Source organism: Halichoerus grypus, chromosome 8, assembly GCF_964656455.1.
Source record: "Halichoerus grypus chromosome 8, mHalGry1.hap1.1, whole genome shotgun sequence".
Classification (NCBI taxonomy): Eukaryota; Metazoa; Chordata; class Mammalia; order Carnivora; family Phocidae; genus Halichoerus; species Halichoerus grypus.
In genome coordinates, this window is record NC_135719.1 from 31,514,857 (window position 1) to 31,801,207 (window position 286,351).

At 42.5% G+C, this 286,351-nt stretch overlaps 1 protein-coding gene and 1 non-coding gene across 2 annotated transcripts; one reads left to right on the forward strand and one right to left on the reverse strand.

Annotated features, from left to right (window-relative positions):
• Positions 1-12,934: 12,934 nt before the first annotated feature.
• Positions 12,935-210,984, reverse strand: ATP10A (ATPase phospholipid transporting 10A (putative)). The gene is given in 22 exon segments (XM_036096087.2): positions 12,935-13,714; positions 13,717-14,231; positions 14,356-14,543; positions 15,020-15,124; positions 15,203-15,283; positions 17,080-17,280; positions 20,982-21,107; positions 24,470-24,546; positions 27,151-27,478; positions 37,671-37,855; positions 43,267-43,393; positions 43,487-43,590; positions 50,791-51,373; positions 53,823-54,017; positions 56,205-56,422; positions 59,543-59,795; positions 61,398-61,528; positions 62,608-62,739; positions 63,139-63,245; positions 77,372-77,457; positions 135,352-135,556; positions 210,290-210,984. Coding segments are annotated over 22 exon segments (4,500 nt in total). The 5' UTR covers positions 210,751-210,984; the 3' UTR covers positions 12,935-13,622.
• On the forward strand, positions 110,240-110,361 carry LOC118538220 (small nucleolar RNA SNORA28). The gene has a single exon (XR_004918511.1). It is a non-coding gene; the product is annotated as a small nucleolar RNA SNORA28 (small nucleolar RNA).
• Positions 210,985-286,351: the final 75,367 nt, after the last annotated feature.

The following is a 286,351-nucleotide window of genomic DNA, read 5'->3' on the forward strand; positions in this document are numbered from 1 at the left end:
CAGATTTCTGTACATTGACTTTATATCCTGCGACTTTGCTGAATTCATGGTTTAGTTCTAGCAATTTTCTGATGGAGTCTTTTGGGTTTTCTACATAGAGTATCATGTCATCTGCAAATAATGAAAGTTTGACTTCTTTCTTGCCAATTTGGATGTTTTCTTATTTCTTTTTTTTCTGATTGCTGAGGCTAGGTCTTCCAGTACTATGTTGAATAACAAGTTGAGAGTGGACATCCCTGTCTTGTTCCTAACTATAGAGAAAAACTCTCAGTTTTTCCTCATTGAGGATGATATTAGCTGTGTGTGTTTGGTATTTGGCCTTTATGATATTGAGGCATGCTCCTTCTATCCCTACTTTCCTGAGGGTTTTTGTCAAGAACGGATACTGTATTTGTCAAATGGTTTTTCTGCAACTATTGAGAGGATCATATGGTTCTTGTCCTTTCTTTTATTAATGTGATGTATCACGTCAATGGATTTGCAAACATTGAAGCACCCCTACAGCCCAGAAATAAATCCCACTCGACCATGGTGAATCATTCTTTTAATGTACTGTTGCATCCTATCAGCTAGTATTTTGGTGAGAATTTTTGCATCCATGTTCATCAGGGATATTGGCTGTAACTCTCCTTTTTAGTGGGGTCTTTATCTGGTTTTGGAATCAAGGTGATGGCGGCCTCACAGAATGACTTGGGAAGTTTTCCTTCCATTTCCATTTTTTGGGAATAGTTTTAAAAGAATAGGTATTTACTCTTCTTTAAATATTTGGTAGAATTCCCCTAGGAAGTCATCTGGCCCTGGACTTTCGTTTGTTGGGAGATTTTTGATTACTGATTCAATTTCTTTGCTGGTTATGGGTCTGTTCAAATTTTCAATTTCTTCCTGTTACAGTTTTGGTAGTTTGTGTGTTTCTAGGAATTTGTCCATTTCTTTCAGATTGTCTAATTTGTTGGCATATAATTTTTCATAATATTTTCTTACAATTGTTTGTATTTCTGTGGGTTTGTTGTGATCTCTCCTATTTCATTCATGATTTTATTTATTTGGGTCCTTTCTCTTTTCTTTTTCATAAGTGATTTATCAATTTTGCAAATTCCTTCAAAGAACCAGCTCCTACTTTCGTTGATCTGTTCTATTGGTTTTTTTTTGTTTGTTTCTATATCATTGACTTCTGTTCTAATCTTTATTATTTCCCAGCTTCTGCTGGCTTTATGCTTTATTTGCTTTCCTTTTCTAGCTCCTTTAGGTGTAAGTTTAGGTTGTGTATTTGAGACCTTTCTTGTTTCTTGAGAAAGGCTTGTATTGCTATACACTTCCCTCTTATAGAAGTCCAGAAAAAGAACACAGTGGCAGTGCCTTTGCTGCATCCCAAAGGTTTTAGACTCTCATGTTATCATTTTCATTTTTTTCCATGTATTTTTAAAATTCTTTTTTAATTTCCTGGTTTATTATTTTTTAATATTTTATTTATTTATTTGAAAGAATGAGTGAGAGAGAGAGAGCACGAGCAGAAGGAGGGGCAGAGGGAGAGGGAGAAGCAGACTCCCCACTGAGCAGGGATCCCAAGGTGGAGCTTGATCTCAGAACCCTGGGATCATGACCTGAGCCAAAGGCAGATGCTTAACCGACTGAGCCACCCAGGTACCCCTAATTTCCTGGTTTAACCATTCATTCTTTAGTAGGATGTTCTTTAACCTCCATGTGTCTTTCCAAATTTTTTCTTGTGGTGGACTTCAAGTTTCATAGCAGTGTGGTCAGAAAAGATGCATGGTATGAGCTCAATCTTTTTGTACTTCCTGAGGACTGATTTGTGACCCAGTATATGATCTATTCTGGAGAATGTTCCATGTGCACTTGAAAAGAATGTGTATTCTGCTGCTTTAGGAAGAAATGTTCTAAATATGTCTGTTAAGTCCATCTGGTTCAGTGTGTCATTCAAAGCCATTGTTTCCTTGTTGATTTTCTGCTTAGATGATCTTTCCATTGCTGTGAGTGGGGTGTTAAAGTCCTTTATTATTATTGCATTATTATCAATGAGTTTCCTTATGTTTGTTATTAACTGATGTATATATTTGGATGCTCCCAAGTTAGGGGCATAAATATTTACGATTGTTAGATCTTCTTGTTGAATAGACCCCTTTATTATGATATAGCACCCTTCTTCATCTCTTATTACAGTCTTTGGTTTAAAATCTAGTTTGTCTGTATAAGGATGGTTACTCTGGCTTTCTTTTGATGTCTATTAATATGATAGATAGTTTTCCATCCCCTCATTCTCAACTGGAGGTGTCTTTAGGTCTAGTCTGAGTCTCTTGTAAGCGGCATACTGATCGGTCTTGTTGTTTTATCCATTCTGATGCTCTATGTTTTTTTATTGTAGCATTTAGTCCATTCACATTCAGAGTAATTATTGATAGATATGAATTTAGTGCCATTTTATTCCCTGTAATGTCACTGTTTGTGGAGAGTTTCCTCTGTTCCTTTCTAATCATTGCTGCTTTTGGTCTTTTTTTCCCACTCAAAGGGTCCTCTTTAATATTTCTTGCAGGGTTGGTTTGATGGTCATGAACTCCTTTCATTTTTGTTTGTCTGGGAAGCTCTTTTCTCTCCTTCTGTTCTGAATGATAACCTTGCTGGATAAAGTATTCTTGGCTGCATATTTTTCCCATTCAGCACACTGAATGTATCTTGCCACTGCCTTCTGGCCTGCCAAGTTTCTGTGGAGAGATCTGCTGCAAACTTCCTTTTTCTTCCCTTGTAGGTTAGGGATTTCTTTTCCCTTGCTGCTTTCAGGATTCTTTCCCTATCTCTATATTTTGCAAATATTACTACAATATGTATTTTTGGCCAGCTTTTGTTTGTTTTGAAGGGAGTTATCTTGCTTGCTGGATTTGGATGTCTGTTTCATTCCCCAGATTAGGGAAGTTTTCAGCTATAATTTGCTCAAATAACCTCCTGCCCCCTTTTCACTGTGTTCTTTTTCTGGGACTTCTATGATATGAATGTTACTACTCTTTATGGAGTTGCTGAGTTCCCTAAGTCTATATTTGTAATCCAATACTCTTCTTTCCCTCTTCTTTTTGGCTTCATTATTTTCCATAATTTTATCTTCTATATCACATTCATTCCTCTGATTCTTCCATCCTTGTGGTCATTACCTGCAGTTGGTTTTGTATCTCAGTTATAGCATTTTTTATTTTGGCTTGACTAGTTTTTAGTTCCTTTATCTCAGCAGTAGGGATTTGCTAATGTCATCTATGCTTTTCTCAAGCCCAGCTAGTATTCTTATGATTGTTGTTTTAAATTCTAGTTCAGGCATATTACCTATATCTGTTTTGTTTAGATCCCTGGCCATGACCTCTTCTTGTTCTTTCTTTTGGGGTGAATTCCTCTGTCTTGGCAATTTGTCTAGGTCACTGTTTTGTGTGTGTGTTAGGAAAGCCTGTTATATTTCTTGCTTCTGAGAGTAAAGGCTATATTAAGAAGAGAACCTATACTGATCAGTGCCTGGTGCTTCAGGAAATGTTTCAGAGTGTGCACTCTGCTATTGTGTTTTGGCTGCTCTTTCCCTCAGGTCAGTCCTCTGCAGTTTCTCCTTGCCTGCTGTGGGAAGTGTTTGGCCCTTGTCCAGTGTATGGTGTTTTAACTAGGTATGCTTTGGTTTGCTTTTTAAAATAAGCCTGAACCGATTTCCACTGGAACTGAAGTTTTGCAGCACTCTATGATCAAGTAGAGTTGGTGCATGTGAGGGGCTTGTGTTGGTCTTTTGGAGGAGGGGCCTGCTGTACTGGTTCTCAAGCAGATTTGCTCTAGTAAAGATGCATCTGGGTGCAGGGGGTCAGGGCTTGGTTAAGTGGCTCCAACCTCCACTAGGGGTACTGTGTTGTTCACTGAAGTCGGTCAGTGCTGATGGGCAAGGGAAAATGGCCTCACCCCACTCTCTTGTCCCCAGAGTGGGGAGTTTGCGCTTACCACTGTTTAGAAAACCCTCACAGAACAGAAAATAGTCCCGTATTGTGTCCCAGGTTTCTTTCAGATCTCTGCCTCCACCCTGTCTGTGTCCAAGCTGTTTGCCCATCCAGCAGTTCAGTGTTCCTCTATTTTACCTCAGGCATGCAGCTGGGTTTCAAAAACTCCAAATTTTAGGGCAACAGTGTAGTGTGGACCTGCGCTGATCCTCTGGGGGAGGGTATCACCATGATGTTACTGGTGTCAGTTTGTCCCAGAAAAGCAGTTGCACATTGTGCAGGGGCTTGGAGTTCATGTTGAAGCACAGCAAAAAGCCAGCACCAAGGTTTGCTGCCCTCGGCAGGTGTCTCTCTTCCTATGCTAATGAATGGGGCTGCACATTGGCACCTTCCAGCTCTTTTGTCCCCTGAGAGGCAGTGCCACCTTCCCCTAAATGCACTCCAAGAAGGGGGACTGTCTCTCCCATTGCAACCCAGGGGATCCTCAGACCATGCTCTCTGTTCCCAGGCCTCTGTCCCCCTTCCCAACAGAAGCACCACTGTGCCCACCAGGCTTTACTGGTGATGGTGCAAACTTCTATATCTTCAGACTTTGAGCTCCACTGCTTGTAAAAACTTACGATTATCAGTTGCTGTAGTTTTCCCAGTCAATGATTTTGAGGATGTGCTTTTCTTGTGTAATCCCCTGCACACTTTTTCTCTTTCTCTCTCTCTCTCCCCCCTCTCTCTGATATCAAGGCTCCCTCCCCTCTGTAGCACCTGAGATTCTCTTCTCTCCTGAATCATATCCCTGCACCTCTTAGTTTCCACTATGTGGCCTCTTTTCTCCCTCTCATTCTGCAGTTTGTTCTCTCAGCCTTCAGATTGATTTTTTGGGTGTTCTGAATGATTTGATATCTATGTAGCTGTGTTTGAGGGACAAGGCAAGCATAGGGTCCCCCTATTGCCCTGCCATCTTAACTCAAATCCTACCCAGTGCTTTTCTGAGATAATCATCAAGTTCATCTCTGTACCATGTTCATTTTTGAGATCATACTCCCTTGCTTGTGATTGATTAGTATTGTAGGCTTCTATGAATATTTGTCATCCTACAGAGTAGATGACAATGTCCTTTATGATGTTTATTTCTCTGAAATGGCTTTGGTATGCATATTCCTAAAGCCACTTCCTGGGTCATACCATTTTCCAAGAGGACATATCTAGGAAGGAGAGTAGTCTTTGGGAAAGAAGGTCAATTGTGAATGCAAGAAAATCTGGAAGCTGGAGCATGCTGAACTCTGATACTCAGGGAAATATGCATATAGTTTTTCTTGTATTTTGTGCTAACAAGCATTACATTAACTCAGGAAAGTAGTGTTGTGTATCTTCCCAAGTAAGTTTTTTTTGTACGTGTTGCTCCAAGAAGAGATGGCATGCAGGGAGAGAGTTGGGACAGCATCACCTCCAGTTCTGGTCACTGCTGGCTGCTGAAGTTCCTTACACTCCTCCTTCTTTCTCCCTGCTCTAACAGGACCCAGATATTCCTGAGAGTCCACTCATGTAACTCAGGTACTTGGAGGGAAGCTGACCCCTCTTCCAGTTCTAACCAGAAGCTCCAGTCAGGACATTCCCCTCAATTTGCCAGCAATTGCAACCTGTGCTGCTTGAGGTGAAGGAACCCAGAACTCTGCTTCTGGGTGGAGAGGAAAGCCCTCTCCTCTGGACTGTGGGACCTGGCTCTAGCCATGTATCACCAAGAACAAAGCCAGCCTTAGGACAAAACTGACCCCAGAGAGCTGAGGGAGAAGGGGGTAAAGCCCCAGGTCTGAGTTGCTGAGTTCAATGGCCCCAAAGTCTACCCTGTCTCTGGCTTTGTAGACAGTGAGCCCTGCCTTCCCTTTCTAACCAGATGGGGTACATCTTCTGTCTTGTTCAATGACCCCCACACACTGGATAGCTAACCATTCTTCCTGGTGTGCTGTGCTCAGGAACTGCTTCTCCTGAGATCCTCCACCCTCTGTACCTTGCTCTTCTTGGGGACAAGCAGCCACAAGACCCCTAAGCAGGGAGCACATGCTGCTCACTTCACATCCCAAGGCTGAGCAGAGCAATTGACTCACAGCTGTCAGCAATGTGCAAAGAGAAGGTGGAGGAGTTAAGATGGTGAAGGAGTAGGGGAACTCTAAGTTTGTCTCATCCCTGGAATACAACTAGATATCAAATCATTCTGAACACCTAAGAAACCAGAGATCTGAGAAAACAAATGCTGCAAGTCTAGAAGTAGAAAAGCGACCACTGTTTGGAAGATAGGAGGTGGGGAGACTTGAATCTGGTGTGATATTGCTGAGGATATGGCTACAGGGAGGGAGTTATTGCAAGGTATTGTAAGCAGCAGAGTGCAAAATCAGAACTTTTAGAAGTCTGGTACAGTGTAGGGGAGAGGAATGTGCCTGGCTTAAAGGTGTTGAGGTGGTGAAGCAGGGCAGAATTCCAGGTGTGACAGCATGGTCTCAGGATCCCGGGGTCACAAGAAGAACGGGCCGTACCTGAGTACAGCAGAGTTCCCAGGCATAGGAGCAGGGAAGCTGGCTGAGAACAGGGATTCTAGGTGCCAACTTCGTGCTCTCTTTTGCCATGAACTGCAAACCTCTGCATGGTTGACTGCTTTCCTGGGAGGGGTCCAGCAAAAGGCAAGACCCTCCACCCACACCCTGGGAAGAACAGCATGGGTCCACACTGCAGGAGTCTGTAAAATTTGGAGTTTTGAATCTGAGATAAAACACTGAAATAAAAATACTTGGTCACAGGCTGGGTGAACACAGAGTTCTGGCAGAAACTGGTAGACAAGAGAGATTGATTGCTTTTTCTGTGAGGGCTCACTGAAGAGTAAGGGGGTGTGAATTCTCAGCTCTGGGGCTAGAGAGGGGGCACAGCCATATTCATCCTGCCCATCAATGCTGAGAGCCTTCAGGGAGCAAAACAGTGCCACCTAGTGGAGTCTGGAGCCACTTACACAGAGCCCTGCCTCTGCACAGGAAGCGCATTTGCACTAGGGCAAGCCCACCTGAGAATCATCACAATAGGCCCCTCCCCTAGACGACCACTACAAACAACTCCCTCACACCAAGTTTACTGATCATAGAGGGCTGCAAAGCTTCAGCTCTTGGGGAAAACAGTATATACCATTCTTTGTATTTTTATTCTTTAGTATTTTAGTATTATTTTTTCAGTTATTTTCTTATTTTTTCAATTTTTTTATTCTTAGTATTTATTTTTATACATAATTATATATATATTTTTTGTTTCCTTTCATTTTATTTTATCTTTTTATATATATATATATACACACACACATATATATTTGTTTTTCTTATTTTGGGATCTAGTTTTGTTTTTTGTTTTTTTTTTTTCTGTTGTTATTGTTATTGTTGTTTTTTCCTCCTTCTTTCTACTTTCTTTTCTGCACAAAATGACAAGATGGAGAGATTCACCCTAAAAGAAAGAACAGGAGGTAGTACTCACTGCCAGGGAATTAAATTACTGAGATACAGCCCCAAGTAGAGGGCATAAAAACGAGGATGAATGAAGCAGAAAAGCAAATCAGTGATATAGAAGATAAAATGATGGAAAATAAGGAAGCAGAAAAGAAGAGGGAAAGAAAACTATTAGATCATGAAGGTATACTAAGGGAACTCAGTGATTCCATAAAGCAAAGTTATACCCAGATAATAGAGGTTCCAGAGGATGAGGAGCAGGAAAGAGGGGCAGAAGGTTTATTTGAACAAATTATAGCTGAGAACTTCTCTAATATGGGGAAGGAAACAGGCATTCAAGTCCAGGAGGCACAGAGAACCCCCTTCAAAATCAATAAAAATAGGTCAACACCTCAACCTATAATAGTGAAGATTGCAAATTTCAAAGATAAAGACAAAATCCTGAAAGCAGCTCAGGACAAGAGGTCTTTAACCTACAAGGGTAGACACATGAGCCTGGCAGCAGACCTGTCCACATAGACTTGGCAGGTCAGAAAGGGCTGGCATGATATATCCAACATGCTAAATGGGAAAGAGATGCAGAGAAGAACACTTTATCCAGCAAGGCTATCATTCAGAATAGAAGGAGAGATAAGAGCTTCCCAGACAAACAAAAATGAAAGGAGTTCATGACCATCAAACCAGCCCTGCAAGAAATATTAAAGGGGACCCTTTGAGTGGGAAAGAAAGACCAAAAGCACCAATGATTAGAAAGGAACAGAGAAACTCACAAATAGTGACATTACAGGGAATAAAATGGCACTAAATTAATATCTATCAATAATTACTCTGAATGTGAATGGACTAAATGCTACAATCAAAAAACATAGAGCATCAGAATGGATAAAAACAAAATAAAACAAAACAAGACCCATCAGTATGCAGCTTACAAGAGACTCAGTTTAGACCTAAAGACACCTCCAGTTGAGAGTGAGGGGATGGAAAACCATCTATCATGTTAATGGACATCAAAAGAAAGCCAGAGTAGCCATCCTTATACAAACTAGATTTTAAACCAAAGACTGTAATAAGAGATGAAGAAGGGTGCTATGTCATAATAAAGGGGTCTATCCAACAAGAAGATCTAACAATTGTAAATACTTATGCCCCTAACTTGGGAGCACCCAAATATATACATTAATTAATAACAAACATAAGGAAACTCATTGATAATAATGCAATAATAGTAGGGGACTTTAACACCCCACTCACAGCAATGGAGAGATATCTAAGCAGAAAATCAACAAGGAAACAATGGCTTTGAATGACACACTGAACCAGATGGACTTAACAGACATATTTAGAACATTTCATCCTAAAACAGCAGAATACACATTCTTTTCAAGTGCACATGGAACTTTCTCTAGAATAGATCACATACTGGGTCATAAATCAGTCCTCAGGAAGTACAAAAAGATTGAGCTCATACCATGCATCTTTTCTGACCACACTGCTATGAAACTTGAAGTCCACCACAAGAAAAAAATTTGGAAAGATCACAAATACATGGAGGTTAAAGAACATCCTACTAAAGAATGAATCATTAAACCAGGAAATTAAAGAAGAATTAAAAAAAATACATGGAAGCAAATGAAAATGAACATGACAGTCTAAATCCTTTGGGACACAGCAAAGGCAGTCTTAAGAGGGAAGTATACTGCAATACAGGCCTACCCCAAGAAGCAAGAAAAGTCTCATATATACCACCTAAACTTACACCTAAAGGAGCTGGAAAAAGAACAGCAAATAAAGCCTAAGTCCAACAGGAGAAGAGAAATAATAAAGATTAGAGCAGAAATCAATAATACAGAAATTAAAAAAAAAAAAAAAACAAGCAGTAGAACAGGTCAACAAAACTAAGAGCTGGTTCTTTGAAAGAATTAGTAAGATTTATAAACCCCTAACCAGACTTATCAAAAAGAAAAGAGAAAGGACCAAAGAAATAAAATCATGAATGAAAGAGGAGAGATCACAACAAACACCACAGAAATGCAAACAATTGTAGAGAATATTATGAAAAATTATATGCCAACAAATTAGGCAATCTCAAAATAGGTAAATTCTTAGAAACATATGAACTACCAAAACTGTAACAAGAAGAAATTGAAAGTTTGAACAGACCCATAACCAGCAAAGAAATTGAATCAGTAATCAAAAATCTCCCAACAAACAAAAGTCCAGGGCTGGATGGTTTTCCAGGGGAATTCTACCAAACATTTAAAGAAGAATTAATACCCATTCTTCTGAAAATGTCCCAAACAGAAATGGAAGGAAAATTTCCAAACTCATTCTATGAGGCCAGCATCACCTTGATCCTCAAGACAGACACAAAGACCCCACTAAAAAGAATTACAGACCAATATCTCTGATGAACATGGATGCAAAAATTCTCACCAAGATACTAGCTGACAGGATGCAACAGTACATTAAAAAGATTATTCACCAGGACCAAGTGGGATTTATTCCTGGGCTGTGGGGGTGGTTCAACATCCACAAATCAATCAATGTGATATACCACATTAATAAAAGAAAGGACAACAACCATATGATCCTCTCAATAGATGCAGAAAAAGCATTTGACAGAATATAGCATCCTTTCTTGATAAAAAGCTTCCACCATGTAGGGATAGAGGGAACATATCTCAACATCATAAAAGCCGTATCAACATCATAAAAGCCATATACAAAAGACACACAGCTAATATCATCCTCAACAGGGAAAACCTGAGAGGTTTTTTTGCTACAGTAAGGAATAAGACAGGGATGTCTATTCTCACCATTGTTATTCAACATAGTACTGGAAGACCTAGCCTCAGCATTCAGACAACAAAAAGAAATAAAATTGGCAAAAAAAAAAGAAGTCAAACTTTCACTCTTTGCAGACGACATGATGATATGCTATGTAGAAAAGCCAAAAGACTCCATCAAAAATTTGCTAGATTTGATACAAGAATTCAGCAAAGTTTTAGGATATAAAATCAATGCACAGAAATCAGTTGCATTTCTATACACTAACAATGAAGCATCAGAAAGAGAAATGAAGGAATCAATTCCATTTACAATTGGACCAAAAACCATAGGAATATATATATATATTCCTAGGAATAAACCTAACCAAAGAGGTAAAGGATCTGTACTGTGAAAACTATAGAACACTTATGAAAGAAATTGAAGAGGACACAAAGAAATGGAAAAACATTCCATGCCCCCATGCCTATGGGTTGGAAGAACAAGTACTGTTAAAATATCCATGCTATGCAAAGGAATATACACATTTAATGCAATCTCTATCAAAATACCACCAGCATTTTTCAGAGAGCTAGAACAAACAATCCTAAAATTTGCATGGAACCACAAAAGACCCTGAATAGGCAAGGTAATGTTGAAAAAGAAAACCAAAGCTGGAGGTATCACAATTCTGGACTTCAAGCTGTATTACAAAGCTGTCATCATCAAGACAGTATGGTACTGGCATAAAAACAGACACATAGATCAATGGAACAGAATAGAGAGCCCAGAAATGGACTCTCAACTCTATGGTCAACTAATCTTCGACAAAGCAGGAAAGAATGTCCAATGGAAAAAAGACAGTCTCTTCAACAAATGGTGTTAGAAAAATTGGACAGCCACATTCAGAAGAATGAAACTGGACCGCTTTTTTACACCATTCACAAAAATAAACTCAAAAGGGATGAAATACCTAAATGTGAGACAGGAATCCATCAGAATCCTAGAGGAAAACACAGACAGCAACTTCTCTGGCCTCGGCCACAGCAACTTCTTGCTAGACACGTCTCCAAAGGCAAGGGAAACAAAAGCAAAAATGAACTATTTGGACTTCATCAGGATAAAAGGCTTTTACACAGCAAAGGAAACAGTCAAAAAAACCAAAAGTCAACCTATGGAATGGGAGAAGATATTCACAAATGACATATCAGATAAAGGGCCAGTATCCAAAATCTATAAAGAATTTATCAACCTCAACACCCAAAAAACAAAAAATCCAGTCAATGGACAGAAGACATGAACAGACATTTCTCCAATGAAGACATACAAATGGCTAACAGACACATGAAAAAATGCTCAACATCACTTATCATCAGGGAAATACAAATCAAAACCACAATAGGATACCATCTCACACCTGTCAGAATGGCTAAAATTAACAACTCAGATGTTGGTGAGGATGCGGAGAAAGGGGAACCCTCTTACAGTGTTGGTGGGAATGCAAACTGGTGCAGCCACTCTGGAAAACAGTATGGAGTTAAAAATAGAACTACCCTAGGACCCAGCAATTGCACTACTGGGTATTTATCCAAAAGGTTCAAAAATAGTGATTTGAAGGGGTGCATGCACCACAATGTCCACAATATCCATATCCAATATGGAAAGAGCCCAGATGTCCATTGACAGATGAATGGATAAAGATGTGTATATATACAATGGAATATTACTCAGCCATCAAAAAGAAATCTTGCCATTTACAACAATGTGGATGGAACTAGAGGGTATTATGCTAAGCAAAATAAGTCAGTCAAAGAAAGACAAATACCATATGATTTCACTCATATGTGGAATTTAAGAAACAAAACAGATGAACATAAGGGAAGGGAAGGAAAAATAAAATAAAAACAGAGGGAAGCAAACCATAGAGACTCTTAACTACAGGAAACAAACTGAGGGTTTCTGGAGGGGAGGTGGGTGGTGGGACGGGATAGTTGGGTGATGGGCATTAAGGAAGGCACTTGGGGTAATGAGCACTGGGTGTTATATGCAACTGATGAATCACTAAATTCTACCCCTGAAACTAATAATACACTATATGTTAACTAAGTTGAGTTTAAATAAAAAAAAAATTTTTTTAAGTGTAAAGAAAGGTCTCGGCAGAAGTGCTATATGATTAATTGCCTTCGATATTTCAAATTTTTCCCCCTCCTTTCCCTCTATTTAGAGGGACAGAAATAATGACTCATAAGACAAATGTCTAAAGATACACACTTAAAAAGCCTAGCCTCTTGGGGGCGCCTGGGTGGCTCAGTTGGTTAAGCGACTGCCTTCGGCTCAGGTCATGATCCTGGAGTCCTGGGATCGAGTCCCACATCGGGCTCCCTGCTCAGCAGGGAGTCTGCTTCTCCCTCTGACCCTGCCCCTTCTCATGCTCTCTCTCTCTATCTCATTCTCTCTCTCAAATAAATAAATAAAATCTTTAAAAAAAAAAAAAAAAAAAAAAGCCTAGCCTCTTGGCAGGAAGGGTCTTGTGGGGCTGGTAGCCTGGTGTATGGAGCCGTGATGTATCCTCGTGTCATAGCGTTACAGTGTGCAGCTTGTGTGGTACCCAGCTGTATCCTTCATGATGTTTAAAAGGACTTGCCATGAGGAAGTGCCCTGTGGTACTCAGAACATGCTGTTAGGTCACGTATTAATAACTTCACACAACAGTGGCAACAGGACACATTCTCTTTGCAAAGTGAAGGTTGTTTATTGCTTGTTAGGATTTTGACAGGCAAGACCCTACATAGGGACGGTAATACCTACAAGGTGATCTTTACAGAATGCCTGCCTAGATTTCAACATTGGGATGAACTCCATGCATGCATTCTCTCTTTCCCTTTTCTGGGTGAAGCAGAGCCAAGCTCTCCCAGGTTGGTGGAGGTAGGGTGGGGGAACAGGGGCCAAGGACAGAGAAGTTGCATGCTTGCCCTGTCATCTCCCCTCACTGCTGTCCACACCCACATGGGATTCACTGAACTCAGACACACATTTTCAGGTGGGGAAAGCCAAGGTCATGCATGTTGAAGAAAATCAATCATACTGCATTTTCTTATAAAATGAGATGAAAAAATAAATCTAAACACACTTTTCAAGTGTTACTCTTCTTTAAACTTTCATATACATTAAAGCTCTTATTTTTCTTTTCAATATATTCTACTTAGAACTTTTAAAAAATAAACTTTCTTTTTTGGTACCTTTCATTTCCCGTGTTAGCCTTGGAAACATAAAATACATCTCACTAGAACTCTTCTGTGCAAATAATAAACATAAATAATATTAACATCTAAGTTATAAAAAAGAAGAGGCCATTTCAAGGATTTCACTGCTACTTCCATCCACTGCAGTCCCTGGAAGATGCTCCTAGAAGTAGTCAGTGCCCTGCCCGCTTAAGCCACACAGATCCTGGTCTGGCTGGGGCGGGCTGGGCAAGAACTCGCTGTCCTGCTTGTCCATCTGTAAACTACTTCGAGAGAACTGTAAGACACTTCCCAGCCCACTGACCAGCGAGAGGGAGGAAATCCAGTTGAGGGAGCTGAAGTTGGGCAGGTTGAAAATGGACGACAGGGGGGCTGCCCTGCTGGTGCTGGTGCGTTTCATCTTGGAGTCCCCAGGACACCCTTCTAGGATAGCCCCGCTTGGCATGGAGGACCCCGGGACCTGACTGCTCAGTCCTTCCAGCAGAATGTTTTCCCTTAAAGTCACATTCATGTCCACCACACTGGGCTCCCCACTAGCCTCTGGGGAGCAGGCTGGTTGCTGTCCGTGCCAAGATGCCTGTGAGGTGCAGTCCTGGGAGAGGTGTCCAGAGGTACTGATGCTCTTCTGTTCTGATGACTCAGTTCTGGGTTCTCCTGGGAGGTGTCCCTGAGCAAAGGTCTCTTTGGAAGCAATGAGTTTCTTGGGGGACCTCTTGGCCAGCTGGCGCCCCAGTTGAAGTTGGGTGGGGAAAAGACTCCCCTGCACGGCTTTGAAAAACAATCTGGAAAGCATATAAAAAACAGTCATCTGCGGGTGGTGCCTTTGAGTCTTCTGTGAAAAACATAGGCTTGAGAATGCTCTCAGAGCTCGTTTAGGACCTGAGGGACAATGTCCCTGATACCCACCTGGGAAGCAGTGCAGCGACAGGTGCTATGAGACAAGTCAAGTAAAACACGGGGTCGCCCAATAACGTCTGCATAGTCCAATAAGGGTTGGACGGAGGATAACACGTCGCACAAGAAGCATTGTAAATCAAAGCCACAGTGAAAAACAGAAGGATACTGAAGCCGCAAGCTATCCAGTTGAGCCAGGTCTAAGGGGGAAAGAGAAAGACGGGGCATTTATTTCAAGAGAAATGCACTGGTCATCTGTCAGTGGGTAGCTGTTCTAAGGTGTTAGTGAAAACCCGGGTCTGTGGCATGGGCAGCTGGGGGGCTTGATGAAGCCTTCGGCATCTGTGGACCAGCCTGGGCACAGTCAGGGAGATGGAAGTCAGGTGTAGGAAGGAAAGAGAGAGGGAAAGGGGGGTGTGAGGTGGAGGAGGAGAGCAGAGCGGGCAGGAAGGAGCTAAGGGCTGCCCAGGTGAAGACACCGGTCAGGGTGCGGCAGTTCCCACACCAGGGGTTCCAATACATGTGGCGGGCCTGCGTATTGGTTTCCCTTCTCCACAGTGAGGCTGGCTTTGTAGTGACCTGTCTGCCCAGAGATCTTCTAGATGTCACGGAACCTGCCTGGGAGTGCGGGGCCTGCAGCATCAGCGCCCCCTGGGATCATGTCCACAGCTCTTACCCAGGTCTTGGTTTCAATACCCAGGTGCAGAAGGAAGGTGAACAGCGCAATGGCGGTGATGGGGGTTCCCCAGGTAAAGACATCTGTGTCTGAGTCGTAGCAGGCCTGAAAGACAGTAGTGTCCTGTGTCTGTGGGTCGCTGGATGAAGCCGGTGAGAAAGACTGTGCCAGGTGCCCACTTACCAGGTAAGGAATGAAAAAGCAAACCAGGCTCTGGAAGGCAGCATCAGCCATGTTTAACCAGAACGTGCGTGGCCGATACTCCTGAGACACAGAAACAAGCACAGAAATTATAGGGAAGTAAGCATCTCTTCAAACGATGTGTTCCAATAGCTACAGGGCCATCAATGTACAAGATAAGCACCCCAGGGCAACTTGCTAAGTCAGGACTTTGGCGAGTTGAGGTCCCAGAGGGCTGGGGAACAAACACCACACGATCGTCTGCAGAGGCACCATGTGCAACTGAGTCAATCATTCAGAGCATCTGTTCACAAGACCAGCTACTCTAGTTCTAGGTCAACAGCAGACACATAAAACCACTTCTTAAATCCTTTGAGGGAGCATTTTTTTAAAAAAGATTTATTTATTTGAGAGAGACAGAGAGAGAACGGGGGAGGGGCAGAGGGAGAGAATCTCAAGCAGACTCCCCGCTGAGGATGGAGCCCAACATGGGGCTCAATCTCACCACCCTGAGATCATGACCTGAGCCAAAATCACAAATTGGACACTTAACTGACTGAGCCACCCAGGCATCCCTGAGGGAGCATTTCCTACAGTAGGCATAGCACCTCAAATTCTGGACATCCTGCTCCAATCTGAGTTCTTCTACTCCTACTTTGTCAGGGTGTTGCTGCCCTTTGTTGGTGGGTCCCCTAGAATGTTTCTTAAAAGTGAGTCTTTCAAAATTAGGTGATGGAAGTGTTTAATGTTAAAATAAAAAAATCTGTACACTGAGGGCAAAAATGACCTTGATATGGATTGATCAAGCCTTCATTTACTGGGTAACCAAATTTGTATTTGATTCTGAACTCCTAAGCAGCTGGGGCTGGTACTGGCCTGCAGGAAATGTAGATTGGATGAGCATTTACTGAGCACTTAAGAAAGTGCTGGCTAGGTCCCTCTTTCAGTCCCCTAGCTCCACAGGACAAACTCCTTGTGTCTTGTTCCCTTGGCCAGCCCCAGGCCCTGGCCAAGGACAGGAGGCCAAGCTGAGTACAGGCATTCCTCCAGTGACAGGTAACAAGCAGAGGCTCTCCTCATCTGCCTGACCCCAGTTGCTCCCACCCCACAGCCTCACCCCTGCTGCCTACCTCAGAGGGAACCCAGTGTCAGTGAAGGTGACCTGGGAAGTCAACTCAAAAGTAAACAAATTCGAGACTACTGTAAGAGATAGAGAGCTCCTTTCCCTTTGTACACACACTGTAATTCCAACTAGCAAAGAGAAGCACTTACAGGGCCAACTTTAAATGCTGGTAGGAATAGCTGGTAATTAGCATGTCAATCTATGTGGTGTGTTGATGTAAACATGTATTTATATCTGTTTGTATTCACTTATTCTCTCAATGGTTTCCCCATGGGTTTATCTTCTGGTTAATTCCCATTCAAAATAAATCACATTTTGAGGGGATTGCTTTAGAAAAATCCCTGCTCAGGAGGCAGCAATCCACAAGACCCTGACTTCGATTCCAAGTGGACTTTCCTTGGGCTCCTGGAGACTGTTGGTGTACAGACTTTTCATGCCATTATACTTTTTCTATTAATCTCCCTCTCTTTTTTAGTGAGGTAAATTGGTACACAAAAATTGCACACATCTAATGTATACACCTGGATGGGTTGGACATATGCACATACCAGGATACCATCACTCCAACCAATAACCTTAATACAATCAAGGAGACAGAATACATTTTTTACGTCCCACGGGTCATTTTCCAAAATTTTAATGATTTCTCCCAGGCTGTCCATTTAAAGGGAGGCATGGAGACTTGCACTTTCTGTAAGGTGAATGTGGAGAGTGGGAGGGCAAAGACATAGGAGGTGCGGCAGGAGGGGAACCTCACCTCCATGTTCTGGCCACTCTTGTAGAGCTGTGGTTCAGTCAACAGCATGTCAGCTGGCACGTCCTTGTCCAGCACCCCAGTCACGAGCTGGGGAAGTGACGAGAAGAGCAGATTAAAGAAGATCAGATACCACTGGTCAATCATGGCAGATGCAGAGAAGCCACAGTAAAACTGGAACCAAAACAGGAGGCCCACGAACATCTGAAATCAAGAAAGGAAGAATGGGGACAAGCAATTCTTAGCAGTCCTTGCAGATTCACATCCAAGGGATCTAAGGGTTTTGTAGAATTTGACTATAAAGATTGAATTTACAGGCAGAAATTTCCTTCAAAGACAGCCCTAATCTTGTTGCCCTCTCTCTCCCTCCTCATTTCCTTGAGCATAAAGGACTGGCAATAGGAGATGAGAATTCCCAAGGCCAGCCCATGGAGAGATGATTCTGGTACCAGCCTGCAAGAAACGGCAGATTGGATGGAACAGCATTTATTGAGCACCTATGAAAGCGCTGGCTAAGCCCTTCCTGACAGTCCCTTATCTTCACAGGACAAACTCTTTGTATCTTGTTGCCACAGCCAGCTGAGGAGATGAGGTCCAGCTGAGTACAGGAATTCCCCATAAAGGTCCAGCAGGGTCTAGGGTTGCTCACACATCTTCTTCCCTAGTAGCTGTCCTCTGTGATCCTAAACCAAACCTACCTGTTTTACATCCCAGATCTTGCCTCTCTCCTTAGTCACGTACTCTTTCTGATGAGGAACAGTGGGCAATTCCTGACTCCCATGGCAGGGAGGACACAAACAAGCACAGCAACAAAGTCGATGATGATATCAACATTGCTGCCTTGAGCAAGCCCAGATATCCACCGGGCACTCTGCTGGCAGGTGAGGGATACGTATGGTCACTGGTTCTTATAGCTACTACCCCCGCTTTGCTGAACAGGGAAGTGAGGGTCAGGGAGGTTGAACAGCCTCTTCAAGCCCCTGCTCAGTAGGAGGAGTTGGGTGGATCTCTTCCCCCTATTACTTGATCACTGAACATCAGTGGCTTGAGTGCATTTACATGGGGGCATGGCAATTTAGCAATGGCAAAGCATTTATACCTATCAGCTGTATAATTTGGCATAGATCATTTAACCCTTTTCTGCCTCAGTGTCCTTGTCTATGAAATGGTACTTAGCTATGGGTACCCAATGGTATCTAGTACCAACGGTACTTAGCTATGGGTTGCTGTGAGGATTAATGAACTTACACATTTAAAGTACTCACGAGGTCTCCTTGTACACTATAGGTACTTATGATTTATTGTTTCAGTTAGCAGTACAGCTATTTTCTCTGAGGGCCAGTGTGCTTACTCCATTCAGAGAAAAGGAAACTCAGGTCCAAGATGAAGTCCAAATGACTTCGCTATGGTCATTGTATGAGTAATAAAGCCAATCTGTTCAAACCATTTGTGGGTCTTGGCCTGGAGGGCAGAGACCCCCAGGTGGAAGAACATTCTCTGCAGGGGACCACAGGTAATGGCCTATGTTTTGGTTCTGGAGCTGCCACTATCTATCTTTCAGACCTTGACTTACCTTCTCTGAGCTTTGGTTTCTGGACCTGAAAATGGCTTGGTCTGAAGATCAGGAAACAATGACACATATCCTCCAAGTCTTGTTTCAATCTATGACTTAGAGCAACTTTTCTCTTCCACACTGAAAACTGACAAACTTGGGTTTTTCATTGACTTTCTTCCCTTCTCACTCCCACGGCTGACTTTCTCTCACCCACCCCCACAGGCTCAGCCTAATGAGTCATCAGTGAACAACTGGAGTCAAGAGAAAGAGGAGGAAAAGTACTTAGATAATTGACATTTTTTTCTTGTAGTACCAAAAAGCCTTCTTCCCAAACTACTGTTGCTATGGAAACTTTTCTCCTCTGTTCTTTACTGGAAAGGAAGACCAACTTACTCCTAAAACTAATGAATTTCTCAGTTTGGGAGGCAGGGTAATTATCCTTGCACTTCTCAACTAGATTAAGTGTTTGTTAACAGAGGCCCTGAATCTTATATGGAATAAAGACAGATATCCCCTTCTCTTTCCTGTCCCCTCCATGAGGACAGATTCATCACGACAGGCAGGACGCTGTGCCCATTCAGGTGGCCACTCTGGCACTCATTTGCAACTGAAATGCTGAATTCCCTCCTGAGAAATTTTCATGAGGAATTATGGAGAGCAGAGCTCAACTCTCATGTTTTGTTTTCATTTAAAGGAAACAAAATCCCTAGAAAGCAAATAACTTGCTCAAGATTGCACAGACATTAATGACAGAAACAGAGCTGGGGTTCCACCTGCCCAGCCCCACTCATCTGTACTTAAGCACCCATCCACCTCTTTGGGAACTGGGAACCTCTAGATTTGCAAGTATATGCATGGTGGCCTCAGCTCTGGGGATGCAATGCCAGGTGGATGGGAGATAGCAGGGAGTAACTGGCCAAGGCCAAGGGCAGCATGGCACAGACTTCCTTGGACAGAATCCCAGGCACAACCTAATCAGAATTAATTTCCAGGACACAACTGGTCAAACTGGACATGCCATGATTGGTCCTGAGTATCCGTATTCATTTACTAGAAAACGTTTTGAAAAATGGGTAAAGGTAAGGGGGCAAGAGGGTTGGAAAAAGTAGATAGGTCTAAATCTCCAGAACAAACAAGAACATGAACAAGAAGTACACTGATGGCAGTTTCAAGTTAGCATGGAGATCTTTTAATGTAATTAGAAAAATATATATATATATATATCTTTTAATTTATTGTATTTTGTTCTTTTTTAGAAGAGTATAGGATGATCTTGACACTGGAATTGTGGCATCCAATGTGGCAGATTTGTGGGACTACCCTGAAAGATCACTTACCCCAAGAGTTTATTTATTTTGTCTCCTTGTTTGTACATTCAGCCACAAGCTTTTATAGAGACAAGAGCAATAAGTAGCAGCACAGCAACTTCTTAGCAGAATGTATATGAGTAGAGCAGGTTCTAAAATGGCCATGGCATTCATGCTGGAGGGCTATGGAGAAGGACACCTGTCTGCCAAGGACTTAGTAATAAAGGAACTAAGAGTTAAACATTAGGATCAAAATGAAAAGGAGCAGAGCCCTGGATGAGAGTCTCTGGAGGGACAGAACTGTAATCAGCCAGCCAGGCCTGGGCGTGACCTAACTGGAGGGTCAATTATAGAACGAGCTGGCCAGAATGGGGCACATCTGCCCTGCCAGCACGGGAGAAAGTGTGGCCAGGCCCTGCTGGTGGCCCTGTTCCTCGGGCCCTACACCTGCGTCCTGACCGGGGAACTCACACTCCTGGCCCAGTGTGGGTACGTTTCCTCAGAGGCCATTCAGTATTGGGATCACAGCATGACTAAGTGTTCCCATTCTGATGCCAGCACTGCCGCTACACTCCTGCTTATCCCTGGATTTGCCTGTCTGCTCTAGAGGATTCCCGTCTATGGATACCTCAGCAGTCTGCTCCCAGGAAGCACATTAACAGAGTGGTTAAGGGTTGGGTGTCCGGTGAGCTGGGGTTACATGCAGCCTTGACTACTCACTCATTAGCTGTGTGACCTTGTACAGACCACTGTGATTCATGATTCCCCAACTTCTTATTATAAAGCACTAAGTGGACATTCTTATTTGCTCTGTTTCTACAACTTTCTCCCTTAGAGGTGCAGTTACCTTTATGTGCCTGTGAGCTAGACTTCTGAGCCTATAGGGGGCCAGGCCTGGGGTAAGTTCACAAAGGCCAAGGAGGATGGAACCCACAGGAAGCCCTGGGATGGCCAGATGGCCACAGTCAGGGGATGGTCCGATAAATCTCAGCCCAGGCTTTTTGATTCAAAAACTCTAGAAACGAGAAGGGTCAAATACCTACTGTATTTTTGTAGAAGAAGTACAGCACCATGTTGGCAAGTCGGGAATAGCACCAATGTCCGTGAACAATTAAGAGTCTCTCAAGGTATCGGAATCTTGGCACTGCAAAGTCACTGGCCATCACTGCCTTGAAAGGGAAAGAAGTCCCTGTTATTGGTGACATCTTACTCCATCTAAGGTCTGTCTTATCTCCCCAAATACAAGGCATGTTTCAAACACAATGTGCGTGTGACTGGCCAGGGCTTACTTTATCCCCGTTTCCCTTATTATCTCCTTCAATTAAAAAAAAAAAATCAATCAATCTCAACAAGTACTCTAGTTCAGGCATATCATTTTATTGAAATCATTTAAGATTTTGAATATATGTAATTGATTTTTAAAAGCTTTTGTTTTCCCATTTTTTTTAAAGATTTTATTTATTTATTTGAGAGAGAGAGACAGAGACAGCAAGAGGGGAGAAGAGGGAGAAGCAGGCTCCCCACTGAGCAGGGAGCCTGACACAGGGCTCCATCCCAGGACCCTGGGATCATGACCTGAGTAAAGGCAGAGGCTTAACCGACTGAGCCACCCAGGTGCCCCATTGTCTTCCCATTATTTCTTTAACAAGGAGAAAACAAAAACAAACCCAGAGATGTACAGTTTCCCTACTATTCTCCACCCTCTGATGTTTTATTCATATTGGGATCTCAACCCAAAGATGAACCAAAGCTTCCCTTTTGTATGAATCAAAGACAGGCAGTTGGCCATCTTGGGTGGTGTGTTTTGGGATCTTCTCCTCAGCAGCCACAGATGATAAGCAAGGCCAATCCATGGCTCTGCTGGCCTTCGCATAAGCCAATTCCAGGAAGCTGCAAAAAGGCAACGTGTCCATTCCACTCAGAAGGGAGTGGGGACAGCAGGTCCTCCATGGAAAGGAAATATGACGGGGGGTCAAATTGTCCCCTCACTTCACTGAGTATCATGCTCTACACAATTAAACTAAGTGGGCCAGACAAATGCCATCAAAATGACACCTTTTGTACCCAGAATAACTTAGAACCCACCATATAATGAATTTCTCTATTTGGAAAAAACGTCAAAGAAAATGTGAGGGAAATACAGATTTCTACTTATTTTTGGAGGATTGTTCTACACAAAAATGTAAGTCAGCTTTTAAAACTCAACTGATCTCCCTCTAGTCAAATAACTCCTTGAGTAGAGTCAGATCGCACTTGATGTGGTCCCTTAGGTGAAATAGAATAATGTCATTATACATGACAGAAAAGTGTGAAGCCTTCAAATGTCTGCTTTCTAAACCAAAAGTTAAGATTTCAAAGCAAATACTGTTTCTATACCTCTTCCTGTCAACACTGACACTTTGTGTACTCCTTTCCAGCCTTCTGCCACTCCTTCCCACCTCCAAATTTAGGCCCTAAATCCACTCTTTGTCCTTCTGTCAAGGTGGCCTTCCAAGATGCTCCCAGCTATGTTAGATCTTCCTGTGAAATACTCAACACCAAAACCTGTGTTTCTCTTTGATAGCATTTATTACAATTGTGACTATTTGTGTACATTTAAAATATGTATCTGTCTTCCCAACTTTTCTGGACATTCCATGAGAGCCAGGATAGTAGATGTGATCACCGTGTACACCCTGAGTTCCCACTCAGTGTTTGGCCCCATCGGGCGCTCAATAAACACAGTGGACCAGATGACCCCATGAAGACCAAGATTCTCAGAGATGCAGGATCTCCTTGGCCAAACTGGGATAAGCTTCACACCTTGGCTAAGCTGGGGAGCTCCAAACACCCTCACTCATTCCTGATGGCTCTGCTCAGATCCCTAGTATCCGTGTTAACACAGCATCCTACAAAGTCCATCTCCCAAAGGACTCACCTTTACTTACTGGACTGACTAAAATGCAAGCAGGGAAAATATTCCCTGGGAACCTGAGCACTTGGAACAGTGAGAAAAGGTATCAGGCCTTACCATCATCTTACATAATGTATCCTCAATTAGAAGTGTAGCTTTAAATAAATGCAGAAGCATCCAACTACATCCCACCTGGAAGTCATGCTCACTCAAAGCTTCGTCTCAGTATGTGCCCTATCATTTGGCTGTTGCCATCATTTCTCGCATGGCTTGAAGTATACATCTGCACTGGCCCCTGCCTTGAGGACATGAGCAGTAGTGGTAGTTCAGTCCCCTCCCCATCCACAAACCTGAGAGTCTTTCATACAAAATGTATTTACTTGGTGCATTTCTCTGCATATGTTATTTACAGGCACTGCCTGCCCTGGTCAGCTTTTCACTATAGGAAACAGGTACAGTGGAGATGGTGATGAAAACATTAGAATGAACCAACAATTTTGTTCATCCATTCACTCCCCATGTACACGGCATTAAAAGGCAGGGATTAGGGGCGCCTGGGTGACTCAGTTGGTCAAGTGTCTGCCTTCGGCTCGGGTCATGATCCCAGCGTCCTGGGATGGAGCCCTGCATTGTATCTCTGCTCAGCAGGGAGCCAGCGCCCTCTGCCTGCCTCTCTGCCTACTTGTGCTCTCTTCTTTCTCTGTCAAATAAATACATAAAATCTTTAAAAAAAGGCAGGGATGAGTCCAACCTTAGGCTGTATTTTCCACTTCATGGAAGAATTAAAACCACAGAAGTAACATAAGACAGTGACTCGGGTCAGCTGAGGGCAGGAGGAGAGTAAGGTACATGTTGAGGATGGGCCAAGAGGAACTACTGTGTTTCTAGCTTGGGACTTTCCATTTTACTTTTATTTTAATGTCAGGTAAGAAAATTAATGACACATACAAGTGTCTGGCATATACAAGTGTTCACTGAATAATTACTGATTGCATTAATGAATAACTCAACCAATGACTAAATGGTGACCAACATCTGGATTTTTAGGAGAAGGAAACTGGATACGTTGTTCTCTAAGGTCTCCACCAAGTTAAAAAATGTCCTGATTCAAAGTTAATCAAATGTTGGAAATTGTTGTGATACTATATCCAGAAGAAAGTTAGTTTTAATTAACTCAGTTGTTCAGCATCTGAATCACATGCTAAGAACCAACATAGTGACAAATGAAAAAGGCAGAGATAAATTTTCATGTGAGTCAAGATGGCTACATTCCATTTTTTATAGTGATACCAGATTCCAACAGTCCTACAGCAGAGTCATTTTTTTCAAATGGAACAGTAAAACATGCTTTCTTCCAAGGATGAGCCATAAATAGCCAGAGAGAAGGTGATGACTCACCTTGCCTCACTCTGTTCCACTTATTTCACAAAAATATACTTATAGACCTAGGCAAAGCTATTTACTGCTTCATAAACATGAAGAACTAGCCACCTGTACCTTATCTTCTACCACTGCTTAGTAAAAGGTGAGCATCACATTGCATTGAAGGCCAACCCTTTAGCTTTGCTGGACAAAGCCTATGGCAAGGTACGACAGTGGGCCACTTGGTCACAGAGGATAGCCCTGATGGGTCTTTACCTGCATGCCCTCCTGGCCTGAGATTCCCACACCCACGTCTGCCACCTGGATCATGCTGACATCATTGGCTCCATCTCCTAGAAACATAATCGTTTGAGTTGAGATGCACAGAATCAAACGGCTTGACGGATCTTCATGGGGTCCCTACTGAGCTGAGTCTTGTGAAAGGGCGTTGGGGATGAGTGAGGAAGAGGCAGCGTACAGTCTGCCCTGGGAAAATTGGGGTAAGCAGTCAGAATAAACATGGTGTGAGGTGTGGAACTGCCAGTCACATCAAGAGATGTTTCAGAAAGCCGGCTAGCATGGTTACCACTTTGTTTAGTATTCACTCTACATTACTGGCTCGTATACCTATAAAGAGAGCCCTTAACAGGGTGTCTGGCACAATAAAGATGCTATCATCATCATCGTTATTATGTACTGAGCTCTAGCCTTTATCACATGTAGACCATATCAGTAAAGGCTATTCTAATTCATGCTCACACGAGCGGCTTTCTAAACTGAACAAAGGATGGTAAATTCTGCCCAGCAAACTCTAGAGTTCTTTTTGTACACTGATTACCAGCTAGCTTATTAGCTATGTGCTTACCTTTGGGCCCTCTAAAGATGTGATAAAGAAAAACTTCTATTTATTCAGTCAAGCTGCTGATAGAAAATGGTTAAGAACATAAGACATAGGTCAGAGATCTCATCACCTTCGGGGAAAAGCAAGCAGAGACTTAAAGTCATTGTCACTCAGGAATAGGACAGCAGAAGGGCCCAAATCACAGAGTACCTCCCAAGTTTCAAATATGCAAAAAGTGCAGATATACAAGTCAGAGTGATTCATAAAATGGCTATAGGATGTCTCTGTCCTATGATTTTTCTGTTCTTTTTTTTGCACTGGGCCCAACATGAGTGATCAGTCAGTATTTGTGAAATTGAAGTTCTGTGAAGTCATTAACAATCTCTGCAGCTTTTCTCAGAATGTCCCAATCAAAGTGAGATATGGCGTGTTCTCTATGTTATTAACTCCTGGACCCCTGGGACTAGGTGCCATCAGTGCTTTCACTCATGGTCAAAGAAATGAGCTAAAGTTCTGATGGGTCATTACTTTCCCTTTCCCTTTTGAGATTCTATTTTGTTTTTTCTTTTCTTTCTAACCAACTAAGACTTTACCTCCATTTTTCTGTTGTTGTTGTTTTAATTAATACCATAGACCAGTGATTCCATGGCTGACCCAGGCACTGACCAGGCTGTGAAAATGTGGTTTATTCATTCATGTGTTACACCAGCCTTACCGGGGGCATCGTCCTCACGCCACCACAGAGAGGAGCTCAGAGGAGCCTGCACCAGCCAGCACACTCCTCAGCACCGACCTACAACACTTGCTAAGGGAGCTCTGAAGAACACTCCAGACACCTGAGGGCAAAGGTGGGACTGAGACAGCCTCCCCTGGGAGGGGCCCACCCCTGAGGCTTTCCCATAGCCTGGACCAGGGAGTCAGAACTAAACATGTGTTCACGTCTATGCTCATCTCACTCCCCTTAGTGGCTACCTCAGCCCTCAAGATGTACAGGGCTGTCTCCATGACAACCACACTAAGGCCATCCCACCTCAGACCCAGGCTCTACCAGCCTCAACTTTGTCCTAATGAAGTGTGCCATGTGAGAGGGTAGCAATCCCCACATCAGCAGGATGAGACTGTCTCAACCCTTTGCAGAAAATACTGTAATTATTATTGGTGAGGATCCTTTATTTCAGAACCAAATCTCACCTAGGTATGGATTCTATATTTGGGGAGACTAAACTTTTTGGTATCTGGGGGTCAAGGGGATCGCCCCTTTCCCTGGGCTACCTGCAGTCTTTCCCAGCCCTCACCAGCAGATGGTGCTGCTGAGTCCCTGAACCTGGCAGGAGATTGGACCCCCAACCAGAGTGGGTGGGGATGATGCCCTGGGAGGAGGTAGGTGAGGACTGGGTAGCACTGGAGAGGACCCTAGAAGGCTCTCCAAGCCAAAAGTCTGCAAGGAAAAACCACCATTAGATGCACAGTCCTTAAGGAAATGCTGTAAGATTTAGCAACTACTCATGCTTATGATGGATTCATTTAATTACATGCTTGTCTTGGAACAATCAGTAAAGTTCAAAGGCTAAGAGGCAATGGGGATTCTGATCACCATCAAGTCTCTGGGTTCTTGAGGTATTATGGAGTCTTGCACTCCAGTTGGCTCATGGTGACCAGAAGTACCTTCAAAGGGCCTTCTTTTTAATGTGTTCTGAGATAATGCTTAGCGTGCCAGGCTCTGCTGTGGCAGAGGCTGCCTGGGACAGCAGATCTCTAGTTTCCTGTCTCCCAAGAAACAATGTAAGTTCTGTCTTCTTAAATCGCCATTGTATAACTATATACAGCTATATATATATATATATATATATATATATATATATATATACAGATAGATATAACTGTTGTACATTATTTTATGGTTTTCAAGTCCATGTTTTGTATTTCGAAAAGGCTGCTTATTTTCTTGCACTGGCTGTGATTTTATAAATAGAAAACAGAGCAAGGAAGTGTTTTCCCATCTTACAGTATAGCATAGAAGGGGTGGAAAGTCCTGGATGCATCCAGAGGAAGTAGCTGCATAAGATGGGGGCTACTCATTTACGTAGGGCCCTTCCTGGCTGGCCTGGATACTTGCCTATGGCCAGGGTCATGGCCTTGAGCTTGCTTCTGACCAGTTTCACCACCATACTCTTCTGCAGAGGTGTCGAGCGACAGCAAAGGACTGACCGGCACTGCTTAGCGAGAAAGAGAAATTTGTCCTCTAGGTTTTTCTCAAGGGCGTAGGCCAGACTTCTCCCATCGATCACGAGGCTCGGGCTGGGGCCAGAGGTGGTGGACGTGGAGGGCGGGCAGAGAGGGGAGAACCCCACGCTCACGTTGCCTGCGGTCTTCTCGGGGGCACTGCGGGGGCTCCTGGACTGCACGTAGTGTAGGCACTGGTCTAGCAGGGCCGCACAGGCCTCCTGAAATGGACATGAGAGGAAGCGCAGTTCACTCAGCTGCACCACAGATTAGGTTACCTTCCTCGACACTGACAGTCTGATAATCTCAAGGGCACCAGGCTGCAGGCTCTGTCCAGAAGAGCAGTTAGTTGAGGATGACGACTCTCCACATTGAAGAGGATGAGCTTGTCTAGGGTTTTGATAAGACTCCACTTCATTGCCCATTATACTGTGTGGAGATTAGATGAGCACATCTTCACTTTGTAAGGCCTGACTGTACTGTGGCTAAACTGCTGGCTTAAGGTTAGGCTGAGGGAGTCTTACATGCACTTCTCCATGCTTCTCTGAGGCCTTTACTCAGCCATTCTTGCTTGCTTGTGAGGTACAAAGCCTTTTAAAAGTCTTTATGATGATTATTCTCTAAAGAAGTGTAATTATCAGTGTTTCCCTAAGCTCTCCAGTTGACCAGGGAAATAATTTTTTTAAAAAGCAGAATTATTGAGGCTTTTATTGGCAATGTCCTTCTAAAACTACCTGAATTCCATAAAGAATAGGAAAACTTATTGGGGAAGCCAAGGGGTCATGGGACATAAGAGAGATGACTGTTTCTAGGAATAAACACACTCCAGGGAAGGCAAGTAGTTCTTGGCCCTCTGTGGACAGTGAGCCCACTGGGTAAGCAACCAATTTCCTGCAATGCACCCTGGAAATCCAGTTGTGTTCCATAAGTGCTTATTGAGGACCTTTTGTATGTCGAAAAGTGAGACAAGAAAAAGGAAGACTGAGAAGACACAGTTACTGGCCCTTGAACAAATGGCAGGGGCTGAACATACACAGGATCACAGTAAGTCACAGACTAGGATGCGCAAAGTGTTACAGGATATGAAGAGGGAAAGATTTGCTTCCAGGGTGGGGTTGGGAGTGGTAGTAACTGAGGCAGGGCTGGAAAAGGATGTGAGATCTCATTCTACAACACCATGAGTTCCCTCATGCTAGCACCAAGAACTGCTAAGGTAAACTGGAGTGAGCACATCCACCCTGGCTCCCCAACTGAGTGCAGCTATAGCAGCCAAAGAGAATTCATAGGGCAACTGTTTGAGGACTTTGAAAATAAATAGCAGCTGTTGCATTGGGGAGGAAGACCAGCATTCTAAGTACACTGGACAGGTGGGTGAGTTTTCCATTTTCCCTCTGGTAGGGCCTGCTCTGTACTCAAGCATCACAGAACCTGGAAGTGGGTGTCAAGGCAGGGACAGAGAGAGTTCCAGGAGAAGCCCTCCTGTTCTAGCTGGAGGAGTGGAAAAGAGAACTCCCAATGCTCAGAGAAAATAGAGGAAATCCCATTTTTTTAAATCTTTTTCTCTATTCTCTTGAACCCAACCCCAGGCAATTTTGCTCTGGTGGCAGCAGGACCATCTGCTGCCGAAGACTGTGGTCCTGTGGTGGCAAGATAACTTCTGCCTTTTTCTCTCTGTCCTACCACCACTTGGCCTTGGATGGAGGTGTCGGTGCAGAAGTACGAAGTAGAGCAAGGGAACTCAAACCCCAGCTTTCTGGCCAGAGGACTGGAAAGGGGAGTCCCAGAGAACCAGAAAGTACTGGAAAAAGTTGTGAAGATGGAAGAGCTTGGCCAGCTGACCCCATAGCATGGTTTATTAATTCCTGAACTACCCACAAGCCGTGCACACATAGACAATCCTAAATGGCATAACAAAGACATTTGAGAATTGAACTTGGGATAGACTGCCACCCAAGTTCCCAACTTTTATTAAGGGGTGGCAAAAATGTGAGATAGAGTCTAACAGCTTGGCAAAGGCTACACAAAATTGACATAGAAACCACCATCCAGAGGCTGTTCAGAGCTTGCAGCCTGAATCTAAGAGGACTGATTACCTGCCTAAAATATATCTACATTCTCCACAGATTTTAAAATAACCAGTGTCATTCAAAATGCCCAAAATACAACCCAAAATGCATCAGCATACAAAGAAGCAGGAAATTCTCAATGCATGTGAAAAAAGCCAAAGAGAAGATGACACAGATAGCAGAATTATTTGAGAAAGACTCAAACAGCTATTATGAAAATGCTCTATTAAGAGTGAACATTCTAGAAATGGATAGAAAGAGAGTCTCAGGAAAAAAACAAGATACAAAGAAGAACCAACAGAAATTTTAGAACCAAAAAAACACCTTAACTAAAATAAGAAGCTCGTTGGATTCTAAATAATTTATGTAGATACTCTGTCCTCAAGGAGGGGAAATAGAACTCCACACGCTGAGTGTAAACTGTGCATAGTCACTTCCTTCCAAAGAGTACAATAATGGAAAGGGATAAAAATAATTGGAGAAAGCTGACAAACATAAAATCAACAGTGATAAGTCATGTTGATAGAATGTACCTTTAATATGATGTGATAAAAATGTTGAAAATGGCACTTTAGGTCTATGGAGCTCTTCCCCTAAACTCATAACTCTATTCTAGTCATGAGAAAAACACCAGACAAATCCCCATATAATGGTATTCTTCAAAATAACTGGCCAGTACTGTCAAGTCATCAAAAACAAAATTTAAGAAACTGCTACAGCCAATAAGAGCCCAAGGAAACATGACAGTTAAATGTAATGTGATATTCTGTGTGAGATCCTGGAACACAAAAAGGGCATTAGGTAAAAATTAAGACAATTTGAATATAGCATAGATTTTATTTTATTTATTATTATTATTCCTATTTAGAGGTGGGGGAGAGGCAGAGGGAGAGAGAGAATCTCAAGCAGGCTCCAGGCCCAGCACAGAGCCTGATGTGGGGCTTGATCTCACAACCCTGAGATCAAGACCTGAGCCAAAATCAAGAGTCAGACTTTTAACCTACTGGGCCACCCAGGCACCCTAAGTATAGATTTTAGTAAGTAATAATATGTCAACATTGGTTCATTGATTATGGTAAAGATGTTAATAATAGGAATATTATGGTGTAGATTATATGGGAACTCTCAATACTATCTTTGCAATTTTTCTGTAAATTTAAAACTACTGTATATATAAAGTTTATTTTTTAAAACATCACTAAATGTCCCAATAGCAGAATGGAGATAACAGAAGAAAAAGTCAGTGAACTCAAAGATCAACAGAAATTAACCAATTTGACCAAGAGAGAAAGAAAAATTGAAAAAATGAAGAGAGCCTCAGCGAGCCTTGAGGCAAACCAGAAGACCTGACATTCACGTCATCAGTCTTCCAGAAGAAAAGGGGCAATTGCAGCACAAAATAAGTGTCTGAAGAAATAAATAATGGCTAAAAATTTGCCAAATTTAGTGAAAGACATAACCCCACAGATTCAAGCAGCTCAGCAAAACCCAGAGTATCAATCTAAAAAAATCTGTGCCCAAACACACCATAGTCAAACTGCTTAAACTAAAGGCAAAAAAACAAAACCAACCCAAAATCAAAACATCCAGATAAAAATGATGCATTAGCTATAGATTTGGATGACTCTTGACTTTGCCTAGAAACCATGGTGAAATAAAGGCATTCTCTGATAAAGAAAAGAGAATCTGTTGCCAGTAGACCTAGTCTAAAAGAATTGCTGAAGGAAGTTCTTCAGACAAGAGGGAAAAAAAATGCCACAAGGACACTTGTAACACCGGGGATGAAATAAGTGTGACAGAAATTGTCAATATTCACGTAAATAAAATGGGCTATTCTTTTCCTTTAGACTTCTTTAAAATATGCTTTTTGATTGAAAGTAAAAATTATTATCTGACAAGGATTTCAATCTCTGTTGCTTTCATATAGAAGACACCTACAACGTAAAGGGGTAAAGGGAGACATGGAGTGAGACTTCTTCATTCCACTCAAAGTAGCAAAATACTGATTGTATTTTGTATGATGACTTAAGTATGCATATTGTAATCTTTTTTAAAAAAAGAAGAAGCTAAAAACCCAAGTGAAGTGATATTTTCAAAGAAAAGAGACACATTAAAACAGAATACTAGGGCGGAGCAAGATGGTGGAGGAGTAGGAGACCTGGATTTCGTCTGGTCCCAGGAATGAAGCTAGATAGGGATCAAACCATTCTGAACACCTACAAACTCAACAGGAGATTGAAGAAAAGAATAGCAACAACTCTCTGAACAGAAAAGTGACCACTTTCTGGAAGGTAGGACGTGCGGAGAAGTGAATCCGAGGCGATATTCGGGAGGATAGATGGCGGTGGAGGGGTCCTCTGTCGGCCGCTTCTGGCAAGTGATAGAACCACGGAGCACAAAATCGGAACTTTTAGAAGCCGGCTCCACTGAGGGACGTCGCTCCAGTGGCTAAGCCGGGGGGTGGAACGCTCGCGGGACAGTATGGTCTCAGGACTCTCGGAGTCACAGAAAGACTGGGGGTGCCTGAGTGCCGCAGAGCTCCCAGGTATCAGAGCGGGGAAGCCAGCTGCAGAGACGGAGCCCAGGCGCAGGCTCTCAGCTCGGGGTTGTCATAAACCGTGATCCGTGGCACAGTCGGGCCACTGCTTCTCCAGCAGGGACCCAACAAGCGGCAGATCCGGGGAGACTCACCTTCTTCCCCCGGAAGAGCGGCGCGGGAGCGCACCGCAGGGATCTGCTGGGTTTGGAGACTCCACACGGGGTCGGGTGCCAGAGATAGAAACGCTAGGTCACAGGTCAGGTGAGCACAGAGTGCGGCCGGAGACCGGGGAGACGGGAGTGACTGACTGCTTTTCTCTGGGGGCGCACTGAGGAGCGGGACCCCGAGTTCTCGGCTCCTCCGGGGCGGAGATTGGGAGGCCGCCATTTTCACTCTTGTCCTCCAAAGCTGTACGGAAAGCTTGTAGGGAACAAAAGCTCCCGAGAGCAAACCCGAGCAGATTACTTAGCCAGGACCAGGCAAGGGCGGGGCAATTCTGCCTCCGGCAAAGACTTTTGGGAACCACGGCAACAGGCCCCTCCCCCAGAAGATCAGCGAGAACAGCCAGCCAAGACCAAGTTTACCGATCAATGAGAACAGCAGAACTCCAGCGCTAGGGGAATACTGCACATAGAATTCATGGCTTTTTTACCATGATTCTTTAGTCTTTCAAAGTTGTTATTATTTTTTTAATTGCTTTTTAAAAAATTTTTCTTTTTCCCTTTTTCAACCAACATCTTATCAATCCCTACTTTAAAAAAACATTTTTATTTTTCATTTTTAGAGTCATATTCTATCCCTGCATACTAGTTACCCGTATTTTTGGCATATATATATAAGTTGTTCTCTCTTTAAAATTTTGAGATACAGTTTCTTCTAACAGATCAAAATATACCCTAAATCTCTAGTGTATGGCTTTGTTCTAGTCTCCTGCCTGATCACATTATCTTTTTTTCTTTTTTTTTTAAATCCTCTTCTTTCTTTTTTCAGACAACTTATCAATTCCTTTACAACATTTTTTTATAATTTTCATCTTTACAGTCATACTCCATCCCTTCATTGTATCAACCCTTATTTTTGTACATATATAAGTTTTTTTTTCTTTAAAATTTTGGGAGGCACTTTCTTCTAACAGACCAAAATACACCCAAAATCTAGTGTGTGGCACTGATCTATCCACCAGCCTGATCATATTTGATCATATTCTGTTTTTTTCTTGTTTTGTTCTGTTTTTGTTTTTATCTTTTTCATTTTCTTTTTTTTTCTTTTTTCTTTCTTTCTCTTTCTTTTCCCCAGGCTTCAGGTCTTTTCTGATTTGTTTAGAGTATATTTTCTGGGGACGTTTTACCCGGTTAGCATTTTGTTCTCTCATTCATCTATTCTCCTCTGGACAGAAGGACAAGATGGAAAAAATCACCTCAACAAAAAGAACAAGAGGTAGTACCGACTGCCAGGGACCTACTCAATACAGACATTAGTACGATGTAGGACCCAGAGTTCAGAATAATGATTTTAAAGATACTAGCTGGGCTTGAAAAAAGCATGGAAGATATTAGAGAAACCCTATCTGGAGAAATAAAAGAACTAAAACCTAACCAAGTTGAAATCAAAAAGGCTATTAACGAGATGCAATCAAAAATGGGGGTGCTAACTGCTAGGATAAATGAGGCAGAAGAAAGAATCAGTCATATAGAAGACCAAATGATGGAAAATAAAGAAGCTGAGAAAAAGAGAGATAAACAACTACTGGATCATGAGGGCAGAATTCAAGAGATTAGTGATACCATAAGACGAAACAACATTAGAATAATTGGGATCCCAGAAGAAGAAAGAGAGAGGGGGGCAGAAGGTATATTGGAGCAAATTATAGCAGAGAACTTCCCTAATTTGGGGAAGGAAACAAGCATCAAAATCCAGGAGGCACAGAGAACCCCCCTAAAAATCAATAAAAATAGGTCAACACCCCTACATCTAATAGTAAAACTTATGAGTCTCAGAGACAAACAGAAAATCCTGAAAGCAGCTCGGGAGAAGAGATCTGTAACCTTCAATGGTAGAAACATTAGATTGGCAACAGACCTATCCACAGAGACCTGGCAGGCCAGAAAGGACTGGCATGATATATTCAGAGCACTAAACGAGAAAAATATGCAGCCAAGAATACTATATCCAGCTAGGCTGTCATTGAAAATAGAAGGAGAGATAAAAAGCTTCCAGGACAAACAAAAACTAAAGGAATTTGCAAACACAAAACCAGCCCTACAAGAAATCTTGAAAGGGGTCCTCTAAGCAAAGAGAGAGCCTAAAAGCAACATAGACCAGAAAGGAACACAGACAATATACAGTAACAGTCACCTTACAGGCAATACAATGGCACTAAATTCCTATCTTTCAATAGTTACCCTGAATGTAAATGGGCTAAATGCCCCAATCAAAAGACACAGGCTATCAGATTGGATAAAAAAACAAGACCCATTGATATGCTGTCTGCGAGAGAATCATTTTAGACCCAAAGACACCCCCAGATTGAAAGTAAGGGGGTAGAAAACCATTTACCATGCTAATGGACACCAAAAGAAAGCTGAGGTGGCAATCCTTATATCAGACAAATTAGATTTTAAACCAAAGACTGTAATAAGAGATGAGGAAGGACACTATATCCTACTTAAAGGGTCTATCCAACAAGAAGATATTAACACTTGTAAATATCTATGCCCCTAACATGGGATCAGCCAATTATATAAGGCAATTAATAACAAAAGCAAAGAAACACATCGACAACAATACAATAATAGTGGGGGACTTTAACACCCCCCTCACTGAAATGGACAGATCCTCTAAGCAAAAGATCAACAAGGAAATAAAGACTTTAAATGACACACTGGACCAAATGGACTTCACAGATATATTCAGAACATTCCATCCCAAAGCAACGGAATACACATTCTTCTCTAGTGCCCATGGAACATTCTCCAGAATACATCACATCCTAGGTCACAAATCAGGTCTCAACTGGTACCAAAAGATTGGGATCATTCCCTGCATTTTTTCAGACCACAATGCTTTGAAACTAGAACTCAATCACAAGAGAAAGTTGGAAAGAACTGAAATACATGGAGGCTAAAGAGCATCCTACTAAAGAATGAATGGGTCAACCAGGAAATTAAAGAAGAACTATAAAAATTCATGGAAACCAATGAAAATGAAAACACAACTGTTCAAAATCTTTGGGATGCAGCAAAGGCCATCCTAAGAGGAAAGTATATAGTAGCAATACAAGGCTTTCTCAAGAAACAAGAAAGGTCTCAAATACACAACCTAACCCTACACCTAAAGGAGCTGGAGAAAGAATAGCAAATAAAGCCTAAACCCAGCAGGAGAAAAGAAATAATAAAGATCAGAGCAGAAATCAATGAAATAGAAACCAAAAGAACAGTAGAACAGATCAATGAAACTAGGAGCTGGTTCTTTGAAAGAATTAACAAGTTTGATAAACCCCTGGCCAGACTTATCAAAAAGGAAAGAGAAATGACCCAAATCAACAAAATCATGAATGAAAGAGGAGAGATCACAACCAACACCAAAGAAATACAAACAATTATAAGAACATATTATGAGCAACTCTATGCCAGCAAATTAGATAACCTGGAAGAAATGAATGCATTCCTAGAGATATATCGACTACCAAAACTGAACCAGGAAGAAATAGAAAACCTGAACAGACCTATAACCACGACGGAAATTGAAGCAGTCATCAAAAATCTTCCAACAAACAAGAGCCCAGGGGCAGATGGCTTCCCAGGGGAATTCTACCAAACATTTCAAGAAGAATTAATACCTATTCTTCTGAAACTGTTCCAAAAAATAGAAATGGAAGGAAAACTTCCAAACTAATTTTATGAGGCCACCATTACCTTGAACCCCAAACCAGACAAAGACCCCATCAAAAAGGAGAATTACAGACCAATATCCTGGATGAACATGGATGCAAAAATTCTCACCAAAATACTAGCCAATAGGATCCAACAGTACATTAAAAGGATTATTCACCATGACTAAGTGGGATTTATCCTTGGGCTGCAAGGTTGGTTCAACATCCGCAAATCAATCAACGTGATACAATACATTAACAAAAAAAAAAACAAGAATCATATGATCCTCTCAATAGATGCAGAAAAAGCATCTGGCAAAGTACAGCATCCTTTCTTGATCAAAACTCTTCAGAGTATAGGCATAGAGGGTACATACCTCAATATCATAAAAGCCATGGATGAAAAACCTACAGCGAGTATCATTCTCAATGGGGAAAAACTGAGAGCTTTCCCCCTAAGGTCAGGAACATGGCAGGGATGTCTGAGATTCTTAATCTCAGGAAACAAACTGAGGGTTGCTGGAGTGCGGGGCGGGGTGGGAGGGATGAGGTGGCTGGGTGGTAGACATTGGGGAGGGTACTGCTATGGTGAGCACTGTGAATTGTGCAAGACTGTTGAATCACAGATCTGTACCTCTGAAACAAATAATGCAATATATGTTAAGAAAAGAAAAAAAAAGAAGATAGCAGGAGGGGAAGAATGAAAGGGGGGAAATCGGAGGGGGAGACAAACCATGAGAGATGATGGACTCTGAAAAACAAACTGAGGGTTCTAGAGGCGAGGGGGGTAGGAGGATGGGTTAGCCTGGTGATGGGTATTAAAGATGGCATGTTCTGCATGGAGCACTGAGTGTTATGCACAAACAATGAGTCATGGAACACTACATCAAAAATAATGATGTATGGTGATTAACATAACTTAATAAAAAAAATAAAATGCAAAAAAAAAAAAAAAAGAAAAAAATGGAATACTAAAAGATACTTTAAGTAACCCAAGGGAAGGGGGGAAAGGGAATGGAAGAACTGAAAACAGAAAGAATAATCAGGGAAAAAAAATACCAATATAAAGACTTCTAAAAAAAAACCCATAGGGCAGCATGATACTGGTGAAGGGACAGACACACAGGCCAGTGCAACAGAACAGAATGTCCAGAAATAGACCCTAAAAATCATGACCAACTGATTTTACATGAAAGTGTAAAGACAATTTAGTGGAAAAAAACTTTTCAACAAATGGTGCTGCATTAGTCAGCTACATGCAGAAGAATGAAGTTTGACCTTATACAAAATTCCACACAAAATGGAATGTGTCTAAAGGTGCAACAATAAACTACAAAACTTTTGGAACAATATACAGGAGAAATCTTTGTGGCTAGGCACATCTTAAATGTAACAGCTAAATGATAATCCATAAGAGAAAAAGTTGATGAATCAGACCTCATCATACAGCTCAAAAAGATGTTTCAAGTGGGAATTCACTCAAGGAATCAGAGTCCAGGCCAGGTTTATGAGAAGTAGATACTCCCTACATACTTGAAGATTTAAATAGATAAATGTGACTGGATGAAAACTCTAAGTGCCCAGCGGGCATGCCCCAGACAACCCATCCCATCCTGAGTACATCAATGCTGAATGGACTGGTTCGCTGACTTGTGTGACCTCATGAAACAATTTTCCAATATTGTTGACATGAATAGGTCAGGAAAAAGCAGGTTGAATTTTGCATTAATAAAGTCCAGGGATGCATCCCTCGGAAATTAAGAAATCCCATCAAATCCCAAATCTTCCTAGGCAATGACAAGAACATGTAAGAAACCCAACACAGGTGCAAACACAGAGGTAGAGGGCAAAGAAATGGAAGGCATTCCTGTTGCTGTGGGGGCTAGGTGGGTATGAAGCTGCCCCAGGCAGAGCATGGCTTCTGGAAACCTACATACCTGGGATTCAGCATTCAGGGTGATGACTTCCTCATCATGGTCCAGCAGTTTGCAGGCATATGCAATGTTAATGGCTGTTTCTTGTTTGTCACCAGTGAGAACCCAAATCTGCAGGCCTGCTTGACGCAATTTAGCAATGGTTTCTGGGACTCCATCCTGCAGGCGATCTTCAATCCCAGTGGCACCTGGTCAAATGTGCAAGTGTAGGTGAGCCCCCTCTGCACATGCCCTCAGACCCTGATGGGGCACGAATGCCATTGCCAACATACCAAAGATGCTGGCATGACCCCACAGACTGGGACCTGCTTGATGCCTGTCTCATGTGGATGAAGATTCATCATTTCCGGACCCTGGTGAACACTTTCAGTAGCTCCCTCGATTGACACAGTCAAGAATGAGACAGAATGACTGTGAGGCACTGAACATAATTCTCTGTACTTAAAACAAAGCACTTCCAGTGCTTTCTAACAGGCAGCTAATTTTTAACATAACAGATAACTTGGAAACAAAGCTTGTGGGGAGATGGTGGGAATGACCATATTCTGAAGGATGAAAAAGTTTTAAAAATTATCCATCCCATACAAAGCTTCTGAACAACATCCACAATATTTGCTCTCAGCAATGCTGTCAGCTGTCTAAACAGACCACACAAGCCCATTATTTCTTGAAAGCAACATTATCCAGAATGTACTTTTTCCACAAACATAATTAATAAATTAGCAGTATTAATAAATTAGGATATTAATAAATATGCAGGCTTCTGTACATTGGGACAAATTTTCCACCCAGTGCAGAAAGGTGCTCTCCAGGTCAGCCTCAGTTTTTTTCCTATTGTCAATTTAATGAGATGGTCTCTATCTTCCCTCTAGAAACACAGCATTGACTGAGGACACCTCATTGGCCCTGCCCTTCTCTTTTATGTCACACTGTTCCCTGTGCTGAGAGCTGATATGGGCTGAATGTGTCCCCTTATCCCCATAATTCATAGGTTGAAGCCCTAACCCTCACTGTGATGGCATTAGGAGGGAAGGTGGAAGACTCACGACTGAGGTTAGGGCCCTTATAATAAGGGACACAAGAGAGATGATCTCCCTCCACCATTCAAGGATACAGAAGGAAGACAGCCATCTGCAATCCAGGAAGAGAGCCCTTTAAGGAACCAAATTGGCCGGCACTTCGATATGGGACTTCCAGCCTCCATAACTGTGAGAAATCAATGTCTGCTGTTTAAGCTGCCCAGTCGGTGGTATTTTGCTATGACAGCCTGAAATGACTAAGATAGACACCACTTCCCTTTCTCCTCCTAGAACAGATGAGTTGGCAGGTGCTGGGGGGATGGAGTCAAGGTATAATACATGTACAAAAAGCATGCATTTCTTAAATATATCCTACAATGCACTCTCACAAATCACACTCCTGTTTAACCAGCCCTGAGCTCAGGTAAGAGCATCACCAGCTCTCCAGAAGCCCCCTCAGGGGTAAGTGGCAGTCTTCTCTCTTCCATCTCATGCAGCCTGTGCAGTGTGTTGGACCTGGGCCTACCTTTAATTTGAATGCGCAGAAGGCTAAGTGGGAACTTGGGAAGGGCCCAGAAAGGAAGAGGAGATATTGCACCCAAGCTGCCCTCAGCTCTGAATCATGGAGTCTGCAAGATAAGGACCAGGCAGGGGTGTGGGTCTCAAAGTATGCTTAGGAATAAAACCATGTTATGTTCCATGTTCATTGTGAGCATATTCCTGACAGCCCAGGCACTGGAAGGCCATCTGGTCTTGGCCTTTCTCCCCTCCCCCAGACCCCTGGATCTAGCATGGGGAGACAGTCCGTGCTCTAGGTCTTTGGCTCCCTATTTTCACCATCCAACAGAGTTGACATCTACCAAGGCATCCTAAGTATCACTTCTGCTGTGATACATTCCCTGATATCCAGGGAAAGAGGGAGGGATGACCACGTCTGCCTCCATGTATTCAAAATGCCTTGTTCAGGGGCATCTAGGTGGCACAGTCGGTTAAGTGTCCAACTCTTGGTTTTGGCTCAGGTCATGATCTCAGGGTCGTGAGATCAAGCCCCACATTGGGGCCCTGTGCTCAGCATGGAGTCTGGTTAGAGTTTCTCTCTCCCTCTGCCCCTCCTCCTGCATGTGCTCTCTCTCTTTTTAAAAAATATCTTGTTCATACTTAACAATAACAATGGTTATGGAATAATCATAATGATGGCTAACCTTGATGAATTACTAATTGTCAGGCAAAAATTTCTGCAGCATCCCTAACATGTGAGTACTACAATTATCCCCACCATATAGATCTGGGAAGCAAAGGTGAGGGAGATTAGCAAGGGAAGGGCTATAGCATTCCATGCACGGTATGTCTCATGCTCCAAACCTCCCTATACGGCTGCTCTAGGAGAACTTCCACTATGGAACAGCTTTGTGTGTAATTCAACCAGTTACCCACCCTTCACTAGATGGCAACTTACTATAGAAGGGACTTGCAACTCCCCACTTTTGTATATTAGCTGCTCAGCCAGAGCTCCTTGATATATGTCCTCCAAGAAAGAAAGCAGGGAAGGACTCACAGATAAATTCCAGTCCTTCAGGGAAAACCTAACACCTTGAAAATAAAGCAACTTCATTTCAGGAGCTAACTGGCCTAAGTAATGGGCCCTGACTGGGTCGCTGGACTGATCCTAACCTCTATGTGCAGCTTTGAACCAAACATAGAATATTACTGAACTCATAAAGAGAATTATGTAAAGTATGTCTATCTCAGCACGAAATATGGCCAAGGATAAAGAGTAAATCTCAGGGAACACTCCTTTAAAAATTATCTGGAAGCACAGTGGTCTTTCTTCAGCTCTTTAAGGTAGCTTATTAGCAATGGAATCTATGTAACTTAGAGAAATGCCACCTCTCTACAGCCTGAGCCTTGGGAGAACCTGGCATTTCGAGTGTTATAACAGGGTAGGTAGTAGGGTCCAAGCTAGTGCCACCATGCTTCACTGTGATCAAATGTCAGGTGGCTTTTCGTGAGAGGGGAGTTTCAGATGACATCTGGAAAAACAAACAGGAATGCTGGGGAAAGTGAACAGAATGTTGTCCTTTGAATTTCGGCTCTTGGCCAGAACAGTATGGAAAAGAAAACTTCAAGAACACAGTATAAATGGTGACCCTTCCTTTGTAGTTCCCTGATGTTATTTAATATAAGAACCTAAATGAAAAGATTTAGAAGGAGTATTTGGCTTTGGGCTTATTAAAAATATAAACAGCTTACTTTACATGTGCCTGTGCATAAAGCTGTGGTGAACACTGAGGTGGTGGCTCTTCTATTCTCCAGCTCATCATCTGAACCGTAAATATCCCAGGCTGCGGGAGACGCTAAGTGTTTTAACAACCAGCTAGCAGGAGGGAAGCTGATTTGCTGTATTTTCCCATTTCTGTGGAGCAAATATACTCACCTTGGCTGAAGTCAAGCTACCAACAGCATCAAAAAGCTATGCAAAATTCCTGAAAATTTATGCAAAACAGCACATGGTGGCTATAAAATTTCTGAAAATGTATGAAAAGGCTCTCACCAGCAGGCATGAACAGACTCAAGGACGCTGATGGTGCCCACTGCGGGCACTCCAGTAGTTCCTTCACTGATTCATCTCAGAGCCCTTTAACAGACCCCTGGAGATAAACATCCACTCAGGATGACAGCAGAATGTGGCTGAATCAAGATTCTGAAAAACTCTACCATCCCGGCCCCAACAGAAAAAAAAAATTGGAATGAGGATAAGTAGAAAACCTTACTTTTAGATGCTTACATAGTTGCCCAAACAAAAATTACAGAATCCAAGTTAGAAAGCAAATCCCCTGAAAAAGATCTAGGAAGGTGAGTTGATCTCAAGTTCAATATGAACTTAGGGTATTCTAGGGCTGTCAAAAATTCAGGATGTGTTAACAGAGATACAGCATGGGGGCCAAGGGAGGTGATGGATGCCCAACTACCAGAGGGGGTCTGTATAGAAGAGGCCAGCCAGGCTGTAAACAGATGTGGAGGCAGTAACATAAGACTCATCACCACGTGCTGCTGAGTATTGGACCCTGTGCCTGGACCTCACTCAGTGCTCCACTGGGCACCCCCTCTGTTCATCCCCGCAGGATTATTACCCAGCAGACAAGGAGACTGGGATGCCAAAAAGACTGAGTCACTTGCCCAGGGTCTCATGGCCAGTAAGTGACAGAGCCAGGACTGGATAGACAACCAAGCTAAGGCTCCTAGACTCTGAAAGAAGGCAAGGTAGGGATGCCTAAAAATATAGGTGGACAGCATGGGGACTCACAGCCAAGTCCTCAAACAGTTAAGGTCTCACCCTCTGGAAAAGGGAAGACATTCCGTCTGCCTTGCTCCACAGGGTGGGACCAGCACCCACTGGAAGAAGGGACTGGGGAGGCAAATTTTACTCCATTCAGGAATCAGAGCTCTCCAGGGAGAGTGCCCTGCAGTGAAGGGACAGAGAAGTGGACCTGCCCATGGGCCAGAAGGACCAGCAGGAACCCCTGCCTATCCCCTGGGTCTGGTCAACAGTGCCTTCTGGAGAAACATGCTCTAGATATGAACAGTCCCAGTAAATCAAAACCTGGAAGGTTAGAAAAAGCACAGCTGTCTTCCAAGTGTTTCATTTAATCACCCCCCAGGGATACTGCTCATGATGTCTCTGGGCATCTGGATCTTGGGGCTTTTTTGAACAGTGCATGCCCTCCTATAAGACACCAGAGGCAAAAAAGAATATTGTATGAAGTGTGTATGTTATGCTATTAAATATATTAATTATTGTATTAGATATGTATATATAGATATATAGGTAGCCCAACTCCTTTGTCCAGGGAACAAGACCAAATGAATTACAGCCTTTCTGTATTAAATGGAGAGGGATGAACTCCAGTTTCTCCATGCCCCAGGTATACCATCTGACTCTTGGCACCACGGGATGGGGTGTGTGTGTGTACACAGCATGATCACATTCAGTTCCTGGTGTGGTCAGAGAGCACAGATACAAAGACTCAGCTAATTTAATACAAACTTAATATTAAATATTTAAAATATTAAAATAAATATTCTTATAAATACTAATATGAACACAGTAGAAAATATGAGCACATTTTAGTAAAAATGAGCTTGTTTTCTTTTCATCCAAACTGAATCTATGAAACATTCATAAGATGTAAAGTGCAGCCATTTCTGGAATCCAACAGTTTCTTTTTGTTTTAGGGGTAGGAGGTGGAGGGAGTCCCTTCAAGCTTCGGTTGTTGAGAAGCCTCATTCCTCATCTCTATTTTTGGTGGGAAAGCAGGGTTTAGGGGGAGGCAAGTCAGGTGTTGTCACTGGGTGCCTGGTGGGACAGCACGTGGAATACTACAGAGACGGGCCACGGTGTGAATGTTCAGTCAAGGATGGCTGGGCCTGGGGGCCATGCTAGCCTCAAGCCAGCCAACTCCTTAACCAAGCCCGGCAGGTGCAGAGCTGCCAATGACTAGAGCCATGTCACCACCCCGTCCAGGACTGTCTCTGCAAATTCCACACTGCTCAGCGCAACATGTGCTCATGTGCATAATTACCCAACAGATGCAAATTTGTTTCCAGGCGAATGGCAGACTGGAAAAGAAGCTCCTCACGGTTGTCCAGGGAAGATTCTGCTTCTAAGTGGCTTTGCAACCAACAGGCATACTCTTCTTCACTCAGAACCTATGTGAGACACACTGGTGAGTGCCACGTAGGCACCACGTACTGTGGGGGCAGCGGTCAGTATCCATGCTTGTGGAGGTGGCACCCACTCACCCTCTTGGCAATGCACAAGGTGCGCAGGCCTTCCACGGCATACAGGTTGAGGTAATTCTGAGTCTTGCTTCGGATTTTCTTTTGATGCCTTCCTCTGGCGTCATCTAGGTTGGAGTAGAAGCAGAAACAGATAAGTAAGAACAACGGAGTCTGGCGGCTCATGGACCACTCCACAAACCTCAGGTAGCTTTGCATGGTGTTAAAACAACTCTACATATGTAGCGTACCCCAGATGAGAGGTCAGCACCACCCCAGAGGTTCTAGCCCGGAAGCTCTTCTCACCCAGCTTCCAGGCCAGCTTCCCCTTCTGAATGTAGTCACACTCACAGACACAGAAAGCAGAATAGTGGTTGCCAAGGGCTGGGCAGCCAGGAGACAAGAGGAATTGTCCAATGGGTAAAGACTTTGTTTTGCAAGATAAAGTTCTGGAGACCTGTTGCACACCCATGTGGATCCACTTAACACTCCTGAACTGTACACTTATTAAGATGGTAAATTTTAGGTCATGCGGGTTTTTTTTTTTAACCACAGTTAAAAAGAAAGAGCTAAGTCCACTAGTAAGAGTTCTCCAAACACCCACCCTTTTCTGTTTCCTGTAGACACAGCTGAGCAGACTTACTGCTTATTACCAAACTTCAGAAGTGCTGACTCGGAGCCTCACCCAACTGTGGTATCCATGACAAGGTGACACACGCTTATCCTAAGTCTACCGTTTTCGTGGGCCGCCAATTAGGAGTGGAAAGGCATAATGCACTTTGGTTTGTGCATGATGAAAGTATATGATGACCGTGTTTCAGGGTCAGTGCTCTAGCTGGCTGCATTTGGAATTGCATTTTGTTGCAATGCATTAAGCAGGAATGTCACAAGAGCATCCTTCCCCTGTGATTTACTCCAACGCCCTCCAATAAGAGACATGTGTGAAGCCTCCGCACCACTAGATTCATCCCGGGTCTATTTCATCACTTATAATAGTATACACGTTTCACATAAAATTTAAAGTAAAAGCTGTATTGTAAAAAGAGCCACATCGTATTTTTGACTGTTACTAATGACCTTTGCTGAAATGAGAAGCTCATATAAAAAAAGCTTTATTAGAGATTTTATTTATTTGTCAGAGAGAGTGAAAGAGAGCACAAGCAGGGGGAGGGGCAGAGGGAGAAGCAGGCTCCCTGCTGAGCAAGGAGCCCAATGTGAGACTCGATCCCAGGACCTGGGATCATGACCTGAGCTGAAGGCAGACGCTTAACTGACTGAGCCACCCAGGCGCCCCTAAACAATGCTTTATTAGGAGTGATCTGGTATCCTTTCGCCCAGGAGGTGGATGTAAATGAAGGTATATACTCTTCCAGTTTGTGAAAAATTGTACTTGAATACAAAGTGCAGTTTCTATCCCCAGAACACCAGTAGTATTACCAGATAGAATATAAGATGTGCGAATATCACATAAGACATACTTTCACTAAAAATATTATGTTTTTTATCTGAAATTCAAATTTAATTGGGCATTCAATATATTTTGTTTGCTGAATCTGGCAACTCTACTTACCAGTGGTGAGGCCCCTGGTCTGAGACAGGCTGTCTACTATCTGAGTCAGGTCCTGGGCAAACTGGACCTGGGAGAAACACTTTCACCTCTTAGACATATGTTCTCCATAAAGAAGATAAAACATTGGTTCCGGGGCAAAAAATTTTAATTATATATTTAAAACATACTTAGGCATAGCATAAGGCACAGATATATATACAGTACATAAACAAATATGCAGCATATCTGTGGCAATAAAATGTCATGGGGAGATAATTAAAAAATGTCTAAAAAGGCTCTTTAAGGGAGCAATAATGAAAAGAAGAGAGATTGGAAACACTGCCCTAGATTGCTTTGCTTTAAGAATTTAAATTTCCTGAAAAGATGACACTCAAAATACATCTTAATTTTGACTACCATTTACTCCTGATATTGTGATAGCAATTCTCAGAAGGGGATAATAACAATATTCCAGATGCTGACTATTATTTGAGCAAAGGCATGTCTATCTGAGGGCCTTTGGAATTAGAATAATAATAATAAAGTACTTTGGTTCTCCAGAGAGGGGAGGGGAAGACTGCACTCCAGCAAAGGAGCAGCATGCAGGAGCTGAGACTGAACACTTGGTCAAAACAGAACTGATGAGCTAGAGGAGGCAGGCCGGGTGGCTCGGCACGCTGGGTGCCCTGGATGAGTGTGTGATCCCACAGGCAGCCATGTGGAGCTGTTTCTGTATGGGGCCACCACAGCAGAGCCTGGGACTGAGCCCACCCAGCCCTTCAGGGAGAGAAGCAGCGACTGCCCTGCCTCGTCCCCTCCTCCAGACTTGCAGACACACACCTCCTCTGCCACTTGAGGTAAAACCTGGCTCCTGATTCTTACTCGACCTCTCCCTTGTAGATTCTCAACTGCACCAAGGACTGCACAGTCACTGGGAAGAGCCAATGTTAGGGTTTGTAGGATTGGTTCTTTGTGAATGCTGGGATATGTCCACATTCTGATGGAGGGGCCAGGATGGTGGAAAGAACTCAAGCTCAAAGTGGAAGAGCACCGAGGAGCTGGGGGCACCTAAGAAGAATATTGGGTGCTGTCCTAGAAAGCAAACCCATGGACCCCCCAGAGCTATGTGCTCAGCCCGGCTCTCCTGCACTCTTCTCAAACTGCAGGCATTCTAACCATTCACACTGCATTTTAAGTGATACTCATGCAATATCAGCCTCTTCTTTCTGATATCCTAGAGGCCACCCAGATCCTGTGCAGCTTTCCTATCTATGGTAGTAGGAAGAATGCTGTGTCTGCAACACAGCTACCTGGGTAATGAGCAACATCACGGGCAGAAGTGGAACCAATGCTACCCAGCGCCTCCTGGCGGGTGGTGGCGGCCTGAGGGGCCCAGAGAGAAGATCTCTGCAGCCACATCCGGGATTGGGGGGCACGCACAGTGTCCGACAGTAACAGATCCTGTCAGTCTGTAAAGATGACTCCCATGTCACTGACCTCAAGATGCAGCAGGACTGAAAGGAACCCTCTTCCAGCTCTGGCTGAGCAGGGCAGATGGACATGGCTGGCAATGCTCGGGACCTCACAGGAAAACATCCACTCCCACTCATGATTTTGACATGTGGTCTTAGCATGCCCAAAGTGGTATTTCCATTTCTTCTACACTTGAGTCAAATTTATTTCTCTTATAAGGAGTTTCATCTTAGTCAGATGGTAAAATAAGAAGGTGAATTCTCTTCCTTGTTCATGCATGCATTTACTGATCCACTGAAGAGCAGCAAAGTGTGAGGCCCATGCTAGATGGTGGGCTACTCTCCATCCTCACTCTTGGAGGAGGGTGGAGCTGTCTGGGTGTTTGTGTCTTAAACACCACACCAAGTGGCAACTGGACCAAACCTCAAGCGGTGAATCTTAAGGGGAAGGAACCAGAGAGAAGGGAAAGGGACCTAAGCTTAGACACTATACTTATATCAGACCAGACACTGCTAGAGGCTTGGACCAGGGCTTCTTGTGAGGTCAGCATCCTGATTTCCTCTGTGCAGATGGGAAATAGAGACAAAGAAAGTAAGTGACTTATCCAGGGTCATTCTAGCTCATAAACATAGACCTGGGATTTGAACAGAGGTCTGTAGGTACCGGGGTGGGGTGGAGCCCCTGCTTTATACCTGATCCCAAACAACTTCCAAGACACGATCGTGTCCTGAGAATATGACACACTCTAACACAGTCACGTCCACCATCAGCGTAGCCTCCTCATGCCTTGTTTGATAAAGTGTTAGGTCTCTTTGAAGAAAGATCTTAAAGCTCTGAAGTAGTCCAGAGGATAATACTTGTGTGCCCACCTCACTTTATCACCAGCACACAGGCACAGCAGCTCAGCTCTAATGCTGCTTCTGCAGCACAGGTAAGTGCTCTGCAAGTCTGTTCCTCTCCACACCCATCCGCCCCACAAAGTAAAAGCTGAATGATTTATACATAAGGCCAGGGTGTCACCAGTGGATAACTTCAAGGTGACCCCCCAAGGTGACAGCTCCTCTCTTGAGAATCCAATGGGGTCTTGGAACTTCCTGAATCTTAAGTTGCTGGATGTCTACATGTACCTCTTCCCTATCAACCTATCTGACCTGCACACTGCTTGGAAATTCCTAGAGTAAGGCGGAGAGCTACACAAACTGTTTATTTTTAATTTGCCCCTTTCAATGTCATGGTTTGGGCAATGTGTAACGATAGCAATGTCATTCTTTTATGTGTCTCTTTCATGGTGGAACAGATGGAAGGCTTTGCTTCTTCTCATCTATAGTTACCTATATATGGGTAGTAATTTCCTCCCAGAGACCTACAGTCGTGGAGGAGGTGAGCACAACAGCAAAGCCACACTGGGGCTGCAGGATTAGGTGGAGGGGGCTACGAGGCTCCCCAGCCTGCACACAGTCTCCCTGCAATGCCCCCCCATCCTGATCTTGAAGTTGACTATGAGTGGTAGGAGTGGTTTGTTTGCACTTTCTCTAGAAATTTGAGAATTCTTCCTCATTTAAAAGAGTGATCTGGCAGCAGAGTACAAGTGTGGTGACTATGGCAGCCTTCTTGGTTTTTCTTATGTCTTTTGCACAGAGCAGTAAGGTCCCTGGCCCTCTCTGTATGGTGGGTCCTACCTACCACACTGTCCTACCCTTGTTTGCTAGTGCTATTGTAGGTCTTTTACCTTATACATGACCTGCTGTATGTGGTAATGTCTGAAATACAGTGGTCCATTAAATTGTCTTTAATGAAAGGCTGTGGAAAAGGACAAAGATGATGATTTTTTTTTTTTTACAATAGAATTAAATCTGCTCAGATAATTGCCATATCTTTTCTTCTTTTGCGTGGATGCAAAATCAAACTTCAGAATAAAGAAGGCTTGTAAAATGTATTTGGAAGCTTTCTTTCCTCTTCTCTTTTTTAGAATAGTTTGAGGAGCATAGGTATTAACTCTTCTTTAAATGTTAGGCAGAATTCACCTATGAATCCATCTGGTCCTGGATTTTATTTTTTGGTAGTTTTTTGATTACCAATTCAATTTCGCTACTATTAATTAGTCTGTTCAGATTTTCTATTTCTTCTTGAAATAGAAAATTTTCTATTTTCTATAGAAAATCTTTCTATTTCTTCTCCAGTTTAAGAAGATTGTATGTTGCTAGAAATTTATCTATTTCTTCTAGGTTGTCCAATTTGTTGGTATATAATTTTTTTGTAGTATTCTCTATAATCCTTTGTATTCTGTGGTGTCAGTTATTCCTTCTTTCTTGTTTCTGGTTTTATTTATTTGGGTCCTTTTTTTTTTTCTTGATGAGCCTGGCTAAGGCTTATCAATTTTGTTTATCTTTTTCAAAGAACCAGCTCATGGTTTTAATGATTTTTTTCTACTGTTTTTTTAGTCTCTATGTCATTTATTTTTGCTGTGATCTTTACTATTTCCTTCCTTCTACTCCTCTTGGTCTTTGTTTGTTCTTCTTTCACTAGTTCCTTTAGGTGTAAGGTTAGATTGTTTATTTGAACTTCTTGTTTTTTTGAGGTAGGCGTGTATCGCTATATACTCCCCTCTTATGATCACCTTTGCTGCACCCCATAGGTTTTGGACCACTGTATTTTCATTTTCATTTGTTTCCACGTACTTTCTGATTTCGTCTTTGATTGCTTTATTGACCCTTTGGTTGCTTAGTATCATGTTGTTTAGCTTCCATGTGTTTGTGTTTTTTTCCAGTGTCTTTTTTTCTCCCCAATAAATGGTGGGAAAATTGGACAGCCACATGCAGAAGAATGAAACTGGACCACTATCTTATACCATATACATAAATAAACTCAAAATGGATGAAAGACTTAAATGTGAGACCCGAAACCATAAAAATCCTAGAGGATAACATAGGCAGTAACTTCTCTGACATTGGCCATAGCCACATTTTTTCTAGACAGGTCTCCTGAGGCAAGGGAAACATAAGCATAAAAAGCTCCATCAAAATAAAAAGCTTCTGCACAGCAAAGGAAACAATCAACAAAACCAAAAGGCAACCTATGGAATGGGAGAATGAAGAAGACTCTTGGAATGCAAAATCAGCCTATGAATTGGATTCTATGTCCACTCTAGCACAGAACCCCTGGGGTGGAAAGGCAAATCCTGCCCTCTGGTAGGTTATCGCCATGAAAAGCTACCCAAACTGTTTTCGGAGACCTGTTTACAACAGTTCTGCCATGGGAAAAGGATCTTCTCTGCAGAGATCATCCAGTGCACCTCCCCACAGCAGAGTGCTGCTGTACCTGGGAGCCAGGAGTCCTGTTCGGAGGCACTGAGATTGTGGTGAAAGGACTATGGGAAGTAAAGTATTCTCTAGCTCCATCCCAGAGCTCTGGAAAGGCCGCACCCAGTGGACAGGTTTCACAGCAGGTTGCACCTGGAGATGTTTTCAGGATACAACAGACAGGAAGACTGTGCAGGCCAGGCCGCAGAGCCGCAGCATGTACCCCTGTCTGCCAGCAGCATCCTCCCCTCCATCCCACCTCTCTCCCTGGACGTCAGACGGGCATGCCTTCATCCTCCAAGTAGAGAGGAGGGGTGACCACATTTACGAATGGGGATCTAGGCCATTCCCCTCTCAAGGCGCAGAAGCTTTTGTATCTAGAAGGAGGTTCAAGCAAGCCCTTCTGCTAGATAAAGTTCCACTAACACCAGTGGTTTTCAAATTCCTTTTTTTAAACACAGAAGTTATATGGAACTCTAGTACATGAAAGAGACTAAGATGGAGCTGCTCTGCCCAAAGGTGGGACAGATGGTGGTTGAGAGGCCAGTAGCCTCCACTACCTAGGCTCTCACTGTGGCCTGAGGCAGCTCCACAATTGGGCTACAAACCATGACCTGAGGTCAGGCAGCTGGGTGAGAACCTCCATAGAAGACATGGTCCAGGCAATCACAGAGCAGGAAGCAACCTTCTGGAACTTCTAGTCTAAAAGTTCTTAACCTTCATTGTCCAGATTTAAAATGATGCTAGGCCTCCCCCCAAGTGACCCTCGACCCCACTGTTCTAAGGGGAGTTCAGGCACTGAAGCCCTCCATCCTCCAGCCCCCAGTGCATTCTAGTCCAAACCCCTCGAAGGAGGAACGGGTGATCCAGAGAGGCAAACCTCTGATGGGCATTACTTTAGAAAAGGCTTAATGAAATCCAATGGGAAGGGACTGAGGGAAAGGGCTAATTTATTGGGACTTCCACCTGGAGCTGGGGGTACCACCCAGTGGAGGGGGGCTGGATACCTGAGGAGCAAGGCAGCAAGAGGTCCATGACCACTGAGTCGGCTCCTTTGGTGTAGACATTGATCTCATCGGTGAGTGGATGCCGGATCACCACTGACATCCTCTTGCGGATAGAGTCGAAGCCCAGCGTGTGCAGGAGCTCGAAGGTGAGCCTGCCCAGGTGGGGCAGCTCCACGGACACCTGGTCGTGCAGCCGGTCCACCAGCGCGCAGTTGTAGGCCCGCGCAGCATACACAAGTGCCGCCTCGTCGGGGCTCTCTGCCTCATAGCGCAGCTCCCGCTCCTGCTCCCGCTGCAGCTTCTGCTCCTGGGCAGTGTGCTCCGGGCCCCAGCTGGCAGCCCCACTGCTATAGCCATTGCTGGCGATGGCCGCGGCTGGCTGGCCTAGCCTCTCCTCCAGCTTGAACAGTGTGCTGTCATTGGATAGGGTGGACAGAAAGTTGGACCCTGACTTGTGGGCGGCTTTGTTGGTGGTCAGGCTCCCGATGCTGCTGCAGCCTGAGGTCAGGCGGCTGGGTGAGAACCTCCGTAGGAAGTCTTCTATGGTCTTCACGGGGGACTTCACCTCAAATCTCACCCTCACCTGCAAGACAAGCAGTCAGAAGACATGCGAGGTATATGCAAAGGCCTCACCCACACGGCCACAGGGCACTCCCCCACTCCCCCTGAGGGCTCAGAGCACAGAGTTCCCGTTTCCCAGATTTGGGGGCACACAACCAGAGCCAGCATTTCTTCCTTGAGACCATCCTTTGGCGTCTTCCATTTCACTTAAACAAAAATTAGCAATATACGTTCTTTTAGAATGTGATCACCTGGGTAGCCACACGGAGGCCCTGGCCTGACTCAGGGAGTGTGTGGCTAGTGGTACCTGCAGGCTCTGAGACTATCCCCTCTGCTAGCTGTCCCCACACCGCAATGTCCCACTGTTTTGCAGAAAAGGTTCAGAAGAACACGCCTGTCACTACCGCCTGGCACAAAACCCTGACACAAATCCCTCCCCTCCATTACAAAATGCATTTACAAAAGACCAGTTTATACAGTCCTTTGAATTATGTCCATATAAAATTTAAGTAACACTCCCAGACCCAAAAACTTTTCTAAACAAATTAAACGCTTGGACAAATTCAGGATTCAAATCATTTAGCACATTTTTTTAAAGTCACAATAAATCGCATATCTTCTAACAAGAAGTGAAAACAACAAAATGACAGTTATATACATTTGCTAAAGTTCCAAAAAGCTCAACGATGCAGCAACAGCAATACTTTATTTAAATGAGTACTGTTCACTAATGCTAGTATAATATGCCTATTTTAACTTTCTGCTAGAAAATAGATTTACAGCAAATGTTGCAACAAGCAAAACACTGAATTATAGTTAGCCTTAAATTTTCATAATTTTCCCCATGTGACTAAAGTTGTAAATTACATAATAGCCTGCAGAAAAGTCAGGTATTTGGTAAAGCAAGGCACATGGGACCAATTTTGATAAAGGTGCTTCTTTGTTCCTATAATGACTTTAACTGTGCTACATGTTCAAGGAGGAGATTCAAGCAGCCACACTGGGCTCCTACTGGCTCCAAATACCCTGAAATATCGCACTCACTAATATGTGGAAAGAGGAGTGCATCCAGAGACCTACTCATCTGCAGTCTGAGGGTGGGGGATTAAATATTCTGCTCCCTATGTGGAACGCACTGCCTATGTGACCATCACCACATGCCTCAGTTATGTTGGGGTCTCTCTCACTTATTCAGTAGTTGCAGCAATGCCTGGGTCTCAGACAGGTCTAACTAGAAACCAGACACTTCTCCAGGGATGCATGCCAGCAGGACTGAATATAGGATGGTGGAAGAATCCAAAGGCCAGATGAAGGATGCTGAGGCAGCTAAGAGGTGAGCTGCACCGGGAAGCAGCCCTCCCCTAAGGCAGACGGTGCAATCCTGCAGTCTCTGGGTGGTGGGGACCTTGTCCACTCTGGACCCGCCAGGCCCCCTGGGGCTTCTGCAGGCCAGTGTGGCAGGAGCAGGAGCAAGGGGGCGGGGGGGCTGCGTTACTGCCAGGTATGCTGCTGTGAAGAGAGCAGAGACCCTTGGTTTACCCCACATCTCACACCAATGGCTCCATCAGTGGAACCTGCTAGAAGGGTTGGCTCAGGAGGAGGGAAAGAGGTCTGGGAGAGTGGGGGGTTGAGGGGCAGGTCTATGGCATGCATCTAGCTCTAGAGCACCTTCGTTTCTAACCATTTAAAGTTGCTTAGCTGCATTATGCACATCCCTCCTTAGGTGTACTTCCTACACACACACCTCCCGGCCTATCTAGAGGACTTCCTGAGAACCACTGGGGTTATAAAGGACCTGTCTGCACATGAAACTTTACTCTCTTCAGAGAGAACCTTATAATTACCCAAGCAAAAACCAACTTGGGTATTGCTATGTTTCCACCATCTTAAGTAACCTCAGATTGATTCTTGACCATTTCTCTTTTAAAGACAATGTTAAAGGCCCTTTTAACATCAAATACATTTATTGTGTGCCAAGCCCTTCTCTGAGCCCTTCCTCTAAACCCTCACCACTGCCTCCATGTCACAGATAAGATCCATAAGGCACAGGAGGGGAATGGCTTGTCCAAAGCTGCTCAGCCTGTTGGTAAAGTCAAGATTCAAGTCCAGGCGATTTGTCTGGGCCCCAAGCCTGTCCTGTCCACTCTCTCATGAGAATCTGGAACCCTGAAGCTCTGTGTAGATTGTGCAGGGCAGCCCCACTCCAGTCCAGGCTGTTATATGCCCCACCCATTATGGGCTCAGAAGTTTTTCCTCTCCCTTTGGCCCCAATCCCCTTACCTGTCCACGGTACCCTGGGGACGGCACCACAGAACCAATGAGCTGGCTTGCCCTCCACAAAGCCCCCTACTATATCTCCTTAAACCTGAGAGGTAGTGCTGAGCAGTCCTGCTGGGAAGGTTAGACTGACAACAGTGGGACCATGCTGAAGGTCAAAGGCGTCGGCTTCACAGGGATACCCCAGAGCTTGCCTTTTGTCGTGGCTGATCCGGGGATGTGACTACTACTGTGTTGCAGATGGTGAGTGCGATGAAGAAGTCGAACACGTCAGAGAGCTCTGGCGAAAGGTGGGCCAGTGGGCGTTCCTGGGGCCTTGCGGTGGCTAGGCACCTGTCACATTCATTCACCTTCTCCAACAGCTTTGGATCGGGTGTGATGTCTTTCTCCTGGAAGAAGACAGAGACTGAGGGGTGAGTATAACCCAGTGAAAGCGTCTTAGTGCTTCACTGTTTAAGGCACCCTGATTTCAGTTTAAGCTCTAAAGATACCTTCATCTGACTCACATGCATATGCCATTTTATAGTGATGAATAATGTATAATTGGTACAAGAATATATGACTTACATATGGAATGAAATGCGTATGTTCTTATAACACACACGTTCTCATTATAAAATAATACAGCTAAGAATATATGTTATTATAACATATCTGACTCAGAGAGATTTGAAAAAGAGGGAAAACTTAACAAATCTGTATCACATCACCTCACAGTAATACATACTTTTTGAAACACACACTTCTTTGTCTCCTTCCAGTCTTTTTTCTGTACATTTACATTTTACATCATCAAATATTTTATACATTTCCTTTTGACATAAGCCCAGAAGTGGGGTTGCTGGATCATACAGTAGTTCTATTTTTTAAGTTTTTGAGGAACCTCCTTACTGTTTTCCACAGTGGCTGGGTACCAGTTTGCATTCCCACCAACAGTGCATGAGGGTTCCCTTTTCCCCACATCCTTGCCAACACTTCTTATCTCTTGGCTTTTTGATGACAGCCATTCTAAGAGGTGTGAAGTGGTATCTCATTATACTTCTGATTTGCATTCCCACCTTAAATTTATACAATGTTATATGTCAATTATATCTCAATAAAAAAATTTATACATAGATTGGCAGTGTCCATTTTCCCCAAAACACTGATCCATATATACAGCTGATCCTTGAACAATGCAGGGATTGGGGTGCTGATCCCTGTGCAGGTGAAAGGTCTATATAACTTTTGACACTCCTAAAATTAGCCTACTACTGACTGGAAGCCTTACTGATAACATAACAGTTGACTAATAATATATTTTGTTTGTTATATGTATTATATAGTATATTCTTACAATTATATAACCTAGAGAAAAGAAAACATTATTATTAAGGGGTGCCTGGGTGGCTCGGTTGGCTAAGCATCTGCCTTCGGCTCAGGTCATGATCCCGGGGTCCTGGGATCGAGCCCCACGTCGGGCTCCCTGGTCAGCGGGGAGCCTGCTTCTCCCTCTACCCATCCCTCCTGCTTGTGATCTCTCTCCCTCTCTCTCAAAATAAATAAAATCTTTAAAAAAATTTTAAAAAAGAAAATATTATTATGAAAGTCATAAGGAAAATACAGTACTGAATTTATTTTTAAGAATCTGCGTGTGAGTTGTCCTGTACAGTTCAGACCTGTGCTGTTTCAGGGTCAACTGCAGTCTGAGCTTTTCCAGACTTTTAACAACGTCAGAACAGACACACTATGATTCATTTGGCCATTCTTTTATCACTGAATACATTTTTTTTTCACTGACAAACTGCTATGCACAGAAAACTTTGGCTGAATCCCTAAATTCCTAAGTCAGGAAGTTTGAATATTTCAAATACTCTGGACCCATATTGCTAAATCAATGCCAGGAAAGCTTGCTCCAACACAGTCCCCCTCCTGTCAAGCATGAGGGCCCTCCTCCCAGGTACCCCTGCGTAAACCCACCAATCAGCGACCGCCATGTCATGGCAGACTCTGTATGGTTTCTAAGGACAGAAGAGAATGAGGCCACCACAGAGCAACCAAAATGGATTCTCCCTCTCTGCTCTTAAAACATTTCAGAAGTGAAAGGTTTTTTAGAGATCCTCACTCACTCACTCCTGGAAATTTCCCTGCCTGACCAGAATGGTCCATAAATGTTTGGGCAGCTGTCAAGGCAAGGGAGAAAGAAGTTTATTGGATTTGGGTTCATCTAATTAAAACTCCCCCCCCCCCCCCCCCCGGCTTTGCTTTTTCACAGTTGTCATCCTGCTCTGATGTTTTATGCATTTCCTTTGGCAGGACAGACTTCCTCTCCAGCGCCCATCTGGGTAGTTCACCGGCAATCCCCCATCCTTAGAGGCCAAGGCAAAGGGGCCGTGTCAGCATTTTAGGAAAGATACATGGGTTTGAAGAGGTGTTGGCCACAAAAGTTCTGTTAACTGAGCAGAGCTAAACCCCCAGCAACAGCTCATTCGTATTGTTACATGCAGATACTTTGGAGGAATGAAGGGAAGTAGCAGGACCAGGAAAGGTGATGCTGCCCCAGCATGGGCAGCTGCCGTCCTCTGAGTGGGACTCACCATGGGGCTGCTGAAGGCCGTGTGCTTGGACAGCATGCTGGCCCGCTTGGCCTCAGCCCGGCTGCCTGTGCGCCGGTGTGACTTGGTGCTCTGGGTCCTGTGCATGACGCGAACGCTCTGGTGGCTCCCGATGCTGCCGCGCTGGGGCAACGATCCCCCTCTGGGGACCGCCTCTTCCTCTTCGGAGTCTGCCTCCTGGTACCTGGCCAGACGCTGGGCTGTGGGCAGAGGGACATGGGGTGACACGTCACAGGAAGGCTAGGAAAATGAAACTGATTCAGAGCACTCGCCACCCTTGCTTTCTTAAAGGCAAGGCCACATTTAATGAGTTTCCACTGAGAGATGGAGGCCGCTCTCATTTTATCTGGACCTACAGTCAACCTGGTGAGGCTGACATTCTCAACCCCAAGCACAGATGAGTCACAGAGAACGTAAGGAGCTTGCTAAGTACATTAGGACTCAAGAGGGTGGAGATGGCATCCAGGTCAAGGTGATGCCAAAGCTCAGGTCCAGTGCATTTTGGCACAGTGGCCATCGCACTCCACAAACAAGTAAGGAGTGGACAGATAGATTCACATACAGCCCCTCTATTCAGGTGGACCCTAGGTGTGATGAATGGGGTTTGGGCAGCAGACAACAGGGGCAAAGGAAGGGAAGACAGTGAAGGCCTAGCCCACAGAGTAACCTGGCTTCAGGATTTGCCCTTTAACCTGGGGTCATGGAACCACCTGGCTCACTGGGGCTGTCAGGACAGATCACATGTTGAACGTCTGCCCTGCAATCACACAGAAATAATGGTTCTCAGGCTGTGTTATGGTGCTTTACCATGGGGAATCCTTGTTCAAGGCCAGGTAGGTGGTGGGTACTGTCTGCATTTACACTGTATGGATGAAGGTCTACCCAACAGGGAGGCTAACAGTCATTGTGGGTTGCACAGGGTGGACAAATGCCACCAGGATATAGACCCAGCAGGCAATGCTCCACTGAAGACGACCTTGACTGCATGGCTATGCTTGAGCCCTCAAGGGGGCACTGACCAGCAAAGTTCTTGTGGCTACATGGCCACTCAGCGAATTACGAGGTACATCTGCACTGCTTCTTGCTAATGGATGGCTCGGAAGACATTTTTCTGGCTTTCCCCAGTTAGTTCAGCTTGTTTCATCACAGACGAGCAAGGAGACTATTCATGAAGATTACTCATTCAAAACAAGCAATTACTAAGAACTTCCAGGGCAGGTCCAGTGCTGGGTGTGAGCACAAAGTATCTTAACACAAGGTGGCCTGCCTGAGGGGCTTAGAAGGGCCCTCCAATCTGGGCATGCCTGTGGCATTGGTCTGTCCTGTGAGCTAGGCCTTATATTGAGCATCTTTCATTAGGAAGACTTTTCTTTAGGGATGAGAAAAACAGATAAGGAAAGATAAGTCACCCATGGTCACAAGGCCAAGTAACTGCCAACACCAGGATCCAACTCCGGGAGTTCCTTACCCCAGAAGCAAATCTCCTCTGCCCGTCCCACCCACTCCTGGCTGATGGAAGTCCCAGTTTGGTGGTGAATGAACGGCAGGGAAGAACAAAGCCCGGACACGGTGCTATCAAGCTTCTGGGCTTGTGCATTAGGAGCTTGGGTCAGCCTCTCGAAGGATACACCAGCTGGTCCCACCCTCCTGCAGCAGTAGTTGGATGTTAGCCTAAACGCAGCAATCCCTCAGACCACTGCTGATGTGTCTGTGGTCTACAATGATGCAGCAGTTTCTGACCAGCAGTGGCCTGAGCGATGCCCTCAGTGTCGAGGGAAGGCAGGAAGCAGGTAGGTGATGCCTCATCTGGGGCACACAACGTAACCAGGACATAAGGTCAGAGATGGCCAAACCCACAGTCTCCATGTGAACTGGGTTCATCGCACAAAGTCATCTGAATTCATTTTACTAATGAGATCTGAGAGGTCAGGTCATGGATAATAACAGCTGACATTGCTCCTGGCCCCAGGTGCATGTCAATGACTGATCACAGCATTTTTTTTCAAACATGCAGCAGCGAGGCCTGCTTGCTTTGGTCTTCACTACAAATGCTTTCCTGTGTCTTCCAGAGGCAATGCAATCCTTTGATTTTATGATAAGCATCTGACAACTGTCAACATTTTTCTGTAATCTTAGCTGGGATTCTGCCCATGGAGTCTCAGGTCCAGCTTTCAGAGGCTGCTTCTGACCCAACTTCAGACCTGGGTCTCTGGCTCCTTTACGGTTAGGCTAAGCTCTGCTTTCAGGCAAATGAGCTCTTCTGCACAAGGCTGAGGAGTTATGGAAGGGGAGAGTGCAAGGCGGACGGTGGACAGTGACTGACCATTTATTTTGGGAAGCAAATAAAGCAATAAACATAGTGGATAAGTTCCTATGTCTTCTATTTAATATGATTACTTTAATTTTACATAAAGGGCCTTCGTGGATATCATAATTCTTGGTTTCATGAAACTCGCAAAAATCCCATGCCTCTAACAGATCTTTCCTGCCATATCCCCCTAAAAGAACAGCTTCCTAATGAAGCTCACATACTGACTCCTGTTCTATTATTTGCTTCTGTTCCCGTGGCAAGACTTCTTTCATGTTCTCAGATGCTGTTACAGGAAGGAGAGGGGCGCTGGTTGCAGAGCTGGCACACCTTATCATGGTGCCCTCTCCTGGCTCAGATGGGTGGATGGTTCCAGTCATACCCTCTGCTTATGAAGTGGATAGCTCCCGTATGGGTTCAGGGAGGACAGAGGCAGCAAAGGATAAGGAAAGGAGAGGTAGGAGGAGCAACCACCTGTAAAATTCAAACGGGAGTGATATTTCTTTCCAGCTTCTACTAACATCATTTTCTAAGGGAAAGAATACAGCATGAATTGCCCAATGCCCTTCTGAGAATTTTCAGCTAATAACAAGGAGGCTGATGGGTGACAATAAAAGCATCTCTTCATTTTTTGGTGCAGCAAAGAGACTGGGTGCCTCAGAAGTGACTTCCTCAAGAATGCCCTTCTTGGTTCTCTTGTCTGGTAGAAAAAGAGTGTTTAAGCAGATGCCCACCACACTGAGATACTGCAGTGAACAGGGCACTGTCAGCAACATGGAATTCTATGTTTGCTTCTATAAATGCTGCCATGCTTCAGTCTCCTGAGTTGCTCTAACAGCCTTTCTGCGTTTTATTCTCTGTCAAAAATCAGCAATCCCTGAAGCTTGTGTGTGTGTGTGTGTGCATGTGTGTGTGTGTGTGCATGTACGTGTGCCCAGGCATGTGTGCATGCAGCTTTGACACAGAGGCTCTCTGTCCAGCCCAGACTGGGGGTCTCCACCCCCAGACTCACCATTGGCATCATGGGAATATTCTATGCCAGACACAGTGCATCTTCGGAAAACCATCTTATTTTCAGTTAAAGTGCCAGTTTTATCTGAGAAGATATACTGTATCTGCCCTAAGTCTTCCGTGATGTTCAGAGCTCGACACTGCAGCTGCGAGTCCGTTTCTTCATCATACAACTCTACGTCCTGATGAATGAAGTACACTTGGCATACTTTAACAATTTCAATGGAAACATATAAGGAAATTGGGATTAAAACCTAGAAGACATAAGGCATACACATGAACAATTATGAGGACCAGGGAGCTGCAGAAGTAGTCCAAACTACTGAAATGACAAATGACTACAACCACAAGTAAGTAGGGACTATACTGTACCTTTAAGAGCTTAACCAGGTTGGTTTAGAGTCAGTATTGGAAAAGTATTAGGATATTGGCAAAGAGTTTAAACTAGGACAGCCTATGGTGTCACTGCGGAGCGGAAATCCACTATCGTGTCTGGAAGAATGGTAACCATGGCTTGGATAGAAGCAAGCATTTTCGTATTACTAAGTTGTGCTTGAGAGAAGCTAGGAAAGGAAAGAGGAGAGAGAAAGAGAAAAAAACACATGGCACAGTCAGAGTCCTCATAAGCAAAGTCACCTCGCACCACAGCGGCACTTGGCCCCCAGGCTCTCCCAGGGCTCCCGGCAACAAGAGCTGCCCATCCCGTGGACACAACCCCACAGGGGTTCAGAAGAGACAGTCTTTCCAGAGGCTGGTTGTGTTGAAGGACAATTTCTGGGATCTTGTATGATACAGAGCAAAGGGAAGAAGGCTTTGAGAAGAATATTCACAGTTACACTTTGACAATTTAAGAATAATCTTCATGACGTCAATGTTTAATTTTTTTTTTTTGAATGACAGTATTGAACTCATGTTCATGGGCTCAGAGTATCATAACCAGACAGACTAACTGGGTTCTCCTGGTAACACAATGTTAATGCAACACCTACTACAGTACCATGCTTACTATAGAACTACTACTAGTACAGAGCTAGAACCAAATGTGCACTCACAAAAAAGACTAATGTAGAAAGTTCCTGCTGTATGAAACACATGTGATAAAGGCAGTAGAGCTCCCCTTGTAGGCAAAGGCTAAGCAGAGGTCCTCTGTGCACTTTTTCTTCCTAACATGACACTCAACTGACCCTTCTCTACTCTTGAACAAGCCTTTTGGGCACAGGTTCTCAGTTAGTGATGGGGAATTGTTCATGAGGCATGTGAACTAATAATACTAACAGTAACAGTAATAAAAATAATAAAAAACAATGCTGCAAAATGCAATTGTGATATCCGGAATTGAATCCTGGAACAGATAAAGCACATCAGTGCAAAGACTAGTAGAATCCAAATGGCATCTAGAATTTATGGCAAAGTACCAAAGTTGGTTTCGACAATGTAGCATAGTAACATAATATAGTCACATTAGGGGACTCTGGGTAAAGGACATATGGGAACTCTCTGTACTATTTTTTGCAACTTGTCTGTAAATCTTAAAATTATCCCAAAATAAAATTTAGGGCTTTTTTTTTTTTTATGAAGTAATGGAATGGAAAAATAAAACAAACACAATAATCCAAAACCAACCCCGTAAGGCCTAAGAATCTTAGGAACGGCAAAGGAGAATGTTAACTTGAAAAGCACCCAAAAAAGACCCTATAGATAAATTAGGTGGAAAAGTAAGAAGCAGCACATTAGGCAGGTATATCTGTGGTCCTCCCAGATGCAGAATTTATAGGATATTCTTAGCAGAGTGTGATGACTTTAAAGTTCTTACCAGAAAAGTAAAGCAATTATCATATGGTACTTAGTACTGTTACCTGCAGAACTATTATCATTGTCAAAAACGAGTAAACTGCAGCTGTGACTGGGGATAAAGAGCTGCCATCAGACTCAGGGACATCAAATAATGACTTCTTCTCTCGATACCGCCGTACCCACAGTCCGTGTCCTACAGCAACGTTCGAAAAGAAACATCATTCACCCAATGGGAAAATAAGACACGGCTAGTGCAAAGTAAAGCAAAACTGTAAGGCCATGGACACAGGCACACTGGGTCTCGTTAGCGTGCCTTGCCATGTAAGAAAGCAAAAGCGCATGGCAGGTGCTGTTGGCACCCACAGTCAGACTGCTGGAAGGCACTGGTTCTTGGATCCTTCCTCACACCAGGCATTTCCCATTATTGGCACTGAAAAGCATGCTGGTCATGAGGCAGAAATTGGGTATGTGCTGGCAGCCACCAATGGGAAAATCCCCAAAGAGGAATTTTCCCAGCGTGTGCCTCACAAAACACCAGTCTTGTCAGTCGGCCCTGGATATTGCCCATTATCGACCCTTCCTACAGATTCAAATTGCACATGTCACGGACTCTCAGGAGCCAATGGCATTGCACAGTGTTTCATCAGCTGGGTCCCACACCTGATAACAGAAGCCCTTTCCGTGTCCCGTACACCTATGTCTTTCACCACTGAGCTCCAAGACCACATCACACTCATCTGCTTCATGATGGTCGCTGAGCAGGGGATGTGGTGAAGATCATTCACCCAGAGGTGAAACACAGTCCCCTGCAAGGCACTCCCAAGGCAGCAGACCAGGTCTGGAGGCCATCAGAGGCTGGACAGCACCACAGCCCATGTGCCAGCTAATGCTTAGGTCCTTCTTAAGACCCAAAGGCTTTTTTTTCCTTTCCTCATGGAGTTCTCATGGGGAGCATTTGTGCTTCTCCTGCTAAATTATTCTCAGTTTATCACCAGGTTACTAATACTTCTTCTACTGGAATCATTATAACCAGTGGGATTAAACCATTTTTCCATCCAAGAAGTTGCAAATTTGAAAAATAACATTAACATTCATCTAGGCATCTCTAACATGGCCTGTGTGGATGCAAGCAGCCCTTGAGTCTAAGTGGATGACAAATGCGTGTTTTAACTTTAGAGTGCTGGGTCAGAATGAGTCGTCGGCAGCCCACTGGGCTCACCTGGAGACTGTCCGGCAGTGCCCTCTTATTCGTGACCCATGAAGGAGACTTACCAACCGCAGAAAACAGAGACATACAAACGAGGAGGAGGACACACCAGAGCACATCGCAGTTCATCTGCCTCTCAAGCTGGCTGCGCTTGTAACGGGGCCCGCTGTTGTTCAGCAGAGCCTTGGTTTCATGTCCTGTACGGGGAGCGTGAGGGATGCAGTAAGTCGGTGCCCAACAGCAGAGCGATGGCACCCTGACTCATGGACTGAAGGACAGTGCTGCCATCCAATCATACTTACAGGATAAGTTCATTCAAAACTGCAGGGTATGAAATGAATCCCAAATATGTAACCACCGTGGAGAAACAATGGAAAAAAATAAGCTAAAATGCTAAGAGAGAACACTTTGGTTGAGCTACTATTAGAAATTTTGCTTCTTTCTGTTTTCTGGGTTTTCTAAATTTTTACAATGTCTTTGTGCTACTTTTATAATCAGAAAAGAAAAAAAAAGAGCAAGGGGCAACGTTCAAGGACACACAGCGTGGGTGGCAAGCCAGCAGTGTCGTGGACCGCGCGTGCCACGGCCATGCCTACCTGCATAGATGACGATGCCGACAACAGCTTCTGTGTTTCTGATGGTACATCCTCGCAGCAGCAGGTTTTCTTTATACAGCCCGGCCTTTTTCCCATTGTCGTGTATGCTGTCGAGGAATAGGAGGCAGACATCACATGGATGCTTACGTGCACCTTGCAGCTCAAGGAGCACTGCCTCGGGGAAGGAAGGCCTGGATGCTGGGAACTCCAGGACTGGGTGGCTTGTCTCCGTGGATCTCTGCAAGAGCTGAGAGGGAGCTGATGCTCACTAGTAAGTGGGCTTCTAGAGGTTTCTCAACAGCCTGATGTTTCTTTTGTCCATGGGCTTTGTGAAATAGTAAGACAGATATGTTTGTGCCCCCTGTTCCTAACACAGGGCTCCTAAAAACCCTGGTATGTAGGGGTGCTAGCAGGATCTTTTGTTCTAGTACTTAGTCTTTGACCCCAGTTCCCAGCATAGGACTCCTCAAACTCTTGTAATTTCCCAAGTGATAAGAGCACTAGGAGCATCTCTGAACCCAGTTTTTCCTGACATAGGATACTACATCCTTTTTAATTTCCTGGGTGACAGGAGTATCTTTTGTTCTTATGAAGCCACTCTAGGTGGGCTCCTGGATGCAGTTTAGTCAGCAGAAAGACCAAGCCATGACTAGAAACTTAAGAGTTTTCAGCCTCACCTTTCCATTCTCTAGAGAGTGCAGAGCGGCTGGAAATTAAGTTAATAACTGATCATGCCTATGTGATGAAGCCTCCATAAAATCCCAATAGTAAGGGGTTCAGAGAACTTCTGGGTTGGTGAACACACGGAGGTGCTGGAAGAGTGGTATGCTCAGAGAGGGCACAGAAGCTCTGCACCCCTTCCCACATTCCTTGCTCATGCATCTCTTCTATCTGGCTATTCACCTGTATCCTTTATCATATCATTTTATAATAAACTGGTAAACAGTAAGCAAATAGTTTCCTGAGTTCTGTGAGATGCTCTAGCAAATTAATTGAACCTGAAAAGGTGATTACGGGAACCTCTGATTTATAGCAGGTTAGTCAGAAGAACAGGTGACAGCATGGACTTGTAGCTGGCATCAGAAGTGAGGAAGTCTTGTGGAACTGAGCCTTAACCTGTGAGATCTGACACAGTCTCCAGGGAGTGTCAGAATTGAGTTAAATTACAGGACACCCAGCTGGTGTCACAGAATTGCTTGATATGTAGGAAAAACCCACATGTATGAATTGGTGTCAGCATCAGGTTTGTTTTCATCACAGGGACAGACCACAGCTAGAAAGGGCAGACCTGGGAACTGTGAGACTGAGTGAGAAGTTGGTGAGGGAAGGCTGCTACGTGGTCCCGTGCCCACTTCCTGCTCATCATAGAGAACACTGCTTCTCATCAGTACCTTGTGTTGTCACAAATACACAAATTATTCTTTATAAGTTTTTATTTAAATTCCAGCTAGTTAACATACAGTGTAATATTCCTTTCAAGTCTACAATATACTACAACACACTGTTATATACAGTATAACACCCTGTGCTCATCACAAGTGCACGCCTTAATCCCCATCACCAATTTAACTCATTCCTCCTCCAACCTCCCCTCTGCTAACCATCAGTCTGTTCCTATAGTTAAGAGTCTATTTCTTGGTTTGCCCCTCTCTCTCTTTTTCTCCCCTCTACTCATTGTTTTGTTTCTTAAATTCCATACATGAGTCAAATCATATGGTATTTGTCTTTCTCTGACTGACTTACTTCGCTTAGCATAATACACTCTAGCTCCACCCACATCATTAGCAAATAGCAAGATTTCATTCTTTTTATGGCTGAGTAATATTCCTGTGTGTGTGTGTGTGTGTGTGTGTGTGTATTTCTTCTTTATCCATCAATTGATTGATCATTATTTGGCTATTGTAGATACTGCGGCTATAAACATTGGGGGCATGTATCCCTTTGAATTAGTACTTTTGTATTCTTTGAGTAAATACCTAATAGCGCAATTGCTGGATCCTAGGGTAATTCTATTTTTAACTTTTTGAGGAACTTCCATACTGTTTTCCAGAGTGGCCACACCAGTTTGCATTCCCACCAACAGTGTAGGAGGGTTCCTCTTTCCCCACATCTTCTCCAATACCTGTTGTTTCTAGTGTTGTTGATTTTAGCCATTCTGACAGGTGTGAAGTGATATCACATTGTAGTTTTGATTTGTATTTCCCTGATGATGAGTGATGTTGAGCATCTTTTCATGAGTCTATTGGCCATCTGCATGTATTCTTTGGAAAAATATCTATTCGTGTCTTCTGGACATTTTTAATTGGATTATTGGTTTTTGGGGTGTTGAGTTTGATAAGATCTTCCTAGATTTTAGATACTAACCCTTCATCAGATATGTCATTCACAAATATCTTCTCCCATTCCATAGGCTGCCTTTTAGTTTTGTTGATTGTTTCCTTTGCTGTGCAGAACCTTTTTATCTTGATGATATCCCAATAGTTCATTTTTGGTTTTGTTTCCCTTGCTTAGAAGACATATCTAGTAAGAAGCTGTGACAGCTGATGCCAAAGTGGTTACTGCCTGTGCTCTCCTCTAGAATTTTAATGGTTTCCTGTCTCACATTTAGGTCTTTCATTCATTTTGAATTTATTTTTGTGTATGGTGTAAGAAAGTGGTCCAGTTTCATTCTTCTGCATATTGTTGTCTAGTTTTCTTAACACAATTTGTTAAAAAAACTGTTTTTTCCCTTGGATATTCTTTCCTGCTTTGTGAAAGATTGGTTGACCATAGAGTTGTGGGTCCAATTCTATTCTGTTCCATTGATCTGTATCTGTTTTTGTGCTAGTACCATACTATCTTGACCCCTATAGCTTTGTAATATAACTTGAAGTCCGGAATTGTGATGCCTCCACCTTTACTCCTCTTTTTCAAGATTTCTTTGGCTATTTGGGGTCTTTTGTGTTCCATATAAATTTTAGGACTGTTTTTTCTAGCTCTGTTAAAACTGCTGTTGGTATTTTGATAGGGATTGCATTAAATGTGTAGATTGCTTTGGGGCGCCTGGGTGGCTCAGTCATTAAGCGTCTGCCTTCGGCTCGGGTCATGATCCCAGGGTCCTGGGATCGAGCCCCGCATTGGGCTCCCTGCTCAGTGGGGAAGCCTGCTTCTCCCTCTCCCACTCCCCCTGCTTGTGTTCCCTCTCTCACTGTGTCTCTCTCTGTCAAATAAATAAAAAATTAAAAAAAAAATAAATGTGTAGATTGCTTTGGTTAATAGAGACATCTTAACAATGTTTGTTCTTCCAATCCATGAGCATGGAATGCTTTTCCATTTCTTTGTGTCCTCTTCAATTTCTTTCATCAGTGTTTTATAGTTTTCAGAGTACAGGTCTTTCATCTTTTTGGTTAGATTTACTCCTAGGTAACTTACTGTTTTGGTGCAATTGTAAATGGGATTGATTCCTTAATTTCTATTTCTGCTTCTTCATTATTGGTGTATAGAAATGCAACAGATTTAGAAAAGGGAATTGTATTAGTTTCAGCAATATTTTCTACATCCTTCTTATAGAAAGTCATGAATTTATTAGAGATATTAATACATTAAATTTGAAATGTGGTATATTCCATTTTATTAATTGGATTTCCTCGTTGTTTTGAGTCAGAGGGATAGTTCAAGTTTAAGGCACTGGTTTTCAAACTTGTCCTCTCGATCCACTAAAGATGGCCTCATCATCATCCATGCTGACCAGAATCACCCTATGCTAGGATCACACTGGGACAGATCTGGTCCCGGAGCCTGATGAACACACAGGGGAGGCCTTGGAGGCTTCCAGAACTAGAGCAGGGCCCAGCCTAAGCTACACCAGGCAGTGCCTCTAAAGTGGACTTCAGAAAAGCCATCTTCTCGCATCATCAGTAGACAGCCTCCCCATCCCTCCCCCACACACATAGCTCAGACTCCTCTGTGGTTCTTAAAGCTCACCAAGGACACCTGCAGGTATTTTCCCTCCCACCACCTCCTAACGCTGTCACTGACATGGACAGTAGAACTGTTCTGGGGAGTATAAAGTCAGAGGAAGCACAGAAGGTTTCTGGGGAAACAATACTTGCTGCCACATCTGGACCCTGGTTGCTGTCATGAGGGGCAGGACTACCACCCAATCTCAGACACAACCCATGTTCTTCACAACCAGGGAAATGAATATATTTTCTGGTGAAGAAGAGAGGCTAAGTCATAAAGACAAAGCCAGAATTCATGCTAGGGGGATGTATTTTCCACAAGCCTGTTATTTAACTGATACAGCACCAATTCTTCTGGTGGCATGCAAGGAACACAGAAGAGTGTTCAAACAACACTGTGTCAATACCCCCTCCCCTTTGGCAATTCCAGGACAGGTTTTTCTTTAAAAAAGATTGAAGACTGGAAACCTCATTGTTGGCTAATGCATCAAGACACCAGCATGCATAAGATGGTACACACAATGGGGCGCCTGGGTGGCTCAGTCGTTAAGCGTCTGCCTTCGGCTCAGGTCATGATCCCAGGGTCCTGGGATCGAGCCCCGCATCGGGCTCCCTGCTCAGCGGGAAGCCTGCTTCTCCCTCTCCCGCTCCCCCTGCTTGTGTTCCCTCTCTATGTCTCTCTCTGTCAAATAAATAAAATCTTTAAAAAAAAAAAAAAAAAGATGGTACACACAAAACACCATTCCCATGTCTGGAATGAGAGGATGCCTGTGGCCACAGTTCTCTTGGCTGGACATGGAAACTATTTCTGAGGAACAATAGTAAAAAACAAACAGTTTGAGTCAAAGTTCCACTCATGCTTATTCAGAATAAAAGATGAACTGAATAGAAATGAGAAAAATATTTTATATTAAGCTTTCTTCGACATAACATACACTTTTCAGCGATACTGTGCTTTCTAATCAGACCACACCAGACCAGAGGTGGTTACCAGGGGCTGCACAGGCCTATGAAGATTGCTGCCACAAGGACAGGCAGTGCATGGACAGGAATGGCCTTTCCTGAGTGGATGGGCCCTGTGTTAGAAGTGGGAGCAAGGCAGGCCAAGCTCCAGCAGGACAACTGGAGAACAAGGGAAAAGCTGAAGCCCTGCCTTGGACTTCTGAGAGGAAAAGTACTCTCTGGGGGCAACACAGACCCAGGGCCAAGCAGGGATGAGGCCTGATTCCAGGAAGACGCACCCCATCGGGTTGTTCTCAACACCTACCTCTCTGTTATGGGTTGAGGTGTGCTCTCTGCCTTGGAATTCATTTGTTGAGGTCCTAACCCCCAGTACCTCAGAATGTGGCCACGTTTGGACATAGTCTTTAAAAATGAGGTCATACAGGGGCACCTCGGTGGCTCAGTTGTTAAGCATCTGCCTTCAGCTCAGGTCATGATCCCAGGGTCCTGGGATAGAGCCCCGAATCTGGCTCCCTGCTCAGTGGGGAGTCAGCTTCTCCCTCTCCCACTCCCCCTGCTTGTGTTCCCTCTCTTGCTGTTTCTCTCTCTGTCAAATAAATAAATAAAATCTTTTAAAAAAATGAGGTCACACACAGGAGTCCATCAAAATCCTAAAGGAGAACACAGGCAGCAACCTCTTCGACCTCAGCCGCAGCAACTTCTTCCTAGAAACATCGCCAAAGGCAAGGGAAGCAAGGGCAAAAATGAACTATTGGGACTTCATCAAGATAAAAAGCTTTTGCAAAGCAAAGGAAACAGTCAACAAAACCAAAAGACAACTGACAGAATGGGAGAAGATATTTGCAAATGACATATCAGATAAAGGGCTAGTATCCAAAATCTATAAAGAACTCATCAAACTCAACACCAAAAGAACAAAGAATCCAATCAAGAAATGGGCAGAAGACATGAACAGACATTTCTCCAAAGAAGACATCCAAATGGCCAACAGACACATGAAAAAGTGTTCAATATCGCTCGGCATCAGGGAAATCCAAATCAAAACCTCAATGAGATACCACCTCACACCAGTCAGAATGGCTAAAATGAACAAGTCAGGAAATGACAGATGTTGGCGGGGATGCGGAGAAAGGGGAACCCTCCTACACTGTTGGTGGGAATGCAAGCTGGTGCAGCCACTCTGGAAAACAGTATGGAGGTTCCTCAAAAAGTTGAAAATAGAGCTACCATATGATCCAGCAATTGCACTCCTGGGTATTTACCCCAAAGATACAAAAGTAGGGACCCGAAAGGCTACGTGCACCCCGATGTTTATAGCAGCAATGTCCACAATAGCCAAACTGTGGAAAGAGCCAAGATGTCCATCAACAGATGAATGGCTAAAGAAGATGTGGTATATATATACAATGGAATATTATGCAGCCATCAAAAGGAATGAGATCTTGCCATTTGCAACGACGTGGATGGAACTGGAGGGTATTATGCTGAGCGAAATAAGTCAAACAGAGAAAGACATGTATCATATGACCTCACTGATATGAGGAATTCTTAATCTCAGGAAACAAACTGAGGGTTGCTGGAGTGGGGGGTGGGGTGGGAGGGATGGGGTGACTGGGTGATGGACACTGGGGAGGGTATGTGTTCTGGTAAGCGCTGTGAATTGTGCAGGACTGTTGAATCTCAGATCTGTACCTCTGAAACAAATAATGCAATATATGTTAAGAAAGAAAAAAAGAAGAAGAATGTAGCAGGAGGGGAAGAATGAAGGGGGGGAAATCGGAGGGGGAGAAGAACCATGAGCGACGATGGACTCTGAAAAACAAACTGAGGGTTCTAGAGGGGAGGGGGTTGGGAGGATGGGTCAGCCTGGTGATGGGTATTGAGGAGGGCACGTTCTGCATGGAGCACTGGGTGTTATGCACAAACAATGAATCATGGAACACTATATCTAAAACTAATGATGTAATGTACGGGGATTAACATAACAATAAAAAATTAAAAAAAAAAAAAAAGAACGTCAAACAAAAAAAAAAAAAAAGAAAATATAAAAGAATATTGAAAAATATATTAAAAAAAATAAAAAAATGAGGTCACACAGATGAGCTCTAACCCTGTGACTGGTGTCCTTATAAAGAGAAATTTGGACACAGAGATAGACAAATGTATAGGTTAAGACCATGTGAAGACACAGGGAGAAGAAGACCATCCGCACGTCAAGGAGAGAGACCTCAGGAGAAACTGGTCCTGCTGACACTTTGACCTCAGACTTCCAGCCTCCGGAAATGTGAGATAATAAATTTCTGTTGTCCAAGCTGCCTGGTCTATGGTGAGCCTGAACAAACTGACACATCCTTAAACAATTCATCTAAGCCTCTAGTTCAAGTCTCCTGGCCTCCTGACTCATCAAACCAATCTCTTCTAAATCAAAACTGTTCCAAAGTATAAGCGTGATGAGAGAGCTGTTTGGTGAGAATGTCCTGTGCACTGGGAAGGGCCACGTGTAAGCTCCTGGGGAAATGGCAGAGTTCGGCTAACGAGCATTCAGCAGACTGCTCTTGCTCAGGAGATGTCAGGAGATGTCGTGTTTCCCTATCAGCACTTGCTGTTCATAATGAGTTTTGTGCATCAAGGCTCATTCCTCTGAGCATATGAAGGTGCTGACAGGGACCAGCAATAGGGTAGCAATCCATCAGTTCAAACACAGAGGTGCAAGGTGTATTTGCTGCTGCCCAGTTGCCCCCAGGGCCACAGGCAGTAGGGTGTAAGTTCAGGGACCTTGGACGGCAGCCAGCAGTCCTTTCCTTCCCCAGCACCTGGGCCCTCCTCCCTGCTCCACGCCAGATAGTGGTCCACCCTCACCCTGGTCACCTGACCAGCATCCTTGGGTGCCCTTCTTGACCCCTCCTCCCTCATTTTTACACCCACTCAAATGTCAGTCCTTAATTTTACCCTCCTCACTGGTTGTTTCTTGAATCCACCTTCTTCTCCCTCCGTCTGTGCATCACCGCCCTAATTCAGGCTTCCAGGATTTCTCTGCTTAGAGCCTGTAACATACCCCTTGCTGGCCTGGATGCCACCAGCCTTGGTCCCTCCTATCCATTTCTCACACAGTCACCAGAGCAACCTTTCAGTGTGTGCATCTGAACGTTGCATTCTCCTGGGTGCATCCTGTGTGAGCGCCTTACTTCTTCATGCTTGACATACATGGCCCAGCCAGTTCTGCCCACCTTTGTGGGCCCTTCCTATCCAGGCTTTGGGCTCCAGCCACCTCACAGTGCACATCCTTCTACCCATGCCGCCTCTCATACCCATGCAGCTGGTTAGCCTGGAGGAGCATGGCCTGCTAGCCTGGACTCACATTTACAGCCTTCAGGAAGGTTCTGTGGGTTAAGCTCCCCAGGCCCTGCAGCCAGAAAACTGCAGTTCTTTGATGCCTCCTTGTTTGTGTCCACTTCTGAATATGAGCTCCTCAAATCTTATTCTGTTCAGCATCGCTGATGTCTACCTCAGAGCCTGGCAAATGCTGGAGGCTGCCTTGCCCTCAGCTTTAGGTTGGGTCCATCCAATGGTTATGTCAGAAGGACAGGGGAGTGAACACAGGCAAGGGAGGATGAGGAGCTCATTCCTTGGCTCCTTTTGAGGAGTGAATATTGGGTTGGGCATGTCCCTAGACCAGGGCTAGGAGGCTCCCCAGGTGACCCTCTTGACGTGAGTCCAGGTGGCCACTCCTGCCCTGGGACCACTGGGCCTCACGGTGGTGACAGCTCAGCTGCTATGAACTCTCGTGCCTTCACCCACTCCTGTTTCAAATGACCTTAGCAAAAAGACCGCCCTCCACTAATGTGAATTTGAGTGCCAGATCTGCGGCCAAAGGGAACTCTGAGTCACAGAGGTAGGGAGAAAGAAATAATAGATAATTCCTTCCACGGCCAAACCCTGGGCAGAATTTTCTTTAAGATAATAGTTGCTCAGGTTTTTGTTTATCTGATGTAAGTGTAGAAATAACCCAATTGTGTGTTTTGTGCCAATGATGGATTTTCCTGAGATGTAAATATGTCAATTAAAGGTGTCAAGGTAAAATAAGTATTTTCCAGTTTTAATGAGTCCATTTAGTACAGTTATAGTTCATCTTAATGCCTGGTCATTGGTAGTGAGTACATCTTGGACATAAGCCCACACATAGCTCTGTCCAGACACTGGGCTGGAGGGGTGAGGGCCCATGAGGGTTCTCCTACAACAGGTTCTGATGCTACCTCTTACAGGGTGAGAGTGGTGATGGATCGTGTCATCTGCGGGGCAGGGAGGCTACCCCAACAAGCATGCCCAGGTTTGCAATGGCAGGTTCCCAGCCGTATGTGGTCATATAAGGCTCTGCAGCGTGCAGGGAGGGAGCTCAGGACTTACTCTGTGGAAGACTTTGGAATCAGAAATGGAACCTGGGTTTACAATTTGAAATGGAATTTTACACCAGACTAAACCAACCAACCTCTCTGCTTTATTCCTAAAGGCAAATGAAAATGTTTGGTTGACTGGTGGCTCCAAAGGTCACCCACCATATGCCATGACATTGGCTGAGCACAGCTGAGCAAGGTGCCCTGAGCTGCTGGGGCACTTGGCCACTGAGCTGGTCTCCATTCACAGTGGTCTCTCTGGGCTGCAGTGCGTTGGGGCAGGGAGAGGGCGCCCGCAGGAGTGAAGAACAGGATTTCATTAGTGCTTAACTGTGGGATTGTAGTAAACAACAGTGAGCATTAAGGTGCACTTGAATAATGAAGCTCCTAACACTTTTTTTTAAATTTTAACAGCTTGAAATACATTTCACTTACCATAAAATTCACCCATTTAAAGTGTATGGTTAAGCATTTTGTTTTGTTTTTGTTTTTGTATATTCACGGAGTTGTGCAGCTATCACTACCAGCTAATTTTAGAACATATTCATCACCCCAAAAAGAAACCCCAAACCCATTGGCAGTCACCCCCATTCCCCTTCCACTCCCAAACCCTGGCAATCACTAATGTACTTTCTATCTCTAAAAATATTCCTAGTGAAGACAATTCATCTCAGTGGAATAACATACCATGGCTAACACCACTCTCTTGCATGACATGTTCTAATTCACCTCATGCTTCCTTCACAGATAGTTAAAAGATTATTTGAATTGTTGCCTTGCACACAGTGAATTTCTTTCTTTCTTAATTTCAAAATACATGATCTTACTTTTTGTTGGAATATTTTAAGCCTATCTTAGAGTTTCTGTATTTTCTTACCTGTATACTAATAAAAACAGTTAAAAAAAAAAAAAGAAAAAAAATAATTCACCTCACGCTTCACCCATATTCTTTTCCTCCATTCTCATGTCAGCCACTGTTATTTCCAGCATTAGGAGGAAGCCACATTCAGAAATGCAGAATAATTTGCCCAGTGAGTGGGCAAAGCTAGAATTCAGACTTGGGTCTTTTTGTAGTAAACCCAAGCTTAGGTCTCTTTAAAAAGTGCAAATGGCTAAAGTTTTGAGTTCAGATTGGCTGGTCCAAATATGAGTGAAACTGGTATTGCTGGTATAAATGGCGGCTGGGCTTGGCCTGGGCTCCCTGGCTGGAGTGAGGCTACAGGGCAGGGGCTGAGTCAAGGCTGAAGGGAGGCCATCCTCAGCAGATAATGAAATCCAGCAAGCCAGCAAACCAGGGAACTGGCTGCTGATCTGCTCCCTGGGTCTGAACTGCAGATCTACCACCCAAGTTAGCCCCAGCCCTGAGCATCAGGACCAGTATGGGAACTGGGGCCTCCCTTCTCTCAGGGGAGGAACAGGCCCCTCCCCTGACACTCCAGTTACCTGCCCTCCACTCCCCTCACTCTTCCTGGAGCACTTCAGCCTGGCTGGGGGGCAGGGCTGCGCATGCTGGCTGAGCCAGAGGCACCAGAGGGAGAAACTTTAATACACGGTCACCTGTGCCCACCTCCAGAGACCCTGCGTGAGTTGGCCTGCTGGGAGAGAGGCCCATCGGCACCCCGACCTTCCAGTGGCCAATCCAAAATTCCTGGCTTGGTAGAAATGGTAAATCACAGTTAAACAACAGTCTAGGTATGCACTGGCCTGAACTGGCAGCACCTAGACTGTCTTAGCAGGATTTGGGACCAGACTCAGAGGTGAGCCTCAGTGCAGGACAATTTGTTGGGAGAAAGTAAGGAGAAAGCACGGCAAAACTAGAGAGCAGAGTGGGGAAAGATTCATTCAGTGGGGAGTGGCCCTTCTTTCCTTTCTTTCTTGGGAGATGGGCCAGTGAGGTCACTCATGTTAGGAACATTTGTTGGAGGGGCAAAATGACGCCCACTCAAGCAGCCATCTTCCAAAGAAAGAGGTGGCTGGGGGGCTGAGTCAGCTGAGGGTTGGGCATGGAGGTGGTGCAGGTGCTGGGGGTGAGCAAGGAACCAGGGGACGCTACCCCTCACTGATCACCAACTTCCCACACCAGAAAGTCAGCATTGCCCACATGGAGATCTCCGCCAGCCTGGCTTTTTGTTATCTTCTCTTTTCCTAATAAAAGCCCTTCCCCTTTCTTTGAGGCTTTCATCTCTGGCCCTGTTCCTTCTTTTTAAGCCATGTTTCTAGAAAGAGTAGTGGAAAAATATAATTCCTCTTCTATCTCCTGCAATCTGGACTCTGCCCCTCTGGGTCTACACTCCAATGGTGTGGCCCTCCCGTTCCTTGGGCTGCCCCTGGAGTGTGGCATGCAGATCTTCTGAATGTCCCTGTTCTGCTTCCACCATTGTACATTGCCCATGGAACCACACCCCATCACACCCAAGGATGCTTGCTCTTGACTGTGGGGTTGTTCTGTCTTTATTCCTTTCCTTTCTTCCCTAGCCCTCTGTCCCATGTTCCCAGGCCACTTCCCTGACTTCATACATGACCTCTAGGCAGAGGGTCTTCAAATCTTCATCTTTAGCTCCTATTTCCCTGAAGTTCTGGCCCACATTCACTCCACCTGAGGCACTTGCCAGCTCCTCAAATTCAGGAAATCTCAAAACCCCATTCCCTTCCTTCTATGGCTTCTCCTAATATACACACTGAAGACAAATCACCCTCACTTTCCAACTGGACCTCTTCCCCTGGGTACATTCGTGTTCTCACTTACACCTCTCTCCTGATCCTTTTATCTCCCTGCTCTATGGTATTATCTGTAACAGTAATAATATTAACAATAGCAGCAATGACCATAATAGTGGCAAATATTTATAAAGCACCCTTCTGAAAGCTTTCTGGTATTAAACTGATTAAACTTTGCCCCAAGGACTTGAGGGGGGTCCCGTGATCCTCCCCATTATACAGATGAATAAAGTTAAGTAGATTGCCCAAGTTTATCTAGCTAGAAAGTGTGGGCTCCAGAGCTTGCCAGCCTCAGCACTAAGCTGGACTTGTTTAATATCCCTATGATGAAAGTAGTTCCTAGAGGGCAGGACTGACAGCTGCTGACTTAGGGTTAATCCAACTCAAGAGCAGGCAACAAAAGTGTGAGAATAGTCATCAAAGCACAGGAGTCCTGCATCTTTCAGGGGCTTTGGAGGAACCCCCACAGAAGAGAAGACAGACCATAAGAGAGGAGTACAGTCTTTGGTGAAGGATGTCTACCCTTTTTCTTTGGTAGAGTTGGCCCCCCCAAATTACCCTATGAGCAAGAATGTGCATAGACCATTCTCCCTAGAAGATGCCTTCACCACCCTTCAACGTGGTTATTTCAGGGTCTTTGGAAACCCAGCATCTGCTCCATTTAGCTGACGTGGCCCTGGAGATTCACAGTGGTGCTGAGAATGGTGCCATGTGTGAAGTCCGGGGGACAATGGGTCAGCAGGCCTATAGAAGACGGCCCAGGGGGCCATGGGAGGGTGCAAAATCCACAGCAGCCAAGTTACATATGCATAGTTGAGTATTCTCCCTCTAAATTTTACATACTACATTTTAACATTTTTCTTAATGAATTTTATCTTCTTTTAATTGGTTCCTTTAAGGGGTGACCTAACATTTTCCAAGTTCTGATCTTCAGGCATGGATCAGCAATTTTGGTGCATGACTGGGTCCTCTCTTGGCAGCACACACATTTCACTGTTTACTATTAAAACTTTTCATTCATTGATCACCCCGCAGTATGACAGGAAGTCTACTGTGCGTGGGCACACGCAACAAGGCTGGATGTGCCAGTGAACCCGAAGATTCAAACATACACTGAGAGGCCTTGGAAATGGAGCCCACTTCAGAAGCAGAGCACCCTGCCTCACCCCCACATATCTGTGGGGCCACGCTGTGCCTGGACCACAAAGCAGTTAGACCAGTCAGCTCGCACCTCAGGCAGGAAAGCCAGCAGAGAGAAGGCCCCAAATTCTCCACACAGGAGAGCTAAGCCTGGGAGAGCAGACTAAGGCCCCAAGAGGCCAAGCAGTGAGTCAGGTAGGCCAAACCTAAAGTCCTCCATATTCTTGCACACACATCTCATTCATTCTCTGTGAGGTTGCCCCCAGCAGCTCTGGCACCCAACTCAGCAACTCCATGCTGACACTCCGTCTCCTCTACCATTTTTTCCCCCAAGCCAACCGACTACACACACACACACACACACACACACACACACACACACACACATTGTTATTGAAATTTCTGAATGAACATGAAAGTAGAGAGACTAGCAAATATTTCCCACGTACCCACAGCCCAGCTTCAGCAAGTACAACACATGCCAATCCTGTGTCATTTATCCACCTTTTTTGTCTTTCCCTTTTGGAGCAAGGGACTGAACTATTTGACACGTTATATACTGTACTTATTTTGTTTGTTTATTGTCTCTCTTTTCCCCAAACTAGAATGAAATAAACATGAAGGCAGTAATTTTTTTTTTTTTTTTTTTTTTTTACTATTCATTTCACTGCATTACTCTCAGAGCCCTCAATAGGGCCTATCATGTAGCGGAGGCTCAATAAATAGTCAGTGACTGAGTACCTAAGTGAATGAATGAATGAGCTTCCCACCCAGGCTCCTCCTGGGTGGCCCCCATGCTTCCATTTAATGGGGCCATGTGTAGTCAACCATACTTCCCTTGTTCCCCTCACCCTACCCAGGCCAGCTAGAGGTAGGAAAAGCAGTAATTATTCATCACAGGCAGTGTGGGCAAGTTTCTACTGCTGACAGGATCTTACAAACCAGTCCCATAAGCAACCAAGAAGGCTCAGATACGGGCAACATTCCTAAAAGGCTACACATGGGGCAAAAAATATTAAATGTGTATTTTTGAACCGTGCGTGACAGAACAGCAAGCTCAAGCATATGTACAATACTCACATGCAACCACGAAACCTACTCAGGTCGTTGTTTGGCTTCTCACACTCGATTACGCTGGTGAACGTCAAAGGATTGAATTCAGAGACCTAAAACAAGAGCATGCATACATTACAGAAATTTGGGCTCTGACTGTTCCATTCTAAAAGGCACTTGCTCTTCTGTCTCACATCTACGTGGGGTAGGGAAATTTCATGGACGGAGTCTGCCTAGAAACCTCTGCAGAATACCAATGCTCACAGAGCACTTAGCTCATGCTTTCTCATTTTTATACTGAATGATAACTGATGATTGTAGAATGAATAGCAATTAGTAGAACAGTACCGGTGAGTAAGTGAGCTGGAAAGGATTATAGCTCTAATGAAAATAAGAGAATATGAGATAACAACAAAGGAAGCCACTAATGATTGAAAGGGATGAATGAATTTTTTGAAACAGACCAGCACCTTCCAATTTCCTAAACAGATTAGAGAAGCAAATTCCATCTGGAAAATAGGAACTTATAACAAAATGACATTTCCTCAATGTGCACTAAAAATTTTGCACAGATATTTAATGAAATACATTTAAATAGCCAATGGGTAAGCCAACAATTTCTTTATTATTCTACTTGATGAAAAATGGCAGCTCACCACAAAGTCTCTCATTGAGAATTCTGCCACTGAGAGATGATGTAACACTGCCATAAACCATATGACCAGATCAGGAGTGGAGAGAGGGAAGGGGGAAGAAAGGAGGAGGGGAGGAAGAAAAATGGAAGGGAAATGCAGGGAATAGGGCTTTAGTATAAATAACTATCATTAATGGATTTTTTTTTTTAAATCAACTCTCATTGCTCAGGCTTGTCATTCTTTCTTCTCTACCAAGTGTCACAACATGGTGAAAAGTTGAACTGTCTTTGCTCACACAAGTAAATCATCACACAAAAAGTGCAAGTGGTTAAAAATTATAGCAAAGGCATAAACACTGCTACCAGCACCCCAGGTGATTATGACTCTAACACAGCAACGTAGTTTCCAGCACAGAAACAGCCACAAAGGTTCTGTTTTCCAGTGCATCGTGTACAATAAAAAGAGAACTCATTGGATAATAGCTCAATTCAACAGCTGAAATTAAAATGTCATTTTAAAAGGCTCTTCCTGGGGCACCTGGGTGGCTCAGTCGTTAAGCATCTGCCTTCGGCTCAGGTCATGATCCCAGGGTCCTGGGATCGAGCCCCGCATCAGGCTCCCTGCTCAGTGGGGAGCCTGCCTCTCCCTCTCCCACTCCCCCTGCTTGTGTTGTCTCTCTCTGTCAAATAAATAAATAAGATCTTTAAAAAAAAATAAAAATAAATAAAAGGCTCTTCCTGAAGTTTAATTAGCCATCAGCCCTCTCCCCTTGGACTGAAATGGCCTCTGACTCTATTTCTAGAGTGAGGCCATGTTTCAAGCTGCCTTGTGTTCATTTAAAGCCATGTGAAGTATCTTGGAGCCAGGTGGCTGCCTTTTCCAAGGAAGACATCTGCAGGTGCAGCATCCAGGGTAGCCATGAAGGGACTGAGTTCCACAGCACACCAGGATTATTCTTGGCAGACAGGAGGGTGCACTTAAAATACCCTGTCTCTGTTTGTTATTCTTTCTCTCTAAGAAAAATGTAATGTGAATGGCTCAGAAATGGTAGGACATTCCGTCTCTGGACTCCAGCGCTGCATTCGTACCGTTCTATCAATAACCATGTGCCTTGGGGAATGTGCACGTCCAGGGCACAGTTGCCTGGTTTCATCTGCTTCATCTGGAATTGGGGAGAATTTTGAGGATTTTTAGAATCAGAGGGATCTTCAGAGACTGTTATAACTGAATTGTGTAACCACCCCCACACCCATCCCATACCCCAGAATCCATATGTTGAAGTCCTAACCCCCAGAATGTCATAATGTGACCACACGGGACCTTTAAAGAGATAATTAAGTTAAAATGAAGTCATGAGGGTAAGCCCTAATACAATTTGACTGGTATCCTTATAAGAGGAAATTTGGATATAGACACACACCAAAGAACAATCATAAAAGGAAAAAGGGAAGAGATGGCCGTCTACAAGCCAAGGAGGGGTTTCTCAGAAGAAACCAACCCTGTGGAGACACTGGTCTGGACTTCCAGCTTCCAGAACTGTGAGATAGTGAATTTCTGTTGTTTAAGCCACTTAGACTGTGGTATTTTGTTACGGCAGCCCTAGCAAACTAATGCAGAGACCATCTTTGAGTTTCTCATTTAGAAAAGGTTTCACATGCAGAGCACACTTTTTGGATGGGAAAATTCTACTTACATTGATTGTTTCTAACTAAACTGACAATATAATAATACCCTATTTAAGAAATATATTTATCTCTCCGTCCACTCATCTACCTACCCATCTGCTTCATTCTAAACTGGCTTCAAGGTCATGCCCTCATCACCATCATCAGCCAAACTTTTGCCAACCCTGCCTCCTGGAGCATGGACAGAGTTACAGGACCCCAACCCACCCTTCCATTCTGAGCTTGCTAGCTCCATTTAAAAAAAAAAAAAAGCACTTCCTCTTGGGGAAGATGAAAAAAATTCTGGAGGGAGGTAGATGATAATAATGGTTACACAACAATGTGAATAAAATTAATGTTACAGAACTGTACACTTAAAAATGGTTAAAATGGTAAATTGTGTGCTATATATATTTTACCACAACAAAAAGAAAGTTACATACCTTGAGAACTGAGTGTGAAGAAACGAATTACTCATCAAGTAGAACAAAGCCCGGAAAACCAGGGATTTCAATACAAATACAGAAAGCACCATGCATGCATAAATAATTCCTGGGGGCACGACTCTACTGCATCACCTGCCTCACTGTCACCAATTACAACTTTTTGATAGCTTCCTAAATGCCAGGCCTTGTGCTAAGTGCTATTCACCACCATTCAGGGCAGGGTTGGTTTTCATGCTACCTTTAATTTAGGGTGATTAAGGACCATGCCTAAGGTCATGCCCAAGGTCAAGAGACCTTTGAGTAACTGATGGCAGTTCCTCGGCCTCTAAGACATCCAGCTCAGCCACTGACACTAAGATTATCCTACTTTAACAGGAGATGATGATACTGTTATCATATATAAGCCAGAAAGTGTATAATTCTACAGAAAATTTCAAAGATATTAAACGTGTCTTTAAGTTTTAATGTTTTTAAAAACATGCTTCCTATTAAATATATCCTCGTCTGATTATTGATACCTACACCCTTCCCATCTTCAGCAATGCCTGTGGATGTGGAGTTATAGCAGAGTTCACCCAAAAATGGAGTAAAAACAAGTCAGGAGACTTGGGATTTGAAGTTTAATAAATGTGAGACTGTTAGCAAGTCAAGAGAGAGCTTTTAGACTTGGATCTCTGAGGTCTCTGGAGCCCTATGAATCCATCAATCCACAGAATGCAGAGGGGGTTTTAATTCACGCCCATGCTTGTGACAGCCTCAGGACTGGGAGTTGCTGCAGAAGCAGCGGGACCTCTGAGAGTGCTCTCGCACATGCAGGCCCTCTAACTGAAGCTGCCGGCCCTCTGCAGCAACCTCCACAGCACGCCAAGCATCTTGGGCCAAGCGCAGCTGAGGATGACATCACTCACTGCAGAGGAGGCGTGTCCAAACAAGTACCCTACTGGCAATACTTTCTGCTGCTATACTCTGAATATTTCTCCAGCTTCTCTGGACGAAGTGATTCGATCTTATTACATGAAAAGGAAGAGGCAGGGCAGTGACACAGGAGAGAGCTCTGCCCCTGAACTTGCATTTTTGTTAGAAACTGCAGGAGCCAAGAGCCTAATGAGCCAAGTCATTGCAGCAGATGGTCCCTCCTTCAGATGCCCAGTGCTGATCACCCCTCAAGCTCAGCACCCCCTCCGGGTAAAACAGGTAGCTATGCAGGTGCATGAGCCCTGTTCAATCACATGGGGCAGGCATGATGTCTAACTGAGCAGTACCCAGACTGTTCACTGAATGAAGGCTTGATTCACAGGGAAGAATCTGTTACCAATCTTATATTTCACATTTGCATTAAACGAATTGCTAATAACTATTTAGTAAAAGTGAAAGTGCAGGGCTAAATACCCCAATCAAAAGACACAGGCGATCAGATTGGATAAAAAAACAAGACCCATCGATATGCTGTCTGCAAGAGTCTCATTTTAGACCCAAAGACGACCCCAGATTGAAAGTGAGGGGGTGGAAAACAATTTACCATGCTAATGGGCACCAAAAGAAAGCTGGGGTGGCAATCCTTGTATCAGACACATTAGATTTTAAACCAAAGACTGTAATAAGAGATGGGGAAGGACACTATATCCTACTTAAAGGGCCTATCCAACAAGAAGATCTAAGAGTTGTAAATATCTAAGCCCCTAACATGGGAGCAGCCAAATATAAGGCAATTAATAACAAAAGCAAAGAAACACATTGACAACAATACAATAATAGTGGGGGACTTTAACACCTCCCTCACTGAAATGGACAGATCATCTAAGCAAAAGATCAACAAGGAAATAAAGACTTTAAATGACACACTGGACCAAATGGACTTCACAGACATATTCAGAACATTCCATCCCAAAGCAACAGAATACACATTCTTCTCTAGTGCCCATGGAACATTCTCCAGAATAGATCACATCCTAGGTCATAAATCAGGTCTCAACTGGTAGCAAAAGATTGGGATGATTCCCTGCATATATTCAGACCACAATGCTTTGAAATTAGAACTCAACCACAAGAGGAAAGTCAGAAAGAACTCAAATACATGGAGGCTAAAGAGCATCCTACTAAGGAATGAATGGGTCAACCATGAAATTAAAGAAGAATTAAAAAAATTCATGGAAACCAATGAAACTGAAAACACAACTGTTCAAAATCTTTGGGATGCAGCAAAGGCAGTCCTAAGAGGAAAGTATATAGCAATATAAGCCTTTCTCAAGAAACAAGAAAGGTCTCAAGTACACAACCTAACCCTACACCTAAAGAAGCTGGAGAAAGAATAGCAAATAAAGCCTAAACCCAGCAGAAGAAGAGGAATAATAAAGATCAGAGCAGAAATCAATGAAATAGAAACCAAAAGATCAGTAGAACAGATCAACGAGACTAGGAGCTGGTTCTTTGGAAGAATTAACAAGATTGATAAACCCCTGGCCAGACTTATCAAAAAGAAAAGAGAAATGACCCAAATAAGTAAAATCATGAATGAAAGAGATCATAACCAACACCAAAGAAATACAAACAATTATAAGAACATGTTATGAACAACTCTATGCCAGCAAATTAGATAACCTGGAAGAAATGGATGCATTCCTGAGATCTATCAACTACTAAAACTGAACCAGGAAGAAATAGAAAACCTGAACAGACCTATAACCACTAAGGAAATTGAAGCAGTCATCAAAAATCTCCCAACAAACAAAAGTCCAGGGCCAGATGGCTTCCCAGGGGAGTTCTACCAAACATTTAAAGAAGAATAAATACTTATTCTTCTGAAACTGTTCCATGAAATAGAAAGGGAAGGAAAACTTCCAAACTTGTTTTATGAGGCCACCATTACCTTGAACCCCAAACCAGACAAAGACCCTATCAAAAAGGAGAATTACAGACCAATATCCTTGATGGATATGGATGCAAAAATTCTCACCAAAATACTAGCCAATAGGATTCCAACAGTCCATTAAAAGGATTACTCACCACGACCAAGTGGGATTTATCCCTGGGCTGCAAGGTTAGTTCAACATCTGCAAATCAATCAACATGGTACAATACATTAACAAAAGAAAGAACAAGAATCATATGATCCTCTCAATGGATGCAGAAAAAGCATTTGACAAAGTACAGCATCCTTCCTTGATCAAAACTCTTCAGAGTATAGGGATAGAGGGTACATACCTCAATATCATAAAAGCCATCTGTGAAAAACCCACAGCGGACATCATTCTCAGTGGGGAAAAACTGAGAGCTTTCCCCCTAAGATCAGAAACGTGGCAGGGATGTCCACTATCACCACTGCTCTTCAACATAGTATTAGAAGTCCTAGCCACAGCAATCAGACAACAAAAAGACATCAAAGGCATCCAAATCGGCAAGGAAGAAGTCAAACTCTCCCTCTTTACAGATGATATGATACTTTATGTGGAAAACCCAAAAGACTCGACCCCAAAACTGCTAGAACTCATACAGGAATTCAGTCAAGTGGCAGGATATATAAAATCAATGCACAGAAATCAGTGGCATTCCTATACACCAACAACAAGACAGAGGAAAGAGAAATTAAGGAGTTGATCCCATGTACAACTGCACCCAAAACCATAAGATACCTAGGAATAAGTCAAACCAAAGAGGCAAAGGATCTGTACTCAGAAAACTATAAAATACTCATGAAAGAAGTTGAGGGAGACACAAAGAAATGGAAAAACGTTCCATGCTCATGGATTGGAAGAAAATATTGTGAAGATGTCAATGCTACCTAGAGCAATCTACACATTCAATGCAATCCCCATCAAAATACCATCCACTTTTTTCAAAGAAATGGAACAAATAATCCTAAAATTTGTATGGAACCAGAAAAGACCCCGAATAGCCAGAGGAATATTGAAAAAGAAAAGCAAAGCTGGTGGCATCACAATTCCGGACTTCCAGCTCTATTACAAAGCTGTCATCATCAAGACACTATGGTACTGGCACAAAAACAGACACACAGATCAATGAACAGAATAGAGAGCCCAGAAATGGACCCTCAACTCTATGGTCAATTCATCTTTGACAAAGCAGGAAAGAATGTCCAATGGAAAAAAGACAGTCTCTTCAACAAATGGTGTTGGGAAAATTGGACAGCCACATGCAAAAGAATGACACTGGACCATTTCCTTACACCACACACAAAAATAGACTCAAAATGGTTGAAAGACCTCAATGTGAGACAGCAGTCCATCAAAATCCTAAAGGAGAACACAGGCAGCAACCTCTTCAACCTCAGCCGCAGCAACTTCTTCCTAGAAACATCCCCAAAGGCAAGGGAAGCAAGGGCAAAAATGAACTACTGGGACTTCATCAAGATAAAAAGCTTTTGCACAGCAAAAGAAACAGTCAACAAAACCAAAAGACAACCGACAGAATGGGAGAAGATATTTGCAAATGACATATCAGATAAAGGGCTAGTCTCCAAAATCTAGAAAGAACTTATCAAACTCAACACCCAAAGAACAAAGAATCCAATCAAGAAATGGACAGAAGACATGAACAGACATTTTTCCAAAGAAGACATCCAAATGGCCAACAGACACATGAAAAAGTGCTCAACATTGCTCGGCATCAGGGAAATCCAAATCAAAACCTCAATGAGATACCACCTCACACCAGTCAGAATGGCTAAAATTAACAAGTCAGGAAACGACAGATGTTGGCGGGGATGCGGAGAAAGGGGAACCCTCCTACACTGTTGGTGGGAATGCAAGGCGGTGCAACCACTCTGGAAAACAGTGTGGAGGTTCCTCAAAAAGTTGAAAATAGAGCTGCCATACGATCTAGCAATTGCACTACTGGGTATTTACCCCATAGATATAAATGTAGGCGTCCGAAGGGGTACGTGCACCCCGATGTTTATAGCAGCAATGTCCACAATAGCCAAACTGTGGAAAGAGCCAAGATGTCCATCGACAGATGAATGGATAAAGAAGAAGTGGTATATATATACAATGGAATATTATGCAGCCATCAAAAGGAATGAGATCTTGCCATTTGCAACGACGTGGATGGAACTGGAGGGTGTTATGCTGAGCGAAGTAAGTCAATCAGAGAAAGACATGTATCATATGACCTCACTGATATGAGGAATTCTTAATCTCAGGAAACAAACTGAGGGTTGCTGGAGTGGGGGGTGGGGTGGGAGGGATGGGGCTGTGTAATAGCCACTGGGGAGGGTATGTGCTATGGTGAGCGCTGTGAATTGTGCAAGACTGTTGAATCACAGACCTGTACCTCTGAAACACATAATACATTATATGTTAAAAAAAAAAAAAAGAGAAGAAGATAGCAGGAAGGGAAAAATGAAGGGGGGGAATTGGAGGGGGAGATGAACCATGAGAGACGATGGACTCTGAAAAACAAACTGAGGGTTTTAGAGGGGAGGGGGGTGGGAGGATAGGTTAACCTGGTGATGGGTATTAAAGAGGGCATGTTCTGCATGGAGCACTGGGTGTTATACGCAAACAATGAATCATGGAACACTACATCAAAACCTAATGATGTAATGTATGGTGATTAACATAACAATAAATTTTTTTAAAAAAAAAGTGAAAGTGCACTTCCTCCAACCTGAAACAAAAGCCGTGATATCTAAAAGGACATTTTCAGTCCATTAAAGTAGACACCATTATTTTTTATCATAAGAAGAGTGAAGTGAACCAGTTTACACTGTTTTGAAAATAGGATAAGCACATGCTTCCAGAGACCCCATCAGCTCTACATGTAGAGATTTCAGAGTGAGGCTGTCTGTCCTGGTCTCTGGATGACATGGTCCCAGAGAAGCCTGGTGAGAGAAGCCCAGCAACAAACTGTCAAGACAAAGAAAACACACATGCTCCTTCTGTCCTCTGCACCTGGGACCCTGTCCTCAAAATGTCCTTTGTGCCACCTGTCATGATGCAACTAGTCACAAGGGACTCAGGGTTTCCCCTCTACTTCAAGCCTCAACATCACCACCCCACATCGGCCTTCAAAGGCTGATGACCGCAGGCACCTGGGTGGCTCAGCTGGTTGAGCGTCCAACTCTTAATTTCAGCTCAGGTCATAATCTCCAGGTTGTGAGATCGAGCCCCAAGTTGGGCTCCCTGCTAAACGGGAGTCTGCTTCTTTCCCTCTCCCTCGGCCCCTCCCTCCCCCCCAGCTAGCATGTACTCGAGCTCTCTCTATATAAATATAAAATAAATAAATCTTTACAAAAAAATTTTACAAAGGCTGATTACCCTGTATTAGCTGCTGCCATACAGGATGAAATTCACATCCCAGTGTAGCAGCCAGGCTCTGCCCAAGGTTGGCTGCCTTCTCCCCCCACCCCCCACCTCCTACTCCTGCTACTTGGAATGTCAGGCTTAGACCTTTCTGCATGGCTTCCTTTGCCCTCCCACACTGGCTAACTGCCTCCTGCATTTCAAGAAGTGACAGCCCCTTGCCCTAGGTAGGACAGGCAGGTGCCAACTGCTGCGAGCTTGCTGGCTTCATCCTTGTTTCACCGACTTCAGGTTGCCTGAGAACAGGAGCTCTACGCCCTCGAGACCAGCACAGAGCCTGGTGCACACACGGCCCAGGGTGATGGGTGCTTATTTTGCAAGGATCTCATATAACATAAGCTTCCAAATAGACCTAGAGCTCCATGCTGGGTTCTTGGGGTCTAGAACCTCTGCCTGCCAGGTGTTCCCTCACCCGATGCTGAGACAAATAGGACTGTCAAGGGGGCTGGTAGGGCTTCTCTGTGTTTCAGAAACCCACTCTCTTTGGTGCAAGTGCATTTCACTTAGTAGCAATATAAAAGAATTTTTTTCACAGCCTCTAATCTAGCTGCTTATTTATTTATTTTTATTTTATTTATTTTTTTTAAGATTTTATTTATTTGACAGAGAGAGACACAGCGAGAGAGGGAACACAAGCAGGGGGAGTGGGAGAGGGAGAAGCAGGCTTCCCACCGAGCAGGGAGCCCGATGCGGGGCTCGATCCCAGGACCCTGGGATCATGACCTGAGCCGAAGGCAGACGCTTAACGACTGAGCCACCCAGGCGCCCCTCTAGCTGCTTATTTATTAACAAAGGGTGAACAATATCTGAATTAACTTAGGCAAAGCATTTTAACCTAAATTAATGGAATAATTACTCTAACCCTTTTGTTGTGCATTTTTAATCCAATTTATATTTACCACATGACTTTTCAGTGCTGTGGGTATTCAAAGGAGGGCAGATAGCCCAATACTGCATGAGCAAATGAACAAATAAATGAATAAATCTACTTATTTACTGCAAAGATTGTATTGCCAAATCAATATTTTCAAATAGTTAACCTGAAATGGGAAAGTAATAGTCCGTCTTGTCCACCAACATGTCCCCTGACACACAGTCAGTACTCAATCAATCAAAAAATAAAAACCTAATGAAACTGTAGTCATTCTGGTACTGGTAGCAGGAGAAGTCAAACATGTAAGGAGCCTTAAATCAAAGTAATCTTTTTTCTAATCACTTTCATAGATTCGGTGTTACACTAGGAGTTTATGCCCTGATACAAATGATCACAAAACACATTTAAATAACTATTTACTCTATAGTTGTCATAGATGTGACTATATTATCCAATGTATCCTAAGTGCTTACGTAGGTTGGTGCTTCAGCCCATGAGGAAGCACTGGATGGCACGTAGTACAGCTCATGACGGTTTCTGTGAGTGCCACACTCCTCCCTGATGCCACTGTCAACCCCAGGGAAACAAAGCTAACCAGGACCATGGGAGGGGCATAACGGCCTCAGCAAGCCTTACAGGAGGCTTCTGGAAGCTCAAAGCCTTTGACAGCTCATAGAAACACTGATCCAGGGGTATCTAATTTGCTGCCTTCTTTTTCTAATGCAAAATTTCCTGTCCTAAGTACAAGGATCAGGTGGACCTCTCTTTGTTTGAAAGCAGAAAGCCAGCCTTGCCCTCATTGACTCTGGCTTGAAAATGGAGGAGCAACCCCTGCCTTCCTTTCCTTGCCTTTTCATCCTTTGTTCCCTTGCCTCCTTGCTGTTTCATACTCAAAAAGCCTCCAAGCGTTAGTTTAGATGGTGGCAAAATTCAAAGGCCCAGAGTGCTGGGTTTGAGCCTAAATTCTCAAGATCAAAAGCCTTTCTTTCCCTTGCAGCTACGAATGTTCCGTGCTGCCTTCATGGGCTGTGATTGCCAGCAGAGCTCCACTTTTTCTTTTATCAAAGAAGGAGTATCTAAGGACAGGCTATGCATCCAGACAGCAAGCAACAGGAGTTGTTTTATAGAAAACCAACTTCAAAACCTAAACGAGAGCTGTATTTTAAAACAGCCCTCTTAAAAGAATCTGTACTTAATCCAACAAGGTGCCACTGTATGAAACACGTCTACAGCAATGCTGCTGAGCTAAGGAGCATTGCCACATTACAAGTCAGCCTGTCTGTCTCACAGCCACGAACCGCTTTGTCCCTCTTCCATCACTACAGGTGGGCATGATGGAGTGAGCAAAGAGGGCTGTGGGTATAGACCCATCAAGTTTTGGGGATCACTAGACAGATATCCTAACTGTAGATAAGGTGCTCTCTTCTCACCAGGCAGCACAGAAAGAACTAGAGACATCTATAATGAAGTGACCTCTGAGGGCAGGTCCAAGTGGTTTCCATGTAGGAAGAAGTCATCCTGCTAGTGTTAGAATAAAATCAGGATGGAGGACTTACAAAAGAAGAGGTCAGTGAAGAAGTTCTTGCATTACCCCAGGGAATGGCTCTGAGACCAAAATGGCAGCAGGACTGTGAATGCTAACACACAACCAGACTAGCTCAGTCTTTGGATTCAAAAGGAAGATTGTCCAGCATTAAGGACTAGGCAACTGGGACCAAACATCAGGTTGAGGGCAAAAAGAAACATTGGGGAAATATTAGAAACACCTGAACAAAGGTACCAGAGATTTAACCAGAAGGTAAAGAATAGTCAAACCAAGATCTAGTAAAGACAAAAAGTCCAGGGAGCTGAGACTGGTCTTTGGGGCCTCTTTTCCCTCACAGGAGTTACAGTTTCTGAAAGAGGTAGTTGAGAAATTGAGCAAAACTAGAGGAACCAATGTTGGAGTTTAGAACCTAAATTAGTTTCCTATTGCTGCCATAACAAAATTACCATAAACTTGGTGGCTTAAAATGACATAAATGTGTTATGTTACAGTTCTGGAGGTCAAAGGTTGGAAATAGGTCTCACTGGGCTAAAAACAAAGAGTCGCAGGGCTGAATTCCTCCTGGAGGTTCCAGGAGAGAATCCATTGCCTTGCTTTTTCCAGCTTCTAGAGGCTGCCCATATTCCTGCCTCATGGCTTCCTTCCATTTTCAAAGTTAGCATCAGGGAAAACAAGGCTTTCTCATACTGCATCATTGTGTGCTCTTTCTCCTCCTTCCCTTTTTCACTTATAAAGCCTCAATAATTCAGGATAATTAGGAATAATCTACCTCAAGGACAGCTAATTAACCACCTTAATTATATTTCCCTTTGTCACGTAACATTACCTATTATCAGGTTCAGGGAATTAAGACAGACATCTTTGAAGGGTTATTATTCTGCCTCCCATTGAACTCACAAACAGAAGGGCCTGATAAACAGTTATGTGTTTTTAGGGGACCATGAACAACTGAACCACAACGAAACTGCCACCCAGCTTAAACCCAGACTATCTTAACCCCGAAAATTGGATTAAAGTGATTCTAGATTGCTAGAACCTCCAGATACTGAACAAAACAAATTAAAGTCCTTTCTTAATGAAAAAAAATAATCCTAGGTTTCAAATTATTTATAAAAAACAAATTTCCAGAGCTCCTGGGTGGCTCAGTCAGTTAAGCGTCCAACTCTTGGTTTTGGCTCAGGTCATGATCTCATGGGTCATGGGATCGAGCCCTTCATGAGCTCTATGCTCAGTGGGGAATCTGAGAATAATCTTTAAGATTATTCTCTCCCTCTGCCCCCTCCTGCAACTTGTGCTCTCCCACACTCTCTCTCTCTCTCAAATAAATCTTAAAAAAACACAAATTTCCAAGTACAATTTCATACACATACTCAAAGATAAGCAGGCACAAAAGAGATAAGACATCATCCAAAAAGAACCAACAGAAACAAGAATAGGAATAGGCTCACAGGGACTTTAAGTTACCATGCTTGCCATGATCAGGAAGCTAAAGACATTTTGGAAGAGCTAGAAACCTTAAAATGTAACCTAAGACACTTGAAAAACAACAACAACAAAAAACCCAAAAAACAAACCAAAACAAAGAAACAAAAAATTAGACCTGAAAAAATTTACACTGAAAGCTCAATGAATGGTTTAATAGCAGATTTGGTAACCTGAAGAAAAAAATTAGTAAGCTAGAAGAAAGGTCAGAAAAACTTGTTTAGAATAAAGCACAGGGAGACCAAAAGGCAAGAAACACAGCAGAGGGGGTAAGAGACAGAGAAGACAGAGAGGAAGGGCTAGCATATATGTTCCTGGAGCCCCTGATAAAGAAGAGAAAGAATCATGCAGGAGCAATATTTGAAGAAGTCATAGCTGAGAATTTAGTAAATCTGATTAAAAAGCACCTACCCACAGATCCAAAAACCTGAAATAAAATAAATAGAGGGAAATTACACCTAAGCACATGACATGAAAATGCTGAAAACCAAAGAAAATAAAATCTTAAAAGGAAATTGAGCACTTGATACTAGCATAACAGAACTAAATAGTAAAAACAAAAACTTCTCCAAAGAGAAGGAAAAAATGGCCCTGATGAAAGGGTAAGATACAGAAAAGAATAAAGAGCAACAAAAAATGGCCAGAATGAGGGTAAATATGAATGCGTGTTAACTGTATTAAATAATGATGATGTCTTAGGGGGTTCATAAACAGTTATAATTATAACACATGACTACAAAAGCATATTAGGTTAGGAGGGAATAAAATGAAGTTTAAAAAAGAAGTCCTTGCATTGTCCAGGAAAATAACTGAAAATCAATGCATATTGGATACTGGTAAGTCAAAGATGCATGTTGTAAACTCTAATGTAACAATTACAATGAGAGTAAAGGAGTGTGTAACTGCCAAACCAAATGAAGAAAGATTAATAAATCTCTTGATCTAAAAGAAAGCAAAAAATATAAAAGAAAAGAAGGCAAATGTGGAGGGAAAAAGGAAAACAAACCAGGCAGAACAAACAAAAATGAAAGAAGAAAAGCTTCATACTCAAATATATCAATATTAACATTAAAAGCAAATCAAGCAAAATCATGTAGTGAACACAAAAAGACTGTCAGAATTAAAAAAACAAACTCAACAATATGACGTTTATAAGAAATAGACCTAAAAACATACAGATAAAGAGAACAATGTGAAAAGACAAAAAGGGCTTATCTGATAAAGATTAACAAAAAGAAAGCTAGTATACCTGTATACCTGTATTAGCCAAAGTATTTTTAAATCAAAAAGCATTTCTGTATATAAAAAGGGTCAATATGAAAAGACAACAAGTTTGATTCATTAGGAAAATAAATCAACATCATAAAGGCCATATACAAAAGACCCATAGCTAATATCATCCTCAATGGGGAAAAACTGAAAGCCTTTCCCCTACAGTCGGGAACATGACAAGTATGTCCACTCTCACCACTGTTGTTTAACATAGTACTGGAAGTCTCAGCCTGCAATCAGACAACAAAAAGAAATAAAAGGCATCCAAATTGGCAAGGAAGAAGTCAAACTTCCACTATTTGCAGACGACAAGATACTCTATGTAGAAAACCTGAAAGATTCCACCAAAAAATTGCCAGAACTACTTCATGAATTCAGCAAAGTCACAGGATATAAAATCAACATACAGAAATCTGTTGCGTTTCTATACACCAATAATGAAGCAGCAGAAAAAGAAATCAAGGAATCAATCCATTTACAATTGCACCAAAACAATAAGATATCAAGGAATAAACCTAACTAAAGAGGTAAAAGATGTGTATTCTGAAAACTATAGAACACTCATGAAAAAAATTGAAGAGGACACAAAGAAATGGAAAAGCAGTCCATGCTCATGGATTGGAAGAACTAACATCATTAAAAAGTCTATACTACCCAAAGCACATTTAATGCAATCCCTATCAAAACACCACCAGCATGTTTCACAAAGCTGGAAAAAATAATCCTAATATTTGTATGGAATCACAAAAAACTGTGAATAGCCAAAGTGATCCTGAAAAAAGAAAAACAAAGCTGGTGGCATCACAATTCTGGATTTCAAGCTGTATTACAAAGCTGTAATCATCAAGACAGTATGGTACTGGCACAAAAACAGACACATAGATCAATGGAACAGAACAGAAAACCCAGAATTGGACCCACAACTCTATGGTCAACTAACCTTTGACAAAGCAGGAAAGAATATCCATGGGAAGAAAAGTCTCTTCAACAAATGGTGTTGGGAAAACTGGACTGCCACATGCAAAAGAATGAAACTGGACCACTGTCTTACAGCATACACAAAAATAAACTCAAAATGGATAAGAAATGGATAAAAGACCTAAATGTGAGACAGAAAACCATCAAAACCCTAGAGGAGAACACCGGCAGTAACCACTTTGACCTCAGCCATAGCAATTTCTTATTAGACACGTGGCCAGAGTCAAGGAAAACAAAAGCAAAATGAACTATTGGGACTTCATCAAGATAAAAAGCTTCTGCACAGCAAAGGAAACAATCAACAAAACTAAAAGGCAGTCTACCAAATGGGAGAAGATATTTGCAAAGGTCTTATCAGATAAAGGGTTAGTAGCCAAAATCTATAAAGAACTTACCAAACTTAACACCCCAAAAATGAATAATCCAGTTAAGAAATGGGCAGAAGACATGAATAGACACTTTTCCAAAGAAGACATCCAGATGGCTAACAGACACAGGAAAGGTGTTCAACATCACTCCTCATCAGGGAAATACAAATCAAAACCATGAGATACCACCTCACACCTGTCAGAATAGCTAAAATTAACACAAGAAACAAAAGTGTTGGCGAGGATGCAGAGAAACAGGAACTCTCTTACACTGTTGAGGGGATGCAAACCAGTGCAGCCACTCTGGAAAACAGTATGGAGGTTCCTCAAAACATTAAAAATAGAACTACCCTAGGACTCAGCAATTGCGCTACTAGATATCTCCCCAAAAGATACAAACATACAGATTCGAAGGATACATGCACCTTTATGTTTATAGCAGCATTATCAACAATAGCTGAACCATGGAGAGAGTCCAAATTTCCATAAACTGATGAATGGATGAATAAGAATACACACACACACACACACACACACACACACACACAATGGACTATTACTCAGCCATCAAAAATAGTGAAATCTTGCCATTTGCAATGACATGGATGGACTAGAGAGTATTATGCTAAGTGAAATAAGTCAGTCAGAGAAAGACAAATACCATATAATTTCACTCATATGTGGAATTTAAGAAACAAAACAGATGTACATATGGGAAGGGGGGGAAAGGGAGCAAGGGAAATAAACCATAAGAGACTCTTAACGATAGAGAACAAACTAAGCGCTGATGGAGTGAGGTGGGGGGGGGGGATGGGATAGATGAGTGAAGGGTATTAAGGACGGCACTTTTTGTGATGAGCACTGGGTGTTGTACATAACTGATGAATCACTGAATTCTACTCCAGAAACAAATATTGCACTGTATGTTAACTAAGTAAAATTTAAGTTAAAAATAAATAAAGGAAAATAAAAATAATTATAAATTTATATACTTCTAATAACATAACTTTATAGCTTGCAAAAATTAATAGAAACATAGGAGACATAAAGAAATCCACAATCTTAATCAGGGAATTTTAACATTGCTTTCTCGATATTTGATAGAACAAACAGTCAAGAAAACCAGGAAGGTACAGAAAATTTGAACATCATTATTATCCTAATGGACATATATAAAAATTGCACTCAACAACTATAGGATACATAGTTGTTTCAAGGGCACTCATGACATTTAAAAATATTGATCATATTCTGAGCCATAAAGCAAGTAACAAATTTCAAAAATATAATTAATATAGAATTTAATTAAACCAAAATTAAAAATAAAAAGAAAATTCTTTTTAAAAAACATTTGCTCTGAAATTATATAATACAATTCTAAATGGTCAAAGAAAAAAGTGACAAGAGAAATTGGGACATATATTTATGAAAATGATATTAAATATAATATGTATCAAAATTTGTGGGATATTGCTTGCTTTTAGGAAAATTAAGAGCCTATTTTCATATATTAAAATATTTAAAGATAAATTTAACAAGGTAGGCATCCATTTCAAAAATTAGAAAACAGTAAATGAAATCTAAAAAAAGTTAAAGGAATAGCAAAAAAACAACAAAAAAAATCCAAATGTAATAACTAACCCACCCTAGAAAGGCAGAGCTTGAAAAAAATGAATACAAATGATGAGTAACTGGAATAAAAAAGAGGACATCACTAAGATCCTAACTATTCTAAAAAGTTAAAAGTATTATATGAATAATTACATGCCAATAAGTTTGAAAATTTAAGTGAAAAGGACAGATTACTAGAAAAATACAAATTACTACAATTTATAAAAGAAAAAGACACATTATAGTATTTTAACATTAAATAAATTGAAAGATCATTTAAATCTTTCCACAAAGAAAATTTCAAATTCAGGTGGATTTTACCAATGAATTTTACTAAATATATCAGGAAGAAATAACACTCATAAAACTCTTCTAGTGATGAGAATGCTTCCCAACCTATTTTATGAAGCCAATATAAGCTTGATACCAAAACCCAAAGATACATTATGAAAACAGAAAATTACAAGCCTATCTTATGAAAATGTTCTTAATAAAACATTAGCAAACAAAGCCCAACTATATATTAAAAGATAATACATTAGGAAAGTGGATAGAGTTGGTTCAAAGTTGGTAATAGCATTAAAAAAATCAGTGTAATCAGCCACATTAGCCCAAAAGGAAAAAAATAAATCATTTAATCACCTCAACTGAAGCAGAAAACCCATTTGATACAATTCAACATCTGTTCATGATAATGCTTCCTTGCTAGGGGAGAAGAAAAAAGAAAAAAAAAAAAAAAGGGATCATCCTTAGTCTGTAAAATGTACTCAGCTAGAGCCTAATGAAATACTGTATATAATGGTAAAATGTTCAAAATTTTCCCTTTAAGATTGGTATCAGGGGGTCCATTTGCAACGACGTGGATGGAACTGGGGGGTATTATGCTGAGCGAAATAAGTCAATCAGAGAAAGACATGTATCATATGACCTCACTGATATGAGGAATTCTTAATCTCAGGAAACAAACTGAGGGTTGCTGGAGTGGGGGGTGGGCTGGGAGGGATGGGGTGGCTGAGTGATAGACATTGGGGAGGGTATGCGCTATGGTGAGCGCTGTGAATTGTGCAAGGCTCTTGAATCACAGATCTGTACCTCTGGAACAAATAATACATTATATGTTAAAAAAAAAAAAGAAGAAGATAGCAGGAGGGGAAGAATGAAGGGGGGAAAATCGGAGGGGGAGACGAACCATGAGAGACTATGGACTCTGAAAAACAAACTGAGGGTTCTAGAGGGGAGGGGGGTAGGAGAATGGGTTAACCTGGTGATGGGTATTAAAGAGGGCATGTTCTGCATGGAGCACTGGGTGTTATACACAAACAATGAATCATGGAACACTACATCAAAAACTAATGATGTAATGTATGGTGATTAACATAACATAATAAAATAAATAAATAAATAAATAAATTTTAGTAACCACAAAAAAAAGAAAAAAAGATTGGTATCAGGGGGGCACCTGGGTGGGTTAGTCAGTTAAGCATTCAACTTGATTTCAGCTCAGGTCATGGTCTCAGGGTCATGAGATCGAACCCTACCTCAGGCTCCATGCTGGGAGTGGAGCCTGCTTAAGATTCTCTCTCTCCCTCTGCCCCTCTCCCCACTAAAAAAAAAAAAAAAAAAAAAAAGATTGGTATCAGGGACAAAATATCTCATATCACCATTTCTGTTTAAGACTGAATTGGAGGTCCTTGCCATTCCAACTGGGTAATGGAGGGAAAGAGAAAGAAAAAGAACCAAGAGCATAAATAATTGAAAACATAGAAATAATGCCATCATCATTTGCAAACAAAGTGATTATATGTGTAGAAAATCTAAAATAATCTTCAGAAAACTTGTTAGAATTAATAAGCGGGTTTAGATTTCTGAATACAAGATCATCCACCGTACTTCTATAAATTGCATATGCAAACATACATACATACATACATATATGTGTGTGTGTATTGCATTTACTACTTTAAAAATGCACATACATATTGCATTTATATACACATTATAACAAGCTTACAAAATCAATTTGTAGGAATAAATCTAACAAGAATGTGCAAGTTCTTTCTGTTGAAATTACAGAGTATTATTGAGAGAGATTAAAGGAGATACAATTAAAGGGGGATATATATATATATATATATGTATTTATGAATTGGAGGACTCAGAATTATAACTATCAATTATTTTCTCTCCAAACGTATCTATATATTCAATGTAATCACAATAAAAATCCAAACATCTTTGGGAACTAGATTTGGGAACAAGTTCAGTCCAAAAAAATGGAAAGGTAAATGACCATGAATAGCAGATACTCTTAAAAAGAAGATCAAATTGAGAGGAAGATCCCTACCATATATTAAGACTTAATCAGAAAGCCAGAGTAGTTAAAACTGTAGTACTGGTGTAAGGTTAGAGAAATAAACAGAATGGAATAGGAGTCCTCCAAACAGAGCCATGAATATATATGGTCATCTGATTTATGATAAGGTGGCATTACTCTAGGAAAAAGGATATCTTTTCAATAAATAATTCTGGGATAATTGTGCATTCATATGGGAAAAGGAAGTGAAACTTGATCCTAAAATCAATTCTAGGTGGACTGTGACCCTAACTGTGAAAGGTAAAAAAACAAAGCTTTTAGAAAATTATAGACTATCTTGGGCACCTGGGTGGCTCAGTTGGTTAAGTGACTGCCTCCTGCTCAGGTCATGATCCTGGGGTCCTGGGGTCAAGCCCCACATCAGGCTCCCTGCTCGGGGGGGGGGGGTTCCTGCTTCTCCCTCTCCTCCCCACTCATGCTCTCTGTTGTTATCTCTGTTTCTCTCTCTCAAATAAGTAAATAAATAAAATCTTTAAAAAAAATTATAGAATATCTTCATGATACCAGAATAAGGGAAAATATATTAAATAGAGCTCTAGAGGAATTAGTCATAATGAAAAACACCAATAAATTGTCTTATAGAAATATTAAGAACTTACCTTCATCAAAAGACACCATAAAAAGGGTGTAGAGGCAAGCCGCAGAATGGAAGAAAATATCTGCACAAGACTTTGATAAGAGAGTATATAAAAAAATCCTAGAACGTAATTACAAAAAGACAGCTAACCTAGTGGAAAATTAGAGGACTTGAATAGGGATGTTATAAAAGACAGTATCTATGTGATAAAAATTAAAAGGTGTTCAATAACCTTGGGAAATAGAAAAATACAAATTAAACCACAATGAGATACCTCTACATACCCATCAGATGACTACAACAACAAAAAAAGTACCGAGTACTAATGAGGAACTGGTGCGAAGTGAACTCTCACACTGCTATTGAGTTCAGCCGCTTTGGATGACTGGCACTATTGAAATTAGAAAGGTGTGGAAGCAGAATGGCCCCTCTCCTTATCGATCCCGGGGACCATCATGGGGAATTAGTGTTTCTGGTCCCTGCACCTTTAGGCTATGGTGGGCTAGAAGTCCTGGTTCCTATAGGAGGAAAATGGAGGAGGAGTGAAATAATTTTCCACCAGGAATCCATTCTGTTATGTAAAGCTCTGGCTGCTACCCACTGCAGGCTCCTCATGCCAAGAACACCCAACAGGAAAAGAATGTTCCTAAAGCTCAGGAGTACAGGGGGCTGCCACTACATCACTGGGACAGGGAGAAGCATGTTTGAAATTTAGAGAATTTGCTACGCCATCCCTGCGCTTCCATAACTGCTGACAATGAATGCGCAACTGTGGCAACCGTCACCAACAAAGGCACAGTGACCAAGAGCTCATTGGGAACAAAGGTCTGGGTCACCCCACCGAGCAGACCTAGATCAGCTGGCTGAGGTGAAGGGAATCTGAAATAGCTGGCAGAGGAGAGTGATCATGTATGTTAATTATGACAATAAAGACAATTGTCTTATTTTAATTTTTAAAAAAGAAATTGTAATGGCTGCCACTCAGAGCTACTGACTGCTTACACTCAATTCCTTTTCTCAGTGTGTGTTTCAAGACAAGATGAATGACAGGGGTTCAAAAGGAAAAAAGAAAGCTCAAGAGGGAAGAAGAGATAGCATTTGGAATAGACTCCTGTTTCCTCACTTTTATTCTCTTTGCACTCCCCATTCCTATCATACCCTATTTCTAAGTTAATTTCAGAACACATGGCTTCGATCATTTTGATCCCATGCTTCCCTCAAAGGCTCCTGCTTCCTAAGAAATGGGGTAAAAATGTCTCTACCTGTCGTTCATTGCTTTGACAAAATGGTCCCCAATTGACCTTTTCTCCAGAATTTTTGCCTGCTGCCATCTTCCATCTGAATGCTAATCCACCTGGAGAACTCACTCTTTTCTGCACACATCCAAGGCTTTCTTGATACCTCATCCTTACTCAAGCTGTATCCTATGTCAGGGGAGTTTCTTTTTTTTTTTTTTTTTGTAGTTTTTAATTTTATTATATTATGTTAGTCACCATACAATACATCATTAGTTTTTGATGTAGTGATCCACGATCCACTGTTTTCGTATAACACCCAGTGATCCATGCAGTACGTACCCTCCTTAATACCCATCACCGGGCTAACCAATCCCCCCTCCCCCCTCCCCTCTAGAACCCTGTTTGTTTCTCAGGTCCATAGTCTCTCATGGTTCATCTCTCCCTCCAATTCCCCCCGCCCATTTTTCCCTTCCTTCTCCTAATGTCCTCCATGTTATTCCTTATGTTCCACAAATAAGTGAAACCATATGATAATTGACTTTCTCTGCTTGACTTATTTCGCTTAGCATAATCTCCTCCAGTCCCATCCATGTGGATGTAAAAGTTGGGTATTCATCTTTTCTGATGGCTGAGTAATATTCCATTGCATATATGGACCACATCTTCTTTATCCATTCATCTGTTGAAGGGCATCTCGGCTCTTTCCACAGTTTGGCTATTGCGGACATTGCTGCTATGAACATTGGGGTGCATATGGCCCTTCTTTTCACTACATCTGTGTCTTTGGGGTAAATACCCAGGAGTGCAATTGCTGGGTCATAGGGTAGCTCTATTTTAAAATTTTTGAGGAACCTCCACACTGTTTTCCAAAGTGGCTGTACCAACTTGCATTCCCACCAACAGTGTAAGAGGGTTCCCCTTTCTCCACAACCTCTCCAACATTTGTTGTTTCTTTCCCTGTCCATTTTGGCCATTCTAACTGGTGTAAGGTGGTATCTCTGTGGTTTTGATTTGGATTTCCCTGATGGTGAATGATGATGAACATTTTTTCATGTGTCTGTTAGCCATTTGTATGTCTTCTTCAGAGAAGTGTCTGTTCATCTCTTCTGCCCACTTTTTGACTTGATTATTTGTTTTTTGGGTGTTGAGTTTGAGAAGTTCTTTATAGATTTTGGATACCAGCCCTTTCTCTGTAGTGTCATTTGCAAATACCTTCTCCCAGTCTGTGGGTAGCCTCTTTGTTTTGTTGACTGTTTCCTTTGCTGTGCAGAAGCTTTTTATCTTGATGAAGTCCCAAAAGTTCATTTTTGCCTTTGTTTCACTAGCTTTTGGAGATGTATCTTGAAAGAAGTTGCTGTGGCCGATGTCAAAGAGGTTACTGCCTATGTTCTCCTCTAGGATTTGGATGGATTCCTGTCTCACATTGAGGTCTTTCATCCACTTTGAGTTTATCTTTGTGAGTGGTGTTAGAGAATGGTCGAGTTTCATTCTTCTGCATGTGGCTGTCCAATTTTCCCAGCACCATTTATTGAAGAGACTGTTTTTTTTCCATTGCATGTTTTTTCCTGCTTTGTCAAAGATTATTTGACCATAGAGTTGAGGGTCCATATCTGGGTTCTCTATTCTGTTCCATTGGTCTGTATGTCTGTTTTTGTGCTAGTACTATGCTGTCTTGGTGATCACTGATTTGTAATATAGCTTGAAATCGGGCAACGTGATGCCCCCAGCTTTGTTTTTCTTTTTCAACATCTCCTTGGCGATTCGGGGTCTTTTCTGATTCCATACAAATTTTAGGATTGTTTGTTTCAGCACTTTGAAAAATGTCATTGGAATTTTGATCGGGATGGCATTGAAGGTATAGATTGCTCTGGGTAGCATAGACATTTTAACAATGTTTATTCTTCCGATCCATGAGCATGGAATATTTTTCCATCTTTTTATGTCTTCTTCAATTTCTTTCATGAGTGTTTTGTAGTTCCTAGAGTATAGATCCTTTACCTCTTTGGTTAGGTTTATTCCGAGGTATCTTATGGTTTTTGGTGCTATTGTAAATGGAATCGTTTCTTTAATTTCTCTTTCTACAGTTGCATTGTTAGTGTATAAGAAAGCACCTGATTTCTGGGCATTGATTTTGTATCCTGCCACATTACTGAATTGCTGGATGAGTTCTAGTAATTTTGGGGTGGAGTCTTTTGGGTTTTCCACATAAAGTATCATGTCGTCTGTGAAAAGAGAGAGTTTGACTTCTTCTTTGCCAATTTGAACACCTTTTATTTCTTTTTGTTGTCTGATTGCTGTTGCTAGGACTTCTAGTACTATGTTGAACAACAATGGTGAGAGTGGGCACCCTTGACGTGTTCCTGATCTTAAGGGAAAGGCTCTCAGCTTTTCCGCATTGAAGATGATATTCGCTGTGGGTTTTTCATAGATGGATTTTATGAGCTTGAGGAATGTTCCCTCTATCCCTATACTCTGGAGAGTTTTAATCAGGAAAGGATGTTATATTTTGTCAAATGCTTTTTCTGCATCAATTGAGAGGACCGTATGGTTCTTGTCTCTCCTCTTATTAATGTGTTCTATCACACTGATTGATTTGAGAATGTTGAACCACCCTTGCATCCCGGGGATAAATCCCACTTGGTCGTGGTGGATGATCCTTTTAATGTATTGTTGGATCCTATTAGCTAGGATTTTGTTGAGGATTTTGGAATCCATATTCATCAGGGATATCGGTCTGAAATTCTCCTTTTTGATGGGGTCTTTGCCTGGTTTGGGGATTAAGGTAATGCTGGCCTCATAGAATGAGTTTGGAAGTTTTCCTTCTGTTTCTATTTTTTGAAACAGCTTCAGTAGAATAGGTATTCTTTCTTCTTTGAATGTTTGGTAGAATTCCCCAGGGAATCCATCAGGCCCTGGACTGTTGTATTTTGGGAGGTTTTTGATCACTGCTTCAATCTCGTTACTGGTTATTGGCCTATTCAGGTTGTCAGTTTCTTCCTGTTTCAGTCTTGGCAGCTTATAGGTTTCCAGGAAGGCCTCCATTTCATCCAGATTGCTCAGTTTATTGGCATATAGTTGTTGATAATAATTTCTAATAATTGTTTCTATTTCCTTGGTGTTAGTCGTGATCTCTCCCCTTTCATTCATAATTTTATTAATTTGGGTCCTTTCTCTCTTCTTTTGGATAAGTCTGGCCAGTGGTTTATCAATCTTATTAATTCTTTCAAAGAACCAACTTCTAGTTTCGTTGATCTGATCTACTGTGTTTCTGGTTTCTAATTCATTGATTTCTGCTCTAATTTTAATTATTTCTCTTCTAATGCATGGCTTAGGCGTCGTTTGTTGCTTTTTCTCTAGTTCTTTAAGGTGTAGAGTTAGTTGGTGAATTCGGGATTTTTCTATTTTTTTGAGTGAGGCTTGGATGGCTATATATTTCCCCCTTAGGACCGCCTTTGCAGTATCCCATAGGTTTTGGACCGATGTGTTTTCATTCTCATTGATTTCCATGAATTGTTTAAGTTCTTCTTTGATTTCTTGGTTGACCCAAACATTCTTGAGCAGAGTGGTCTTTAGCTTCCAAGTGTTTGAATTTCTGTCAAATTTTTTCTTGTGATTGAGTTCCAGTTTTAGAGCACTGTGGTCTGAGAATATGCAGGGAATAATCTCAATCTTTTGGTATCGGTTGAGACCTGATTTGTGACCCAGTATATGGTCTATTCTGGAGAAAGTTCCATGTGCGCTCAAGAAGAATGAGTATTCTGTTGTTTTAGGGTGGAATGTTGTGTAAATATCTATGAGGTCTATCTGGTCCAATGCGTCATTCAAAGCTCTTGTTTCCTTGTTGATTTTCTGCTTAGATGATCTGTCCATTGCTGAGAGTGGAGTATTGAGGTCTCCTACAATTAACGTATTGTTATCAATATGACTCTTTATTTTGGTTAACAGTTGGCTTATATAGATGGCTGCTCCCATGTTGGGGGCATAGATATTTACAATTGTTAGATCTTCTTGTTGGATAGACCCTTTAAGAATGATATAGTGTCCTTCTGTGTCTCTAATTACAGACTTTAGTTTAAAATCGAATTTGTCTGATATAAAAATTGCTACCCCAGCTTTCTTTTGAGGTCCGCTGGCATGGAAGATGGATCTCCATCCCTTCACTTTCAGTCTGGATGTATCTTTAGGTTCAAAATGAGTCTCTTGTAGACAGCATATGGATGGGTCCTGTCTTTTTATTCAATCTGCAACCCTGTGCCGTTTTATGGGAGCGTTTAGGCCATTCACGTTGAGAGTCATTATTGAAAGATATGAATTAATTGTCATCATGTTGCCTGTGAAGACGTTGTTTTTATAGATTGTCCCTGTAAATTTCTGTTGTAGATCACTCTTGGGGTCTTTCTCCTTTTATAGAACCCCCCTTAATATTTCTTGCAGGGCCGGCTTAGTGGTCACATATTCTTTCAACTTCTGCCGGTCGTGGAAGCTCTGCATCTCTCCATCCATCCTAAATGACAGCCTTGCCGGATAAAGTATTCTTGGCTGCATGTTCTTCTCATTTAGTACCCTGAATATGTCTTGCCAGGCCTTTCTGGCTTGCCAGGTCTCTGTGGATAGGCCTGACGTTATTCTGATGTTCCTCCCTCTGTACGTAAGGAATCTCTTCCCCCTAACTGCCCTTAAGATGGGTTCCTTGGTTCTAAGATTTGCAAGTTTTACTATTACATGCCAGGATGTTGGCCTGTTTTCCTTGATCTTAGGAGGGGTCCTCTCTGCCTCTAGGGCTCGAATGTTTGTTTCATTCACCACATTAGGGAAGTTCTCAGCTACGATTTGCTCAAATACATCTTCTAGTCCTCTCTCTCTCTCCACTCCCTCCGGGATTCCAATTATTCTGACATTGGAACGCCTCATGGTGTCACTTATTTCTCTGATTCTATTTTCATGGATTCTGAGTTGTTTTTCCCTGGCCTCCTCTTTTCCCTTTTTATCTATTATACTGTCTTCCAGATCGCTTATTCTCTCTTCTGTCTCAGTTACCCTAGCTGTTAGATTATCTAGATTGGATTGGATCTCAATGATAGCATTTTTAAGTTCTGCCAACTCCCCTTTTATTTCTGCCCTTAGAGACTCTATGTTGCCATTAATTGATTTCTCCATTCTAGCCATTGTCTTCACAATTGCTAGCCTGAATTCCATCTCTGACATCTTGGTTATGTCTGCATCCATTTGTAAATCTGCAGCATAAGTCACAATCTCTGAGTCTTTTCTGTTTTGGGGGCTCCTCCTCCTAGTCATTCTGTTGATGGGTGTTTGAGGGAATGTATAGAGTCGAAATTATTGACCAGAACCCAAGCAAGATGTACCTGTTTTCTTGGGACCTTAGGGTTGGTGGCCTCTTGTTTTCCAGCCTGTCTCGGAGGCTGCAGTCGTGTGCGCGCGACTATCGCTCTGGTTTCTGTCCGGAGGGGGCTGCAGTTCGCGTGCGGGCAACCCCGCCGGTCTGGTTTTCCACCCTGGGGGCTGCCCTAAAGTTCTTTCCCGACGCTACCAGTCTGCGAGTCTGTGCCCCGTCCGCAGCGCCCGAGGCTGTCACTCACCAGCGGTGATCCCCACGTCCAGGCACCTTCCCGCCGCCGTTTATCCTCCGATATCTGCCCGCAGGATCACGGCTCTCCGCTTCGTACCTCAAAACCAACTGCCTGTGATATTCTGTTTGTAGAGATCCAGATCTTCTTACATCTCAGGCTGGTTTTGTGGGTGCTCAGAGTGGTCTGGTAGTTATCCAGCTCAATTCCGGGGAGCAGTTGAAATAGGGTCCCCTACTCCTCTGCCATCCTCCCCCCCCCGGGGGAGTTTCTTTCAAGTGTTCCAATGTCCATATATCTCCTTAAGAGAAATAGTGAGCATGAAACTCTGCCAAGTGTAAAGTGCTACTCAAATGGGAAGTTTTTCTATACTAATGAAAGTATAGAGTCAACCAAAGAGTCATCCTTCAAGACTCTTAAATGTCAGCTTCTATATGAAATTATTTTCTTCTATCCTTACCTTCTGAGTTCTCTTCCACCAAACTGCTAAGAGTCTTACTAACTCCTGCTTAGATGAAAGCAGTCCACGCACTTGTCTTAACACTCCCCTGTGACTAAATGTTGTGAAGGCAGGGCCATCCTTGTCATGGGCATTCTCCTTGCAGAACTCAGTGCCTTGTTCAGGAGAAGAGGTTGAGTACGCATCACCGAGTGAATTGAAAGACAAGTACAATACTGATGGGAAAAGCACCCTCAACGAGGAGGGAGATTTTAAAATGTAAAGTTCAGGACTACGGCTACTGGTAAAGATTTAGTAACAAAAAACAGACAAAATATATACAACAACACATTCATGACACTGAACATTTTGGACAGTGACACCTGAGAGGGAAAACAAAGGACGTGAGCCCTACATTCACCCCAGATTACTGCTTTGAAAGACTGTACAGGCCATGACGGAGGGCATGGGAACCCAGCTGGCTGATTTCTTCCATGGAGGAGCTGGGTCCTATAGTACAAAAACAAGAGCTAGAGTTTTCTAGAGTGTAGAGTATCAGAGAGGATAGAAGTGCACAGAGAACCCTGGGAACCTGTGGACGGTCCCCCTCAAGTATCCAGCAAAGAAAACAGACACACACATGTGAAAGAGCAGATGGGAAAGAACAATCTAAGGGCTGGAGGGAGCTGTGTTCTGGGCTCACACACAACACACAATAGTACCTGTTCCCAGCAGGCAGACTAGAAAAAGTCAAAATCCACGGGCATTGGTAGAAGACTCAGGAGTAGAGAATAATTAGCTCTAGATGAGTACTGCTTCGATCACACCTAACAAACCAAACTATTTTCAGTTACATAAGTGAAGCTCAAGCTTAAGAATATTTATAGAAACATGAAAAGAGGCAGCACCCAGTAATATAAAATCCAAATATCTGGCAGGAAAATAAGACCCATCATGAGGAAAATTAACAAATCAGTCGAAACTGATTCAAAAGAGACACAGATGTTAGAATTAGCAGGAAAGGACATTAAAACAGTAATTATAACTAGATTTCCTATGATCAAAACAGAAGCAGGGATGGGGAAGTTAAAAAAAAAAAGGCCCAAACTGAACTTCTAGATATAAAAACTATAATGTCGGAGATGAAAAATAAAACAGATTAGAAATTGCAAAGGAAAAGAAAGTGAACTTGAATTTTTTTAAGTTTTATTTATTTTAGAGAGAGAGAAGAGAAAGCGCACATGCACACCCACAAGTGGGGGGAGGGGCAGAGGGACAGCATCTTCAAGCAGACTCCCCACTAAATGTGGAGCCAGTGAAGGGCTCAATCTCACAACCCATGAGATCATGACTTGAGCTGAAATCAAGAGTCGGACATTTAACTGACCACGTAGGCACCCCAAAAAGATAGTGAACTTGAAAGATAGCAACAGAAACCATTCAAACTGAAATACAAAGAGAATGAAGAATCAAAAAAGAAAATAACATCAGTGATTTATGGGACAACTTCAAGAGACATCTAAATACTTAAGTACTTGGAGTCCTCAATAATAGTAATGGCTGAAAATACTTTAATAGTAATGGCTGAGAAGCTTCCAAACTTGATGAAAACCATAAACCTGCAGGTCCAAGAATTCCAAAGCTCAAAATGACAAGGAAATTACAATGTTACATCATAATCAATTTGCTCAAAATCAACAATTAAAAAAAAATCTTAAGAGTAGCTGTGTTATAGGGGCACCTGAGTGGCTCAGTCGGTTAAGTCTCTGACTCTTGATTTCAGCTCAGGTCATGATCTTGGGGTCCTGGGATAGAGCCCTGCATCAGGCTCTGTGCTCAGCATGGAGTCTGCTTCAGATTCCCTCCCTCTGCTCCTCCCCCCTTTCTTTCTATCTCTCTAAAATAAATAAATAAATCTTTAAAAAAAAAGAGCAGCTGTGTTATATACAAAGATACAAAAATAAGGGTGATGGCAGACTTCTCATTGGAAATAATGTAAGCAAAAAGACAAGTGAGCAACATCTTCAAAGCACTGAAAGACAAGATACTGCCAACCTAGAACCTATACCCAATATAGATATATTTCAAAAAGAAAAGCAAAATAAAGATGTTTTTGTATACACAAAAGCTGAAAAAAGAAATCATCACCAACAGAACCACACTACCAGGAAATGTTAAAGTCCTTTGGGCAGAAGGAAAATGGCATCATTTTGAAAGCTAGACAAAATAATAAGGAGCACAGAAAATGTTAATTACATGGGTGAGCATATAAGATTTTTTTATTATATGAATCTCTTTAATATACGTATAAATACAAAAAATAACAAGGTGTGGTGGTATTTAACACACATGTAAAATAGTACAAAGGCTGCAAGGCTACCAGAAAAGAAATGGAAGTATACCACTGCAAAGTTCTTTTATTATATGTGAAGTGGAATAATATCACTTAGGATAGACTAAAGATATATCCTATAAACCCTGAAGTAACTACAAAAATAGCAAAACAAGGAGTGGTAGCTAATTAGACAAAGAAGAGAAAAGAAAAAGAGAACAAAGATGAGAAAGCAATTATCAAGATTATAGACTTAAACTTAACCATATCAGTAATCACATTAAATGCAAAACCTTTAAACATCCCAATGAAAAGGCAGAGAAAATAAAAAAAGGATTTAAAAAAAGGCAAGACCCAACTATATGTTGCTTATAAAAAATGGACTTCATAAACAAAGTCACACAGGTTAAAAATAAAAGGTGGGTATGTTAAAACTACTCAAAAGAAAGCTGGAGAAGACAGAGTAAATTTCAGCTCAAAGAATATTGCCAGGGATGAGGAAGATCATTTCACAGTGATACAAGAGTCAAAATGACCCAAACAATGAAGCTTCAAAAATAAATGAAGCAAAATTTATAGATCTGCAAAGAGAAATAGACAAAACCACAATTATACTCAGAGGTTTCAATAGCCCTTTTCAATAATTCATAGAACAAAGAGGCATAAAGTTAGCAAGGACATAGAAGACTTGAACAATACCATCAACCAGAATGACCTGCTTGACATTTATAGAACATTCAACCCAACAAAAGCAAAATTCACACTATTCTCAAAAGAGCACATAAAGAGGGACCATATTCTAGGTAATAAAATAAGTATGAATAAATTTAACCTAGTTCAAGTCATATAAAGTATGTTCTCTGATTACTATGGAATTAAGTTAGAAATCAATAACAAAGATCTCTGGAAAATGCCCAAGTATTTGAAAACAAAATAACACATTTCTAAATAACCTACAGGTCAAAAAGAATTCAAAAAGGAAATCAGAAAATGTTTTGTACTGAATGAAAAATGAGAACACAGATATGATTCCATTAAAGCAGAACATAGGGGGAAATTTATAGCACTAAATTCATGCATTAGAAATGAAGAATGGTCCCAAATCAATGACCTCAGATTTAACCTTAAGAAATTAGAAGAGTAAACTAAATTCAAAGTGAGCAAAACAAGGTGATGAAGATCAAATTGGAAATCAATGACACAGAAAACAGAAAAATAATAGAGAAAGTCATTGAAATCAAAAGATTTCTCTTTGAGAACATCAACAAAACTGATAAACCTCTAGCCAGAAAGATAAAGGAAAAAGAGAGAGAGAGAGAGAGAGAGAGAGAGAAGGCTCTAATTACCAATATTAGGACTGAGTATTAACAAACATTGCCAATAAATTCAACGAACTGGATAAAAAAGGAAAAACTCCTTAAAAGACACAACTACCAATGCTTACTGAAGAAAAAACAGATAACCTGATCAGCCCTATATCTACTAAGAAATTGACATTTCATATGATCCTATATATAGAAAGTCTCAAGGAATCCTGAAGAAAAGTACTATAGCCTATAAATTCAACAAAGTTGCAGGGTACAAGATCAACACACAAAAATCAGCTGTTTCAATCAATTAAAAATGAACATTCTGGAAGGAAATTAATAAAGCTATTCTGTTTACAATAGTATCTAGAAAGATAAAATATCTGGTAATAAATTTAACTAAGGAGGTGAAAGACTCGTATCTGAAAACTATAAAATACGGCTGAAAGAAATTAACTAAATAAATGAAAAGACATCCTCTGTTCATGAATTGGCAGACTTAATATTGTTAGGACATCAGAACCACCCAAAGTGATCTACAGCTACAATTCAATCTCTGTCAAAATCACAACAGCTTTTTTTTTGCAGAAATGGAAGACAATCCTCAAATTCATGAAATAGAAGTTGGAAGACTCTTTTATGTCCTAATTTCAAAACTTACCACAAAGCTAGAGTAATCAAAACAGTGTAGTACTCACATAAAGATGAAGATATAGACCAACAGAATAGAAAGCCCAGAAATAAACTCACACATAAAGTCAAAGGATTTTTGAAGACCACACAATAGGGAAAAAATAGTCTCTTCAACAGATGTGCTGGGACAACTGGATATCCCCATGCTAAAGAATAAGGTTGGACACCTACCTTACACCAGGATAAAAATTAACTCAAAATGATCTAAATATAAGGACTCAGCCATAAAATTCTTTTATTTATTTATTTGAGAGAGAGACAGAGACAGAGATAGCGAGAGAGAGCATGAGCTGGGAGGAGAGGGAGAAGCAGGCTCCCCGCTGAGCAGGGCGCCCGATGCGGGGCTCGATCCCAGGACCCTGGGATCATGACCTGAGCCAAAGGCAGACGCTTAACCAACTGAGCCACCCAGCTGCCCCAGCCATAAAATTCTTAAAAGAAAATATGAGGGTAAATCTTTCTAACCTTGGATTAGGCAATGGATTCTTAGATGTGATAACAAAAGCACAAACAACAAAAGGAAAAAACTGTTAAAATTAACTTCATGAAAATTAAAAATTTTTGCAAATGAAAGGACATTATGATTCAAGTGAAAAGATAACTAAGGGAATGAAAGAAAGTATCTGCAATCGTATGTCTAATAAAGGTAAAGAATTCTTACAAGTCAAAACCAAAAGACAATCACCTATTTAAAAAATGAGTGAAGAACTTGAACAAAGAATCTGTCCAAAGAATATATACAAATGGCCAATAACATATAAAAAGATTACTAATATCATTAGTCATTAAGAAAATGGAAACCAAAATCACAATGAAATACCACTTCACACCTAACCAGGATGGTTTTCTTTAAAAGAAAAAAAAAAAGAAGGAAAATGACCAAGGTTGACAAGGATCTGGAGAAACTGCAAGACTCATACATTGCTGGTGGGAATGTAAAATGTGCAGCCACTGTGGAAAAGAGTTTAGTGGTTCCTGGAATAAACACAGATTAACCTTATGACCCAGCAATTCCACCTCTAAGTATAAAACCAAAAGAACAGAAAACAGAGGCTCAAAGAGATACTTGTACACCAATGTGCACTGTAGCATCATTCACAATAGCCAAAAGTGGAAACAATCCAAGTGTCCATCAGGAGATGAATGGATATTGCAAGCAATGCTGTGGCAGATGATGGGCATTGTCTGACACAATTTGAGCTTGCTATGGCAAGAAAGTCTAACCTGTTCCAGTGTTCTCCTCCATGAGACCAACTGTTATATAGACTTCAACAATGTTCCAGCTCTGGACTAAAGTGCAGTTGAGATGTGTTCTTGTTCAGGTACATGGAGGATGAGAAGGTCAGGAGTGCCAACCTTTACTAACCACCTGGTCTTCTGAGACATCACCACTTCATCTTAATCTTACCGAACAGTTAATGCCTCTACTATTCTGGAACATTCCATCCTTACCCAGAGTTTTTTACATAGGAAATGACAGGGTATGAGTTTCGTCCGTGAATCCTTTTAGAATTACAAGTAGCATTGTGTTTGTGTATGGTGTTCTGAGGGAAGGTTCCAAAGCAAAAGGGGGCAAGGGTTTTAAATGTTCATGAGAGACAGTGAGGTGTAATATAAACTGGAGTATTAAGCTTTTACTTTTTTTTTTTTGTTTCGCCTGAAAAAAAAAAAAGAGAGGGAGAGAAGAGAGATGAATGGATAAAATATGGTATATCCATTCAATGGAATATTATTAGGCCATAAAGTAATAAAGTTTTGATACATGCTACAACATGGATGAAACTTGAAACATAATGGTAAGTGAAATAAGTGACACAAAAGGACAAATGTCAAATTATTCCATTTATATGAAATTTCTAGAATAGGCAAACTCATAGAGACAGGAAGTAGATAAAAGGTTGCCAGGGGCTGGGGGTATAGGAGGTTATAGCTTAATGGTTACAGAGTTCTGTTTAGGTTAATGAGAAGTTTTGGAAATCAATAGCGGCAATGGTTGGTCAATAGTGTGAATGAAATTCATGCTGTCAAATTATACATTTAAAATGGTAAAAAAGCTAATTTTATGTTAAACATATTTTACCACAACTTAAAAGAAAAATACTGGTTGACCACTCACCACACCAAATATTGTTGAGGATGTGGAGAGGCGGGAACTCTCATACATGCTGGTGGGAATGCAAAATTATGACGCCAATGTGGAAAGCAGTTGGCAGTTCTTAGAAAGCTCATCTACTATACAATCCAGCTATTCCACTCCTGGGTATTTTATTTATCTAAGAGAAATTAAAGTCTATTTCCATATAAAGACCTACATATGAATTTTCACAGCACTTTTATTTGTAACAGCCGAAAACTAAGCAATCCAAATGCCTATCAATAGGTGAATGTACTGAGATAATACAGTTGAGATATAGCTACATAAAGCAGTATTACTAGCAACGAAAAGAAACAAATTACTAATGCACAACAACTTAGATGAATCTCAGTGTTTGTACCAAGAGAAAAAGGCCAGATGAAAAAAGTACGTACTATAAATCTCTAGAAAATCCAAAATAATCTACAGTGACTGAAAGATCAATGGTTGCCCAGGGGCTCAGGGAAGGGTGGGAGAGAGTCTTTACAAACTTTTTGGGGTGATGGACATGTTAACTAACTTGGTTGTGGTAACAGCTACCCTAGTGTATATATATGTTAAAACTCATCAAACTGTCCACTTTAAATATACACAGCTCATTGTATGTCAATTGTACCTCAGTGGAGCAGTATTATAAATGAAAGGGCAGATGAAGTTTGTAACTGATAATTAACTAGCAAAAGTTTTTTTTTTTTTTTTCCCCTAGTGGCACACTAATTTTCCCTTTTATTTTTTGAATGGGTCTTACAGAGAAGCTAAAAACAATTGCTTAATAAACTGCCTGTCCTTTAGGAACTACACTGTCAACTGACTTCTCCAAGGCTATTTTCACCTTAGGAAAAGACACTTTCCCACTTCCTTCCCCCCTTCCTTCGTTCCTTCCTTTCTCATTCAACAAATATTTATTCAGCATCTACTAATTATCAGGCATTATTCTAGGCATTGGGAACAAAGACATAGAGAAGATAAAAAATTCTTGCTCTCATGGAGCTTATATTTGAGTGGGAGAAGACAGACAATAAAAAAATTAAGTACAATATGTGGTATGTTGTTTGAGAAGAATTATTATGGGGAAAAAATAAGGCAGACAATGACCAATAAGGCAAAGCCCGGCCAAGGAAAAGGAGTAAGTAAAGTCTGCTTTTCATGAGGAAGTCACAGAAATAATCATGGAGAAGACAATATTTAAGCAAAGACCTAAAGGGGGTGAGGGGTCAGCCATGCAGAGAGCTGGGGAATGAGCATCACAGATAGAACTAGCAAGTGCAAAACCTCTGAGGCAGAACCATGCTGGCTTCTGGGGAAAAAGCAAGAAGGCCAATGTGGACTGGTGAGAAGCAAGCAAGGAGGAAAGTAATAAGAGATTATGTCAGAGATGATAGGGGAAGATCATATAGAGCTGGTGAGCCATTATCGATTTTGACTCTGAGTGAGATAGGAAGCCATCGGAGGGTTGAAAAGGAGACTGGGTGGGTAAGGGGCAGAGGCTGGTTGGGTTAAGGGAAGGTGGGGGAAGGGTAGAAGCAAGGAGGATAGTTAGTATGGAGGGTAGTACAGTAACCCAAGCAAAAGACAATGGTGGCTTGGTCCAGGAGGTAGAAAAAAAGATTTGCTTACAGTCATGTGTGAAATAGAAAGAAGAAAGAGAGTCAGGGCTTTTGGCAGGAATAACCTGAAGGCCATTAACTGAAATGTGGAAAATTGTGATGAAAGTTTTTTGGGAGAAAGATTGAGTTCGATTTTACATGGATTGTGTTTGCGGTGCCAGTAAAACATCTCCTTTAATGGGATTAGTAAGGAAGAGCATAGAAGGAAGGGACACATCTGAAAGTGAAACGAGGTCAAGAGTGATCACTGTTAAAAGAGAAACTGATTAGGATTAGGTGATCCAGACAGAAGACCATGCAGGTGAAGCCATCAGGTCACTGATATGGAGTGACCAACACAAAGGCACCAAGATAGGCCAAGAGCTCTGCATGGAGCTCCATTGTGCAAGAGGAGTGAATCTTTGGGATTCACACAGGAGCATTCTAGGTAGGTGCCAGTGGAGGCCTGTGGCTACAGAGATGAAGAAGAGTGGGTAGATTTAGACACATTTAGGAGGTTAAAATTAACAATAGTTGGTTCAACACTATAAGCGAATAAATCTAGGATAAAATACTGAAACTCAGAAATAGTTATGGTGCCAGATTTATTCAAAAAGCAAAAACAGGAAATGCTATTAATTCTTGATAATTCTAATGAATGTTTCTTTCAAATCCAAGGACATGGTGCAGTATTTTAAATGGCAAGTGTAATGCCAGAACACCTAAATAGAAAGGGCAGCATTTAGAAATTATTACATTTATGTATGTATGTATGTGGGTATATATTAGAGCATGAGAAATATCAGGAAGGAGATACTACCAAATATTTAGAGCAGTGATCGCTGGATGGTGGAATTTCTGGTGACTTTTGTTTTTTTTCTGTTTACTAAGTTTTAATTGTCATGTTTTCTTTCACAAGTTAAAAACAGAGTATTAGTTTTGTCCCTCTAGAAAGAAAATGAAAGAGGCAATAATCTATGAGTGACTTACAGTTGATCAAATTCTTGCTAGATTCCTGGCTCCATTTTTAAGCTCTGAGATGTCAGAAGCTATTAACATGAAGATTCCAATTTGGGTAAAAAATGAGATTTAAAAAATTGAAGTCTTTAAAATTCACAAATAAAAAAATACAAGTTCTGTTTGCTGTGCAGATTAACTAAAGTGGGATCTAGAATATGATATTCATGTTTTTAAACACTGTCAATATTGGGAAGAAGCAAGAAAGGGAAAGAATAATCACCTGTTGAAGCACAGTGAACTATAAGTGAGATACAACAATAATTTGGGACCTGGGAAGCCCATCTTTTTCTTTGATTTGCATTTGGATTGATGGGAGTCTCTAACCTAGAATAAAAAAATTCATCACTTTGTTTTCTTGTTCTAAGTGAAGCCACCCCAAATCCCACATATCTCTCTTTTGTAATTATGTTTATTTATTATTATTATTATTATTTTTAAAGATTTTATCTATTTGAGAGAGAGAATGGAAGAGAGAGAGCACGAGAGGGGGGAGGGTCAGAGGGAGAAGCAGACTCCCTGCTGAGCAGGGAGCCCGATGTGGGACTCGATCCCAGGACTCCAGGATCATGACCTGAGCTGAAGGCAGTCGCTTAACCAACTGAGCCACCCAGGCACCCTAACTATGTTTATTTTTAATACCCTATGCTCATGATTCTTTTATATGCTGAATGTTAACACTTAGCTGATGGCATAAAACCATCTCTGCTCCTGCACTCATTTATTTTTATTGAAGTGTAATTGACAAACAATACCTTATTAGTTTCAGGTGTACACCATAGTGATTTGGTATTTTTATACATTCTGAAATGAGCCCCACTTTAAGTCTAGTCTGTTGCCAAAGTTATTACAATATTATTGACTGTATTTCCAGGGCTGTATATGACATCCTCATGGCCTATCTGTTTATAACTGTCCCTCTTAAACCCCTTTACCTATTCCACCCGCTTCCAACTCCTCCCCACACTGGTAACCAAAAGCCGCTGTATAGACTGAGAGTGTCTGGCAGCTTTGGCACGCCAGCTGGAGCCGGAGCAGGTGCAGGGCAGGAGGGTCCCAGGCCACACTGGCCTTGCCTCGGCTGGATCAGATGCAGGCCAAGGGGCAGTGTCAGTGCATGCTACATAGCAGCCGGCATGGCAAGACAGTGGGGGCTGGCATGGGCACAAGCCAGGGGTGTCCTAGAGCTCACCACACTGGGCTGTTCTGGCAGGTGGGCTGGAGCTGGAGCAGCTGTGGAGGCAGGGGCATTCCTAGGGCACACCCTATTGGGACTGCCTCTTAGCAGGATGGCTGGGCTGGGCACAGGCCATGGGGGGCCCTGAGCTCATCACTTACCAGGGCCCCCTCGACCCAACAGCTGGAGCTGAGGTGGGTGCAGGCTAGGGATGCCCAGGGTGTGCAGTACTGGGGTCACCTTAGGGAGACAGTTGGAGTTGGTATAACCTAGGGGTCTGGGCTTGCTGAGGTGGCCCTAGCAGGCTGGCTAGAGACCCTGGAACCTGTGCCCATTGTGTTTATCAAGATGGAGAGTGAACGTAAAAACTAGTTCTCGCTGGCACCTTCATACCCAGAAGGAGTTCACGCAGTTTCCTGCCCATTTGGCAGAGGCTCTGGGGTTAGTAAGTAGATTTCCTTTACTGACAGTCTAGTTACCCTTTATTTATTTAAATATTATTTATTTATTTATTTATTTATTTATTTATTTATTTATTTAAGCGAGAGAGGGTACAAGCCAGGGGAGGGGCAAAGGGAGAGGGAGAAGCAGGCTTCCCACCGAGCACGGAGCCCACACGGGGCTCGATCCCAGGACACTGAGATCATGACCTGCGCTGGAGGTAGACGCTTAGCTGATTGAGCCACGAAGGCACCCGCCCTTTATTTTTTTTAATTTAAATTTTAGTTAGTTAACATGCAGTGCAATATTGGTTTCTGGAGTAGAATTCAGTGATTCATCACTTACATACAACACCCAGTGCTCATCACAAGTGCTCTCCTTAATACCCATCACCCATCTAGCCCATCCCCCACCCACCTCTCTAGTTGCCCTTAAACACTGTTTTTTCACTGTGCCCCAGGGCAGCCAAGTCTGTATATGGGGCCCCTCAGTAATATCCTTCCCTACCTCAGGTGGCGCCTTGGGAGTGGGTTCCTATTATCACTGTGTCTCCATGTCCCTGGCTCTGCTCTATGTGTTCTATCCTTATTGTGCAGAAGCTGTTCAATCAGCCCTCAGTTCATCTTCAGGAGGAATTGATCTATATGCAGGTATAGGTTCTGTGTGTCATGGGAGGGGGTGTGTTCAGGGTCTTCCCACCCCTCTATCTTAGACCGCCTTCCTGCGGAGAAATTTTTTTCTGTAAGAAAGGAATTGCTTCTCCACCTGTGCTTACTTCCTCCTCCAGCAGAAGTAACCTGCCCAAAGCAAGGGCTTTACTTTTAGAAGTCTAAATTGCTTGCACATGGAATTCTTGAAATAAATTATTTCCACTGGGACTCGGCATACTTTTAATTCTAGATCATTATTTTAACATCTGCTCATTTGTTTGTCCCTTGAGTAGTAGCAACTGGTGAGCCCAACTCATCCCAGGTGACAGCAGATGGTCAGGCTTCTGCTTGTGGCAACTCAGTGTCACTGGGTCCCAGGACTCACTTCCTCCTATGAGCTGGCTCTCCAGTATCCTTTCGAGCACCTCCATCACTGGCTTCAATCTGCTCTCCCTGCCCCTCCTGTCTAACCCTTCTGACCACCCTAGGCTCTGCTTGGCTGCCACTCACAACCCCTCTGATCCCCAGCCCTGGGAACAGCTACAGCACACCTGGTCCTTTGCAGACCCACCTAGCAACTAAATACAGCACTATCTTTTACTGAGGGCATGCCATGTGCCAGGAGCCATGTCTTAATTTGTGTCCAGTCCTTACACCAGCACTACAAGGGAAGTGTTTTCTTATACACTTGGCACAAATAAAGAAACTGGAACCCAGAGGGCACATAACTGGTTCCAGGCAGAGTTAAGCAAGAAGTCTATGCCCTTTGAGACCTCCATCCTCTTCCTGGCATTCCTTTGTGCCCCCAGGGTCATTGTCCAGCTTGGGGGGGATGGAGGAAGGGGGCTCCTGCTCAGGAGAACCACTGTGCTGTGTGTGTTGCTCTCACACATGCCTTTCTTGTTCTTCTGCCATTAGCACAGCTATGTCAGCACCTGCTTGCTTTGCACTGCCAAGTAGTGGCCCCTGTTGCTTAAAGTGACTTAGAACGATGCTCCAAATGCCATGCTTAACTGCTTAGCAATACTCATTGTCCTGACCAAATCCCTAATCCTTTTGAGGATTAAAAATCTCAACAAATAAAAGGATCCCCTTTGCTATCCAATGATATGAAGTCAGACAGCAATTCTCCTCCTGGCCAAACAGCCCTGCCTCCCTGCTCCCTGTCCAGCCTCCGGTGCACTTCCCCCTGGGAGCAGCTGGGGCAGCGGTGGTTCTGTCCTCCCAGGAGAGTCTGGCCCCACGTTTAATTTAAATCTTCGCTGCCCAAGTTTGTCTTCCTCTGTTCTATTCTTGATAAAGCTGGACCTTTTCTGCAGCATAACAAGGCAGATGAGAGCAGGCCTCAGCTGAAAGCCTGAGTCCAGCACTCCTTGCCATGCATCTCATCTGAGAAGCAGATTTCACATCCCTGCATCCCGGCTGCCACATGGGGCCTGGCATGCAGCGCACACAGGTGGTGCACACAGGTGGATGGACGTGTGTTTAGCTGTTTAGCACTGCCATCTCACTACCCCACACCTCTGCCATGTCCTTGCCCCTTTCCATAAAAGGCAGTCACAGAGTGGAGACGGAAGAGTCTGTGAGACCTTAAGGTCCAACAACGTCCGTTTCCAGGTAGGGAACAATCCTGGGCTGTGAGAGGAGTGACATGGTCAAGGTCCCACGGCCACGTCATGGCTGGTCTCCCATCTCTCTGCCCAGCCTGAAACTGTTCACCACAACTCCATTCCATTCCCCTTCTGCTCCTTCAGAAGTCCCCAGGCTCGCATTGTCCCTCTGAAGCAATCAGTCAGGGCCAGAAGCAGAACGGTCCATGCTCAAACGATGGTCAGCGCCTAAGCCAAAGTTCCAGAACTGCCTCCCCTACTTTTTACTTTTCATATTCTCTCCAAGGAAAACCCCACAAGATACCAAGTAAACATATGTGATGGTTAATTTTATGTGTCACCTTGACTGGCCAAGAAGCAGTGCCCAGATTAAACACTGTTTCTGTCATTCTGTCATTCTGTGTGTGTGTGTGTTTGTGTGTGTGTGTGTGTGTGTGTGAGGGTGTTTCCTGGGAGATTAGCATTTGAGTCCATGGACTCAGCAAAGTACATGGTCCTCCTGGACATGGGAGAGCATCACCCAATCCACTGGGGACCTGAATAGAACAGATGGAGGAAGGAGAAATTTGCTCTTTTTTCCTGCCTCACTGACTGAGCTGGGATATCATATCTCATCTTCTGCCCTCAGACTGAGATTTACATCATTGGCTCCTCTGGTTCTCAGGCTTTCGGTCTGAGACTGAATTACACCACCAGCTTTGCTGGTCTCCAGCCTGCAGATGGCAGATCGTGAGACTTCTCACCTTCCATAATCCCATGAGCCAATTTCTATAACAAATCTCTCTAGACATACAGATCTCCATATATATAGATATCTATATGTCTGCATCTCTCTAGATATGGACATCTACAGACAGATTTATTATAGCTATTGGCATATAGATACTGACAGAGAGATAGATACAGAGAGATCTACCTATCTATCTCTCCTATTGGTTCTATTTTTCTGGAGAACTCTAATATAATATCCAACAACTTTTTAGAGTCTATTACCCTTTCTGAATACTCCAAGAGACCTAAGTAAGGCCTCTTCCCAAAGTAGTCTCAAGGCCCTAAGATCAGTTGGTATGAAACAGGAAGAGATTGGAAGAACCTCTGTTTCTGTAAATGGTCCCACCCTTGGTGATTTCTGCCAAAGACTGCCTCCTGAGTTTCAGCTGACCTACGTGGTAAAAATCATGGCTCTTGGGGCAGACACCTCCCCATGGGAAAACTGCACATGTACCTCTATGTACCTATCTACACACACACACACGCTCATGTCAGTCAATGGGTGTACTGTGTACCTACAGCTTACCCTTACCTTTTAAACTTTATTTTTTTTAAGTATAACTTTATCAAATTATTTTTTTATTTTATTATGTTATGTTAATCACCATACATTACATCATTAGTTTTTGATATGGTGTTCCATGATTCATTGTTTGCATATAACACCCAGTGCTCCATTCAATACGTGCCCTCTTTAATACCCATCACCAGGATAACCCATCCCCCCACCCCCTCACCTCTAAACTTTAAAAACAAAGAATATTTGTTACATATTTTAATCTTGTGTTACAAGATTTCTGGAGGCCTTGGAGGACAGGATGTGGTATTTGGAATTTTAAAAAACAGGCAGTTACCTGAAAAGAGGCCAGAAACAGAGGAAATCCCCAAGGTTGCCCAAGTTCACACCTGGACAGAAACCCAGGATATCAAGCAGAGGAGGTCCAGGGCATGCTGTGGATGATATTCCAAAATGCTAGTGTCTCCTAAAAGTGTGTCCACTCTGGGAGGTGTGGACTGAAAGGATTTCATAGAGGCAGGGAGGGTGCAGACTGTCTCCTAAAAGCGTGTCCACTCTGGGAGGTGTGGACTGAAAGGATTTCATAGAGGCAGGGCGGGTGCAGACTATGAAAGACAAGCTAACAGTATGAAGCAGAACGGTGCAGATGTGGAACAGCATCTCCTGGCAGGGGCTGCAGAGGGGCTGCATCAGGAGGCCAGCTGACAGTGATCCTCATTAAGAAAAGCTGTTGGGAACAGAGGCTGCCAGTTCAATGAAGTCCGGGACATGGCACCAGCTGTAAAAGGATTCACCCCAGGAAGCACAAGCACTGTTCGTAATTAACTACTACACAGATCTGAGCCAGCCAACACAGGCTCCTCCCACATGGATCAATCTACCGGGAATGCAAATAAAGCATCCCTGAAATTTCATCTATGAAAGAATATCACTCGATTTTATTTTATCCAGAGGTTTTCAAAAATGCATCTTTTGTAGGTAATGGATGTTTGTGACTTTAAAAAAAAAAAGAAGTGTCTTAATTAGGGAATTACGGAAATATCAGCTTCTGTCAAGAGGGCAAGAAGAACATAAAGACTGATTATTATCCCATTCATGTCTAGAAAACACAGGAAATAATTACAGAAAAATAAGTATTTACATCCAGGTGTAAATCCTGCACTGCATGGCTTCGCAAACTTGAAGGGACTCAAATATGAATCCCCCAGGGATCTTGTAAAAACTGCAGATCCTGTCTCTGTGGGTCTGGGTGGCACCTGGGACCTCTGCGTCTCTCACCAGCCCCAGGTGAGGGCAATGCTGCTGCATACCGACCAACCTCTGGAGCAAGGACCTAGGAACACAAGGGATCATGTGCAACAGTTCATCAAAGATCCGTGAGGCAGTATGGGTTTCCAGGACCGAACACGTTCCCTTCCTGGTGATCTCAGCCACCTTTAACTTAGCTCCCTGAAGCACAAGGATTATCACCACGGACCACTCCACCTGTGATACTACAAATGTGCAGGCTCTGCCCCCAGATTCAAGGTGCCAAGAGCTAAGGGCTCCTCCCGGCTGCAGAGGGTAATTCTGCAGTGTGCCTGGTGAGCACTTGAGGAGGCAGGAGAAACAGTGAACATAAATTAAGGCTTGCTTCTGGATTATTTTCCCTTTGTAACCCTGGCTTTTACAACAGTCCTCCAGCTTGAGGGGGAGCATCTCTGAGCCCCGGTGGCCACGTGGACCCTCTAATGAAGTTGGCACTGGACTGTGGGGCACTGTGTCTGCTGAGCTCAGCACTGCAGCCAGGCTCCCGGGCTGCCAGTGGAGATTTGTCTAACAGCCGCTAGCACATCACGCCAATATCCTCCCTTTCCCTGTGGAATGCCTGCCAAGAACTGCAGGATGTGACAAAAGAATTCCCTCTCAAAATCAGAACTTTCCTTTAGAAGCACTGCCCCTGCCCCTGTAGCTGAGTCAGTTAGAAGCCCCGCAAAGTGTTGGTTCTGCCGGACTTGTTCCCGTGTTCTTCTGCCAGGGAGGCTCAGGTTAAAGCTACAGACCTGGCATGCTGCGGCTCAGCGGCTGGCAGTCTGCCACGGAGAGCTTGCTCTTACTGCAGCATTACAGCTGCCCTGCTCTTGGGGACAGGTGGGCAGGGACTCCCACAGCCCTGGGCAAGGGGTCAATGATGCCGCCTCCTCCTTCCCAGAACTCTGGACAATTCTCGACTAGCCACTTTATAAACTCTCTGCCTCGCCATTATTTCTGTGGACTGACGGAGCTGAAGGCAGGCCTCCCACTTGAGACAGATCTATTGTGTTCATTATCAGGCTCTTCTGCACAGTGAGGTGAACCCTTCTCCCTGTCACTAGGCCCAAAGGGGCTGCCCCCACCTCCCTCCAGAAGCTCACCAAGGACAGCAGGAGCAGGAGAAGAGCTGGTGATAAGAATGGCCACCCCCGCTGACTATGGGCCTGCCAGGAAAGAGGGACCTCTGGCATTGTTCCCATTTTGCAGATGTTGAGACTGAGGTCCAGAGAAGTCATATGATTTCTAGGTCACAAGCTAGCAAGTGCAGGACCAAAGCCGGCTCTCCAGGCAGGTCTGCCACCAGCCCCCAACTTCAAGGGGGACCAAACTTGCCCAGGCTCCTTCTTCTCAGACCCCCAACCCCAGCATCTTTCTCGTCAGGCTCTTGCAGTGCCTTGTACCCTCAGAAAATGGGGATTTCCTCTGAGCCAGCAAGAAGGGGTGAGAAGAGCTGGTGGCCACCACAGCAGGTTGGGAAGCTGAGAAAGCAGGAAGTTGCAGATCACTTCACAGGCCAAGGATGTACAACTTTATTTCTTCTTCACTATAACTGGAGGGCACAGCATTTAGTTTTTTAGCATTTAGCATCTCCCAGTTCTGCTCATCTATACTATTAATGGGTTTTTAAATTCTTGGAGGGAATGGGACGAGCAGCATCCATAAGCACTGAGGAGCCACATGGCCAGGTAGCCTCCTCCACCCTTAGCAAGTAACGGGCAGCCTAGGAGGCTTGGTCTATTCCTTCCTTGCTGCTTTAGGCAGCCTTCAGTTTGAATCCAGCTCTGCTCCACTCAACAGATCAAATTACTTAGCCAGAGCCTCCTTGAGAGAAGGGATTTCTTGTTTTAATTACAGTGCCTGGCACACATGTGCTTAATACATCTGTGAGCAATGAATGAGTCTTTCAGAACCTCCTATTTCCTCATCTGCACAACCTGTATGCAACCGTCCTCTGAAGGACAAGGCCCCATCCTCAACACTGCCTCCCAGCCTCCACTCTGGCTGCTTCTCACACAAGGAGGGCAGAAAGCAAAGACACAGGGAGGGCTTAGTTGTCTCTCCACATCTTGGCCAGATCCCTGAAGGTGGTGTCATAGTAATTAAGCCCAAATGCAGCCCTGCCGTGGCAACTGCAGGGCCCCCAGGGCTGCACCCTTGCCGAAAAGCCAACTACTTCCTATCCTCATGACCCGCTAACAGCAGTGTGAGCCGGGCACATGCAGTGGGCCCAGATGGGTCATGTCATCGCTCCTGCAAGCCTCAGGAGGGTCCCCCATTACCCCCATCTTACCAGTCGGGAGGTGTAAAGAGAGAGGTCCCTCAGGGCCCAAGCCAGGTCCTTCGATCGCAGAACCCCAGAGCTCAGTATCTGTGCTCAATTGCAAGAGCTCCCGTCGTGCCTCAGCAAAGCCTCCTGGACTGAAGCTGTGGACCAAAACCACAGCCTGGAAAGGCACAGAGTCAGAATGCACCCTAGAAATCATCTAGTCGGGGTTCTGTCAACACTTCAAATGACTGGAACTCTCTTAGCAAACAAAATCTTAAGTGAAACTCATACACATGTGTGTTTATCTACTATATCTATGTGCATATATGCACCCATATATGTGTGTACGCATATGTTATAGAGACATATGGAGACACACACACACACACGCATTTTGCCCTGACCTGTTTCTTGGCGTCAGCAGTTTCTCTAGACCAAGCTTTCTGCTACATAGCCCATTGCAGTCAGATTTTTAGACAGTAATCAACTTACCTTCTGTCTGTTCTGGCCTAAGGAGTTTCTCCTTAACTTTACCACCGTGCCAACAGCCCCTGCAGGCTTCTGAGCGGAGAGTGCCCGGAAGAGTACTGCGATCCATGTGGATGACTGGCAGTCGCTGCAGAGAGTGGGGGGCTGACGGCGTGAGAAACACTGCATGGACACCGTGCAGTGCCCTTGAGAAGGTATGAGGAGGAGCCAAGTCAGGCTGCTGGTGGTGGGGAGTGAAGGACAGATGCAAGCACCCCTGAAGGGTGCCTTCGATGAGCTGGAGCAAGCCAGGGGGCAGGAGGAGGGGCACTGTGAGAATGAGCTCTGCAGCCAGGACACATATGTGCAGTGGCCCCTCCTCTGAGTAGCTGCAGGATTTTAGGCAAGACACCTAACCTCTGGGACCTGAGCCACCTTATTTGTAAATTAGGGAAGCAAGTGTACCTGTCTTGGGGTAATGGTCCGCAGCCGTGGGGAGCCTGGAACACCCCCGTGTCTGCCTATCCCACACCAAGGGAGCCAGAGTGCTGGCAGGCCAGGCCCTCAGCCATGTCTAAAGCTCCAAAGGGGTTCCTGTGTACCTCCCAGCGTGGGTTTCGATCAACCATACTAATAACATGCTAAGTGGTGAGTACTGGCAAATGTTAGCTGCGGAGGCCACAGGCGAGCTACCCGGCAGCTTTCAAAGATCTGGAGAACTTGCCTGTGGAGGGGAGATTAGATGTCCTCCATGTGGCCCCAAGGCAGGGGGGACCTTTCTAAGTCATACATTTGAGGCAAATGTGATGTGCCCACCTGTCCCTCACTATTTCTAAGACAAACTACTCAGGAGGGAGCGTTTGTGTTCTGGCATGGCATGCACTATTAAGTGGCCTACACACACACGCACGCACGCATTAACGCACGCATGCATACATGCACACACACAAACACTTAAAAGAACTCTAACCAAATTTTTGAAATCTTCCCAATAGTACAAATTCTTGTTCTTTTTGTTCCACTGTCATTCACAGAGTTTTTAATATCTAATATCTAATATATATATATATTCTCAGCAGGTTGCAGCCAGCCAGAGGAAGCCATCCTGCCTCAGCCTTTGGCAACCGTACCACAGTCCCCCTGATCTCTTTCCAGTTCCAGATACCCACAGTCAACTGCCATCCGGAGGCAGATGATCCTCCTTGGAAGGATCCTCGGAAGATCAACAGCAGTGTAACATCACGTCACAATGCCTGCCTCATTCACTTCACTTCAGCTCATTTGTCTCATCTCACATCGTTACAAGAAGGGTGACTACAGGGGCACCTGGGTGGCTCAGTCATTAAGCGTCTGCCTTCGGCTCAGGTCATGGTCCCAGGGTCCTGGGATCGAGCCCCACATCAGGCTCCCTGCTCGGCAGGAAGCCCGCTTCTCCCTCTCCCACTGCCCTGATTGTTCCTACTCTCGCTGTCTCTCTGTCAAATAAATAAATAAAATTAAAAAAAAAAAAAAAAGAAGGGTGACTACAGTAAGATATTTTGAGAGAGAAACCACATTCACATAACTTTTATTACAGCATATTGTTATAATTGTTTTATTTTATTATTAGTTATTATTAATCTATTACTGTGCCTAATTTGTAAATTAAACTTTATCACGGGTATGTACGTATAGGAAAAAAACATTGTATACATAGGGTTCAGTACTATCTGTGGTTTCAGGCATCTACTGGGGGTCTTGGAATGCATCCCCCATAGATAATGGGGGACTACTATACTAGGGCTCAAGTTTCTAGCAATAAGTTCATCAAGAGAAAGCATTTTCCTCCTGGCAGTGGAAGGGAAGGAACGTGGCATGCAACAGTGGGTTGATCTGAGGTGATCAGCATGCTAATAGTACCTACAGAAATGGCACTGCTTTCCCCCTGACACCACACTGTCGGGGTGAGTCGTGTCCTCTCCCCAAATTCCTATGGTAGAGTGCTAACTCCCAGCACCTCAGAATGTAGAGATGGGGTCTTGAGGTAATCAAGGTAAAACGTTAGGGTGGGTCCTAATCCAATCTCACTGGTGTCCTGATAAGGAGAGATGAGGACAGAGGCACAGAGGGAAGACCGTGTGAGAACACGGGGAGAAGACAGCCATCTGCAAGCCAAAGAGAGAAGTCTCTGAAGAGACAAGCCCTGGGACACCTTGATCTTGGACTTCCAGCCTCCAGAACTATGAGACAAGAAATTTTGGTTATTTAAGCTACTCGGTCTGTGGGACTTTGTTGTGGCATCTTTAGCAAATGAATACATGCCCATTTAAAACATGATCTGCGCAGAAACAGAATTACCCCTTTGAAGCCTTGAGGCACTGTCTCCTACAGACGAAAACTGAAAGGAGCAGGAACCACCGGGCAGCCCTGGGCCCTGAGGCCTCAGAGGTGGGGTTTGAGAGCTGGAGCGTCACAAAGCTGACGCCAGGCCCTCCTCCCTTCCTTCCTTCCAGCCCTGACATAGCCTGCATTTCTTCCCCATTCCCCAGGAGGATTCCTTGGAGAGGCTAGGGAGATCACCCTGAGCACTCACTCTGGGACAGTGTGGCTGGCACCTGGCCTGTGCTGTGGGGGGTCTCAGGGAACTGCTACACCCAGGCTTGACCACAACAGCAAGGGGGTACTTCCTGGTGAGTGCCACCAACATCACCACCATGGGCCTGTGTGTCCTGACTGGAGGAGAGGCAGATCCCTCCTATGATCTAAGTAAACCAGGGACTTAGTAATCCCATTCCCCCAATGTGGGCAGGTCAGTGAACACACGGTGGTGATCAACCACTGCCTTTAGAAAGCAGCTTTTCAAACTGACCTACCCATGGAGCTGTTACAGCGTCACAAGTACCCAAGTCCATGTTTTGGGAGTATCCAAAGCTACTGTTAATTCCAAGCATTATTAAAATTTTGACTTGCAGAAATAACAGCATCTCCCTCACAGAGTCATCAAGAAAATTAGAAGAAGCAATGTCATATGAAGACTTAGAAGAGGGCCTGGCACACGTGGGCGCTGAATGAGTATGAACGGGTATCATTACTCAGGGCATGGGAGGTTGGAGAGTCTCAGTATTCTTACCACAAGGGTTACAAGCTTTCTTAACACTGACACAGAGCTCCCACCAATTCCAGGTTCCAGGTGGTGCCAGCCCCTGGATCTTTAGTCAACAAGAGATTTACAAGCAGGTTGTCAGAAAGACCCCAGTCTCCCAAGGGTGCATGATGTGCAGGAACACTCCAAACAGGCAGGAACAAGCTACTATCCAAGCCTTTGGACTTTAATGCTTGAGATGAACAGTCCAGTCTGAGCAACTGAACCCAGCCGTACATGCACCACCTTTCTCTGCCCACTGTTAGCTTTGAAAGGCCAACACTCAGGATACCAGAGACGGATTTCCATGGCCAACACCAGCTTCACTGCGCCAAGGTGGAGCCGTCAACCTTACAAGTCTGTCCTCCACAAAATTTCCTGCCTGATGGTCAAGGCTCCAGAACACTTGATAAAGGCCGGATAAGCAAACCAACTATTTGAAGTCACATCCAAAACAAACCTAAATCCATATACTTTGAAGTTGGTCTTTTTTAACCAACCAAACAAAAGGGCTCATTTTTGGACTACAGCAGGTGCTAGTGTGGAAAAGTGAGCCCCTACAGGTGAGTGAGAACTGTGTTTTTTCCCTTTCTCTCAAAGACACAAGAACCGCATGTAGACATTTTTGTTTGGGTAAGTGGTGTGTGCGCACGTGTGTGTGTGTGTGTGTGTGTGTGTGTGTGTTACGAGAAAGAATGATTTTAAGCTTTGGCCCAATTCTAACTTATAAAACCCCACCAGATGTACTTAAGTGCTTGCTCTCTGGAACTGGAGGGGAAGACTTTTGTCACTGGCAATGACATGCTTTTTTATAATGGGAGGTGAGCATAAGGCATTCTGACAGATATACTACTGAAAAACAACTTCAGTGAAAACCAACACACTAAAAAGGTTTGCTTTAGGTCTGATCTCAGCTTGGTTAAAATTCTCACTGGGGTCTGTTAAGTCACATCATCGGGTACATTTCACAACATGGATTATTCATTAGCAATGGTGAAAAAGCCCTGAATTTATTTCATTACAGTTGAAACCCAATTTAGATGTTAGGAAATACTGTTTCATCCACACAGAAGTAGGTAATAGTGTCTTCTGAAGTATAGTTCTTGCTTAAGACAGGTTTCTTGTAAGACATGATTTATGTTAATATCGTCATGAGGGTACAAATGTGTATACTCATATCTCTGTGTATACGTACGCATATATGGTGTGTCCCACTTATGAAAAGGAGAAATCCTAGGAAGCACTAATACCAAATGAGAACCAAAGTACTGCCTTTCACTGGAGGAACACATGCAAACTGAAAGCATTACATAACTTCCCGAGTAATTCTTGGTGAAATGGGAAAATAGACTCTGACAAATTCAGAAACAAAATTAGAATAACTCAAAGAATTCAAATGCTGTGGCAATCAGGGTGTGGTGACTGGTTTCATGTTGTGGAAACAGGGATCTTCCTCTGACTGGGGGCTCTGCTCACAAAGCAAGTGGAAGGGATACGACACCAGGTACAAGCACCCCATCAAGGAGCAAAGTGATCCCCAGTCCACTGACCGAAGTCCGGACTGTCCAGACACCCCCACCGAATGAACACAGCTCACAATAGGTGCTCAGTAACCAGACTGACAATTCCAGATTCCCCAGGAATGTTCCTTTTACAGATCAATCGGCTTCTAGAACATCTTGTCTTAGCCCAGGAAATAATATTTATCCTCTCCTTAAAGATAACAGAAAGTGATAAGTCAAGCCCTTTTATTTCATTTTGCTTTCTTCTTTGGAACATACACAGCCACACCTGCACACACGTACACATGCCTTGCACACTCACACACACTCATAAGTGTGTGCACACGAACACACTCATCCATTCACATGCTTGCATGCGTGCACACACATGTACTGACACATTTGCTGCGTGCACACACACATGCTCTCTCTCTCACACATAAACATACACATCCATACCCACTTACAAAGAGGAACTTAGTGTCAACTGGACAGATCTCACATTGTCAGCTCTTCCCACTGGTAAAGAAATTTCTAGCCCAGAAACATATACACACACAACTCAAACTCTTTGCAATTGTGGATGCAATTCAACTACATTTAGCAAAGTTGAAATTTGATTACTTTTTTTTTAACAGTGAAAATATAATCAAAGAGAAAGATAGTATTTCAGATCACATACCACCATAAATAGAACAAAACCTATTAATGCTTTGGTTGTCTTTTTCCTGGAATAAAAAATGACCACTTCCAGTCACACAAAAACGTGAATTTAAATGTACACAAAGAATGTTCAAGTTTCCATATATAGTAAGATCTTTTTGGATTAATATGTCAGGTTAGCCTAGTATTATCAACTTCATGGCATTTAGTTGTTCTCATTAAGATCACAGTGCTTTATTCTCCACACACACTGATTTGCTACACCACAGGTTCAAGGCAAAGAATCTGTGGCAAAGTCATGAGGATTAGAAAACAAACAAAAATCTTATTATGTAATAAATTTATATTTCCCATGAAGTAAACACAGTTGATATTATAAAACATGGTATATCTCAGATAATTATATTACCTACCTAACCAAATTGCTTTGAATATCCACTTGCTAGAATTAAAATTTTAGTCTAAATACAGTTGTCTTTTCAAAGTAATTTTCTTTCTCAAAATCTTTCCTGTTATATATTTCATATCATTCAACTAAAGTATCTGATTATTAAGTTTGGGAATGAAAATGTCCCACAGTATTAATATGAGCTTAGTGACTATACTTCAATATGTAAAAGAAAACCATGAATCTTCTTGTAAAGGCTTGATATTGACCTTTCCAATTAACACGTCCGGACCGCTGTCTTTGTTTTCCACTTAGATGATAGATTGTTTCCTCTTTCATTCCATAGCAGAGCATGTAGCTAATTTAGTTAAAGACTAACAACCTGAAAATCTTAAGGAAAAAACAGCTTTGGTGCAAGATTTTGCAAACAGTCCTTATTCACCTCTAGTCTTCCTGTGGTAGAGATAATTTTGAGAGCATGTGTAGGTAGAAACAACAAACAACATAATAATTTTGTCTCCTACACATATGGAATGTAAAGCGATTTTCTCTAAGCTCCTTGAATTCTGCCAAGTAGTTCAGGGGAGGCTTAACTCTCCCTCATAAAGGAAACTCTGTGCTTTGTCACTGCCTAAGAGTGCCTGGCACCCAAGAATGTTGCTGGGAATTCAGAAAAACTTTATATGCAAAATCGAGGTAAAGCCACATCACTGTCTTAGAATCGGTGCAAGTCTAGACATTAGGTACATCTTTTAGACTAGTGCTTCACAGACTCTCCCCAGCCTAGGAAAGTTTCCATACTAGTGTCATCCTCCTTCCTCAGGGGGAGCACACAGCAGCACACATGCACACCCACGTGCACACACCCACACATACCTGAAAAGAGCTAGCTGCCCCAGGCTTGCGATTTCAGCTCTTCCTTAAAGCCTCATAATCACTGCTCCCAACAGCCTGAAGCAGATGGCCCTGTGGGTGTAGCCAGGGTTGTGGGAAATAATCCCATAGGTCTACCCAGGAGATAAACTGGACGGACATTTTTTTCTCAGTAAATTAACCACCACAGAAGTCAGTCCCTGAAGGCTCCTTCCTGATATTAACATAGCTTGTTCAGCAGCAAGATCTCAGGTCTGGACTCTCCTGCTGTCTTCAGGGAGGCCCGCCCTGCTCAGTTCCCATCCCAAATTCCAACACCCACCTGACATTTCACGTCCCTGCTTCTGCTTTATCATTTACTCCTCAGTGCATATCACTGTTTACAAAGGTCACGTAAACATTATGACAGGAAAGATGTTTGCCTCTTTTGATCAATAGATTGCTTAGAAGCATCTATTTGAAGCATTTGAAGCATAGTCTGTGCTCTATAAATATTTGTTGAAAGAATGAAAATCACAAAAATGAGTCTCTAAAAATATTTTTATATAAAATTATCAGCCTAAGGAACTCCTATTTTTGCAGAAATCACTGTGCAAATGTTATAGACGAATTAGACACTTCTACCTGTATAGAGGCTAATTGCACGCAGCCTCAGGGGCAGGGCTGTGGGTCAGAATGAGAGTGTGTGTGTGTGCGTGTGAGAGAGAGAGAGAGAGAGAGAGAGACAGAGAAGCAACAGCAGATGCCTAGTGCAAAACGGAAGGACTGGATGCTGGAGAATCCTCCCATCCATGCCAACTCAGAAGGTGACAGAACCCAGGACTGCCTCCAGCTCTACCCTGATTCAGGGAGTCACAGCAGGCGGTACCTTGGGAGAATCTCCTGTCTTGGCATTTTCTGTTTCTGGTTTGTAAAAGGGTATGATAATCATTACTTCATAAGATTTATATTCTAAAATATGTGAAGTTGTTTTTAAAATGTCTGTGCTACTACAAATGTGAGAAGCATGATGAAGTCTGACACCAGGGGAGCCTGAACAAATCTGAGTTGTTGTCCCAAGAGCATTGTGTGAAACACTGGGGTTCTCTATTACTTCTGGGATAATGCCAATTTGGCTCCCACTTTTAAACTGTCTGTTTATTTTGAAGTCCCATTATCTCTGTTTCCTTTGCCAGAGGCCAGATGGCTAGGGGGTTCAAGGTCCTGGGGTCATTGCCCAGTGTCTGAGGGCCTTATCCTCGGATTCAAAGGTCTGGGCGGGCCGTGCATGCTGCCTTCCTGCTTCTAGTCCATGAATCCTGTACAATTTCTGTATTGGGAGTCTGCTGGTAAACAAGCCTGAGTCCTCTGGGTATTGGTCCCATTGCCTTAAACCATTAGACCCTGCAGCACATGGACCAAGTCCCTCTTTTTTTTTTTTTTTTTGCTCATGGACCAATCTAAGTTACTTATTTAAGCCATCTCCTGCCATAAGCAAAGGGATGGAAGATCAGTATAGTGGTCATCACTTGATACAAGTAAAAAGGTCCCATATACTTTTCTGGTCTATGTGCAGAGTCATGGTCCAAACCAGTTCTGTGGTCCCCACTGGGTAGTTTAGTATTCCAGGTTCTTCTTATTCATCTTCATAGACAGTGAGAAACGGATTCCCCTGAGAGTTATGGAACAGTGTATGATTACCATCTTCCCAGGGAAAGGGCTTGGACCTGATGAGGAGATGGGGTAGGTGACACACTGTGGTCTCTAGCGTTCTCTGTGATGCAACTTCAGGAAGACGGTCAGCATGCTCACTCCCTTGCCGGGGAGCACTACGAACTAGGTGAAGGCCTTCCACGTGCCAGCGGAGCCATCTGAGCCATGGGCGCCACATGGACCGCCCCAGCCGTGCCCCGGACTGAGAAACCTGGGACCCAGCCGCTTTCGACCTGGACAGCCTCAGTGCCGCCCACTTCCCCCTTTCCAAGCATCCTTCCCTAAGCAAACAAGCTCTTCATTAATGACTTCTGGAAACGGAGCTACTTTTTTTTGCCTTGTCAGTAGAGGGCGCTGGAGGGATGCTGCAGGAGAAGGGGCTGGCCTTCAGGTGGAAGGGTGTGTGGATTGTTCTCCACTTCCCCGCCCCCCTCCAGGTGTCTCCAAGGCAAGGAGCTTGCAATGTGTTTATGTCCACGACTAGACCTGCCACATGCTTTCTTTTGCTTTCAGCTCAGGGTAACCAGAGACCCTGAGGGTATGGGCCCTGACCACAAGGGGGGCTACTCCTCCCTGCACCCTCTCCTGGTCCCTTTGCATGTGCAGATCTGGGCTCTATGGGCTGGCTGTCTAAAGAGCCACCACTCAGTCTTTGTCCACTGCAGCAGCTGGAACCACAGAAGAAGGCGGCATCCCTAGAACCCAACTAGTGCCCAGTGGCCAGCAGCTGCCCCTGGCATCTCCCAAGTTCCCTGGCTCAGCACTTTCCTGTGGATGGCTGACTTCTGGCCAGGTTAGCCCCTCAGAAACTCTTCTACCATCATGCCCTCAGCCAGGAAAACAAGACTCAACCTCGGGGACCTCTCCCTGGGCACTATCTAGGTACCAGGACAAGTGACGGCTCCATCAGCTAGGTCTGTGTTCTGGCAAGTCTTTGTTCTCACTTCACAGTCCCCCACTGGAATTCTTTCCATCAAACTTGCCCTGACTGAATCCTGTGTAATTTCGGCCTCCTCACCAGACCCTGATGTACACACAGAGTCCCTGTCACATTTCGTCACCCCAGTTTTGCAAATTGCTTCTAATTTAAGTTTTCCTAGGGACCACTACTTCCAACTGACCAGTCATCAAAATGGCAACATAGCACTTTGTATCTGACAGGACCCAGTTCTTCACGTGTCCGAGATACACTAGCTGACTCCATTCTACGAAAACCTACTTAAATACTGAGAACTAAAATGGTCTTGGCATTATAACGCTGTAGTCAGAACTCTGATTTTCCAATTGTCAGGCTTTTAATTTTTTTTAATTTTTTAAAAAAATTTTAATTTTTGTTTTATCTTAATTAATTAACTTTAATTCCAGCATAATTAACATAGTGTGCGATATTAGTTTTCCAAATGTCAGGCTTTTAAATGCCAGAAACTTCCTGTCTTTATTCTCCATGGGGCAGTTCTTACATTTCAGAATAATAATGTATGAATGGGAAGTCAGCTACCAGAAAAATATCTTTGAACATTCAAAGAAAAAGGAAAATAAAAGAAAAAGTGAAAAAATATTCCAATAATAGGGACAATGTGCATGCATACTGAAGAATTTGGGTGCTGATAAAGAAACTTTTATTTTAAATCAGAATTGCTTTGATTGCTAATTTTGGCTATTTTGACTAAATTATGGCTCAACTCCATTTACTTCCTTTGGCATTCACCGGACCCGAGGGAGGGTGATATAGGATGTGTCTGTCCGTAGCCATCCTTGAATAAACATCCAACTTACAAACAGCTCACTTAGATAAAGCACTACCGAGCTATGAAATGTTTAGTTGTTGTTTGGGAAAAAAGTAGGTGGAGGAGGTTTTTAGATATTACCAGGTTCAGCAACTGAATAAAATTAGAAGATGTGAAATGTGGAAGTTATTCTTGAGGGTTGGTCAAGGAGATACACCTATGTGGTTTTCCCCACACCACCACCCCAAACATGTACACTCTGCTCTCCAGTTTTCAAATTTGCATCCACTAGAGATTCCTATGTATTCACTCATGGTACAGTCATCTTCCATGCACACTGGCCACTCTCCAGGAGGGTAACGGTCTAGCCTGTGCAGCCACTGCCTCCTTATAACCCCGTGCATGCTCAGATGACAAGAACTGAGCAGGCCATGCAGCCGCCATACTGATTTCAGGCTTAGTCCACACACTGAACTGTGCCCTGGAATTCTGGGCTCTAGTCTAGGAGACTGGGGCAGGCCTGGTGGAGAAAACCTGGAAGTGAGGCCAGCCTTAGGAGAACAGGGGACCAGGGGGTGGGAGTGGAAGGTGATCCCCCATTTATTGCCAAACCCTGGAGCACAATCAATGCAGAAGTCGGAAACCCCTAAATTCCACCAGCTCTCCTGCTCTGGGATGATGACAGCACCCCATTTTAAAAGATGGCTATTTTTAATATTTATGTCAGCTCTGTGTCATTGTAAGAAAGATTTGAGGCAGCTCAGAAAAAACAATACTTGGCACAAAAGAAGGCTTAAAAAAAAGTAAACGAGTAGTGACTACAGTTAACAATACTGCCCCGTATATTTGAAAGTTGCTGAGTAAATCTTGAAAGTTCTCATCACAAGAAAACAAAATTGTAGCCATGTGTGGTGATGGATGTTAACTAGACTTACTGTGGTGATCATTTCACAATATGAACAAATGTTGAATCCTTATGTTGTACACTTAAAACTAATATAATATTGTATGTCCATTACATCTCAACTTTTTAAAAAGAGTGAATGAGGAACTTGTGGTGGAAATAAATGGGGGAAGATGCTGGAAATGACATCCAAGTGCACTGCAGGTTGGAGGATTGTCAGGCTCAGAAGTCCCCACCAGCCACGGCAAAGTGGGGAGCCCCAGCTTGTGGAATTCTAGCTAAAAGTGTGTAGAGGCACCTTTGGTTGTCACAGTGACCAAGGGGGAATCACAGGTTCACTCATGAGTGCCAGCCCCAAATAAATCCTGTGCAATAAACACCCCACCCAAAATACTGACAGTGCTCATGATGAGATCCATAAGCTAAAAAACAAGCCAACCAGTCCAAAGAAGCCTGCCTGGTCTTGATTCCAGGGCTGGTTCTCCTATGGGAGCTCATGAAGAGGTCTCAGTGACAGAGGAAGAAAATCCCCAGTGTATGACCTTGATTGACACATCTTATGTGACAGAGAAAGAGACTCCCCAGTGGCATCCTTTCTGAAATGCAGGAGCTCATTTCCTTGGGCACTTCTTAAAGCCTCCTTCAGTATAGGCTGATGGCAAGACTCCCAAGCATGATTGAGACAGGCAGCCTGGGACAGACCAGGTGTTAGGAGAATAGGGCTTAGGCTGGCCGAACTCCCTTCCGGACACTTCCTCATCCCTGACAACTCATGCTACTTTCATTTCACCTGGAGTTTGACCCCTGCATCCTCTACACAGACCTGCAGGGACAACAGTGAACAGAAGGTTAGAAACCCCTGACAGGGTTTGAATTTTCCAGCCACAAGGCTGTTGGTGAGTGCCGGCAGTCAGACCCCACATTCCCCTTCCTACTTCTCACGCAGCATCAACTGTACATCTTCAAGCTGTGGCTGAGGCTCTCTAAAGCAGAATTCAGATACAGAAGATCTGATGCCAAACTCAGAAACACCCTTGAGGAGAAAATATTCCAGAGCTACACTCTCAGAATAGGGCATTACTTCTGCTGTGTTGCCATTTAGCAAACCAGAACAACAACTGGATAAATGTCAGGAGTCAGCTGGTCATAAATATTCTTTGTAATTTTAAATACTGTTTTGAGAAACTCATAAATGTACAGTGGAAATCAGAATTATAAGAACTGGGTCCTGTTCCCCACAGCCATAGGCTGGTCATGGGCTCAGGCGGGTCAGGGATCCTCTCAGACCCTCAGTTCCACACCTATCTACTAGGAAAAGTGGCCTGGCCTGATGATGTGGTGGGGGTGGGGTGGGGTGGGGGTGGGGGTGGGGGCGGGGTGCAGGTGCTCTGATGCTCAGAGGGCCAGCATGGGAGGTACCGTATGGACTGGTGCCCAGGATACCCTGGAAGTATCAGGTCACTTACGAGCTCTGAGAAGCCACGGACCACCTGCCTTCGCTTCAGGTTGGTCTCTCCATCCAGGTTGGCAGTCTCGATGTGGCACAGTCCATCCGGGTCACTGGAGGAGAGCAGCAGAATGTCCGCAGGGATGATCTCATTGCAGCGGAGACGCACAAAATCTCCCACTCGGATTTCTTTCCAGAATCGATTCACATACTGCTTCTCCTCCCTGGTAAAGAAACTGCCATTAACAAGACTGGCAGAAAGTTGATCATACCTGAATCTGTGTGATGGGCACATGCAGCTCATTTAACAAATATTTCTATTTTCCAGTATGTTAAAAATTTCCATAATAAAAAGTATTTAAAAAGGATATTCATAAAGGCCACATATACTATGACTCCATTTATATGAAACATTCAGAATAGGCAAATCCATGGACATAGAAGGTAGATTAGTGATTGCCAGTGACTAGGAGGAAGGGAAATGGGGAGAAACTGTTTACTGGGTACAGGTTTCCATTTGATTAAAACGTTCTGGGACTAGGTAGCGGTGCCTCTCCTTGTGTGAGCTCCCAGAGAATCTGAATTCAGGCATCAGGTCCAGATCTCAAGGTGGACCAAGTCAGTCGCATTTATATGACTTCTGAACTTTGAGAGAAGTATTGAGAGTTTTACACATCTATTTAATTCCACACTGTGGATTTGAGGAAACCCAAGGCAAACTTCCAGGAGCTCCTAGCCATCAGCTGCCCCAGATGGGAAGAGAGAAGTATCCCCTTCCATTTTAAGCCTCTGTTTTCTTGTTCTTCTAATTCAAGATCCACCAAGCCAATTATGTACAAAGCACAGTTTGGCCACCATAAGACCAACAAAGATAAATTAGGTATAGCTCTGTACTCAAAAATAATGCAAGGCAAGACCAAACCACTGGAGAGCAACCCTTGGGGATTGTATAATGAAGTCCCCAGTGTGAGCAAATGTATTCTTCCTGGGCCAACACAATGCTCCCTACAAGGCCAGGGTGTTCTTCAAGACTGCTTCAACAGCTGTGATAGAGTCCCATCAGCCTCCAGCTCGAGGTCAGCTGGCCCTGAGATAAGGCGCAGAATTGTCACTCAATCACCTGAGCCTCCTGCTGGCTCCATGTCAGTCTGACCTCTTCCCTGTGGACAGATAGCCTTGATGTGTGATAGATGAAACAACATTTAAAAATGTTCCCATTTTCTTTTAAAGGTCAAACCTTGACTTTATGATCATTGCAAGCATTAGCTCCTTCGTCTCTCTTCCTTATCATGACCAGTTGCTGAGTCCCCACAGAAAGTACAGAGAAATCCGAAAGAGCCCATCCTCTTCCAGAAGAAAGTTTTCAAAAGCTAAGTCACCATTTAGTCACTGAGGAGGGCAGCATGCACTCTGAGAGTGAGGTGGACAGGCTTTGTTGTGATGGGAGTTGCCAGGAGACCGGTGGTCCCAGACTTTCCCTGGGACAGGCACAGGAAGGTGATGACAAGGAGAGGAGCAGAACTGTCTGTGTTCAGTTTATCTTAACTACATTCCATTTATAGAACTCATCGAACATAAAGTCAGTTTCCTTCTGCCTTGGAATCTTAAAACATTAGCTTGCCCATTCCATCAGAGCACTGTTTTTAAAAAAGAAACTTACTTTGGTGGAGGCCTTGAGCCTCAAAGGAGATTCCCCCACGGCACCCCCCGTCTCCCCCAGTGTGCCTGCAGACTGCACGCACTGGGTCAGGAGATCTCTGCTGACAGTCCTGGTGAGAGGACCCACGTGAGTCATGGGAAGCAAAGGAAGAAGGAGCAGAGTGGCTCCAGGATGCCTGAAAGAGTGCTGGCTTCTGTGAAAAGGCCCTGCAGGTCACAGGAATTCCTGCAGCAGGCTGGGTCCTGGAAAACCCAAACCTGGGAGTTATTTGTGGAAGAAGAGCAGCAGGATGGAACCCCTTCGACACCTCAACAGATCAAAGATTTCCCCACCGAAGCCCCGCACTCCCATCGACGATTTCCAGCTGGAGGACCCGAGCTGAGTGTGGACCCTACACCAACCTCTGCAATGTCCCTGCCTACTTTTCTCTTTTTTTATCATATAATATTATATATTAAATATATCATATATACTTTACATATGTTATATTATATATTCACATATATATGTATATATAATATATATTACATATGACACATACATTATATATGAGTAGCCCTTTTTCTCATGAGGAGGGTATAACACTTATTTTTTCCCAGCAACTGTATTTGGACATAGGGTCTTAAGGTGGAAATGAGGTCACAGGGTGTGGTGCTAATCCAGTATGACTGATGTCCTTATAAGAAAAAGAGACACCAGGGATGTGTGCACACAGAGGAAAGACCATGTGTGGTCACAGAGAGAAGGTGACCATCTGCAAGCCAAAGAGAAAGGCCTCAGGAGAAACCAATCCTGCCAACACCTTGATCTTGGACTTCCAGACTCCAAAACTGAGAGACAATTGACTTGCTTAAGCTACTTGGTCTGTAGTGCTTTGTTATGGCTGCCTGAGCAGACGAACACCTAGTAACCGCAATTCCCATGACTCCTGCTAGAAGGACTGGCTCCCAGGCTGCCGTGACAGAGAAAGAGAGGCAGCAGAAGAAGCAATTAGTGGAGGGCATTGCGCCAGGCGATTTACCCACAGGCATGTGTCCCACGCTCCCTCACACATCTGTGCACAGGACAACACTGCAGAGAAGACAGAAATAAATCTCTCTGACACAATACTATGTAACACTGGCCTCCTAGTAACAGGTAAACAATTCAGAACTGCCTTCTATTTCCTCGGGTCAGTGTGGACACAGTTCAGGGTGGGCAGGATGTGTGACCCTCCTCTCCTTGGCAAAAATCTCAGGATTTTCACACTGCCCCATGGCCTCCCTGCCAACTCTAACCCCAACCAGGCAGAGGCCTGCCTCCTCCAGGAACCTAGGACTCTCCTGAGACACACAGCTTGTGTTTTCTTACAGTGGCAAGGTTTGAAGTCGCCACGTCCTCAATACTCTGGATTCCTTCACAGCAATTAGGAAGTAGCACTATTTAGTTTGCCACACAATATTCCTCCTAAGGACAGGTGCCAGCCACCCCATGTGGAAGGAGGATTCTGAGATGGCCCCAAGATCCCCAGCTCAGTCCTGGTGTACACACCACCATCAGCCCCCCTGAGTGAGGTAGGGACTGTGAATGTGGTGGAAATCACTCCTGCTGACATAACTAGGGTGACCAATCAGTAGACTATGAGCCAATCAACAGAGAGACCATCTGAGTGGGCCTGACAGAGCCACAGGAGTCCCATAAATCTGGGCCTCAGGCCACAGGCAGGAAGTCAAACGCTGGAAGTGGCCACACGGCCAGAGCTGAGAGCACGGGGAGCTGAATTACTCCTGGAGCTGAATTACACCAAGAACCTAAAAGAACCTGGAAGAGGACCAAGCCTCAGACAAGACCACAGCCCCAGCCAACACCTCAACTGTAGCCTGGTGAGACCTTAGGCAGAGGACCCAGCCAACCCACGCCTGGACTCCTGACACCCAGAAACTAAGTTAATACATCTGCATTCTTTTTTTGACAAACAAAATCCTATTAGTTTCAGGTGTACATCATGGTGATTCAATATCTTTATACAATACAAAATGATCCTCATGATAAGTGTAATTACCATCTGTCACCATAGAAAGTTATTACAATATTATTGACTATATTCCCTATGCTATACATTACATCCCTGTGACCTATTTGTTTTATAACAGGAAGTTTGTATCTCTTAATCTCCTTCAGAGATTTCGCCCTGCCACCCAACCCCACCCCACTCTGGTAACCAACGGTTGATTCTCTGTAACTATGAATCGGTTTCTGTTTTGTTTTGTTTGTTCATTTGTTTTGTTCTTTAGATTCCACATATTAAGTGAGATCACACAGTATTTGTCTTTCTCGGACTTACTCACTTAGCATAATACCCTCTTGGTCCATCCATATTGTTGCAACATTGTTTTTAGTTGCTGAGTTTGCAGGGATTTGTTGCAGAGAAATAAAAAATTAATATGCACCATTCCAGGCAGCTCAATCTTCTACAGTGTGTAACAAACTAAAGATTCTACGGGCAGTTACCGGCAGTTTTATAATCTGCATACTTAAGGAAAAACTACCTCACAAGAAAAGAATGTAGAGCAAGACCGGTTAAAATCCAAACGCCCACAAAGTGGAAGCCCATCAGAGGGTATGAATAACATATTAAAATGAGGGGAAACCCTGGGGCTCCTGGGTGGCTCAGCTGGTTGAGCACCTGACTCTTGATTTTGGCTCAGGTCATAATCTTGGTCCTCAGAGATACTAAGCCCCGTACTTATCAGGCTCTGTGCTCAGCAGGGAGTCTGCTTGAGATTTTTCTCTCTCCTTCTGCCCCTCCCCCTGCTCTCTTGTACTCTCTCTCTAAAATAAATAAATAAAATCTTTAAAATGGGGGGGTGGCGCCTGGGTGGCTCAGTTGGTTAAGCGACTGCCTTCGGCTCAGGTCATGATCCTGGAGTCCCTGGATCGACTCCCGCATCGGGCTCCCTGCTCGGCGGGGAGTCTGCTTCTCCCTCTGACCCTCCCCCGTCTCATGTGCTCTCTCTCATTCTCTCTCTCTCTCAAATAAATAAATAAAATCTTAAAAATAAAATAAAATAAAATGGGGGGAAACCCTGAAAATGTGCCATCTTGAAATAGTGGCTATGTTACAAATAATTACAAACGTGGTGCCTGATTGCTCCACAGGAATGACAACTGGCTCTTCCAATTAGCTGCAAATCCCTGCTAATTCCTGAAAGATCTCAACTCCCCAGAGTGTTGAACCAAGATTTCAAAGGCCATGAGTGAAAAAACTGTGGTTCTTTTGAAATGTGGGCAAAAAACAGGGAGGGTAGAGTGATAAAGATGTCTTATATTTATATTTAAAAGAACCATGTATGAAGTCATAGGCAAAAATGAGTCTTTTCTTAAAAAGCCCTCGCACTGTTTTTTTTTTTTTTTTCTGCACCAACCACCTCACTTTGGGGTCTGCTGTTTCCTCAGCTAAACAGTGAGAACGTTAAATAGATGATTTTGAAAATCTGTTCTGAGGCTAATGTGAGCCTTCTGAGGTTAATAGATTTCCTCTTCTGGGAAAATCTATTACTAACATTTTATAATTAGTCATGCTGAGCTTTGCAGTTCTCATCTGAGCCTTTTTTTGTTCAAAACAACACAATGCAGGGGTGAAAGAATAAGGAAAGATGAGGATGATGAGTGACCAATTTTATTTGAAGACAAGCAGTAAATAAAATTTAAAGATCCCTTAATTCATCATTTTTGGTTATTTAATATTTAGGCTGAGTTAAACTATTTATTTGTACTAGTTATGTTTTTAAGTTTCTTTAGTAAACAATTCCCTAAGAGGAGATAGCGGACTTACAGAATTTACAGGAATTACTTTTAAGTAGTTGAAAGCATGTTTTCCCTGGAAAACTGTTACTTTCACGTAGCTCTTCTTCACGAATACAGGGTTCAAGATATACTGCTCTGAAATGTCTTGCTAATGTTTTATTTTTTGAAAGGCATCAGAATCTTCACCCGTTGCAGCCTCACTGACCCCTGATCCCTCCAGTGTTTTGGTGTCTCTGCCATGGTTCAGGGTTTTCAACAATGTATTTGTAAATCTCTCCAATGTAGTGAAGGTGGATCTATTTCATAAAACTAAACTTAGATAAAGTTAAGAAAAAAAGGCATTGGCAGAAAATGAGGGAATCATACTTTCATCTTTAATGTGCTGTTTTCCAGTAGATTTGCATTTAGATTATTGGCTATAATTTTCCCTAACAGTAAAGGAGCATTTTTTTTTTTTTTTAAGGTGACAACAGATTCCGAATTTGCCACAACCAGTCAACATCCCTGGTGACCCACTGCCACTCCTCGTACAAGGATGGTCACAACAATAATTGGATCGTCACTGTCCCTGATCTCCAGCCTGGTCTCTGAATTCCTGAAGGAACTCGTTCTGTTTTTAAGAGTCTTCCCGGGCTGCAGAGAGAGGGAAACTCATTTCTGATTCCACACACAAGTTACTCCTCTGGTGTAATATGACATGATCATTGAAGCTCTGTGACACTGTAATCAACAAAGAGTAGCAGCGGGTGTTTGCAGGACCACGCTGCCCCAGAACACTGCAAGCCACATGCCTGCAGCTGCCCCCTGCCGGCTTCCAGGGCATCTTACAGTTGGAGATGCTTGCCTCTTCTATTTTTTGGTATTTGAGATGAATGAAAAGTTCAAAATGCCTGTAACATGCATACACATTCGATTTTCTTACCCTTACATTATCTAACAACTTTCAATGGCCATATTTTATTGTATACTTTCCTATGTTGTAAAAATGTCAGCTTTAATTCAATGGCAAATTATTTTCACAACTACACATGGGAACCCCACTCCTGCCCTCCCACCATTCACCACACCCACACCCTGCTCGTGTGCTGGAATGGGGGCGCACAGGGTAACAGAGGCACATCTCACTTGCCTCCCTTGCTTTCTCCCCTCCTTTAAAAGTGTCTCTTCTAATAAGACCAATCAACGAAGGAATATCTTCGATGGGGATGAGTAAGAAAGAGAGGAAGAGAAAGAAGAGATGCAGGGTTGGGATTTTTTTTAAGGTTTGAGCACTACAATTTTTAAGTACAATTTAATGCTGAAAGGAAGAACACTTGTTTAGATTAGGTAATTGGGGACTGATTCCTAGAAGAGGGGACATCTGAATTTAGATCCTAAAGGATGAAAAGAATCTTTTCTTTTTTTAATTTTTTAAAAATATTTTATTTATTTGAGAGAGGGAAAGAGAGAGAGCACGAGTTGGAGGGATAGGGAGAAGGACAAGCAGACACCTTGCTGAGCGCAGAGCCTGCCATGGGGCTGGCGGTGGGGTTGGAGTTGGGGCTGGAGACAGGGCTCGATCCCAGGACCCTGAGATCATGACCTGAGCCTAAGTCAGACACAAAGTAAATCAGTAAGAGAAATACAATTATCATATGATTTCACTCATATGTGGAATTTAAAAAACAAAACAGAAGATCATAGGAGAAGGAAGGAAAAATAAAACAAGACAAAATCAAACAGGGAGACAAATCATAAGGGACTCTTAATCATAGGAAACAGAGAGCTGCTGGAGGGGAGGGGGTGAGGGGATGGGATAACTGGGTGATGGGCATTATGGAGGGCACATGATGTGATGAGCACTGGATATTATATAAGGCTGATGAATCACTGAACTCTACCTCTGAAACTTAATAATACACTGTATGTTAATTAATTGAATTTAAATAAATAAATAAATAAATAAATAAATACATGGGCCTGTGAGTATTCACATTCTCCAGCCCCAGTGGCTGGAATGTGGGTGCCACTGACCTTACCCAGGAGTGGGTCCACTGTGGGAAGGAACAGAGTCCAATTGTGATCTCTTCAAGGTGCTGATGGGGTATGTGGGTTGGGCTTGTAGGAGATGCCCACAACTTTGAAGACAAAGGCAAATAAAGATAGGAATTTGGAGCTCATGGCATGGAGGTGATGAGTCCCCTACTGTGGATGCCATCACTCAGATTACCAGAGATATCACCTTCTATTATCTTTTTTTCCCCTTCACCTTCTATTATCTTCATAGAAGGAAACAGTGATGAGGGCTAAAATTGGACTAGGGGACCATGAAGGGTAGGTCAGTGATGAGGTAGGGAAACCAGCAGGGGTAGCTGGGCAGGAGTCCAGAGTGCCATGCCTTCCACTGCCATATTTTCATTTATTTTTTTGAAAAGGCAACTTTTATGGCACACACCTGAAATGGCACACCCACTAAGATCAAAGGTCACCTTTCAAACATTCCTGGTATTTTGTCTCCCTTCAGACCTGTTCACCACTGAAGCACATTTCAAGTCTTTCAGCCAACACCAGCTGGAGGTCTAGACACCAAACTCTGTCAGTATTGAGACATCATTATCTTAATAATAACAACAAAAGAACAATAAACACAGCTTCCCTCCAGACCACTCATTATGAACTAGGCAATGTGCAGAGCATTTTATATCCTTTATCTCAGTGAGTCCTCACACAATCCTAACATTATATTCCCATTTACAGACATAGAAATAGAGGTGGAATGACCTGCCCAAAGTCACAAGCCAGGAAGACACACTAAGGACCAAATCTGCCTGACTCCAGGGACCATGAAGCCTTCCAGCCATCTGGTTTTGAAAGCACATCTGATCTGGTGGCTTAAAGGAGGAACAACTAAAACTCCTAAAGGAGTTGTCTGGTGACAACTTTGCAAAATTCCAAGCCAAAAACTCTGTATTTTTCCTTTTAAGTTATGCAGCCCAGAGACCGATGTGGTCTGAAAATAAAATATTGCTATGCCTGAATAAGGGTGGAAAGGCAGACAGTTCCAGACCTATGCAGTGTTTGACACACACAGAATAACAAATCTCAGTCCATTTGCCTAAACTCCTGCCTATTTGCAAACGACCAGAGCAGCCACGTCCAAGGTTAGAAGTCACCAAAATGTGGTCTCTGCTACAAACTGGGAAGTGTGCCCTAAATGGGCCTTGGCAGATTGAGAAATGAGCTCATCACTAACTGAGACCACCTGTGGCCAAGAGCCTCTGAGCTTGGGCAACCTGAAGGACACCACCCACCTTAGGCCTCTGACTCTGGGGAGCCCCACTCTGGGACTGAAGGGCAGTTGGTGGGTTTTCACTGAGGCTGGAGAACGGTTTTTTCTCATGGCTTCGGAATGACCTGGCAGCTTTGACAAGTGTTCCCAGCTTGGGTCGGGCACACGTGGCACTGTGGGAGACAAGGCTATGGACCAAACTGCTCATGTTCAAATATAGCAGATCCCCTACCACGGGCATCTTACAGGTCACTTCCGTGAAAAGCTGCCCCACCCTTTCTTGAAAAATGCCTCCCCCAGAGAATATTTACAAACAATTCTACGCAGCTGGCTCTGGAATCATCAATAATGACTGATGATGCCTCACATCTGGCCAGTGCTCCCACTGAGGGTTAGAAGCCCTAGCACAGGCACTTTCTTGCCAAGTTAATGACTCACCTTCTATTAAGAGGAGCAAGGGAAGGAGAGGGCTTGGGGCTCAGGAGCCTGAACTTCAGCACCTCAAGTGCCTGGTCTATAAATGTGGGTCTGTCTTCCCACAGAAACTGTTCGTACCTAACCCCCAGCAGCCTTCATTCTGGTCCCACAGGCTTCCTGCTCTCCAGGTGGACATCAAACCGTCCCCAAGGACCTCCCAATTGAGCAAGGCCACAGTCTCTATTTTGACATCACTTTCCATTTTTTTTTTGTGCATGATTTTTCCCCACTATTATTTTTGAAGCAAGTGTTTGATTTTGACTAATAAAATCAGAAATACTACAAATGAACAAGTTATACCTTACATTTAATTTGTGGTTTGGACTTAAAGCGAGAGCTGTTACTTTGTTTTCTTAACTTAGAAAGAGGGTATAATTATTCATAGCAGTTAAGTGAAATAGAGCACCCACATGAGTAGAGTCATATTGAAAATAAGATTACATGCTGAGCACCATTCTATACTATTTCATTGGCACAGAGCAATTAATCCCTGTAAAAAGAAAGTTCTTTTCCAAACATCAAATTGATTCTGGCCTGTCAGCTTGTCACATTTCCTGTTGATAAAACATCCCATGGAGGAGACAGGCATGTTGCAACTAAAGTTGTGTTTCATTTACTAAACCAACAAAAACAGAATTGGTAGAAATTTCTGGATGCTTTGTGTCTTACAGACAAGAGAGGTGAATGCATCGTCTTCTCCTCTCGAAAAGTTCAAGATTGAGCTAGGTTCAAAGGTAAAGTATCTTAAAAACAGAACACGTTTTTAAGAAAAAGGGAAGACCACGGAACGAACCTAATATGCCAACCAACTAGGCTGAGGCCTCCCCAGCCTGGGCAGACTTCTTTAGAACTGCTGGGGCCCAGGAAAGGGAGAGCTACACAACACATTTTAAGCAAACAGAATGAAGGAGAAACCAGGATGCAGCGAGGCAAGCCCTAAATGGGAGGTTCATGGCAAGTGGTCCAAGAACCTCGTGGAATAATCATCAGTGCCAAGGCCTGATGCCTTGGGGATAAGAAAATCCTTCATGGAATTTATTTTTCATATTGTGAACAAATAAAGGCGTGTGTGCAGAGCACAGACAGAGAGACAGAGAAAAGGAAAATTCTCACAGCACTCTAGAAAGATCCACTGAGACTCTAAAATTACCCCAAATTTAATAAACCCACATTACACAACAGGCAGAAGTAGACAGCCCAGAATGAGAGACAGCGGCTTTCAAGCAGTGGTTCTCAACCTCAGCACAAATGGTATTTGGGCCAGATAATTCTTTATCACAGAGGGCTGGCCATCTTGCTTTGCAGCATCCCTGGCCTCCACCCAAGAAATGCCAGCAGTGCGTCCCTCCCCACAAGCTGTAACAGCCAAAAATGGCTCCAGACGTTGCCAAATGTCTCTTGAGGGACAAAATCATCCCAGGTTGAGAAACACTGCTTCAAGCACCTGGGACAAACATTCTGGAAAATGGATTATTAAGTAAACATTTACAGGACCAACATATTTTAAAAATCATATATGTGAGAACTCAGCACTAAAACAGAAATGGCAAAATCTGCCGCAGGAACTTGACCCAAATATGTTGTGCAACATCCAGAATGTGTCTTCTTTCTACCCTAAATTGAAACATCTGCTCCTCTGGTGAGACATGCTAATGGCTTCTGAATTTAATACTAAAAGTCAGAGGCAGTGAGAGAAGATACTTGGGAGTGATTTTTCTGCAGTGAATCTTGTGATAGCAAAATTACCAAAAGTACGGTAGTTTAACCCAAATGCATAAAATGTATTTTCTGAAATACTTGTTATTCCAGATGTCTCCTAAAAGCTACATGTATAGTAAGAAATGCTCCGCATATGTGTAGAGGCACATGTATGCATGGAGGAGACTGCTCAAATGAGCCAAGATGAAGGAAAATATTGACCCCTCTGAGATAAAGTCAGGAAGTGCTGAAGGCTGTCCCGGCAGAACTCATATAACAAGGACCTCAGGCTTCTTTAGAACGAAGATGAGATAGATGCAGTTTCTCAGCCTACACTGTGCTATGCTGGGACCACACAATTATTTGCTATAATGCAACACTGCCTATCCAGAAGAAACAATTTTTCCCAGGAAATGTACCAGCCTGTGACAGCAAAATGATACCTTAAAACAAGATCACTCAGAAACCCCCTGGTGAGTTTCAACATAAAACTTTTTTTTTTTTTTTTTGACAAATCATTTCTACTGCAGTTTTTTCTGAATTTTATGGGACATTCTCAAAACAGCTCCACAGACATCAAGACCAGGAGATCAGATCTGTCATCTCAATAATAATATTACTGCCATTTGAAGCATGTAATAAACACTTTGGGGACACTTTGAGTTGTCAAGGTAATTTCTTCTACATTAATTCACTTGTTGGTATGATATTCTCACAAAATGGGCAGAAGTAATATGATACACATTCTTGCAGGCCCTAAAGCTGGGAGAGGTCCAGTGTTTTTTAGTAATTTTTCCTAAGAGGCTGCAATAATTCACATTTCTCCACTGGTATCTAAGAGTACCAGCCCCTTATTTCTGCAAGCAATAGCTGCTTCTTTCTCTCTTCAAAACCTCCCTGCCAGTTTGATAGGCAGGACAGGACACTTTACCTTTATATCTGCATCTCCCTTACTCGCAGGCCAACTGACTTGTTCTTCTGGGAATTAACGCTTATGTTCCCCCTCATTTTCTCATATTGTATTTTTTGCTTCCTTCTTGACAACTTCATTTGTGAGAACTTTCATATTAGAAATATTAATTTCCTTTCTTCTGCCTTGAAAATATTTTTTCCTCTAAAGAATTATGGTTTTATAATGTTTATTTGTGGCATATTTTGTCATAACAGTTAAGATTTTTATTTAGTTAAATATGCCTGACCTTTCTAGGCCTGGCTAAGGAAGTCTCCTGTGCCCCTGGACTGTACATGTAGCCTCCTTATTTTTTGGGGGGGAAGGGGAAGAGTACAGAGTTCTCTTCATATTTAAATGTTCAAACCAACTGATACTCATTTTTATAGAAGGCACAACCAAAGGGTCCAATGCTTTTTCCTCCACATAGCCAATTGTATAAACACTATTTATTAAATAAACCTTTTCCCAAAGAACTGAAATACCTACTCTAAAATTCTCACATACAATATCATTTATTGGAGGTTTATCTACGATGTTCAAGCAATCAGCTTGTCATTTTTCCTGTCCACACTGTGGTATTACTGGTTTGATTGCACAGTGTATCAGATCAGCTCCAGCACTGGGTGCCCCCCTCTGGGGGAAAGAAGCCCCAGGGCAGCCGGCCCAGCACGTGGCGTGACTGCTGGATGGGTTCCTGCCCTTACTCAGCAGGGCACCTGTGAGTCATGGACACCTTATGCTGCAGCCCTGGTTCCACTAACTGGAACAAAGTCCTTCCTTCATCTTTTAAAACATGTCTTGGCTATCCTGGAGCATTATACACTTTTAAGGCCATTTGATTCAATTCCAAGAGAACCTTCTAGGCAGAATCGCACCACACACCACACACAGGCATACTCTCCTTGGGAGAAACTGGGATTATGACAGCACTCAATCTCCCACCCAGGGCCACGGGAAGCTTTCATCGCCTAGTGCTTGCTGACATCCTTTAGAAAGGTACTACACTTTTCTTCAGGAGGGGTTTGAGCCTTTCTTTTTAAATTTATTCCAAGGCATTTTACAGTTTTTGTTCCAGTTTTCACTAGCTGATCTTCCCCACTTCCCTTCTTGGGTGTGCTCAGTGTCTTCAATGACTGTGAGCAGTTCTTCTTTGTGTGGCCACAAGTCTCCTTGCCCCTCCCCGGCCCCTCCCACTGCCCCACCGGATTTCTCTTGTTCAAACCATCTTCCTCTCCCTGGCGGCCAGGCCCCTTTGGTGGAATGGTTACTATTCTTGGTTAGCGCACCTGGGTTCTGCTCCGCTTTCTAAAGTGAGGGCACGTGCCCTCCTCTGGAAGGTGAAGTAGCTCCCCAGCTGAGTGGGGAGCACTAGCCTTCACCCAGCCCTCCCTGGCAGTCTCTTCCAGCCTCAGGAGCAAGAAAGATACCAGAGACCAGAGCATCTGGTTACCCTTGCATGCACTGACACTCACCTTCCCCACTGAAGGGAAAAGACTTCTGCAGGCCCAGGCGTTTTCCAAGATGCTCTGTTTTGTGGGACCCACCTCAGGGTTCTCTGATGGTGTTCCCCTGTGCCTGCAGTCCATAGTGGGGAGGCTGCACCAGTGCTTGCTTCCCACGGACCCAGATGGACCCAAGACTGCTCTACATGCAAGGAGACCTAGGCCCCAGGGGCCACCCTGCTCAGACATGTGAGGTTGGAGGGAGAAAGGGTTTGTATGCAGGCCACCATTTCCCCAGAGTCCCCTGCTTCCTCTGAATCAGAATTTGAAAGAGAAAAGCCTTCACTGATGACAAGATCCCTCCCTCTCATTTGATATTCTGAGGGGACTAAAAACCAGAGAAGCAGAGCAGTTTTCTTACTCAATGGGCATGGCAGACTGGGTCAGTGGAGCCCAAATTGTCTCTCACTGCACCACTCAGAAGTCTTCCTGAGGCTTATTGAACTACATTTACCTCCAGAGCAGTCCCTGACCAACACCACTCTGGGTTTCTCCCTACTATGCAAAATTAGAAATCATGCAAGCAACCTCTTCTCTATATTAAGCCTTTCTAAAAGAATCAGTACAATAACATTTCTCCAAAACATATTATAAATGTCCTTCAATTATGACAGACTACAAAGCATAGTCAGTGAAAGACCTCAAAATAAGCACTGCTCTTTTCAGAGACGTAGCTCCTGGAATAGAATGAATATTAAAATATAGATCAAACTATACTATGGTGACACAATTTCTTTTGAGGCAGTTTATATGGTGACATAAGACACCTTTGGGATTCACAGTTTGAGAGCCAAATCTCAATGTTCTCTAGTAAAGCAATAATGGCAACAGTCACCCAGGGAAACTGATTTCACCCAGTAATTTTCTGACAACAATCAACAGTGCTGGAATTCAGGAGGACTGGTGAGCTCTTTGTTTTCCTCCTTGAGTAAAAACATGCTGAGACTGGCCATGCTGACAGTCCCCCGCGTGCCATGCAAGCCAGACCCCACGATGGCCACTGCAGAGTCACTATTTCCATTCCATTTCTGCAGTGCCCCTGAGGTGGTGACATTCCCATTTTAAGTATGAAGATACTGAGGGTCAGAGGGGGTTAAGTCAGTGCCCCAAAGCTCTCAGGTAGAAGTCAGGAGACCTACTCCAAAACTCATGTAACCATTGCTTTCCAATTTTAGATTATTAGGGGAAAAAATGCTGAGAAATGGGAATTGCTAAACCGTACATGTTTTTGCCAGTCTTTATTTAGGAGGAAAAAAAAAAAAAAACAGGAGCTCCTGGGTGGCTCAGTCGGTTAGGCATCTGACTCTTGATTTTGGCTCAGGTCATGATCTCAGGGTGTGAGATCCAGCCCCGCATCTACTGGGCATGGTGCCTGCTTGGGATTCTCCCTCTCTCCCTCCGCCCCTCCCCCCACACTCCATGCCCCACCCCAACCCATCCCACTGGCTCTCACAAGCATGTTCACTCATGCTCTCTCTCAAAAAAAAAAAAAAAAAAGAAAAGATAACTCAATTTAGAAAGAAACAAAACATTACTCTTCTCTGGAAAATTGAGCAGGATACGACTGGTTACATACAAAGTGCCTTCTGTCAACTCACAAATATACAAAGATAAGAAGCATGCCCCTGTGAGGAACTGAATCAGCCAGGAGGTTCCCACCAATCAGCACAAAATCACTGTCCCATAGCTGAGCTCACCCCATGAGGCAGATGACCGTCACACCGGTCCCTCACGGGGAAAGGCCTACGCCAACCTCTTACCTCTGGTCCAATTGTAAACACAGAATATTGACGACTTTGGGCCTTTGCTGCAGTCTACTGAGATGAGGAATAATAGACTCTTCCCTCAATCCTCCCTAGTGATTTGGGATTGAAAGGATTTGTGAATAAGAACAAAATATCATTTTAATGTTTTTGGACTTCTCTTTAAGAATCCAAATGCCACTGAATTAGATTTATGATTTTGGCTTCAGCAATGTGTTATGATCCATATCACTCCTATTATTAGTAGTATGTATTTTCCTGAAGTGTACCAGAGATAGGTACTAGCACTAAAATTACTGCCTGAAAATATTTCTGTAGACATTTTATTCTTTAACCCTGGAGTAGCGTGTCATGAAATCCACGGAAAAATCTGACCTGTGAAAAGTTTGTTTTAGAGCCAATGAATATGGCCCCAGCACCAGTCTATCTTTCATCCACACTGCCATGGTTCTGTCATGACCCAGCATGCACACACACAGAGCAATGCCCAGCACCTGAAGCTCCCACAGCAGGATGCTGGCTAGGGAGTCTAAGAGATGCCTCTGTTGGTGCACAAACTCAGTGCCGTCATCAGAGAGCAGTCATCCTCCTTCATAGTGCGGCATCTTTCCACAGGGGGACGTAATGGATCCAACCACAGGTAACCCCATGGCCAAGCAGACATCCTGGGAATGGTCTGGACAGGTGTTCTCTGCCTGCAACCTGCCTGGTGTCCCCCTGGGATGGGCCAACTGGACTGCAAGACAACATGTTCCTGGGCAGAAGACAGGAGTAGCAGTAATTTGAACTTGCCTTTCCCTCTTTCAGCAGCTTTGGGAACTTTAGTAAGTTGGAAGTGTTATTTTTCAAGAATTCACAAAGCAGAAGCCTCTGTATACAGGACTCCTCAGTGGCGTGCCAAAAGGTTCTGACCCCAGCCCCCTCCACACTTTCTCCTACCTCCTCTTCCCCTCCCCCACTCTGTGGGCAAGGAGGGGCGCCTGAGGCCAGCACATGGTGGCTCCCTGCTCCCTCATCCCTGTCTTCCCTGGATGCCTTCCAGCGACTCTGCTCCCTTGAACTCAAGTCTATCTCTGACTTCTCTATTTTGTGCTACTTTTTTTTTTCTTTTAAATCACAGACTCACTCCTGATGGAGATGGGATGCCTTCCAAAGGGTGGGCAAGTTTTCAGGCCCCCTCCAGTGGGGATGGCCCCAGAGGGGGCAGCCCACAGCTGCTGATCTTCCCCCTCCCCTGGGGCCAGGGCTGAGTCTCTGCTCCACTCTGAGCCAGGGACACCTTAACAAGAGCCTGCTGTCCTGGGGGCAGAGGACAGAGATCACAGCACAGATCAGATGCATCACCCTGATCTCACCCTTGGCCAAGGTTCCACATCCTCCAGGGAAGTACATGGAATTAGGCTGAACAGGTGTCACACAGAGAGACCATGCTCGCCATAGTAAGAAGTTTTCTGACAACGCAGCTAAATATAAGACTTCTGTGACTATTACAAATGTAGTATTAGCTTTCTTCAAAACTTAACCCTTGCAAGGTTTGTCAAGGCAACAAATCTGGGATATGGACTTTGTTAACTGGCCAAGAAAGAACCTCATATGTCTCCCATCTGCCTTATCCCTTTAACATGTTGTTATAACCTCCTAGCACCTCTCACATCTGATACTCTTCTGGTGATGACAGTCCTGTCCTAATTGGGAGAACTGGACTCTACAGTCAACTAAATCAAAGTATCTTGGAAGCAAGTAAGTGTTCTTGAGGTGCTAAGCACAGCCTGTGTTTTGTGATTCAAGAGCCTGGATCTGAAGCTGGGGTGGCTCCCACCTCTGAGGCCAGTGCCCTAGGGTAAGAGTCACAGGGGCCCGCCCAGCTGCCACTGCCCACTGTCCCCTGCTGCCAGGAGAGCTTCAACAGGCACCCCCGAAGGCCCAGGAAACACTGTCGTGCAGGTCATTTGTCACAGAAAAAGGGGCCAAGCCCCTACCTTCACATGGATGACAGAATGCACATGTGAAATCACAATGACTCTTGGAATGTGCCTGGTGGGGGAAGGGTCAAGATCACCTACCGCAGCCTCTCTATGGACATCCTAGCAAATGACAAAGGACACATCAGAAGGCAGCACAAAACAACAAGAAGATTCAAATCAACAGGAGAAAAACCAGGCTCTTTCTGATTCTTTTCTCCTTCCTGCAAAGTGCCAGATTCCAATCTGGTGAAACAGCTTCCAGGTGTCTACTGCTAAGTGGACTGGATGACACACAAACACTGAACAAAAAAACCAAACTCTCTCCAGATCATGGAAGCAAAAATCCAATTCTGTGGGAGCTGCCCGACCACTCTAGCCAGCCATGCCCTTCCCCCTCCTCAGAAATGCACACAGTGCCACCAGTATGTGGACAAACCAGATAAAGTGACTCCACTTGGAGTCCCCAATAATGCAAACTAAGCCTTGTTTAGCGTGGAAAGGCCTGTCCTGCAGCGCACTCTGGAACATGCCCTGAGGCTTCCCACCTGTCCTAATTAAATCCCCTTTATTTCAAACACCAATACTCACAGCCATGATGTTAAGCATCTATTTCTTATTTACTTGTTTTATTTCTCAGTTTTATTACCAGTATTTCAACAACACCAGAGACTGTGTTTTCACAAAGGTAAAATCCATGCATTTAATATATTCTTGGTGTTTGAATAACTAGCTGACTACACTATCCTTATGTTGTACCGGATTAGAGCTTCAGCCACAGGCCAAGGGTTGGCGAGTCACTCTGGGTGAAGAGAAAATGTGTTTCCTTTTAGGTAACTAAGTTGAAGAAAACCCTTTGGATGACAGTGCACAGCGTCCCCAGGGAGATGGGGCTGTATTAGGGGATTCATCCCACGTGTGCTCACCCACATGCTGTCGTGTACACCCTGGGATTTGAAGAAGCAGCTCCCCAGCCTCCCAAGGCAAGAGCCCAGGCGTGGTGGATAGGGGTGTCTGGGTGCCCCTCAGCAGCACCTGGACACACAGCACAAGACAAGTGAGCTGAGAAGAGGAGTCCAGGGCAGAATCAGACCCCCAAGCTAAGCCTCTGACTTGGCACTTGCAGTCTGCATAGCCAGTCATGTCTCCGAGCTTCAGCGTCCCCATCTGTAAAGTGAGGACAACAGTTACTGTGACAGCATTGTGGGTGGTGGGGAGTGGGTGTGTTAATGTGGGTAAGGCAGCACTGAGCTCACTTCTGCACTCAGTCAGGGCTGCTGTGAATGCATCTCAGGTGCAAGCTTCTGGGGGAAGGTGCAACCACTCAGCCTTGAAATGCTGATTCTTATTCATGTCCCGGGCAGCCAATGTCTGGGTCTCCATTTGCTCATTTGGGTAAAAATCCAAGTGGCATGGAATAGCGTGCTTTAAGGAAAAATACACACCCCAGCTCTATAAAGCACCCTGGCCCTGACACCACTGCAGCTCAGGCTTACTGGGCCAGCGGTCCTTTCCCACCATGGAGCAGGAAGGGCGTCACCATCCACCTTGGGGAACCTCCCGCACAACCTCTGCACCTGAAGGGGTCTGCCAGAACACAAAAGCCACTGGAGCGGCAAATCTCCTATGTCAGGGATTCATCACTCTGATAACTGATCCAAGCTGGTCAGCAGCTAGCCACATGCCCTAGGCCAAAGGGAAGGATCTCATCTACATTTTCATGTCACCACAGGGAACATGCACTCCACATGATGAGGGCATGTGGCCTAATTAGGTTCAGTACCACATACAAAGCCATCTTTGTTCACCAGAGACTCTTTTTGAATTATTTTCCTGTTTCAAAGTCAGTAAAATGTTGCTTTTGGGCCAAGACGTTATTTGGGAACTCTCCGTCTGGATGCTTTTCTTCTTAGAACAGAACAGAAATTGGGCAAAGTGCACTGTGGAAACACTGGCATATGCCCATCCCCACAGTACAGACTGTGTTGTCTTAACATCACAAACAAAGAGTTGGGCTTTCCTCTTTGAAAACTGACATGAACATGCTGATAAATGTCAAGGCGGATCCTCTCAGTCCTGAGAACCTCTCTCCCTGCAACCTAGGGCTATGTGGACCAGGCCATGGAGCCAGGTCAATAATATCAGGAACCTGTTTCCTAGGGCTGCTGTAACAGATTGCCACAAACTCAGTAGCTTAAAACCATATGAATTTACTATCTTGTAGTTCTGGAGGTCTGAATCTCAATATAGGTCTCACGGAGCTAAAATCAAGGTATCAGCAGGGCTGTGTCCTTTTCTGGAGATTCTAGGGGAGAATCTCCTTGCCTCCTCTAGTTTCTAAGAGGCCGCCCACATCCCTTGGCTCATGGACTCTTCTTCCACCTTCAAAGCCAACAATGGAGGCCAAGTCTTTCCTACTGAGTTGCCATCTTTCTGGTTCTCGCTCTCATTCTTTCTTCTACCTTATGGACCTCTGTGATTACATTGGGCTCACCTAGAAAATTCAAAAGAATCTCCTTATTTTAAGGCTATGTGATTTTAGCCACTTAAATTCTACTTTGCCATACGTAACCTAAAATATTCACAGGTTCTGAGGGTTAGATGATGGACATATTTGGGGAGGCCATTATTTTGCCTGAAATAAATCATAAACCAAAATTTGGTGCATAGAGCTGCATTGTATATATGAGGAGAGTGTGGCTAATATTCAGTGGGGCATGCCATTTTAGGGATTTCACCCGGAACTCAGTTTCCACCTGGTGCCCACATGACCAAGGGAACTTTGTGAGGTGGGGTAATTCCTGATAAGACAAAGCCAAGGCCTGAGAATACATCTGCATCTGACCTCCTAGACACAGCAATCTCAGGGGTCTGAAGGGAAGCAAATCGTTAGTAAGAAAGTAGTAAGGTAGTAACACTGTGGCCCATGCTTCTCCCTCGCTCCCAGTCTACCACGTTGCCTCTCCTGACACGTGAATTACACTTTACCACCTAGGCTCCTTTCTTTCATCCATTCATTTATCCAGTGTCTGTTGGTCCTCCAGGGCACATGCTAGGTGTTAAGGACACACCAGGTCCTGAGCAAGGTGGGCCTCCCAATGTCCTCTTCCATCTGGGCATCTGCTTTTGGGCCACAAGGACTATGTCTCTAGAACAATTCGCCCACTATCAAGGCTTCTTTCTGGAATCAAAATGAACAGCCTGAATTTCTCTGTCTTTGTGAGTCCGTATGAACCAGGGTTTGGTCCCAGTGTAGCTGGCTTTATCCTCTGGCAGGTTAAATCCAGTCCCCATTCACAAATGCCTTGTCATCAGCACCTGTTCCATAAGGATATACATTCTTAAAACTCCAAAGCAGGTTGCCATCCTGTTTGTACTGGCAAGACAGCTCACAGTGGACATGCCAGCAAGTGAACTGAATAGTGGATTCAGAAAACCTGGGACTGAAGCTCACTCAGTTTTGAGCACTTCAGGCAGTTCCCAAACCTCCATAGGCCTTGGCTTCTCTGAGTATAGAATGGGAGTAGCAGCTCTCCCCCCAGACTCAGGCATGCATGTACCTCTAATACCACCTACATGCTGCTGGTCTGTCTTCACAATGCTCAGCCCGCAAGACGTGTGTGTGTGTGTGTGTGTGTGTGCATGTATGTGTGTGTATATCTATGTGTATGGGGTGTGTGTGTGCACACAGGCACATGCAATAGGTACACACAGATAAATACACATAAAGGATAACTGACAGAGAGCCATCAAAATAGAACAGAAAGAACATGAGACCTAAAATAAACAGCAAGTGTTCAAGTTCATCTTTGCCATCCACTGTGCAAATGTGCCTGGATACACCATCCAACTTCTGTGAACGTGAACATTAAGTCATCTTATCTGTAAAATATGGCTAATGATGTAAAGCAAATTGCCTCTCAGAACTGTCCTTGAGAATCAAATCAGAATTTTCATAGCACACATTAGGTATTTGTTGAATATTTAATATTCAAATAAATAGTTCTTGAATAGTTGAATAAATAAATGTGAAATTTCTTCTAAAAGTATAAAATATTACAGAAATGTTAGGAATTTTAAGTATTGGCTTTTTAGATTTGCTTAAATTATAATACATCCCGGGTAGGTAGAAGGTCCTTGTTTGGAAAATAGAGAGGCAAGAATGGAGGAAAAGTAAAAACTCTCTTGAAATATAAGGCATACTGGGGCACCTGGGTGGCTCACCTGGTTAAGCATCCAACTTTTGATTTCAGCTCAGGTCATGATCTCAGGGTCGTGAGATCGAGATCTGCCACAGGCTCAGCAGGGAGTCTGCTTGAGATTCTCTCCTTCTCCCTCTGCCCCTCCCCATGCTCACACTTGCTCTGTCTCTCCCCCAATCCAAAATAAATAAATAAATCTTAAAAAAAAAAAAAAGGAAGAAATATAAGGTGTGTTGCTAGAACAGGATATCAATGGTGGTCCACAGGGATATTCTTAGAGAAGCCAGCCCCAACATCCACACGTTGGCCCATCTGAGCCTGCGGGGTCCCCACTCAATGACACCTTCCAAGCTTGTTTTTGGATGACTAGTTGAGTACCTCAGACCCACTCTGCAGATGCAATCTCTCATGCCCAGCCATACACCGGCCTCGGAGCTAGGACCTCACAAGGGACTGGAACCATACTGCCACCCGCGTGGCTTTAAGTTCATTCCACTGTGCCTAAGGGTCGTGATCCAGGAAAAGACATACCACCTTTATTAAAAAAAAATCCTTTATCATCATCAATTTTTCAGTGGTAGCATTTACCTAAAAACTCACCCACCCACGGCAGCACGCTTCGCATTTCTGTACTCTCTCTGAGTTGAAACAGTAATGAGATGGCTATTTATAGATTTTGAGGAGGAACATAATGCATTAACATACAAGCCAGGTCCAGATAAAAATCAAAGTCTTATAGACCACAAATGTGGGTCATGTTTCTCTCTAGCACCTTCCTGGGCCCAAAGACTGAAGGGTTATGTTTCTCTTGCAGGGGCAGGACACAAGGAAATGTTAAATCCATAGGTAAAAAATGAAGGTTAGGCTATTTTCCTTCCCCAAACTCACCTAACTCTAGGGATTGCCCAACATTTCATAATTTGCTTCAGGAAAATAAGTTTCTACCTTTACTAAAAATAAAAGACAAAAAATAAAACCTATAATTCCCATAACTCCTAAACAGACCAGAGGAAAAGGTATTTTAGAATCAAAGATGGAAGGTACATCTGCTATTTATTTCAAATAATTTTGCCAAGAAGTTTACCTTACTTATGACAAGTGGCCTTCACTGCTTTGAGAACAAGCAATGGAAACTGCTGTACATGATTATTTCCATACAGAAGACTAAATGTCCTCTTGGCCATGCATCGAACAAGTGATTTTTCACTCATTCCATGGACTACACAAACCAGCTGCCCTAACACATTCTTTTCCTCCTCCCTACCATAAATGTTCCCTTTCCCCAAGCCATACTCATTCTTTCTCCAGGAATAACTAAAGGGCAGGCACCTATTTTTCTCAGCTGCATCTAAATTACAGTTCTGACCACAGCTGACACCCCAACACACCCATGTTTCCGTCAAATGGATGGGCCTCCACCACAGCTCAGAGTGTAGTTTTTTAGTAGGCAACAAAAGAGCAAAAGGGACAAGTTGAGAAGTTCTCAGGACTTTTAAAGAATGACTATAGTGAGTGTGAGACTAGCAAAACATCCTTCACTCACTTCTTCACTTAGTGGAATCTTTAAATTTTTCAAGAATGGGTTCCGATGCCTTCTTCTCTCAACCACCGAGTACCTCTGAATTCTTGAGGTGACCACATGCCCAGTTTCGGAGAACCTGCACCCCAAGCAGGTGGGCCGGGCAGCCAGGTAATGCCCTAGCCTGACTATGTGCCTTCTCACCCACTCCCCTGCCACCATGTGCACAGGGCCCCAGCTGGTCTTCAGGCCACCCATCCCTACACCCAGCCACAGCAGGCCTCCCAGAGATGCTCTGGCTGAAAGAATGAATGCTTTGGCAATTCTTGTGACAGTCAAGCATTCTTTGTTGGACGACAGTTTTAAATGAAATCCTAATTAACCAAATGTTTTTAAAAGAAAAATGCATTTATTGGTGCCAGTTGGGACTCTGAACTGACTTCCTTATGAATTTTGTAGCTGTCTTTATAGTGGAGGTGAAGGTCAAATCTGACCGATTTCTTTGAGGAAGACCACAGAAGAACATACTAGAAAGAAAAAAAGCCGTAAGCTATCATCAAATAACATTTAAAGTTGAATACATTTACTTTTCAAATGTGCCAAATGTATCAGCAGGCTGATAGATCACACCCCCTGGTTTAACTCTTTGTTCCCATGCTGTGCTACTTTAATAAGGCCCTTCATTTTGCAATTTGAAAATAACACTGCCATGAGTCACCCCTGGATATCAAGGCTCCTTCCTAGTTTTCAAGTTTGTTATCCTACTGTATTTGCTTTTTGTCAAGGTTTCACTATGGCCTTACTGTCTTGCCAGGCTTTTGAATTAAGTAGCTAGCCATAAATTAACGGTTAAATGAACAACAAAGGATTATTTCAACACAATTGCTCAACGATTCTCATTAAAACATTCTCTCATTTGTGTCTTGTTTCTCAGGTGGGAAACATTTGTGTAAGTAACTACTGATTCCCAACTCGTGGTTTTTTTTTTTTTGCCAATATTGTTCCCCTACTGGATGACGAGCCTGGATCTATGTTATTTTTATGCCAAATATTGTCCATTCTTTGGAGAAACCTAGAGAAGCTTCTTGGATAAGGTAGGGTTTGGGTTTAGGATTAGAGGGTGGGGAAATTCACAAGTGCTAACATTAAAACAAGCTTTCCTGGACTTTGGGAAAGACCAAAGTAGGAGAATGTGATGTGCTCACTGACTGGCCATGAGATGGGGATGTGTGGAGAGGCCAGATGCGGGCAATAAGGTCCTAACAGAAAAGGGGCCCCATTGTGGGGAGAACAGACATGATGGCTAAATGAGAGAGTCCCTATTGTATTCTCTGAGGCCTGGGCCCCGCAGTTTTCTGAGCATTGGGATGAACTGCATTCTGAGCAAGAGCACCCCTGGTGGCCAGGGATGGGATGTTATGAGGTGAAGAGGAGGAACCACCACCAGAAAGAGCCTAGCTGTGTAGGATGGTGCAACCCCTGAAAGAGGTCACGGTGGGGAAAGATCCTCCTAGCATATAGGAGGAGGCCTATAATTCCCATATTTCCCAAACAGAGTCTAGGTGTGAGCTGGGGGTGAGAGGTGAGTCATGAACCAAGGACATTCACTCCCCAAACCTTCAGGGACAATTCATTACTGCTTTGCAGAGTAATGGAGGACATGCATTTTACTCTGATTTTCTCTAAAGAATGGATTTTCTTTCAAAATCAAAGACAAAGAAAAAAATCAAATGGAGCATCAAACTTTAATTTAAGAAACCCATCTACTTCCCCATAAATTTGCTAGAGCTAAAATAAACAAAGGGCACATTTACTTGATACAAGATTTCTTTTTTTGTAAAGTCTATCTTCAATGTAGCACATAATTAAATTCCTGCCTTACATGTCTCATTTGTATTCATTTCCCTCTTATTCTTGGGAAGACTTCCAAGTCAGTCATAGGGCCACAGATGTACAGTGTGTCTGAGAACCGTGTCCATCACCCAGGATATGCTAGGAAGGCAGTAAGACATTTCCACGAACACAGTGATCTAGTCTCCAGCAGTGCATTGTGATTTAAGCATGGGACTTGCTACTAAAAATTCCGAAACAGAATAAGAAAGGGACCAAAGACACTTAGCCCTCTCTCCCACAGCCTTCATTCTCAGTTCCACCTTTAGAGCGCTGCCACTGGAGGGTTTAGATCTGGGTTGGTCCCCAACAGGGAAGTGGCCTGTCCTGGAGTCACTAAGCTAAAGAGTCTAAGTACCTTATGTCAATCTAGGATATGGATGATAAACTACCTGAACATAAGAAATTAATTATAAGAATTTTTTTCTGAAAAAACAGAGTGTATTTTAGAGCCTAGTCTTAAAAATCAGGGTCATGAACCAAAGACTAAGGCTTGCTGGCAGTTTGTCCCATCACTGACGGCTAACTCCCAATGGTCCATGGCAGTGATGGGAAGTAAGAAGGAGGAGGCCAGAGCAGGAAAACCATTCTCAAGCTCCTCATCTCCCACAAACCTTCTGATAAGATCTGCTGTCAAAAAGCCCCAGAGCCTAGTTTGAGTTTCCCTAATTTTGCTGTCCTTGGTCACACCTAATAGGATAGCTGTTATAGACAGTGGGGTTGCCGGGAAAACAAGAGCATGGCAGAAGACTCAGGTGAGTTACAACTGCACGCTCAGAGCCTGACACACCCACGTGAATCTCTTAGAAGTCACAGCCACTCGTAGGCAGACCAATCCTCTTGCCTGCATATTTTATAGTTCCTTTAAATCTGAAGGTGTTCTAGGAAATGCACATCAATGTATTTAATTGTTTTTAAATCAAATTTAATTTAATTCAAAGTGTAACAATGCCAACAGGGCTCTGAGCAGAAAGACTGCTTTGTAAAAGTTAAAAATACACCATGAGGGGCGCCTGGCTGACTCAGTCAGTAGAACTTGCAACTCTTGATCTTGGGGGTCAGGAGTTCAAGCCCCACATAGGGCATAGAGCTTACTGAAAGAAAATAAATAAATAAATAAATAAATAAATAAATAAATAAATATCATGAAAGGTAGCCAAAGAAAATAACAGCCAAACTGAACTCAGATTATGTGTCCAACAGGGCTTTACTTCATACTTGCCTGCAACAGGCGCAAGATTAACAAGGCATGTTTCTGCCATCATTGGAAAACAGCAGGACTTAGGGGCATGAGCTGTCCAGCATCTGATATAAAAGCCTGCCATACAAAATACCACTCCTGGGATTCCAGTGGGCAACGACTGGGTGGTCAGTGAATCACCTTCAAAGCCAGGAAGGTGAGGTGCTACAAAGACCCAAACACTATAACTTGTATTAAAAAGCTAAGTAGAAGACATATGATGGCCTCCCTTTGACCACAACCTTACAAATGCAGAGAAAAAGTAATGATGCCCTGATCTGAGAGTCAGCCGAAGTCCTCTAGCTATATGACAACCATCGTGTGTTTTAATGAGGTGGAGGAATTGTGTTATCCAGCAAGGGTCACAGATGACCTTGCAAGCATCTAAGCAGGAATTCTACTTTATTGCATTAATTACAGCCATTAAAACCCTTCAGCTACTAGGCAATGGGGTCCTTCAAAAATGGGTCCTAGATAGGTCTGTGTGGGTGGGTTACAGGAGACCGGGAAAAAGTCAGCATCAGAGGACAGCGCATGTACCCAGAAGGGAGCTGCCAGGATGTCACAGCCCGTGGTTCTTGCAGCCTCTTCACAGATACTGGAGTTGAGTGATTATGAGGAAGAAGAAGGCCAGAAGCAAATTTTGGTGACTGGCCAGTTCTTGGCCACCAAGAGACTGATGGATTCCACTAGGATATAGGGTTGGGAGAAGAAAGAAGAGGAAGAAACTAAGAGAAAGCAACAGGAGATGAGGAGGGAAGACTGAGAATAAAGTGTGGGGCATGCTGGAAGCCCTCCAACAGCCCCGTGTGGAAACTACCCCTCGAGGGTCTGCCCCCACTTTAAGCAGATGGAGACAATGCATACTGCCATCTCCACTATTTTTCAAGTATGTGTGGCAAGACCACACCTAAATGGAAAAGCAATCCAAAAAATTACAAGAAAGGTAATGAAAAAGCACCTTTGAGATCGTGGGAAGGAGAAGATTCAGGGGCGCAGAAACACCACACGCATCAGGAGTACAAAGACAGTGCGCACAGGTTCTCTGATGCACGGGGACTGAGCTCAGACCCAGCCCAGGTTCCAGGCTCTTCCTCAGTATGGCTGGACTGCAGCTGGTCCCCACCAGCCACTGTGTGTCTGTCCATGCCTGGATGCACTCCAGTGCTCTCCACTCTACAAGACCTGTCCTGGAGGACAGGGGAAACTGAGGCATGTGGTTAGAGCTGCCAGCGGGCAGAGACCCCCAGCCCTTGGCAGTGCACGGTGTCACACAGTAACTGCGCACAAGGATGGTTCTCACTCAGTACATATTTCAGCTTTCTCCCCACACAGCTCCTCTGAGATTGACCAAAGACGATCAGGAGACAGAGTGGAAGAACATTGTTAGCAAAGATTACAGCTCTGTTTGACATTCTATGAAACTGAAGCCTAGGAGTTAGAACCAAAATGACTGAGCTTTAGTTTTGGACTTTTTGTGTTTGTTGTTGTTGTTGTTGTTGTTTTTTAAGTTTCCTTAGTTTCTGACTACTCTCTGGTGAAGAACATGGTATCAATCACACTTAAAAAATAACAAGTCAGGAAACAGGAACCTCACTCAGATTCTTACAGCGTTTAATGTATGGTGATTAACATAACAATAAAAATTTTAAAAAAAGAAATATTAAAAGAACACTTTTGTAGCTTGGATATCATACCCTGTACTGACTACAAAGTTCTATTTGTTTCTGCTTTGTAATGTAGAGTGTTATGTTCTACCCGTTGCTACACAATCACTTTGAGGAAACATTACTACAAAAATAAATAAGTTTCTTTTTTCATTCAAAGCGAGGGAAAATAACAAGGACGCCCGAAGCACACCCACAAACCTCTTCCAAGAACACTTGCATTTGTCCCTGGGCTGGCAAGAATGCTTTGCTGATGATATCAAAGCCCTTTAATTTATCTACGATCAACCTGACTTAAACGTAGGGGAAAAAATACTCATTTTGTTCCACTTTAAATTAAAACAAGCTATTTTTTGTTTTTTTGGTACTGGGCTGTCTTTATTTTTCTTTGAACACAGGGGAATACACTATTCTGAAACCTTGTACTATTATTCTCTCTTGACTCTAGAAGGGCAGCAAAACACATTATTAATCTCTGAGTTGCATTTTTAGAGAAGATTTTTCGAGAAACTATAATTCCATTTTCAAAAATAACCGCAAATTCCCACTTCTGACCAAGATGGAATAAAGGTACAGGATTTACCCTCCTCTGTGAAACAAGTAAGAAACTGGAACAAAATACATTTTTAAAAAATGGTTTTCCAACATTGGACCACAAGGACCGAAGGAGAGGGGAATAAACAAGGTGAGCCTCACACCTGCCCCACTATATTGTCTGGAGAAAGTTGCCAGGCTGCAGATGGAACAGGGAACAAGGTCTCTCTAAGTAGAGGGGATGGAGCTGAGGGTCCAGAGAAGCCAAGAAAGCTGCAGTTTGCAGGGCAGAGTGCCAGATAGGGGAGAGCTGCCCAGTTGTGATAACTGTAATCCATGTGTTCAAGAAGCTACACAAAAGATTTAAAAAAATAAAGACCCAAATCAAACTTCCAGAGTTGAAAACTACAAAGTCTGAGATAAAAAAAAAAAAAAAAAACCCACTGGATGGGAAAATTGAGAGAGAGCACAATGGAGGGCAGCAGAGGGTCCCCCTTGAGTTCTCAGCTGAGACTTGATCAGTGCTGCATGTGAGGAAACTATCCAAGGCCAGGAAAGAGCCACCTGAAAAAAAAAAAGAAAGCAAAGGGAAGATGGTTGGAGTTCACAGAGGTGCAGGAATAGTCCTCGCTGTCACTGGCCAGGGTAGAAAATCTCTGAACTCAAAGGACACCAGGCAGAGTAATCTGATGGGTATTATTCTCAGTAGTAGAGAGAAAATGAGCCATAGATGGAAGACTGCTCTGCTCCTGCCCCATGAAGGTTACATACAGGTAAGGCTCTACAAGACTAAATTGTTTCTAAGTAATTTTACTACATTGAGAACAAAACTCAAGAACATTTATAGGAATTAACATCCAAAATATATAAAGAACTCATAAAACTCAGTATCACACACACACAAAAAAAACAAAGAGCCTGATATAAAAATGGGCAGAGGATCTGAAAAGACATTTTTTCAAAGAAGACATACAAATCACCAATAGACATGAAAAGACGCTCAGCATCACTAATCATCAGGTAAAGAGAAATCAAAACCACAATGAGAGGGGCACCTGACTGGCTCAGTCTTGTGTGACTCTTGATCTTGGGGTTGTGAATTTAGAGCCTCATATTGAGTATAGAGATTATTTAAATAAATAAAACTTAGAAAAAGAAAAACCCATGATGCAATATCACCTCACACCTGTCAGAATGGCCAGTATGAAAAAGACAATAAATAACAAGTGTTGGAGAGGATATAGAGAGAAAAGAGAATGCACTGCTGATAAGAATATAAATTGGTATAGCCACTATGGAAAACAGTATGGAGGTTCTTCAAAAAGTTAAATATAGAACCACCATATGATCTAGGTATTTACGTGAAGAAAACAAAAACACTGGGGCACCTGGGTGGCTCAGTTGGTTAAGTGTCGGACTCTTGGTTTCGGCTCAGGTCATGATCTCAGGGTCGTGAGATGGAGCCCCATGTCAGGCTCCATGCTCAGTGGGGAGTCTGCCTGAGATTCTCTCCCTCTGCCCCTCCCCCCTCTAAAATAAATAAATAAATCTTAAAAAAACAAAACAAAACAAAACAAAGGCACCAATTCCAAAAGATATATGCACCCCTATGGTCACTGCAGCATTAACTACAATAGCCAAGATGTGAAGGCAACCCAAATGCCCACTGATAGATGAATTTCCACCTAATATTATTCCATTATATATATATATTATGGAGTATTACTCAGCCATAAAAAAATGAGATCTTGCCATTTGGGAGAACATGGATGAACCAAGAGGGCATTGTGCTAAGTGAAATAAGTCAAACAGAGAAAGAAAAATACCGTAAGATTTCACTTACAGGTGTAATCTAAAAAATAAAACAAACACAAAAGAAAACAGAAACTGATTCATACATACAGAGAGAAGAGGGTTAGAGGAAATGACAAAATGGATAAAAGGGTTTTTTTTTTTTTTTTTTTTTTAAAGATTTTATTTATTTATTTGAGACAGAGAGCACATGAGAGGGGGTAGGGTCAGAGGGAGAAGCAGGCTCCCTGCCGAGCAGGGAGCCCGATGCGGGACTCGATCCAGGGACTCCATCCAGGGACTCCAGGATCATGACCTGAGCCGAAGGCAGTCGCTTAACCAACTGAGCCACCCAGGCGCCCTGGATAAAAGGGTTTTAAAGGTACAATCATCCAGTTAAATAAATAAGATGGGATGTAGTGTATAGCACAGGGACTACATTCACATAACAATTTTGTATAGTGTAGATGGTAATTAGACTTATTGTGGTGACCATTTCATAGTATACATATTCACTATGCTGTGTACCTGCAACTAATACAATATTATATATCAATTATTCTTCAATTAAAAAAAAGAACATTTATAGGAACATAAAAATGTCCCACACCTTGAAATTCAAAACGCTCAACCTCTAATAAAAAATTACCAGGCATGCAAAGAAACTGGAAAATATAACCAATAATAAGGATACAAACCAATCAGTACAAACATCCAGAAATGACACAGATAAAATAAATAAGACGTTAAGATAGTTGTGATAACTGTAATCCATGTGTTCAAGAAGCTACACAAAAGATTAAAAAAAATAAAGACCCAAATCAAACTTCCAGAGTTGAAAACTACAAAGTCTGAGATAAAAAACCCACTGGATGGGATTAATGGCAGATTAGACATCAGAAAAGAAAAAAAAAAAAAAATTAGGGAACTTGAACACACAGCAATAGAAACTATCTAAAATGAAACACAAATTAAAAAAAAAAAGGATGGGGGGTTACGGGTCGCCTGGGTGGCTCAGTTGGTTGAGCTTCTGACTCTTGATTTTGGCTCAGGTCATGATCTCAGGTCCTGGGATTGAGCTCAGTGCTCAGCAGGGAGTCGGCTTGAGATTTCTCTCTTTCCCTCTCCCTCTCCCTCTGCCCCTCCCCCCACATGAGTGCGCTCACTCTCTCCCAAATAAATAAATCCTAAAAAAAAAAAAACCATGGGTGGTTAGAATGAGAAGAGCATCAGCAAGCTGTGGGACAACTTCTAGTAATCTAATGTACCTGTAAATAATGACCAAAAATTTCCAAATTTAATGAAAACTATACAGCACAGATTCAAAACACTCAATAAACCCCAAGCACAAGAAACGAGAAAAAAATGACACCCAGGCTCCTCCTTTTCAAACTGCTTAAAATCAATGACAGACCACAAAAACAGAAGAAAAGATTTATTAGCTCCACAAAAGCAAAGAAAAGAACGATAAACCTTGCATTGGAAACAATGAAGCAAAAGGACAATGAAGCAAAAGGACAGGGGAACAACACCTTTAAAGTACTGAAAGAAAAAACTGTCCATCTGTAACTATACACCTAGGGAAAATAAATTTTGAAAACAAAGGAGAAACGAAAACTTTTTCAGACTCAGAAAAATGAACAGAATTCATCCCAGGCAGACCTGTACTCTGGGAAAGTAAATGGAAACCCTTCCGGCAGATGGAAATCTTGCATAAGTAAGAAAGCCACGAGGGGCCCCAGACACAGAGATGGTCCCTGGTGTCACCGATGACACCTTTGGGTCTGGAGTCCAAATCCTCGTTTGCCCTTTTCTTCAGCACTATCCATGCTGACTGGGGCCTTGTCTTGTGTTTCTTTAAAGTTGCTCTGGAAAATACATGTTTCCTTGGGATCCCTGTAGGATTCCACAGTCCTAAAGCTGGGCAGATGGGAGTCAGTTAACTTCTAAAGATAAATGAATGAGCCTTTTTACATTTAAATGAGGCTACTTTGGATTTCCCGTGGAACTATCAGTGATTTGGGAACTCATTTTGTATATAAAAAGAGAAAAACCTTTTACATTTCCAAATTTGAGCAGAGAGAGATGAGAAAGGTAGAGTCAGCCATAGAGTCTTGAATTCTAAAGTGCGTCAGAGTCTGGAACCAACGTTTAAAAATTAATGGGAAAATGCACAAATATTTGCACTTTTTGCGTATGGTGTATACCTTCTAAACATGAAATATCCATCTGGATTGTGAAGAATATGTATGGACAAAGGTTCTCTCAAGAGACTAGAAAGTCCTTTCAAGAAAAAAGATATTACAATTGAACTTCCTGTTGTTGTTAAAATCAGCTTGATTAAACTGAACTCCCTCCACCCCTTGCATCCTCTACCAAGCTTACATCAAAACTACTAGGCACTCAAGTTAAATTCCATAAAACCCATGCTGGTATGCTCTATCAAAACAAAAATGAAAATCAAAACAGAAGCCTGCTCAATCAATCTAATCAGTTGAGATTATTGATCTGTTCAAATGATCAGTGTTCAAAATGATTAACGTAACCTCAAATTCCAAAATAGGAGAAATCTGTGTGGCATTCTAGGGAGGGGGACAGGGAGGTAACAGAGCCAAAATACTGTGGCGACAGCCTGGCCGCTCACACACTCTGGGCCTGTTTTCTGACTTTTTTATAAGTATGTTTTATAAATGCATTTTCACTGCATAAAGTGGGAACTGTGGCTCTCTGTCTCAAGGTTCTATTTTGAACTCTTCTAAAATAGTACCTAGAGAGTGGATAGATAGTCCGTTCCATGGGAGTGTTGAGATCCCAAACCAGTGGTCCACCATAACCTCTGCCCTCAGTTGAAAAAAAGAGGCTTATAAAAAGACATTTATAAAAATCTCCGTGTCTAGCTTATTGTGAAACCCAGCCAACACTGCAACTCCATGGGAACAAGGGGCATCTCTTGGGGCTGAGCTGGCTTCTACAGCCATACAGGACCATGTACATGGGGTGCCTGCTCGACTTGGCCTGCACCTCTGGATGCACACACCCTCTCTGAGAGCTTTCCTCCCCAGCTCCCACCGGCTTCCCACTTCCAAAGCCAGAAGTGGCCAGGCAGTAAGAAGGTAGAAAACTTCAATGTATCACTTTTGCTATTTAACAGCAGATGTTCTTCAAATTGCAAAATCTTAGAAGGCAAAGAACCTTAGGGCTCTTCCAATTCTCAATGTTTATTACATGGGCTAAAACCAAACTCAGAAATGAATTCTGCAAAAACATTTTATTAAGCTTTTCTTAAATGATTATATTTTCTTCACATGTGAAAAGCAACTTTCCCCAAGAAAATGAGATTGTGCTGGAAATGTTCAAACAAAAGACTGGTTTTACTTATTAGCAGTTCTAGAGGGTATGTTAACCTTAACCAAGCAACTAGCTTCCTTGCTTAGAATGATGCATTTTTGCTTTAATAGGGTGATACCTTTATGGTTGAAAGTGGTTTGTTATCTTAGTTCCAACTCTTGCAAATGTAAGGAAATTTTATCTTTAGAATTCCAGGCTGATAATCTGAGAATTAATCTGACAATTATGTCTTAGGAAAGAGTTTTTACAAAGTGAGGAAAATTACTTAAATCTTTTTTAACCAGAAATTTCCATGGTAGGGATTTAGAATACCTGTAATAATTAACTTACAAGAAATTAAAACTATTCCAAAAAGTGTGATATTCCCATTACATTATTTTTAATATCAGTAATATTTAGAATTTAGAAATTAAACTGTTTGAAGTTGATAAATAGAACTTGCAGAACAATGAAAGTTATGATGAATAAAATGACAAATTTTACATTGCTTTTCTGGCTTTGCTTTTAAAGCAAAAGTATAAAAATATGGAAAACCAAATGAACTCAAAGTTTTTCCTTTCTGACTGTGCCAACCAATTTTGATCAGTTTTACATAAGTTAAAAATGCAGATTTCTGTTAAGTGATAGTCATATTAAAAATCTATGAAATATAGAATTCTGTGTACTTTTTGTAGAGTATAAATTTGTTTAATATTTCCAAAATATGGCCAGGCCTTTAATATCACTTTAAAAGATAACAGTCAACCATGCTAAAGGTTTTGGACATCTCTCTCCCTCTCTCTCAGCCATTGCACTACAGTTTTAAGACAGTATAATATTGCAAGAAATTAAAAAATAAGAAAAAATGTGGGTTTTTTTTTTGTTTTATACATATGAATTTCTGAGGTCTGACCTATCTGCAAATTAAAAAGATACAAGATCTCCATATTTAAAGTATTACTTTCCTCATTAGGGAGACGAGAGGCTTACAGAGAGAAGCCTGCTGAAAGAATGGGTAAGAATTCCTGTTGTAGCTTATACTTTGGGCTACAAAAGGGTAGGTCCCTACCCTAAATTTGATAATGTGTAGGAAAAAAAATTCTGCCCAAATTTTACACTTTCACTAGTTTATGTAATGGATTATTTACAATGTAATTTTTCCACTTTCTTTTAACAGTCTGTATCCCATGGGAAAGTAAAACCTGTATCTAAATATATCAGTTTAATAGATGAACTTCCAGTTTTGATAGTATGAAGACGATTAAAATGAAAATACTATTTATTCACTTGGGGAACTTAATTTCATATAACATACTTCATCTTACAAGAGTCTAAGAATGATTGATAAGATAATGTCCTCAGGTGAGGACAACTGCCCAAATGTACATAAACATAAACTGCTCACTCTCTTTTCTCCAAACCTTGTCCAATCAGATTATAGGCAGGAGGACACCGGTGGCTGTCAGTAAAAAGTGACTATGAGGTTCAACAATCTGTTCAACTCTTAATAGATGCAGATCCAGCTGGGTACACGTTATTTAACCTTTTTCGGGGTCAGATTTCTTATCTCCAAAATGGAAACAAGACAACATGGGGCTCTCTCAAAGATGAAGAGTACTAAAGAATTTGAAGAATTATATGCAATGAAATGCTATGATGATGATAAAGCAAAATGTGGCTTGTAAACGCGCATTCTTTTTGGTAATATACAAAAGATACTCATTATTGCTTTTCACAAGAAACTAGTTTTAATATTCTAGTAAACTGAATTTTCATGCAATTTGTTTGAAATAACTGTGAGATAAAGTCACAAATGTAAAAAGCCACACAGAAAAATACAATTAATTTATACCATTATTTATTTGATCTTAAATCCCATTAAAATGAACGGTAGGGATAATTTTACATTGCCAATTTAACTTTATTTTTATGCAAACAACATACAAAAAGAAAAATATTGCTCTTTTTTTTAAAGATTTTATTTATTTATTTGAGAGAAAGAGAGAGAGAGAGCAGGGGGAGGGGCAGAGGGAGAGAGAATCTGAAGCAGACTCTGAGCTGTGCAGACCCGGATGCAGGGCTCTATCACACGACAGAGATCATGACCCCTGAGCCAAAACCAAGACGCAGCCGCTTAACCGACTGAGCCACCCAGGTGCCCCACTCCTTTTTTAAAAACTTTTTTTAAGGGGGCTCCATGCCCAGTGTGGGGTTCAAACTCATGACTTCGAGATCAAGAGTCACATGCTCCACCAACTGAGCCAGCCAGGTACCTCAAAATATTTGGTCTTTATGGGAGATAACACTTAAGGGAAACTGAAACCAATGAGAATTTTTTGATGTGGAGAAATACAGGACAAATATATGAGAAAATATTTTTTAAAGACAGCAAATTAATACTAAGCAAATATTTTTAAACAAAAGACATTAAATGAATATGGTAATAAATATACAGGATAAAACCGCCAAGATCACAATCAAAAACTTCAACAAAATAGCCAGATACGACTGTAAGTAACATAGTTATGCACTGACACACACTATTTCAAAAACCTGGGGGAGGAAGCTTGTCCAGGGAAGGCAATCCATTCACAATAGCACAAAAATTAGATATGTAAAGAAATAAATTTATAAATTAATGTGCAGAGGGGCGCCTGGGTGGAGCAGTTGGTTAAATGTCTGACTCTTGGTTTTGGCTCAGGTGGTGATCTCGAGCCCCACCTCAGGCTCTGCGTTCAGCACAGAGTCTGCTTAATACTCTCTCCTCTGCCCCTCCCCCCTCTAAAATAAATAAATAATTTTTTTTTTTTTTTTAAAGATTTTATTTATTTATTTGAGAGAGAGAATGAGATAGAGAGCATGAGAGGGGGGAGGGTCAGAAGGAGAAGCAGACTCCCTGCTGAGCAGGGAGCCCGATGCGGGACTCGATCCTGGGACTCCAGGATCATGACCTGAGCCGAAGGCAGTCGCTTAACCAACTGAGCCACCCAGGCGCCCAATAAATAAATATTTTTAAAAAATTAATGTACAGAATCCAAATGGACAAAACAACACTGCTTTCTGATGACTTAAAAAGAAGCTTGGTTAATACAAAGACCCACCCACCACTGCCCTAAATGGAAATACTCTACACCTTATCAATGTTGATTCTCCTTATATGAGAGCAATCCCAACCAAAACTACAAAGGGACTTTTTTGGGGGAAGGGAGAGGGTAGTTTGAAAATATTTCTAATATTTATATAGAAAAATAAATAGGTGAAAATACCCAAGAAAACTATTGAAGTGGAGTGCTTTTTCACCATGACACATTAAAATGTTTATAAATGTGCAATGTAATGTGCAAGATAAGATCAGTGGTCTGAAGTAAGAAGATTTTAAAAATTAATACAATAAAAGTAGGATTTTAAATTGGTGAGGAAGAGAGAATTCAACATATCCTTCTTGGAAAAATTTATTATACGCAGGGGACTGTAAAACTTTGAGAGAAATTAAGACATAAAATCTTAAAAAACAGAAATGAATATGGTGACTATTTGCATATTTCAGGGTTTGGAAGAACTTTTTAAGTTAAAAAGGTATAACAAAAGCTAAGGATTGATAGGTTTGACTACATGAAAGTTTTCAACCTTTATGTGTCAAAAATTTCACCCTAAAAGAAATGGAACGTAATAATTAAGTGGGAAAAATATCTGCAACATATACACCAGATAAAAATTAATTTATATGATGGGATATCTATATATGTTATAAATTTAATGAAAAATAAGCACTTTTTTTTTTTTAACTAGCAAAGAAAGAGGTGATTTAAAAACAAGAAATACATATAGCTTGTAACAACCTTAAGGAAATAATTTGCAATCTTACAAGCCGTCAAAGAGACACAAATTAAAAGCAAGAAGATGCCAGTTTTGCCTGTCTTTTGGTGCAGCCTGAGCAGGAGGCCTATGTGGGCAAGCATTTCAATCGTGGCATCTGATACTGAAAAGGGCTTTGCGGGTGCTGGGGTGGCTCAGTTGGTTAAGCGGTTAAGCGGTTAAGCGGTTAAGCGTCAGACTCTTAATTTTGACTCAAGTCATGATCTCAGGGTCGCGAGATTGAGTCCCATGTCTGCAGGGAGTCTGCTTGAGATTCTTCCTCCCTCTCACTCTGCCTCCCTTCCCTCTAATAAATAAATCTTTAAAAAATTAAAAAGAAGAAAGGGCTTTGTCCACAAGCCATAGGAGCCCTAGAGCAATATATCCAGAGGTAATAACCAACAGAAAGTGTGCACAAGGATGTACAACCACTTCAAAAATGAACAAACAATGAAGTAAATGCTGACAATCTTTAGAGTAGAAACTTTGTAGTCCTTAAAAATCATACATTTTCAGAATATTTCATGACATAGGAAACATAATAATGATGAGACCAACATGGGATACAAAACTGTAGATATACCAGGATGTTAAAAATATCTCGGGGCGCCTGGGTGGCTCAGTCGTTAAGCGTCTGCCTTCAGCTCAGGTCATGATCCCAGGGTCCTGGGATCAAGCCCCGCATCGGGCTCCCTGCTCCGCGGGAAGCCTGCTTCTCCCTCTCCCACTCCCCCTGCTTGTGTTCCCTCTCTCGCTGTCTCTCTCTCTGTCAAATAAATAAGTAAAATCTTAAAAAAAAAAAAAAAAAATATCTCTGAGTGGCAGAAAAGGTTACACATGATTGTTATTTTTTTCTTTCTATATGGTCCAAATGATCTAGAGTTAACCTATACATTTTAGAATCATAATAAATGTTATTTACAAATATGTATTGTATGATGCTAAATTGTTATGTAGTACTTCTCAAAATACAATCAGTGGTACATAATAATTTATGTTTATTTCAGTATTATAATTTCAACCTGGCTATGTGATTTTGGGGACAGCATGTGAATTTTATTTATCTGGCTTATGTTTTTTCCTTCTATGCTGACCAGGCTTGTCACAAGGACCTGTGCCTTTGCATAACTCACAACAAGGCTATAAGGTAGGTTATATTCCCATTTTACAGAAGAACATGAGCTTTAAGTATCATGCTCAAATTAATTAGCCTTTAAAGAGAGCTGGAGCCAAATTTCAGGTCCATTTCACTCTAAAGGCATACCAACTTATGTACTCTCTCACACACATACAGAACCTACATCTTAGAAAATAATGTCAGTGGGGAAGATTATCTTACATATAACAATTTCCTCTCTCCTTTTATACCTTACACAAGGCAGTGCATTGCCAATTCACAGCAGAATAAATGTTTAAATGTTTAACTGTGGTAAACCAAAATTTAAGCCAAACTGAACTGCTAATTCTAACCTAAAATAAAAACAAATCTGGATATACATAATGTCTTTCTTACATTAGATTTCCATCTAAGGTTGTAAATTCTACCTTCATTAAGTTATGAACCATTTAATCTAAAAAAGAACCCCTGATGCCTCTGCAATATGCAACCTTTCATAAGCTAACCAGTTAAGGAAAAAACTCATTTTTGAGAGAGAGAGAGCACAAGCCAGGCGAGGGGCAGAAGGACAAGCAGGCTCCCCACTGAGCAAGGAGCACCACGTGGGGCTAGATCCCAGGACCCTGAGATCATGACCTGAGCCAAAGGCAGATGCTTAACCAACTGAGCCACCCAGGCACCACTGAAAAAGCTCATTTTTTTTTTACATATTTTAGTAGACTTTTAAATTTAGAAACCTCAAAAGGTAAAGAGAAATTGTAATTTAAGTTTGGAAAGGCCTAATAGGCTCTTACGTTAATGGAGAGCTTACTACCTTAAAAAAAATTCTAGCTTCAATGGTATGCATTAGCAAAAGAAAAAAAAAAGTCTCTTCTGCATCTCTATTATATATTAATATCTATATTAGTAATAATGACATAGATGATTGTTTAGTTCTTATAGTTTATGTGATATTTTCAAATACATAACCTAATTTTCACAAAGCATTTTTAGAAGAATTGCATTATACTCATTTAATAGAGGACAAAACTGAAGCCAGCAAGGCAAAGTTACCTGCACAAGTTCACACAGCTGGTCACTGAAAGCTTGAGAACTTTCTCCAGATACCCTTTTGTAGGGTTAGTGCCCTTAACAGGTATACTTCCTTCTTGTAGTCAGAAATTCATAATATTGTATTTTAAATGCTGGACCAAATTGTTTATAAGTACAAGATTTGCCAAGGTAATTACTACACAATTTATTCAGAGCACAAAAGCATCACTTGCATTAATTCAACATCATCAATCTTCAATTTATATAAGGCAAGCAAAAAATTTCCATAGCATAACATTGCTCACAACCAAAATATTCTAATGAATTCATTCTAATGAATTCTTGACATTAGGGTTTTGAAAATACACAAAGGAATAAGCAAACTTTAACACCTTTCCCAATGCATCACTATAACAAAAGAAAAAAAGAAGAAGAAGAAAAGAAAAAAAATTAATTTAATCTAGCTACTTAACTTTACTATATTCCTGAGGTTGGCAAACCTTTTTTGTAAGGGGCCTGAGAGTGAGTAAACATTCCAGGCCATAGCTCTCTTCTGCATCAACTCAACTCTGCCACTGTAGCACAAAACAGCCATAGACAATATGTATACAGACAGTATGCTGTATTACAACAGAATTGCATTTACGAAAACAGGGATCATAGTTTGCTCACACTCACCAGTTGCCAATAATCTGCTATAAGGCAAACTTATTTGCATATGAGCCTGAAATTTATAGTTAACGCTTCCTACTTTCAGAGAGAAAAGATAATTTTGCTAAACTTAATAATTGAAAAAAATCTTTCTTATATTTTAACATTCTTACATTTTTTACATTTTAACAAATTTTAAGAAAATATTTTTAACATCCTATGTTTAGGTTGTCAATGCAAATGGTGGAGTGAAGGCTTGATTTTCTCCTCCATGTTAGAGGAAAATTCTCTCCTCTAGATAAGCAATGAGAACACTGGCAAAAAATGTCAAAATCAACTTTTTAAGATCTCTGGAAACTAATTAAAGGCTAGCAATAATCTGGGAATGTTTATTAAAGAAAAAGGCTGAAACTCAGTAAGAGCAGTGAGCTTTCTGGCATTTTAACTTTCCCTACTAGCTCCTATTCTCCTCACTCTAGCTTCATAGAAGCCGTAACTACAGGGAAAACCAACAGCCTGGCAGCCACTGGAGGTAGCGAAAAAAAGGAGTGCCCCCACAGCCCCATTCTCACAGAATTATCATTATTTGACCAGTTTTTTCCCTGGAAGATCCCACTAACAAAGCTGTCTACATTTGATCTGCTTTGGAGCTCTGTCAGTGTAAAAAGCCTTTTTCCTGGAGGTGTCTGTTAAGAACAATGGAAGGCAATTGTATAGGCTGCCTCAGATGGTGAGCTTATAAGAGTTGCGACAAACAATAGAATGACCAAAAGCTTAAAAAAAAAAAAGAAAAGAAAATTTGGGGAATGAGACCATATATGGCTTTGAAAAACTCCAACATATTCCTGGGAATCTAAAAGGCCACATGCATGCATAGGAATGTGCACATGCCCAGAGCTCTGCGCATGCTCAGAAGAGACCTAAGAACACCTTAAGCTCTTAGCTTCTGACTGTGAGGTTCTGAACAAGCAGAAAGTGAAGGCTAAAATAGGGTCAACTGACCAGCTGAGTGTTAAAGACATGCCACAACATGAATACAGAGCCCACCAGCACAGACTAGGGGACTGCTCAATCATTATCTGACCACTAAGTTAGTAATCAAGTAATCTTCCGTGGCCATACAGAACAAGTAACAGATTTTAGAGAAGTGGTTCAGAAAAGTCACTAAGCAAACAACAAAGAGCAACAACAACAAACTCTGGAGAGGAGAGAGAACTGGATTTCTGGAGTGTCCACATTATATTCCTTAAATGTCATTTTCAACAACAGCAACAACAAAAATTATGAGACATACAAAGAAACAAGAAAGTACAGCCCATACACAAGCAAAACTGTCACCAAGGAAGCTCAGATGTTGGATTTACAAGACAAAGACTTTAAATCTGCTATTTTAAATATATTCAACAAACTCAAGGAAACCACGTCTAAAGAATGAAAAGGATATATGAGAATGAAGTCTCACCAAATAAAAAATATCAGTAAAGAGATAGAAATGATTAAAAAGAACCAAGTAGAAATTCTGGAATTGAAAAGTATTATACCTGAAATGAAAAACTGAGGGGCTCAACAGATTTCTGAGCACATAGAAGTATCAGAAAACTTGAAAATAGGTCAATTGAGATCATTCAGTATCAGGAACAGAAAAAAAAAAGGAATAAATATCAACAGAGCCTTAGAAACCTGTAGGACACCAAGTGTATGGAAACATACAAAATGGAAGTCTCAGTGGAAAAGAGAGAAAAAGGGAAGAAAGTACATTTGAATAAATAATGGCTGAAAACTTCCTAAATTTGGTGAAAAATATTAATATACATATAAGAAACTCAATGAACTACAAGTAAGATAAACTCAAGAGGTCTAAACTTAACACATACCATAATCAAATTGTCAAAAGCCCAGTGCTCCAATTTTAGTAACAAACAGAATCTTAAAAGCAGCAAGAGAGAAGCAACTCATCTCAGATGTGCTATCTTAAATAAGTAACAGCTGATTTCTCATCAGAAATCATAAAGGGAGTTGAATAAGATATTCAAAGTGCTGAAAGAAAGGCTGCCATCCACTAAGTCTATATCCAGCAGAAACTATCCTTCAAAAACAAAGGAGAAATTCACATTCACAAATAAACAAAAACTGGGAAAATTTATCATTTGCAGACTTCCCTTACAAGAACTACTAAACAGTATCCTTCAGGTTGAAATAAAAGCACACTAGACAGTAACTTGAATCCACATGAAGAAATAAAGAGTACCAGTAAAATATCTACTAAGTAAACATAAAAGACAGTATAAATGTAATTTTCTCTTTTTCCCCTTGATTTAAAAGACACCTGCATAAAGTAATACTTACAAATCTATGTTGATGGGGGGTGCCTGGGAGGCTCAGTCAGTTAAGCATCTGCCTTCTGCTCAGGTCATGATCCCAGAGTCCTGGGATCAAGCCCCATTGGGCTCCTTGTTCAGCGGGGAGCCTGCTCCTCCCTCTACCCTTCCCCCTCCTTGTGCTCTCTCTCTCATAAATAAAATCTTTAAAAAAGAACACACAAATCTATGTTGATGGACATATAAGACGTAAGTATGTAATCTGCATAATAATAGCACAATGGAGGGGAGAGAAAATGAAGATATTAAGGGAAAAATTTTTATACTACTATAATTAAGGTGGTATTAATCTAAACTAGATTGCAATAAATTAGGATGTTAATTTTAATACCCAGGGCAATCACTAAAATATTAACTCCAAAAATAAATATGTAAAAAAAATGACAAGGAGATAAAAAATGGTACACTAGGAAATATCTATTTAACAAAAAATAAGGCAGTGATGGAGGAACAGAGGAAAAAATACATAAGACACTATGAAAAAATATAGCAAAATGATGTACTTAAATCCTGCCTTCTCAGTAAATACATTAAATGTAAATGGATCAAACTCCCTAAAAGGCAGAGATTGACAAAATGGAGTCTTTTTTCTTTTCAAGATTTTATTTATTGAGAGAGAGAGAGTGCACAGCGGGAGAGGGAGAAGCAGACTCCCCGCTGAGCAAGAAGCCCAATGCGGGGCTCGATCCCAGGACCCCGAGACCATGACTTGAGCCAAAGGCAGATGCTTAACCAACTGAGTCACCCAGGCACCCCAACAAAATAGAGTCTTATTAAAAAACATGATCCATCTATATGCTACCTATAAAACACACATTTCAGATTCAAAAACACAAAAAAGTGAAAAGTAAAAGGATGGAAAAAGATATAATAAGCCAATGGTAACCAAAAGAGAGCTGGACTGGCTATACTAGTATCAGAAAAAAATAGATTTAAAATAAAAATTGGGGGCACCTGGGTGGCTCAGTTGCTTGAGTCTGCCTTCAGCTCAGGTCATGATCCCAGCGTCCCGGGATCGAGTCCCACATCAGGCTCCCTGCTCAGTAGGGAGTCTGCTTCTCCCTCTCCCCCTGCCCTTCACCCCACTTGTGCTCTCTCTCTGTGTCTCTCAAATAAATAATAAAATCTAAAAAAAATAAAATAAAAATTGGTACTAGAGAGATAACAAAGGATGTTTTATAATGATAAATGGGACAATCCATCAGGGAATCATACAATTATAAACATAAATACACCTAACAAGAGTCACAAAACACATAGAGTAAAAATTGACAGAACTGAAAGATGAAACAGACAATTCAACATTTGAAGGCTCCCAATAATCGACTTATGATAATGAATACAACTATCAGAAAAACAACAAGAAAATAGAAAACTTGAACAATGAAAATGAATGAGATCTATCAGACAACTATAGAACATGTCGTCCAACAACAGTAGAATACAACATTCGTCCCAAATGCACATGGAATGCTGTAGCGCAAACCATATGCTAGGCCATAAAACAAGCCTCCATAAGTTTAAAGGATTGATATCATACCAAGTGTGTTCTCCAACCACAATGAAATGGAACTTAGAATTCAGTAACAGAAGCAAACTTGGAAAATACATAAACATGTGGACTTTAAAACAATACACTCTTGACTAGCCAATGGATCAAAGAGGAAATCACAAGGGAAATTAAAAAATACTCTGAGATAAATGCAAACAAAAACACAACACACCAAAATTTATGGGATGTAGCTAAAACAGTGCCTAGAGGGAAATTTAATGTCCTATATTTAATATAATTTCTATGTTTCTTTTCAAATGTAAGCATTTCCATTTAATTAAAACTATTTTAAAATGCAATTTAATAAATACACAGTATTCCAACAAATGTATTTACCATAATATCTAACTATTATGCTAATTTGACAGCATTAAGTTGTGTTCCTTTTTTAGCTATTGTAAAAATTGGCTTTCAGCACTTTAATCTTTGCATTAAAGATTATTTTCCCCAGATTATATTTGTAGAAATGGAATGTGCACTAAATACAGGTGTTATGGCTGATGATATCTGGTAACTTTATTTGTAAAGCTATGTTATATCAAGCTAAGTAGTCAATATAAATGTTTGGGAGAAAGGATGTGTGGTAAATATCATACTTCCAATATGTTTACAACATGGTAGGGGAACCTGGGTGGCTCAGTTAAGCATCTGCCTTCAGCTCAGGTCATGATCCTGGGGTCCTAGGATCAAGCCCCACATCAGGCTCCCTGCTCAGCAGGGAGCATGCTTCTCCCTCCCCCACCCCCCAGCTCATGCTTTCTCCCTCTTTCTCAAATAAATAAAATCTTAAAAAAAAGAAAAAAAAAAAGAATCAATATGGTAAGGAGGGGGAAGTGAAAGCCAGTTGTATTCCTTCCTTTCTCACTTTTTCTTACAATAGCACAAGCTGATCAAAAGAATGCTTTTTCATAAAAAAAAATTTTTTACAAAGCTTGGTCACACAAGTCTGGGGTAAGGGAAGGGTGTTGGTTCACACATCTTCGTGTGTGGTAGTGACATCAACAATACCCATGATAACCTCTGATAGCACCCAATGAGCAATGACTACCACCAGGCTTTGCATTGATTTCACCAAAACTTATACTAAGGAGGTAATATCAGTTACATATTAAAAATGTGCTAACATAGACTGCTCTGTAAATATATATTTTTAGTCAAAATATTTCATAACTGAGTCAATGAATATTGAGTGTGTTGATGTTCTATTTTCTTTTAAATATACACACTGGGGCACCTGGGTGGCTCAGTCAGTTGAGTGTCGACTCTTGATTTCTGCTCAGGTTGTGATCTTATGGATTGTGGGATGGAGCCCCCGTGCGGCTCCTCACTCAGGGCAGAGTCTGCTTGAAAGGTTCTCTCCCTCTGCTCCTCCCCCTGCTCATGCACACACGCATGCACATTCTCTCTCTCTGAAAATAAATGAATAAATCTTTAAAACATACTCATACACATATATTTTGAGCATCATTTGGGAGACAAGCGTCACTCTACTCTAGGAGCCAGGTGTGCAGTCACACAGGAAATGTTATTGCCCCCCCTGGAGTTTACATCATAAGGAGGCAGGACTGCAAAACAGCTAAAGGGCAAACAGGTAAAAGGACAGATGGTGGTAAGTGCTGTCAAGATAACCAGACCAGTATAAGGACAAAGACAGGGTGATCAGGGAAGGACTCCTGAGGATGGGACACTGGAGCTAGGGAGTACTGGGGGAAGGTTCCAGAAAGGCCCTGAAGCAGGGCACTGCCAGGAGGCCAGTGTCGTGCAAGGCAGGTGCAAGGTGGGAGGGTGAGGACATGAGGGAGGGCTTTGGGGTAGGACAGGTGGGGCAGGGGGTCTTCTGAGCAGAGGTGTGTGTGATCTGCTTTATATTTTAAGGCACCACGGTGGTAGCTGAGCGGAGGGTACACAGTATGTGCTGAGGCAAGGATAAAGGCAGAAGCTCGTGAGAGTAACGGCCGAAAGGCCAGCGAGGCCACCAAGATCAGTCATAACAGAGGGGAGGCAGCTAGGTCTTCAGGAAAAACCAGTGGGAGCCATAGACTGATCTACAAACAGAACAAGGCATGAAGAGGGTCACCCCACCACACAGGCATAGCAGGGGGTTAACTGCAGGAAAGAAAGTGCACAGGGCAGCTCCTGGCCCTGCGCCTATATCCTCATCTTCACCTCACTCAAAAGGTGTCCCCAGACAGCACACCTCTGCCTTACTAAAGCACTGCTTGCTCTGTCTGACCCCTCTCCTCCTCTCACTGTGTGTCTGGGATCTTTAGGCCAGCACTCTAAGACTGTGACTCATGTTCCCACAGCCAAGCTGTCCCAGGAAGACATGACACTTTAAGACGCTCTCTTTTCATGTTAACTATTAAATGCTTAAGAAAAAAAATCAGCTTTGGGAAACTTGTCACCTGATGAGAACTTCAATATCTGATAGCTTATGGGAATCAGTATTTCAAATTTAAGGAACTCATCTCCTCAGACTTACAAAAGGCACCGAAAAACAATGAGCCGAGCTAGCAGTACCCTCGGAAGGGGACATCAATCCTTCTCTGGCTTCACAGCTTCAGGTCCTGCCAGACTTTCCTTCAGCTGCCTGCCCATCCACATCATTCAAAGCCAAAATTATATTTGGAGTGAATGACGAATCTGCAATGAACGCAAACAAAACTAACAAAACTTCTGGCCACCCACCCACACCCCGTCCTACCCTCATCAGACGGGCTAGACCCTGGGCCTCACCCAGCACCCCTCTACTTTGTCTGGGTGTCTGGAATTGCTGCCCACGCCCTCTCCCTCCTAAGGAAGCTGAGCTCATTCCAAAGCCATGCGTGGCTTGGGGCCTCCGTGGACTCCTCCCATACAAGGTACCCGTGCGGCAATTACACGTTGTTGAGCAATTACTGTAACTGTAATGGGTTCTGCTTGTTTATGCTTCCTCAGAAAAAAATGCCAGATTTATTCATGGACACAGTTAATCTTCTTGATAACATTTTCCAGGGGAATGTTGTGGCGGGCAATTCCTAATAGGGGATGGAACCACATTTGGGAGTTGTCTAAAAATACACAGTGTGTAGAGCTGTGAAAGTAAAGCTGACCAAGCAATATCCTTGAAATGTGTGGCAATCAATTAGACTGCCTTCAAGGATTCTTTTCTAAATACCATGTGGATTACTGTGCCATGTTTTCTGAGTTTCTATTTATCCACAAACTCTAACTGAGCTCATATGACATGCAAGGCATTGTGCTGGGCATGGGGTACCGGGACACTCTCCCTGAACTTACAGAGGCTCCTGTGTGTACTACCTCACTGCCTGATCCAGATATCCAGAAGACAAACATTGTCATGGATTTCCAAAAAGACATACAACCTTCTGCTCATAATAATAACTCATTTCTCACCACCAAAATGGAATCCTTAAAAAACAAAAACAAAAACAAAAAAAACACCTCTCTACAGACTTACAAGTGTCAGTGACTATGGCAATTATACTATGATGAATAGCGTTCCCCCAAAAGTCATGTCCACCCAGAACTAGACAACATGATCTTATTTGGAAATAGGGTCTTTGCAGATGTAATTAGTCAACTTAAAACGAGGCCATGCTGGAGTAGGGTGGGCCCTAATCCCAACGACTGGCTGTCCCTATAAGAAAACAAAGAAAGAGACTCAATATAGAGTGAAGATGGCCACATTGTGATGAAGACAGGAACTGGAGCTTACAAGCCAAGGAATCGTTAAGGACTACTAGCCACCACCAGAGGCTGGAAGAGGGAAGGAACGGTCCTCCCTTGACCTGTCAGAGGCAGCATGGCCCTGCTGACAGCTTGATTTCAGACGTCTAACTCCCAGAACTGAGAGAGAATAGATTTCTCTTGTCCTAAATCACCCAGTTTGTGGTGATTTGTTACAACAGCCCTAGGAGACTACTATGGTAATGGTGGAGAACTGAACACTATTTTCTGTGCTGACACAAGGCCTCTTTCCTGGGAGGGCAATTACATGGAGTGTATTGCACAAGTCACAGACATCACGAAGACTGGAGACACTCTGGATCCATCACTGGAATTCCAAATGGGCATCTTTATATCCCCGGTTGCTGTTGAAGAGATTCCATTTTTTGTTTTATGATCATGGGTCCTATTTAGAATGGGTTCCAGGTTTTTTTCAAACACATTTCCTTTGCACCAGTCACTCTATTTTGATATACTACACGTAAAGCAGAAAATAAAACAAAAACAGGCAAGAGCTATAGCCTTCTACCTAAATAAATTTTTTTTTCTAAATAAAAGAAATTAAAAGAGCAAAAAGCATACATGCATGTGAATCACGCTCCCCAAAAGCCCTCACTGAAATGGAATACTGATGTCTCTGTGGAATCTGAAGTCAATGAAACCCAGCTCCACAGCACCAAAGACTGTTGGCTAGAGGCCACTTCAGGCTGGCTTTCTCACTGTAACACCCAATTTTATGTTTTAAAGAGTCGTTTGGCAGTAGAGTACTACTACCAAACATTTCTCTTCACTTTGAAGTCAAAGATTAAAAAAAAAAAAAATCATGATCCATGGCTCTCCTGATTCCCAACAGGGGCAATATCCCTCAGAAGAGACCCCCCTACTTGTGACCCTCCCTCCTTGTGACCTCCCCTACTTGTGACAGAGAGTGTAGGGACACAGACTTCCACTCAAGAGCATCTATAGCTGCATTCTGGGCTCCAGGAGTCAGGGCAGTCTCTAGTGCATGAAGATGACCCAGGAGCTTCATCGCTGGGCACAAGAGCATCCCACTCTCCTTTCCGATCCATTGCCACTTTCTCTTCCCTTCAGTTCCTTACACGCTGCCTGCCCCATCTTTCCCAGACACTTCATTTCTTTCTCTGTACCCTTTTTTCTTTGTTAATTCTCTTCCCTTTCTAACTGCCTTTCTGAGGGTTGTCTGACTGACTGCCCCATAAGTGCGGCGTGGCAAAGGAAACACTGACCACAGAGGTGGCAGTGCTGACATCAGAGTGAGAAGCATTTAAGGCTCATGGTGTGAGCTAAATTGCCGTAGCCAACGCTGAAGCAAGGCAATCAAGTACAAACACCCTTAATTAATTTATTTAATTACCTATTCACACACTAAGACATTTCCAAGGCCCCCTATAAGCCCCACCTTCTCCAGAAAGTCTTTCCTCTATTTAATTAATACTGACAACATGCTAGAACTGTCCTAAGACTGTTGCAGGTACTGACTCATGGGCACTACTCCCCATAGCAAATCATCATCCTTGACTCACAGGGGAGAGTGAAGGCAGAAGTCACTTGCAAAGAACCACACCTCTAGGGACATCATCGATGTGCATGTCTGTCCCTCTCACTAGGCTGTAAGTTCCTGAAAGGCAAAGACTAATGTTTCACCTTTGTCCACAAAGCATTTGGAACTGGGCTTTCTACGTGTACACAATGACACTGACTTGAAGAACAAAGCTGGAAGTTACAAACTGCAATACTCTTCAAGCTCTAACAACTATTATTTAACACAAATAAGCACTAATGGATAATGAACCAAAAAACATGCACATTCACAAATGGCAAATTCAGTGAAAATCACCTGCCTGATTCTAGTTAGCAGGAGGGCCCCTAGGAAACAGCCAAGAACATGTGACAGACTTGGCAAACTGAAGGGGAAACACACAGGTGGACTTGGTTAAAAGGCAGGCATGGACCATGGCTAAACTAGGTGACCATGCTCTTGGAAGAAGGGCCCTGGCTGGGGGGCACTGCTCCTTGGCGGTGTGGAGGACAAGAGGAGGGAGAGAGCTAATAGCCAACAATGCTCAGGGACAGGATGCTCTAACTTCAGCATGTGACAGCACCAAACAGATTATGGTGCCCACTCCAGACTCTCTGATTCAGCCGGTCAGGGACAGGGTGATAGAATGTGCACCTCCAACAAGTTCCCAGGTAATGCGATGATGCTGGTCCAGAGACCACTCTTGGAAAACCAGTGCTCTTGGGGGTTCCAGCCATAACTTTAGTAGAAGTTGTTCCAGTTCCGTGAAGCTCCACACCAAATGCCCCCAGCACTAAGTGGCTGGTCATATGGGAAGGCCCTACCAGGAAGTGTGTACCCCATCCAGGCACAGCTTCTCTGACATTCAGTAGGGTCTGTTTGACCTGCTTCAGACAGAACAGAAACAGGTACTTTTTACTTTTTCCATGGGAAACCAACACTCAGCACCAAGAACCTCTGAGGACTAATACTTTGAAATACACTTTTAATCTCATTTCAGATTATTTGCCTGCAGAACACAGGCATAAGACACAGGCACGGGACGCCAAGCAGGCTAAGCTCCTGCACAACCCTCAGTTTCCCTCAGGGAGCAGAAAGAAGGCACTGGGACTGTGCTTCCAAACAAGCCTGTGAGGAAACGTGCTGGACAGCCAGTGATGATGACATGTGCACGTTCTCAGCAAAGCCTCCCCTTGCTAAAACCTTCCCAGCCACACTGTTAGTGGGAAAGCCCAAAGGGCCTCTGCCAACTTAGACTGTATTGTATAGCATCCCAAATGCAGCCTCAGACCTTGGACCCATACTCAGTTACCCTTTAATCTCTGATCCAGTGTAGCTAATCTACCATTAATCCAACAATGGGGTGTTGCTACTGAAATGCAGATCAAATTTGGATTTTCTGTATCTTTAAATTCACTCTGCAGAGTCCCTTGCTGCTTTTTATAGGAAGCATCTCATTGAGAGTTATAGTTCTTCATAATATTGCATGAGGCATTTCCTTAAAACCTATTTCCCCTGAGCAAACAGAGAGAGAGTAGGTATTACTCCAGGATACTATTTCAGTTCTAGAAGGAGTCTTTTTTTACAGTTAATAATCAGTGTGTTTTCAGAAGCATTTCCCATTGAGAACTTCCTCACCTTTCTATGAGTAGAGACACCTGCCCCATGAATGTCTCTGTCTGCAAACTTGTTTATTTTAGGAACATCCCACAGCAGTGTAGTATTTTGCTACAGTATCCATTTCTTGTAAATGTGTTAAAAATGCATATTTACTTAGGTATCAACTATGATGTAACAATGTGCTTTCACTCAGTACCTGTTCTTTCTAGAAGACATTCACTGTGAGCATACAATTACAGTTCTGATTTAAAAGGGAAAGGGCTCACTCCTAGGATTGAGAATGGGATAATAAATAATAGGGTGTGTGCCTTAGTGCATCCATTCCAATTGCAATTATCTGAATTGCTCATAACCATAAGATAAAAGTACACTAAAATAAAATACTGGTGGATATTTCCAGGCATTAATTTAGTAAGCTAATATTCCTGAGCGTTTTTTATATCCCTCATAACCAGAGAACCAAGTCTCCTTAAAGTCAAGTATGAAATAATAGTAAGAATCCTCTATTTGCCCTTAATTATAGTTATTCACAAATTTTACATGCTTATGCCCATACCCATAAGAGAGGTTGTTACCCAAGTGCTTCATCTTTCCTGAAAAGAATGTAAATCTCTGATGCTACCTCTCCCTAGAAAAAGTAGCAGGCACATCTTCTCTCCTACTCTTATTTGACGTGGCAGAGCATCCCGAGGGACCGGGGCTCCCTCCTGAGGCTGTCGTGCTGGCAGTTTCCCATTCCCATTGTCTGGGCACTAGGTATGATAAGTTTCTGTGTCTCATTTTCATATTTTATAATTACAGTTCTTAATAATGAAATGACTATTTTTAAACTTTTTATTTTGAAATAATCATAGATACCCAGGAAATTGCAAAGAAATGTACAGGGAAGTCCTGTTCACCCTTAACTCATCGTCTCCCATGTTAAGATACTGCATAACCACAGTACAGTATCGAAACTAGGAAATTGATATTGGTACAATTCACAGAGCTTCAGATTTCACCAGCTTTGAGCACACTTGTGTGTGTTTGCATATGTACGCCTATGTAATTTTCCATGCATAAAGCCTTTTATAACCACAAATATAAGGCCCCATATTTAAGTCCTTCTTTGTAGCCTCACCCACCCTCCCCCATTCCTAACCCCTGGCAACCACTAATCTGTTCCCCATCTCCATAATTATGTTATTTCACAAATGTTACATAAATGGGATCAAGCAATAGGTTTCCTTTTGAAATTGGCTTTTTGCACTCAGCAAAGTTTCCTGGAGGCCCATTCAAGTAGTATGTGTCAATGGCTCATTCCTTTTTCTTGCTGAATAGTATCCCATGGTATGGATGTTCCAGTGTTTTAGTGTTTCACTTGATGTTTTTATTTTTGCCACTATGGTAGATGTGCAGTGAAATCTCCTTGTGGTTTTAATTTGCACTTTTGTTATCTAAGGATGTTGAAAATCTATTCATGTGCTTAATCCTTCCGTACATCTTCAATGAAATGTCTCCTTAGGGCTTGTCCATTTTCAAACTGGATTTTGCTGTTGTTGTTGTTGTTGTTAATGTTTGATTTTTAGAGTTCTTTATATATTCTGGATACACGTGCTTTGTTGGATACATAATTTGCAAATATTGTCTCCCGGTCTGTAATCTCTCTTCTTCTTAATAAGCTTTGTCCCACAGCATGTGTTTTTATGTTGATGAGTTTCAGTTCATCAATTTTTTTTCTCCTTTTATGGATCATGTTCTTGGGGTGAAGACTATGAACTCTTTGCCTAGCCCTAAGTCCCAAATTCTTTTTGTTTTCTTTTAAAAGTTTTATAGTTTTACATTTAAATCTATGATCCCTTCTAACTTTTGTTTGAGGTATGAGTTTATCTTCCTTCCTTCCTTCCTTCTATTTTTTCCCAATTTCTCCTGCAGCATTTATTAAAGGCTATAATTCCTCCACTGACTTGCTTTTGCTTCTTTGTCAAAAATTAATTGAGTATATTTCTGTGGACTTATTTCTGAGTTCTCCTTTGTCATAAATTAACTGACCATATATCCATGGGTTTATTTCTGGGCTCTCAATTCTGTTCCATTGATCTATGTTTGTTTTTATGCCAATACCATACTGTTTTGATTACTATAGCTTTGTAGTACAGTTTGAAATCAGGAAGTGTGATGTCTCCAGCTTTGTTATTTTAAAGATTACTTTAGCTATCCAGGGTCTTTTGTGGTTCCATAAGAATTTTAAAATTGTTTGTTCTGGCTGTGTGAAAACACCACTGGAATTCTGATAGGGATTTCCTTGAATCTGTAGGTATCCTGTAATCTTAATGAGCAAATACATTAGGTCTAGAAGAGGTTTTTGGGTGTCTCTGGTAGATACCTTAAGAATTTTCTTCATAGGCAATCATGTCGTCTGCAAATTGAGGTTTTGGGTTTTTTTGTTTTGTTGTTTTTTTGTTTGTTTGTTTGTTTGTTTGGTCCAAGCTGTATGCACTTTACTTCTTTTTCTTATCTTTGTGAGTGATGAGAACTTCTAGTATTATATCACATAGGAGTGACGAAAGTAGACATTCTTGTCTTGTTCTCATTCCTAAGGGGGAAGCATCAGACTTTCAACTATGAAGTATGATGTTAACTGTACGTCTTTCTGTAAATGTTTTTAGTAAGGGAATGGAAGGCACCTCCCTGGGCCACCTTCTGCTGTGGTATGGGTGGGTGGGCAGAAGCCCCTGGGTCTAGGTCTCTTTTTGCCACTGGAAGGAGAGCAGGAAGACACGGAGCCCTGCGACGCTGCCCTAGAGGAGGCCCAGATTGCCTGCTGGGTCAAGCGTGCAGAGCAGGACCCTAGGCTCTCACGGGGTCTCTGTTGGCCTTCTCCTTTGGCCATAGCATTTTTTTATTTTGCTTTGTTTTGTTTTTGTCCATAGTTGTTGGCAGTTCTGGTGAGAGACCTCTCCATGTCTAGTCTGGGTATATATGGGAAATTAAAAAGGAAATCTGGAGAATTCACCATGTTATCATTCCTCAGGTTCTGAACTACCTACCCAGTCTGCTTTCTTCTCCAAATACCAGTGTCCTGTTATTGTGCCTACTATTTCCTGGATTTCATTGTATTTACAGTGAAGGGGCTGGGAAAATTGGAATCTGCACCATCCTATTCTGGAAGCCAAAGTCTGTTTTCCATTTTTCTACTGACTGTGTTTAAAGGAACTGCTAGGAATTAAAACACTAATTTATATTCATTTGTATTTTCTGAACTATTTCTATGAGAATCACATGATTTCCACAGAATATGATGAACGGAATTTACATAATCTACATTCATGACTCATGTCAACGGTATTTTAGGCCACAGTCATTAAACATCATCCCTAATGTTATAAGGTCTCTTTTAACTGTAAAAGTCTGACACTACGATAAAAAAATCTTAATTAAATATTAAGATTACCTCCCTCCATTATCCAGAATTTCAAAACCTAGTATTCTCAATAGCTGTAGGAGGTGTCCATAATTTAATGTTAGAGGGGGCGTACAAAATTAAATTGTGCAAATTCCTGTCCAATATAGTCACTCCCTGTGCCTTCTCCCTGGTGTCAGAGAGCTGACATGAACCATACGGGAGCACGTCCATCCTCCACACTCCTACTGCGATCGGTCTGGGATGTGGCTATGGCATTCCAAAGTCTTTTAGCACCACCCAAACCCACAACAGCATGTAGAGACTTTCAGAGAGCACAGTTCTGCAGAAGTTAAATCTCAAAGTAGAAAACTAGAAATGGAAGGAAATTCTCCCTCTTCAGTGCAAGTGGAGAGAGATGTGATTTAAATGACAGAATAAATTATCTCTTTTATTGAAAAAAGAAAAAAAAAAAGAAACTGATTGAACTTTGCCTCTATATAGACACGTTGATAAATTTTCCCAACTCAATGTTCAGATTTGGTGTAGAAAAGAGATACTCCTCTCTGTACAGTGCTTTGTCATTAGCATCTTACATTATATTATAGCAAAAACATCTTTTCGTGCACACACACACACACACACACATCAGGTCTTTTAGACATCTATGAATGAAAGCAGCTTCTTTCAACATCCCTCCCTTAGCTGTAACCTCACTGATTGCCATGTATTCAGAATTCATCCAAGAATCAAGAACAGAAAAGGTCCTTTGAGGATATTCAAAGAGAATTCATTCCCAATATAAAAGACAAATGCATGACCACCAATATGAAACTCCCAACATTTGAGTTGCCTGGGTAAATCACACCATGCCCACAGCTACTGCCACAGATCCCACTAATTCTAGAAGCTATTCTGCATGCTGTTTCCAGTTGATGTACGAAACTCTGAATTCAAGAACACTCAGCAGGCAACTGTCAGAAAGGGCTCCTTTTTACCTAATTCCTCTTCCCAGGGTCTCAAGATAGAGTTTTGGAGTATCTGTCTATAATGATAGTATCATCCTCTGACAAAACTAACAAAACCCACCACAGTAGAAACTTTTGTTCAAGAAAATTCAAGTAGCAATAACACCTTACTTTACAATCACACCAAAAAATATGAAGGAGCTAAAATGTCAGAAACAAACAAGTCCACAAAGCATGTATCTTATTAAAAAGGTCTTTGTCATAAACTTTGATAACATCTATTATTTCCAATTGGTTGTGTGTCATATCATTGCAATTCGAACATTTTCAAAAAGAGAAGAGAGAATTCACCATTCCATAGAAATGACCTTCAGAAAACAAGTCTTGGGTTTCTCTCTGCATCCCATCCCTAAGCCCGATGGACTTTCCATAAAAGGGAGGGTTAACTAATTGCAACCTCAAGGTGAATTATGATACAAATAAAAGGAATGTTTACAGGTTTTCCTAAACTAAGGATCCTGTCTAGAGTAATGAAGTTTAAGAGAGATTTTTCTACCTATCACCATGTTCCTAACATATTCATTTTTATGATGCCCTCTATTTAAAGAGATGTGCTAAGTTCTCAGGTAATCAAAAGGGAACTAAATAGGTGAAACTGCTTCCTTTAAAAGCAACTTCTGTGTTCCTGAAAGCTTTTAAAATGTAGGTAGAGCAAGCCCTCACGCATTAGTTTAAAAGCAGCCTCTTTCAGAGGGGGCTTTATGACCACACAGTGAGAAATGCGGGAAATGAAGAAACAGCTGCCAGGGTGCAGCTGCACCTGCCCCCTCACCAGGACCCCCTGCCCTGCCCCACACACCCTGGCTCAGCTCCCAGCTGCAAAACAGCCAGCACTGTGGACCCACAGACTTGCCCACTGGGGACATGATTAGCCCCACCTGTAAAATGAGACATGGAATGGGGCTAGGGCCAGGAAGGCTGGGAGCCTCGGCGGGATCACCGTAGGACACACGAGATGATCTCAACTCTTCCCTGGCTTCACAGACATATTTTAGATAAGGCTGACCTTCCCCTTCCTCCCATAATCAATCACTGCATGCTTCTGATTTAACCAAAAGGGGCACAGCCCTGAACAAGAGTCTTATTGACGGGTTGAACTGACCAGGAGAAATCCCCCAAACGCAGGGAGAACGTGGCATCTTTGTGTGCCGTGGTGCACACTCACCAAGTAAAAGCTCGGCTCCCACACCCCTCCACCAGCAGCCCTCCTGAGCTGTGAGATACACTAGCAGACAACTTCTCAATCTGACTGCCAAAGATCAGTGTGAACAAAGGACGCACGCTATGAATAACCATAAAGGAAGATGGAGGTAAAATAGTTGACTGAACAGCAACAAAGACCAAGTCACGGCTTCAAAATCAACAAGCCAGCATGGCCCATTCTCCAAGCGTGCATCAGAGGCCACCCCGGTGATGAAGCTGCAGTAACCAGGCCTGGCCTCCTCCAGCAGTGTGCCCTCAGCCCCCAGCACTGCTCCCCACACTATGCCGCAAGCCCACAGCAGTGCCCATGCAGCCAGCAAGCAGGGCTGCCTCTGGATTCAAAAGGAATCTCAAACTCAAAGATCAAGAGCGGGATAATATCCAGGCAACAGACCACAGAGGAGCACTTGACGCTGTCTGTTGATAGCAACTCCTCCAAGCTGACTGTGTGTACTCGTCCGTGGGGGGAAGGGGGGAGACTAGTGTGACAGGTACACACCTGGCCCTGGCCGGAGCCCCTGGAGGCCTGTCCGTTGGCAGCGTCACCTAGTTAAAGGGCTAAAGCAACCTTCTTAGGGTCCATGAGAGCAACACAAAAGCTAACAGTAGGAAAATGACCCCATATGCAGTTCACCCTGCCCTAATAACCATCCCTCATTGTGCCTTCCTGGATACAGCCCCTGGAAAGGGAATCCAAATGAAATCCATGCAAGATAAACCACAAGATACTCAAGCACGTATTTGCATACCCATGTTCACAGCAGCATTATTCACAACGTCAAAAGATGGAAGCAACCCAACTATCCATCACCCCACAAATGAGTAAATAAAATGGGGTATGTACACATCCCCAAAAAAGGAAGGACATTCTGACCCATGCTACAACATGGATGAAACTGAGGCCATTATACTAAGTGTATAAGCCAGTCACAAAAGGACAAATACTGCATTAATAACTCCACTCATATGAGGTACCCAGAGTAGTCAAAATCATGGAGACAGAAAGTAGAAGAGTGGCCGTCAAGGGCTGGGGAAGGAAAGTTGGGAATTAGTGTTCAATGGGTACAGAGTTTCACTTTGGGAAGATGAAAAAGTTCTAGAGACAGACGGTGGTGATGGATGCACAGCAATGTGAATGTAATTAATGCCACAGAGTTGTACACTTAAAAGCGGTTAAAATGGCAAATGTCATGTATATTTTACCACAGTAATTTTTTTTTTTTTTTAATTTTAAGGCACATGAACAAGCACGCTCAAAGGCAGGTGGCCAACAGTGTCCTTTCACTCACTGCCCCGTGTGAAGGGACACGCCTGTGCTGGCTCAACACCTGTGCGAGCAGTGACCCATGCGGGTCAGGAAAGCGGATGCACAGCAGCACCTCACAGGCCCTGGCCACCAGAACCAGCCCCACCACACACAAGGAAGGCCTGTCCCTGTGTGCACATGGTGGGCATCAGTGGTGCCTACAGTTCTGTAAAACTTCGTAAGTCACCCCAGATAAAAAGGAAATCAAGACAATGAGCTGGATTGATATACAACTGAAAGCATGCAACGTTCTTTCAGTGGTCTGAGATGATTTCACAACCGCAAAGCTACTTGAAGATGTTCTAGGACAACGGTCCCTGAAGGGATGCAATACACAAAAAATACGCCATCCCTGGGATGCAAAAAACATCACAACTTTTATTTGTAGTGGTTATTTCTCTAATTTATTTACTTATTCAATCATTCACTGAATGCCTATGATTTATACATAACTAAATACACATTAATTACACATGCACAAGTACTTTTTACTGATGGGGTGTGAGATCAAAAAAGTTTGGAGATTACTCATATGATCCAGCCACACTAAAAAGAATGTCTATAAAACACTTGATTTTTTCTAAAAAGGATATATGCAGCATCTTTGTCATTTACACTTGCTAAATTCTGGGTTCTGCCATGTTATCAGGATAATTATCTGGCTTTAGACACTTTCTCAAAAGCCTGAAATATTTAACAGCTGGATCCCATCTACACACAAATCCAAGTTGAAAATGGCCCAGGATGCTCACAGAGGGCAGCACATGACAAGCAGGTGGCCAGTCACCCTGGTTAACATCATCTGGGATCCCAGAGTCCAAGGCCAACTGTCCACTCCCCAGCTCTTTGCCTTCTGAGCCAAGACCCCTCTCTGGGTCACCATTTCCTGAGAGGGTCAACAAAGAATTTACAAGTAACTTGCAGGGCTAGCCGGGAACTTTACCATACAAGTTCATAAAAATTCCTAAAGCATATAGTGCTAAAGAAATGTGTAACGTTTTATCATTAAATATTTCAACTGAAAAAAAAAAATAAACACCTCTTTTCCACCATATCATGTCTTCGTGATCCCAGGAAGCAACATGGGATCCTCATGTATTCTCAGCTAATTCAAATGGCTACAGATGTTTTTAACTGAAATTACATAAATCAATAGTAACACATCAAAAACTGTAGTTCAAGCACTTGGTATCTGTTATATCCTCCCAAGAACACAAATGCATTCTTTTCCTATAGCTGATGTAACAAATTACAACTCAGTGGCTTAAAATAACATAAATGTGTTATCGTACAGTTCTGGAGATCAGGGGTTCGACATGGGTCTCACGGGGATAAAGCTGAGGTTTCTGCAGGACAGTGCTCCTTCTGGAGGATGCAGGACAAAGTCTGCTGCTTTGACTTTCCAGCTTCTCCAGACCATCCACGTTCTTCAGGTTGTGGCTCTTCTTCTGTCTTTGAAGCCAGCGAGATCTCTTGAGCCCTTCTTACATTGCATCTTCCCGCCCTTTCTTCTACATTAAGGACTTGTGATTGGATTAAGAACCAAGATAATGGGGGCACCTGGGTAGCTCAGTCGGTTAAGCGTCCACCTTCGGCTCAGGTCATGATCTCAGGGTCCTGGAATCGAGCCCTGCATCGGGCTCCCTGCTCAGCGGGGAGTCTGCTTGTCCCTCTCCCTCTCCCTCTGTGCTCTCCCTCTCTCTCTCAAATAAATAAATAAAATCTTAAAAAAAAAAAAAAAAGAACCAAGATAATGTCCCCATTTCAAGGTCAGTTCATTAGCAACCGCCACTGCATCTATGACCAACCTTAATTCTCCCGCACTATGTAACTTAACAGTCATAGGTTCTGGGGATTAGGATCTCTAGGGGGGCCACTATTCTACCAACAGGCATTCATCGTGCCATGACCCATATATCATGAGGATTAGTTCACTCACTCCTCTCTATATTCAATCAAAGATGCTGAGACCCTGCTCCAGAACAAGAACCACAGGGACGGTGAAGACTGGCTGGTCCCAGAGTGGCCCAGAAAGCAGGACAGAGCAGTATGTCTGTAGAAACAGATGGAGCAGAGGAAGGGCAGTACCCAGGGTACAGAGGAGGGACTTCTGCTCCCAGCACAGATGGGAGCACGAGAGAGGGGTACCAGGAGTCAGAGAAAAAGGCTGAGATGGGGTGAGGGTGGCAGGGTTTAGAAGAGCTACAGGTGTGTGCAGAGCAGCTGAGAGCATGGTTCCCAAGGATCACATGCATGGAGGTCCAGGGTTGCAGCTCGGCACATAGTAGGGATGACTTCCAGATTCACTGGTACGATCCCAGATTCAAAGAAAAAGACATAACATATATAAACTGAAAAATACAGCTCTGGTGATGATGAGGAAGGAGGAAGAGAAGTGAGGCACCAACAAAGGCAGGAGTAGATAAGACAGGTCAAGTCAAACACACAAGGAGGGTGAAGAGGGCCTGAGGGGAGTAGCTCCTTGGGATGTGTCTTAAAATGAAGGGTTTATTATTATTCAGGTGTAGGTAAGGCTAACAGATCAGAAGATGACTACCACTGAGAATACAGTTTGTCATTCATAGTCCCAGAAGGGGGCACACAACACCAAAGGGGGGCACACAGGGAAGCACTAAAGTCCATCAGGAACAAGGTGGGGGGGGGCTGGGTGGCTCAGTTGTTTAGGTGTCTGCCTTTGGCTCAGGTCATGGTCCCAGGGTCCTGGGATCAAGCCCCACATCGGGATCATGCTTCTCCCTCTCCTGCTCCCCCTGCTTGTGCGCTCCCGCTCTCTCTCTCTGTCAAATAAAATAAAATCTTAAGAAAAAAAAAAAATATGAACAAGAGGAAAACGTGGGCAAGACCCTTTATTGTGGTTTCCACTGGAAGGAATGGGCAGGGTAGGGCAAGCAAGGTTAGGAATAACTTCAGTGAGCTCTGGAGCATAGGCGCTGCCCCTTGTCTGGCACCTGGCCCTGGGCTGATTAGGGCAGGGGGATGGTGGCCCTGAGTGTGACAGCCTGAAAAAGAAGTGTTTGGACTGTGGGCTCTGGATTGTTTGATTTGCATTTGAAAGGTGCGCTCACAGATCAGTCCTTTGCTGTCTCTAGGAACTGGCTGGTCCTGGGAGGGGCTGTAACCTCCAGGGTCAACAAGGCCCAGATGTCCAAACTTCAAATATAGACAATGAAAAGACAAAGTGAACGCAGGATTGAAAACACAGGGACTGGATTTAAGATGTTACTGAATGCACTTGTTGGGAACAGCGCCAAGAATGACAGACACGATGCTCCCTCCACCCATCCACACACCCTTCTCCCAGCCCCACAAGCTTACCATGACAGAATTCCCATTATATCCCCCACATACTTCACAGAGGAATTAACAGGATATGAAACCAAAAGGGGAAAGAGAAACAAAGACCATAAGCAGGGAGGTTTATGGTGATCAATGGTGAGTCCAAACAGGACCCACGAAGATGTTCCTATCCATGGGGCTGCTGCCACAGCCCTCGGACCCAGCTCTGGTTCTCACCTGCGTCTGAGAGAGCAGCGGGGGCCTCTGCGAGCGTGGCGTCCCAGCCACAGCGCGCTCACCGTGGTGTTACAGAAGGCGACGCAGCAACCTGATTTCAATGTAATGAATCAAACTTTCCATCCCACTTAAAGGCAACAATTTTCTTTCCAAAAAAAGAAAAATCGTAAATGGAAAATGTTACAATGCAAGCCCCAACGCCAGCTAAGTGTCAGGAAAAGTCGCACACGTCTGATTTGACTAAAGTCGGTCCTGGCAAAATGAACAAAGAAAAGAATGAGGGTGACAGCAATGACAATATGGAATGGTACTGCCGAGGCTTCTACCAAAGAGCCAGGAGGAGCAAGACATGGCTAATATCATGCAGTTTAATAAAAGTGCTCTTTTTCAGACAATAAATAAATGCCATGTGTATTCCGAGACCACTGAACATTTGTGGGGAACATTTGTGGCCCTTACTTGTCATCTCCAGGAGACATTCCGAAACATATCATTTGGATTTACTTTTTTTTTTTTTTTTTTTGGATTTATGTTTAAAAATGGCTTGCCCGGGGCGCCTGGGTGGCTCAGTCGTTAAGCGTCTGCCTTCGGTTCAGGTCATGATCCCAGGGTCCTGGGATCGAGCCCCGCATCGGGCTCCCTGCTCGGCGGGAAGTCTGCTTCTCCCTCTCCCACTCCCCCTGCTTATGTTTCCTCTCTCGCTATGTCTCTCTCTGTCAAATAAATAAAATCTTTAAAAATAAATAAATAAATAAATAAATAAAAATGGCTTGCCTGTTCTGAGAGAGACAAAAGCTGAAAGCATCCCAAGAGGAACCATGGCCTCCCTCCCGATAACACACTCACTTCCTGCCCTGCCTCTTTGCCTCAGACTGTTCTGAGTTTTCGGGAGTCAAGAGATTTCCTGCATCCCTGTGCACTGAAGATGACCAAGATAGAGTGGATGGATTTTGTAACTGAAATGAGAATGATGTCCAACTTGGCAGAGGGCTGGGGGAGAGGCCCCATCTGTGTCTCTGCCCAAGCACAGAAAAGGATGCGGCCACACCCTCAGAGTAAGCCCCAGGGCCCCCTCCTCCACCCACTCAACCCTTTACAGAACTGGAACTGCCACCCGAATGAGGCTGCACAGATGGGATGCCCCTGAGCACCGGCCACGCTCGCCTCCCCGCCCACAGCTGACACGCTACACATACCACCGAGCGTCCCAAGGTCACGTTTTGACAAACTATGGACATCAGAACCAAAAACAGACCCCCCCCGAATTTGATTTGTTTAAAAAACTGCTATTTGAAGTACCCCAAAACAAAGGGTGGGATGGAAGAGTAGTAAGAAGTGAGAACAAAGAGCTCAGTCCAATTGTCTGGTGACAGCTGGATTTCCTTCCATTTCATTAACCCCTCTGTTACCGGATTCCTTTCGGGACAGAAGGTTCCATTCAGAAAAGCACAGGAAGAGAGGTGGGAGAAGTGGGATTCCCAGGGGGGGCTCCAGAGCTTTGGAAGGGGCAACTTTTTAAGACCCAGACCACGCCCATGTCTGTTTCACACCCTGGGGCCTTTCTAGGAAAGTGCTATGGTTCCTAAAAGAGGCAAACCTGAGGGGGGAGAAGAACCAAGGCAGATTCCCACACAGATCTAATGTCTGGACTGTTCTAGGATCAGGTATCATGGATCCTAATGCCTGGGAAGCACTCTTCTGAGGAGTCCTGCAGGGCCCATCTCTGGAAGAAGAGTCCTGGCAGCTCTAGGTTTGCTTTCCTTTTGAAAACCAAAGACTTACTTTAGGGTTTTTTAAATTGTTATGACAGCTGACAAACAAAAATGAGAATTTCAAAGACACCATTAAATGGATCAACTGAATTAAACTTATTTGATGTATTTTTTTTTAAAAAGGGTTATTACCAAATAATTACCAAAATACATCACACACTGCCCTCCAATAAGCAAATAATGCCTTAATTTTGCTATTTTCCTACAGTGCTTTTCCAGTGAAGTGCATTTCTAAGAAGATACTTGAGCCAACCAAGGGTATCCCTGGATTATCATGGGTCCAGGAAGTCAGCAATGGGAGTCCATCACTCCCATCATTTCAGTATTTCAAAATGCTTTTCAAAAACTGTCCATTTACCAATGGTAAAACCACACCTGCTAAATGACACTTAAAGTTCTTTGTTTTGGCTGGAAGTACATCTACCTCAGTGTAATTAACGATGTTAAGAAACATTTTGACCAAAAGATCTGAACAATAATAGAAATAACAGTAGTAGTAATAATCATAATAATGAGCTACAGATAACTTCCTCAAACTCTTACCGACCTGCCTAGCATTGCTCCAACCTCTTTGAGCATCATCTCACTTAATCCTCCTTCCTATTTAGATGAGGGCACTGGGCTGAAGAGAGATGCGGCCTGCCCAGTATCTAACTGTTGGCAAGGGTTCAACCTCATTGAAGGGGTTTTAATTGTCCCTGATTGGCCTAAAATGGGCAAAAGAATTGTTATTACCTAATGAAAATAGTTTGGTAGGCAAAGTATTTTCAAACTACAGTATGCCCAGGGGAAAAATAACCACAGGGTGTATATCCAGGGCAATGCATACAAACTGTACTCCGGGAAAATGCAAAACAAGCAAACATGGAAAGCCAAGCTAAGAGTATTCTAAAAAAGCAAAAGCAAAATAGTCTTTCCATTTTTTCCTGTTCGTTCTTTCAATGTACTAAATATAGTAAGGTTAAGACTTGTACAAATAAGTACACTCGGCTCCCCTGATTCAGGAATTCAACAATAGCTGGACCACCCCATTTTCGTGAAGGGCAGGACCCTAATGTCACACAGGCCCTTCTTAATCTTCTCAAGCCAAGTCATCCAGAAACACAGATAAAGTCTTCCAAAAATGCTTTTCAATGATGGCAGGGCAGTTCCTTATGGGGTGAGACTGTCCAGAGCAAAGCAAGTACATCACATAGCACTCAGCAGCCTAGCCCATGAACACCAAGTGCCAGGTCTTCCTGGTGGTCACTACGGTAACGGAGTATTTGCAAGCACACCTAGAGGCAGTACCGTCCCCGGACAGGAGATACCTGACCCCTGGTGGTCACCATGGTAACGGAGTATTTGCAAGCACACCTAGAGGCAGTACCGTCCCCGGACAGGAGATACCTGACCCCTGGTGGTCACTACGGTAACGGAGTATTTGCAAGCACACCTAGAGGAAGTACTGTCCCCGGACAGGAGATACCTGACCCCTGGTGGTCACTACGGTAACGGAGTATTTGCAAGCACACCTAGAGGCAGTACTGTCCCCGGACAGGAGATACCTGACCCCTTCCAGGAAAGACAGAACTTGCCGAGTTCATGACCACCATAAAGAATGACCCTCAGAGGAGGATCTAGCCATACCACAGCAAGGCAAACCAGGACACTCGGCTTCAGGGGACACTGAAAGCTACAGTAGAACTGAATTAAAAATAACAAGGCCCCAGGGCCCCTGGGTGGCTCAGCTGGTTCAGTATCTGCCTCTTGGTTTCAGCTCAGATCATGATCTCAGGGTCATGAGATCAAGCCCCACATCAGGCTCCGTGCTCAGCAGGGAGTCTGCTAGATATTCTCTCCCTCCTCTTCTCCCTCTATCCCATCGTGCCCACACCTCCCCCCACATGCGCTCTCTCCTCTCTCTAAAATAAATAAATAAATCTTTAAAAAAAAAAACAAACCCAAGGCTTCTAATCCAATTAAAATTGGACAAAGGATCTTAACACACATTTTTGAAAGAAGACATATAAATGGTCAACAGCTACAAGTAGAGGTATTCAACATCACGAATGATTAGGGAAATGCAAATCAAAAACTGCAATTAAAAAAAAAAAACACATAATGAGATATCACCACCCCACACGAGTCAGAACAGTTAGTACCAAAAGACAAGAAATAACAAGTGTTGGGGCGCCTGGGTGGCTCAGTCGTTAAGCGTCTGCCTTCGGCTCAGCTCATGATCCCAGGGTCCTGGGATCAAGCCCCGCATCGGGCTCCCTGCTGGACGGGAAGCCTGCTTCTCCCTCTCCCACTCCCCCTGCTTGTGTTCCCTCTCTCACTGTGTCTCTCTCTGTCAAATAAATAAAGAAAATTTAAAAAAAAGAAAAAAGAAATAACAAGTGTTGGCGAGGATGTGGGGAAAAGGGAACCCTTGTATATCACTGGTGGGATTTTAAACTGCTGCAGCCACTATGGAAAACAGTATGGAGGTTCCTCCAAAAAATCGAATTACCATATGGTCTAGCAATTCCACTTTGGGGAATATACCCAAAGGAAACAAAAACACTATGTCTGAGAGATATGTGTGCCTCCATGTTCACTGCAGCATTATTTACAGTAGCCAAGACATGGATGAAAAACTGGTGGTGTATATATACAAGGGAATATTATTCAGCCATGAGAAAAAAGGAAATTCTGCCATTGTGACAACATAAATAAACCTAGAGGGCATTGTGCTAAGTGAAATAAGTCAGACAGGGAAAGTCAGATACTCTATGATCTCACTTACATGCGGAATCTAAACAAAACAAAAAAAACCCTGAATCATAGATACAGGGAGCAGACTGGCGGTTGCCAGAGGCAGGGGGTGGGGGAATGGGCGAAATAGGTGAAGGTAGTCAAAAGGTACAAAGTTCCAGTTATAAACAAGTTGTAGAGATGTAATGTACAATACAGTGACCCTAGGTAACAATACTGTGGTGTATATGTAAAGTTATTAAGAATTCTCATCACAAAGAAAAAAACTTTTTTTTTTGTATCTATGTGATATGATGAACGTTAACGAACCTTACTGTGGTAATCATTTCATAATATATTTAAATCAAGTCATTGTGCTATATACCTTAAATTGACACAGTGCTATATATCAATTATATTTCAATAAAACTAAGGGAAAAAAAAATAAGAAGGCTTCTTCTGGTTCCAGAATTGTGGTAGGAAATACTTAAGATGAGCTAGGAATACAGACCAAAAAACAAACAAACAAAAAATGATTGCAGGTTATGTGAAAAGACTCAAGAGTCAACTACAATAACCACAACAGACCCAAAACCAATGGATTGTATTTAAATATATGCATTCCATAGTAAATAAATCTATGAAATCCATAATAATAATTTTTAAAAAACTAAATAACCCTTAGGAAAAGTGGTTAATTCCAGAACTGGAGCAAAGAAAATAAAAGATAAGCCTGGAACATCTTAGAGCCAGAAAGTAGGGAAGAGCTCAGGAAAGGTTGGGTACTTGTCAAAGGGACACAGGGCTACACTGAGAAAGCTCCCAGTCACCAGAGCTGGAACAATGTGAGCAACAAGATAAATCACAACAGCATTCAATTATAACCTGCAGAATAAAATAAATATCCACTAGTCTCCACTGATAAGGAATAAATGATTGAGTAGATTACCAATGAAGAAGAAAAAAAAAAAGGCTCTTCCAAGAATTCTACTCCATAAATACAGAAGGAATGAGGGTAAAAAAATAATCACCATTAGAATACCACCAAGATCCACCTGTGGGTGCTAATGTTGGAGGGCAAAAGTTTGAGGAGAAATAAAATACCCCTCTAGTCTCAAGATATTAATTTTTTACAACAGGAAAATAATAAATTTACAATGGAGAAACCCAGCAGACATCATCCTAACTAGAGTCATCAATAATAAGACATATAGGCATCATACACACCCTGATATCATAGCGTGCAAAGGACATCACTTTGGTGGTACTCTTGCCAAAATCCCAGTCTCAATCTAATCGTGAGAAACAACACACCAACCCAAACTGACAAGTAACTGACCAGGAGGTGGGACTGCCAGAATGGTGAAATGAGGACCTCTATATAAATTTGCTTCTCCATAAAAGCAACACTGGCAAAATTTCCAAACCAACTTTTTCAGAAGCCTGGGTGTTAACAAGTAAGGCTTGCCACAAGCTAAGGAGAGTTTATTCAAGAAAAACTGCTGAACCTCAATAACAATAGTAGGATTTGCGGAATTTTAACTTGACCTATTCCCACTCCCCTCTCCCTGGCTCCACAGTACCTATCAAAATCAGCTGACTTGATGCCACCAGAAAGGGTAGGCTGAGTTCAGAGCCCCTCAAAAAGTTCCAACCCCAGAACAATGTTGTAACAGGAGCTGATTTGGAACTCGCTCTGTGGGAAAAGCCCTATACCCAGGGCATGCATTGAAAATAATCAGCAGTGGGGCACATGGGTGGTTCAGTCAGTTAAATGTCCAACTCCTGGTTTTGGCTCAGGTCATGATCTCAGGGTTGTAAGATCCAGCCCTGCCTCAAGCTCTGTGCTCAGCAGGGTGTCTGCTTGAGATTCTCTCTGTCCCTCCCCCCACTTGTGTTGGGGAGCATGTTCTCTCTCTAAAATAAATAAATCTTAAAAAAAAAAAAAGAATCAGCACAATTGTTTAACACTGCAGCTGCCTGAAGGTGATATACCAGTTGAGGCAAAAAAGACAAGTATATTTTTCATAACTGTTCCTTCTCCTGTGTGGATTTAAAAGACAATTCCATACAGCAATAATTATAAATCTGTGTTCATGGACATATAATGTGTAAAGATGCAAATTTATAGGCTATTAATAGCACAAAGGAGGGGGAGAAAATAGAACTATACTGAGCAAATTTTCTATGCACTATGGAAATTGTTAGTATTAATGCGAATTACATTATTTTAAATTAAGATACTATTTGTAATTTCTATAGCACCATTACAAAAATAACAAAGAACATCAGTATAGTAAAAGAAACAAGGAATTAAAATGGTACTCTAGAAAAATATTTATTTAAAGGTGGCAATAATGGAAGTCTATGGGCAAGAAACATGTTAAGACATACAGAAAACACACAACAAATTGGCAGACATAAATCATACCTTACCAGTAATTACATTAGATGTTAATAAAATACTACAATCAAAAGGCAAAAACTGGCAGAATAAATTTTTCAGAATACATAATTCAACCATATGCCATCTATAAGACACACACTTCAGATTCAAAGACTAAAATAGGTTGAAAGTAAAAGGATAAGAAAAGATAAACCATGGAAACAGTAACCAAGAGAGCTGATGTAGCTATATTAATTTTAGACAAAATAGATTTTTAAGACAAGAATTGGTCGAGACAAAGAAACATATTTTATAATGATAAAAGGATCCAATTCATCAGCAAGACATAAAAGTTTTAAACACCTACGTAAGTAACAGGATACAGGATCAATTTGCAAAATAACTACCTACAATAATGCATTAAAAGAGAAACTGTTTAGATCTGAATAAAGAATGTAATTAATAGCTTTGTGCTAATGTTAATTTCTTCGTTTTAACCACCGTAGTACAGTTAAGTAAAATGTTAAAATTAGAATACAGTAGGAGAGGGATATACAGGAATTCTGCACAATTTTTGCAACTTTTCTACAAATTATTTCAAAATAAAAAGGTTAAAAATTTTAGAAAGCCAATTGGTTCCCATCAGAAGATGCTAGGGATCCAAATCGAACACTTACCTCTCTTTTCCTATGAGTTGTATCACTGGGAACGTAGGTAGTAGATGAGGGGAAGGGTCTTTTTATAAAAGTATTCCTGATAATAAATTAAAGAATTAGACCATCAACATTTGGCATCCACTAACAAATTAATGGATGGAGGCAGTGATCACCCATGGCTGCTAACATCCATCAGAAAAAGAGGGACAAAGAAACACTATGTTCCTCTTGATGGAAGTACAGAACGCCATCTATGAATGCGGTTTTGACCAAAAAAAACAAAAAGAAAAGAAAGTCAAATCTGTACCTGAGGAAGTTCTGATAAAGTATCTAGACCAATCTACCACTAAACAGGAATTACCACAGAAAGGAAGATACCGCAGGAAAGTAATCAGCAATATTCAGGCCATGGGAAACCCTACGGTATAAATAACTCAGTTTCTTCACAATAAATTGCAAGGAGAAAATGAGAAAGAGAAATGGAGCTTTAGAGGGGGATAGCCACAGATAAAGGAGACCTAAAAGACCTACCAGCCAATCACAGTGAGACTTTATTTGGATCTGATTCACACAGATGGAAAAAATATATATATATGATATTTACATGACAAGTGAAAATCTGAACATAGATTGGGTACTTACTAATACCAAGGAATTAGTATAAATTTAGGTATGATAATGACATTGCAGTTTAGTTTTACTTATTTTTTTATTAAGTTCAGTTAGCAAACACATAGTACATCGTTAATTTCAGATGTGCAGTTTACTTTTAAAAGGAATCATTGCTTTTCTAAAGATAAATAATGAAAGAAGAAATATCTGGGGTATGCTTCAAAATAAAAGGGAGAGGGAAGGCATAGAATAAAACAATGCTGGCCATGAGCTGCTAACTGTCGAAACCGCAGGCTGATATGTTATACGTGCACTTCTCTATATGTGTGAATAGAATGAAATTAGAAATCTGTAACAGAAAGAAATTTGGAAAACGCACAAATATGCGGAAATTAAATAAGACCTTCCTAAGTATCTAATGGGTCAAAGAAGAAATCATATGGGAAGTTAGGAAGTACTTTGAGATGAATAAAATTTTCAACTTTTTTTTTTTTTAAGGAGGCCTATGTCTCCTGGGGGGAGGGGTCTCAAGTACAAAAATAACTACAAACGTGGAGTCACAGCAGGACTGTGGGTTCAAGCCGTGGTACTGCTGCCTCCTAACAGGGAGACCTTAGGCAAGCTATCAAGTCTTGATGCCTCAGTTTCCCCCATCTGAGAAATGGGGATGTAAAAAGTAATGGGACTGTTGAGAGGACAAGATGGAATTATGGCCTCTGTGAAAAATGGGGATGTGAAAATATGACTGTTGTCAGGTTAAGATGGAATTATACACATAAAACACTTGCCTCCTATCAATAAGTAAAAAAGAACTGCCCCATGCCTACCTTTTGAGGGCAACCAAATTTTTAGGAAAAGAAAGGTTCTTTTTCTACAACTTGACCACCATGAGCCCAGTCACATGTGACATAGGACAGGTATCAAAAGAAAAATAACTTCTAAAAAGCATGTGAATGGCAATTTCCAAATACTATTCCTCAAGTGTCCCCCTGCCTAGCATACCCGAGAGATATCCCTGCGTTATCCAGGCATGCTTCTGTCTCCTGGATCTCGTCCTGGTGTCTCTGCTTTTGCAAATCTTTTACTCCAAATAAGACAAAGTTGCTATGCTTCCAGGGAAAAGATGTTTCTGCTGCTGACAAGGAAGAGATGTAGCTCCCCAGGAAAGGGAAGGAAGGAGAGGAGAGGCAAGATAATGAACAGAAAACAAAAGGAGAACTTTGCTGGGTGTCATTTCAGGCTCTTCTGAAAAAACAAATCATGAAGCCCAGGGTAAGCCAGTTGGACAGATAATGCCTGTAAGCTGGGGAAATGAGGTGAGAATCAAAGGAAAGGGAACAGACAAAATTAGAGCAAATCCAAGATAAGCGTTATAGCACCCCCTGACTACCTGTTTTCCCAAAAGAGGATGGAACTCAAATCCAAGTACAAAGCCCAAGTGATTCGGGGGAAAAGTCCCCTCAGGTTATTTCATGCAGAAATGCTACTGTTTCCACCAGCCAGGAGACAGACATTGGAAGGTGTCAATAGGACCATCTTTGAGTCATTACAAAGGGAATGGAGGTAAAAAGGAAACAAAATTACACATTGACCCAGGCAGGGTATGGCGCAGAGGGAGGGAGGGCCACAGGACAAGAGCACCAGAAGGGGTATGTGGACCTGGGGCTAGCACCCCACTTGTCAAGTTAGGAAACAGGGTGCAGGAGAGGCAGGGGCCTTGTGCAGCACCCCCACCCCAAGCTGCGCCCTTCTAAGGCCTGCTCTGGGAGCAGGGGGTAAGGTTTGCTTGTTTTAATAAGTGTTACCCACTGCCCTTACGGTTGCAGAGGAGGATGAGAGCACTTTCTTCCATGCATGGTCCCTGCTTCTTCCCTTTGCCTCTCCTGGGCAACACCCCTTTCTAGGAATGTTCCTTCTTCAACTTCCTCATCAATATCCTCCTCTGCTTACTATTCTCTGCTTTCCTGCCAGCAGAATCACCACTCTCCAGGCTGACTCTGTATTCCCATCACTCTCCTCTTCCAGTCCCACCAGCCTTGCGCCCTCCAACCATTTGCTCGCCTCTCAGCCCAGATCTCTGGTGACAACCAGCCTTGTCCCAGTTGGCTGCTCAGCAAGCCCCCTTTCTTTTCACCTGTGGCGCCAAGGGAGAGGACTTCTCTGGCCAGAATTTGCCAGCACCAAGGAGGTCTGTATGACCGTGAAGGGCTTCCCACACCCACCCCAGCCCGCTAGTCCACAGCTGAGGGATGCTCAAACTGACCATTCCCTCCAGCCGGGAGGCCACAGAATGGACCTGACTCCCTGGGATCACCCACCTCTCTCTCTCATCCACTGGGCATGGCTCAGGAAGATTTGCCTAAATACCAACAGTCTGAAATCCATGAGAGGGCACAATGGGCTCAGGACATGGAAGCAGAGTACTGCTTCTCAAACTTCCATGTGTAAACAAAGCCATGATGTAGATAACAGCCCTCCCACCTCCACAGGCTCAACAGTCCAGGGGTGGGGAGGGGGGGGCTGGGAAGCTGCATTTCTAACAAGTCTGATGGGGATTCTCATAAAGAAGGGACCCAAGGACTATGTTACTGAGGGAAACACCACGTAAATAATGGTGTGAATAACTGATGCACTTCCAGCTGCAGTCAGAACACAGAGATGTCCAAGAGAAGTCACCATCCAGAGAGTGTCAGCAGATAAGGCTTCCCCAACTAAACTTTGCTCTCGCTCTGCATTTACATATGTTTTGACTGCATTTTACACCTCTCTGCACATCAGTTAGAGTACACAACAGACCTCGACTGTTCACAACTATGCTTCCCATTGTCTGTAGTAACCAAAGGCACTCAACAAACTGGCTGGACATAAAATTAAAAATCCTCTCCTGGGTTTCTCTGGCCAGTCCTGATGCCAGCCCCCTGAGATCCTGGGCTTCAAGCATACACCTTGCCCCCACAAACAGGTTATGGCCTGGCTGCGGTCTCAGGCTGCCCTGTGACCCTGTCGTACCCTATCACCACCACCATGTTCCTTCAAGGGTAGCATCCACCCCCTATCTGACCACATCCTCCCTGGTCCTCACTCATGCCCTCCTCTGGGAGGCCTCTCCTGACCTGCATCCTACACCCCTACGCTAGGAGCCCTGCCCAGGTCCCCTGCCCATGGACACATCCTGCAGTACAATTAGTCCCCACAGTAAGCTCCAGGTAAGACCCAGCCTCCTCCCTTTTCTATCCCAGGGTCTGGCTAGGGCCTGGCATGGTGAGGAGCAAATCAGGGCATTAGTTTGAGTTAATGGACAGGAGTTTTAAGGCTTGGAATGCAATGGGTGCTTAAGTCACTCACCATTCTCAGAGGAGAGGGGAGGGCTCAGAAATCCACATCATTCACAGCTCAATCCTGAAAACAACAATCTCAGACTTTCTGGACCTCAAAGAGTTTGACCTGGCTTCTGAACAAGGATGACTGGACAGTCCTCTCCAGAAACAGCTACCACCCCTCTCACACCTACATATAAGCACCTGGAACCTTCCTAAGAAGGCCCCTTCTCTCCCCAGGAAAGCATTCAAGGAATTCATCTTGGGAGCTAGGAGATATTTAGGAACTTCTCCTGAAAGTACCATTATCCCTGAGGACCTGCTCCCTAGGGTTTTACTGATTATTTAAGAATCCCAGTATGGTCAGGATAGAAGAGAACATGGTCAGGTGTGGTCCAAGGGGAAGATGAATGTTTCAAAATCCCGTGAACCCTTTTGAGGTCGAGTGAAGAGAACTGCTTTTGGGTCCCACTCTATTTTCTCATCTGGATGTTGGGGGTGGTAGTTGTTTAAAGGGTCAATTGACTTAATGGGCTAAAAACACTTTGTCCATTGAAAATACACTATATTTCCTGAGACCCAAGTATTTCTGAAAAGGAGGCTACAGGAGCTACTGGCTCAGTAATAACAGGAAGTGGTATGTGTGTAAAGACTTAAACCTGCCAGAGTCCCACCGGAGTTACGTCATACAGAAGCCAGAGGTACGGCTTCCCAGACTCCTCACACTAGGGACAGAGGACGTTTGTGAAATAGGTGCCTCCTCCCTTCTTGGCCTCCGGCTTCTTGCAAACAGGAGCCAGGAAATCCCACAGCCCTGTCCACCGACATCATGCTTGCTGACTGGACAGTGGGCGCCCCTTGAGAGCAAGAGGGCAGCATTACTCAAAGTATGAGCCATTATATAAGCATCACCTCTGTGCTAATTAAACACTCAGATTCCTAGGTCCAATCCCAGATGAGCTTGGTCAGAAACAATGGCAATAGAACCTGAGAGTCGTTATTTCTAACAAGCTCCTGAAGTGAGTTTTATATAAATTTAAGGAGCTCAAGGACCAGAATGTTGGAAAAGCTGTGGAACTGAAAAGACCTGGGTCAAATTCCAATACCACTAAACAGCAGCTGTGTGGCTATGGGCAAGTTACTTAACCTCTCTGAACCTCAGTTTACTCATTTGTAATATAAGTATGAAGCACAACCAGTATTGCTGGGAAAATCAGAAATAATACTCTGCATCTACGTTATCCTAAGAGGCAGGAATAACCATGACCCTCGTCTTTTAGGGGAACAATCTGCCACTGTGAGCACAAGGGGTTTCCTAGAAGCCTCTCACATGTGATGGAAGCCAGACAAGACTAATGTCCTTAACTCAGAGGCCCACATCAGGCCTTTACATCAGGAGTCAAGCAAGGTGAACAGGAGAGAAAGATGGGCTGAGCTTTGGATGGAAGCCAAGCCCATCTGCCTTCCTGAAGGGTTCCACCTTGAGGTGGGTTCAGCTACTAGACACAGCTCCAAGATTGCTCTGCAGCCCAGTGGCTCTTTTGGGGGTGGGGAGTCTAAAGGGAGAAGAGACAGCAGTCACCTCCAGCCTGAGGGTCCGAAACTCTGGGGAGGTGCAGGGAGAGAGAATGTGCGCAATGTAATGGCATTCACCAACCATGGGCAGGGCTCAAAAACCCCTCAAAGCTTCAATCTTTCCATTTGGAAACTGGGGTTAATTTTTAGAAAACTAACATTAAACAGTCAACTATGGGATGGTGTCCAGTTGGGTGGCCTGCTCACAGCTCACATCAACGGAGGGACGCTGTTATTATTACCCCTGCTTTTTTATATGTCTGTGCTGGTCACACCAAAAGTTGGTGGCAGTTTCACTGTTTCCCCAAGAAGAGAGGTTATCTGAGCTTGAGCTTTACGTACCTGTGTTGGTTGTTAAACGTGTTAAACAACCTGTCCTAGAGAGCCTGGCCGAAAACTGAAGCTAGGACTTCAAGCCAGAGCGCAGGGCATGGATTTCCCTCCTTTTTACTGAAAAGGCGGGAGCGGCGAGGATGAGGACGCCCAGCGGCTGCTGGATTCCAGCCCTGGGATCATTCCGGTTTGGACGCGGCGTCTGAGTGCCAATCAGGGGCAGGGGAGCCCCCGCGCGCCCAGCATTTAGGTTTCCTGCTTTCTGCGTCCCCGGGCGCAAAAGAGGCCGGGCCCTTAGCCCCCAGTCGAGCCGCTCCTGGGTCACCCCGCCCGGTGCCACTCACACCGCGCCCAACACCAGGTTCCCGGAGCGCCGTGGCCCTGAGCTGACCCTGCGCGCCACAGCCCGGAGCGCCCGGCTCACCTGCTGAAGACGAGGCAGCCCAGGTGGTTGATCTCGTGGTCCGAGCGGTGGCGGCTGTAGTCCTCCCACAGGTCCTTGAAGGCCGTGACGGCCAGGATGAAGAGCACGGGCGCCAGCGCCAGGCCGGGCTGGAAAGCGTTCACCGCCGGCACGAAGTTGAGCAGCGCGATGAAGACAAAGTACACGTTGGCCAGGCGGTGGAACTGCTCGAACAGGTTCTTGGGCAAGAAGGACAGTAGAGTGTACTTGGTGGTCTTGAGCCGGTTGTCCGCCAGGTGCTGGGCGCCCCCGCGCCGCCGCCGCCGCGCACCCTTGGCCGCGCCGGCCGCTGGGTCCCCGACGCCCGGGGGCGGCAGCAGGTTGGAGCGCACCACGCGCGTCCTGCCGTCCCCGCGCCGCCGCCGCCGCCGACGACGACCCGGGGACCCGGGCTCCTCGGCCGCCGCCGGCTCCCGCTCCATGGCCGCGTGTCGCCGCGCCCGGCTCCTCCGCAGTTCGCGCCCGTCCGCGCCAGCCTCCTAGGTGATCATCGCCGGCGGCCCGGGCGCGGTGGCGCGGGCTCCCCGCCTGCGGGACGCAAGGAGAAGGCGGTCAGCGCCCGCCCCGCCCAGCCCAGCCCGCTGGTCCGCTGTCGGGGCAGGGAGCAGGCGGGGCGGGGCGGCGCGCGCGGCACAGAACCCCCTTGTACTCGCGCCTGCCTGGCCGCTTCCGCCGGCGCAGCTCCTGGCCCCGCCCCGCGCCGCGCCCAGGCTGGGATACCGCGGATAGCGGGAAACAGAAAGACCCGAGCTGAAAACTTTAGAGCAGTTTAGTTTCGTTTCCAGAAGCATCAGTTAGTCCCAGAACAGTGCAAATGCGCCCTACCACCGGTAGGAGAGAGGAAGCTGCAGAGTGTGAGAGCAAAGGCACCGCAGTCCCCTGGCAGCTTGGTCAGGCTCTTCCTGGGCCAGCTCTGCTTCCCCGGCCCTGGACAGGGAAACGGTCTGGGAACCCGGGTTAGGAGCCTCCTGGAGTCAGCTAGAATCAAAATCCAAATGAGCAATGGCATACCAATGCTACGATTTTTAAATCTCATTTATCGAGGATAACTGCTTTTGGGGAGAGCCCAAGAAGTCGGGATTCTTTTGCCTCTACACCCTTCCCTATCCCTGCTCAACCTCCACCTATTTTCAGATTCACTTCTTGGGTAACTAGACTTTTCCCTTTCCCTGATCATTGCTGCTTTTCCTTACTTCCCTACACAGGCTTTTTTTTTTTTTTTTTTTTTTTTTGTAAGGAGGAATATTTCAGTGGCAAAGGCAGGCTTTGGTTTGAGGTATTTTTCTTTTCCTCTCTGGTAAACGCTCAGAGCCAAAATATCCCTGTGTGCTGCAGTTCTGAGGTGGCCTCGGAGAAGTTGTGACAGGAAATTGAAAATGGTTGTTGGGAGGGGAGGAGAGGACCAGAATTGCAGAAGTGTCTTTTGGGGCAAAGGGCTCCCCTCAGTATTCGTGGGGAATCAGAGAGGGGAGCATATGAACGATGGGGGTGGGAGAATATGCTGGGTATAGCAGAAGGTATTGAGGTGTCCCCATTTCTGCAGTAACACTCTCCCCCAGATAGACCACAGCTGTGACAGTTTGGCCTTCTGCTTTGGAGTACAGGGATAAGAAGCAGAGATTTCTTCGCAAGGAGACTCTGGCTGAGGATTTGGGCGAGAAGAGCCCTTATGGGTAATGCCTGTCTTGATTCTGGGAGCTGTTGGCCTCCTGGAGGCCAGTCCCTCCTTTCTCCTCTTGCATTGGGATACTCTGTCATCTCCCAGGAGACCACCATAGCAGCCTCTGCTGGCGCTGGGTTGTCCCTTCTGTGCCTGCTAGAAGTCACTTCCCTAGCTTTGCTCAAATCACTTATGTCTTCCTCCACAACACTCTCTCACCTCCTGTACCCTGGGGCTCACACCCCATCGAGCCAGGCCAGGGTCTCACATCTCTACAGAGAGCCTTGCCACAGACCACAGTATTTGTCAGAATCCAGCATAAGGAGGGTAAAGTGACAGATACTAAGAAAATACTGTATGCCATATATCAAGCCTCTCCCCCATGCCATTCCTAAGGGCAGAATATTAGTGTGTAGAGGCCTGGCTCAGAGAAAGATTTGGCTAAAGTACCTGCATTTTCAGGGAAAGAAATCAGATCTCATGATGAACCAATGGCATCCCAAATTGAGTATTAACAGCAAACGAAGGACCACAGCTTCCCTGGTTTCCAATGACTAAAACCTCACGGACCCTCCTTTTCCTCCATCATCTAACCCAGTGAGGCCCCAGGGCCTACTGGCTCCCTCCATTTCCATAGATGCCTCCATCCCTATAGGTATCCCAGTGTGGCCCCAGAGCTTCTGGGTGGGTCTCCCTGCCTCCCAGTCTCCTTGCTTCAACCAGACCACATGTTGCCAAAATGGTTCCTTGAACTATTGGACCCCTTCACTTCATTTCTTTACCCTCGAGCTTACCCGAGTCCTCTGTTGCTTACAGGGTCAAATGCTGACTCCTCAGGCAGAGGTCCCTTGAGGCCCTCAGGGGTACTGGCACCAACTTACTGATTTAACTCCACCCCTCCCTACTCCTGAACCAGCCCCAGGGCAAGAGGTCTCCTTACCCTTCTCAGAACAGGCCTTGTTCATTCCCATCTACATTCCGCTCTAAGGTTCCAAGATTCCATGAGTCACACTGCTCCTTAAGCCTGGACTCTTTCCCCACCTGCTCTTCACCAATCCAAATTCAATATTGTTGCTAAGGCCTCACTCACCTGGCCTCCCAGGAAGTTTCCACACTGTGTGATCCATTGAACCTCGAGAAATTACTTCTGTCCCGATGTATATGCAGTGCTATGTAAACCTCCCTTAGATTGCTCTGCTGGGGTTTTGAGCTTGGATGTCTTCTGCCAGTTAAACTCTCAGACCCGACTGCCTGGGCCAGGGCCAGGCTTGGATGAACTCTGGGTTGGTGATCTGGACCACTGAGCTCTGACCACGCCCTGCGCAAGTCACTTTAATTGTCCTCCTTTGGTAAATACTTATTCTTCACCCACTGTGTGCCCTGCACTGTTCTAGGTGCTGGGGACTGACTCGGAAGAATTGTTGATGACAACAGATAATTCTCATGGATCTAACATTCTAGTAGGAAGAGACTGTGATATTGTGATTTATAATAATAAATAAATATTTGGTCTCCATCCCCATTTCTGGCATAGAGCTCCTAAACCCTTGGAATCCTAAGTGATGAGTGCTAAAGTTGTCCTGATATTCATAACAAACCCTTCTAACCACACCTGAGTTTATGAGGTGACTTTTAGAAAGCACTTTAGATGGGGGCTGGTTGCCAGGGGAACCAACCATGTAATTAGAAAGTTGGAACTTTCAGCCCAACTCCGTTGACCTCCAGGGAGGAGAGAGGAGCTGGAGGTCAAATCAATTGCCAATGGCCAATATTTTAATGTGTCTGTGTAATGAAGCCTCCATAAAAACCCAAAAGGATGGCGTTTGGAGAGTTTCCAGGTTGTGAACAACAGAGATTCAGAGAGAGTGGCGCTCCCAGACAGGGTAGGGAACCTCCATGCCCTTCCCCCATATTTGCCCTATGCATCTCTTCCATCTGACTGTTCCTGACTTATATCGTTTTATAATAAACTGGTAATCTGGTAAGTATAATGTTTCTCTGAGTTCTGTGAGCTGCTCTAACAAATTAATTAAACCCAAGGAGAGGGTTGTTGGGGAACATCTGATGTAGAGCCAGCTGGTCAGAAGCACAGGTGATAACCCGAACTTGTGATTAGCATCTGAAGTGTGTGTGTATGTTGGGAGGCAGTCTTGCAGGACTGAGCCCTTAACCTGTGAGATCTGACACAGTCTCCAGGGAGTGTCAGAATTGGGTTGAATTATAGGACACCCAGCTGGTGTCAAAGAATTGCTTGGTAGTATGGGGGGGAACCTCACAGACACACATTGGAATCAGCATCCCTTAACATTGGCAGCAACTAAACAAGACACTTCCAGAACACCTCTAAGTCCCTGCTCTCTGTGTTCTCTGAAGGTATTACAACAAGAAGGACATAGGAAATGGAGGGGCACAGGGAACCCAGCAGGGAGGGGTGTGTCTGGGCTGCTGTAGCTAGGGCTTTCCGAGGGGGCCTCCTGAGGCAACCCTCAGCAAAGGCGAAGGAAACAAGCTGCAGAGATGTCTTGGGGAAGAACAAGCAAGTGTAGAAGAACGTGGGGTTCCAGGCCCAGGGAGATGGCCCAGCTGTCTTGAGCCCAGAGTGGGCTCATGTAGGGCCTGAAGAATCACGGTAAGGATTTTAGCTTTTAGCTGAATGAGAAGGGAAGCCTCGGAGGGCTTTGAGCACAGGAGTCAAGTGACTGAACTTAGGTTCTCAACGATAATCAGTTGCTGTGTGAATAGAATGCAGAGGAGCTGGGTCAGTAAGAAGGAGATAGTAAGAGGCCATTGTAATAATCTTGGAGAGAAAGATTAGTGGTTCCTATGGGAGTGGTCATGGTGCAGGGTGGGACGTGGCCTTATTAAAGCAGACATGATATGCCATTGAACTGGGTGTGGGGTATGAAAGAGGGAACAAAGTTGAGAAGGGCCCAAGCAATGGATAATGAGTTACTGAGGCCTGAAGACAATGGGAGGGTCAGGCCTGGGATGGTCTGGCAGGGGTACACACAGCCAAGGTCAGCTGGGAGGCCCAGCCAGAGATGTCAGTTGGGAGTCAAAGAGTGAGTCTGGGTGGAGGAGAATGTGGCCAGGAGTGGGAGGGAGGCAGAGGGGCCAGCGTGCAGGGCCAGGCCTGCCTTTGGATGGGATAGACCTCTGGATTTGCTCCCAGTGCAACAGGAAGCTGTGGACTGCCCTCAGCAGAGGCATGAGGTGACAGGATCTTATTTTCCCTTTTAAAAGGTGGAAGATAGATTTGGAGCCCAGTGGGAGCAGGCAAGGCAATGAAGGAAGAGGTGGCTTAGGCTCTAGGAAGTGGATAGACAGAGTTGACTCCAGGTAGAGGCAACATGATAGGCCAACAGGTTGGATATTTAGATGAGGAAAAGAAGTGAATCAAGAATAAAACTCAAGAGTTTAGTTAATGACTTGGGGATGAAGGATTGTAGAATATTCCAGCTCCCAAATATGCCACTTTGGCATGTGGATTATTTTAAATTAAAGTGACTTGAGGCTCTGGGTGACTCAGTCAGTTAAGTGTCTGTCTTCAGCTCAGGTCATGATCTCAGGGTCCTGCGATCAAGCCCCACTTTAGGCTCTCTGCTCAGCAGGGAAGTCTGCTTCTCCCTCTCCCTCTGCCACTCCCCCTGCTTGTGCTCTCTCACATACTCTCTCTCTCTGTCAAATAAATAAATAAAATCTTTTAAAAATAAAGTGACTTGAGAACCAGTGAGTGCAAGAGGGAAACACACTGACCCTCCTTTGTCCCTCCAAAAGCAGGAAACAAATGTCCTATGTGAAAGGTATCCTCACTGTGCCAGGAGGGTAGAAGGTAAACTTATCACCAGAGATTGGGAATTTAAGACCAAGAAGGCTATATAAACAGACCTTGTCACTTCACCAATTTCTTACCATTTTTTTGTCTAAAAGGTACAAAAGCTTCCTGCTTTGGTTACTTTTTGAGTCTCATATTTTTATGGGACCTTTGTAAGTACAAATTTACTTTTCTCCTATGAATTTAATTATTAGACCAGCCAAGAACCTAGGATGGAAGAAGGAAAAATTTTCCTACTCCCACAAAGAAGAACAGATTTGGGGAAGAAAATACAAAGCTAACATACACCATGTCAAGCTTGAAGTGCCTGTTTGACATCTAATGGATGTCAAGTAGGCAGCAGGATAGTGAAGTCTTGCAGTGATAGGAAAAGCCAGCACTAGAGGTACAGATCTGGGCCATGTCAGAAGATACCTGTGATTTAGAGCTGTGTGATGAGAAGATTGTACCTACAGATAGAATGTAAATAGGAGGGCGCCTGGGTGGCTCAGTTGGTTAAGCGACTGCCTTCGGCTCAGGTCATGATCCTGGAGTCCCGGGATCGAGTCCCACATCGGGCTCCCTGCTCAGCGGGGAGTCTGCTTCTCCCTCTGATCCTCCCCCTCTCATGCTCTCTGTCTCCCATTCTCTCTCTCTCAGATAAATAAATAAAATCTTTAAAAAAAAAAAAAAAAAAGAATGTAAATAGGAGAGACCGGATGATACTTTCTCACTGAAAAATGTCAGGAGTCAGATGAAACAGTCGTGAAGATTGCTTCCAGCTTTCATGTACTACTTTGGTGGTGTGATACTTGCTTAATAAATGCTTATGGAATAAGTAAAAATTGCATTCTACAACATTTTAACCTGATAGTGTTTGTTTAATATTTATTCTTGTGAGTGTCCCTAATTTAAGAAAAAAAGTCATAAGAGATTCTGAAATTTGTAATGTGTAAAGTTAGGCACAGATATTGCCCATTAATTAACAAGGCCTTAACATTCATTTAAATTAAATTATCAAAGTATAGAGCTGTGAAAAATTAGGTTATATTAATTGGGTAATGATCCAACAAGCTGAATCCATGATACTGTTTCAAATCCCAGAAATGCCAAATTCCAGACTTAAGTAAAAAGTTCTATTTTAGGATACTTGCCTCAGCACAATTGATCTCCTTTTCTTCAAATGAAATTCCTATTAAAAAGACAGATGATATACTTGAAAGGAGAAATGTATAGTTGTGCTGGGAAACAGGGGAAAGTATCTTCAGAAGACAAAAGAAGTTCCTTCAGAAGATAATAATGAGGGATATCTGAGAGATAAAAAGTAGATAAAAGTGAATTGGTGAGGAAATCTAATAAATGTAAGAAAATACATTATATAATCAAGTAGACAATGCTGTTTAAAAAAAAAGGGGGGGTGGGGGAGGTTCCAGACAGATCTCCTAAGAAAGCCCAAAATGTGAGTAAGGCAGGCCTGGGAGCACAAGCCATTGTGGGACACTTGGGGAGATAAAAGGGTCAGTAATTCACTGCATCCAGGATCAGTGTGCCACTCCAGACCCCATGCTGGCTATTTTGACAAGTTGCTCTCATTGCTGTATTTGAGAAGAACTGCTAACATGAAAAAAAGCAAACTCCACAGAGGTGAATTTTTCCTCTCAGAATACAGATCTAACAGAACACAGAAAATAATATTAAACGCCATTATTATTATCCTTAAAAAGTTCTAGAAGACCAGCCCATTCATAAAATTACCATGGAAAAGAAGCAAATGAGGAACAGTGAAGAATTCTTGGGAGTAAAGACAGCACAGATTACATATTTTTTAAAAACACAGTCCACAACAGTGTGAATGTACTTGCTATCACTTAACTGTACACCCCAAAAATGATTAAGGTGATAAATTTTATATTGTGTGTATTTTATCATAATTTAAAAAACATAATGAAGGGGCAAAATTAGCGGTCGGATGATCAGATTGAGGAATTCTTTCAGAATACAGGGCATAAAGATAAAGAAATGAAAATAGAGAAGAGGCTACCCATCTGGAGGATGGATCCAGGTAATGGCCTGCCTGTCTGCCCTTGCTACTGGTAGACAAGGTAAATTGGACCAAGGCTTCAGAGGACATCTAGAAAAGATGGGCAAAACATTAACAGAAAATCTATTTGGAAGCATCAGAGAGCTAACAGAGAGCAAAGGTAATGAGGCTAAGACCCAGAAGGAGGAGGACACCAGAGAGCAGAGTCCAGCACTTGGGACAGGACTCTCCAGGCCCCTCTCCCCATACATCCCATCCTGTCCCCAACCAGCTCTGTCTGATTTCCCATGTCTGATGTGCCATGTGCTTGTTTGTGAGCTGCACCTTCTCCGGCACTGGGAGACCTCAGCTCCCCTGGGCAGGGCTCGGTGTCTAGCCATTTACCGAGGCCACATGCCCCCAGTGCCACACAGGGCTGCCTCTAGCAAGTACTCAACAAATAAATATTTACTTTCATTATGTGATGGAAAGACAGCACCATTCTGTGGGAAGCATATTTTGAGTATAGGTTTATTAGTCAACTTGATATCCAGCTATCTTGCAATTTAAATGCATTTGTAGACAAGCAAGCATCTAGAGAGACAATCACGCATGCTTGTTTTCTGAAAGAAAAAATATTACCTTCCTATCCGTGATAATATACTTTCTACAATTAGCAAAATATAAATTAACATATTAATATAAGTGACGCAGAAAAAAGAAAAAAGCATTTTGAATAGATTAATATATTAAGCCCCAGGAGGCCTTGAAAGTGTCCTCAGAAATCCATGCTTCAAAAGCACCCAATGGAGACCCTTTGACAGATAAATTCTGTTGAAACTTCAAAACATTTAATTTATTTTATTTATAATATAGTATAGGAAGATATTGAGACCTTCTCAATTTATTCCACAAGGCTAACAAAACCTCCTATTAGAAATTGGAAAGTGGAATTGCAAAGGAACCACATATAGTTTATTTATAGTTTATTACCATATTTTAATATTTATAAGTATAAATACCAGAAAAAAAAGGAACAATTTATCACTGTTTGCAACATTATTTTTTTTTAAAGATTTTATTTATTTATTTGAGAGAGAGAGGATTGTGCATGAGCATGCACAAGTGGTTGGGGCTGGGGGCAAGGAGGGCAGAGGGGGGAGGGAGAGGAAGAGAGAAAGAATCCCAAGCAGACTCCATGCTGAGCGCAGAGCCCAACGCTGGGCTCAATTCCATGACCCTGAGATCATGACCTGAGCCAAAACCAAGAGTTGAACACTTAACTGACTGAGCCACCCAGGTACCCCACAACATCATGGCTTTTATCCAGGAAAGTGGTTAGTAATACAGGTAACTATAAAATAAAAATGTACATCATAAGTTTTTCATGTATAAGCAAGAACCAATTAGAAAATGTAATGGATCAACAGAAGGATCTCATTTTTAGAGTTACATAAAATACCTAAAGAAAAGCAAAAATTGTCAGTTCAAGATGTATGCAAATAATCATAATAAAAACCAACAATAGAAGCAATAATATTTAACCTTTGTAGAGAATATAATGCCTGCCAAGCATGTGCTTGCTCATTTTATAATGACTATCTTCATCCTCTTGGCCATTCCATGAGGTAGGAGAATTTTTATCCCAATATCACAGATGAGGAATATGTGATCACAACTTAACATTTTGCTGAAGGTGGTAAAGGAAGATATCTCTGAATAAATATAGAAATATGCCATTTCTCTGAGTGTGCTTGCTTCTTAAACTAACTTGTGGATTTTGTGTATTTTCCAAACTGATTCCAACTGGATTTATTATTTTTTTTCAACTTGACAGCTTGAATATAAGTAACTGAAGAATAAATGAAGACAAGTAAGTTAAAAAAAACATTTCGGATATAGGAAATTAATAACCCACTACACTGACAACAAAAATTAAGAAGTCAAATACTTAAGGCTTTTGAAGATGTGGATTAGAAGAAACTTTCCAACATTGCCCCTGGAACTATGAATGGATGCAGCTGCTTTGGTTAACCAGGTATCCCATCTGAAATTTGAACAAAGTCCTTAAACCTCAGCACCCATCCCTAAGAATATGCCAAAGAAATCTTGCACATGAACACTTCCTTTGTAAATGATGTGCTTATTCATAAAGGGAGCAAAATGAAAAATTTGTACGACCATGAAAACAAACTACAGCTACATGCAGCAATGTGAAGGAATCTTGGAAACCTAATGTTAGGTGAAAAAGCAAGTCCCAGAAGACTACATACATGACATGACAATACTGTTTTTATGGAGCAGTTCAGCTACTTTTATCTGTGATAAAGCAGTTTTTTACGAAACTAAACATGTGTTTACCCTGTAATTCAGTGATTACACTATTAGATGTTTATCCTGGGTAAATTAAAACTTACATTCACACAAAACTTGTACACAAATGTTGATAGCAGCAGTGTTATTCATAATAGCTAGAAACTGGGAAGAAATCAAGTGTCTAGAATAGGTGAGTGGATAAACAGATTGTGGTACATCCCGATCACAAGTTAACTATTCAGCAATGAAAGACATGAGCTACTGAGGCACACAACAGCTTGGATGGATCTCAAGGGAATTATGCTCAGAAAAAAAGCCAAAAGGTTACATACTGTATGATTCCATTCCAGTTTTGAGATGACAAAGTAATAGAGATGGAGAACAAATGTGGTTTGGGAGGGAGATATATGGGTACTGCTAGGGGTCCTTGTGGTGGAAGCATTCCGTATCGTGACTATAGTGTGATCACATAAATCTACACATGCAACAAAATTGTATAGAACTAAATTCATACACAGTGGGGCTCCTGGCGGGCTCAGTTGGTGAAGCATGCAACTCTTGATCTCGGGGCTGTGAGTTCAAGGCCCACAGTTTTTTTTTTTTTTTTTTTTCCTGAGGCTTGATTTCTTTTTTTTTTTAATTTTTTTTATTGTTATGTTAATCCCCATACATTACATCATTAGTTTTAGATATAGTGTTCCATGATTCATTGTTTGTGCATAACACCCAGTGCTCCATGCAGAACGTGCCCTCCTCAATACCCATCACCAGGCTAACCCATCCTCCCACCCCCCTCCCCTCTAGAACCCTCAGTTTGTTTTTCAGAGTCCATCGTCTCTCATGGTTCTTCTCCCCCTCCGATTTCCCCCCTTCATTCTTCCCCTCCTGCTACATTCTTCTTCTTTTTTTCTTTCTTAAGATATATTGCATTATTTGTTTCAGAGGTACAGATCTGAGATTTAACAGTCTTACACAATTCACAGCGCTTACCAGAGCACATACCCGCCCCAGTGTCCATCACCCAGTCACCCCATCCCTCCCACCCCACCCCCCACTCCAGCAACCCTCAGTTTGTTTCCTGAGATTAAGAATTCCTCATATCAGTGAGGTCATATGATACATGTCTTTCTCTGACTTATTTCGCTCAGCATAATACCCTCCAGTTCCATCCACGTCGTTGCAAATGGCAAGATCTCATTCCTTTTGATGGCTGCATAATATTCCATTGTGTATATATACCACTTCTTCTTTATCCATTCATCTGTTGATGGACATCTTGGCTCTTTCCACAGTTTGGCTATTGTGGACATTGCTGCTATAAACATCGGGGTGCACGTACCCTTTCGGGTCCCTACTTTTGTATCTTTGGGGTAAATACCCAGTAGTGCAATTGCTGGATCATATGGTAGCTCTATTTTCAACTTTTTGAGGAACCTCCATACTGTTTTCCAGAGTGGCTGCACCAGCTTGCATTCCCACCAACAGTGTAGGAGGGTTCCCCTTTCTCCGCATCCCCGCCAACATCTGTCATTTCCTGACTTGTTCATTTTAGCCATTCTGACTGGTGTGAGGTGGTATCTCATTGAGGTTTTGATTTGGATTTCCCTGATGCCGAGCGATATTGAACACTTTTTCATGTGTCTGTTGGCCATTTGGATGTCTTCTTTGGAAAAATGTCTGTTCATGTCTTCTGTCCATTTCTTGATTGGATTCTTTGTTCTTTGGGTGTTGAGTTTGATGAGTTCTTTCTAGATTTTGGATACTAGCCCTTTATCTGATATGTCATTTGCAAATATCTTCTCCCATTCTGTCAGTTGTCTTTTGGTTTTGTTGACTGTTTCTTTTGCTGTGCAAAAGCTTTTTATCTTGATGAAGTCCCAATAGTTCATTTTTGCCCTTGCTTCCCTTGCCTTTGGCGATGTTTCTAGGAAGAAGTTGCTGCGGCTGAGGTCGAAGAGGTTGCTGCCTGTGTTCTCCTTTAGGATTTGGATGGACTCCTGTCTCACATTGAGGTCTTTCAACCATTTGGAGTCTATTTTTGTGTGTGGTGTAAGGAAATGGTCCAGTTTCATTCTTCTGCATGTGGCTGTCCAATTTTCCTGACACCATTTGTTGAAGAGACTGTCTTTTTTCCATTGGACATTCTTTCCTGCTTTGTCAAAGATGAGTTGACCATAGAGTTGAGGGTCCATTTCTGGGCTCTCTATTCTGTTCCATTGATCTATGTGTCTGTTTTTGTGCCAGTACCATACTGTCTTGATGATGACAGCTTTGTAGTAGAGCTGGAAGTCCAGAATTGTGATGCCGCCAGCTTTGCTTTTCTTTTTCAATATTCCTCTGGCTATGCGGGGTCTTTTCTGGTTCCATACAAATTTTAGGATTATTTGTTCCATTTCTTTGAAGAAAGTGGATGGTATTTTGATGGGGATTGCATTGAATGTGTAGATTGCTCTAGGTAGGATTGACATCTTCACAATATTTGTTCTTCCAATCCATGAGCATGGAACATTTTTCCATTTCTTTCTCTCTTCCTCAATTTCTTTCATGAGTATTTTATAGTTTTCTGAGTACAGATCCTTTGCCTCTTTGGTTAGATTTATTCCTAGGTATCTTATGGTTTTGGGTGCAATTGTAAATGGGATCGACTCCTTAATTTCTCTTTCTTCTGACTTGTTGGTGTATAGGAATGCCACTGACTTCTGTGCATTGATTTTATATCCTGCCACTTGACTGAATTCCTGTGTGAGTTCTAGCAGTTTTGGGGTGGAGTCTTTGGGATTTTCCACATAAAGTATCATATCATCTGCAAAGAGTGAGAGTTTGACTTCTTCTTTGCCGATTTGGATGCCTTTTATTTCTTTTTCTTGTCTGATTGCTGTGGCTAGGACTTCCAATACTATGTTGAATAGCAGTGGTGATAGTGGACATCCCTGCCGCGTTCCTGACCTTAGGGGGAAAGCTCTCAGTTTTTCCCCATTGAGAATGATATTCGCTGTAGGTTTTTCATAGATGGCTTTTATGATATTGAGGTACGTACCTTCTATCCCTATACTCTGAAGAGTTTTGATCAAGAAAGGATGCTGTACTTTGTCAAATGCTTTTTCTGCATCTATTGAGAGGATCATATGATTCTTGTTCTTTCTTTTGTTAATGTATTGTATCACGTTGATTGATTTGCGGATGTTGAATCAACCTTGCAGCCCAGGGATAAATCCCACTTGGTCGTGGTGAATAATCCTTTTAATGTACTGTTGGATCCTATTGGCTAGTATTTTGGTGAGAATTTTTGCATCCATGTTCATCAGGGATATTGGTCTGTAATTCTCCTTTTTGATGGGGTCTTTGTCTGGTTTTGAGATCAAGGTAATGCTGGCCTCTTAAAATGAGTTTGGAAGTTTTCCTTCCATTTCTATTTTTTGGAACAGTTTCAGAAGAATAGGTATTAATTCTTCTTGAAATGTTTGGTAGAATTCCCCTGGGAAGCCATCTGGCCCTGGGCTTTTGTGTTTTGGGAGATTTTGATGACTGCTTCAATTTCCTTAGTGGTTATAGGTCTGTTCAGGTTTTCTACTTCTTCCTGGTTCAGTTTTGGTAGTTGATACATCTCTAGGAATGCATCCATTTCTTCCAGGTTATCTAATTTGCTGGCATAGAGTTGCTCATAATATGTTCTTATAATTGTTTGTATTTCTTTGGTGTTGGTTGTGATTTCTCCTCTTTCATTCATGATTTTGTTGATTTGGGTCATTTCTCTTTTCTTTTTGATAAGTCTGGCCAGGGGTTTATCAATCTTGTTAATTCTTCCAAAGAACCAGCTCCTAGTTTCGTTGATGTGTTCTACTGTTCTTTTGGTTTCTATTTCATTGATTTCTGCTCTGATCTTTATTATTTCTCTTCTCCTGCTGGGTTTAGGCTTTATTTGCTGTTCTTTCTCCAGGTCCTTTAGGTGTAGGGTTAGGTTGTATACTTGAGACCTTTCTTGTTTCTTGAGAAAGCCTTGTATTGCTATATACTTTCCTCTTAGGACTGCCTTTGCTGTATCCCAAAGATTTTGAATAGTTGTGTTTTCATTTTCATTGGTTTCCATGAATTTTTTTAATTCTTCTTTAATTTCCTGGTTGACCCATTCATTCTTCAGTAGGATGCTCTTTAGCCTCCATGTATTTGAGTTCTTTCTGACTTTCCTCTTGTGATTGAGTTCTAGTTTCAAAGGACTGTGGTCTGAAAATAGGCAGGGAATGATCCCAAACTTTTGGTACCGGTTGAGACCTGATTTATGACCTAGGATGTGATGTATTCTGGAGAATATTCCATGGGCACTAGAGAAGAATGTGTATTCCATTGCTTTGGGATGGAATGTTCTGAATATGTCTGTGAAGTCCATTTGGTCCAGTGTGTCATTTAAAGTCTTTATTTCCTTGTTGATCTTTTGCTTAGAGGATCTGTCCATTTCAGTGAGGGGGATGTTAAAGTCCCCCACTATTATTGTATTGTTGTCAATGTGTTTCTTTGCTTTTGTTATTAATTGCCTTATATAATTGGCTGCTCCCATGTTAGGGGCATAGATATTTACAATTGTTAGATCTTCTTGTTGGATAGACACTTTAAGTATGATGCAGTGTCCTTCCTCATCTCTTATTACAGTCTTTGGTTTAAAATCTAATTTGTCTGATATAAGGATTGCCACCCCAGCTTTCTTTTGGTGTCCATTAGCATGGTAAATGGTTTTCCACCCCCTCACTTTCAATCTAGGGGTGTCTTTGGGTCTAAAATGAGTCTCTTGCAGACAGCATATCGATGGGTCTTGTTTTTTAATCCAATCTGATAGCCTGTGTCTTTTGATTGGGGCATTTAGCCCACATACATTCAGGGTAACTATTGAAAGATAGGAATTTAGTGCCATTGTATTGCCTGTAAGGTGACTGTTACTGTATATTGTTTGTGTTCCTTTCTGGTCTATGTTGCTTTTAGGCTCTCTCTTTGCTTAGAGGACCCCTTTCAAGATTTCTTGTAGGGCTGGTTTCGTGTTTGCAAATTCCTTTAGTTTTTGTTTGTCCTGGAAGCTTTTTATCTCTCCTTCAATTTTCAATGACAGCCTAGCTGGATATAGTATTCTTGGCTGCATATTTTTCTCATTTAGTGCTCTGAATATGTCCTGCCAGTCCTTTCTGGCCTGCCAGGTCTCTGTGGATAAGTCTGTTGCCAATCTAATGTTTCTACCATTGTAGGTTACATATCTCTTCTCCCGAGCTGCTTTCAGGATTTTCTCTTTGTCTCTGAGACTCGTAAGTTTTACTATTAGATGTCGGGGTGTTGACGTATTTTTATTGATTTTGAGAGGGGTTCTCTGTGCTTCCTGGATTTTGATGCCTGTTTCCTTCCCCAAATTAGGGAAGTTCTCTGCTATAATTTGCTCCATTATACCTTCTGCCCCTCTCTCTCTTTCTTCTTCTTCTGGGATCCCAATTATTCTAATGTTGTTTCGTCTTATGGTATCATTTATCTCTCGAATTCTGCCCTCGTGATCTAGTAGTTGTTTATCTCTCTTTTTCTCAGCTTCTTTATTTTCCATCATTTGGTCTTCTATCTCACTGATTCTTTCTTCTGCCTCATTTATCCTAGCAGTTAGCACCCCCATATTTGATTGCACCTCATTAATAGCCTTTTTGATTTCTACTTGATTAGATTTTAGTTCTTTTACTTCTCCAGAAAGGGTTTCTCTAATAACTTCCATGCTTTTTTCAAGCCCAGCTAGTATCTTTAAAGTGATGATTCTGAACTCTAGATCTGACATCGTACTAATGTCCGTATTGAGTAGGTCCCTGGCAGTCGGGACTACCTCTTGTTCTTTTTGTTGAGGTGATTTTTTCCGTCTTGTCATTTTGTGCAGAGGAGAATAGATTAATGAGAGAACAAAATGCTAGCAGGGTAACAACGTCCCCAGAAAATATACTCTAAACAAATCAGAAAAGACCTGAAGCAGTGGGAAAAGAAAGGGAAAGAGAGAAAAAAGAAAAAGAAAGAAAAAAAGGAAAAAGAAAAAGATAAAGTTAAAGATAAAAACAAACAAAAACAGAACAAAACAAAACAAAACAAAAACAGAATGTGATCAAATATGATCAGGCTGGTTTATAGATCAGTGCCACACACTAGATATTGGGTGTATTTTGGTCTGTTAAAAGAAAGTGCCTCCCAAAATTTTAAAGAAAGAAAAACTTATATATGTACAAAAATAAGGGTTGATATGATGAAGGGATGGAATATGACTGTAAAGATGGAAATTATAAAAAAATTTATAAAAGGAATTGATAAGTTGTTTGAAAAAAGAAAGAAGAGGATTTAAAAAAAAAAAAAAGAAAGAAAAAAGGGAGAGAATGTGATCAGGCAGGGGAGTAGAAAAAAACCATACACTAGAGATTTAGAGTATATTCTGATCTGTTAGAAGAAACTATCTCAAAATTTTAAAGAGAGAACAACTTATATATATATGCCAAAAATACGGGTAACTACTATGAAGGGATAGAATATGACTCTAAAAATGAAAAATAAAATGTTTTTTTTAAAAAAGGGATTGATAAGATGTTGGTTGAAAAAGGGAAAAAGAAAAATTCAAAAAAAAAAAGAAAAAAAGAAAAAAAAGAAAAGAAGACAGTTAAAAAAAAATAATTTACTTTGAAAGACTAAAGAATCATGGTAAAAAAGCCATGAATTCTATGTGCAGTATTCCCCTAGAGCTGGAGTTCTGCCGTTCTCATTGATCGGTAAACTTGGTCTTGGCTGGCTGTTCTTGCTGATCTTATGGGGGAGGGGCCTGTTGCCGTGGTTCCCAAATGTCTTTGCCGGAGGCAGAATTGCCCCGCCCTTGCCTGGTCCGGGCTAAGTAATCTGCTCGGGTTTGCTCTCCGGAGCTTTTGTTCCCTGCAAGCTCGCCGTACAGCTTTGGAGGCGGAGAGTGAAAATGGCGGCCTCCCAGTCTTCGCCCCGGAGGAGCCGAGAACTCGGGGTCCCGCTCCTCAGCGAGCCCCCAGAGAAAAGCAGTCCGTCACTCCCGTCTCCCCGGTCTCCGGCCGCACTCCGTGCTCACCCGGCCTGTGACCGCGCGTTTCTATCTCTGGCACCTGACCCCGGGTGGAGTCTCCAAACCCAGCAGATCCCCGCGGTGCGCTCCCGCACCTCTCCTCCCGGGGGAAGAAAGTGAGTCTCCCTGGATCTGCCGCTTGTTGGGTCCCTGCTGGAGGAGCAGTGGCCCGACTGTGCCGCGGATCACGGTTTATGGCAACCCCGAGCTGAGAGCCCGCGCCTGGGCTATGTCTCTGCAGCCGGCTTCCCTGCTCCGATACCTGGGAGCTCTGGCACCCCCGGTCTTTCTGTGACCCCAAGGGTCCTGAGACCACACTGTCCCACGAGGTTTCCACCCCCCACTTAGCCACCAGAGTGACGTCCCTCAGCGGAGCAGACTTCTAAAAGTTCCGATTTTGTGCTCCGTGGCTCTATCACTTGCCAGAAGCGGCTGATGGAGGCCCCTCCCCCGCCGTCTATCCTCCCGAATATCGCCTCGGATTCACTTCTCCGCACGTCCTACCTTCCAGAAAGTGGTCGCTTTTCTGTTCAGAGAGTTGTTGCTATTCTTTTCTTCGATCTCCTGTTGAGTTTGTAGGTGTTCAGAGTGGTTTGATTCCTATCCAGCCGAATTCCTGAGAGGAGACGAAATTTAGGTCTCCTACTCCTCCGCCATCTTGCTCCGCCCCCTCAAGCCCCACATTTAAAAGAACTAAATTCACACACAAATACACACACATGACTGCATGTAAAACATGAGTGCATGGTGACATTCGAATCAAGTCAATAAATCATATTAATGTTAATTTTCTGGTTGTGATACTATGTTATAGTTCTGTAAGGTGTTAACATTGAAGAAAACTTGGTGAAGAGTATACTGAATCTCCCTGTATTATTTCTCACAGTTGTATATGAATCTACAATTATTTCAAAATAAAGTTTTTTTGAAAATGCAGACATTAAAAAAACACACACACACACAAAAACAAGGTGGAATGATACATACCAAAGGGAGGTAGGGGGCTGTGGTAAGGAAAGGACACATGGGTAGGTGAAAATTATCGGTAGTGTACAATTTCTTGATCTTGGTGAGTTCCTGGGTGTTCTGTGTTGTGGCCCCCAGTGATCCCCATCTCCTGGTATCACCGCCCTTGTGTAGTCCCCTCCTACACGGAACAGAGATGATATGTATAAACAATGGGATACCGAGGAAATGACAATGTGTGATCTCCAAGGCTTGATCATAAGACCCTGCAGTTTCTGCCTCCCTTCTTGGATCACTTGTCCAGGGAAAGCCAGCTACCATGGTGAAGGGCACCCACGCAGCCCTATGTGAGATCCATCTGGCAAGGAGCTCAGATCTTCTGCCAACTGCCAGCCAAGCTGAAAGTGGATCCTCCAGCTCTAATCAAGCATTTAGATGTTTGTAGCCTTGGCCAACATCTTAATGCATCTTGGGGTTGTGAAGACCCCCCCCCCCACCCCCCGGTTAAGCTGCTCCTGAATTCCTGAACCACAGAAACCTGAGAGATAATAAATAACTGTTGTTGTTTTAAGTGACTGTTGTTTGAGTAATTTGTTTTTTAGTAATAGATAACTATTATTCAAGTGTATTATTATGCTTTATAACTAACATATGTAACGTAGAATGTTTGAATATCAAATGATTTACTTAAAAGGTGGACAAAAAAAAAGAAAAAGAAACATTATCCACTTTCTTTTTTTTTTTTTTTCAAAGATTTTATTTATTTATTTGACACAGAGAGACACAACGAGAGAGGGAACACAAGCAGGGGGAGTGGGAGAGGGAGAAGCAGGCTTCCCGCCGAGCAGGGAGCCCGATGTGGGACTTGATCCCAGGACCCTGGGATCATGACCTGAGCCGAAGGCAGACGCTTAACGACTGAGCCACCCAGGCACCCAACACTATCCACTTTCAAAAAAAAAAAAAGAAGAAGGCTATATCCTACTGTATGTCAATTAAAGCTATTATTCCTGATGGTTTTCATGAAGGAATGTATAACCAGGACAAACGTAACCAATTTCTGTATTTATGGAAGTTTGGTCTGCGATAAATGTGGAATTTTAAATCAATAGAGGAAAGGAAGAACTTTTCAATATAGCCTATTGGAAAAATTGACTATTTAGGGAAAAATGTCAAATCCTAATCTCACACCATAAACTAAAATAAATTCTAGGTGGATTGACCTGTGTTAAGTGGATGGGCATCCCTGATGGCTGCCTTGGCAAGATTCATCTTTCAAAATTCAGCTCATTTGGGGCCTCATCAGGGGAGCCTTTCTTTCTTTTTTTTTAGATTTATTTATTTATTTGAGAGAGAAAGAGAGAGAGCATGAGCAGCAGGGAGAAGCAGACTCCCCACTGAGCAGGGAGCCAGACACAGCACTAGATCCCAGGACCCCGGGACCATGACCTGAGGCAAAGGTAGATGCTTAACCGACTGAGCCGCCCAGGTGACCAGGGGAGCCTTTCCTGATTTCCAGCCTCCTAGCCCTTGACATTTTTTATTATTTTAAAGTAATCTCTACACCCAGCGTGGGGCTTGAACTTAAAACCAGGAGATCAAGAGTCACATGCTCCACCTACTGAGCCAGCCAGGCGCCCCTTTCACAAGTCTTTGTAAAACTAGCAAAGACTATTCCTCTTCTGTCAAAAAAATAAATAAAATAAAATAAATTCTAGGTGGATTAATTATTTAATTTTGTAAAAAGGAAAATATTATAGAAATATATGCTATCTTTATAATGTCGGAGTGGGAAGATTTTTCTAAACAAGAACAAAAACCAGAAGCTATAAAAGACAAGATCAACTATATAATTTAATCCCTCTTTGCTATTAAGGTCTAACATATTAACATGTAAAAGGTAAACAACATTTTAACAGAGAAAACGTAAGTCCACATGATGCATACTATGCATCCATTTTTAAAAATGAGGTAGAATCAAATGTGAAGAAGGGCAGAAAGAAATCCATATGTTGATGAGTGAAAAAAGGAAGTCAGAAAATGCTATGTGTAGTAATAATATGTGTAATATCTCATTTATGGGATCTGAACAAAGTAAATAGCAATATATCCCTGTATTGATTTTCTAGGGCTGCCATCACAAAGTACCACAAACTAGGTGCCTTAAACAACAGAAAGATATTTTTTCATAATTTCAAAGGTTAGAATCCAAAATCAAGACGTCAGGGAGGTTGGTTCCATCTGAGGGCCCTGGGGGAGAATATGTTCCTGACCTCTCCCTTAGCTTCTGGTGGTTTGCTGGCAATGTTTGGCACTCCTTGACTTGTAGATCTCTGCCCTCATGTTCACAGGGCATTCTCCCTGTGTGTGTCTGTCTCCAAATTTCCCCTTTTTATAAGGACACAAGTTATATTGGGCCCACCCTGCTCCAGTATGACCTCAACTTCCCTTTATGAGTTATATCTGAATAAACTCTATTTCCAAATAAGGTCACATCCTGAGGTACTGGGGGTTAGGACTTCAATGTATGGATTTGGGGGAACACAATTCAACCCATAGCAATCCCTAAGATGAGAGATTAATTAATTAATGATTTATTGAGTAAACACTTGCTATGACCAGGCTATAGGAAGATGGGTAGGTAAGGGAGGTTCTTCTTCCTATATCCAATTTCATCTTATAGAATAACCAAATTCATGTTTGGCTCAATAATATATATTATTGATCAACTGACAGATAAAGGTATATTGATAATATATAATAGGTATATTATGTGCCACTTTACTGATGAAGGAATTGTTAAGATAGGAAAGTGATTATCTGGTGAAAGTACTGCTTTTCCAAGAAGGCCTAAGTCCTTTTATGATTGATCTAAAGATCAATCAATCCATGCAGAAAACTATTTCACAAAGTGAATAAATAATGATTAAGCACCTACTATGTATTGCATACTGTAATAACCACCAAGATTATAAGGATGCGTAGTTAGTGTTTCTGAAGTGTGGCCTGTGGACAGTTGGTGCACTGCTTATTAGAGAAAACATTCTCAGTGAAGGAAACAGTAGGTTGCCATTACATTCTTTTTTTTAAAAATTTTATTTTATTATGTTTTGTTAATCACCACACATCATTAGTTTTTGATGTAGTGTTCCATGATTCATTGCGTATAACACCCAGTGCTCCATTCAATAAGTGCCCTCTTTAATACCGATCACCAGGCTAACCAATTCCCCCACCCCCCTCCCCTCTAGTTCTGATACAAGTTCTTAATCTTGTCACAGACGAACAACAGTGATGGATATGCTAATTGAATATCACTAGAACAGCACTAGAATAGGGCTTGGTCTCTGCCCTCAGAAGCCCATGTTCATTGGGTACAAACATGTATTAGGACAGTTTATATTTCTGTCCAGCTACATTCACATGCCAAAGCTGAAGTTTTCCCTTCCACACCACCATTGTCCCTCTAGGTGTCAAGGACCCCACCTCTGTTTTGGAAGAGCACAGATGTGTCCTGTGCCATTGAACAGGACAGTTCTGAGCAGGTTCAAAATAGTAGCAAGACATGGGGAGAAAACTGTGCTGGAAAATTCCTGATGGCAACTGTGGATATCCAGCCTATACCTTAAAGTGAGGAGAAAAGCACCAGGGCAACGTTTGAGGATCCTGACAAATGTCGTCTGTCTGCATGCACTAACTCTGCTTCTACTAGCTTTTGGGACCTGTGGAGGGTGAAGCCAGGCAGTGCGCCAGTGTCTCTACAATAGCCTACCAGGTCAGATCTTGCCTCTTGGGCCCCATCCAAGCAACCTCCTACAGTCCTCCAGCCATGGAGTTGTCTTGCTCTTCCTTCACTGTTTCCATATCTGCTATAATGTACCACCTCAGATCTTCCTTTTTGATTCTCAAAAGCATGTTTTGGAAGTAAAAACAAAACCCCAAATCTCTAAAAATACACTCTTCCTCATTTAATGTCTCCTATATCCGTTCTACTCCCAAATGATGAAGAGGAATTTCCAAACTTGGAAGAGCAGGCAAAACAAGTTTCCAAGGTCAACATCTCTAGATCCTACCTTCTTCCACTCGTAAACACCTCAGTGCCCCAACATGATTCCACTGCTGTGACAGAAACCTCTGCAGAGTTCTATCAGAGAAAAGTTAAGGCTATCTGGACAGAGGTAGTTGAGAAAGGCTTCAAACCAGACATCATCCTTGAACCAGGTCTTGAAAGGAGAAGGAGTTTGCCTACAAGAGGGAAAACAGGACACAGCAGAGATCATGGAATTATAAGCAAAGGGTAAAATAGCCAAGTATTTAGAGGCCTTCTGGAAGAACTTAAGTATATCTGTGTTACAAAGAAAACCACAGGCCAAAAATGGCATCACTTAGGCCAAGTCACCAAACCTGGTCTTCATATCTGACCTAATTGTAGTTTCAACCTCCCCCAGAAATGTAGTCTTACCCAGTCAGGCAGGAAATTTTCTTTCTTTTTCTGTCAAGAAATTTTCTGATGGCTCCAATGAGGTGATCTGTCACATGGGCCCTCTCCATCCCCCAAAAGAAAATGAGATAATCTGCGTGATAAGGTCCCTACTTTTCCCCTTAAGGGAAGGTGACCATGCCTGAGACAATCCCTTCTTTTGCTAATAACTTCCTCTACTCACCCTCGTTCCTATAAAAATCTTCCATTTTGTACAACTCCTCAGAACTCCCTTCTACTTGACAAATGGGATGCTTCTCTATTCAAGAATCACTTACTCTCCCTGTCAAATAAATAAATAAAATCTTTAAAAAAAAAAAAAGAATCACTTAATAAAGCTAATTAGATTTTCAAATGTACTCAGTTGGATTTTTGTTCTTTAACACGTGGGATGTAGGGTGTGAGGTGAGGAAGGACAAAGGTGATGGGGCAGGTAAAAGTGGGTGTCCTTCAAGTTATGTCAGACTGGTTGTTCTGTATCTTGTACATTTTGATCAGCAGCATGATTCCACCAACCTCCTCTGTACTTCAGCTACCAATCATAAATTTACACTTTTTCTCTCTGACTGGATTTGAATCCTAAACGCTCTCTCCATCTTGCTGCAGACAATCCAGATGTAACAAAAACTTGCCTCTTTAAGGACAGTTAAATAAAGGGAAATGGTTTCCATACAACAGAAGCAACTTTGACTAAAAGCAACACACACATACCCTCATGTGTATAATTCAGGTGTGTATCTGGAAAAATGAACATTTCATCTTCTTTTCCTTTTGTCTGTGATCATTGTCTTCTGGCTTGGTTGAAATGTCACTTTTTTTGAAATAAAATTCAGGATGGGGCTCCTGGTGGCTCAGTTGGTTTAGCATCGCCTCTTGATTTTGGGTCAAGGGTCATGATCTCAGGGTCGTGAGATCGAGCCCAAGTTGGGCTCTGTGCTCAGGGGGCTGCTGCTGGAGATTCTCACTCCCTCCCCTTCTGCTTCTCTCCCTGCTTGTGCGCACTGTGCATGTTCTCTCTCTCTCAAGAAAAAAAAAGGAAAAAGAAATACAATTCAAGTCATATTTCTAGAAGATCTAACTGGTGTTATTAGTGTCAGAATTATAGCTATGGGAAATGCCATAGTTTATAATTTCAAAGGAAATGGAAATGGGGTGAGGAGGTTGAAGGAATCAAAAATGTATGTATAGAATGGAGAAAAGCATATACTGCTTTTAAACCATTTCTGACATTACATTGGGTGGCTCATTTCATTAATACTACTCTGATGTGTGTTTTCCAACACCATCAAGCAATTAACTCAATCCCGACATTATCTATCTGGAGATAGTACCAGATCCCACAGGTTAAGGGCTTAGTCCCACATGGCTGTTAACTAGGATGCAACAGAGAGGTAGTAAAATCTGAGGGCTGAAAGCTATCAGCAGAGCTGGTGGTGGGGGTGGGGGAAGATGGTGACAAATGCAGGAAGAGAATGTGTTTTATATTGTAGAATCAGCAGTTCCTGCCAAGGAGATGCCCAACTAGGCGTTTTACATGATAGCCCCTTGTTGGAGCCAGTTCTAGCTGGTTTGGAGCTGAGGACCTGTACAGAAGCCCCCTGAGTTGTCCTGAAGTTTCTTTTAGCTCATAATAATACTAAGATCTCCTCCTATGGGCAGGGCTTTCTGCCATTTTTTTTTTTTTTTTTTTTACATAAAATGTATGCACTGGCATGTTGACATGCTAGGCATGTACAATTGAACCAAAGTGCCTAAGTAAGAGAATATGCATATGTTCCTTAATGTATATGCAAGTCCCTGCCCCTGCCCCCTAATATACTGAACCCACGGGGGGACTGTGCTTTGAGAGCTATTTCCCTGTCTGCTTACTTGTAATAAGTAATACAAATTTTTTTGCTTTCAACATTTTGTTGGCTTGTGTTCAATTTAATACACCCAAGCAGCAAAACCCTTGAGTTTGGTTACAAATTTTGGAGACCCAGATGGGAACACTTGCCTAACCCCTTTGAGTTCCCCCAGCTCCCAACTGGCTACAAAGTGAGCTGTGGCAGCTCACTTGGGGTGGGACTTGCGGGGCAGGGGGGATCTCATCTATGTTGCTGGGGAACCTGTGGGGAAGGGCATAGGAGAATCTTCTTGGTGTCTGATTTGTCAGGTTCATGCACCTTGACCTGCTGAACGGGTTCAGTAGCTGCTCAGGACATTTTAATGGGAGAGCCATTTGGAGAAGTGAGTGGCAATTAATTGGTACAGATCTGCTTTAGGGCTCTGCCCCTACGGGTGGGAGGGGGAGGGCTCAGGGTCTGCCCAGCTATCTGGTCCGGTCCTATTAGGGAATTTGAGGGATTGCAAGTCCTGGAGGCTGATCAGAATCCTGATCATTGAAGGCCTCGGTAAGATAAATCTCATGTTCTGAAAATTATCTGTAAGAGAGGTGCCAGGTTGGTAGACCTGAATAACCTGAGTGTACATTTTTAGAGCTTTTAAGAGCTTATTTATCAACTCTCTAGAGAAGGTAATTTTCAGTAGGCTAAGAACAGCGGAATCTGTGTTCCCACTAACCATTATTACAGACCTTGGCAGTTGGGGAGAAATCCTTGACAGAGAGATCCAAGTTCAGAAGGAAAGTTATTGTTTGTTTTTAAAGGCCCCCTTAAGTAAATGCTCTGGGGGATTAAATGCTCATTCAAGGGGAGTTTAGAAATCCCCAAGTGAAAGAAGCAAGAGCATCCTGGGTCACGAGAAGCATGCACTGGGTACAGGTTACTGGGATTAAAAAAAACAAAATTGGATTATACTAAGGATGATTTTAACACTCAAATGTCCTAAATGAGGATCCTTTGGAATACCTAATTATTGTATTTAATACAAGTGTATTTGTGCACCCAACACAAGAAAGCCCCCTATTAACTAAACAATTTGAGTGGGGTACATATTTTGATTGGTATTTGGAAGCTTGTAAAAAAAAAAAAGCATTGACAAGATACTCTCCATGCAAGAAACTAATAAGAAACTTTCTGAAATAATGACAAAACTGAGCTCAAAAATATCAACTCCTGAAGAAGTACTTCTTACTACTCTACCTTCTTCATATTGTTGAAATGAGATATGGGTAACCAGGTGTTAAAATCAAAATCATTCTCACCATGCTAAGGCAATGATAACTCTGTAGTCAAAAGTTGGCCTGATTGGAAGCAGATAATCAGAATCTGATAAGAATTTCTTTTAAGGCCTTCTCTCTTAAGTCCAAATTAGAACCATATACCCAAAGGGGTTGAAGCAAATTGAGGAAAATGTAATCAGATTCGTAGGTCAACTTATGATGTCATTTAAATTGCAACCCAATTCCTTAAGGGATTGAAAGCAACTGTCCTTATCTTACAAATCATTGCAAAAACTAGAAAGAGGGTCTTAGAAACAATTCAAAGTCTTTCAGCCTCTCTGGGAACTTTTATCTAAATCATTCCCCATTCCTAAGACTAAAGGGAAAAAGAAAATACAGACTAGAAAATCACCCTTGCTCAAAATCTAGCCCACAGATTCCATAAGGTTACTTATCAAAGATAAATACAACTCTTGGGGCACCTGGGGGCTCGGTCGGTTAAGCATCTGCCTTCAGCTCAGGTCATGATCTCAGCGTCCTGGGATCAAGCCCTGTGTAGCTGTCCCAGCTCAGCAGTGAGTCTGCTTCTCCCTCTCTCTCTGCCCCTCCCCCTGGCTTGTGTACACTCTCTCTCACTCTCAAATAAATAAATAAATAAATACGTACATAAATAAAATCTTTAAGAAAACTGAATTTCTCAATATTAAAAGAGCTAAATTTTGGGGTTCCTGGCAGGCTCAGTCAGTAAAGCATGAGACTCTTGATCTCAGGGTTGTGAGTTCAAGCCCCACATTAGGTGTGGAGCCTACTTAAAAAATTAAATTAAATTAAAAGAGTTAAGTTTTTTGTTGAATTACTTTATTGTACACCTGAAACTAATATAACAGTGTATGTTAACTAACTGGAATTAAAATAAAAACTTAAAAAAAGAGAAAAAAAGAGCCATGTTTTGCTAACAACTCTGTAACCTTCTGTAGAATCTCTTATTACCATCTTGGTTAAATGTAATTAAGAATTAAGTTTTTTAATATCTGTAATCCTATTTAGGCATGTCCTTTAAAACCTTCTGAGGTTTTTAATGAAATTCTCCAAAATTCAAATTCTAAAAAGTCTTTTTAACTAATTAGGCTTGTTTATTTTATGTATTAAGTTACATGGGAAGCATTGTGCAAACGATGATAAACCTTAGGTTATGTTGTATGGATAAATGCTCTAACTGTTCTAGAAATTACATAAAATTTCTCAGGTTTTAATATGTCCTGGTATAATGTCATCACTTGTAATTGTAGTTATTGAAATGTTGTGTATCACAAAAATAATCAAATTTCCTCGTCAACTGCATTGTAACGTATTCTCATCAGATCTTCAACCATGGCTATTTTTGAGTCTTTTGTCGTTTATAGTTATTGTCCTGAGGCTCTTGCAAATGTGTTTGGTTTTCAAGGAGATTCATGGAAAGGACTTTTGACAAATACAGGTTTCTGATACCCTTAAGATCATAATATGAAACTGAGTAAGAATTTCTGGAACAAACAGGAAAAAAAACTGCATTCAAACAGAGCAAGAATTAGTAACTTGAGACTGAATGAATTGAGAATGATTATAATTTTTATGACTCTTGTTTGAAACATTGCTGGCTCTCTAATGTTTGCTCTTCCAGATTTTTTAAAATTTTGTATTGTTATGTTAATCACCATACATTACATCATTAGTTTTTGATGTAGTGTTCCATGATTCATTGTGCATAAAACCCAGTGTTCCGGGCGCCTGGGTGGCTCAGATGGTTAAGCGTCTGCCTTCGGCTCAGGTCATGATCTCAGGGTCCTGGGATCGAGCCCCACATCGGGCTCCCTGCTTGGCGGGGAGCCTGCTTCTCCCTCTCCCTCTACTGTTCTCCCTGCTTGTGCTCTCTCACTCTCTCTGTCAAATAAATAAATAAAATCTTTAAAAAAAAAAAAACAAAAAACCCAGTGCTCCATGCAGAGCGTGCCCTCTTTAAAACCCATCACCAGGCTAACCCATCCGCCCACCCCCCTCCCCTCTAGAACCCTCTGTTTGTTTCTCAGAGTCCATCATCTCTCATGGTTCGTCTCCTCCTCCAGTTTCCCCCCTTCATTCTTCCCCTCCTGCTATCTTCTTTTTTGTTTTCTTAACATATATTGCATTATTTGTTTCAGAGGTACAGATCTGTGATTCAACAGTCTTGCATGATTCACAGCGCTCACCATAGCACATACCCTCCCCAATGTCTATCACCCAGCCACCCCATCCCTCCCACTCCCCACCATTCCAGCACCCTCAGTTTGTTTCCTGAGATTAAGAATTCCTCATATCAGTGAGGTCATATGATACATGTCTTTCTCTGATTGACTTATTTCGTTTAGCATAACACCCTCCAGTTCCATCCACGTCGTTGCAAATGGTAAGATCTCATTCCTTTTGATGGCTGCATAATATTCCATTGTGTGTATATATATATATATATATATATATATATATATATATACCACTTCTTCTTTATCCATTCATCTGTCGATGGACATCTTGGCTCTTTCCACAGTTTGGTTATCGTGGACATTGCTGCTATAAACATTGGGGTGCACATACCCCTTCGGATCCCTACATTTGTATCTTTGGGGTAAATACCCAGTAGTGCAATTGCTGGATCGTATGGTAGCTCTATTTTCAACTTTTTGAGGAACCTCCATACTGTCTTCCAGAGTGGCTGCACCAGCTTGCATTCCCACCAACGGTGTAGGAAGGTTCCCCTTTCTCCGCATCCCGGCCAACAACTGTCGTTTCCTGACTTGTTCATTTTAGCCATTCTGACTGGCGTGAGGTGGTATCTCATTGAGGTTTTGATTTGGATTTCCCTGATGCTGAGTGATGTTGAGCACTTTTTCATGTGTCTGTTGGCCATTTGGATGTCTTCTTTGGAAAAATGTCTGTTCATGTCTTCTGCCCATTTCTTGATTGGATTGTGCTTTGGGTGTTGAGTTTGATAAGTTCTTTCTAGATTTTGGAGACTAGCCCTTTATCTGATATGTCATTTGCAAATATCTTCTCCCATTTTGTCAGTTGTTTTTTGGTTTTGTTGACTGTTTCTTTTGCTGTGCAAAAGCTTTTTATCTTGATGAAGTCCCAATAGTTCATTTTTGCCCTTGCTTCCCTTGCCTTTGGCGATGTTTCTAGGAAGAAGTTGCTGAGGCTGAGGTCGAAGAGGTTGCTGCCTGTGTTCTCCTTTAGGATTTTGATGGACTCCTGTCTCACATTTAGGTCCTTCAACCATTTGGAGTCTATTTTTGTGTGTGGTGTAAGGAAATGGTCCAGTTTCATTCTTCTGCATGTGGCTGTCCAATTTTCCCAACACCATTTGTTGAAGAGACTGTCTTTTTTCCATTGGACATTCTTTCCTGCTTTGTCAAAGATTAGTTGACCATAGAGTTGAGGGTCCATTTCTGGGCTCTCTCTTCTGTTCCATTGATCTATGTGTCTGTTTTTGTGCCAGTACCATACTGTCTTGATGATTACAGCTTTGGAATACAGCTTGAAGTCCGGAATTGTGATGCCGCCAGCTTTGCTTTTCTTTTCCAACATTCCTCTGGCTATTCGGGGTCTTTTCTGGTTCCATACAAATTTTAGGATTACTTGTTCCATTTCTTTGAAAAAAGTGGATGGTATTTTGATAGGGATTGCATTGAATGTGTAGATTGCTCTAGGTAACATTGACATCTTCACAATATTTGTTCTTCCAATCCATGAGCATGGAACGTTTTTCCATTTCTTTGTGTCTTCCTCAATTTCTTTCATGAGTATTTTATAGTTTTCTGAGTACAGATCCTCTGCCTCTTTGGTTAGAATTATTCCTAGGTATCTTATAGTTTTGGGTGTAATTGTAAATGGGATTGACTCCTTAATTTCTCTTTCTTCTGTCTTGTTGTTGGTGTATAGGAATGCCACTGATTTCTGTGCATTGATTTTATATCCTGCCACTTGACTGAATTCCTGCATGAGTTTTAGCATTTTTGGGGTGGAGTCTTTTGGGTTTTCACATAAAATATCATATCATCTGCAAAGAGTGAGAGTTTGACTTCTTCTTTGCCGATTTGGATGCCTTTTATTTCTTTTTGTTGTCTGATTGCTGTGGCAGGGACTTCTAATACTAGGTTGAATAGCAGTGGTGATAGTGGACATCCCTGCCATGTTCCTGACCTTAGGGGGAAAGCTCTCAGTTTTTCCCCATTGAGAATGCTATTCGCTGTGGGTTTTTCATAGATGGCTTTTATGGTATTGAGGTATGTACCCTCTATCCCTATACTCTGAAGAGTTTTGATCAAGGAAGGATGCTGTACTTTGTCAAATGCTTTTTCTGCATCTATTGAGAGGATCATATGATTCTTGTTCTTTCTTTTTTAATGTATTGTACCATGTTGATTGATTTGCGGATGTTGAACCAAACTTGCAGCCCAGGGATAAATCCCACTTGGTCGTGGTGAATAATCCTTTTAATGCACTGTTGGATCTTATTGGCTAGTATTTTGGTGAGAATTTTTGCATCCATGTTCATCAAGGATATTGGTCTGTAATTTTCCTTTTTGATGGGGTCTTTGTCTGGTTTGGGATCAAGGTAATGGTGGCCTCATAAAATGAGTTTGGAAGTTTTTCCTTCCATTTCGATTTTTTGGAACAGTTTCAGAAGAATAAGTATTAATTCTTCTTGAAATGTTTGGTAGAATTCCGCTGGGGAGCCATCTGGCCCTGGGCTTTTGTTTGTTGGGAGATTTTGATGACTGCTTCAATTTCCTGAGTGGGTATAGGTCTGTTCAGGTTTTCTATTTCTTCCTGGTTCAGTTTTGGTAGTTGATACATCTCTAGGAATGCATCCATTTCTTCCAGGTTATCTAATTTGCTGGCATAGAGTTGCTCATAATATGTTCTTATAATTGTTTGTATTTCTTTGGTGTTGGTTGTGATCTCTCCTCTTTCATTCATGATTTTGTTGATTTGGGTCATTTCTCTTTCCTTTTTGATAAGTCTGGCCAGGGGTTTATCAAACTTGTTAATTCTTTCAAAGAACCAGCTCCTAGTTTCGTTGATCTGTTTTACTGTTCTTTTGGTTCCTATTTCATTGATTTCTGCTCTGATCTTTATTATTTCTCTTCTCCTGCTGGGTTTAGGCTTTATTTGCTGTTCTTTCTCCAGCTCCTTTAGGTGTAGGGTTAGGTTGTGTATTTGAGACCTTTCTTGTTTCTTGAGAAAGCCTTGTATTGCTATATACTTTCTTCTCAGGACTGCCTTTGCTGCATCCCAAAGATTTTGAACAGTTGTGTTTTCATTTTCATTGGTTTCCATGAATTTTTTTAATTCTTCTTTAATTTCCTGGTTGACCCATTTATTCTTTAGTAGGATGCTCTTTAACCTCTATGCATTTGAGTTCTTTCTGACTTTCCTCTTGTGATTGAGTTCTAGTTTCAAAGGACTGTGGTCTGAAAATAGGCAGGGAATGATCCCAATCTTTTGGTACCGGTTGAGACCTGATTTATGACCTAGGATGTGATCTATTCTGGAGAATGTTCCATGAGCATTAGAGAAGAATGTGTATTCCGTTGCTTTCGGATGGAATGTTCTGAATATGTCTGTGAAGTCCATTTGGTCCAGTGTGTCATTTAAAGTCTTTATTTCCTTGTTGATCTTTTGCTTAGATGATCTGTCCATTTCAGTGAGGGGGGTGTAAAAGTCCCCCACTATTATTGTATTGTTGTCGATGTGTTTCTTTGCTTTTGTTATTAATTGCCTTATATAATTGGCTGCTCCCATGTTAGGGGCATAGATATTTACAATTGTTAGATCTTCTTTTGGATAGGCCCTTTAAGTAGGATATCGTGTCCTTCCTCATCTCTTATTACAGTCTTTGGTTTAAAATCTAATTTGTCTGATATAAGGATTGCCACCCCAGCTTTCTTTTGGTGTCCATTAGCATGGTAAATGGTTTTCCACTCCCTCACTTTCAATCTAGGGGTGTCTTTGGGTCTAAAATGAGTCTCTTGCAGACAGCATATCGATGGGTCTTGTTTTTTAATCCAGTCTGATAGCCTGTGTCTTTTGATTGGGGCGGGTAGCCCATTTACATTCAGGGTCACTATTGAAAGATAGGGGTTTAATGCCATTGTATTGCCTATAAGGTGACTGTTACTGTATATTGTCTGTGTTCCTTTCTGGGCTATGTTGCTTCTAGGCTCTCTCTTTGCTTAGAGGACCCCTTTCAATATTTCTTGTAGGGCTGGTTTTGCGTTTGCAAATTCCTTTAGTTTTTGTTTGTCCTGGAAGCTTTTTATCTCTCCTTCAATTTTCAATGACAGCCTAGCTGGATATAGTATTCTTGGCTGCATATTTTTCTCATTTAGTGCTCTGAATATATCATGCCAGTCCTTGCTGGCCTACCAGGTCTCTGTGGATGGGTTCTTTGCCAATCTAATGTTTCTACCATTGTAGGTTACTGCTCTTCCAGATTTAAGGAAACTTTTTCTCTTAAGCTATCTATGACTTACAAAAATGTGGTAAAATGTTCTTTTGTAAACAAATATAAAACATTTATCTTTGTTATGATTGTTCCATATTTTGGAAACTCAGTGAGTATTCTTACTTTCATGGCAATTATAGTTATTTGCATAATTTCAGTACAAATCTGTTGTCCTTGTAACAGAATATCATTAGACACATTGGTCATATTACTAAGGCTTTGACTGGAATATCATATTTGAGAGAGACATGCATAGCCTCAGATATGACCAGACAGCTTTAAGGAACTGAAGTTGACTTTTTGGAGCCAATTACCCCCTTGGAAAAATTGACCTGGGACCTTGCTTACAAGGTTCCTGGGAGCCTTACCAAGTAAGGAAGGAAAGTAATTTCCTGATATACTCAAGAACATCAAGATACTTTGGGGTGCTCAAGAAGAGAGGAAGAAACCAAAATCTACACTATTGCATTCAAATCTGATGGCAAGTATTTGGCTTGGCTTCTTAGCCTTGAGAAGCTGTTAAGTGTTCAATCTGAAATTCTTTGTGGGAAGTTCCAGCAAAGCAGATTTAAAAGAACCTATATTGCCAATCACTAGTCTTCCTGCACTTAGGTATATATTTAGGCCAAGTTCATTAAAACTGTATTTGTTTAACAAACAGATTAGTCTTAATTTGGCTATCTTTGGTGGAAATGAGGGTGGTTTTAGAGAGAAAAATTACATTTCAGTAACACACCTCTGTGGGTGTTAGATTCTAGTTCTGATTAATTGTTTTTTGAGTGTTTGTTGTTTGCCTATAAAACTGGGCTGGATCCTGAATTCTTCTGGTTTCACTGAATATTTAGCTGTGACTCTCCAAATGAAGGTTTCCAATTTTCTCCCATTCTTTGGGACTAGACCTGCCTTTTTCCCTGAAACCCTGCAATCTGAAACTAGATAACTTAAGGTAAAATTCAGAGAATTTTGCCACAAAAGTCCATGCTTACACAATCTTCATGCCTGTGGGTCACTCAGAAAGATGCCAAGAGACACCCAAGGAGCTGCACAAAAATGTATGTATTGTGTTAAAAAAAAAAAAAAGATATACAAATTAACCCACTGGTTCTACCTCTACCAAAGCTATACAAGCTAGAGGAGCTTTACATGGGAAAGACAGGCAGATAGATTTTACAGTTATGCCGACCGCCCCTGGAGGATATAAATACCTCCTCATTTTCATAGATACTTTCACTGGCTGGAAGCTTTTCCTTGTAGAACTGAAAAAGCAAATGAGGTTGTCAAGGGTTTGCTGAAGGGGGTGATTCCTAGGTTTGGTCTTCTCCAAGCAACATAAAATGATATTGGACCAGCATTTGCCTCTAAAATAACCATGGGTGTGGCCCATGCTCTAGGGATAAAATGGAGCTACATGCTGCCTGGAGAACATAGCCATCCAGAAATCTTGAAAGATGTAACAGAACTTTAAAGACCACCCTAGTTAAGCTTTATCAAGAAACTCAGGAACTCTGGTTGAAGTTTCTACCAGGAGCTTTAACTAGAGTTAGGGCAGACCTGAGGAAAAAGCTTGCACTAAGCCCATTTTAATTGATGTATAGGAGGCCTTTTCCAGGTATCTCAGGAATCTAAATTTGCCCAGGTGCTAAGACTGAACAAGCAATAATGCATATAATTCAACTAGGGACTTTGTTTTTGCCCTCAACCCCTTGAGTTTGGTTACATAACTGCCCCCATTTCAGAAGCCAATTGCAAGTCTGGTTGCCAATTGCCAAATGTCAACTGTGCTTCTGACCAACTGGCTACAAATTGGAGGTTCTCACAACCCCTTCCTCAGGTTCTATTAATTTGCTAGGGTGGCTCACAGAACTCAGCTACGTTAAAAGGAAAATCACAGGCCCAAAATGGAGCCACTGAAACCAAGTCACCAAACTAGGGCTTAATATCTAACCTAATTGCAGTTTTAACCTCCCACCGAAATGTGGTTGGTCAGAAATTTTCTGGTCAGCACCACTGAGGTAATCTGTCACAGGAGCCCTCTCCATTCCTCAAAGGAAGGTGAGGCAAACCTAGTAAGAACCCCTGTCCTTCCCCCGGAGGGAGGGTGACTTTGCCTGAAACAATCTTTTCCTTTTATTTTGCTAATAATTTCCTTACTTCACCCTCCTTCTTATAAAAACCTTCCATTTTGTACAATACCTCTGAGCTCCCCTCTACTTGCCAGATGGGATGCTGCCTGATTTGAGAATCAGTTAATAAAACCAATTAGATCTTCAAATTTACTCAGCTGCCTTTTTTTTTTTTTTTCAAGTAGGCTCCATACCCAGTGTGGAGCCCAATGTGGGGCTGAAACTCACAACCCTGACATCAAGACCTGAGCTGAGATCAAGAGTCAGATGATTAACTGACTGAGCCATTGAGGCAAAAAAGTTCAGGTGAATTTTTGTTCTTTAATAGATATCAACTTAGGTTTACCAGCTTATTATAAAAGCTATTTTTAGAGATTTTATTTATTCATTTTAGAGAGAGAGCACATGAATGGGGGAGAACATGAACACATGAGGAACAGGGAGAAAGAATCTGAAGCAGACTCTGCACTGAGCACAGAGCCTGATGGGGGGCTTGATCCCATGACTGAGAGATCATGACCTGAGCCGAAACCAAGAGTTGGGCACTCAACCTACTGAGCCACCCAGGTGCTATAAAAGCTATTATAAAAGATGCACATGAAAAATCAAATGAAGAGGTACAAAGGGTGAGGCTTGGAAGAATAATCAGAAGAAGAGGTACAGAGGTTGAGGTCTGGGTCCCAAGTGGAGGAGCTTCTGTTCCCATGGATCTGGAGTATATCACCCTGCCAACATGTGGATGTGTTCACCAATATGAAAACTTATTGAATTTCCCTATTCTAGAGTTTCTATGGGGCTTAATCTGCAGTGCTTCCTCTCTCCTTCCCAGGGGTTTCTTGGTGGGGCTGAAAGTTCCAACCTTCCAATCACTTAGATTTTCTAGTGACCAGTCTCATCCTGATGACCCTATGTCACCTCATTAGCATAAACTCAGGTGGGCTCAAAAGGGGCTCTTTATGAATGACAAAAGACATTGCTAATACATAGGAAATTCCAAGGGTTATAGGAACTCTGTGGCAGGAGCCAGATATAAAGACCAAACATATTTCTTCTTATACTACATGTACACATCTATTTCTCATCTGGTTTTGCAAATGTATTTTAAATCCCAGTACCCAAAGAATCATGTGCTGACATGGTAGAAGGTAGCATTTGAAGCAGAGTCAGCAGAAGGGCTCTGTTACTCTGATTTCCTCAAAATAATTTTTTTTTGAAAATTAAGCTATTTCAAAACTTGCTTTCATACTTTACATTTGTTTAAATATTTCTTTCTTATTTTAAAGTTTGTAGAAAATTATGTGAAGTATAATCTATATGTGATGTTGTTTGTGAATTATTGAAGTACAAACTTTAACAAAAGAAAAAAAAGAAAGAAAAGAAGAAGCCTCTTGTCAGCTTCTACTTCTAACCATGATGGAATAATTGATACTAAAGTAGACTTCCCATCATAATCAACTATACATATGGACAAAATACATAAAGCAGTAGTTTTCAGATACCGGACTGTGACCCCTGAATGAAGGGGAAAACATGGGATGAACACCAAATATTGTCTCAATTGCTACCTGAGGGTATTTTCCAAACTGCTGCTGAAGGTGGACAGAGGTAGAGCCCACACAGAACACATAACCTTACTGAGTGGTAGGGGCCTTGCCTGAAGTTCAGAGTTGTTTAAGCAGCCAATTTGGAAGGTAGAGTATCAGAAAGAGCAAAGAACTGTGCAATAAAGGAGTTTTAGAAATTTGCATAGTGTCCACTTAAGTCTCTGGTTAAATATTAAGCTATCAAAGTATAAGTCAATACTCTGCAAGATCTGGCTGTTGAGTTAAACAGAAATTCCAGAGATTGCACAGTGCAGGAGGGGCTGGGGAATATAGGAATTCTCATTCACCAGAAGTTTCTGTCTTCAAAGACACAATGCTGATACCCTGAATATTCATTCAAATGGCCTCAGGAAGTCCATGCCTTAAGGAGAGACTATATCAGTCTAAGAGTAAGGGCTACTCTAGATTTATAATATCAAAGTCTAGAAACAGTCCCAAGTGGATCAAGCTGAACACCAATGAATTAACTGCCTATCAGAAAAAAAAAAAAAAAAAAAACAGAGTTCTAAAGGAAGACAAAAACAAAACAAAACAAAAACAACTCTTAGCAACCGAGCATACACAATGTCATGCAAAATGTGAGATGAAACAGAAAAATGTGATACATAACTGGCAAAAACCAAAATCACAACCAAACAAAAAATAGAAACAAACCTTTATGACCCAGATTTAAATGAGAAGACAAGGACATTAAATTAGCTATTGAACATATGTTTAAATGCAAATAAAAATATGGTCATGATGAATTTAGAAAATAGGGGACATCAGCAGAAAAATTAAAACTATTAAAAGAATCAAATGGAAATTCTAAAACTGAGAAGTACAATATATGAAATGAAAATTTTACTGGATGTGCTTAATAATAGATTGAAGATAACAGATGTATATTCAGTACACACTGAGATAGGTTAATATAAATTAACCAATCTGAAAAAGAAAGAGAAAAAAATTATTGAAAAAATTGAGGGGCACCTGGGTGGTGGCTCAGTCAGTTAAGCATCTGCCTTTGGCTCAGGCCATGATCCCCAAATCCCGTAATCAAGTCCCACGTCAGGCTCCCTGCTCAGCAGGGAGTCTGTTTCTCTCCCTGACCCTCTCCCCCTCATACTTTCTCTCTCTCTTGAGTACACTCTTTCTAATAAATAAATAAAATCTTAAAAAAAAGAAAAAACTGAGTATAGTCATTGATCTGTAGGACAATATTCAGTGGCTTAACATGTATAATTGGAGTTTCAGTAAGCAATGAGAAAGGGCAGGAAAATTGTTTGAGAAAAATAATGGACAAATATTCTCAAATTTGGTAAAAACATAAGCTTCCACAAGTTTATAAGAAGCTTAGAAAATTCTGGGCAGGATGAATAAAAGAAAAACAGAACTAAGCCATGAGAATCAAATTGCTAAAAATAAAAGATAAGGAGCAAATCTTGAAAGCAGTCAGAGAAAAACATATATATACAAAGAAATGATATGAATGACCTCTACTTCTTATCAGAAACAATGGAGAATAGCAGGTAAAAGAATATCTTTAAAGCACTGAAAGAAAAAAATGTCAATTCAGAATTCTATATCCAACAAATCTGTCAAAATGAAGGTGAAATAAAGATAGTTTAAGATAAACAAATTTGTCACTGGCTGACATGAATTAGAAGAGAAGATGAAAGTAGTTCTTTAGCCTTAAAGGAAATGAAACCAAGTGGAAATCCAGATCAGCAGTAAGCAATAAATAATACTGGATATAGTAAACATAAAATATAAAAGACTCCATACTATTTTTCATTTCTTAATACCTTTAAGAGGCAAATGATTGTTTAAGCAAATATACCAATTTATTGTGAGGTTTATAACTTAAGTAAATTAAAAAATATAGGGCAGCAATACCACCAAAAGTGGAAGTGAGATGGAATAACATTATCACTACAGCCTCCAGGTATTGAAAGAACAATGAAGAAACATTGCAAATAACTTCATGCCAATACAGCCAACAAGTGAGGTGGAAAAAACAATTTCCTTGAAAAACATGTCTTACCAAAACTAAGAGAAAATGAATAGGAGATATGAATGGCTATATATCAATGTAAGATATTAAGTTCATAATCACATCCTTCCCATAAAGGAAACTTTAGGACCAGGGTGGTACAACTACACACAGGCTAGAATGACTAATATGAAAAGGGATGACAACACGCAGTGTGAGCAAGGATGTGGAGTGACTAGAACTCTCACACATTGCTGCTGGGAGTGTAAAACTGGTACAACTCTTTTGAAAAAATAGTTGGTAGTTGTTTTTGTTTTTGTTTTTTAGAGGGGAGGGGGAGGGGGGATGGGTTAGCCTGGTGATGGGTATTAAAGAGGGCACATATTGAGTAGAGCCCTGGGTGTTATACGCAAACAATGAATCATGGAACACTACATCAAAAACTAATGATGTATGGTAATTAACATAACATAATAAAAAAAAACTATTGTATTTAATTAAACATCTGTGATCAGCAATTTTAGTCCTTGGCATGTACTGCAAAGAAACAAAAATACATGTACACAAAAAGTTTTGTTCATTGCAACTTAATTCAAATTAGCTAAAAACTGGAAACCACCTCATTGTGTATTAATACAGTGAAAAGCTATCCAGACTCAGCTCTCAGGCCTTAGTCTCTGGTGATCTTTGTACCTTGCCTTCCCAATTTGGCTTTACATCTTGGTTCTGCTTTATCAGCCTGCTTAGCACTTGCCTCTCAGCCACATAGTTCCTGATTAGAGAGAATGTGCACCTGGCCACAGCCCTGTCAGAGGGAGCACAGGGGAGCGGGCTGCTGACCTCTCTGGATACCTTCCTGGGAGACAATCTTTGTCAGGGATGCATGTCCTTACTTTAATACTGTTGCTGTACACAATACGTTGGATTCTTCTCTTATAATAATCTATGGAATTGTAAGCATTGCCATTGGGTCCCGTGAGTCTTCTTAGCAAGCGAGCTCTGTTGAACTGCCACTGTCCTCAGTGCACTAGGCTAAATCAACTTTCCCAAGGATCTCTCAATACATTGACATTCCAGTCAGTCTTTTTAAAAAATGCTGTATTATTTCCCTATATTAACTAGTTTGCAGAATAATGAATTGGCTCCTAGTATCCTCCAATGGTGATCAATTTGGCTATTTTGTTTTGTATCAAAATGAACTTGTGGATTTTAACATATTGATGTCTTTCAATCACTGCAGATAGCATTTGGGAACTCTCCTTGTTCTGTGATTGGTCAGTGAGGTCTGTTCAGGTTGGTTTCTGGGTCTTTTTGATACAACTCCAGTTGTACTTGACAGCTTCCCCCATCGCTTGGACGGCATGACGTTCCAGGCTCATCTTGCACATTTCTTACATCAGCTCTAGAATAAACCATTTCTCCAAAGAGCCCTGATGGCTTTCTATGGGAAATGATATTTAGAAACATTTCATAGTCTGGGTGATAGGGCGTTCATTGCTACTGCAGTAGTCACTGCATTAATATACAACTACAAAAATATCTCATATTTTTATGTAGAAAAAGAAAGTATTTTTATTTTGAATGAAAAATATGAAGAAAAATGGTTCCTGGCACTCTGATAAAAGGAACTGAACAACACACATAAATAAAAAAGCAATCATAGGGGTGCCTGGGTGGCTCAGTCGTTAAGCGTCTGCCTTCGGCTCAGGTCATGATCCCAGGGTCCTGGGATCCAGCCCCACATCAGGCTCCCTGCTCAGTGGGGAGCCTGCTTCTCCCTCTCCCACTCTCCCTGCTTATGTTCTCTCTCATGCTGTGTCTCTCTCTGTCAAATAAATAAATAAAATATTTTTTTAAAAAAAAGCAATCCTATCACAAACATCAGTAACTTATTTTTTTATTTTAATTTTATTATTTATTTATTAAGGATTTTATATGATTATTATTTTTATTTTTTTATTTTTGAGAGAGAGTGAGAGCAGGGGGGAGGGGCAGAGGGAAAGAGAGAGAGAGAGAATCCTAAGAGGGCTCCATGTCTGGTGCACAGACTGATGCAGGGCTAGATCTCACAACCCTGAGATCATGACCTGAGCCGAAATCAAGAGTCAGGCACTTACCTCACTGAGCCACCCAGGCACCCCAAAGATTTTCTTTTTAAGTAATCTCTACACCCAATGTGGGGTTTGAACCCACAACCCTGAGATCAAGAGTCATATGCTCCACCAAGTGAGCCACCAGACGTCCCTATTATTTTTTATTTTAAATAAATTATAAAATGTTCAAAAGGCACGTTTAAATTAAGACATGAAGCTTTTTCCAGAAGACTAATAAACATACATTTAGTTCAGATCTTTAGTATCAAAAAGTTAAAAAGGAAAGGGGCACCTGGCTGGCTCACTTGGTGGGGCATGCAACTCTTCATCTTGGGGTGGTGAGTTCAAGCCCCATGTTGGGTGTGGAGCCTACTTAAAAATTTTTTTAAAAAATTACAAAAAGTTAAAAAAAGAAGAGAGGGAGAAAAGAGAAACTTTGAGAAAGGGAAATAGAAGTAAGGGCTCAGGGGTGTCTGGGTGGTTTAGTTGGTTAAGCTTCGGACTTTGATCTCAGCTCAGATCACAAGTTCAAGCCCCACACTGGTCTCCACACTGGGTGTGGAGCCTACATTAAAAAAAAAAAAAAAATAAGAGCTCAGAGACAGGAAGAGACTATTCACTTTCCTTTATGCCCCACATCCACTATATAAACAAATCCTACATGTTCTACACTCATCGCATACCTTAACTCATTTCTCCTCACTATAGCTATCTTGAGTGCTACCATCCTAGTCCAGGCGGCAATCTTTCCCTTAAAGTGCTACAATAGACTCCTGCCTCCGGCTTTGACTCCATCACTCTGGTGTATTTCTTACATAGCGTCCTGGGTGATCTTTTTAAATATGTATATCAAATGAGGTTCCTCCTCTGTTCAAAACCCTCTGTTGACTTTACAAAGTCCCTTCCGTAGTAAAGCCCAGCATGCTTGCCTGCAGTTGTCTCCATGACCCCATGTTGTTCCTCTCCCTTGCTCACACCTGTACAGGCAACACTGACCTCTTGGCTCCTCCTTGAACATGCTGAGTCTGCTCCCACCTCAGCTCCCAGGTGCGCTGGTCCCCTAGCCCGGACGTCCCTTCTTCCCAGATCTCTGCCTGCCTGTTCAAATGTGAAATCCCATCTTCCTTGCCTCTTTGGTCCCTCTCCCTGATTTACTTCAAAGCCCCCATCACTACCTGATATTATGCTCTACATGCTGATTTTGTTTATTATAGGCCTTTTCTATGCTGCCCCCTCACCTATTTGGATATAAAGTCTATGAAAACAGGAGGATAGAAATGTTTGTGTTGCTTCCACACCTCTAGTGCCCAGAACAATGTCTGGCACATAGTATGTTGTCAATAAATATTTGAAGAAAGAATAAGTGAGACAGTTGGGAAGGGGGAATAAGAAACTGAGAAGCTGATAAACACACATAAGTATATGTACACAAACACACACATAAAATATTAATACTTAATAATTATGCTGAGTGAAATAAGTCAATCAGAGAAAGACATGTATCATATGACCTCACTGATATGAGGAATTCTTAATCTCAGGAAACAAACTGAGGGTTGCTGGAGTGGTGGGGGGTGGGAAGGATGGGGTGGCTGGGTGATAGACATTGGGGAGGGTATGTGCTATGGTGAGCGTTGTGAATTGTGTAAGACTGTTGAATCACAGATTTGTACCTCTGAAACAAATAATACATTATATGTTAAAAAAAAAAAAGAAGATAGCAGGAAGGGAAGAATGAAGGGGGGAAAATCGGAGGGGGAGACGAACCATGAGAGACTATGGACTCTGAGAAACAAACTGAGGGTTCTAGAGGGGAGGGGGGTGGGAGGATGGGTTAGCCTGGTGATGGGTATTAAAGAGGGCATGTACTGCATGGAGCACTGGGTGTTATACGTAAACAATGAATCATGGAACACTACATCAAAAACTAATGATGTATGGTGATTAACAAACATAAAAAAAAATAAAAAATAAATAATAGTAGTAATACATGAACTTGAGAAAAAGGGCAACAAAGATCTTGGGGCATAGTAAATAGAACTGAAAATAGCAGAACAAACACAAATGTGACACAAGACTGAATAAAAAAGAAAAAGTCCATGGTAGGAAGAAGCTAGTGAGAGAAAGAGAAAGAAGTTCTCTCTGCCCCTGTGCCCGTGGGTCCTTCTCCTCTTCCTCTCACACTGGACTCCAGCATCACTGTCAAGTTGGGTGGGTGTGAGGGAAAGGAATGACTCTCATTGTGAGCTCCCCTGAGGTCTCTCTCAGCTGTTTTTTCTCTGCCACGAAGTTTCAAAAGTCTGTTTTGAGAACCCAAGTGCTAGATCTCTGCAGCCCTTCTGGCCATTCGCTAGCCGGTAAGACAAGAATTTCCAGGTTGCTGCTGAAATAGGAGGAGGGACGGGGGAAAGACAACTTGGTTAATATCAACATATTATCTCACCGGGCAGGTGTTTGTTAGGATACCCATATTTGCTCTTCTTCATCCCACAGGAAAGGGAGAGAACATGGTGGGGTGGAACAGAGAGACATGGGGCAATGAGGTTGGTGTCAAAGAAAAAAGGCCAGTGACATGGAAGTTCAAAGCCTCCAGTCACATTAACCCACGCCTCTTCTCCCTGGCCTTGTCTCTGTTTCCTTCCCACTCAAAGTCTTGCCCAATTACCCTCTCCCATGCCAACAGCTCTGGAGCTCATGCTGTGCTTGGGGAAGTGTTTCTGCTATAGGGGAAAGGGTATGGAGGTTATACGTGTATATTCCAGGGCACCAGCTTGCATAGAGCTTGCCAGCCCAGGACTTTCATTATATACTGGTTAATTTATTAGTTATAAAATTGTGTTTTGTTACCTTAATATGCATTTTTTACCACTTGCAGCCATTTTTTTCAAATGACTATTGCTCTTTTTTTTTTTTCAAGATTTTTATTTTTTTAAGTAATCTGTACTACACACAACATGGGGCTTGAACTCACAACCCCGAGATCAAGAGTCACACCCTCCATCAACTGAGCCAGCCAGGTGCCCCCAGATGCTGTTGTTCTTGAATGTACTGGCTGTTCCCATGCTTCACCTAGTATTGATTTCTCGGCGGACTTTTTTCTTTTGATGCTTTGAAATTGGCTTTTGTCCATTTTTAAATATATTACTCAGATTCTCTTAAATAACCTAATTCTTAGTTTGCACCTGACATTTCCTAATGGTTACTATTTCTGGTTTTAGAAACCTGAATTCTCCTCTGAATTCAATCTTTTGATTTTCCACCTAACCATTGTGCCTGTTTGGTAACTCCAGAGCCTGGTCATTTTGAACCTTAGTCCACTATATTTTTGTTTTAAAAATATATATCTGGGGGCTCCTGGGTGGCACAGTTGGTTAAGCACATGACTTTGGCTCAGATAATGATCTTGGGATCCTGGGATCAAGCCCAATGTCGGGCTCCCTGCTCAGTGAGGAGTCTGCTTGTCCCTCTCCCTCTGCTCCTCCCCCAGCTCATACTTCTGTATGTGCACTCTCTCTCAAATAAATAAAATCTTTAATATATAATGGCTATATAGCTATATATATCTATATAGCATTGCAATGGCAATCTATCTATCTCTATAGATATAGATACAGGTATAGATAGATGTAAATATAGGCATAGGTATATATATATGTCTGTTCTCTTTTTTTGGCCTCAATGTATAACTTTTATTTTCTAAGATAGAGTCATGACTCTTCCTGGTCTTTTGGAATGGGAAGGAGGCCTGAGTCACTTGAGTCAAGGTAGGAGCCTGCAGGGAAAAGGAGGATGTGGTGGGGAGCGACAGAGTGAGATGGAGCCCAGCCAGTACTCTGAAGACTGTTTCTGAGGCCGGCGAAAAATCTGATGTGATGACACCAAGGTGGGGAGTTGAGGGGAGGGTTGAGATGTAAGTAAGACCTGGCACAGAACTCTTGGAAAAAATATATACAGCTAAACTACAGAAGGCGCATATGGTTATAAGTCCTTTACCCATTCTCTACAGAAATGCCACCCTGTCTCTGAACGGTGAGTTAACCATGAAAATGCTAAGGTTGTGGTCAGTGCACCAGCTCAAAATGAGACTTATGGGGTGGAGAAGAAAAATCAGAACTTTTTTGGTCTTATACTTATTTTATAGTTTTGAAAAACCATTATTACATAAAGGGAGGAAGCGACTTAATGGTTTAGTGCTTGGTGCCAATGAAAGGACTTGATACATTCTGGCCTTCCCCATAAGGATATAGTTTTTTCCTACAGAAGTGATGGTCATGTGACTTATCCTGTATCTTTGCTTAACATGTGACAGTGGGAGGGTGATATGGGATATCTTTCCCTGCAGGACATACATATCCATCTTAATTTTGTGGTAGGTGTGTTGTGTACCCTGCAAAGTGTTTCCAAAATATGCTTGATCATTTACATATTGATAAGCATTTGCATATCTTTAACAATTTCCTATTGCAAACAGTGAGACCATAAACATATCACACATGCACCTTGATGCACAGGGTAAAGAACTGGTATAGGTTGGATTCCTAGAACTGGATTCTTCAAAGGAAAAGTGCATTTGAATTTAGATAGACACAGTCTTTCCAAAATGCTGTACTACTGCATGGAGTGAGTGAGCTGATTTTACCACATCTAAACAGATGAGATGCTATCCACCTATCTACTGTTGCTCAGCTGATGGGGAAATTGGTATTTCATGGTTCCTAAACAATTTTGAAAGCCGAGGGATTTTCACTTTGAAGTCTCATTTTAAAGAGCTCTTCTGGTGACAATGTGGAAAGTAGATTAAAGGGAGGGTATTGAGGGTAGAATATACATCAGAGAGGGTGAAGACATAAAACAATTATCAGGTAAAAGGAAAGGAAGGCAGGATATAGGGGGTAGCTATGGGCCTGGAAAAATGGGGCAGGTGTGAGAAACTTGCAGTAGGAAAGATTAGAAAGGGATTTGTCATATATTCCAAAGCTATCTCTTTGCCCATGCTCATCATGACCCTTCCATATGTGAAGACAGATTCTGTCCTGAGAGAGAGCTGTGGTAGTGGAGAGCATGTAGCGGAAAATCTGAGGCTCAGGCAGCCAACCTCCAAGAAGTTCGGATCAGCCAGGAGGTTGGACCAGGTGACCACCAAGGTTATCTGCTTACCGCATAGTCCTGGACACTGATTGGAAGAGCTTTGATCTTGGGTGGAAGAAAGCATATTTTATTATGTCTCCAGAATTTTTCTCATATCTTCAGTGCAGAGAAGTGTGTGCAGATTCATAAGGTGCCAAAATATTTTTTAAAAAATGAGTTAGATGGGTATTAAAGAGGGCACGTACTGAATGGAGCACTGGGTGTTATATGCAAACAATGAATCATGGAACACTACATCCAAAACTAATGATGTATGGTGATTAAAATAACAAAATAAAAAAAAATGTTAAAAAAATGAGTTAGATGGGAAATTCCTATAGGATGTTAAAATTGCTACTTTGATTTATTTCTCTTGAGTTGGGGAAGGGAAAAAAAGGATTAGGAAATATAAACGGAAGATGTTTAGGTAAGAATGGAAATGTTTATACATACTAGTTCGAGTTGGGTGGAGCAAGCTGTGAGCCAAGCCAGCCTTTATAGGAATTAAAAACCTTGGGATGGTGAAACTATGTGGCTGGCATTTTTATATAACATACCTCTTGCTTGATTAGCACTTAATTTCCCTTGCACTTTCTATTTATCAACACGATAAATAGACACTATATAGATGATAAATAGATAAATACAACACTCATTTCGTTTTAATACTTACTTGCAAGTTTGCTTCCTAGTTCAAGGTGGAGGGGGGAGGAGGAAGGGGGTGGGGTGGAGGTTGTGTTTTGGCTGTAAAAGGTATCTAACATCCTGTTGAAACTTGTAATGTCCTTACCCCATGAACAGTGCTGCCTGGGGACCAGAAACAGAGACTTTGGGGGCTGTGAAGTACTGAAAAGGCAAGAGATACTTCAAATTATAGCAACAACATTTCACTGTGGTTACACACCAGCAGCCAGGGACACTACCAACTGAAATTAATGCAGCCAACGGAAGCCTGGAGGGCATCCAGACTCATAAATCTGAGGAGTGGAAAAGAATTGTGAAGGCAACAACATATTTCTCTGCAAAGGAGCCAGGCATAGGTCTGATACAGCAATGGCTTTCAAGCTTTAGAAACACTCAGTGTTCCCTGAACAGAAGACTGTCGCAAGCTCCTGAAGAGGCACAGACCACCCTCAGATCTTTGCTTTAATGAGACACCCTTGGAGTGAATTAAAAAAAAAAAAAAAATTACCAACATTCCTCCAGGGCCAATCTTGCGGGCGGAGGTAGGGAGGAGTAGTAGTTAACATTTTACAATAAAAATATGTTTAAGCAAATACAAAAGTGAAAGGAATAACACAACAACCCTAACATAACCACTGCCCAGAATCCTCCTTCATATTTACCATTTCATGGCACACATAGTGCTTTCAGTCAGTTTCCTGCTATTTTGACATGTGGGCAGTTTCTGTTCTTTTGCTGCAATGAATGCCCTTTGGCTTACATCTTTTTACATTTTTGCAAGGGTATCTTTGAGCCAGATTCCTAGAAGTGTGATTGTAGGGCCAAAAAGCAAATACATATGCAGTTTTGCTCCATATTGCCAAATTTCCCTCCATTACATTAGCACCCCCAGTGTTTGAGAGTGCCTGCTTCCTCATAGTCTCTCCAGCAGTTTGCTGTCAACCTTTTGTATTTGTCAACCCAGTAGGTGAGAAATGGTATCCCAGTTTAGTTTTAATTTGTATTTCTTCTATTTTTTCCCATTGTTCAGAATTATGAAGACAACTTACATATTGTTACAGTGACCATTTATGTTTTTTTCCACTCCTATTTAAAGATTTTTTTGGGGGGGGATTGGGTAACTGGGTAATGGGCATTAAGGAGAGCTGGTAGAGGAGTTTCTGTCCTTGGTGAGCTTACAATCTAATGAAGAAGAATAAACACAATTACTACAATACCAAGAAAAGCCCTAACTTAATAGAAAGTTGCCAAACACATATGCTAGAGCCTGATAAATTGCCAAAGCCTAATGAAGTGCTCAATTAAATTGAATGAATGGATGTGATAAAGGCTAGACTAAAATCCCAAGTTCTAAGGGGGGAACAGAAGAAGATAGTCATTTGGAACTGGAAACCATTTATAATATGGTAGCATTTTTGACTGGCCTTGAAGAATTATTGGATTTAGTAGCTGTAAATGGCTGTGTAGGAGGAGAGATGCCTAGATGGGGAACAAAGTATGTAAAGGCCAGAAAGCAAGGGGCTTGTGGTGTGTTTAGGAAATGGTAATGAATCCTTGGTAGGATTCATGAGGTAGGAGAATGGGGACCATGGGGCAGGAGTGCTTAGAGGTTGAAGAAGCTGTCAGGGAACTCATGACCTGCAAAACTAGAGCCAACTTTTGGTGGCCACCATGTATGGCATAGGGGACTGAGCTGTGCTGGGCTCTTTGGTGTGAGGAGGGTGCCCTTGTGTTCCTTGTAGAACCATTGTTTCATTCACAGTATAGATTTGCTCAGGGCAGGGGCAGGGGGAGGTCACAGGATTTGAAAAAGAGAAAAGCAAAGCTCAATTTTCCCTGAAGTTTCACTGAAGTATGAAATGCGTTAAAGGGAAACATAAATTGGAGACAAAGAGTTTCATACTAGTTTTTTTCCCTAATCCCATGTTTTTGCATTTGTGCCAGAAGGAGAAATCTCTGATTTTTAGAATCACCTTAATATGAGCTTCCTTTTCCCTTCCTCTCTCCCTCCTTTACTTTCTCTGATAAGATCATGTTTTCCAGAGTAGATATTCTTTCAATTGACATCCATTTTGTAATGATGTGTTTTCATCTTTCAGCTCATGGCAACATCAAAGAAAAAAAGGGTGTATTTTGAAACAACCGCCATTCTCTTTTGAAGAGCTAGGCATCAACAATTTAAATCAAGGTCATTTTTTTCTTTGAAATTTATCAAGATGAACTCTGACCCACCTACTCTGATATTCCAAATCAGCTTTCTTTTCCATCTGCTGACATTCGTGTTAGATCAGAGAGGGAGATTTTTTTCCATTTCATCTTAATCACTTAATTTATCACTGGTTAATGTCTTCTCATCTTTTCAAAGTAGAATAAAATCCCATCATTTATTTTGGCAGCAGCTAGAGCTCTGGTCTCAGATTTCTGTTCTCTATATGGACTCAATTTTGTATCCAGCTCAGGGATTTCTTCAAAACCTTTGGAATTATTATCCAACTCAACCTCAAGATGAAGATGTTATACATAATATGTCTCTAGCTGTAGATGAGTGTTAAGAAAACTGTAGATTTTTATTTTTTCTTTAAAGATGAAGGTACTTATTACCAAGAACAGGTATTTAACAAAAATTATGTGATGCTGAGTAGAAGGTAGGCACCCTCCAGAGCACACCATCTTGCTAAGGCATTTAGAAACACACAGGTGTGAGTGAGAAGGGAGGCACACTAAATGTAGCATCCACTCGAGCCAATGAGATAAAAGACTGTATAGCCACTCTACTCTTTACTTTAAATTGGGCGTAGTTCTAACATGCTTGGTTGGTTTTCCTCAGAGAGTAGATTTGCAATTGCAAATTATCCAAAGGGGTTAGAGGCAGATAATCTGTCTGCTGAAAGAATTGGCGGTCACAAGACTGCTGTCCAGGAAGGGGTCAGAACAACCCGAAAAAGCCTTCAGGAAGATTCAAGGAGCATTGAGCTGGAGTCCTTTTATGATGAAATTGACTGTCCTCCACACACCACTGGCTCATGAAGATATCACATAAATGATACAGTTTGAACTCCATGGCTTGAGAGGCCCTAACTCAGGGTAACCAGCTGAAACCCACCACACATATATAGAGCAGGAGCTAGGTACACCCACTGGAACCTCAAGTGCTACCTACACGCTGTCCTCTGTCCTCTGCTTCATCTTACCATTCAGTTATCCAGCAGAACCCATGAAGAAGGGACCAGTATACTCTCCCTGTTATAGTTGGGAGAGTGGGACTAAATTTCCCAAGGCCACACAGCCAATAAATGGTGCAGGAGGGTCAAGCTTAAGTTACCTGGCTCCAGAATGCCTTTGTTCCCAGAAAGTGGTCAGAGTCTTGTGATTGAATTACCAGGTCCCCTTGTTAAAGTCCTGAGCTCCATCTTAACCTACTGGATCAGAATATCTGAAAGTGGGGCCTGGGTTCTGCTTCTCTGGGGAAAGCATGGCATTCCCGTACACTGAGTGCAAGAAGTTGTCCATCCCACAGTCAACCCCTAAACCCCAGCTGTCAGGAGGCAAGGTGGGCACATGATGGTGGTGGATGGCAGGAGATGATTTTGGCCAAGGCAGGACACAATGATTATAGCGATGGTGGATATGGACCAAGCAGCTCTATCGTTTCCTCTAGGAGTTCCAGTGAAATGACAGAAAAGATACTTTTGAAAAGCAATAAAATACATGGCTACAGGAACACAGGAAAGGGGCCATCAATGGGCCAGGAATTTTGAGGAAATCATGAGAGATATACTTCAGGTGAGGTCTGATTGTTTGGGTAGATTATAACATGAATGTCTGAAGGTCAGCAGGGGTTTTCCCCTGGAAGACAGGAGAAACAAGCTTGCATCTGTCAGTACCTAGACAGGAGTGGTGGCAAGATCCAGTAATTCCTGCACATGGACTCTGGCTGCATTGGGCCCTTACTTTCTACCCTTTGCCCATGAACAACAACATGCAAGTCCCTCAGCTGAAGCCTTGGATTGGATGGGGTGGGAGCTCTCTGGAAGGGCAGAGCTCACTCTGAAGGAACAAGGCTCTAACAGTCTGTGCACCCCAAGACTTTTGGGTGGCCTGACTGCCCATGAGTTCCACCCTCTTCCCCACCACCTGTACTAATCCTTGCAGCAGCCCTCCTTTCAAAGGAAAACTTGAGATGTGAGGAAAACTTCCAATAGCAGAAGAGCAATATGAACAAACTGATGTCAGGGGAGAGAGAATCCAGGGAGCAGGAGGATACTTAATTGGATATAAATATTAATTGTGTATATGTAATTGTATAAATATGTGTACATATCATATTATGTATATGTAATATGCATATATATAACAATTATACAAATGTTATATATTGATTTATAGGTAACACATGTTAACACATAAAATTAATACACAAAGCACACATTATTACATATACATACATAACATTACATGCATGTTACATATACACACATGTGGAATGCATACATACATGCTATAGGAAGATGCAGCTTTAACATGACAATGGACTGCTATGAGAAAGGAACCTCGGACAACATGAATGCATTCTTGGGGTTTTGAAACATTATAAAGAACTCTAAGTGAAAGTGGAAGGTAGGATCATCGGTTGGGAATGGCTGAATACCAAGTTGCAGATCTAGAAGCTGAAATCTCTCAGGATTAGAGCAGAAAGACAGGGAAATCCCTCAGAAGACCCGAAGCCAGAAGCCATGACCAGAGGTTACCCTGGTGGAGTGTAGCCTGAGAGAAAGAGAAAGACTTTGACTTTTCAGTGGGGGCCCTTCTGAACCACAGGAACGTTTATCTTTACCCTAACAGCCACCAACAGAAATGATGAATTAAACTTGCATGCTGTCCTGGTGGTGGCCAGGGAGGCTCAGAATAGGAATATTGAATCAAACTTGGCACAAGTTCTTCTGGATTTTTGTTGAATAACAAGACATAGGAGTAAAATCTCATTTAATAGTTATTTCTGTCATCTAGGGTCAGCATTTCCATACCTATGACATGAGTTGCCCAGTGAACTTCCTCTCCCTTTTGTCTCAGAAAATCTGCCTTTCCTTTGCCCTAATTAGTGTTTGGCTTGATAGGCATTTGGAATTCATCCACTATTTGATGTTGAATGTGGAGGAGAACCCATGTGGTTGGTGCCAAGGTATTGAGCAAAGCCTTCATCTGTTTGGACAAACATCAGCCCTCACAGGCAAGTGATTATACCCATGCTGCATAAATCTCTGAATGGGGCAGAGGTAAGGCTGGTGGCTGCCCCAGCTGCTGGTTTCCTTCAATAAACCAATGGTGGGAGAGGAAAAGTGGGACAGGGAGGGGCATCTGTCCTCTATGGTCTTAGTGGAGTGTACCCCTTTGACTTGCAGCCTTGCTCATTCCTCTGTCACCAGTTGGTACTTGATAGTACCACACAGCCTCCTGAGGTCCTGCAACACCTGAACACACAGTTGTCCCTATTTTCAAATGGGAGTGAATTCACCATTCTCAGAGGCCTCAGAGGGGATGAAGGATTGCAGAGTCAACATTGGCCTGGCAAGAGGTTGGCACAATCTGATAATGGGGCATGTAGTGGGCAGGGTTCTAAGATGGTTCCCAAGATTCCTGCCCCTGGTGTAAGAGCTCTGCATAATCTCTTCCATTTGAGTGGGGCCAAACCTGGAAATAAGACAGGATTTCACCCTGCACCTGTGAATGAGATAGGTTACATTGACATTGCAAAAAGGGGTCTATGAATGTAATTAAGACCCCTAGTCAGTTCACTTTGAATTAATCAAAAGGGAGATCACTGGATGTGAGAATGACCTAATCAGGGGAGTCCATAAAAGAGACAAGAAGCACCAGTAGACATCTTCCTCCTGCTCCCCGTAAAGAAGTAGACTGCCATGTTTTGATTGGAGGGGCCATGTGGCCCAGACCTGAGAGTGACTTCTCGTAGCTGAGAGTGACCCCTGGCTGATAGCAGAAAGCACATGCAGATCTGTCTTACAACCACAAGTAGCTGAGTTCTACAAGAACCAGTGAGCTTGGAAGAGAAGCCCCAGCCCCTGACGAGACTACAGCCTATGCTGACACCTTCATCTCAGCCCGGTTAGACCCTGATTAGAGAACCGAGCTAACTCATGTCCAGAATCCTGACCTAACAAAACCATGAGATAATAAACAGGTGCTGTTTTAAGTGGCTGTAGTTTGTTACACCACAATAGAAAGCAACTCTAGGTGAGATACTCTAGCACGTCAAGCTAGGTTCAAGAGTGGGTTCCTTCAGCTGGGAGGAATTGGGCACTGTGCCTGATTTATTACAGTGGCCATATATGCAGAGGGGTGGGTTTCTGAGGGAAGACCCGCAGCGGGGAATTCCTTGGGAATGCGCTGTAGGTGGTGCCTGAATCTGGAGCCGGAGAGGTGCTAGTGTCCTGCCTTGATTCTGGGTTTTGGAATCTTCAGGAAATAGCTTCACCTCTGTACGACTCTTTCACTATCTGTAAAATGTGGGTACGCATAGCTCCACACCCTGGGGCTGTTAGGGGATTGAGTGAGATGATTCTTGGAAAGCTCTAGTCACAGAGCTGGTACCTAGAAAGGGCTCGGTAAACTCTAGTACATTATTATTCTATCTCAAAGGGTCACTGGAGCACCCTGGGTGGGGGGGTCTCCAAATGTGCCCACCACTGGTCTCACAGGGACCTGGGTTCTGAACAGGGATGAACCTGGGTGTATCTGACACCAGAGCCAGCATGGGGTTGGTATAGAGGTCTATGGGGACTGGCAGTCACTGTGGAAAGCAAAATAACCCTTGATTCTAACATTAAGCCCAGTTGCTAAGGAAGGGGTAAAGAGACATGTAAGATCCATTTGAGGACATTTTTATATGTCTGGAGAGAATAAGTACAAATAACAGGGGTTTATGATAAGGGCTAGCTAAGTAGGTTAAAGGTGGGACCCAGATAAGGGGTTAGGACACTTTGGCCATTTGTGGGGGGCCAGGGACTCAGGTACACCCATGAAGTGGGGCTCCACAGTGTGGACCTCCAAGACAGGGTCAGTTGCTGGCCTACACTCACTACGGTGACTATGGTGTGTTAGGAGGGACTGAAACTCGTGAAAACAAACGAAGTAGAACAAATTTGCTACTCCAAAACCTCAGAGGTAGAAAGGAGCAGGCCCAGGGTTGCCAGGTGGGGTTATGGTGGGAACACACTGTCACACCTGAATCCAGAGTGTTAAAGGTAAACAAAGCCTGACACAGGTTAACGTGTAAGGACAGATTTTAATCACAAATATACTACTGCAACAGGGAAGAGTCCAGCGTGATTTGAACTCAACTTCTATTTGCTCAGAGGTAACTGGTCCTTTTAAAGGAGAATGAGGGAGTAGGGAGGGGGTGAACAGGGCCTCAGTAGAGTCAGGGAAGTGAAAAATTCTAAGAAGTGGGAAGGAGGATTGATCCGTATGGAACCCATCTGGGTTTGTTATCTAGCACTTATCAAAGTTAGGATCCTACCTTCCCACAGAGACTAGGAGACAGAGCCTTGTCTTTAGATGTTGAATGTAACAAACAGCAAATTCTTTTGCTTAATTTTCTCACATAGGCCCTTTAGGGGGAGCTAGGATCAATCTAGGGATACAGCCTTGAGCTGCTAGAAACTATGTTAGTGTGTGTTCAGGTCTTTTATAGGCCAAGGTTGGGGGCCTTGTTGAGAAGAGAGCTCAGGGGAACGAACCTAGCTAGAATTTGGTGAAGAAGACAGCTTTTGTCCAGAGCACGTACACAGCCCAGGCCTGCCCCCATACCCCACGGGCTCCCGCACTGACCCGCTCCAGTGGCAAAGAGCCCAAGATGCCGGCCTTGAGGAGTGAGGGTATCATATTGCAAGTCCTGAGGAACAGCTTTGTCAGACCATGATGATGAGGCAGGCTTTTTAATGTCAGCATGGCATCCAGCCCTTATTCAAGCCATTCCAGCTCTTGGCCTCGACTGTCTTCCTTATAACCACAAAGAATGCCACCCCACTGACTGTGCTTCAGTGCAGTGCTGTCCCATGGGAAGCCTTCCTGCTGGGTCCTGCTGTGCTCAGCCCCACCCTCACATCCTCTGGGCTGCAGCCCACTCTCCCCACCCACAGCTCTCCCCAGGGACCAGGACTGACAGGCTGGCATGCTAGTGTGGATACAAAGTGATTTTACCCAAGTGTATTTTATTCATTCATTCACTCCATTATGACATTGAGATGTTCCTGGCAGAAAAATCAATTGATCCTCAGGCCAAAAACATTTCTTTTTTTGTTTGTTTGTTTCTTTTCTTCTCTTTTTCTTTTTTTAGAGCGGGAGGTGGGGAGGGGCAGAGAGAGAATCTTAAGCAGGCTCCATGCCCAGCATGGAGTCTAACATGGGGCTGGATCTTACAACCCGAGATCATGACCTGAGCGGAAATCAAGAGTTGGACACTTAACTGACTGAGCTCCCCAGGTGCCCCTAGGCCAAAAACATTTAAAAATCATCTCTTTTTAAGAAAAAGGTAAGCGTAGGAGTGCTTGGCTGGCTTAGTCGGTAGAGCACGAGACTCTTAATCTCAGGGTTGTAGGTTTGAGCCCCATGTTGGGTGTAGAGATGGCTAAAAATAAAATCTTTACAACTTTTTTTAAAGACTTTATTTTTAAATAATCTCTACACTCAATGCGGGGCTCAAACTTACAACCCCAAGATCAAGAGTCTCATGCTCCACCAACTGAGTCAGCCAGGCACCCTAAAAACGAAATTTTGTAAAAAAAGGAAAAAGGTAGGTGATTATGTTTTTGTTCCTGATATATACATACATACCATATATGTATATATAATTTTTAAACATCTTTCAATAATGTAAGTATGACTACTAAGAGCACGTTGTATTTAAAATCAGACATTGTGCTAAATATAGCTTTGCTAAAACACAATCTGGTTGTAATATAATCTGGTTTTTTTTTTTTTTTTTAAGATTTATTCATTTATTTGAGAGAGAGAGAGGGTGGGAGAGTGGGGGTAGGGGCAGAAGGAAAGGGAGAGAGAGAGGGAGAGAAACAGACTCCGCACTGAGTGTGGAGGCTGAGATCATTACCTGAGCCGAAATCAAGAGCTTAACTGACTGAGCTACCCAGGAGCCCCTAATATAACCTGGTTTTAATTGTTAAGAGAATCAGATTTGCAACAGAACAAAGACCATGACATTTATTTGTCTATAGGTGGGGCCTCCCAGGGTTTTCCAGCTCTTGTGGGCTGTGTTTGGAAAGGAAGCTCTGTGAGATGTGGGCTCCGAGGACCGTGGGCTGTTTCTCTCCCAGCAGCTTTCAGCTCATCCCTTGCCCTTGTCGGTCCTCCCAGACCCCCTTGCTCCCGCAGCTCTCCTTCTCCTGCCCTGCACCACTCAGCCACAAAGCTTTGTGGCCAGGACATGGTGTCCCCAGAGCCCAGCATGAGGAGGGGCCCTCAACAAAAGGACTGATTTTGTGGTATAGGGTCCTCTGTAGCAGTTTGCTGACTATGTAAATGGATAACTAATAAGTCTTCAGCAGAAATGACAAAAAAAGAAAGTTTGGGGGCAATGTACTCTGTCCTCACCTGAGATTTGTGCAGTGCAGCCATCAGCAAACTGGGATCCACAAATCCCAGCAAGACATGGACTTCCAAGGGTACAGGCAGTTTTGAGGGAACAGTGTTCTAGATCTTGGCTTCCTGCAACTGGCTGCCTGCGCAGCCCCTGATGGAGGTGCAGCTCCTCTCTGGCCCCTCAGGAGTCACCCCTCCCCCTTCCTAAGGCAAGGATGGGGCAACAAAGCACGGGCTCAGGGAGGGTAAAGGCCTTCTGGGCAGCAACAGACAAGAGGGTGTTCATACTAATGGGAAAGTGTTGAGAAAGCCAATGACCAATGGTTGCATAACAAATCCTTTTGCAGATTTTATTTATTTATTAGAGAGAGAAGGAGAAAGCACAAGCAGGGGGAGTGGCAGGCCGAGGGAGAGGGAGAAGCAGACTCCCCGCTGAGCAGAGAGCCTGATGTGGGACTCGCTCCCAGGACCCTGGGATTATGACCTGAGCCGAAGGCAGACGCTTAACCGACTGAACCACCCAGGTGCCCTAAAAATTATTTTAAAATTATTAAAAAAATATCATTTACCATCCTGTGGAGGAAGGGGAATAAAAATACGGATTGAAGGAGAAAAATGAATAATATAAAATTAAGCTGTTTTATTTAAGAAAGGGCTTGTTCTTGCATTTTTAAAATGGATGATGGCAGGTGTCAAATTTTTAGGTTGTTTAGATTCCATGGGACATGTTTAAGAAGTATGTACTTTTTGTAATGTTAATATATGCCATATGCTGAAAGTAGAATCTTTTAAATTAGTTCAACGTGTGATTAAAAATGTTAAATGTCAACTTAAAAATATGCAAGGAGGTATGTGATAATGCCATGTTCTTTTAGGGAGTGAGCGTCAGAAGGTTTGCAGACCCTGGTGGAGAGGACCAGGATTGGAGGGTGTATTCCCCGAGGTCATGAAGACACAGTGCTAGGGGCACCTGGGTGGCTCAGTCAGTTAAACGTCTGCCTTCGGCTCAGGTCATGATCTCAGGGTCCTGGGATTGACCCCGAGTCCAACTCCCTGCTCGGCAGGGAGTCTGCTTCTCACTCTGCCCTTTTCCCCCCTGCTCCTGCTCTCTCTCAAATAAATAAAATCTTAAAAAAAAAAAGCAGTGCTAGTGTTACTAGAAACAGTGATTACCAAGGCATTAGGGTGTTCTGCTGAAATCCACTCCTGGGGAGCTACTAAAAGCCTTGAATATATAAGTGAACAAGGGAGGAGTATCTAAGCATCAAGACAGGGAAAGTAATCACCTGGAAGAAAATCATAGGATTTGACTGTATGGCAAATTTAAACTTCCGTATGTCAAAAAAAACTCTCAACTAAAATGAAACATTAGTAGTTATAGAATGGTTTTCAAACTTTTCCTTACAATTCCTAAAAGTACTCTGAAAAACTTCATACCTTTTACACATTGTAAAAATGGCTTTTGACATGTTTCATCTTAAGTTTAAATATTTGGAAAGGATGTAATCTGGTATATTGAAAATATTGACATTTAAATATATGCATGTCATTCTTTTAAGTGTACACAATGAAATCTAAATCCTCTAGTAATATGAAATATACTATCATGCTTAAAAAATTACAGGAGTGGAGGGCCTGGGTGGCTCAGTCAGTTAAGCGTCTGCCTTTGGCTCAGGTCATGATCCCGGGGTCCTGGGAGCGAGTCCTGCATCGAGCTCCCTGCTCAGCAGGGAGTCTAATTCTCCCTCTCCCTCTTCCCCCTCCCCCCACTCCTGCTTTTTCTCTCACTTGCTCTCTTTCAAATAAATAAATAAAATCTTTAAAAAAATACATAAGGAAAACTTCCTCTGACAACTGGACATTGTTTTTCTTTTCTTCTGTGTTTATTTCTTTTTCACTTCCCCATACATACAATTTAACATAGTTTATTTTTTGCTTAAATGTCTTTTATTGATTATTCTATCATACCTCTCTGTCACAAAACATGCATGCAAATTGATCAAAACAACAAATGCACTAAAACTGTTATGAAATAATTATGATAATTGTATTGGAAATGCATCCCTAGTCAAATTTGATACATGGATGAGGATTCTTTTCCAGTTGGTCCATGCATCCACGAATGAACATTGCTTAACGCTAGAATGTGGTAGAGTTCAGCATTGAATCTATTCCTATTTTAGCTTTTTATAGCTGTAGCACTGAAAAGTCTTTGTGTATATGGGCTGATTTTTATTAAAGCAACGATATTCAGTTTTTTGGATGTCTTGAGTTTTATGCTCCAAATCACATATAATCCATCATTACAAATTATTTTCAAGGATCTATTTGCTAACTGCTTGATTCAATTTTGTTAAAAACAAAAATTGGAAACATATTTGCCATGGGATTTGTTACCAAGTCAGTCAAGTCATTTACTCTCTCAATTTCTGGGAGATATATAAGAAAAAAGGCCTTATCAGGATTAACAATGTGAAAAGGTAATTAAAAAAAAAAAGATGAAATCATGATTCTCATACATTTATAAAATGAATATATATTAAATTTTTTAAATTTATCCTTATCAGTGAGAAAACTAGTAAGATGTTACAACTAATTCAAAGGAAACTACAAGAACAGACACTTTTATAGATCGGGAATGTTGACAGGAAAGTGCAAACAAAGGCAAAAAGGTTGGCCTCTTCCATTTGAAGGAGAAAGTTGCATTTCCACAGGAAGGCGGAGTTTACAGTGCTATAGACAGGAAGGATTTGCCTTGCAATCAGTTGTCTTCGGGATGTAAAATAACTCATGGCAGAGAAAAGCAAGAATTTGATACACTGAAAATGTGTGCTCTAGAATCTAGAAATGCATACTTCTCCACTGAAGCAGAAATTTTCTATGAGGACTAACCTTGTCTCTTTTTCACTTTTGGGCTCCTAATAAAAGGTTGGGAAAGTTGAAACATTAATCTCAAAACACCTTTGCTAATACAATATTTTTTGATAAAACAATTTTATCATATACCTTACATATATATATGTCTTTTTTTAAAGTAGTCTCCATGCCCAGCATGGAGCCCAATGCAAGGCTTGAACTCATGACCCTGAGATCAAGACCTGAGCTGAAATCAAGAGTCAGACGCTTAACCAACTGAGCTACCCAGGTGCCCCTACATATATTTTTGTCAAAACTTTGAAGCTGTAGATGTAAACTACTCAAACTATGGAAAATGACTGCCACATTAACCCACCTTCACATCATAGTCTATTTGTTAGAAAATTTGTTTTTATATGCAAATAAATGAGTTAACATGCATGTTGAGGGCATCTGGGTGGCTCAGTCAGTTAAACGTCTGTCTTTGGCTCAGGTCATGATCCCAGAGTCCTGGGATCAAGTCTCATATGGGGCTCCCTGCTCAGTGGGGAAGGAGCCTTCTTCTCCCTCTGCCTGCTGCTCCCCCTGCTTGTGCTCTCTCTCTCTGACAAATAAAGAAAATAAAATCTTTAAAAAATATGCATGTCGAGGAATATTACCAAAAACATTGAGAAATAAATATGGAACCTGTTTTTAAAGATAGGTTACCAATAGCAGTCAAGATTAAAACAATGCTGATTAAATATTAATCAATTACCCATTCTATTAGGTTATAAAGAGAAGGTAACAATGTTGTTTAGTATCACTCAATTTGTAATAATGAAACGTTATATGTAGTTAGACTTACATATATGGATGAGGAGCATAGGAGAACGTGATATCCCTTCCATAAATGTGTAGGCAAGCATGCATTGAACTCCAGTGTTTGGTTTAAATCAAAATTAAACAAGTTTTTTTTTTAATTATTAAACAAGGATTACTTTTTAAAATGTCAGAAAATAAATCCATTAATTTTTTTGGACAAAGTGACAAGCTTCTCCTTGGTCTTGCACATAGTATATAATTTTTGTTTTTTTGTTGATAAAAGGCAGAACATACTGAACATTCTATCTAATCATATACAAGTGAGACGTTATGATTGGAATAAATATTTCATGATCTTGTTTGACCACATAAGTTTGATTTCTTTATTGAAAGATACATCAACTCTAAAAGAAAACACATAAAATATTTATTTGCCTGTCTTGCATAGCTTGAAAAATTTGATAGTCTCAAAAAAACATTCTATTTACAGGAAACAAATCAGCATGATTAACATGCATTGCTCCTACTGTTTGGAGAGACTTCCACTTCTTGTTAATGATATCCCTACTAATGCACTTGGAGGAAAGAACAAAAGATATTTTTAGAATCTGACACTCTCTTTGCTCTCCCAGGACCCTTGCTCAGGAGCTGTGCATCCTTTGACAATAATGGGGTGGGGGACGGGGCTCTGAAAGATATAAGGTCACTTTCACTACTGCACTACAGAAATACTGAATTCAGAACCTCCCAACAAAGACCACTGTCTCAGCTTGTAGGGACAGGGTCACCAGTGACAGCTCTGTGCATAAGAGCAGGAAAGCAGAGCCTTAGGTAGACTTAAGGTGTTTTATCAGCTATTGGAGGATGATAGTTAGATGGGTCTCTTGGTTTGGCAGTCTTTTACACTCTTTTATACCACTGTGCATGGGTGAGGTATAGCCCCTGCTTTTGCTATTTGGGGGAGGCATTGTAGAAGGAGATCCTATATGAACCAGCTGCAGAGGCTCAGGCACCGAGACTTGAGGAAGAAATTATTGAATTTATGGAACTTACAGAATTGTTACCTTACAACTTTCTATACCCATGTTCTCCCTGGGAAAGCAATGCTTACTCCAGGATTAGTTTAAAGACTTCCAAGAAGAGAGAGCAAAGAGCTGTAGCAGTTTAGACATGTGCTTATAACCCAAGTGGCCACAGCCTCCTAGACCTTACACATCAGGATCACCTCATTTGAAATTCTTGGGAGCCACCCTTAAACCTACTTGTTCAGTCACATGAAGAGTCAGGTCCTTTGCTGGCTGCTGAGCAGATTTCTCAATGGGTGGAGAATTTTAGGGGCTGTGGGGGTAAGTGATAAGTTTCATCCTAGAAAATCTAACAAAAAACAAGGGAAACACTGAATATTCGTAGTATGGAATAGAAATTGAGCAAAACACACAAAAGATGAAATATAATCTCCTAATAAATATGAGGAAATTTCTACTTCTCAAATATAAAAATGCAAAGGAGAAAAATAGCATTTTGCCTATTGTCAAAGATTGAAGGAAAACAATGAGATAATTGCTATTATTAGCAAAGGTTGTAGGAAAGATAAAACAGTGGCTTTATATCCCACTCGTGTGACTATATATCATTAAAGGATTGTATTTCTGGAGAGCAATTTTGCAAAATGGATCCAGAATTATTCAAATGCTTACGCTTTCAAGTCATATTTTACTTCTAAGCATTTCTCCTAAAAAAATATGCACATCTAAGTTTTCTCTATAAGGATATTAATTTTAGGGTTATTTATGTATGATAAAATTGCTCATACATAACTATTAATTAAAGGGAAATACTTTAATTTATTAAGAAATTCACCAGATGGATACTATGCATCAATTTTCCATCTATTTTTAAAGAAAATTCTTTTAAATTTAAGTGTAGTTGACATGTTACATTAGTTTCAGATGTACAACATGATGATTTGATAATTCTATACATTATGCAATGCTCACCATGATAAGTGTAGTTACCATCTGTCACCATACAAAGTTATTACAATATCATTGACTCTCTATGCTGTATTTTATATACCTGTTACTTATTTACTTTGTAACTAGAAGTTTGAAATTCTTGATCCTCTCTATCTATTCTGCCCATACCCTCAACCCCCTCCCTTCCGGCAACCACCAGTTTGTTCTGTGTATTTATGAGTTTGTTTCTGGTTTTCTGTTTATTTGTTTAATTTTTTAGATTCCATATATAAGTGAAATCATATTGTATTTGTCTTTTTCTGTCTGATTTATTTCACTTAACATAATAGCCTCCATGTTGTTGTAAGATCACGTTCTTTTTTTATGGTTGAATAATATTCCACTGTGTGTATATGTGTATGTGTGTGTATACCACATCTTCTTTATCCATTCTTCTATCAATGGACATGTAGGTTCCATCCATATTTTGGCTGTTGTAAATAATGCTGTAAAAAATATAGGGGTGTATATATCTTTTTGAATTAGTGTTTTTGTATTCTTTGGGTAAATGCCCAGTAGTGGAATTATTGGATTGCATGGTATTTCTGTTTTTAATTTTCTGAGGAACCTCCATACTGTTTTCCATGGTGGCTGTTCCAATTTACATTCCCACCAACAATGCATGAGGGTTCTCTTTGAAAGAAAATCTAATAACATGGCAGAAATGCTGACAATATGTTATGTGCAAAGAGCTGGATCAAAAACTTTACATACAACATACACTTCATGAAGAGAAGAATCAAGACCTTGAGTTTCTTTTTGTTTGACTTGCACTTTTCCCCAATCCTCCTACTACATAATGATAGAGCACTTTACATATCAACAGACCAGCATTTTGAGCTATCTCATGGGGACATTGCTTACACATCAAACATTTAATTCTGGCAATGTTTGGGCAATTATTTGAATATATTTTATTACATTTTGTCCTTATTATTTTATAAAATAGAGAGGGAAATGGAACCAATAAAGAGCTGTGGCAAGAGATGTTCTCACAAACGTAATGAAATCAACATGAAGTTGGAAATCTGAAGGAGCCATCAGCCATAATCACACCTGCTTTGACTTAGAGTTTATGCTCAATTCATTAGGAAAAATTCAAAATTAATGATGGTGTTCATAATGCCAAAAGTAAACTTTGAAGATTGTGCCTGGATGAAAATTTTTGATTAGGAATTTGTAGTGTTCTTTGTATTATGTTTGAAAGTAGGAATGTGTATGCATAGAAAAAAAAATCTTGGAACGCACTATGGCAGAGCATTAAAATATTAAAAATGGTTATTTCTAGATGGTGGGACTACTCTCAGCTGTATTTTCTAAATGTCCTTGGGAGAGTATGAATTAGATTAGAATCTAATAAAACAGTAAATGTTATTCTTAAGAGGGAAAGAAGAAAACTCACCCTATTAACTTGGTAAATATGACTGAATATACTAATGCTGCTCACAACAAGATGGTGCTCTTTTCTGAGACTGTCCCAACTTGTCAAAATTCCTTTTGAAATGTGGCCTTTGGAGCCTCACATAACTCCTGGTGCCATTGATCCCCTGGGGGGTATGGGAGATTGGATGGGATCAGAGAATCTCAGAATCATTTAGATTGGCAGCTCCTTTCACACTTGCACCTCCCGTTAGTTCTCATTTGTTGCTCTGAGAGAACTTTAGTTGTGTGGAGGCAGCTCTCCTGCCTCCCACCTTTATTTTTTCCTAAAATTTACTGATATTTATAATGCACCAGCCCCTCTGATACACTGGAGCCCTTTCACATTATTTAATGATATTTTTTTCTTTCTCAGGCTGCAGACTATTCTTTCAGTCATTCCCCTTACAATTTAGTGCTGGGTGCTGTCAAGATCTTGGACACTCCTTCGTCTCTACATTGTGATTTGTTGATGTCCTTTGACATGTGATGACCAAAATGAACACAGAAGTAGCCTTACCATGCAGAGTACAAAGGGATTGGGGCCTCTCTTTCATCCCTCTAGTTGACATGGCTGCCATGACTTTGTTGTGGGACCATATCTGTGCAGACTGCTCCATGGAGTGGGTTTGCTGAGGGATGTGCTCACCCACAGATGTGATCTGAGCCGGTCATCTGCAGACGGATAAACACCTCAGGCTTTCCCTCTATCTCCAGTCTTCCCCTTCCTTCCTATCCAGGGACAGCTATCAGAATTCTCTTTCTTAAATACCTCCAAAGTTTTCCCTGTGTTCCACAAGGGTCTTCCAGCTTTGACTGTTGTGTTCTTTGGAGACTGCCACTGGGGGCATCCTTCCTAGTTCATGGCTTAGCCTCAATGGACCTCCTGCCTCACTTTCCTGCCAACCATTTCTTGCTTCATGGCATAGTCATAGGGCAGCAGTTCCCAGTGCAGGTGGGTGGGTAGTGGTTTTACCCCCAGATGACATTTGGCGATGTGTGGAGGAAGTCCCAGTTGTCATGACTTGGAGAAGAGACCCTACTGGCAACTAATGAGTAGGACCAGGGATGCAGGTAAATATCCTACAACAAAGAATTATCCAGCCTAGGGGTGCCTGGATGGCTCAGTTGGTTAAGCGTCCGACTCTTGATTTCAGCTCAGGTCATGATCTCATGGTTGTGAGATCAAACCTGCTTAAGATTCTTTCTCTCCCTCTCCCTCTGCTCCTCTTCACCCCCCCTCTAAAACAAACAAACAAACAAACAAACAAAAAACAAACTGGATTACCCAACCTAAAGTGTTGATTCTGTTGGAACTGAGAAATCTTGCCCTAAGGGAATGAGGAGTAAAAAATTAATAGATGTAAAGTGCTCGGGACATCTCTGAGTCATCAGTGAGTCCTCCATAATTTCTAGCTATTATGGGGATGGTCTGAACAATGGGGGTCCTTCTTAGAGCACTTATCCCATTATTCCAAATTGCTATGGATATTCAGTTTCACATCTAATGCACACTGGGTAGCATGCAAACCTCGTGTGGACATGGTCCGCCCTTGTGCCCAGGCAGCATTCACACGTGAGGATGGAGCAGCGGGAAGAACACGGTGAGGACCACTTGCTGGGGGACTAACACTCCTCAGTTCTTGAATTGTAAGACCTAGTAGGAAGAAAAGAGGTTGTTAGAGAGCATTTATGATTAATTTCACAAATTTAAAATGTCTGCAAATATGAATTTGAATTAGACAATAGAAAAAGAAGGCAATTACCTTATTCTATAAGGAAGCACACATTGTCTTTTTCTTTTCTTTTTTTTTTAAGATTTTATTTATTTATTTATTTGTCAAAGGGAGAGAAAGAGAGAAAGAGCATGAGCAGGGGGCGGGGCAGAGGGAGAGGGAGAAGCAGAGTCCCCCTGCTGAGCAGGGACCCCAATGTGGGGCTCGATCCCAGGACCCTGGGATCATGACCTGAGCCCAAGGTAGATGTTTAACCGACTGAGCCACCCAGGCGCCCCACACTGCCTTTTTCATGTATAAAGTTGGCTGTAATCTACAGAGGTATGAAGATACCATTTCCACACCAATAGCAGACCTTCTCAGTGAGCTTGAAACTACTTAAAAGCATCGAGTTGAACAAAAATCAAAATGGCTGCACTAATGCTTCAGTGAAGCTCAATTTTTTTTTTTTTAAAGATTTTATTTATTTATTTGACAGAGAGAGACATAGCGAGAGAGGGAACACAAGCAGGGGGAGTGGGAGAGGGAGAAGCAGGCTTCCCGCCGAGCAGGGAGCCCGATGCAGGGCTCGATCCTAGGACCCTGGGATCATGACCTGAGCCGAAGGCAGACGCTTAACGACTGAGCCACCCAGGCGCCCCGAAGCTCAGTTTTAAAATAACTTTTTCCTTCTCTTCTGCAAACCTCCCCTCCTCTCTTCTCAGCCTTTTGTTTCAGGGACCCGGTACCACCCTAAAGACATGACAAAGGAGGCTGGCAGCAAGCACAAGATTCCTGTAAAAACCAGCTAGATCTTGTATTTCCCTCTACCCCCACCCCCCACAGCCCCTTCCTCCAGGCAGGCCTGTAGTTTTTCGAGGGCTATAGCCCTGCTGCAGCCTCCTTTGCTTGCAAATCAATAAAACTACTGTTCCTCTTTATCACAAACTCTGTCTTCCAGTTACAGTTTGGCTCTGAAGCAGAGTTCAGTTTTCAACAAGCTCAGAATGTGGGAGTAGAGGGAAAAGCACAATGAAATGAAGTCTTATCCCACACCTGCACCTCTTCAGGGCTCCTATGGAAGCATGTGATCCCTGAGAGTTTCTCAGGGGCTCCACTCACCCCCAGCACAGTCAGCCCATGTCCTTTGCACCATGAATGTAGCTTTCTCTTGGTTACCTGGGCAGTACTAACCTCTATAAGAATGGACCATTCATGGAGAAGGTGAAATATTGGCCAAAACGTTAAAGGACAAAAATAGCTTTCTTTGAAAGTTCTCAGAGTGTTTGGGGCTTTGGGAAATTTTAGTTCTTAAAATAATACTACAGTTGCTCATTTGGCCTTCAGGGTACCTGCATGTTGTAGACATTGGAAGGGTGGAGAGTGAATGCCTAAAGTCACCATGTCAGCGCTGAACTCTGCTGAAGGCCAGGGTTGTGCTTTGTGGTAGACAGGCTGCCAAAACGGAAACGTGCTTCGCTCCACTCCAGAGGAATGCGTTGAAAGTCCTTCATAGAACCCTCTTGTTTCCCTGTCTGAAGGGGGGATTGTCCTGGTGTATGGCGGGTTGTCACATACGTGATGTACTGGCTGTCCTCTTCCCAAACTGTAGCAGAGCACAGAGCTACAGAGTCCATGTGGGCCACACAGCAATGTGCCAGACGGGCTCCCTGGCACCTTGGGCGGACCGCGGCTGCAGGCTAACAAATCCCAGAACTGGCCCAGAGCGAGGTCTCTCACGGAGGGTACCATCACCCCCACCTTCCCCTTCAACTCTCACCCTTTGGCACACCTTTCGGGAGTAACTAAATCCCACCTGATTTCGGAGCCAGGACAGCGGTTCATATGTTTGAGCAGCTTCTGAGGTGCTATTAAAAGCTACCAATGTTAAAATTCCCGGAAAAGCGATTCGTATTTCATAGCAACATACCCACTGGCGAAAGCAGTTGAGGTGACCGCACCTCCTGCCCGCCCGTCTTATCTGTTCGGTGTCTGTCCCCTCACTCACTCCCCACTGACAGCTCCTCAGGGCCCATGATCTTGTCGACCTCGCGTCTCCTCTCCACTCTGCAAAGAACAAATGCCACAGAGGGTGAGGCACAGCGTCCACAGCCAGGGTCATATTTAGGAAGAGAATCTGGCCTCAACTCTGTGTTTCATAAACTGTGTTTTACCTGTGGCCACACGAGAGCGTAACACAACTGCTCCACGCCCTCACTACCCACGCAGCCTGCTGGCATCCGTGGACGTTGCCGCCTCTGGTCACCCCCTCTCAGGCCCTAGACTCTGAGGCTGTGCTCCCCTCGACCGTCTCTCCTTCAGCTGAACGCCTCCCTCACGAGCCACCTACCGCTCACAAACTCGGCATTGCCGCCTGCCCTGCTTCTCTCTGGAACAACTCTCAATGCTCCTCTTTTGAACTGGATCCTCTCTTTGATATTCCGGTTGCTCCAGCTTGCACACTCGATGCCTTTTGCACATCGTGCTAATCGGCCTGAGCTGGTTGCTGTCCATCCATCTTCCAGGCCCTGGGGACGGTTGCAGAGGGTACTGAGCTCTGCTGAAGCCTCTGAGAGGTAGGGCATGATTTGAAGGCGAAGAGGCATTGTGCTCTCTTCAGTGTTGAGCGCAGGACAGCGTGCGTGGGTAAAGGAGGGTTTTTCTTTGCCCGCCCCCCCCCCCCCCAGGAAGGCAAAACATGCAGAGGTAGGGAGTGTGCCATAGACAACAGTGCCATCTAGTGGTGCGTACACAGCCTGCAGCGAAAATTACCTGCAGCGTCGAACTGAGAGACTGCAGTCACGTTTTGACTTCAGCTAGTCGTGGAACTCTTCTGGGGTAAACGCTTATTAAAAAGCATTTGGCTTAACCCCCAAACACTCCTTTGCTTTCCATTTGTATTCCTTTCCTGGACTTTAAATAAACATGCGATTTTTTTTTAAATCATATATCTGGCCCTATTTTAGGTATTTTCCAAAACAGTTAATGTTGCTAAAATAAAATCACCCTCCACTCACTGACTGCCTGGATGGTAACCTTTACCAAATCCATTTTCCTGTTTTCATTGGAAAATCTCATAATAAAAAATCTATTCTTCCAGATTTGTATTTGTTAGAAAGGTGAGCATCCTGTGTCCAAACCTAATAGTCAATCATCAAACACTTGAGGCATTTAGGAAAAGCAAGGCTGAGTTTAGGCTGATTGGCTGTCACAGAAGCAAATGGGTTCCCCACAAATGAAGGAGCACTGTGGGCATGGAAAGACCTGAGGATGAGGATGCCACTGAAAATCCAGGTAACACACAGGGAGGGAAAGACAGGGCCAGCAGCAAGTAGGACAGAGAACAAAGCCTAGACTTTTAAAACATGGGCCTCCTTTGAATTTTATTTAGGAAGCAAAATGTACAGCCAGCCCACCGTGAGCTCACCTTTACCCCTACATTTTTCAGCCACTTAATTTATAAAGAGAATTCTAACATTGATGTGGAAAATGAATTAAATTTCACACAGTGTATTTGGTAGGTTAGACACAAAGATGTTCTAATTAAATTTATTTCTAATAACATTACACCCTCAGCCAAAGAACTATTCTTATCCAAAGCCAGCATTTACAGTGGGAGGATTTATAGAGTGAGGATGAAATCTATTCTGGCTCTGGGAATTCTGTAAGAGTCCAGGAAAACATCCGGAGGGTTTGACATCCTGATGACTTGACCATTTGTTAAAGATCCTGAAGAATGTTCACTGGCATTCTAAATGTGCAACTCGTGTGCGTCATGATACCATTTCCCTGAAAACCTGTGACTGTCCCATGAACAGTTTCTCTTCATAAAAATTAATTTAACTTGACGCCCTCCAAATAGAAACAACACAGTGTTCTGTGCCAGTATGAAGAGCAGTCATGAAGACAAGGAAGAGTTGTCATTTGGACATTTACAAATGAAATGCAATTCTATACAAGGTTGAGCTTTGATCATTCATGCAAAAAGAAAAAGAGCATCTCCTAATTTTTCCCAGTTTTGTTTATATTTGATGTATTATAGCATCATGGTACCAAGATGTATGTGTTTAGTCCAGAGAATTTATTGGGAAACGCGTTTAGTGATAAATGCAGAGTTTTATAGGAATTGAGAATAATATTTCTCATTGGCCTGCAGATTAATATAGTTTAGTAATTCAACAATATAAATGTCCAGAGTTTGTCTTTTAGAGTTTTAATTCCCTCAGGAGACTCAGTATTTCATCTTTCATTTTTATTTGAGGAAATAAAATCCTATTTGTTTGAAGTGGCTTGGATCCAGAAAGGTCAGACAGATCCACCCTAATGCTCCTACCAGGCAGCCGTTCTTCACCCAGCATCACCTTTCCCAGTCTTGAGCAGAGGTCCCAGGGCTGCCTCCCCAGTATCCTCAGTAGTGCTCATAGACTAAGTGAGCATCTGTCTTCCATTTACATGTACTATTTCATAGGTATGTACAGATCTAATCAGGACTAATAAAATATAAAATAATTTAAAAATATCACTGAGTTATGGTTTTTTTAATGTGCAGTCTTTCAAATTAAAGCTACTAAAACGCAACCTTGATACTTGCTCTAATATCTGAAACATTTAGCTAGAAATGTCCTGGCATCTGAGTTTAAACGCCAACCCTATCCATAACATGACTTCTTAAATAATTTTTCCCTGTATGTCATGATCATGTGCCACTTTTGCTAGTGCTTTTATGACTAGTGAATTAGAATAACTCATGGAATTCAGTTCGTGGTCATCAAGAAGAACTTACAACTTAGTGGGCCTCATGGCAGGACTGCATGGCCTGAATGTGGCCCCAGGCTCCAGGTGACATCAAAGGCCGTATCCTGAAGCATCTTTAGAATCCAGCTGTGTTGTTTCACATATATTGATGAGTCATGCGAGGCTTTCCCTAGGTGGCATCTCTGAGTTCCTTGAGGAGGGTTATCAGAGGATTCTTAGCTGTTTGCATGGGGTCCTGGGGCAAGTCTGCACCTGTTTGGAGTATTGTCTTCACCTGACACAAGATTTGGAGCCAGGCAAACACCGATTTGGTTTTATTGGAGTTTTAGAATTTTACAATCCCTGGGTGACAGTAATGGTTACAGCATCAAGCCTAACGTGTTTTTTCTTTTCTTTTTTTTATGTCACTCTTAAAATTTTGGGTACTTTTATGTCAAATTACTTTCCCGAAGGCCTGACATGTTTTAATAGGAGAACCTTCTCAGAATGGGAGTTTCTCCCTGAGATGTGACTTGGCTGGTATAATGGTTAATTTTATGCAACTTGACTGGGCTAAGGTGCATCCAGATAGCTGGCAAAACGTCATTTCTGGGTGTGTCTGTGAGGGTATCTCCTGAAGAGATTAACATTTGAATTGGCGTTGAATTTACTGAGTAAAGGAGATTGCCCTCACCAATGCAGAGTAGGTATAATCCAATCCTTTGGGGGCCCGGATAGAACAAAAAGGCAGAGGAAGGGGGAATGTATTCTGCCTGCCTAAGCTGGCACATGGGTCTTCTGCTCTCAGGTATTAGTGCTCCTGGTTCTTGGTTTTCAGTCTTGCCTAGAACCACACCACCAGCTTTCCTGGGCCTCCAGCTTGCCGACAGCAGACTGTGGGACTTCTTTGCCTCCATAATCACATGAGGCAATCCCTCATACTACATCTTTTTCTGTATATATATAAATCCTATTGGCTCTGTTTCTCCAGAGAACCCTGACTAATATAGATGAAGTCTCCATAAAACACCAGGAGGGTATTGGGAACAGGGACGTCTGTGTCTGAAGAAACTTGAATCCAAGCTGCAATCAATGTATTAAAGAAAGAATGAAAGAAAGCCAAGTCAGTAGAGAGGCTTCCTTTGGGTGGCCCAGCTGAGTGGGAGGGGTTAGGGGAGTGTGGGGCCCTTTCCTCCACCTCCTGCCTGGCCCTCCCCAGTTTTCCTCCAGAGAAGCAGTTTTCTGCAGACACCCTGACCCACTTTCTGTCCACTTTCATTTGGGTATCAAGTTATTTCTGTAGTGCCAATTTTTGGGGAGGGCGGGGGGGACAGGCTGGTATTCTAATATACTGTGCTACTTTAAAATACTGAAGCATTGCTATTCTTGTTGGTGCAAAACTGCCTTTTCAGTATTGACTCTGAAACATTTCATGTTTTAGGGTTATAAACCCCATTAGAATTTTACATCTAACAGAGGTCCACCCATTTAGAAAATGTTCTGACCACATCCTTCTCTGTTTATAACACTTCTGAGTTCTCTTGCTGGGCTTTTAACAACCAGTTCTCAGCTTACGAATGAGGTCCAGCAGCTTTCTCTCTTTTTCATTTTCCCTAGGAGCCCAGTTGGACTGCAGTCTCCTGGGACAGGCTCCTGAGGGCCATGCTGGGGGGGGGGGGTGGGATTGAAGGGCAGAACAGAAGGTGTGCAAGGTGCTGGGGGCTCAGGGAATGGGATCCCAGTGACATGATGGGAAGGCTGGATCAGTGAGTTCAGATGAGCAAGAATTGATTCTCTGGTCAACTTGGAGATAAGGAATCCAGAGGAGCAGTGACTCATCTAAAGCCAAATGCCGTGTGTTAGGTAGAGGACAGGAGCCCAGGTCTTGTTTTGACATCCCTTATCTGCCTTCCAGAGTGAGAGCATCAGCAGTGTGATGTGGAAAAATGGTGCCACTGGAGAGTTTTACACTCCCTGAAGCATATCCCACCAAGTTCTGGGGGTGGAACAATGTCAAGAAAGGAGCTGGGGAGGAAAACATTTTGGTTAATGAGGATGACAGAACTAGAGGTGAGTAGTTGTGAAGCTTTCTGAAATCTCAGTTGCTTTTTAGAAAAGACATGTGGGGCGCCTGGGTGGCTCAGTCGTTAAGCGTCTGCCTTTGGCTCAGGTCATGATCCCAGGGTCCTGGGATCGAGCTCCGCATCGGCCTCCCTGCTCCGCGGGAGGCCTGCTTTTCCCTCTCCCACTCCCCCTGCTTACGTTCTCTCTCGCGCTGTGTCTCTCTCTGTCAAATAAATAAATAAAATCTTTAAAAAAAAAAAAAAAGAAAAGACATGGACGGAGGGTCCAGGTGCAGTTGCCATGGGACATCCTAAGCAGGGTTCACCAGGGTCCACCAGAGGAGCAGAGACCATTTAATTAACTTCCGAAGGATCTCTGAGCTTCACCAGCTGGGCAGAAGCTGTGATTGGGCCATTGTGTGGGCTGGCAGGCCCTGGTGTTTACAGATTTGGTGATTCCCCTTTAATTACAGTGTTGAGTAGTTGCTTTAAACACCAGATGCTTTGCATTGCATTTCTTCCAGCTGCCTGGCCAGGGAGTGTGACCTGGTCCTTGGTTTGTGCTTCCTGTTACTGACTGTGGCAACACAGCATGAGTTTTATACACCCCCCCACGCCCCCCCACACTTATATATGTATATTTATATATTTTTATAAACAATTATGTATTAATTATATATTAGCTATTATTTTAAAATAATTATATATTAATTATATATATAATACATACATACAGAGATGTTTAAAAATGATTAATCATATTAAACCTCTTCTCATCTCTGATAAGCCATTTCTTTGCATGTTTTTGATCCTTGCTACACAAAATGGGGCCAGCAGACAGCATCATCAGTACAACCTGGGAGTTTGTAAGAAAGTAGAGCCGCAGGCCCTGCACACAGGCCCTGAGTCAGAATCTGCATTTTCACAAAATCCCCAGGTGTTTTGTGTTCAAATAAGGATCAACATCCCTGGAGCAGAGACAGTACAGTAGGCACTATTCTGAGGGCTTTATGGGATCAACCTGCTTACTCCTCACTGCATCCTGATGAGGAACAAATGAAATCCTGAGAAGTAGGGACCCATGGGGGATACCATATGGCCCTGCCCCACTCCCATCTGCCTCCAGAGCATGGATCTTCACCCCATACTCTAGGCCTGGCCCCTTTGTGCACCAACACCTGATTCATGAAAGATCTAATAGTCCTTGAAATGTTATTTATGGGAACTGTTTAGTTTAGTATTCTGTAAAATTATTATACATGGACTTGTTACTATTGTAATTCTTGCCAGTATAAAATGATGATGATAATAATGATGATGGTGATGATGATGGTGGTGGGGGTGGTGATGGTGATGGTGATGATATTTACTCCAAGCTTTTAGTTTTCTAGCTCTTTGAAGAGCAAGACTTTGTGATTTTGGTACTGCCCTACTCTTAGAAATGCTACAAGCTCTGACTTAGGTTTGGTATTATTTCTTGTCTGTTTGGTAGAGAAGTGATTTCTCCAAGTTCTAGATGTAGTACTCTTTCTCAAAGTTTCTAGGATGGATAGCATCAAAACTAAAGGCCCATTCCTTGTTTTCCTCTTTGCAGTATTACATGGAAATAACCAAGACCCATTCTGAGAATGGGACCATAGCTTTAGAAAGAACTAAAAATATTGATTTCTTCTCCTTAACCTCAAGTTCATGTATTCTCCCTTCTTCAAAGAGCAGTAGGAGTATCACATGTTTCTGTCAGGGATGATTAGAGAAGTTCATTTCCCCCGTTAAAGGCATTACATTTACATCCTATCACTCAAAGCAATCCCCTGTATTATATATATCGAATCTTTCATTTCTGAACCTATTGGTAACACATGTCTTATTACTGGAGTAGAAAATGGAAGGACTGTAGAATTTTCTCAGTTCTTCAAGCTGTGGGTGTGGTTCATTTATCATTGTGAAATCAATTTTGTCCTAAACAGCATTAAAAAAGGAAGAAATGGAACAGACTAGAAAATGTAGAAGTACATCATGTATTCATTTGCTAGGGTTGCTATAACAAAGTACCACAGAATGAGTGGGTGGCTTAACAACAGAAATTTATGATCTTATAGTTTTGGAGACTAGAAGTCTGGGATCAAGGTGTTGACAGGGTTTTCCATGAAACTTTAAACATTCATGGGTGTGTGTGTGTTTATATGGGTTTCAGTGTTAAAGTATATTTCCTATTGTATAGGTCAGGTAAAACATGCTGGAAAAACACAGGCTTGCTGATTTGCTGGTAGGATGCCCTGCCTTACCCTTCCTTCTTGGGATGGAGCAGATCCATCTTCTAGATCCACTGTAGGATCTGGAAGACTATGAGGAAGGGCATGAATGGATTATGAGATAGGTTCTTCTTGCACTTCTTATACTCCTTCAGATGACTATTGTTGGTTTGCTTTTGGTTTTTAGTAATATCCAGATTGTTGGTAGCTTCCAGAGGTTGTAGGACTGAGGTTCCCTTTCCTTGCTGGTCATCAGCCTGGGACACTCTTAACTCCTATAAGTTGCTTTTGGGTCCTTGCCACATGGCCCTCTGCATCTCAGCAACCCAGAACCTCTTCTCATAAATCCCCCACTCTGATTTCCCCTTCTGCTACTACCTGTAGAAAAATCTCTGCTTTTGAAAAAGCATGTGATTAGTTGAGGCCCACCTGGGAAGTCTCCCTTTTGATGAACTCAGAGTTAACTAATTAGTAACCTTAATTACATGTGCACACTCCCATTTGCCATGTGAAGTAACAACCATGTGCTGGTTTTATCATGTTCACTGTCCTGGGGATTTCAGTGAGAAGTTCTGGGGCCATTTTAGATATCCCCAGCATAGGCCCAGATCCTGCAAGTTTATCAGTAAACTTATATTTGGTCAGGAGAGATGCAAACCATTGTGTCCAGGGGAGAAGATCATATATATGTCTTTAGCACTTTTTTTTTCCTTTGCCCCGTTTGTCTGTAACTTGGCAAACTTATTTCAGTGGCTCTTTTCCTTCTTCCTTCTTGAGTGATGCTCTAGACCTCATTCCATGAACTCTCTTTGAACCAGTTTTGCTGTCCTGCTGGACCTGTCACTGTTGGGTAGATAAAGCTCTGACACATGTCCGTTCTATATTTGTATGGAGTCATGGGTTTAGCTTTTTGACAAAGGCAATTCAGTTATCTGGGAGGCCTGGCCTTGTAGCTTCTGAGACTTTCAATATTCTTTTTTTCTTGCCATAAACCTTTTACTGACTGAGTTCACCCATAGCTCTGCCTTTGAATGAAAAGGTATAAAAATTCACCTTGTGCATGGTTTTCTATCATTAAAAGTTTGCACGGTGACTGGCATCTTAAAAAGGAACTTTGATGGAAAGCGCTCTGCCATGTGTGGGATATTTTACAGAGAAAGTGATGGAAAAGTTGAGCAAAGGGAAAAAGAACAGATACACATCACACAACTATGGCTTGAGCATCTTTCCCTCTGGGCTAGGTTGTTGAAAAGAGATGGCAAGGCTGGGCCAACACCTGGACTTACTGATTATGGGACTGACCATGGACAATTGCCAGACCTAAGACAGAGCTTTCTTTACCTGCAAAGCCAGAGGAATGCCACCTCCTGCCCCACCTTGGCATGCAGCCCCATCTCAGGTCCACAGCAGACCCTATGAGGTAGCAGGTAAATCAATCTTGCTCTGGGATATGGTGATCCAACAACACCCCCAACCCACCATTTGTCTTTGGCCTTTGTCACCAACTATGTCAGAGATCTAGAGTGCCCAGGTTGATTCTGTGGTTTCCACTGTCCTTTGAGACCCATCTTTCCTGACTGCTGTGAGGGTCTACTTTGGAATGGCCCTGAAATTGAGGTGGAATCTACAATTATGATCACCAATTCTGATGTGGGGCAGGGAGTTTCCCTACACCATCAAGCAATTCTTTGACACTAGCTGGCTGTCCTATGATTTAACCCAGTTCTGACATTATCTACCTGGAGAGAGCATCAGATCTCACAAGTTAAAGGCTCAGTTCTAGAACACTGCTCCTAACTTAGATGACAATTGCAGGTCCAGATTATCACCTGTGCTTCTGACTGATTCACTATAAATCAGAGGTTCCCATGACCCTCTCCTTGGGTTTGATTAATTTGCTGGAGTGGCTCACAGAACTTAGAGAAACATTTTTCCTTATTAGATTACTGTTTATTATAAAAGGATATAATTCAGGAATAAACAGATGGAAGAAATGCTTAAGGCAAAGTATGGGGAAGGGGCACAGACCTTCCATGCCCTCTCTGGGAACACCACTCTTCCAGCACCTCCACATGTTCACCAACCCAGAAGCTCCCTAACACCATTCTTTTTGGGTTTTTATTACATATGCACAACTGATTAAATTATTGATCATTGCCTATTAATTTGATCTCCATCTCTCTCCCCTACCCTCAGGTTGGAAGGGTGGGACTAAAAGTTCTAACCCCCTAATCACATGGTTGACTCCTCTGGTGACAGCCCCCATCCTTAGGGAAACTAGGAGCTTTTCAAAAGTCATTTTGTTAACATGACAAAATACACCTTTATGGTGCTTAACCCTTGGAAATTCCAAGGGAGATTTGTTCTAGGAACAGGACAAAGACCATACATATATTGCCTATTATAAATCATAATATCACACTTACCTTCTGGGGACTTCCCCAAGTCACTCGAGACTCTTTGAGGCATGGACCATATACAGAGAGAAGGAAATGCACTCACTTCTCATTTGACAGACCCTATCTTCTGCATTCTTATCGTCAGGATGTTTCTTTCCCTGGACCATGGAGCCATGAACACAGGCTAGGTGTAGGAATTAGTTGGAACCAGGACTGGTGACGGTCATATGGATGAGGGTCTTGGATGCCAAGATGAGGTGGTTAGATTTTGTCTTATGCCCACAGGGGATCTGTAGACTTTTTAGGGGCAGCGACCTGGGCAATGCAAAAGAAGAAGCCAATTTGAGAGACTGGGCAAAAATTATCTCCTGGACTGAAAACTCACTCCTCTCCTCCCCCCATGGGAAGAGAGAGATTGAAAGGGATGCTGGGTCATGGTGCTTAAAAGTGGAAGAACAGTTTTAAAACTATGAATAGGCAAGTTAATAGAAAAAAAAAAAAAAAAACAGGTTTGGGTACCAGGTAATAAGACAAACAAAAGCAATAGTATTGATAACACTAGTTAACATACCTAGGCATTTGGATTCTAGA